The 239,365-nt window shown below is 56.8% G+C and overlaps 18 protein-coding genes, 1 long non-coding RNA gene and 2 other non-coding genes across 50 annotated transcripts; 14 read left to right on the forward strand and 7 right to left on the reverse strand.

Annotated features, from left to right (window-relative positions):
- Positions 1-934: 934 nt before the first annotated feature.
- Positions 935-7,884, reverse strand: PARP10 (poly(ADP-ribose) polymerase family member 10). Its single transcript, XM_070382549.1, has 10 exons — positions 7,479-7,884; positions 7,148-7,402; positions 6,840-7,076; positions 6,181-6,764; positions 5,840-6,061; positions 5,625-5,721; positions 4,795-5,436; positions 4,579-4,712; positions 1,597-1,768; positions 935-1,503 (listed from the first exon to the last, which is right to left on the reverse strand). Exons 1-10 carry the CDS (start codon positions 7,654-7,656, stop codon positions 1,151-1,153), a joined length of 2,874 nt encoding a protein of 957 aa, XP_070238650.1. The 5' UTR covers positions 7,657-7,884; the 3' UTR covers positions 935-1,150.
- A 2,733-nt stretch (positions 7,885-10,617) lies between these two features.
- Positions 10,618-13,914, forward strand: GRINA (glutamate ionotropic receptor NMDA type subunit associated protein 1). Its single transcript, XM_070382550.1, has 7 exons — positions 10,618-10,780; positions 11,780-12,167; positions 12,248-12,360; positions 12,428-12,628; positions 12,745-12,873; positions 12,972-13,115; positions 13,207-13,914. Exons 2-7 carry the CDS (start codon positions 11,804-11,806, stop codon positions 13,354-13,356), a joined length of 1,101 nt encoding a protein of 366 aa, XP_070238651.1. The 5' UTR covers positions 10,618-10,780; positions 11,780-11,803; the 3' UTR covers positions 13,357-13,914.
- Positions 13,915-23,593: 9,679 nt separating this feature from the next.
- LOC138990717 (uncharacterized) lies at positions 23,594-35,186 on the reverse strand. Its single transcript, XR_011466804.1, has 4 exons — positions 35,057-35,186; positions 34,268-34,472; positions 26,725-26,959; positions 23,594-26,590 (listed from the first exon to the last, which is right to left on the reverse strand). It is a non-coding gene; the product is annotated as an uncharacterized lncRNA (long non-coding RNA).
- SPATC1 (spermatogenesis and centriole associated 1) lies at positions 34,254-61,789 on the forward strand. The gene is made up of 6 exons (XM_070382551.1): positions 34,254-34,464; positions 54,768-54,995; positions 55,098-55,424; positions 55,529-56,041; positions 56,150-56,289; positions 61,460-61,789. Exons 1-6 carry the CDS (start codon positions 34,254-34,256, stop codon positions 61,787-61,789), a joined length of 1,749 nt encoding a protein of 582 aa, XP_070238652.1.
- On the forward strand, positions 46,624-46,696 carry TRNAG-UCC (transfer RNA glycine (anticodon UCC)). Its single transcript has one exon. It is a non-coding gene; the product is annotated as a tRNA-Gly (tRNA).
- A 1,430-nt stretch (positions 61,790-63,219) lies between the features above and the next one.
- LOC102275231 (sphingomyelin phosphodiesterase 5) lies at positions 63,220-66,024 on the forward strand. The gene is made up of 7 exons (XM_070382558.1): positions 63,220-64,725; positions 64,820-65,018; positions 65,107-65,247; positions 65,356-65,445; positions 65,541-65,604; positions 65,681-65,816; positions 65,888-66,024. Exons 1-7 carry the CDS (start codon positions 63,901-63,903, stop codon positions 65,978-65,980), a joined length of 1,548 nt encoding a protein of 515 aa, XP_070238659.1. The 5' UTR covers positions 63,220-63,900; the 3' UTR covers positions 65,981-66,024.
- Positions 66,016-75,748, reverse strand: OPLAH (5-oxoprolinase, ATP-hydrolysing). 4 transcript variants are annotated; one of them, XM_070382553.1, is made up of 27 exons: positions 75,610-75,748; positions 74,927-75,150; positions 74,664-74,855; positions 74,069-74,168; positions 73,867-73,990; positions 73,551-73,746; positions 73,317-73,482; positions 73,093-73,231; positions 72,933-73,000; positions 72,539-72,804; positions 72,340-72,452; positions 72,082-72,252; positions 71,807-71,944; positions 71,588-71,726; positions 71,341-71,453; positions 70,957-71,108; positions 70,228-70,388; positions 70,046-70,147; positions 69,801-69,975; positions 68,150-68,334; positions 67,885-68,031; positions 67,663-67,797; positions 67,336-67,485; positions 67,069-67,226; positions 66,802-66,962; positions 66,527-66,624; positions 66,018-66,249 (listed from the first exon to the last, which is right to left on the reverse strand). In XM_070382553.1, exons 2-27 carry the CDS (start codon positions 75,095-75,097, stop codon positions 66,103-66,105), a joined length of 3,867 nt encoding a protein of 1,288 aa, XP_070238654.1. In that variant the 5' UTR covers positions 75,098-75,150; positions 75,610-75,748; the 3' UTR covers positions 66,018-66,102. The 4 variants fall into 4 exon arrangements, with proteins under 4 accessions (XP_070238656.1, XP_070238654.1, XP_070238653.1 ...); XM_070382552.1 differs by lacking the exon at positions 75,610-75,748 and having other exon boundaries at positions 74,927-75,541; XM_070382555.1 differs by lacking the exons at positions 67,663-67,797; positions 75,610-75,748 and having other exon boundaries at positions 66,016-66,249; positions 74,927-75,546.
- A 7,834-nt stretch (positions 75,749-83,582) lies between these two features.
- Positions 83,583-85,464, forward strand: EXOSC4 (exosome component 4). Its single transcript, XM_005897851.3, has 3 exons — positions 83,583-83,817; positions 84,754-84,960; positions 85,063-85,464. The coding sequence occupies exons 1-3, from the start codon at positions 83,647-83,649 to the stop codon at positions 85,420-85,422; spliced, it is 738 nt and encodes a 245-aa protein (XP_005897913.1). The 5' UTR covers positions 83,583-83,646; the 3' UTR covers positions 85,423-85,464.
- Positions 85,465-86,603: 1,139 nt separating this feature from the next.
- Positions 86,604-89,952, forward strand: GPAA1 (glycosylphosphatidylinositol anchor attachment 1). Of its 2 annotated transcripts, XM_005897852.3 has the most exons (12): positions 86,605-86,799; positions 87,023-87,202; positions 87,288-87,399; positions 87,567-87,714; positions 87,794-87,895; positions 87,983-88,179; positions 88,252-88,448; positions 88,547-88,700; positions 88,863-88,946; positions 89,100-89,290; positions 89,371-89,541; positions 89,642-89,952. In XM_005897852.3, the coding sequence occupies exons 1-12, from the start codon at positions 86,726-86,728 to the stop codon at positions 89,883-89,885; spliced, it is 1,854 nt and encodes a 617-aa protein (XP_005897914.2). In that variant the 5' UTR covers positions 86,605-86,725; the 3' UTR covers positions 89,886-89,952. The 2 variants fall into 2 exon arrangements, with proteins under 2 accessions (XP_070238658.1, XP_005897914.2); XM_070382557.1 differs by lacking the exon at positions 87,023-87,202 and having other exon boundaries at positions 86,604-86,799.
- Positions 89,953-100,078: 10,126 nt separating this feature from the next.
- CYC1 (cytochrome c1) lies at positions 100,079-102,470 on the forward strand. Its single transcript, XM_070382561.1, has 7 exons — positions 100,079-100,242; positions 100,820-101,016; positions 101,099-101,225; positions 101,311-101,468; positions 101,554-101,714; positions 101,966-102,066; positions 102,168-102,470. The coding sequence occupies exons 1-7, from the start codon at positions 100,114-100,116 to the stop codon at positions 102,270-102,272; spliced, it is 978 nt and encodes a 325-aa protein (XP_070238662.1). The 5' UTR covers positions 100,079-100,113; the 3' UTR covers positions 102,273-102,470.
- Positions 102,471-103,719: 1,249 nt separating this feature from the next.
- Positions 103,720-107,581, reverse strand: SHARPIN (SHANK associated RH domain interactor). The gene is made up of 9 exons (XM_070382559.1): positions 107,026-107,581; positions 106,562-106,736; positions 104,944-105,081; positions 104,728-104,869; positions 104,553-104,643; positions 104,321-104,474; positions 104,123-104,241; positions 103,912-104,040; positions 103,720-103,841 (listed from the first exon to the last, which is right to left on the reverse strand). Exons 1-9 carry the CDS (start codon positions 107,221-107,223, stop codon positions 103,758-103,760), a joined length of 1,230 nt encoding a protein of 409 aa, XP_070238660.1. The 5' UTR covers positions 107,224-107,581; the 3' UTR covers positions 103,720-103,757.
- Positions 107,582-107,846: 265 nt separating this feature from the next.
- MAF1 (MAF1 homolog, negative regulator of RNA polymerase III) lies at positions 107,847-110,893 on the forward strand. Of its 3 annotated transcripts, none has more exons than XM_070382562.1 (8): positions 107,847-108,202; positions 108,798-109,046; positions 109,150-109,278; positions 109,354-109,519; positions 109,650-109,771; positions 109,861-109,980; positions 110,140-110,280; positions 110,407-110,893. In XM_070382562.1, the coding sequence occupies exons 2-8, from the start codon at positions 108,964-108,966 to the stop codon at positions 110,426-110,428; spliced, it is 783 nt and encodes a 260-aa protein (XP_070238663.1). In that variant the 5' UTR covers positions 107,847-108,202; positions 108,798-108,963; the 3' UTR covers positions 110,429-110,893. The 3 variants fall into 3 exon arrangements, with proteins under 3 accessions (XP_070238663.1, XP_005897916.1, XP_005897917.1); XM_005897854.3 differs by having other exon boundaries at positions 107,848-108,202; positions 108,924-109,046; XM_005897855.3 differs by lacking the exon at positions 110,140-110,280 and having other exon boundaries at positions 107,848-108,202; positions 108,924-109,046.
- A 99-nt stretch (positions 110,894-110,992) lies between these two features.
- On the forward strand, positions 110,993-119,629 carry WDR97 (WD repeat domain 97). Its single transcript, XM_070382802.1, is given in 22 exon segments — positions 110,993-111,138; positions 111,309-111,439; positions 111,618-112,246; positions 112,418-112,539; positions 112,734-113,439; positions 113,511-113,653; positions 113,740-113,976; positions 114,050-114,447; positions 114,537-114,670; positions 114,799-114,976; positions 115,124-115,582; positions 115,662-115,787; positions 115,874-115,957; positions 116,788-116,916; positions 117,008-117,214; positions 117,298-117,492; positions 117,582-117,779; positions 117,856-117,977; positions 118,047-118,209; positions 118,482-119,092; positions 119,095-119,201; positions 119,301-119,629. Coding segments are annotated over 22 exon segments (5,412 nt in total). The 5' UTR covers positions 110,993-111,008; the 3' UTR covers positions 119,504-119,629.
- Positions 119,630-125,370: 5,741 nt separating this feature from the next.
- HGH1 (HGH1 homolog) lies at positions 125,371-128,326 on the forward strand. The gene is made up of 6 exons (XM_014478841.2): positions 125,371-126,057; positions 126,130-126,230; positions 126,321-126,419; positions 126,627-126,718; positions 126,809-126,931; positions 127,008-128,326. The coding sequence occupies exons 1-6, from the start codon at positions 125,495-125,497 to the stop codon at positions 127,185-127,187; spliced, it is 1,158 nt and encodes a 385-aa protein (XP_014334327.1). The 5' UTR covers positions 125,371-125,494; the 3' UTR covers positions 127,188-128,326.
- A 913-nt stretch (positions 128,327-129,239) lies between these two features.
- LOC102276921 (testis-specific serine/threonine-protein kinase 5) lies at positions 129,240-131,178 on the reverse strand. The gene is made up of 2 exons (XM_070382803.1): positions 130,975-131,178; positions 129,240-130,778 (listed from the first exon to the last, which is right to left on the reverse strand). The coding sequence occupies exons 1-2, from the start codon at positions 131,176-131,178 to the stop codon at positions 130,143-130,145; spliced, it is 840 nt and encodes a 279-aa protein (XP_070238904.1). The 3' UTR covers positions 129,240-130,142.
- A 7,058-nt stretch (positions 131,179-138,236) lies between these two features.
- Positions 138,237-187,948, forward strand: MROH1 (maestro heat like repeat family member 1). Of its 13 annotated transcripts, none has more exons than XM_070382563.1 (43): positions 138,238-138,314; positions 152,722-152,802; positions 153,428-153,573; positions 154,404-154,535; positions 154,968-155,130; positions 155,303-155,401; positions 160,139-160,290; positions 160,657-160,797; positions 161,039-161,131; positions 164,010-164,088; positions 164,217-164,330; positions 165,226-165,299; positions 166,359-166,481; positions 168,089-168,274; positions 168,412-168,556; positions 168,638-168,678; positions 168,963-169,104; positions 169,407-169,459; positions 169,910-170,017; positions 170,408-170,524; positions 170,605-170,727; positions 171,458-171,604; positions 171,693-171,719; positions 172,512-172,634; positions 172,740-172,819; positions 172,890-173,040; positions 173,147-173,257; positions 173,693-173,797; positions 175,423-175,558; positions 175,677-175,789; positions 176,764-176,916; positions 181,481-181,635; positions 183,553-183,718; positions 184,290-184,486; positions 185,052-185,189; positions 185,444-185,558; positions 185,844-185,990; positions 186,167-186,355; positions 186,485-186,640; positions 186,709-186,843; positions 186,912-187,014; positions 187,123-187,188; positions 187,662-187,948. In XM_070382563.1, exons 2-43 carry the CDS (start codon positions 152,781-152,783, stop codon positions 187,745-187,747), a joined length of 5,052 nt encoding a protein of 1,683 aa, XP_070238664.1. In that variant the 5' UTR covers positions 138,238-138,314; positions 152,722-152,780; the 3' UTR covers positions 187,748-187,948. The 13 variants fall into 13 exon arrangements, with proteins under 13 accessions (XP_070238677.1, XP_070238664.1, XP_070238669.1 ...); XM_070382568.1 differs by having other exon boundaries at positions 173,162-173,257; XM_070382570.1 differs by having other exon boundaries at positions 172,890-173,001; positions 173,162-173,257.
- LOC138990801 (small Cajal body-specific RNA 15) lies at positions 148,714-148,836 on the forward strand. Its single transcript, XR_011466917.1, has one exon. It is a non-coding gene; the product is annotated as a small Cajal body-specific RNA 15 (non-coding RNA).
- A 56-nt stretch (positions 187,949-188,004) lies between the features above and the next one.
- On the reverse strand, positions 188,005-206,921 carry BOP1 (BOP1 ribosomal biogenesis factor). The gene is made up of 16 exons (XM_070382578.1): positions 206,507-206,921; positions 204,873-205,073; positions 200,475-200,555; positions 190,706-190,860; positions 190,512-190,629; positions 190,334-190,435; positions 190,043-190,255; positions 189,806-189,967; positions 189,655-189,735; positions 189,508-189,577; positions 189,289-189,421; positions 189,027-189,207; positions 188,658-188,946; positions 188,501-188,585; positions 188,318-188,425; positions 188,005-188,238 (listed from the first exon to the last, which is right to left on the reverse strand). The coding sequence occupies exons 1-16, from the start codon at positions 206,600-206,602 to the stop codon at positions 188,085-188,087; spliced, it is 2,229 nt and encodes a 742-aa protein (XP_070238679.1). The 5' UTR covers positions 206,603-206,921; the 3' UTR covers positions 188,005-188,084.
- Positions 192,146-194,498, forward strand: SCX (scleraxis bHLH transcription factor). Of its 3 annotated transcripts, XR_011466806.1 has the most exons (3): positions 192,146-193,046; positions 193,686-193,791; positions 193,898-194,498. XR_011466806.1 is itself a non-coding variant. In XM_070382590.1 (2 exons), exons 1-2 carry the CDS (start codon positions 192,474-192,476, stop codon positions 193,728-193,730), a joined length of 618 nt encoding a protein of 205 aa, XP_070238691.1. In that variant the 5' UTR covers positions 192,146-192,473; the 3' UTR covers positions 193,731-194,498. The 3 variants fall into 3 exon arrangements, 2 of the variants coding, with proteins under 2 accessions (XP_070238691.1, XP_070238692.1); XM_070382590.1 differs by having other exon boundaries at positions 193,686-194,498; XM_070382591.1 differs by lacking the exon at positions 193,686-193,791.
- HSF1 (heat shock transcription factor 1) lies at positions 206,777-226,516 on the forward strand. 9 transcript variants are annotated; one of them, XM_070382579.1, is made up of 14 exons: positions 206,777-207,046; positions 221,559-221,667; positions 221,939-222,075; positions 222,280-222,437; positions 223,592-223,667; positions 223,734-223,795; positions 223,882-223,978; positions 224,064-224,200; positions 224,282-224,551; positions 224,907-224,990; positions 225,526-225,631; positions 225,710-225,775; positions 225,854-225,926; positions 226,004-226,516. In XM_070382579.1, exons 1-14 carry the CDS (start codon positions 206,930-206,932, stop codon positions 226,207-226,209), a joined length of 1,698 nt encoding a protein of 565 aa, XP_070238680.1. In that variant the 5' UTR covers positions 206,777-206,929; the 3' UTR covers positions 226,210-226,516. The 9 variants fall into 9 exon arrangements, with proteins under 9 accessions (XP_070238680.1, XP_070238682.1, XP_070238685.1 ...); XM_070382581.1 differs by having other exon boundaries at positions 225,881-225,926; XM_070382580.1 differs by having other exon boundaries at positions 206,778-207,046; positions 225,857-225,926.
- Positions 226,517-227,919: 1,403 nt separating this feature from the next.
- On the reverse strand, positions 227,920-236,572 carry DGAT1 (diacylglycerol O-acyltransferase 1). 2 transcript variants are annotated; one of them, XM_070382589.1, is made up of 17 exons: positions 236,165-236,570; positions 232,460-232,547; positions 230,473-230,513; positions 230,308-230,393; positions 230,163-230,215; positions 229,843-229,948; positions 229,640-229,753; positions 229,465-229,539; positions 229,291-229,394; positions 229,168-229,206; positions 229,038-229,079; positions 228,920-228,964; positions 228,733-228,845; positions 228,580-228,645; positions 228,405-228,492; positions 228,268-228,330; positions 227,920-228,195 (listed from the first exon to the last, which is right to left on the reverse strand). In XM_070382589.1, exons 1-17 carry the CDS (start codon positions 236,353-236,355, stop codon positions 228,061-228,063), a joined length of 1,449 nt encoding a protein of 482 aa, XP_070238690.1. In that variant the 5' UTR covers positions 236,356-236,570; the 3' UTR covers positions 227,920-228,060. The 2 variants fall into 2 exon arrangements, 1 of the variants encoding a protein (XP_070238690.1); XR_011466805.1 differs by lacking the exon at positions 228,405-228,492 and having other exon boundaries at positions 228,109-228,195; positions 236,165-236,572.
- Between the last annotated feature and the right edge of the window lie 2,793 nt (positions 236,573-239,365).

The raw sequence follows: 239,365 nt of genomic DNA on the forward strand, positions 1-239,365 counted from the left end.
GGGAGGGAGCCTGGGCCGCCGCTCCAGCAGCCCTCCCTGCGCGGCACGCACACGCCCGGCCGGGGCCGCAGAAGCGCACCGGCACCGACGCGCGCACGCCCCTCAGCGCCCGGGCCCCACGCGCGGGCGTGCAGGTGGTGAACGGGGCTCCGTCCTGGAGGGACTGGGCTGGCGCGGGGGCACAATGTGGGCTCTGTTCCGGGAGGAGACGGCGGGCAACGAGGTGGGGGCCGCCCCGCCCCGGCCCGTCCCACCCCTCACAGCCCCTCCGCACCCTGCCTCCCGGCAAGCCCCCCGCCCGGCGCCCCGCCGCCAGCCGCACCCCGCCGGCGGCCTTTCCTGCCCACACCCCGGGCACCGCCCGTCCAGTTCCGCAGTCTCCGCGCGCGGAGATGGCATCCTCCGGAGGGAGGAAGGGCCTCGACGCAGCCTCTGGTTCCGGGCTGCCCCCACCCCATCCCGTAGCTCCTGCCCGCCGCGCGCCTCCCCGTCCCGGCCCAGGTCTTACGCGCACGATGGCTCAGCTCCGGTGGGCTCGGCCGGTGCGGCCGGACTGCCGGTGCCGGGAGAGCTGCGCAGGCTGTGCGGGCGGGGCGAGCGCAGAGCCCCGCCCCGGCCCCTAACCGAGCGCCGCCCGTGCGGTCCTGGCGCCCGAGTGCTTGCGGGGCCGGGGCTCCCCGCGGCGGCGGGGCCGGAGCGCCAGCGCGGCTTCTCTGGGACAGCGCCCCCCCACCTCCGCCGCCGGGCACGGCTCACTCCCCTCGCGCAGAGGGCGGCCCGTCGCTAAGGAGACGTCGTTAGGGGAGCGTGCGTGACACTAGGGCGACGCGGGGTCGCTCAGGGGCGCGCCGGGTCGGCCTCTGCCCCCCAGTCGCGGCGGCTCGGCCTTGGCCCCGCCCCTAGCCACCCTGAAAACAGAGGTCGGACCCGGAGCTCCACAGGCACGTTTATTTAAACGACACAATCGCGCTCGGGCGAGGTCTGGCCCGGCCACCCTCCTCCCAGGCTCTGCTGACCCCTGGTGGTCGGCCCGGCCCAAGCCGGGGTGGGGGGAACCCTGCCCAAGGGGGGACACAGCACCACGACAGGAGGCGGGGCGGTAGGGCTGTGCACGGCAATAGGGAGCGGGAGGCCGGGCCGAGGGGGGCCTCTAGGGCCAGGTGGCTGGGGAGGTGCTGAGGAGCGCAGGGGCGTCTTCGGGGAGAGACCGGGACTTGTGCTTGCAAGTGATGAGGTGGGTGGGTAGCGCCTGGGTGTCGTGGAAGATGACGAAGATGCTGGGCCGGTGGAGGCAGTCCACCGCGCTGTCATAACGCAGGAGCGCGTGCCCGGCGGGCCGCGGAGGGGGTGCCCGCAGCCCGCGCTGGCCCTGCCCGTAGTCACCGGTCAGCACCCGCGCCACGAACACTGCCTTGTGGCCCTCAGCATCGGGGGGCGAGTAGCGGTCCAGCACCGACAGGGAGGCGCGCTTGGCGAAGTACACGCCCTGTCCGTAGAGCGCACCTGCGGGAGGCAATGCACCGGGTCGGGGAGGGGGGGCGGTAAGGGAGGTTCTAGGGAGCAGAGCCCACGCCCCCGCAGGGACCCAGGTCTCACCATTGCGGCCGCAGAAGCTGCGGTTGAAGCCGTGCGCGCAGATGTCGGGGACGGTGGGCATCGCTGTGCCGTGGTACAAGACCTGCTCGGCCGGCCGCTCACAGCACTGCTCCAGGCGCTCCCGGTGCAGCTCGTACTGCTGCTGCAGCAGCGGGTGTAGCACGCGCTCCACCTGAGGCAGGGGGTCGGGGGTGGGGGTTGGGATCAGTCAGAGCCAGGCTACTTGTGCCTCTGGGCCACCCAGCAAGGCTGAGCCCCAAGGAGCCCTCTTGGAGGAGTTCAGAGCCTGGGGAGACCTCACAGCTCCTGCCATGCTCTACTCAGTAGCCCACATGAGGTTGACCTTTGCCACCTCCACAGGGCCCCAAGTGGCACTGGAGGGCTTCCGGGGGGCCTGCAGGTGGACAACCCATCCACTAACCAAAACCCAGCACCCACAGCCACGCCTCTACAGAGAGAAGCTGAGCCCGTGCCTGCACTGCGGGCAGAACTTCACCCCCAACGCCAGGAGATACCCCGGACTTCCCAGTAATGGGAGACCTGGTGACCGACCTGGTAGTCAACCAGGAGGAGCCAACTCAGGGACCCAAAAAGTTTCTTAAGAAATTCTAGTCACTTCAGACGGATGCAAAAGAATATTGTATCCATGAAACAAGACTACCTACTGTGAAAAAGAAACAGGCTGAAAATTAGAGTGTTCTTACATTAAGGATGGAATTGCTGAACTGCATCCAGTGGGTAGGCTAAATAATAAGATGAAGATAGAGATCAGGAAGTGACTCAGAGTGCAGAGCTGAAGAAAGAGTTGGGAACTGTGAGAGGACTGATGTGGGACAGGGGTCGGGAGGTCTAAGATCTCAGTAGGAGGACCTCCACAAGAAGACGCCAGACGCGACGGGAGCAAAGAAGGGCTTGATGGAAGACAGTTTCTCTGAGCTGAAGGCGGCATCTTCAGATGGAAAGAAATGCCAAGGATGATGGGAAAGGCACACCCATGGCCCCTACCTGCTGGGAAAACATCAGCCTTCAAAGTGAAAGGAAACTCTACAAGAGTACACACACACACACACACGCACACGCACACCAAAGTCGATATACAAAAGTGGAAAAAATCTCACATTCTCATACTGGGCTTCTCACCACTAATACTGGATGCTAAGAGGCCACAGAAGGGTTTTATTGGGTTTTTTTTCTTACCTTTCCAAGAACAAAAAAATTTTGAGGAGGAAAGAAAAAGAGTTAAGTCTTCCAAAGATCTGAAGGAAAACATATTTTCATCCTAATCGCTATACCCAGCCACACTATTTATGGTGCAAACAAAATAAGGACAGATTAAGGCACAGAAGAATCAGCTGTGCCTAAGTCCACAGAAATGTTTTAATAAATACATAGCATGCTTTGTTTGAAAAAATATCAAATTGTAGTTGCAAAAGGCAAAATAAATTTAAAAGTCCAAGATGTTTACTACTCACTCAAGGAGATACTTCTACTAAACAGAAAAGGAATCTATGCAAGAGGGCGACAGAGTCAACAGGAGAAACTCAGTAGCCAAGCACCACAAAGAAAAACGAAGAGAGTAAATGAAATTAATGGCCATTTGCCCTTGACTCCTAGAATATTCTCTTTCAGGCAACATGGTTTTAATAACTAGGTTTTTCCTTCCCCTTTGCCCTCTCTGGTCCAGTGGTAAATATTTTTTTGTTATTATAATATATTGATCAACCTAAGGCCCAAACATGAGTTTAAGCAAGCTCTGGGAGTTGGTGATGGACTGGGAAGCCTGACGTGCTGCAGTCCATGGGGTCACAGAGTTGGACACGACTGAGCGACTGAACTGAACTCATGGCCCAGGCATGCAGTGTCATGACAGTTGGACGATGATGTTGGTTTGTCAACCTTGCCAACATAAAAATAATGTCACTGACCAAATGTGAGATGGATGAGGGAAGAAATGACGGGGGGAAGGGAAGCTCATTCTCCACATCTCTGGAGGGAGGCAAGAGACAGTCTCTAAAATTAAGTGGAGAAAAGACTCAAGCGGACGTCAGTCATAGAGGTCCTGCTGGAAGAAGTTGCACAGGCAACCAGCCGAACCTCAAGAGGAGCCTGGGGCCCGAGTGCAGGAGGTCTGTCCTCCACAAAGGGCAGGAGTGATGGCTGCTCAGTCCAGAAATGGAAGCAGAGTCCTCCTCGTGGAGTAACAGCAGTAGAACCAGGACAGCGGTGGTGCTGCTGCTGGCTGACTGGGCCAGGGCTGGGGAAGGCCTGGGGTTCTGCATTTCTGACCAGATCCAGGCTGCTGATGCTGCTACCCCACCCCAGGCCCACCCACCCACAGCTCAGTGCTTCAAGAGTCAAGGGGCCGCCTGGCTTCCCAGCTCTCGTTTGGCCCCAGATTCCTGCCCCTCGGCCGTGAGTGTGCAGCCCAGCTCGTGCTCAGTTATCCTGTCTCTGGGCACTGCTCTCACACTCGCGTGCCAGCCAACTAGCCTGGCTCAGCCTCCTCCTCAGCCCTTCCTTCTGGCCCCACCGGCCCTCGGGACACCACTGCCTCCATCGTCTACCCCATTGCCTTGCAAGCCTCTCCTTCTCAGCCTCCTTTTCCTTCCTTCTGGCTCCCCCACCAGTAGTTCCCAGCCTTTTCTGCAATGAGACCATGCTCAGAGCTGCCACTTTTTACAAGTGAATGCAGGAAGCGGCTCCAACCAACCCTCTTCTTGCTGGAGCCACCCCCATGGCTGGCAGGGGAGCCCCCAGAAGTGCAGTCTGTGGAAGGAGCAATCCTCAGAGAAGCCACGAGATGGCGCCAGCACCCCACGCTCTACACGAGGAGGCGGCAGCAGGCACCTGTCACTGGCAGAATGGGGACCCAGGCTGGGACCCCCAACCTCCACAGCTTTCTGTCTCCCTGGCCATGGGCTCTGCAAAGCAAAATGTGCCAGGAGCCCAGAGGCCAGAGGCGGCAAGACAAAATGGCCTCACCCGCACCACGTGGATCCTGCCGTGGGCCGTGTCCAGTGTGTCACAGAAGGCCTGCACCACCGCTTGGAACTCACTGCTGCTCTCAGCGAGACGCTCCAGCCTGCCCAGGGGCTCCTTCGGCCTCTGCTGTGGCACTGAGGCAGGAAGGAGAAAGGCTGTAGGCCATGCTCAGGGCGCTGGTCGCCCTCCCCGCCCACTCCCAGGCTGCGGACTCACGTGTGGAGCAGGAAGCCGCCAAGGGAAAGGCTGAGCTCTGATCCCGGGGGCCAGCCAGCAGCGCCGCCAGGTGATGGGCCGCGTGGGTAGGCTGGACCCCAAAGCCACGGAGGACGATGTGGCCACCGTGCAGGGCAACACTCACGCCATGGCACCGCTCCAGGCGGGCGCACAGCTCCGAGGGCAGCACACAGCCCGGGGCCCCCACCAGCTCCTCCCTGAGGTGCACCTCCAAGGCGGCCTCCAAGGCCCGGTCCAGCTCGTCCATATCCCGCTCGAAGGAGGTGTGCACCTCCAGCTGGGCCCGGCCACCTGGGCCCTGGCCCCAGAGGAGCTCCTGCTCCCCACTGAGGGGGGGCGGCTCCAGCAGGGAGAGGGCCAGGGCCTGCTGCAGCTCGGCCTCCTCCTGCTCGGCTGCCTGGCCCCGCGGCTGCAGGGACCGGTAGAGCGCCAGCTGTAGCTCAGCTTCCTCCTGTAGCCACCCAGGCTCTCTTGTGCTGGGGGCCAAGGGCTCCTCCCCAGACCTGGGGATTGTCACCTCCTCCTCTGGCTGCCCCTCAGGCTCCTCCTCCCCTAGCTCCAGCGGCAGCCAGTCTTCCCCATCCAGGCCCTCCAGAGTGGCCAGCAGCTCTCGGACCTCCTCTGGGGGGCAGGGAGAGGAACCCGGTCAAGGGTCAAGCCCAGCCAGGACGGGGCAGTCAGGGGCCGAGAGGAAGATGGAGACAGGGGTTGGAGGGTATCCGCTCAGCCGATGGGCACAGTGCAGAGGAGCACAGAGCCTGAGGTCAAGAAAGGGCTGCGGGATGTCCTGGGGCCCCAGGGATCCCTACCCAGGCCTGAGTTCTCCTGGTCACGGTCCGGATCGTCTGGAGGCCAAGGGGTGGAGGAGAGGCCAGGGAGGGCCTGCAGGGCCTCAGTGGGGCCCACCTGTTGGGAGAGAGTGTCAGGGCTCCCAGGACACCTGCCCCCCAAGGCGTCTGAGCAAGGGTGGAGGCAGCGCCGGGCAGGGGTAACAAGGGGAGGGCGGGGCAGGTTCCGTGTCCACCTCTTCCAGGTCCATGTCCAGGACGGCCCCAGCCAGATGCTCTGTCCTGAAGACGCACTGGAACTGTGCCTCCAGCTCCCGGAGAAGGTGCTGCCCCTCTGGGCTCAGCAGGAACCTGGCACTGCCTGGGTGCTTCAGGCTCAGCATGTGACAGCTAACGCTGCCCAGCAGACTTTGCAGAAACTCCTTGGCTGCCCGGCATGGGGCCAGGGCTCCGAAGAGCTGCAGGACCATGGGGCGGGGGTGGGGGGAAGTTGGCAAGTTTAGGGCACAGGAAAGGCACCGAGAGCCCCCAGTAGCAGAGGAGGATCAAAGGTGAGGACTCCTCAGGGGCTGCTCACCCGGAATCCAGTCGTATCTGAGCCCTCGAGTGGGAAGAGGGCCACATCTCCCAGGCCGGTGAGAAGGTCCTCATGATAGAGCTGAATGAAGCGCATTGCTCCCGGCTCCATTGCCAGCACCATCTCCACCAGGCCCTGCTGCCCCGGTGACCCCGCGGGCCCCTGGCTCACTGACGCCACCTGCTCTGAAGAGCGCATGGCGATCTCCACTGGGTCCGGAGACCCCACAGTCCTTCGGCTCCCCAGTCCCTCCTCTTCTGAAGACCCCCAGGGCCCTGAGCTGACTGGCCCAGCCGGTGCCAGTGACGAGCTGTCCCATTGAGGGCCTGTGCTCAGAGAGGCTCCTGACTGCCCTGGCGCCTCCTCAGAGCCCAGTGTGACATCCCCAGCATAATGCTGTTCCCTTGCTGGTCCTCCTGCCTCCTGGAGAACGTGCCTGGGGGCCCCAGGCCCCAGGTCGCCCGGGCAGCTTCCTTCACCAGCGTCCTCAGCAAGCTCCTCAGGCTCCAGGACATCGTAGTGAGGGACAAGTTTCAGCTCTGAGCCCTGCAGCCGGTGGTCCCGCTGCAGCACCCGCTCGGCCACTTGGAAGAAGGGAAAGAACAGGTCATCAGGGCTCCAAGTCATGGTGGGGAACCTCCCTGTCCTGCCCCACTCACCACGCCAGTGCTGGAAGGAGACCACGGTGCCCAGGTGCCCTGGAAGGCTGTGCATGCCCTCCAGGGGCCCCCCGCCGCTGCGGCGCTCATTCTCCAGGTACAGCTCCAGCAGCAGCAGGTCTGCAGGGGGGTCGCCTCCTACCACACACACTGCCCGGGCCTGGGGCACCCAGGCCAGGGAGACCTCAGCCCCCTCCAGGCCCAGGGCCCGGGAGTGCACCTCCAGGACTCCAGCTTCTGTGGGGAGGATCCAAGTCAGCACAGGGTGCCTCCCCTAACAGGCAGGCCGCCCCAATCCCGCCTCTTACCTGCCTCAGAAAGGGGCTTGGGCAGTTGCACCAGGGCGCGATCTGGTCGGGGACTGGCCAGCACGTGGCAAGGCTGCTCCGGGTGCCCGGTGGCACAAAGCAGAGCTTGGACATACTGCTCCAGTAGCTGGGGTGTGGTGCCAGGAGGCAATCCTTGGAGCAGCAGGCGCGCAGAGGCGCGTGGTGGGGCTGGCCGCAGGCTCAGCCGAGCCCCCTGCAGAGTGTGCTCCGGCCAGGCCAGGACCCTCGCGGCATCTGCGGGCGAGAGGAGTGTGTGGTCAGGGCCAGCGGCCAGCGGGGCCCAGGCTGCCCCTTTCCGTTGGTCCCTTACCTGCAGGCTCCTCAAAGGTGAGGATGCCCCCGCGGCCGAGTCTCTGCCAACTCGCCACAGGCCCACCCCCAGAGCTTCGGCGGTTCTCGAAGTAGAGAGTGAGCAGCTCGTCTGGGATGCTGGTGGGCAGACCACTGAGCTCCACTGCGGCTCCCACCTCCGCCTCCGCCTCCCCCATCGCCACCCTGGGGCCAGACGAGGGGGTAGGCAGCAGCCCCACCAGTCCGCCTCACGCAGTCCGGGTCCCTTGGTAGCGTTCCCTGACGCCCCCTTCACTATGCAGGCGACCTACATCCCCCCACTTACACTTCCTGACCCCAGCCTGAGCCGCCCCAGCCCGGGCCTTCAGCCAGGACTCCCTCCCCACACCCTGGGACAGGAAAACAAAAGTGAAACTGTTGCAGGAAGGGAGGAGCGCAGTGCTGGGCCTTTCAGGTGCTTCCCTCCTCAGGCTCCTCCCGCAGGATGTTCCAGCCCCGCCCCCGCCCCGCCCACCAGGCCCTCCGCCCACCGGTCCGTCTGTCTCAGTCGTGGGTCCCACCCCAGCCCATTGGCTGTAGGATGGGGGGAGTGGCCCCTGGAGGTCCTCCACTCCCACTGGCCCTTCCCTGTGAACCTCAAGACGGCCAATCACCCTCCCTGGTAAATCCGCCGGGGTTCTTGAGTCATTGCCCCCAACTCAAAGACCTCAGGCCTCTGTGTTCCCTCCCCCGACTGCAGAGACTTTGGGTCTGGCTGAGGCTGGCTTTTAACCCTCCCCAACAACCTTGGCGCCTGCACCTGCACTCACCCTTCAACAACTCAAAGGTGGCCGACCTCCTACCTGGCGAGGGTGAGCAGTTCAGCTCCTGACCCTGGAGGGGTACATCCCCATCACTGCCGGCCCATGGCACTGCCACGCCTCTTGCCCGGCTGCACCTTTAGAACCCACGCTCCCTCTTGCCATCCAGTCGCCCCTTCCCTGGTGCCCGTACTCATTGGCTTCCAGCCTCTGGAAGAGTTGTGCCCACAGTGCTCTCCACCCCCACCTCCCACTTAACCCTCAGCCACAAAAACTCCCTTCAACCCCTGCTACTTCTGCAAGGTATTGAGGGCCTGTCCAGCCTGTACCCTGAGCTGCCCCCACCCTGGTCCGAGCCTCTGTCATCTCTCGTCTAGATCACGTCTCTGACTTCTGAACTAATCTCTCTCTGCCACTCCTGCCCTATCGCACCGTCCATCCACAACAGAGGGCAGGGTGTGCCTTGTAAGTCGCACCAACATGAGATTGGACCACGGTGAAGCCAAAGTCCTTTGGAAGACCTGCCAGGCTGGACTGACCGGGCCCCAGTCCCTGCTGGCTGAATGCTCTTGTATCCCCCATGCTCCGTCATCCAGTGCAGCAGACCCTCCCTCCCTGACGCCTTTGTACTGGCCCTTCCTTCTTCTAGACCAGCCTTTCCCATAGAGCCGCCTGGCCATCCCTCCCCCCAAATCACCTTACTAGGTTCTTGGTGGCAGGTTTAACTTGAACTTAAAAGTCTTCAAGAACCCTCCTAAAGCCCTGACCTCAACTTCACATTTGTCATTTTTAGGTTTTTTTCTTTAAAAAAGGGCCCTCAAATTGTATTAGCTTCTAGTTGTACAAAACCTGAAGTCACCTCTGCCTGCTCTATGCTTTGTGTTCTCATGGAACTCATTGCCCACAAAGGTCCGTCTAGTCAAGGTTATGGTTTTTCCAGTAGTCATATATGGATGTGAGAGTTGGACTATAAAGAAAGCTGAGTACAGAATAATTGATGCTTTTGAACTGTGGTGTTGGAGAAGACTCTTGAGAGTCCCTTGGTCTGCAAGGAGATCCAACCAGTCCATCCTAAAGCAGATCAGTCCTGGGTGTTCATTCGAAGGACTGATATTGAAGCTGAAACTCCAATACTTTGGCCACCTGATGCGAAGAGCTGACTCATTTGAAAAGACCCTGGTGCTGGGAAAGATTGAGGGCAGGAGGAGAAGGGGACGACAGAGGATGAGATGGTTGGATGGCATCGCCGACTCAATGGACATGAGTTTGGATAAACTCCAGGAGTTGGTGATGGACAGGGAGGCCTGGTGTGCTGCGGTTCATGGGCTTGCAAAGAGTCGGACACGACTGAGTGACTGAACAGGACTGGAACTCATTGCCTTCTAACACAATGTATAATTTACTTATTATACCTATCCCTACTGTGGAGGATCTACCCCAGGCGGCAGTGTGCCGGAACAACTCACATCATGACGACAACATTGTTCAATTTGGGGGAATCTTTGTGAGTCAGTTTGTAAACTGGTGGTCAGTCAAAATAAGCCACGATGGGGTATTTATGCCAAGGACATGTGCAAAGGCACAGATCAGGGTTTCCCCACGTTGGGGTCAGTTTTTCAACACGGAACCAACACACCTCCTGCACAGGACAGAGCCTTTCCCAACCACTGCCAGGCCTGGAAGAGGCCACCATCCAGGAGTCCAGAAAGTACAGTAGGACTCCTAGGCCCCAGGGGCAGAGGCACTCCTGCAGGGACTCCAGGTGACAGCGCCCCAGGGGATGTTCCTGACTGGGGCAGGCAGCGCTTCTTCTCAAGACCACTGAAGCCCAGGGAAGTTAAATTGACCTCCGGTCCTGGGGCATCTCTAAGCCTCAGTCCCTCAGCAGAGAAACAGGGCTAAGAACGCCACCCTTATTGTTTGTGAGTTTGTGAAGTGAGCATAAATGGGCCAGTAGGGACCTAGACTAGCTTATTGGAGAGGACTGAGCAATTATACAATCAGGTCTCTTGATCTGGGATAGACTTGGATGAAATGGAGAGTGGGGTTTCAAGGTCAAGGAGGGACGGAGAGTGCTAGTCAAGACTCAGCAAATCTCAAATTTAGGAATAAATTTCTCGATTCTCTGACCCAAATTGGAGAGGCCAGGTGTCAGCCTCCAGGTCTACAGCTCTCAGAGCCCAAGCCCAACTCTCGGTGGACGGAGCGCGAGACAGACGCCAGCACGCCGGCGGGATGGGGCAGGATCCTTTCCGGAGAGGCGCCGCCCTCCCGCAGAGACCCGTCCGCGGCCCCGCCCCGCCCTCGGCCCCGCCCCAGGCCCCGCCCCGCGCCGCCGGCACCGCCCCAGGCCCCGCCCCGTCACACGGCCTCGCTGCGTCTCCTGAGCCGCAGGCGCAGGCCCAGCCGATCCGAGAGCGTAGCGGGTGCGGTTGCGGGTGCGAGGGCGGACGAAGCGGTGGCCGACCCCGCGGCCGCGCAGCAGACAGTGGGCGCAGCTTCCTGAGGCGCCCCGCGACTGGTGAGTCCCCGGCCCTAGCACAGCCGCGTGTCTACCGGTTCAGCCGGCCGGCCGCTGCCACCCCCGCGGGAGCCCTGCGCAGCCGAAAGGCGTCGCGGTGGGTCAATCTGCCGGTCCGGCCGCCGCGCGGCCCGCAGGGGCCGGGGAGCGGGGTGCGGCGGTAGCGGCGGCGGCGGCGGCGGGGGCGGGGAGCCGGAGAACCCCGCGCGGGCAGGCGGGCGGGGGCGGCGCGCTGCGGCGACAGTAGGACCGCCGCTCGAGCGCCCCCCAAACGGGCAAGAGGGCCCACCCCGCCCTCGGTGCGGGGTCCCTGGCCGCCGCCGCCGCCGCCGCCCGCCTCGCCCCCACGTCCGCTTTGTTCCCCTGCGCGCCCTCTGGTCTCTTCCATCCCCCACACACCCCCGCAACCCGCTGTTCTTGGCGTACCCCGCCAGCAGGCAGCCCGGCAGCCGATTCAGGCCTGCTGCCCCTACCCGGGAGCGAGGGACGGTCGGGCCCTGCTCTGGGAGAGGGGCTCAGGGCTCTGGTTGGTCACAGATGGCGTGCGGATTTCCTGGGATAGAAATAGCCGCCTGCCCTGGCCCCGTAAAGCTGCTTAAGGGGCGGGATGTGAAGGGGAGGGTCCGGGCACACCCCCACCTCCCCGACCGCGCCCCCGGCCGACACCCAGGATGAGCTCTGACCCGGAGACGCCAGCAGCCGTGACAGGCCCCCTCGAGGTGCTTGAGAAACCGCGGAACTCCCAGAATCCCGAGACTGACAAAGTCACCCCCTCGTCCCTCCCCTCCCCTCTGAGGTCGGCCTGTGGCGGTCCCTGCTGAAGCCGCCAGCGCAGCCACCCGGCCCCCACCCGCCTCTCCTGGCCCCCAGCTTGGGACTCCCCGCTGCCCTGGGGCAGGGGTCATAATCCCCCTCCTTCCATCCTGGTTCCCGGCAGCAGGTGGGGCGCCTGGCTGGCTTCTGTCGCGGCAGGCTAACTGTTCTCTCTCTGTCCTCTAGGGGGAGACCACAGAAGCTGAGGCCATGTCCCATGAAAAGAGTTTCTTGGTGTCTGGGGACAGCTATCCTCCCCCCAACCCTGGATATCCGGGAGGGCCCCAGCCCTCCATGGCACCCTACCCAGGGGCCCCTTACCCACAGGCCCCGTTCCAGCCATCCCCCTATGGCCAGCCAGGGTATCCCCAGGGCCCCAGCCCCTACCCCCAAGGTGGTTACCCGCAGGGCCCCTACCCCCCTGGGGGCTACCCCCAGGGCTCCTACCCCCCAGGGGGATACCCCCAGGGCCCCTACCCCCCAGGGGGATACCCTCAGGGGCCATATCCGCAGAGCCCCTTTCCCCCCAACCCCTACGGACAGCCACAGGCCTTCCCAGCACAGGACCCTGGCTGTGAGTATCGGGGCAGGGCAGGGCGAGGGCAGGGGCTCCCACATGAGTGAGGGGCGCTGACTGCCCGTCCTGCTCCTCAGCACCTCATCATGGGAACTATCACGAGGAGGGGCCCCCATCCTACTATGACAACCAGGACTTCCCTGCCACCAACTGGGACGACAAGAGCATCCGCCAGGCCTTCATCCGCAAGGTGGGCCTCGGGGGCTGGGGGTGTGGGCAGCTGTGCTGGCGGGGCTCTGAGCCGCCTCCCTCCCCAGGTGTTCCTGGTGCTGACCCTGCAGCTGTCCGTGACCCTGTCCACCGTGGCTGTGTTCACCTTTGTCGGGGAGGTGAAGGGCTTTGTCCGGGAGAACGTCTGGACCTACTACGTTTCCTATGCCATCTTCTTCGTCTCCCTCATTGTCCTCAGCTGCTGTGGTGACTTCCGGCGGAAGCACCCCTGGAACCTTGTTGCGCTGGTAACTCCCAGGGCCCTCCCTCAGCACCCCATGTCTCAGGCTTTGGAGCAACAGAGGGGGTGGGGTGGGGTGGGAGGGGCCGTGGCTCTGGATGCTGACATGCCATCTCCCCACAGTCGATCCTGACTGTCAGCCTGTCCTACATGGTGGGCATGATCGCCAGCTTCTACAACACCGAGGCAGTCATCATGGCCGTAGGCATCACCACGACCGTCTGCTTCACAGTGGTCATCTTCTCCATGCAGGTGAGGGGCCCCCCGGGGCAGGGCTGCCGACCCCCGGGGCCCAGAGGCGCCCTGGGGCGGCGGCCGCCAGTGCCCCCTGCGCGCATCTGTGCCCGCAGACCCGCTACGACTTCACGTCCTGTGTGGGCGTGCTCCTGGTGAGCGTGGTGGTGCTCATCCTGTTTGCCATCCTCTGCATCTTCATCCGGAGCCGCGTCCTGGAGATCGTGTACGCCTCGCTGGGCGCTCTGCTGTTCACCTGTGTGAGTGACGGGGCCGTGGCCCAGGCGGGGGGCTAGGCGGGGTGCTGGGCGGGGGGCTTGTCCCTCGACACGGCCACTCTGTCACCCCCAGTTCCTGGCAGTGGACACTCAGCTGCTGCTGGGGAACAAGCAGCTGTCCCTGAGCCCAGAGGAGTATGTGTTTGCTGCGCTGAACCTCTACACGGACATCATCAACATCTTCCTGTACATTCTCACCATCATTGGCCGCGCCAAGGAGTAGCCTGAGCCCGCTCACGTGGGGCCCCGCAGGTGGCATGCCCGGCCTGGTCCCTGCCCTGGCGTGGCAGCTCCTCTCAGCTCCCCTCTCTCGTTCCCGTGTGCTGCCTGGGACAGGGAGTCCCCCGACCCTCCCATGTGTACACCGCAGACACTTCTGTCCTGGACCCGCCGCGGCCAGCATGGCCCCTTCCAGCCGTCCCACCCCGCCACAGGGCAGCGGGGCTGGGTTTCCGTGCCCCCTCCTGCCCACCCAGTGTTGCATGAGCCCTGTCTGCCAGCCCACTCCAGGGCCTGGGGACAACACCAGGCCTCAGGGGCGAGTGATGGAGCCACGAGGTGAGGTGCACGTCTCCCCTCCTGTCCCTGCTCCCTGGCTCGGCGTACAGCCTCCCCAACCCCCCACTGGAGTGCTGCCCTCTGGGGGACCTGCGGGGTAAGGGTCTCGTCCCTGCGCTGAGCCCTTGAGGGCAGAGAGGAGGGAACAGTCCAGGTCTGGAGGGTGCCTTCCTCTCATTCTGCTGTCTGTAAAATACCAATAAATGGGACCCTTTGCGCTCTGTGTTCCCTTCCTCACTCTCGTCACTGCCACTTCCTCCCCGAGGCAGGGAGGGGTCTGGGCATCGGCAGAGTGAGGCGGCGAGCAGAACCTGGACAGGCAGGAGCCGGACAGGCATTGCTAGCCGGGCCTGGCTCTGGCGGAGGGTGAGGGCAGCAGCTTCTCCATGCCTCCACCTCCTCGCAGCCTTCCGAGCCACGTCCTGAGCACTGTGCCAGGAGGCCCGGCTGATGGACGGGACCCGGGGCTCCCAGATCACATGCTGTCTACCACCCATGCCTGGGACCTGCCTGGCGTGACAGAAGGTCCTGTGAGACCTCACTGTCCCCCGCCCCGGGCCTGAGGGGCAGCGGCACGGATCACTGACCCCCCCAAGCAGGACTGTCCTGCTCCTCTGGCTCTGACAGGCCCCCAGGAGCCCATCAGCGGGCACCTGACAGGTGGCACTGCACGCCTCTCCCCAGACACCTGCAGACCAGGGCCCCTAGGATGAAGCAGAATGGAGACCCTGAGGCCCCCTGGCCTGCCTCTGGCACCTTCTAGCAGTCTCTCCAGACCCTGCCCCTCTGTGGCCTCAGCCCCAGCTGGTCCTGCGTAGCCTCCTGTGGCTCTCTCTGTCCCCGCTCCAGAGCCTACCCCTGCCGCCCCGGCTCTGACTTGTGCACCCGCCGTCAGCCAGCTGCCCTTATCCCCGCCCTCCTCACAGAGGGGTCCCTCCGCGGCCCTGAACCCTCCTGAGCCCCCGGCCCAGTGGACACTCACGACCAGCCTTCGCTCATAGGACCTGCTGTCCACTTGGTTTGAGACCCCTCCCCCAGGGCTTCCCCAGCTCCTACCTGCCACGCCATTAACCTGGTCCATTAACCGGTGCCAGTACCCCAGCATCTCTGAAGAGACGCCCGCTCTAAGCCAGCACCCCCACACCCACAGGCACCTCGTCATGGCCTATGCCGCCCCTGCCGCTCCCACGTAAGCCCTGTCAGCGTCCAATGCCCCCCCCTAGGCCAGAGACTCGTGTCCCCTCCGCCCTCGTCCATCCTGCCCCACCCGCTCCCCGCCCGGGCCCCCTCCCCGAGGCCTTCTGTGCTCGGCTGACAGCTCACCCCCACCAAGCCTCTGCCCGCCGCTAGGTGTGCTTCCGACACACAGGCCACACCATGTGCCTGATGGCAGCTGGCGGCACGAAGTCCACGTTCCCTGAAGGCTGCTCGAGCTGGCCTTCTGCTGTCCCCATGCCCCTCAACCCGAGATGGACCTTGCTCGGCCTGAGCCGCAGGCAGGCCCCACTTCCCCGGGCGGGCTGCACACTGCCTTCCCAGAGTCCAGCTCACCCCGCACAGCGGTTTTGCTCCACTGCTACCCTCAGTCACTCGGCTTTGTTCACGTGCGGGTCAGGTGTCACCGCTCCCCTCCCCTACCTCTCCCGGAGCAGGTGTGGCTCCTCATCCAGGATTCCCTGCCTGCGGGAGCCAAGCGTACAGACACCTGCTCTGGGGAGCATTCCTGGCCTTCAAACCCCAGCAGAGACAGGAGGGGCAGCTAAGGAATGAATCCCAAGTCAAGTGTGCAGGGCCAGTGTCTGCTCAGGGAATGCGAGGACAAAACCTTGGCTAAACGAATCCTTGGCGGAGGCTCCCGAGAACCATCAGGGGCCAGAGCTGTGGGCTGGGCCGAGGTCTGGAAGCTGGGCCGCTGTGGGAGGGAGGTCAGGGGTACACAGATGAGGCCTTGAGCTTGCCCTGCCAGGGAAAGGGACTGGCAGGAGTCACTGCTGAGCGTGTACTCAGGAAGATGAGTCCAGGGAGAGAGTGTCCAGAAGAGGGGCTGGGTTCCAGTAGGTACAGGGAGGAAGCAGACAAGATGGCAGAAGGGAGCAGGGCTCAAGACAGCTGGCAACGGCACCAAGGGGCCACAGGGGCCCAGTCAAGGTGGGCAGGGCATTTCTGCCAATGGAGTGTGGCCTGCTGTCTGCTGTGTCCGCTGCCGCCAGGAGGAGATACGGGGCAGCTTGTGTCTAACCGGGTGGGTGGGTGTGAAGAAGCCACAGGAGGGGTGAGATCAGCCAGGGAGACTGTTCAGGTGATGTGAGGCAGCCCCCAGCTCCCAGAGCTGGCCTGGCGCTCTCAAATACGGCCGTGGTGGTCTCCGGTGTAGAACACGCAGCTTCATACGAGACCAGGTCAGACCAGGCCCCTCTGCCGGATTGGGTTGAGACAGAAGACTTCTCTGTCGTCACATCTGAACACAGGCCAAATGCGGGCATCGTCCATGCCATAAAGAAGACCTACTGTGTGCATCCTGTCCTGCCTCATCTGAGCAGCTGCTGGCTCTTCAAAGTGGGCAGCTTTAGCTGGCCCCTGGTCTGTTCTCCTTCCAAAAACTTGCTGTTGAGATACACAGTCTCAGGACAGCTGCCCCACCCCATTCACCCAAACAAGTCCTTCCTGGGCCCCCCTCCTGGGCCCCCCAACAAATACACAGTAAGCCTGTCTTACTGTGTAAGACACCCAGGGACAGGGTGTCGGTGGGCTTCCTCTGGAGCCTTGAGGAGGACTACTTTATTCTTCAAAATGTTTATTTACATGACTGATCAGTAAGTCCATTCATGCTTTCAGATTAAACGACGCATGGGACTTCCCTGGTGCTCCAGAGGTGAAGACTCCATGCTCCCAGTGCTGGCGGTTCCATCTCCAGTCAGGGAACTGGATCCCACATCCAGCAACTAAGGGTTCCCACACCGCAACCAAAGGTCCCTGCGCCACAGCTAAGACCCGGCACAGCCAAATCAATCTGTATTTTTTAAAGAAGATTATAGGACACAGAGTATCAGCATCATCACTGCACCTGCTTTCGAAAAGCACCATGTGGGCAGCACAGGACCCCATGAGCTCAGCAGCCCGCAGGTGCCCTGTGCCACCTGCCCTGCTAACCAGTGCTGCCCTCAGCCTCTGGAGCTGGAGGAGCCTTCAGGACAGGCGCGCGACCTGCGCATCCTGACTCTCAGGCCAGCATCTAGTCCAGAGTGGGTGTGCCATTGGTGTAGACCGTGGAAGGAGTGGGGAACTCTATGTGGCATGAGCCACCCATGCACCAACTGCCCCAGGACCGGGCAGGAGGGCTGCAGACTCTGGACTCTGGTCAGCATCAGCATCAGTGGGAAGCACTTGAGGAGTGTAGGCAGCAGAACTGAAAGCCCAGGAAACTTGCGGAGGCCTATCTGGGGGAGCAGGTGAAACAGCGAGGAGGTGACAGCATAGTGGAGGGTCGAGGTCGGTGTGTCAGCTGTGGACGCAGAACTCGAGTTCGAACTCTTCTGCATGCAGGGATGAACCACTGGGACCTTTCAGTGAAGAGCCTGGAAGTGGTTTGAGTAAAGGCAGGAAAATCAGCGAGGCCCACAGTGAGGGCCTGGCCTGGCGGGCGTGGGGCGCTGGGAGGGGAGGCACTGATGGCAGGTGCTGCGGCTCCCCAGGCAGCCCTCTCCCACCGGGCCCAGATGCTGCGCCCCAGGCAGCAGCACGGCTTGGCCCATCTGCCGCCAAAACGTTCTGTGTTCCTGAGTTCTGCTTTGTCTTGGGCTTGTCAGGAACTGGGGACCTTGAAGAACTCCCCAGATTCAAACAACGCCCACCATACACACACACACACACACACACACACACATAGCTGAACATCTCAACTCCCATCTATGCTACTAAAGAAGGCCTTGTGAAATGAAAGATTTCCTGCCATATCGGTGGGCAAGAAATGTCACAGCCATCAGCTATTTCGGGCCTCCAAATGTGAGTGAGGGCTCCCAAAAGGGAACGTGATGCCTGCGGCCTAGCAGATGCCGCCACCCCCACAGTGATTGCTGAGGAGCCATCTGCCGCTCCTTAAGGTGAACCAGGAATCAAGGATGTGAACAATCCAGAAACAGGGTTTGACTCCAGCGAGCTGAGGGGCTTCCCAGGTGGCCCTAGTGGTAAAGAACCCACCTGCCAATGCAGGAGACATAGAGATGTGGGTTTGATCCCTGGGTTAGGAAGATCCCCTGGAGGAGGGTATGACAATCCACTCCAGTATTCTTGCCTAGAGAATCCCATGGACAGAGGAGCCTGGTAGGCTACAGTCTGGCTACAGAGCCGGACATGACTGAAGTAACTGAGCATGCGTGTGCATTATACATATATAACTGAATCACTCTGATGTACACCTTAAACTAACACAGCATTGTAAATCAACTATACTTCTATTTGGGAAAAAAAAATATACAATTGTGCTGGAGTAAGGTGGCCCCTAATCCAACACAACTGGTGTCCTTATAAAAAGGGGACTCTTAGACACGGGCACCTTTTCTGCTGCCAGGTCCCTGCGTTAGCATGGATGGTCTCGCGGAACTGCTGCAGCCTCCTGATGAAGAGGATCCAGCAGACGCCTGGCTCGGAACCCAGTCATCTGCGGCCCTGAGACACCGTCTGCTACAACAGGTGGATTCTCCACAGGACGGACAGTGGCAAAGTCGTTGAGGTCGTTGTGAAGTAGGAATCCAGCACACGGACCACGGTCTGCAACCATGTGGCCACCCTCTGTGCCTGGAAGCACAGTACCACCCACAGGACACCTGTGATGGGGAAGAGGAAGCTGACTGCCCATACCCAGGCCCTGCCCCCCAAGCAATAAAGACATCTAAAGGTTTCCTCAAAAACAATAGCAAAAGATTATACTGGAGGCCCCAACCAGCACAACAGGACAAGGAAAAAAGATGTGTTTATCTATAGCAACATGATCATGTACATAGAAAATTCTAAGAAATCTACCGAAAACCTACTAGGACTAACAAAAGAGTTTGACAAGTTCATGGATACAGGTCAACAATAAAAAATCATAAACTATACATAGCCACAAACATAAAAAAAATAAAACTCTATGTATATCACAAAACCATAGAATGCATAGAGATTATGGCAGAGGCTCCCTAAGATCACTCTCAGGTTTGTTGATTCATTAGAACTCAGGATTCAGCTATACTCCTGCTCATGGCAATGATTTATTGCACAGAAAAGATATGAAGCAAAATCCGCACAGAAAAAAGACTTGGGGCAAAATGTGAAGGAAACCCAGTGCAAGCTTTTAGGAGTCTCTCCCTGTGGAGTCACACAGCATGAACTTAATTCTCTGAGCAATGAGTTGGGACAATACGTGTGCAATGTTGTCTATGAAGGAAGCATATTAGAAACCCAGTGCCGAAGCTTCTCATAGGGGGCTGGTCACACAGGCGCCCTCTGCCCAGCAGCAACCCAAATTCCAGACTCTCAGAAGGAAATCACAAGCTCAGCATAAGCCACATTGTTTGAACCAAGAGTTGGGCACAGCGAGCCATTCTTATCAGTTTATCAGTTCGGAGAACTATGGGAACTCTCCGAAATCAAATTCCCAGATGACCAAGGCCAAGCAGACCTTTCTGAGGGTGGCAGTCTCAGGTCTGCTACGTTTCTTCACAGTGATAAACAACAAAATACGTGCAATGCAAGTCTACGGAAAACTACAAAACATTTCTGAGATTTTGAAAGATAAATAGAGAGATGTACCAGGTTCATGCATCAGACTCAATAGGGATATCAGTTCTTTCCAGGTTGACCTAGAAAATCAACACAATTCCAATGAAAATCCTATCAGGTTTTATTGTAGACATTGACAAACACCTTAAGTATGTATGGAAACATGAAAGACTTCAAAAAGCCGAAACAATTTTGAAAAGGAACAAGGTTGGAGGACCTGATTTCAAAATGTTCTGTAAAGCTGTAATGATTGAGACAGTATAATAGTGTCCTAATGGGAGAAGGCAATGGCACCCCACTCCAGTACTGTTGCCCAGAAAATCCCATGGGCGGAGGAGCCTGGTGGGCTACAGTCCATGGGGTCGCTAAGAGTCAGACACGACTGAGCGACTGATCGACTTCACTTTCACTTTCCACTTTCATGCATTGGAGAAGGAAATGGCAACCCACTCCAGTGTTCTTGCCTGGAGAATCCCATGGATGGAGAAGCCTGGTGGGCTGCAGTCCATGGGGTCGCACAGAGTCGGACACGACTGAAGCGACTTAGCAGTAGCAAGGGAAACACACAGATCAGCGGACAGAATAGAAAATCCAGAAATATACTACACACATTTCTTTAAACAAATGGTAATAGAACTATTAGATATCGATATTAAAGAGAAAGAACCTCCACCCTTACCTTACAACAGATACAAAAATTAGCTTGAAATGGACCATGGACCTAAATATGAAAGCTAAAATTATAAAAACTTCTAGATAAAATGTAGACAGATTTCCTAAATAGGACACAAAAAGCACAGACCATTTAAAAAATTTTTTGATAAACTTAAAAGCTTTTGCTCTTGAAAAGGAAATAAAATGACAAGCCACAGCTTGCAGAAAATATTTGCAATACATGTATTTGCAAAGGGTTACAGTTGTATCCAGATGTACAAGTGTTGTTGTTGTTCAGTCGCTAAGTCCTGTCTGACTCTTTTGCAGCCCCGTGGGCTGTAGTGCACGAGGCTCCCCTGTCCATGGGATTCTCCAGGCAAGAATACTGGAGTGGGCTGCCATTTCCTGCTCCAGGGGATCTTCCCAACCCAGTCTCCTGCATTAGCAGGCAGTTTCTTTACCTCTGAGCCACCAGGGAATGTCATAATTAGAAGACACTCAACCTAATTTTTTTTAGATGGGCAAAAAATTTTAGGAAGCTCATAAAAGAAGATACATAGGAATTTCACCGGCAGTCCGGTGGTTGACTCTGTGCTTCCACTGCAGGGGGTGCAGGTTTGATCCTTTATCAGGGAACTAAGATCCCGCAAGCCTCTAAGCCAAAAAAAAGAGAAAATTTCCTTAATTGAATAAAAATGAAAATACAATATATCAAGTTTAAAAACTACATATAAAAAAGAAGATACGCAAACGGCCAGTAAGCACATGAATTGTTTTCAAAATCATTAGCCATCAAGGACATGCAATTTAAAACCACAATGAAATACCACTCTACATTCAGTAGAACAGCTAAAATTAAAAGATTTACATTAGCATACTGCCAAAGATGTAGAGCAACTGGAATTCTCATTTACTGTTGATGGAAAAGTAAAATAATATAACCACTTTGGAAAACAATCTGGCAGTTTATAACAGATATTTACAGAATGAAAACCACAATCACAGAAAACTAACCAAACTGATCACATGGACCACAGCCTTGTCTAACTCAGTGAAACTATGAGCCATGCCGTGTAGGGCCACCCAAGACGGATGGGTCATGGTGGAGAGTTCTGACAAGATATGGTTCTCTGAAGAAGGAAATGGCAAACCACGTCAGTATTCTTGCCTTGAGAACTCCATGAACAGTATGAAAAGGCAAAAAGATATGACACAGAAAGATGATCCCCAGGTCGGTAGGTGCCCAATATGCTACTGGAGAGGAGTGGAGAAATAACTCCAGAAGGAATGAATAGACGGAGCCAAAGCAAAGACAACACCCAGATGTGGATGTGACTGGTGATGGAAGTAAAGTCCAATGCTACAAAGAACAATATTGCATAGGAACCTGGAATGTTAGGTCCATGAATCGAGGTAAATTGGAAGTGGTCAAACAGGAGATGGCAAGAGTGAACATTGACATTTTGGGAATCAATGAACTAAAATAGACTGGAATGGGAAAATTTAATTCAGATGACCATTGTATCTACTACTGTGAGCAAGAACCCCTTAGAAGAGATGGAGTAGCCCTCATAGTCAACAAAAGAGTCCAAAATGCAGTCCTTGGGTGCAATCTCAAAAATGACAGAATGATCTCTGTTCGTTTCCAAGGCAAACCATTCAGTATCACGGTAATCCAAGTCTATGCTTTAACCAGTAAATGCCGAAGAAACTGAAGTTGAATGGTTCTTTGATGATCTACAAGACCTTCTAGGACTTAACACCAAAAAAAAGGTGTTCTTTTCATCATAGGGGACTGGAATGCAAAAGTAGGAATTCAAGGGCTACCTGGAATAACAGGCAAGTTTGGCCTTGGAGTACGAAATAAAGCAGGCAAAGGCTAACAGAGATTGTCAAGAGAACACATTGGTCATAGAAAACACCTTCTTCCAACAACACAAGAGAAGACTCTATACATGGACATCACCAGACGGTCAATACTGAGATCAGATTAATTATATTATTTGCAGCCAAAGATGGAGAAGCTCTATACAGTCAGCAAAAACAAGACTGGAAGCTGACTGTGGCTCAGATCACGAACTGCTTATTGGCAAATTCAGACTTAAATTGAAGAAAGTAGGGAAAACCACTAGACCATTCAGATATGACCTAAGTCAAATCCCTTACAGTGGAAGTGAGAAGTAGATTCAATGGATTAGATCTGATAGAGTGCCTGAAGAATTATGAACAGAGGTTCGTGACATTGTACAGGAGGCAGTGATCAAGACCATCCCCAAGAAAAAGAAATGCAAAAAGGCAAAATGGTTGTCTGAGGAGGCCTTACAAATTGCTGAGAAAAGAAGAGAAGCAAAAGACAAAGGAGAAAAGGAAAGATATACCCATCTGAATGCAGAGTTCCAAAGAATAGCAAGGAGAGATAAGAAAGCCTTCCTCAGTCATCAATGCAAAGAAATGTGCAGAATACATCATGTGAAATGCTGAGCTGGATAAAGCACAAGCTTGAATCAAGATTGCTGGGAGAAATATCAGTAACCTCAGACATGCAGATGACACCACCCTTGTGGCAGAAAGCAAAGAAGAACTAAAGAGCCTCTTGATGAAAGTTAGAGAGGAAGTGAAAAAGCTGACTTAAAGCTTAACATTCAAAAAACAAAGATCATGGCATCTGGCCCCATTACTTCATGGCAAATAGATGGGGAAACAGTGACAGACATTATTTTCTTGGACTCCAAAACCATTACAGATGGTGACTGTAGCCATGAAATTAAAAGACGCTTGCTCCTTGGAAGAAAAGCCATGACAAAGCTAGACAGAATATTAAAAAGCAGAGACATTACTTTGCTGACAAAGGTCCGTCTAGTCAAAGCTATAGTTTTTTCAGTGAAGAAGTGAAATGAAATGAAGTCACTCAGTCGTGCCCAACTCTTTGCGACCCTGTGGACTGTAGCCTACCAGGTTCCTCCGTCCATGGGATTCTCTAGGCAAGAATACTGGATTGGGTTGCCATTTCCTTCTCCAGGGGATCTTCCCAACCCAGGGATTGAACCCAGGTCTCTGCATTGCAGGCAGATGCTTTACCTTCTGAGCCACCAGGGAACCCTGGTGGATGTGAGAGTTGGACTATAAAGAAAGCTGAGTGCCGAAGAATTGATGGTTTTGAACTGTGGTGTTGGAGAAGACTCTTGAGAGTCCCTTGGACTGCAAGGAGATCAAACCAGTCTATCCTAAAGGAAATCAGTCCTGAATATTCATTGGAAGGACTGACTGATGCTGAAGCTAAAACTCCAATACTTTGGCCACCTGATGTGAAGAACTGACTCATTTGAAAAGACCCTTGATGCCGGGAAAGATTGAAGACAGGAGGAGGAGGGGACGACAGAGGATGAGACGGTTGGATGGCACCACCGACTCGACGGACATGAGTTTGAGTAAACTCTGGGAGTTGGTGATGGACAGGGAAGCCCGGCATGCTGCAGTCCATGGGGGTTGCAGAGTCAGACACGACTGAGCGACTGAACTGAACTGAACTGTATGATCTAGCAGTTCTATTCCTATATTTTTATCCAAAGACTTATATACTATACAAGTGTCCATAGAAGCTTTATTCATAATAACCAAAAAAAATTTGACTAAAATGTCCAGGGACAGGTAAAGGAATACACTCATTGTGATAGTTATATAACAGAATACTACTCAGCCATCAGATCAGATCAGATCAGATCAGTCACTCAGTCGTGTCTGACTCTTTGTGACCCCATGAATCGCAGCACGCCAGGCATCCCTGTCCATCACCAACTCCCAGAGTTCACTCAGACTCACATCCATCGAGTCGGTGATGCCATCCAGCCATCTCATCCTCTGTTGTCCCCTTCTCCTCCTGCCCCCAATCCCTCCCAGCATCAGAGTCTTTTCCAATGAGTCAACTCTTCGCATGAGGTGGCCAAAGTACTGGAGTTTCAGCTTTAGCGTCATTCCTTCCAAAGAAATCCCAGGGCTGATCTCCTTCACCATGGATTGGTTGGATCTCCTTGCAGTCCAAGAGACTCTCAAGAGTCTTCTCCAACACCACAGTTCAAAAGCATCAATTCTTCGGTGCTCAGCCTTCTTCACAGTCTAACTCTCACATCCATACGTGACCACAGGAAAAACCATAGCCTTGACTAGACGAACCTTTGTTGGCAAAGTAATGTCTCTGCTTTTGAATATGCTGTCTAGGTTGGTCATAACTTTCCTTCCAAGGAGTAAGTGTCTTTTAATTTCATGGCTGCAGTCACCATCTGCAGTGATTTTGGACCCCCCAAAAATAAAGTCTGACACTGTTTCCACTGTTTCCCCATCTATTTCCCATGAAGTGATGGGACCGGATGCCATGATCTTAGTTTTCTGAATGTTGAGCTTTAAACCAACTTTTTCACTCTCCACTTTCACTTTCATCAAGAGGCTTTTGAGTTCCTCTTCACTTTCTGCCATAAGGGTGGTGTCATCTGCATATCTGAGGTTATTGATATTTCTCCCAGCAATCTTGATTCCAGCTTGTGTTTCTTCCAGTCCAGCGTTTCTCATGATGTACTCTGCATATAAGTTAAATAAGCAGGGTGACAATATACAGCCTTGACGTACTCCTTTTCCTATTTGGAACCAGTCTGTTGTTCCATGTCCAGTTCTAACTGTTGCTTCCTGACCTGCATACAGATTTCTCAAGAGGCAGGTCAGGTGGTCTGGTATTCCCATCTCTTGAAGAATTTTCCAGAGTTTGTTGTGGTCCACACAGTCAAAGGCTTTGGCATAGTCAATAAAGCAGAAATAGATGTTTTTCTGGAACTCTTGCTTTTTCCATGATCCAGCGGATGCTGGCAATTTGATCTCTGGTTCCTCTGCCTTTTCAAAATCCAGCTTGAACATCTGGAAGTTCACAGTTCACGTATTGCTGAAGCCTGGCTTGGAGAATTTTGAGCATTAGTTTACTAGCATGTGAGATGAGTGCAATTGTGCAGTAGTTTGAGCATTCTTTGGTATTGCCTTTCTTTGGGATTGGAATGAAAACCGACCTTTTCCAGTCGTGTGGCCACTGCTGAGTTTTCCAAATTTGCTGGCATATTGAGTGCAGCACTTTCACAGCATCATCCTTCAGGATTTGGAATAGCTCAACTGGAATTCTATCACCTCCACTAGTTTTGTTCGTAGTGATGCTTTCTAAGGCCCACTTGACTTCACATTCCAGGATGTCTGGCTCTAGGTGAGTGATCACACCATTGTGATTATCTGGGTCGTTAAGATCTTTTTTGTACAGTTCTTCTGTGTATTCTTGCCACCTCTTCTTAACATCTTCTGCTTCTGTTAGGTCCATACCATTTCTGTCCTTTATCGAGCTCATCTTTGCATGAAATGTTCCCTTGGTTATGGATATATAAACTATTGTACATATCAAAATGAAAGAATGACAGTTACATGGAACAATATTATAACAAATTGTTCTCTGACCACAAAATAACTAAACTCAAAATTAACAGTAATTAAAACTACATTTGAAACTAAAATATTCTTTGTTGACTGCTCATTGAAGATGCAGAGTTTCTCACAGGGACACTTCCCAGTTTGGGCAGAGCAAATGTGGTGCTGGACTGCCCAGCACAGCCCAGGAGGGCTCAACATTTTGGTATTGACATCACACTGTCCATGTGACAGCTGAGGAAGCCAATACACACACTTTCAAAGGTACAGTCCTCCCCACCACCCACAGCCCAGGATACAGTCCATGCTTTCTGAGGGTCCTCAGGGCCCTGAGTGGTCTGCCCCTGGTGACCGCTCAGCGCCCCCCAGTTCCTCCTCTGCACACCTCACCTGCACCAATCTGCCTGGACTCCGGGCCTCTGTACCTTCCCCTTCGTGTCCTCAGGACCACAGAGGACCACAACAGCCCACTAACTTGGCTCCTTCTGAGAGATGAGATCTTCAGAAGTCATTCCTCTGGGATGAGGCCCTGATGCCCCACCAGGGCCAGACGGCCTTTGCCTCAGGGTCCCCAGTCAAGCCCTCGCCTGCCACGTGTGTGCCCCACTTACTGTAATTTTCCGTAATGTATGTGGTGCCGCCACAGTCACCTGATGCCCAGCAGGGTACATGGCACACAGCTCAATAAGTCTCGTCCTTGTTGGGTTGCCTTGTGCATTAAAGAGCACACAGCACTGTCTGGGTCCAGTGTGGGGGTGCGGTGGCAACGCGAGGGCTCCCTCACTGTGCAGGAGACACTCACAGAAAAAGGATTAGTCCTCCCACCGGTGATTCTCTCAAGAGGCCCGGGAGAGTGTCCCGGCCGCCCGGAGGAGCACTCCATCCCGGAGACGGCGGGAGGCAGCAGGCAGGATGCTGAGTGCCAGTTCACAGGCCATGGCTTCCAGGGGCTCAGGAACCACCAGAGTCCAGCAGCAGCCCCGCCGTGTGCAACCAGCACAAGAAATGCCACGAGGCTTCCGAGGAAAACGGGGCTAGAAGCACAGTACTCAGAAATGTCACCAACGATACACTCGGAAAGTCTTAACGTGATAAAAAGGACAGCACAGGTTTACTTATGTTACGTGGTTAAGAAATACAGGAATACTACAATAAATGTGGGATTTACCTTGAAGAAGACGTGAAGCCAGTTTACAGACGTGGGTGGGGAAAGGTTGTGGCTTGTGGATTATTGCGAAGTGTCTGAAATCGGATGGGAAACTGTAACATGGATGTCGGGGTGTGGCTCAGCATGGTGCTGACTGGTGAACTGAAGCAGCTGGCGGATGTCTGAGGTGTGTGTCCTGCACATCTCTAGGTGGTTGTTCATTCAGCTGGGTGCAGTTTTTACTTTCTGTTTCCACCTATTTCTCATAAACAAAATTGCACATAAACAAAGGAAGTTTGAGACTTCCTGGGAGGTCCAGTGGTGAAGACTCCAGGCATCTACTGCAGAGGGCATGGGTTCAATCCCTGGTCAGGGAACTTAGATCCCGCGTGCCACACAGTGCAGCCAAAAAGAGAGAAAAATAAATCTGCCTGTGTTCAAATTGTTCCCAAATATATCAATCATGTTGAAACAAATTCACATTTTCAAAACAAGCATTTTAGCAAAACTGTATTTTTTTAGGATTCCCTCCTATAACCAGGTTTTTTCAGTAACACCACAAAGAGATCCAGCTGAACCAAGGGTACTCACCCAATGGACAGAGAAGCCCTGGTGGGCTGTGATCCAAAGGGTTGCAAAAAAGTCTGACACGGCTTAGAGACTAAATAATAACAACAACGTCATAAAATTGTATCATGAAATTCCTCAGGCTGTGGCTCAAGGACCCACACAGGCTGAAGAGGATCCTGGGATCAGAGTCTCCCACCTGAGGGATGTCGACCAGAAGCGCTGTGGTGGAAGATGCTAGGGAGAGAGGGTTGGAGCAGGGAGGATGAACATTGATCAGCCTAAGTAGGTGTCCGTCACCACCACCAAGCAAATGAGCCTAGCTCTAGAAAGGGGCTCAGGTCACAAACCCAGGACTCCACGGCAGATTCTGAGGAAACTGGTTTGGGAAAGTCTTTACTTCTCGTCCGCTGCAGAAGGGAAAAGAGAAGAGACATGTTCCTAGGACCAGGCAGTAAGTGTAAGTGTTAGTCACTCAGTGGTGCCCGACTCTTTGTGACCCAATGGACTACAGCCCACCAGGCTCCTCTGTCCTCGGTCCTGAGATTTTCCAGGCAAGGATACTGGACCAGGCAGTAAGGGCTGGCCAAAAAAATTCACAGGAAGAAGTAGGGCCAGGTGTGCCACCCAGATCCAGCCAGAGCCCAGGTGACGGTGAACAAGCTGACCTCAGGCCCAGACCCTCACCCAGGACTCACTTGCAGGCATGGGAGCTGGGGAGGCCTCTGGGCCAAGGGCAAGGAGGCCTGAGTGGCAGATGACTAGGATGGCCAATACCCCCGGGTTGGGCTCTAATCCTGTGTCAATCCCACTATCTGACCCTCAGCTTGGTGACCTTATCAGAGCACCCTGGTGTGTGCTTGCCGGCCTCAAGTTGCTCCCCTTACAGCAGCTATTCCTCTGTGAGCCCTGAGCGTAGGCAGATGAAGACCCCAAGTGTCCAAAGTCTGTCACCGCAACTGGATGTCGAGCATGCAGACCCTGACCTCACCTCTGGGTCATCTGACTTTTAAGACAAACTCACTCCCCAAAGGTGACAGACAGCCCTGCCTGCCGTGACCTCATGGTGTTTCTCCCAGCCAGCCGGCAAAAGGCGAGCGAAGATTTAAACACTGCTCTCCAGATTCAGGCCTAAAACCAGGTGGCCCTGTCCCCTGCCACTTCCCTCCATGCTCACAGAGACTCCTGATGAAAGGCCCCCAACTGTTCTACTCCAGATTGGGCTGAGCTGAGGGCTGGGAGCGGATCTGCCCTCAGCTGCAGGGCTGGCCAGGGCCTGTCGCAGAGGCACCCGGAGCAGGGATGGACTCGGTTCAGGAGCTGTGCAAGGGCTGGGGAGGCATGCGGCAGGCAGAAGTCGGTGTGTGCGAGGGGGTGCAGGTGGGGAGGTGCGGGCAGGCGGGGATGTCTGGACTTTACCCAGAGGCCGAGGAGCGAGGGAGGTGGCAGGGCCAGTGAATTTGCTCTGCAGGGCTCACTTAGAGCCCAGGAAGTGCTGGAAGTGGACCCAAGGACCTAGCAGTGACGAGGATCCTGCAGCCCCAGTCCCAGGTCATATAATCATGTGAACTGTCTGTTAAGCTCCTTCTTCCATTCAAAACCCTCCGAGCCTCAGCCTCTCACCAGGTGTAAGATCCAAAGTCCCTGTGTTCCCCTCGACACCTCGCCTCTGTCTCTACGTGGCCACCTCTGTCTTCAAGGCTCATTCCCCTCCACCTTGCAGGCCTGATGGCTGGTCTTCAAAAGTGCACCCCAGCTGCTCGCATGCACAGGGCCTTTGCACTGGCTGTCCCTCCATCAGGAAGGTTTTGCCCTCAACACCCTCACTTCCTGTCCCACATCCGGCTCTAGTCTCCTCCCAAGAGCTGCCTGTTAGAGAGGCCCTCTGACCTCTCTGCACTGCGGGCCTCATTCCCACCTGCTCAGCCTTCCCCACATCACTCCTCCTCCCACCCTGCATCACCACCACCCTCACCTCCTTCTCTCAGTCGGCAGCCCACGTGCCTGCCAGCAGGCAGCAGGCTTCTGCTGGGTTCCCTGCAGCGGTGAGAGATGGCGGCAATGCCGGTAGTGGAGCAGATAACCGGACGCACGGTCCTGACAGAAGCCTTACGAGACGGCGTCACAAGCCGGCTGATGGGGGGCTGAGGTTTCAGAAGGCCAATGTCCACAGTCACCCCTTACCCTTACTGGCAGGCAGTCCTTGGCTAGGGTCCCCCACCTCCATGACCCTCTGTCTCCCCTCCCAGGCTCTGAGAGTGCCCGCCAGTCAAGGAACAGGGCCAGGGAGCCTGGGGTTCTTCTCCCCCTCCAGCTTCAGGCCTGCCCTTCCCTGGGCTGCTCCTGGCCATGGAAATGGAGCCAGAGAGAGCAGAGGTTCTTTGTTTGCTCCCTGCTGTCCCCACAACGTGCCTGGCACCTGGCAGGCTGTCAAGATCTCTGGGTTGATGAGAAAATGCATTTAGCTCTTCCCCTGCGCCAGACACAGCCCTTGCTGTGTTACACACGTCACCTCATTCAGGCCTCACACAGCGGGGGGAGGAGGTAGCACATCGCCCACCACGACAGATGAAGGGATAGAGGCACGCACATGGGGGCCGCTGGGGCCACATGGCCACGCTGAGGCCCAATGCGCAATCACTCGACGCTGCTGATGGCAGGACCTGAGGCGGGCTCCCACGCTGGGGTCTGCACTAGGAGCAGACATCAACCGAGGGTCAGGGTAAGGAGTGACACAGGTCCGGGCTGAGGCTTTTGGAGTCCGAGGGCCTGAACCCAACCACACACATCCCCAGCAGCCCGGTCCCCAGCCCCTCCCCTCTGTAATGCTGCCGCGCCCTCCTCCTCCTGGCTGCCCTCAGATGATGCTTCGTAAAAGGCAGAGAGGGCACTACAGGAGATGCTGCCAGGCTCCAGGGCCTGACAGGGCCCTCCTGCCCCTGTCCTGGCCTCTAACTCACCCCTTTACGAGGGGTGACGGGATGACCCCCGTTGGTGACCAAGGTCTCATTCCCAGAACACTCTGCCTCTAACTAGCACCTGGAGACGTTTTCCTCTGAGGCTTTCTCCCCGACTCTGGCTGGCAGGACCCCAGGCTGGTGCGCAGGGTCCCCTGCTTCTCCCAGGCCACTGCCTCCCCAGGCCTCTAGACGCAGGGAGGGGCAGCCGTTCCCTCAGAAACCCAGAGGCTCATCCTCAGACACTCAGCTAGCATCTGGCCTGCTTCTACCACTAGCCAACGTGCCTTCTCCAGCTCTGTGGTGGGAATTCTTTGAGAAAAGAGGAAAAAAGTTTGTGTGTTTCTTGAGCACCTATTGTGTTCTGGGGCCTGTCCCGGGCTCAGGGGTGCAGAGCAGTATGTGCTGTGACTCTCGTCCTCCCACAACAGCACCTGTCTTCCCCAAGTGGAGCCTGCATCCAACAGGGGGTCAGAAAGACCTCTTGGCAGCATGCAGAGAGGCTGAGGCTGGAGGCAGGAAGAGCAGGCCAGAGACTCGGCAGCCTGCCCCAAACCCCAACCTTGACAGCTGGGAAAAGGCAGGAAGCATGGGCTAGTCGTGGGGACCTGGGAAGCCCAGGTGCTTGGAGGGTGGTGCCTCGGTGCCTCGCCCAGAGGAGGAGGTGTCTGTACCATCTGCCTGGGGTGGGGGGTATTAGGGCTGTCAGCAGTAGTGGAGGGTGCTGGTAGTCAGGAGCCAGCTGACTCTGTGGGGCGCAGACTGGGCAGATCCCTCCCAGGAGCTCCCCATCAGCACCAGGATGTGACTGCAAGCCCGCAGACCCTGCGGTTAAATAGGACTGAAATGATCATGCGGCCGATATAGCTCGATGTGCGCTGGCCACATGCGGACTGACCCCTCCCCACAAGGGATATGGGAAGTGAAGGGGGTGCAGACAGAGGGCTCCAGGTTAAATAAAGGCCCCTGTTCTTCAACCATCTTCTTGAGAAGATGGCTGTAAAAGGAAGCTTGTTAAACCTACAAAGCATCCTCAGCCAAGACGGGAGCAAAGATCCCTGAGGGCCTCGCCAAGCTGGCACGCAGAGCAGAATCTAATGAGGTAAATCTGAATGGGGACAAACTGTGCAAAAGCCAGTGGCCCAACACCAGAGGCTGTCTGACTCAGCATAAGTGAGTGGGAAAACACTGAAGTTTTGTCTGCAGAGAACTCCTGTAGAGCCCGAGGGGAGTGCGAGTCCCTGCAGCACTTCCATCCTGTGCCTTCTGCAGGCTTGTGCTGCTCTTTGAGGCACAGGAGGCCTAAAGCCTGTTGCCTTTCTGACTTACTGATTCCTGGGTGACCTCACCCACTCCCGTGGCTTCATTTGCCGTCTAAAAGCTGATGAGCCTCAAATGATATCTTTCTAGCATACACGGCGGGCTCTCCCATGGGACCGGAGCAGGAAGCATTGCCTCCTTGAATGAACTCCTTGGAGGCTTCAACAGCACCCACTCTCAGCAGCACTTCCAAACCTGATTCGGGGTCTTTGCTCTAAACCTGGTCTTGTTCCCTCTGGGTTGGTGTCACCAGAGGCTGTAGCACACAAACCAGTAACTGTGTTGCTGTCCCTGTTCACACCCATGCTGGATACCAGTCCACCCAGTACCCACAGAAATTTTCTCAACCCCATCCACTTCGCTCCTTGGTACCACCCGTGTTCAAGCCACCTGCGTTACTTGCTTGGGTAACTGTGGCGGCCTCCTTACTGTGTTCGACTTAGCGGCTTTCTCTCCAGTCCATTCCCACACTCCCTTCTTAAAGCCCTTCAAGCTTTCACGAGGCCCTTAGGACGAAGATCAACAGTCCCATGGCCGCCAGGCCTGCTCACAGTCTGGGCCCTCTGTCCTCCTCCACACACACAGCAGCTCCCCTCCTCCGGCCCATCACTTCAGCCAGCCTCTTTCAGTCCCTTCCTGGGAGCACACTGACCCAGGGCCTCTGTATGGGCTGTCATGCCTGCTAGAAAGTTCTTCTCCCACCAGAAACTTCCCTTGTATCATTTCAATCATCACTTCTTCCGGGAAGGCTGCCCTTAGCTGACTGGGTCTAACCCACACACCACACCTTCTCTGGGCACCACACATTCATCACAGCAGTAATTTGACATTTATGTGTGATTTTTCGATTCACAGCTGCTCTCCTCTGTACTCAATATGGCCAGTAAGGTGGGAATAATGCCTGATTATGACATTGAACCCCTGATTTCTAGCACAATGCCCTCCATACAGTTGATGCTATATATATATATAAAGAAAGCAGTACTGGTACAAAGGGAAATACAGATGGTGTATCAGAGTTCTTACATATTAAGAGATTTATTTTAAGGAACTGGCTCACACAATTGGAAATAGCAAGTCCGAAGTCTGCAGAGCAGACCAGCAGACGGGAAACTCAGACAATTTCTAAAACAGTGCTGAGGCACAACTACTTCTTCCCTGGAAAAACCTCAGTTTTCTCTTCTTAAGGCTTTCGAATGATTGCTTTTGGTTGGTTAACCCAAGATAAAGCCCACGCACATGATTGAGGATAATCTACTTTACTTTAAAGTCAACTTTCATAGCAATGACTAGGCTAGTGTTTGACCAAATTCCTAGGCAGCACCATAGCCCAGCCAAGCTGACCCAGAAAATGTAACCGTCACAGACGGCAAAGAAAGCATCCACCCAAGGAGAGGCCAACAGTGAGATAATACTGGAGGTGGAAGAGGCTTGGACCATGATAAGCTTATTTTCACACGCTGGAGGAAATCCCAGCAGAGATATTCTATTAAGAGCCGAACATGTGGAGAGGAGATCTCTGAAGAAAGCTCAGCCCTGGTCCCCAGGGCCAGAGTGATTCAGCCACGATTACAGTCTGGGGTGTCGGAGGAGGGTGGGGGTAGGCCTCCCATTGTGAGGTCCAGGTAGAATGCTCAGCTCAGACTGACCCCAGTCCTGGCTGATCTTCGACTGCGTCCTCACCCCCACTCTACTGTCAAGCGTGAGCACTCTGGCTTATACCAAGATGCCACCACCTCCTCCTGTTCAAGAGCAGACACTCGCAGAACCAGTGGAGGTCATGAAGACATGGCCTCACTCCTGCCAAGGTCAGACCTGCAAATTTCTCAGTAGATGGCTCTAAAACGGGGAAGTGCTATAAGGACTCAGAAATCTGCGTTCTTAGAAACTGATGAGGAATGCAGTCTTGGGTTCTTGAAGAATAATAAGAAAATTCAAGAATCCAGAGAAGAGCGGGCACAGGAGGGGCACCGCCAGGGAATTTGGAATAGGGCAGCTGAGTCAACAGAAACAGAAACCAAGCTGCAAGGAGCCGAGTACCTGGACACGGGAGCCCCTGGGAAAGCTGCCACAGAAAGTCTCTGAGCACCTGGGACTAGAAGAAAGCATAGCCCGGCGTCCAGGTGTCCAAGATAGAATGTCACCAGGAGGAGGCTGACAACTAAATGCAAGATCCCCAGGAAAGGGCACCCTCTCCAGGAAGGAAGGTGACGAGTTTTCATTCAACAGATGTTCACTGGTCATCTACCTTCACGACACCTGGCCCTTTGCTGGATGCTGGCGAGTCACACAGTCCTTGCCCTCGATGTGAAGTGAGTGAAACGGGCTAAAGAGCTAACTGCATAGGCCCAGGCAAATGCTGTGACAAAGGACACATCCGTGGGGGCAGCCTAGAGGGCGGGACCAGGAAACTCCACAGAGGAGGCACCTTGAGAGGAAAGCTGGCTGGACAGAGAAGGGGTGGAACATTCGAGGCTGCAGGGGCCCAGCACATAGGCCTGGAGGCATGGAGAGCTGAGCCTATTAGAGCAGAGAGAGCACGGAGGAGGTGCAGCCTCTGACCTCACAATACCCAGGCCCACTGGGCCAGCCTTGCGACTTGCAAACTCTGGTGCCCTCCTCCAGCCCGGGCGAGGCCCGAGGCCCTGGGCAGCCTCCAGGTGCAGGGTCCTCCTGAGGGCCGCACCCTTCCTGCTGCCCTGGGGCATGTCTCTACTCACCAATTATGAGGGGCTTCGGCATCAGATCGAGAGGCTGGTGCGGGAAAATGAGGAACTGAAGAAGCTGGTGCGGCTCATTCGGGAGAATTACGAGCTCAAGTCAGCGATCAAGACACAGGCGGGCAGCCTGGGCATCAGCGGGTTCAGCAGCGGGCTCAGTGAGGCGGCGGCCAGTGCTTCTCCACACCAGGGTAACTGCAAGAGGCTGAGTTCAAGAAAAGCAGGGAGGGAAGGGTGAGACCGCAACCACAAGGGAGGGAGTCTGGTGTTCAGGTCTGGGGAGAAGGGCATAGACAGCAAGAAACATGAGGTCAGCAGGCCCCCTGGTGGGGGCGGTGAGGACACAGGACAGTCAAGATAGAAGGACAAAACTAGGTGCCAGCCCCGTTCGCCCCACAGCAGGAACCCTTGCCCGAACCCTCCCCTCAGGTGAACTTGCAAGCAGTTCCACAGACTGAATTTTCCAGCCCTGAAACCCAAACGTGCTGCCCCACTGGACCCGACTCAGCACCCACCCTCCGCTTCTCCACCCCGCCCCTCCACCCTCCGCCCCGTCCCTCCCTCAGCACCCCAGGCCTCTCCCCCGTTCCTCTCCACTCAGAGGTGACCAGAAGGCAACTAGCCACCTGAGTCCAAAAGCCAAACAGAGAAACAAGAACTGAGGCTTGAGGTTGGAAATCACTAATGCGTGACACCCCTGGGGCTGGAGAGGATGTTGAGAGCGGGGTGAGACAGAAAAACTGGCAAAGAAGTTAGAGGTGTTTGCAGAAAAGCAGTTAAAGTGATGACCTTCAGGGCTAGGCCTGGAGCTTAGGGACTGGGCCAGAAGACTGTTCAGGGGCCAGGAAGCCAAAGAGGCTTCACGGTTGACTGTGGGGATGGCAAAAAGGGATGCACCAGAACAGAAAGCTGTGGGCACAGAATGGCTGGTATTGAAGCAATCAGAGAGAGAACTTCCCAGGGTGTGGCAATAGGCTGTCAGAGCATGCTGGTAAGGAGCTGACGAAACGCCTTCGCATTTGTTATACCCACATCCTCTCCCTGTCTACAACGTCCTTCCTGTCCTGGAGAAGGCTGTGTGCCTCCTTCCCAGGTGCACTTCTGCACCCACACTTGGCACCCACGCACCCCTGTGGAGACCCCCACTCCATCAAAGGCCCCGCTCGTGCCATCCTGCTGCCCCCACCTCCACTCCGCTCATCAACAGGAGGCCAGCCCCCTTCACTGAAAGAGGACTCTGGTCTTTCAGTCTTTACCACTTAAGGCTCCATAGCTCTGCAGTGGACCTTGACACTCTGCTGTTCTAGAAAGGTGGCTTTCTAGGTGCCGCATCCTTCTCAAACTCTGCATGCCACTCGGTTTTCTGGCCGTGCAAGGTATGTGGGGTCTTAGCTCCCTGGCCAAGGATCGAAATCGAACTCATGTCCCCTTCACTGGAAGGCAAAGTCTTAAGCACTGGACTGCCAGGGAAGTCGCTGCGTGGCACTTGGGACTGATAACCCTCCTCTTTCTGAGTTCCAAGAACACCTTCAGCTGGGTCATCCTCCCCCATCTCAGCTCCTAGTCTGGTTCAGGCCCTGCCCTCCAGCCAGCCTGCCCACCTGGGCTTTTCTCTCCACTAGAAGTGGTAATCTGGAGAAGGCAATGGCACCCCACTCCTGTATTCTTGCCTGGAAAATCCCATGGACGGAGGAGCCTGGTAGGCTGCAGTCCATGGGGTCTCAAAGAGTAGGACACGACTGAGCGACTTCACTTTCACTTTTCACTTTCATGCATTGGAGAAAGAAATGGCAACCCACTCCAGTGTTTTTGCCTGGAGAATCCCAGGGACAGGGGAGCCTGGTGGGCTGCCGTCTATGGGGTCGCACAGAGTCGGACACGACTGAAGTGCCTTAGCAGCAGCAGCAGCAGCAACAGAAGTGGTAATCAGGCCAAGGAGTCCCTGGAACTCAGCTCACTCTAAACTAGGCATGCTTCTGATTAAGAACTTGACCTTTTGACCTGAGGCTATTCCCCTCAGGTCTGGGCTCCTTCCCCTACAGTCCAGTTCCAGTTGGAAGCTGCCTCCCCCTGCTTTCTGCCCATTGGGTTTCCCACCTCCCAGCCTGGCTGTGGTCTGGAACTGGGCTTCACACTCCTCCCTTACTGGTCACAAGCACAAAGTTCTCTCTCCTCTGAAAGGGTCTACTTCCATGATTCTGAGACAACAGACAGAGCAACAAAAATGATATGCTCAGGGAGATACAATATTTAAGAAATGTTATACTTCAATAGAATGGGAAAGACTAGAGATCTCTTTAAGAAAATTAGAGATACCAAGGGAACATTTCATGCAAAGATGGGCACAATAAAGGACAGGAACAGTATGGACCTAACAGAAGCAGAAGATATTAAGAACAGGTGACAAGAATACACAAAAGAACCATACAAAAAAAGATCTTCATGACTCAGATAATCACGATGGTGTGATCACTCACCTAGAGCCAGACATCCTGGAATGTGAAGTCAAGTGGGCCTTAGAAAGCATCATCACGAACAAAGCTAGTGGAGGTGAGGGAATTCCAGTTGAGCTATCTCAAATCCTAAAAGATGATGCTGTGAAAGTGCTGCACTCAATATGCCAGCAAATTTGGAAAACTCAGTAGTGCCCACAGGACTGGAAAAGTCCTGCCTTTCATTCCAATCCCAAAGAAAGGCGATGCCAAAGAAGGCTCAAACTACCACACAATTGCACTTATCTCACATGCTAGTAATGCTCAAAATTCTCCAAGCCAGGCTTCAGCAATATGTGAACCGTGAACTTCCAGATGTTAAGCTGGTTTTAGAAAAGGTAAAGGAACCAGAGATCAAATTGCCAACATGCATTGGATTATCAAAAAAGCAAGAGAGTTCTTAAAAAACATCTACTTCTGCTTTATTGACTATGCCAAAGCCTTTGACTGTGTGGATCACAACAAACTGTGGAAAATTCTTAAAGAGATGGAAATACCAGATCACAGGACCTGTCTCCTGAGAAATCTGTATGCAGTTCAAGAAGCAATGGTTAGAACTGGGTATGGAACAACAGACTGGTTCCAGATTGGGAAAGGAATACGTCAAGGCTGTGTATTGTCACTCTGCTTATTTAACTTATATACTGGGTGATCATTGGAAGGACTGATGTTGAAGCTGAAACTCCAATACTTTGGCCACCTGATGCGAAGAACTGACTCATTGGAAAAGACCCTGATGCTGGGAAAGATTGAGGACAGGAGAAGAAGGGGATGACAGAGGATGAGATGGTTGGATGGCATCGCCAACTCAATGGACATGGGTTTGGGTGGACTCCGGAAGTTAGTGATGGACAGGGACGCCTGGTGTGCTGAGGTTCATGAGGTCGCAAAGAGTCGGACATGACTGAGTGACTGAACCGAACTGAACTGAACAGAGTACATCATGAGAAATACTGGACTGGATGAAGCACAAACTAGAATCAAGATTGTCTGGAGAAATATCAATAACCTCAGATATACAGATGACACCACCCTTATGGCAGAAAGCAAAGAAGAACTAAAGAGCCTCTTGATGAAAGTAAAAGAGGAAAATGAAAAAGTTGGCTTAAAATTCAACATTCAGAAAACTAAGATCATGGCATCTGGTCCCATCACTTCATGGCAAATAGATGGGGAAACAATGGAAACAGAGACAGACTTTATTTTCTTGGGCTCCAAAATCACTGCAGATAGTGACTGCAGCCATGAAATTAAAAGATGCTTGCTCCTTGGAAGAAAAGTTATGACAACCTAGACGGCATATTAAAAAGCAGAGACATTACTTTGCCATCAAAGGTCTGTCTAGTCAAAGCTATGTTTTTTTCAGTAGTCACGTTCACATATGGATGTGAGTTGGACCATAAAGAAAGCTGAGCATGGAAGAATTGATGCTTTTGAACTGTGGTGTTGGAGAAGACTCTTGAGAGTCCCTTGGACTGCAAGGAGATCCAACCAGTCCATTCTAAAGGAAATCAGTCCTGGGTATTCATTGAAAGGACCGATGCTGAAGCTGAAACTCCAATACTTTGGCCCCCTGATGTGGAGAACTGACTCATTTGAAAAGACCCTGATGCTGGGAAAGATTGAAGGCAGGAGGAGAAGGGGATGACAGAGGATGAGATGGTTGGATGGCATCACCGACTCAATGGACATGAGTTTCAGTAAGCTCCTGGAGTTGGTGATGGACAAGGAAGCCTGGCATGCTGCAGTCCATGGGGGTCACAAAGAGTCAGACACAACTGAGCAACTGAATTGAACTGAACACTTGAAGAAATTAGACTGTGATTCCCAACTCCCAAGCTAACCAAGCAAGCCTTCTCCTTTTAAGTTTGGTTCTTGAGAGAATTCTTGGACCACTTCTGCTCTCCCACTCTGAAGGGTCAAGCTTGGAGGGTTAGGAAAAGACTTCTGGTGACAAGCCCAGACAGCTGGCCCTGAAGGGGGAAAGGGACATTTCAGGGGGAAGAACAGTCTGTGCAAAGGCCCGGGCCAAAGGTTTGCAGGACTGAGAAATAGATTGTGTGGTTAAAGCCTGTGGTGTGCATGGTGTTTAGTGTGTGGGTGTGGGTATGGAGTGGGGGGGGTGTGTGAGCATGTGAACGTCGTGTTAGTGTGTATGACCCATGAGTGTATAATGTGATGTATGTGTGGAGTGTGTGGTATAGGTGGGTAAGTAACTAATGTGTAACATGTGTGCCTTGGAAGTGTGTGTTGTACAAGTATGAAAAAAGGTGTGTGTGTGTGAATGTGTGAGTGTAGTATGTGTAGCGTATGTGTCTTGTGAGTTGCTATGTGTATAGCATGTGGATAATCATATACTTTGATAGAATACAATAGTATGTGTAAGTATGTTTGTGAATGTGTGTTTTAGTGTGGGACATGTATGAGTGTGTGGTGTGTGGGTATTAGAGTGTGTGTATGCTCTGTGTGCTAGTGTGAGGTGTGTGTGTACTGTTTGCATTTGTGAGTGTACTTGAGGGGTTGGGGTCAGTGAGAGGTGCTGATGCAGTTAGAGGCAAGCAGGGCTCAGATGCTGAGGACTTCGAAGGACATACTGAGGAGCTTGGACTTGCTCCCAAAGGCAGTGAGCAGACGCTGGCAGGTTCCTACAAGGAGTAATCATATTTATGCTTCAGAAAGACCATTCCCGCTGCTGTGGAAAATGGAGTCAAGGGAGATGAGACTAAGATAGGGAAGTGAATTAGACTGCAGCTCTTGAGTCATCCAGGTAGAAGATGATGGTGTGAGAACTAGCAGTGGAGATAAACTGATTCAAGTGACTTAGTAAGAAAATGAACAGCTCAGATGTGAGGGATGAGAGTCCAGAATGTGTCTGTGTGGCTGAGGGGACTGAGGGCATCACTTCCTGGAACCGCAGAGCCTTCCACTCCCACAGCGGCCGGGGCAGATCTCTGCAGCTGCCTCAGCGGATCTTCAGCCGCTCACCTCCCCACGCTGCCTGTTCCCCCTGCCCATTCCTTGTGCTTGGCCTTCCTCATAGAGTCAGGCTCTTAGTCTCAATATGCTCTTATGAACTTGACCTTCGATTCCTCTTTCTGGGCCTACTCTTCTCTGCCCTTACTCTTGTGCACAGCACAACCTCCTAAACCCTCCAGTCTAGTCCTCTGACCTTTCTCCCATTAGGAGGAACACAGGGTGTCAGCTTGGGCTTGTGGGTGCTCACAGCACGTGTGCCAGGCCCCTCACGGTGCAGGACAGAGCCCAGGTGGAAGAGAAGGGGTGTAGGATGAGGCCCAGGGGCCAGGAGGTGGCTCTCCCCAAGCCACCGCATTCTGGCACAGAACCCCAGGGAGTACAAGAGTCTTATCAAATCTGACCTTCCAGGTTGTCACAGAGCTTTATTTTGCAGGTAAGCAGATAGAACATAATTTAATAGTTTGTTCGCTTGATTGATAATTTTAACTATTTTGACATATTATATAAAAGCCTCCATTAGTGCTCTTGATGAGGATGAGCCTGGGAGAAGGATGTCCAGTCTTGCGGGAAGAGAATAAATTGTATTTTGCTCTAAGATATTCTCATGACACACACCTGGAGCATCTAGGAAGCAGTGGAGATATGAGCCTGAGGCTCAAAGGAGAAGTCAGGGCTAGAGAGAAAAGATCCAAGAGTTTTTGATAACTGAAGTCACAAGAGGGAGTGAGACTATTTGCGAAGAGAGACGAATAGTAAGAAGAGGTTGCGAGAACAAGTCTTGAGTCAGGACAGGTAGAGAAGCTGGCAAAGGAGAATTCAGACAAGGAAAACCTCAAAGATATAATGTCACCATTATGCCAAGAGATAGCTTCAAAGGGGACAGAATTGTCAACAAAGTAAAGGCTACCTGAGAGGTCAGGCAAGAAAAGTACTAATGGTTTGGCATTATTAACCTTGACTAGAGTGACTTCAACCCCATTGTAAGTAGGAAAGCCCCACTAAGTGATGTGACGAGTGAATGAGAAAATGGAGAGAATAGATGGTTGACAGTTCATGAAGTAGGGTTTGGAGGGGCACTAGTTGGAGAGGGGCCTGGAGTCCAGAGCTGCTTTTCCTGACGGCAGAGACCTGAGTTCATTTCTATGTAAAGGGAAGATACGAAAGAAAAAAGGGATACTTTCTAGAGGAGAGCTGCCTTAACTGAAGGAAGAACATCTCTTCCCCTGTCTGAGAAGGGAAGGAGGAAGGAAAGGGGCGTGAGAATGCCGGTGGGAAGCTAAAGCAACTCCAGAACCATGGCTTTAATTTTCTCTGTAAAACTTTCATTCTCTGAGAGCAATGGTGGAGATAAAAAGGTGAGGAAAGTCTGAAATGAAGTGAAAATGGCAGAAGAAACTGAATGGAGAACCTGGGAGGTGTGTAATGGGCCCAAAGGATGCTGGCATAATGGATTATACAGGCAGCAGCCACCAATCTTCTCCAGCAGCATTTGATGGGTGGGGCAGGGCAGACACCGGAAAGCAGGCAGGCGGAGGTAAGGGCCTCTCAGCAAGAGTTCGGGCACATCAGAGAAGGAAGCAGGCACCAGCTGGGCTGTCAGATAGATGAAAATAAAGAGACCAGGGTACTAGAGATCTAGAGGCTGGCAGGGATCATGCAAGCAAGGCAGAAGGTACAACTTTGTGGGCAGACTGGGCAACCTGAGTGACAGGAAATCAGTAAACTGTTGGCTATGGGCTGAATTAACTTCACAGGGAAGAAAGGCCAAGAGATTTAGGCCTTGGTCTTGTGAACATGGCAGGTGGGAGGTGAGCCAGGATGGGATTAAGACTGCAGGGCCTCATGCTCCTGAGGGCTCAGGGACTGTGCCAGGATGTCTCAAAGATTGAAGATGGATGGAAATTCAGGGCATTTGGAGCAAAGAGGAAATGAAGACTACACTGAAGGCTCAAGTCACTAAAACAGTGACTGCCCACCAAAGTGGTTCCTCACAGAGGTGGTCAGGACAGTGCAGGTGGTCAGGCTAGGAAGGGCTCTCAGGGCAGGAGGGCTTCTGTTGCTCTTTCTGCCAGGCACCCTCCCCTACTTCCCACTCTTTCCTCACCTAAGCCTGTCCTCACCCAGGCCCCCACTCCTGCTGCCCCTTGTCTTCCCTTGGGGTCTGCAGGCTGGTGGAAGTTTCCTCAGGCAGGTAGCAGTCTTTCCCCCTTTTCAAAAGGCCTTTTACCAGCCCTGCTCCACACAATCTCCATCCCCCTCCCCCCAGTCCGGAGCTTTCATTAACCCAAGGTCTTTACCTTGTCACCAGGTCAGGGCCTCCTTCCTCACCTCAGGAGGTGTTCTTGTCGTCCCCCCACCAGGACCCACCCAAGTCCCAGTTTCCTACCTCGGGCCTAATACTACCCCCATCCCCCCACCCCACCCCTACACCCCACCCCTGACCCAACACCCCACCCTAGGGAGTTAACCTAAGCCCGCCTAGCTCCACCCCTAGTGGGAAGCCATCCTTCCCTCAGGAACTGCCTTCCTCTTGGAACCCTTGTCTCCCTTCAGAACCAGCCCCCTCAGGACGCGTCCCTCCTCGGAACTCACCCTCCTCAGAACCCTCCCCCCTCTCAGGACCCACCCGCTATCAGAACCTCCCCGCTCAGAATCCTTCTCCCTCAGAACCCTCCCCCATCAGAACTTCCCCTCTTGGGCCTCTCCCCCCAGAACCCCACCCCCACCCCTCTCAGGACCCCAGCCCACCCTCAGCTCTTGCCTCCCTTTCGGGACCTCTGCCGCCACCTCAGAACCCGCCGCCTCTCAAGATATGTCAACACCCTCCTCTCTTTCGTCCTCCCGCCCGCTGGCCCTCTAAACCTTGGCTCTGGCAGCCTTTGCTCACTGGTTGGTTGGGCTTTCCGGGGTCGTGCCTTAAGCAACACCTTCCCGGCAAGACCCTCTGGCCCCGCCCCCAGGGCAGCCCCGGGACGCTAGCTCCGCCCACATACCCCCGCCCCTTGAGCGGGCCCCTTGCTCTGGCTCCGCCCCTACGCTCGCGCCCCGCCCCGTCAGGTCCCACCCTCTCAGGGCACCCTATAGGACCTCCGCCATCTCGGCTGTCCCACGTCTCCGTCCCCACGAGGATTGGGGTCTCGGTGGCTGGGGTGTCGGTGGCCGGGCTCCCCCTTACCCGGGTTTGGGGCCGGCATTCTCGTGCAGGAGTCAGGGTTCCGCGGCCCGCGAGGCCGCGGGCGGTCGGCAGGCCCCCGAGGGACGGCTGCGGAGGCGCAGCCGCCCGGAGCCAGAGGCCGGCCGGGGAGAAGACGCTTGGGCTTGGCCTAGGGCAGGACCATATGGCAGCCACGTGCTGACCGACGCAATGAGGGGCAGGAGACTCGAGTAGGAAACAGTTAAAACACTGTAAACTTAATTGATAAATATAAGACATTTGCTTAAAAAAAAAAAAAAAGTTTGTTCGATGTAACAAAGCTTCCTGAACCCTAAACAATTCTTATGTATAAAATAAATAAGTGCAGTTAATCTAAGCTCTCTTTAAGTTTCTAACACGGTATGTAGTAACATGGGACTTCCCTGGTGGCTCCTCAGTAAAGAACCCACCTGCCAAATGCAGGAGATCTGTCTTCGATCCCTGGGTCAGAAGATCCCCTGAAGAAGGAAATGGCAACACACTCCAGTATTCTTGCCTGGGAAATCCCATAGACAGAGGAGCATGGCAGGCTGTAGTCTGTGGAACTGCAAAAGAATCAGGTACGAATTAACTAAACAACAATAAAAACGTAGTAAAGTACCCAGGAACATTTGAACTCACAAATCTTAATCAGTGAAACATAAATTATAATAAGGTTAAAACAATCAATCACCTGCACATTTTGCTTGAGAATACAAAACTATAGGACTGAAATCCCTTAAACCAAGGCTTAATCTGGGATCCAGGACACTGTTGGCTCAGGACACTCCTGTTCATGGGAATTCCCCTGTGGTCCAGTGGTGAGGACTCTGTGCTTTCAAGTGTCCCCACCCCCCAGCCAAAATTTCAACAGGCCAGTCCTGAGATTCTCACTGCTGACCTTTATGGGTCAAAAACCTGTGAACACTGTGTCCACGACTGAGGCCACAACAGTCTTGGCTTCAAGCAGTGGAAACACAATCCCCCAGGAGCTGTACCAACACAACATGCAGTGCCATCCAGGGATGCACTTAATTGGCCCCTGAACCTTGATAGTGTCTTCACTGCAACCCTAAATGCCTTCAATGAGTCTTTTTGTTAATAACAATTTCAGTTCAGTGGCTCAGTCATGTCTGACTCTTTGCTACCCCATGGACTGCAGCACACCGGGCTTCCCTGTCCATCACCAACTCCCGGAGCTTGCTCAAACTCATGTCAGTGATGCCATCCAACCATCTCATCCTCTGTCGTCCCCTTCTCCTGCCTTCAGTCTTTCCCAGCATCAGGGTCTTTTCCAAGGAGTCAGTTCTTCCCATCAGGTAGCTGAAGTATTGGAACTTCAGCTTCAGCTTTAGTCCTTCCAATGAATATTCAGGACTGATTCCCTTTAGGATGGACTGGTTGGATCTCCTTGCTGTCCAACGGACTCTCAAGAGACTTCTCCAACACCACAGTTCAAAAGCATCAATTGTTTGGCTCTCAGTTTTCTTCATGGTCCGATTCTCACATCCATACATGACTACTGAAAAAATCATAGCTTTGACTAGACTGACCTTTATATGCAAAGTAATATCTCTGCTTTTTAGTACACTATCAAGGTTTGTCATAGATTTTCTTCCAAGGAGCAAGCGTCTTTTAATTTCATGGCTGCAGTCACCATCTGCAGTGATTTTGGAGCCCAAGAAAATAAAGTCTGTCACTGTTTCCATTGTTTCCCCATCTATTTCCCATGAAGTGATGGGACCGGATGCCATGATCTTCATTTTTTGAATGTTGTGTTTTAAGCCAGTTTTTTCACTCTCCTCTTTCACTTTCATTAAGAGTCTCTTCAGTTCCTCTTCACTTTCTGCCATAAGGGTGGTGTCATTTGCATATCTGAGGTTATTGATATTTCTCCCAGCAATCTTGATTCTAGTTTGTGCTTCATCGAGCCAGGCATTTCAAATGATGTACTCTGCATATAGGGCTTCCCTTGTGGCTCAGCTGGTAAAGAATCCACCTGCGATTCGGGAAACCTGGGTTTGATCCCTGGGTTGGGAGGATCCCCTGGAGAAGGGAAAGGCTACCCACTTGGGTATTCTGGTGTGGAAAATTCCATGGACTGCATAGTCCATGGGGTCACAAAGAGTCTGACACGACTGAACAATTTTCACTCACTCACTCACTCACTCAGCATATAAGTTAAATAAGTAGGGTGACAATATACAACCCTGACGTATTCCTTTCCGAATTTGGAACCAGTCCGTTGTTCCATGTCCAGTTCTAATTGTTGCTTCTTGACCTGCATACAGATGTCTCAAGAGGCAGGTCAGGTGGTCTGGTATTCCCATCTCTTTAAGAATGTTCCACAATTTGTTATGATCCACACAGTCAAAGGCTTTGGCATAGTCAATGAAGCAGAAGTAGATAGTTTTCTGGAACTCTCTTGCTTTTTCTATGATCCAACAGATGTGGGCAATTTGATCTCTGGTTCCTCTGCCTCTTCTAAATCCAGCTTGAACATCTGGAAGTGTTTGGTTCATGTATTGTTGAAGCCTCGCTTGGAGAATTTTGAGCATTATTTACTAGTGTGTGAGATAAGTGCAATTGTGCGGTAGTTTGAGCATTCTTTGGCATTGTCTTTCTTTGGGATTGGAATGAAAACTGACCTTTTCCAGTCTTGTAGCCACTGCTGAGTTTTCCAAATTTGCTGGCATATTGAGTGCAGCACTTTCACAGCATCATCTTTCAGAACTTGAAATACCTTAACTGAAATTCCATCACCTCCACTAGCTTTGTTTGTGGTGATGCTTCCTAAGGCCCTCTTGACTTGGCATTCCAGGATGTCTGGCTCTAGGTGAGTGATCACACCATCGTGATTATCTGGGTTGTGAAGATCTTTTTGTACGGTTCTTCTGTGTATTCTTGCCACCTCTTCTTAATATCTTCTGCTTCTGTCAGGTCCATACCATTTCTGTTCTTTACTGTAAAATGTTCCCTTGGTATCTCTAATATTCTTGAAGAGATCTCTAGTCTTTCCCATTTTATTGTTTTTCTCTATTTCTTTGCATTGATCACTAGAGAAGGGTTTCTCATCTCGCCCTGCTATTCTTTGGAACTCTGTGTTCAGATGGGTATATCTTTCCTTTTCTCCTTTGCCTTTCACTTTTCTTTTCTCAGCTATTTGTAAGGCCTCCTCAGACAACAATTTTACCTTTTTGTATTTCTTTTTCTTGAGCATAGTCTTGAGCACTACCTCCTATACAATGTCACGAACCTCCGTCCATTGTTGTTCAGGCACTCCGTCTATCAGATCGAATCCCTTGAATCTATTTCTCACTTCTACTGTATAATCATAAGGGATTTAATTTAGGTCATACCTGAATGGTCTAGTGGTTTTCCCTACTTTCTTCAATTTGAGTCTGAATTGGAAATAAGGAGTTCGTGATCTGAGCCACAGTCAGCTCCAGGTCTTGTTTTTGCTGACTGTATAGAGCTTCTCCATCTTTGGCTGCAAACAATATGATCAATCTGATCTCAGTATTGACCGTCTGATATCCATGTGTAGAGTCATCCCTTGTGTTGTTGGAAGAGGGTGTTTGCTATGACCAGTGTGTTCTCTTGGCAAAACTCTGTTAGCCTTTGCCCTGCTTCATTTTGTACTCCAAAGCCAAATTTTCCTTCTTTTTCCATTCATCTCTTAATAACAATTTTATTAAGATATAATTCACTGGACTTCCTTGGTGGTCCAATGGTTAAGACTTTGCATTTCCAATGCAGGGGGCACAGGTTCAATCCCTGGTCAGGGAACTAAGATTCTCATGCCACAAGGCAAGGCCAATAAACAAACAAAGAAAAGATATAATTCACATACTTACCATACAATTCACCCAAAGTGTACAATTTAATATTTTTTGATATATGCACAGATATGTACAAACACCACCATAATCAGCTTTAGAACTCTTTCATCACCCCAAAAATAAATCCTTTAGCAATCACATTCCTACCACTCAATCCTCCTCAGCTCTAAGCAACCACTAATTTACTCTCTGCTATTACGGATGTTTGTTCTGGACATTCCATATAAGTGGATTCATATATCAGTGGCTTTTATGGCTGGTTCCTTTCATTTAGCATAATGTTTTCAAGGTTTATCCATGTTATAGCATGAATCAGTACTTCTAGGTGGGAGATGGGGGACATTGTTTTTATGGATGAATAATATTCCATTAATGGATGTACCACATTCATTTATCCATTCATCAGTTCATGGACTTTTGTTTCCTCCTTTTGGCTATTATTAATAATGATGCTGTAAGCCTTCACGTACAAGTTTTTGTGTGCATATATATTTCCATTTCTCTTGACTGTATAGCCAGGCGTGAATTTGCCGTGTCCTATATAGCTCTATGTTTAACTCTGAGGAACTGCCAGGTTGTATTGCAGTGGAGCGGCATAATTTTACATAGGCCACCATTAATGTAGGAGCATTTCTGTTCCTCCACATCCTGCCAATACTTATTCTCTGACTTTTTGATTATAGCCATCTTGGTGGGTTAGAAGTGGTATATCATTCTGATGTTAATTTGCATTTCCCTGATGACTAATGAGATTGAGCAACTTTTCATGTATTTATTGGCCATTTTTATTTCATCCTTGAGAAATGCCTGTTCAGATCTTTGGTCCATTTTTAAATTGGACTATTTGGTTTTTATTATTGAGTTGTAAGAGTTCTTTATATAATCTGGATATAAGTCCCTTATCAAATATATGATTTGGAAATATTTTCTCCCATTTTGTCTTTTCAGTTTCTTGATAGTGTGCTTTGAAACACAAAAGCTTTTAATTTTGATGAAATCCAACTTATTGTTTCTTTTATTGCTCTGATAGGGAGTTCATGGAATCTGTAAATCAACTAGGGGAGTATATGCTATCTTCACAATATTAAGTCTTCCAATCCATAAACATAGGATATTTTCCATTTATTTAGAGTTTCTTTCATTTCTGTCAATAATGTTTATAGTTTTCAGAGCATAAGTTTTGCATATCTTTTGTTAAATTTATTCCCAAATATTTTACTCTTTTTGATGCTATTGTCTTAATTTTACTTCTGGATTATTCATTGATAGTATATGGAAATACAGTCGACTTTTGTAGACCTGCCGATGAATCTTGCACTCTGTATTCTAAGGACCACACAACTCCTTCAGCTAGTTACCTGTTACCTGATTGAGTTTGGGATCTCACATGGCTGGCACAGGGGTCACAGTTTATAGGGTCATTCTGTGGACAATTCCTAGACTGACCCTTTTTTTTTTTCTTTTTAATTTTTTTTTATTGAAGGATAATTGCTTTACAAAATTTTGTTGTTTTCTGTCAAACCTCAACCTGAATGAGCCATAGGTATACATATATCCCCTCCCTTTTGAACCTCCCTCCCAACTCCCTCCCCATCCCACCCCTCTAGGTTGATACAGAGCCCCTGTTTGAGTTTCCTGAGCCATACAGCAAATTCCCATTGGCTGTCGATTTTACGTATGGTAATGTAAGTTTCCATGTTACTCTTTCCATATATCTCACCCTCTTTTCTCCTGATGTCCATAAGTCTATTCTCTATATCTGTTTCTCCACTGCTGCCCTGTAAATAAGTTCTTCAGTACCATTCTTCTAGATTCCATATATATGTGTTAGAATACCATATTTCTCTTTCTGACTCACTTCACTCTGTATAATAGGTTCTAGGTTCATCCACCTCATCAGAACTGACTCAAATGCACTCCTCTTTATGGCTGAGTAATATTCCATTGTGTATATGTACCACAACTTCTTTTTCCATTCATCTGTCGATGGACATCTAGGTTGCTTCCATGTTCTAGCTATTGTAAATAGTGCTGCAGTGAACAGTGGGATACATGTGTCTGTTTCAGTTTTGGTTTCTTAAGGTTATATGCCTAGGAGTGGGATTGCTGGGTCATATAGTGGCTTCATTCCTAGTTTTTTAAATAATCTCCATACCATCTTTCATAGTGGCTGTATCAATTTACATTCTCACTAACAGTGCAAGAGTGTTCCCTTTTCTCCACACCTTCTCCAGCATTTATTGCTTGTAGACTTTTTATGATGGCCATTCTGAGTGGTGTGAGGTGCTATCTCAATGTAGTTTTGATTTGCATTTCTCTAATAATGAGCAATGTTGAGCATCTTTTCATGTGTTTGTTAGCCATCTGTATGTCTTCTTTGGAGAAATGTCTGCTTAGGTCTTCTTCCCACTTTTTGACTGGGTTCTTTGTTTTTCTGGCATTGAGTTGTATGAGCTGCTTGTGTATTTTGGAAATTAATCCTTTGTCAGTTGTTTAATTTGCTATTATCTTCTCCTATTCTGAGGGCTGTCTTTTCACCTTGCTTATAGTTTCCTTTGCTGTGTAAAAGCTTTTAAGTTTAATCAAGTCTCACTTATTTACTTTTGTTTTTGTTTCCATTACTCTAGGAGGTGGGTCATAGAGGATCTTGCTTTGATTTATGTCATTGGGTGTTCTGCCTTTGTTTCCTCTAAGAGTTTTGTCATTTCTGGTCTTACATTCAGGTCTTTAATCCATTTTGAGTTTGTCTTTGTGTATGGTGTTAGGAAGTGTTCTAATTTCATTATTTTATATGTAGCTGTCCAGTTTCCCCAGCACCATTTATTGAAGAGGCTGTCTTGCTTCCTTTGTCAAAAATAAGGTACCCATAGGTGCATGGGTTAATTTCTGGGCTTTCTATCTTGTTCCATTGGTCTATATTTCTGTTTTTGTGCCAGTACCATACTGTCTTGATGACTGTAACTTTGTAGTATAATCTGAAGTCAGGAAGGTTGCTTCCTTCAGCTCCGTTCTTCTTTCTCAAGACTGCTTTGGCTATTCGGGGTCTTTTGTGTTTCCATATGAATTGAGAAATTTTTTGTTCTAGTTCTGTGAAAAATGCCATTGGTAATTTGATAGGGATCACATTGAATTTGTAGAATAGTCATTTTCACAATATTGATTCTTCCTACCCAGGAACATGGAATATCTCTCCATCTGTTTATGTCATCTTTGATTTCTTTCATCAGTGTCTTATAATTTTCTATGTACAGTTCTTTTGTCTCCTTGCTGCTGCTAAGTTGCTTCAGTCGTGTTCAACTCTGTGCGACCGCATGGACTGCAGCCTACCAGGCTCCACTGTCCATGGGATTTCCAGGCAAGAGTACTGGAGTGGGGTGCCATTGCCTTCTCCTTAGGTAAGTTTATTCCTAGAAATTTAATTCTTTTTGTTGCAATGGTAAATGAGATTGATTCCTTAATTTCTCTTTCTGATTTTTCATTGTTAGTATATAGAAATGCAAGTGATTTCTGTGAATTGATTTTGTATCCTGCAACTTTGCAAAATTCACTGATTAGCTCTAGTAATTTTCTGGTACTATCTTTAGGGTTTTCTCTGTACAGTATCATGTCATCTGCAAACAAAGAGCTTTATTTCTTCTTTTCCTATCTGGATTCCTTTTATTTCTTTTTCTTCTCTGACTGCTGTAGCTAGGACTTCCAAAGCTATGTTGAATAATAGTGGTGAAAGTGGACACTCTTGTCTTGTTCCTGATCTTAGGGGGAATGCTTTCAGTTTTTCACCATTGAGAATAATGTTTGCTGTAGGCTTATCATATACAGCCTTTACTATGTTGAAGTAAATTCTTCCTATGCTCATTTTTTGAAGAGTTTTAATCACAAATGGGTGCTGAATTTTGTCAAAGGCTTCTTTTGCATCTATTGAGATTATCATATGCATTTTATCTTTCAATTTGTTAATATGATCTATCACATTGATTGATTTGTGTATATTGAAGAATCCTTGCATTCCTGGAATAAACCCAACTTGATCACGGTGTATGAGCTTTTTGATGTGTTGCTGAATGCTGTTTGCCAGAAATTTGTTGAGGATTTTTGCATCTATGTTCATCAGTGATATTGGCCTGTAGTTTTCTTTTTTGTGTTGTCTTTGTTTGGTTTTGGTATCAGGGTGATGGTGGCCTCGTAGAATGAGTTTGGAAGTGTTCCTTCCTCTGCAATTTTTGGAAACAGTTTTAGAAGGATAGGCATTAGCTCTTCTCTAAATGTTTGACAAAATTCTCCTGTGAAGCCATCTGGTCCTGGGCTTTTGTTTTGGGGGAGATTTTTTTTTTATCACAGCTTCAATTTCAGTGCTTGTAATTGGGTTGTTCATAATTTCTATTTCTTCCTGGTTCAGTCTTGAAAGATTGAACTTTTCTAAGAATCTGTCCATTTCTTCCATGTTATCCATTTTATTGCCATACAGTTGTTCATAATAGCCTCTTATAATCCTTTGTATTTCTGCATTGTCTTCTGTAACCTTTCCTTTTTCATTTTTCATTTTGTTGATTTTATTCTTCTCTCTTTTTTTCTTGATGAATCTGGCTAAAGGTTTGTCAATTTATCTTCTCAAAGAACCAGCTTTTAGCTTTATCTTTACTATTGTTTCCTTCATTTCTTTTTCATTTATTTCTGCTCATATCTTTATGATGTCTGTCCTTCTACTAATTTGGGTTTTTTTGTTGTTCTTCTTCTTTTTCCAGTTGTTTTAGGTGTAAAGTTAGGTTGTGTATTCGATGTTTTTCTTGTTTCTTGAGGTAGAATTGTATTGCTATAAACTTCCCTCTTAGAACTGCTTTTGCTGCAGTTCAATACATAAGGAGCACCTCAATACATAAGACAAATACTAACAGACATAAAAGGAGAAATTGACAGTAACTCAATCCCATAAGTTTTGAGTTGTTGTGTTTTCATTGTCATTTGTTTCTAGAAGTTTTTGATTTCCCTTTTGATTTCTTCAGTAACCTGTTGGTTATTTAGAAATGTGTTGTTTAATCTCCATGTATTTGTGCTTCTTACAGTTTTTTTCTTGTAATTGATATCTAGTCTCATAAGCCTTGTGGTTGGGGAAGGTGCTTAATATGATTTCAATTTTCTTAAATTTACTGAGGTTGGATTTGTGACCCAAGATGTGGTCTATCCCAGAGAATGTTCCATGTGCACTTGAGAAGAAGGTATATTCTTCCGCATTTGGATGCAATGTCCTGAAGATATCAATGAGATCCACTGCATCTAATGTATCATTCAAGACTTGTGTTTCCTTATTAATTTTCTGTTTTGATGATCTGTCCATTGGTGAGAGTGGGGTGTTAAAGTCTCCTACTATTCTTGTGTTCCTGTCAGTTTCTCCTTTTATGTCTGTTAGTGTTTGTCTTATGTACTGAGGTGCTCCTATGTTGGGTGCATAGATATTTACAATTGTTATGTCTTCCTCTTGAATTGATACCTTGATCATTATGTAGTGTCCTTCCTTATCTCTTGTAATATTCTTTATTTTAAGGTCTATTTTTTCTGATATGAGGGTTGCTACTCCAGCTTTCTTTAGCTTCCCATTTGTATGGACTATATTTTTCCACCCTCTCACTTTCTAGACTGACCCTTTTTTAAGTCTCAGGTTTCATCTGTGCTCATATATAATCATATTCTTCATGTTTATTGAACACTTCCTATGGCCCAAGCACTGCTCCAGGCACAGGGCAACAGCAGCACACAGACGAAGCCCTGCCTGCATGGAGCTTCCATGCTAATCGAGGGAGCCAGGGCAAACCAGTAAGTTGTTGCAGAGTGTCTTAGAGCGGGATAAGTGCCAAGAAGGAAGTCATCGAGGAGAGGGGAAGGAGCAGGTGGCCTGAAGGAACCTGGCAATTCCGGATGGAAGACCTCCCCGAGAAGGTCTCACGTGAAGGATGAGTGGCAGTGCAGGGCCAACCAGGCACACAGGAAGAGCAGTCCAGGCGGAAATGAGCGAGTGAGTCGCTCAGTCACGTCCACCTCTTTGCGACCCCATGGACTATACAGTCCATGGCATTCTCCAGGCCAGAATACTGGATTAGGTAGACATTTCCTTCTCCAGAGGATCTTCCCAACCCAGGAATCAAACCCAGGTCTCCCGCATTGCAGGCGGATTGCAATGGGACCAGCCAAGGCAAAGACAGAGGCAAGGGCGTGGTGGGGGCATCAGTGAGATGGTCTCAGAGACCATGAGGACCGACTGTGCAGAGATTGTCTTCTCTCCCGAGTCCTGGAGATGCTGCCTAAGTCATCCAGACCCCAGGCTCCTGGAAGAGGAGACGGGCCGAGGAGGACGGACACTCAGCTCGGATGTCCATGCCCTACCACCTCTGGCCCACCACTGCCCAGTCCCTCACACACTTCCTCCCCATGGGCTCTTCCCTTAAGCGTTACTGTCTCCTCAATCCTAAAGCAAAAATCCCAAAAAGTCAAAACAAGAAATCATCAAAGACTGATTCTGAAATTTTAATTTATTTGTTTGGAAAAAATAACAAAACTTAAAATGTTTGGCTGGATGTCCTGGTAGTGTAGCACCAATGTACCACCCCCAGGACTTGAAGGGAACATCAGATGTTCTAAGGGGTCTTAAAGCAGAGGGGCTCGGCAGTGTGCATTGAGAAACTGTAAAATGTCTGTTTTCAGAGGGTGGGGGAATAACAAAGATTTATATAGTAGTATTTTTGTTCCTGGGAAAACTGGAATCAATAGAATCCCCCAACTGAAATCGGCTCGATAAATAATGGCATGTACACAAGATGGAAACCACCGTGGCCAAATAAGCACTGTTTTCCAAGAATGACACAGCTGGAGGGAGCATCTCCCAGAGACGGGGCACATAAGGACATAGGGACATAGAGTCAGTGTACACGTGTGCGTGGCCTGGGAGCCAGGAACAGCTGGCTTCACCTTTTTTTAAATGGCTGAGAGAAAAATCAAAGGAGAGGACTATTTCACAACATGGAAGAAGCCCATGAAATTCAAATACTAGCATTCGTGAATTTTTGCTGCCACACATCCACGTCCATTTGTTTCCACGTTGTCCTTGAAAACTTGAAAACAGCCACGATGACAGAGCTGAGAAGCTGCAGCAAGAGTGGCCAGGAAGGCTGGAGGTCTGTAGACAGCTCCTCACTGAGGGGTCTGCCAGCCCCTGACCCGCATAACCACCTGGAGACGTCTTCAAGGCCACACACACAGGGCTTTGTAATACGACGCACTGCAGGGCGACAGGTCGACCAGTGGTGTTCATCGCTTTTTGACTTGTCTGTGTTTCCATTCTTTCCTTGTCATAAGCATGTTCTGCTTTTATTTTTATAACGTGGAAGCTTCCATCAAACTGCACACTCACAGACGCCTTTCCCACGCCCTCCCTAGGGGACTTCTCCTTCCAACAGGGGTCACTTGGTCATTCCGGAGCAGTTTCCTCAGGAACCAGGGGCAAACAGGCCCCCAGGCCGCATGCGGGGGTGGGCACAGCAGGCCCTCCTGCAGCCGCATCCCCTGCGGGTAGGCAGGGGCCAGGCACACCCTGGGCTCCAGCCACTTCCAGTTCTGGCCCCCTGACGGTCCCTCATGTTGTGAGCTTCAGCTGTCCTTAGGAGGACAGTGGTCAGGAGGCCTGGGCCCACCTCTCCCCACCAGGGCACAGAGGGGTCAACTTGGCCACCTGTGTGTTCAAACCGTCCCCTCTTCAGCAAGGGGTCAGCAGCTCAGGGCAGCGGCTTGTCTGAGGGGCAGGTAGCGTGGAAGGTCCTGGCGGTGGGGGCAGGCGTTTAGGGAGGTGATCCTGGGAGGAAGCAGGTGCCCTCAGAGGATAGAGACGAGGAGCCAGATCCTCGCGTGGGATCCGCCTAGAGGGGAGGCTCAGAGAGTTGGTCAGCTCATCGGAAGCAGATGGGCCTCGTGGTCCAGGCCCTGCCACAGTGGGAGAGAGCCTGGCGTCTCAGTGCTTTCTCTGTGTCCCCCAGGTGTCTTCCTGCCCCCGTCCCCGGCAGCAGCAAACGAACCCATCCTGGAAGAAGTGGGGATTGTGGCTCTGGCACCCCTGGCCGACGTGCTAAACAGCCCGCAGCCCAGCCCCGTGGCAGGCCCCATCGTGAGCCCCCTGGCAGGCCCTCTCAACACGCTGCTGCCCGGCCCAGGGCCCACCTCCCAGAGCAGCCCACTCACCAGCCTCCTGAGCAGCCACCTGGCCAGCCCCCTGGTAGTGCCCCAAGTGGGCACACCAACCAGCTCCCTGGGCCTGCCCTCCACCGGCTCCCTGATGCCCAGCAACCCCCTGGCGGGCCCCATGGCAGTGCCCCCAGGGGGCACACCAACCAGTTCCCTGGGCCTGCCCTCCACCGGCCCCCTGACTCCAGGAAGCCCCCTGGTGGGCCCCCTAGCTGTGTCTCAGAACGGCCCCCTGATGCCCCCTATGACAGGCTCGGGGGTCCTCTCCCTGAACAGCCCCCTGCTCACCTCCACGGCCGCCCCTCTAGGTGTCTCTCAGAACGTTCTGGCCAACCCCATGAACAATCTGGTGCTGTCGGAGGCCCCACGGGTGAGGCTGGCAGAGCCGCTCCGAGGATATCCCCCGGGACCCCACCCCTCGGCTGACAGGGGACCTTCTGCCACCTCCAAAGGTAACAGATGTGGGGATGGGGGGTGGGCCCTGCCAGGCCAGTCCTTGGTCCTGCCTCGCTCTAATCTGCCTCCTTTCCTTTCTGCCCCTCCCGCACATCACTAGTTTCACTCCCCACTGAGCACCCCCAGCCAACCCAGGAGCCGGAGCCCCTCAGCATGACATTTGTGGGTGCACCCATCCAGACCTCCACCCCTGTTGGTGCCCTGGGCACTCCAGGCCCCGTGATAGCCTTCTCCTATGGCACCTCAGATGCTCAGACACAGCCTGGCGGCCCCCAGGGACAAGTGATCCCTGCCTCTGTCCCTGTCTCGACTGCCTCCAACATGGCCATCCTCACCTCTGCCCCTACCCCCACCCCCACAGTGACCACCAGCTACACCCCCTCAAGCACACCGCACCCCTCTGCCCGAACGCACCACTCCCCATCCCGGCCCTCGCCCACCCCTCACTCCCCTCCACGCAACCCCCGCTCCCCACCGCGAACCTCGTCCTCCCCGGCTTCAGTCACCGACGCCCGTGGTCCACGCGGCCCAGAGCAGTCTCGGAAAAGCATCCTGGAGTTGGAGCGGAAGCTAGCCCACCGCAAGAGCAGCAAGTTCCCCGACAGCTCTCGAGGTCAGCGCGAGGCTGGGGTCCCCTCTGCTGCCCATGGAGACCTCCCAGGCACCCCTTGGGCTGCTGGCCACAGCCACTGATCACTCTGTCCACCCCTGTTGTCCCCAGAATCAAAGCAGCTAGCCTGGGAGAGGCTGGTGGGGGAGATCGCCTTCCAGCTGGACCGCAGGATCCTGTCCAGCATCTTCCCCGAGCGTGTGAGGCTCTATGGCTTCACAGTCTCCAACATTCCAGAGAAGATCATCCAGGTGTGTCCTGCCCATCCCCACTGGCCACCGGAGGGCCTGCCCACCACTGCAAGGGTGGGGAGCTTGCTGGCTCTCGACGGGCTTCTGGGGGCCAGCCAGGCAGAGCACAGCAGAATCTGAGGGCACCCAGGGATGCAGGAAGCTCAGTGCTCAGTCCAGTGGCCAGCAGGTGTCCAGGGTGTCCGGCCGCAGGGGCCTGTGTCCCAGCCCCATGGGAGGCCTTCCCAAAGAGCAGAGCAGCGAGGGCCCCCGCAGGGTCAGATGTGCGCTCCCAGCCTTCTCACTGCCGTGGCCTCTGGACCTCCGAGCTCTGCTCCCAAGGGCCCTTCCCCAGGCTGGCAGAGCTGAGGCCTCAGCCTTCTTCCCCGAGGGGTCTGAGTCCTCAAGGGTCACAGGTGGACACAGTGGAGGCCGGTTTCGGAGCCTCTGAGTAGCTGCGGCCTGGTGGCCATTGAGGCTGGGCTAATTCCAGTCCATTCCCAGCCTGCCCTCCACTAAGCCCACTACCCCCAAGGGACATGGAGGACAGTGCTTCCCAAACGAGTCTGGGCGCTTCTTGCCGCCACCGTGTACTAGGCGCTGACGAATGGGAGCCTGGGGGTGGGAGGGCGTGGGCCGGACACCCTGCGGCCCTGCTCCCCAAAATGAGCGAAGGCACGCCTTCGCGACTGACGCCCCGCGGGTGGGGGCGGCGGTGAGCGCACAGGAGTAGGGGGCGCGAGGGTGGCAGCCTCTGCCTCTCAGCGTTCATCCGCGGGGACTGAGCCCTCTGTGCCCCTTCCTCTCTCCTTGGCCGGGCTGTCAGCCTGAGTCTGAGTGGGCAGAAATGACGTTCGGTTACAATGGGCTCATCAGTTCCGCGGGTTGCATTTGCCTTCTCCATTTGTTAAGGTGTCCGTTTAGGTTTTTAATTTTACCGTGGCCAGAATTATCTGCCTTTTCCTTTATCTGTGCTTTTCAAGTCTTGTTTAAGACTGGAGCTGCCAGCCCCGCCTCAGTCCCCTCTTCCAGTCCACGTGTGTGGGCTCCGGTCCTCCCTTCCAGCCCTGCCACAAGCCGATGTCCTAATCCAGCTGCAGAGGTAGCCTGGGCATCCTTCTTCCAGACTGTAGTAGCTCCTCTTGGCCCTTCACTCTTCAATAAGAATTTCAGGGTCTGTCAAGTTCTAAGAAAAATCCAGTTCAAATGTTTGGGTTTTCATTGGTTTACAGGTTGAGCTGGGGACGTTTCCCATCTTTGCCCTATTGGTATCCTTGTGTTGCTGGTGTCAGCAAGCCCACGTTGCTAACATCCGGTTTGACGACCCTTGACCTGTCTTGGGAGCTAAAATTCAGACTTAAATTGAAGTAGGGAAAACCATTAGGCAATTCAGGTATGACCTAAATCAAATCCCTTACGATTATATAGTAAAAGTGACAAATAGATTCAAGGGATTCGATCTGATAGACAGAGTGCCTGAACAACAATGGACGGGGGTTCGTAACACTGTACAGGAGGCAGTGACCAAGACCATTCCCAAGAAAAAGAAATGCAAAAAGGTAAAATGGTTCTGAGGAGGCCTTACAAATAGCTGAGAAAAGAAGCAAGAGGCAAAGGAGAAAAGGAAAAACATACCCATCTGAATGCAGAGTTTGAGAGAATAGCAAGGAAAGATGAGAAATCCTTCTTTGTGATCAATACAAAGAAATATAGGAAAATAGAATGGAAAAGATGAGATCTCTTCAAGAAAATTAGAGATACCAAGGGAACATTTCATGTAAAGATGGGCTCAATAAAGAACAGAAACAGTATGGACCTAACAGAAGCAGAAGATATTAAGAACAGGTGGCAAGAATACACAGAAGAACTGTACAAAAAAGATCTTCATGACTCAGATAACTACAATGGTGTGATCACTCACCTGGACCCATACATTCTGTGGTCCAAAGTCAAGTGGGCCTTAGGAAGCATCACCATGAACAAAGCTTGTGGAGGTGACATAATTCCAGCTGAGCTATTTTAAATACTCAGAGATGATGCTATGGAAGTGCTGCACTCAATACACCAGCAAATTTGGAAAACTCAGCAGTGGCCACCGGACTGGAACAGGTCAGTTTTCATTCCAATCCCAAAGAAAGGCAATGCCAAAGAATGCTCAAACTACCACACAATTGCACTCATCTCACACGCTAGCAAAATAGTGCTAAAATTCTCCAAGCCAGCTTCAACAGCTCATGAACCAAGAACTGTCAGATGTTCAAGCTGGATTTAGAAAAGGCAGAGGAACCAGAGATCAAATTGCCAACATCCACTGGATCATAGGAAAAGCAAGAGAATTCCAGAAAAACATCTACTTCTGCTTCATTGACTAGGCTAAAGCCTTTGACTGTGTGGATCACAACAAACTGTGGAAAATTGTTAAAGAGATGGAAATACCAGTCTACCTTACCTGCCTCCTGAGAAATCTGTATGCAGGTCAAGAAGCAACAGTTAGAACTGGACATGGAACAATGGACTGGTTCCAAATTGGGAAAGGAGTACATCAAGGCTATATATTGTCACCCTGCTTATTTAACTTATGTGCAGAGTACATCATGCAAAATGCCGGGCTGGATGAAGCACAAGCTGGAATCAAGATTGCTGGGAGAAATATCAATAAATCTCAGATATGCAGGTGACACCACCCTTGTGGCAGAAATCAAAGAGGAACTAAAGAGTTTCCTGATGAAAGTGAAACAGGAGAGTGGAAAAGCTGCCTTCAGTTCACTCGCTCAGTTGTGTCCAACTCTTTGGGACCCCCATGGAGTGCAGCATGCCAGGCTTCCCTGTCCATCAGCAACTTCCGGAGCTTGCTCAAAGCTGGCTTAAAAATCAACACTCAAAAAACACAGATCATGGCATCTGGTCCCATCACTTCATGGCAAATAGATGGGGAAACAATGGAAATAGTGACAGACTTTATTTTCTTGGGCTCCAAAGTCATGGAAGATGGTGACTGGAGCCATGAAATTAAAAGATGCTTGCTCCTTGGAAGAAAAGCTATGACCAACCTAGACAGCATATTAAAAAGCAGAGACGTTACTTTGCTGACAAATTTGTGAATAATCAAAGCTATGGTTTTTGCAGTAGTCATGTATGGATGTGAGAGTTGGACCATAAAGAAGGCTGAGTGCCATAGAATTGATGCTTTTGAACTATGGTGTTGGAGAAGACTCATGAGAGTCCCTTGGAGAGCAAGGAGGTCAAACCAGTCAATCTTAAAGGAAATCAATCCTGAATACTAACTGGAAGGACTGATGCTGAAGCTGAAACTCCAGTACTTTGGCCACCTGACTCAAAGAACCAACTCACTGAAAAAGACCTTGATGGTGGGAAAGACTGAAGGCAGAAGGGGACAACAGGGGATGAGATGGTTGGATGGCATCCCTGACTCAATGGACATGAGTTTGAGCAAGCTCTGGGAGATGGTGATGGACAGGAAGCCTGGTGTGCTGCAGTCCATGGGGTCGCAAAGAATGGGACTCAACTGAGTGACTGAACTGAACTGAACTGAACTGACCTGTCCTGGACCACAGCCACCACTCCTGCTGTGTCATGCGTGCAGGCACGGTGGCTATTCAAAAATGGGCACATGACACAGAGAAGCACAATATTTATGTCTCTAAAATGCTGCGTCTGATATCTAGTTGGCAAAGATTACATTAAATTGTAAGATAAAGTCTAGTTGCCCATGTAGATTAGACATCAAACCGTGGAAAGAGGGTTTGAGTTGTTTGAAACTGCCCATTTAAATGGAAATAAGCTCGGTCTTTCAGTGCCTGGGCTGTGCAAGTCCTCCCCTTCCCCACCACTCTTCGCCCTGCCGGATTGTTTCTACTTACACTGGGCAATAGTCACAGCCCTAAATGCAACTCCCCAGAGAAGAGCCAAGAAGAGGAGGCAGAATGTCTGTAAGGCAATTTTTCAGTGTTTAAGAAAGTCAATAGTTCCGCCAATACTCCAGCACTCCAGCCTCCACCTTGCTGGCCTCCAGCAGATGGAGCCAGATGGAACCCAGGTCAGGAAGACAGGCCTGTCCCAGTGTTGCAAAGTGGCTCAGGGTTGCCCCTGCCAGAAGTCAGAGGTTGCTTTGGCTGAACCCTAACATGAGCCTGGTGCTCCGCTCACACGACCACCCAGGGAGGGGCAGACAGGGAACTAACTGGAGAAGGCGATGCTTGAGCGGACTGGGCGACCCTAGGAGGTGGTGTCTAGGGAACTGCGGGCAGAGGGTGAGCAGGGCCAGATGGGGGCCTTGAGGGTCAGCCCTGGCCCTGGAGCTGGAGCAGCGGGAACCACACGGGGGCTCTAACTGGGCAACACCCAGCCAATTCCGTGCACTGCCAACCCACTGTTTCATGGGCCTGGGGGCAGCGGTACCAGCGACAGGTACAGAATTTGCAGGACCAAGTGCACAGGAAAACACAGCACTCCTTGTTCAAAAATTAAGACCTCGAGATTGCTTCAGCAGAACTTCAAGCTGAGGGCACCAGAAGGCAGTGGAGGGAGGGATTGGGAGGCGGGGTGCAGGCCCAGCCCGGCAGGGACAAAGTAGGTGAAGACCGACCTCAGGCCCAGACACCGGAGCCGGCGCCCGAGTGACAGCAGTGCTGGGACTCAGGGCCTTGGCTCTGGGCCCGGGGTTGTCAGCGCATGGTGAGGGCTGGAAGGGACCCCCGCAGGGTGTGGGCACAAGATGCTAAGGATGGGGTGTTGGGACAGGGGGCCTAGAGAACAGCCTGAGAAGTAGGAGGGCCGGACCCAGGAGGAGGCCTGGGAAAGACCCTGGGTGGCATTTTCCCAGTCAGGCAACCCTGGGGGTTTGGGGAGGTCCCCTGGTGTCTCATCACCAGCAGCCACGCCCTCCGTCCTCTGCTGCTTGTGGCCCCAGCTCAGTCCAATTCCAGGTGGTGGATGGAGCTGGTGATGGGGCTGCTGGAAGCTCTGAGCTCAGGCTCAGCCCACAGGGTTCCCCCACCCTGGATCCCTAGAGGCACCTCGGCCAGGGCCTCCAGGACACCTCCCTGCAGGTCCCACCCTCCGACCGTGATCCTGGCGGAACCACACCCCACAGCCTCCTTTGCCCCCATGTGTTTGCCTGCTCTTGGGCCAGGGTGGAGCCAAGGGTCCCTGACCATTGCTGTCCCCTCAGGCCTCCCTGAACCCCAGTGACCACAAGCTGGACGAGGAGCTGTGCCAGACGCTCACACAGCGCTACGTGAGCATCATGAACCGGCTGCAGAGCTTGGGCTACAACGGGCGGGTGCACCCAGCGCTGACGGAGCAGCTGGTGAACGCTTATGGCATCCTTCGGGAGCGGCCGGAGCTGGCCGCGTCCGAGGGTGGCTCCTATACAGTGGACTTCCTGCAGCGCGTGCTGGTGGAGACTGTGCACCCCAGCATGCTCACTGATGCGCTGCTGCTGCTCTCCTGCCTCAGCCAGCTGGCCCACGATGATGGCAAGCCCATGTTCATCTGGTGACGCCACCATTAAAGCTTCCCTCGGACGCTGGCCGTTGGGCCCGGGCCGGTACTCCTGGGTGGTGCCGCCTCCTCTGGGGCCCTTCCGTCCTGTCTGCTCTCAGGGCTCCTGCCCCTCGGGGTCCCCGGAGAGAGCCCCAAGGCCAAATTTCAGCAGCTGTCATGCTGAGGGGGTGTTCCAGAGGCCCCACATCTCCCCTCACATGGCCTGAGGCCTGGAATAGCCAGAGCAGGAAGCGAGAAGGAGCCGAGCTGGCAGCGGGTGTGTGGGTGTGCCCGCAGCCCTGACCACCTGCTGGCGGCCAGGTGAGGCCTGGGCCCAGAGCAGAAGGCAGAGTGGGCTCCAGAGGAGGCTGTGGGCACAGGAGCGCCTCCCTCTGCACTAGGCAGGGACAAGGAGGGTGGGGACATGTTTTCTGGACCCTCATCAAGGGCAGGGGGACATTAAAGGGACAGGAGCCAGGAGAAAGAGACTCACTCACACCTGGGCACTGGGCAGCCCAGGGAGGTGGGGGCCCTGCAAGGCCAAAGGCTCCCGCAGGAAGGGACTAGACTGTGAGAGTCAGAAGTGGGAGGGCAGCTCCCCACTATTGAAGGGGTACAGCTGAGCAGCACAGGACAGCTGGAGTGGGGTGGGGTAGGAGGGGACACGGGAGGTAACCTATAGACTCAGAGAGGGAAGGCTGGTGGGGAGTGCGGGATGCCCTGAGTGTAGGCCAGGGTGCTTGTCCCTTCAGGACCTGCATGAGGAGCGGAGAGGGCCTTCCTGCAGGAGGGGAGGAGGCCAGAGGTGGTGGTGGGGATGCGGACCCCAGCCAGGAGGCTTCCCGAGTACCGCTGCCCACCAGCCTGAGGATCACCAGGGGACAGAGGAGCCACCGGGCATGGGTTAATGTCAGCTACCAGCAAGAGGGTACAGAGGAGAGGGGGTTAGTGTGAGCTGGGGTCTCTGGCCCCAGAGCTGCTGCCTCTCTGCAGCCTTACTCCCCTCCCCCCAGGCCTACTTCAGCAGATGAAATCAGACCCCTGGGAAAGGCAGGGAGGGCCCCTGCATACAGACAGGCAGAGAGCCCTAGGTGCGCCTAGCTCTGTCTGCTGAGAAGGCTGAACAACAGGACAGACGGTAGGAAGGAGCACACCCAGCACCAGACCTTGATTACTACAGGGGATCCGGGATTTCTGGAAAATTTGGGGGGCGGTGCGAGGAACAGAGCCCCTTCTCTGTGTCTGCAGGCGGGAAGGGCAACCCTGGCCCAAGCTTCAGGGCAATTTAGGAGCCAACCGTAAGAGCTCTAGGAACCGCTTCGCAGCTGGAATGAGAAAGATGGGGGCCAGGGAGGGGAGGGCAAGGCAGCACCTGAGCAAGGCCAAGTAGCTCGGTCCTGGGACCCAATAGAGTGGCTCCCATCTGGCTCGCGTGCCCCGGAGGGCCAAGCCGGCCGCGCAGAGCTGAACCAACGGTCCTTCCCCCAGACTGGAAGTTTCTCGTGGTAGGCCTACAGAGCCGACGCAGAGCTGGCGGCTGGTTAGGCTGCTCGAGTCCGCCCCTCGTCTGCGGGCGTGTCTTCGTACTCAGGTGCTAGACGTCACGAACCGGGGCACAGGTCGGGGTTGGGTATACGCCGCAGTCTGGGCAGCAGGAGCGAAGGGCCACTTCACCCTGACTGGCGGGAGGAGGCAGAGAGCTGGACGCAGCGCGCGTCGCACTCCGTCCGGCCGCCGGACACGGGAAAAGTGCCGGCCTCCGCTGGGTGTGGAGCTGCGCTGGTCCGCGCGGTCTGCGAGTTCTCCTTAAGGCTTTCAGGGGAGGGCGGGGCGAGGGGCTTCTGGGGCGGGACCAGGGTCCCTTCTGCTTTCCTTTTGGTTCTCTCCAACCGCCGCAGAGACTCTGCGCCAGTGAGCAGAGGGCGGTTTCCCGGGCGGCTCCGCCAGCGTCCGCACCCCCAAGCTCGCGGGGCACAGCGCCTTCCCGACCCCGCGCACAAGCTGTGCCACGTGGCCTTGACCCCTGCGACTCCCCTGCAGCTCCCGCGGACGAACGCACGGATCGACTCGCACGCTGGAAGCCAATGAGTCGTCGGAGACTCACACTGCCGAAGAGCCTCGTGCGCCATGCCATCCCCGCCCGACTGGCCCCCGACGCCCTGCGCCCTACGACCCTCGCCCTTCCCGCACCCTGTGCTGCACGCTCTCCACCGCCTGACCCGCGCGCTGCTTTTCCCGGCCTACTGGGCCCTGGACCAGCTGCTGGGCTGCTGGGCGCCGGCCGAGAGCCGGAGCGAGCAGAGCTGGCTGAGAACCGCCGCAGGCGCCGGGGGCGCGCTGCTGCTGCTGCTCGCGGCCCTGCCCCTGACTCTCCCGGCGCTACTGCTCTGGCTGCTGCTGCAGGCCTGGCGCCGCCCCTTCTGCTACCAGCCTCCTCCGCAGTGCTGGGCGCCCCCTGCGCCCTGGTGCCCCCGCACTGAGCCCGCGCGCAGCTTCGGCTTCTTCAGCGCAAACCTGTGCCTGCTCCCCGACGGGCTGGCGCGCTTCAACAACTTGCCGCACACGCAGCGGCGGGCCGCGGCTGTGGGCGCCGTGCTGCTCGCCGGCCTGCGGCGTTCGCCCTATGAAGCTACGGGCTGCGGTTCGCCAGTGCAGGCGATGCCGTGCGGGGTGCTGACAGGCGCCATGCCAGCGAGTCTGGACTTCGTATGCCTACAGGAGGCGTTCGATCTTCGCGCAGAGCGACGCCTGGTTAGCCTCCTGGCATCTAATCTGGGCCCGGTATTGTACGACGTGGGCACATTCGGCCTGCAGCCCGGCCTACACCTCAAGTTGCTGGGCAGTGGGCTGCTGCTGGCCTCGCGCTATCCGCTGCTGCGCGCCGCCTTCCAGTCCTTCCCCCACGCACGTGGCGAGGATGCTCTGGCCTCCAAGGGACTACTTTCCGCGCAGGTACCTGTCCCCTGTACGCGGCGCTCCCAGACCAGGGAGGGGCGGGGCTTGGAGCGGAACACGGGAAGGAGCGCCAAGGTCCGTGGTGTTGCAGGCGCAGCTGGGCATCCTGGACGGGCGCCGCGTCGTGGGCTTCCTGCACTGCACACACTTGCACGCGCCCAGCGGTGAGCCCTGCCGGGTTCGTAAGCAGGAGGCCCCTCTGCGTGGCGGCGGCGGCGAGTCCCAACCCTGGCCAGCACCTCCCCTCCTTGCAAAGTTTATGCACTGCCCCAGCCGCCGCGAGTCCCTAGGTGGGCTAGCGGATCAGGATGGGGTGGGGCGGGGGGCGAAGCTGGGTGTCCAGGATGCGGACACCGGCTCCTCCGCCCCGCCCCGCAGAGGACGGGCTCCTGCGCTGCAAACAGCTGACGGTGCTTCTGGACTGGGCCGAGCAGTTCGAGGCGGAGAGCCGCCAGAGTGACGAGGCCGTGGCCTTCAGCGTGCTCCTGGGTGACCTCAACTTCGACAACTGCTCGCTAGGTAAGACGGCCCGCCCCCCCACACACACACCCCTGCGCGCGCGTGCACACACACATACACACACACTCACATACACACACACACACCCCGAATGTCACCTCTCCACAGACCACCAGCAGGAACAGGAGCACCGGTTTTTCAGCTGCTTCCGGGACCCCTGCCGGCTGGGCACGCGCCGGGAGCAGCCCTGGGCCCTGGGTACGCCGGGGCGGGGCAGCCGGATGGGGGCGGGCGGACCTCAGGCGGGCTCCGCGGAGACGCCCACTGATAACGCCCTTCCCCGCCCACCCCAGGGACGTTGCTGAGACCCTCGGAGCTCCGCCGCTCCGTGGCCTGCTCGCCGGAGATGCTGCGTAGGTGAGTGGCTACCTGGGAGTCAGACAAGGTCGGGAATGAGGGCTGCCCTGACCCTGGTGACACGGCCTCTCCTCAGGGCCCTGGAGCAGAAGAAAGGGCGCCGCCGCTACCTGGCAGGCCCTCCCCGTGGAGGCCCCCCAGCTGAGTCCTGGCGGGGCCGGCGCCTGGACTACATCACCTACCGCAGCGCGCCTGGAGGCCTTCTGAGCCCGGTAAGTGCCAGAGCTCAGGGTATGGGCCTGCCGTGCTGGGGCGACTCTCCAACCTGCCTCCCGCCCTCCAGGAGGTGGAGCAGGTGACATTCAGCACTGCCCTGGCCGGGCTCACAGACCACCTGGCCGTGGGACTTCGGCTCCGAGTGTCCACATCCTCCTAAGGCCAGCTTGCAGGAGACAGGTGCCAGAACGGGTGGAAAGACGGACGGTGACACAGAACGTGAGCCTGGCCAGTCGCCAGGGGAAACGGCGACTTCAGGGATCTTTATTGTGTGGGACCTCCTCACACAGCCTCCTGGGCCCTGCGGTACTCATACACGCTGCCCCGCTCCGGGAAGGCTAGGGGCTGCAAGGGCGAACCTGGCAGTGGGGCGGGGTCTTCCGGGTCCCCGTAGCCCCCACCGCCTGGTGTGTGCAGACAGAACACGTCCTGTGGAGCAGAGGGGCAGGATCAACCTGGGCCTGGCGCTGCCCTGCCTCCCGCTGCAGGCCCCATCCCCACGGGGCAGCGTGTCCATATCGGCCAGCTTGGACCGCGGAGCCCGGGTCCTCGGCCCTTATTTTTTTTTTTTTTCGGCCCCCTATTCTTGCAGGAGCCAAATTAAACTCGGTCTCCGCTTATCTCCACAATTCCATTCACCCTCTGTGGGATGAGGGCCACTGGGGTGGGGGAGTGAAGATGGGACAGGCCAGGCCGCAGTCCTTACCCCGGGGTACACGGGCACCGAGGTCTTCCCACCCAGGTTTACTGTCCGGCCGTCCTTCCGGATGAGTAGGTTTAGGCCCCGGGCACCAGGCTCACCCCCTGCAGGAAGAGGCAAGGTGGGAGTGGCCCAGGAGGCAAGGAAGTGAAAGATGGGGGAGGGGGGTTGTTTAGTGGGGAAACAGGAGGACAGATGGGACAGGAGGTGGGTGGGGAACAGAATCCCCACGGCGATAGGGGCTGGGCGTGGCGGGAGGGTGGGGGTGGGGGACCACTTACCCATCAGGCCATACGGCTGGAAGGCGCGGCGCTCAGTCAGCACGGACAGCAGCGCCTCCTCGCGGAAAAGCAGCTCACGGATAATGCCATCGCCGCCCCGGAAGCGGCCGCGACCCCCGGACCCCAGCCTTAGCTCGAAGCGGCGCAGGATAACCGGGTACCTGCACGGTCCTGGGCTCAGCCCAGCCGGCTCCGCCCCCGCGCCGCCCGGCCCCGCTGCCCAGCCCCGCCCCCCGCCCCCCACCCCAGCCGTCACCTGCTCGTCACCTGCTCTCCAGGATCTCGGGGTCGGTGATGCGCGTGTTGGTCATGTGGCTGTGCACGCCGCTGCGCCCGTGCCAACCCGGTCCCGCGCCCGCACCGCCCGCCACCGTCTCGTAGTAGCCCATGTGGGCGTTGCCCAAGGTCACGTTGTTCATGCAGCCCTGGCAGGGGCAATGGGTCGCTGCGCTGGCTGCGAGTGCAGCCCCTCCCTGCCTCCCGCAGCCCTTCCCCGCCTCTGGCCGCACAAAGCTTCCCCTGGGCCCACCGCACCTGGGAAGCGGCGCAGGCCCCGAAGGCCCCCAGGATGACGTCCACCACGCGCTGCGACGTGAGCACGTTGCCGCCCACCACGGCCGCGTCGGGGGAAGGGTCTAGGATGGAGCCTTTAGGAATCACCACGCGCACCGGAGCCAGGCAGCCCTGAGGGCAGAGGGCGGCTGTCAACAAGGAGGGGGGGTGCGGGGGTTTGTGTGGAGGGAGGTACACCACCTGCTCCCTAAGATCTAGCCGACCTTGAGCTGACCTCTCCCGGTCACTGAGGGTGACCCGGGCTTGGGATGGAGCCGCTGTCCCTGCACACAGCACAGCCCCGCGCACCTGGTTGAGTGGAATGTCGCGGCCAACCAGACAGCGAAGACAGTAGATGAGCGCAGACAGCGTGATGGCCCGCGGCGCGTTGAGGTTGCCGAACACCTCCGGCCCTGAGCCGCTGAAATCAAACACCGCGCTACCCTGCCCACCAGAGTGGGGGAGAGGTCAGCAGCCCGGCAGGTGTGCCCGTGATGCCCGAGGAGGTACCCACCCCCTCCCAAGACTGACCTGACTCATGTTGATCTGCACTCGGAGTCGGATAGGGGAACCGTCGTCCATGTGGTCCTCTGCAGACACCTCCAGGGGCAGGCCCCGGGCCTGCCGGGCAGTTCCAAAGGCCCGGAGCATGTCCCTCACAGCGAGCTCTGCGTTTGCCTGGTGGGGAGTTCAGCATCAGCCATGTCCCTTCCAGGTGGGCCAGGTGCCCCTTCCTCCTCTGCCCACCCACCTGGGGGCGAGCACAGAGCTACCCGCTCTGCTGCCCCCGGCCCACCTGAATGTGGCCCATGTAGGCCTGCACCACGTCCAGGCCGTACTGCCCGATGAGCTCGCCCACCAGCTGGATGCCCTTCTGGTTGGCCGCCACCTGGGCGCGCAGATCCGACAGGTTGTCGTGCAGGTTCCGTGTCCCGCTGCAGCCTGGAATCTTGCCTGGCGCCCGCAGGGCTTCAGTCACCGCTAAATGGATGGGACCGCCACTGAGCCACCTGGGAGTCCCAGGGCCGCCTGGTGCCCTGCTCCTCTGCCGGGGCACTGCAGGCTCCACGTGTTGGCCCAGCACTGGCTCCCTACTACTCTGCTGACTCTTCCCCCATCCGCTGAACCTTCTCATCACACCCCAGTCCCCCAGGGCACCCTAGAATAGACAGGTAGCTTTGCTGTGACCACACATGGGCTGGAGGTAAGGGCAGGGGCAGGGGGCAGGTTCCCCGAGCAAACTCTCCCCACCACCTCCATTCCTCCTGCCCTACCTCCCACTGGCCCACTCTCCAGCCTTTTCTAGGCCTCCCACCAAGAGGAAAAACCACTTCCCTTATTTAACCCCCCCTCCCCACCAGGGCCTACCACTCGCAGCCACAGCCAATCACTTTGAAAGAGCATCAGCATGGCTGTCTGTTCCCCCATCCCTGGCCCCAGCAGACCAGGACAAAGCCTCCACCCATGGCAAGCAGTACAGGTTCGACCCCAAGGACCACTCCGTGCCTTGGGAAAGCGCCTCTCCTGAGTCTGGGCCAGGATCCTCTCTGAGGCTCCCTGGCCACCGGGTCCTCTGCCTGTCCATGTCCCTCAGGGGTCCCTGCCCTCTGCCCCCACCCCGCACTGACCCAGGCAGCAGCCAGGCCTCGGCCCCTTTGTCTGTGTCCTCACACCCACAGCAGCACATGGTCTGGTCACCCATCACCTGTTCTCACTCTGAGATGCCCCCGGGGGTCTCACCCCTGGCAGCCTCACACTGGCCGTCCTGCCCCCAGGTCCCACCAAAGCTGCTGCCCCACCTCCTCAGCAACCACAGAGCCAGAACCTCCGTCCTACAGCTGTCCAAACTTCATTCCCTCCCCCATGCCCAAATCCCACCAGACACCAACCCTGACCTCCAGACCACCTTCACCCTTGTCCCCAGCTTGAGGCTCAGCATCCCCCAGGGCAGGAAGAGCCCTCACCCCACCCCACAACCACCTGGCCTGCAGGCCATCCTCCGACCCTCTATGTACTGCATGTCAGCAAGTGCACCAGCAGACCAGCTCGGGCCCAGCTGAAGCCCTTCACAGCTGCCCCGCCACCCATTGCCCTGACCCAGGCCCATGGAAGTTCTCCAGGAGCCTGTAGCCCCTGGCACCCCTGTTTGTCTGCAGCCCCCAGACCCAAGGCAAACCAATGTATGAATTATAAACAGAAGCAGCTGCCCACCTTGAATTAGGCTTCTCCCTCTCCTGCACCCTTGGGTGTCCTGGCCAACAACCCACCCCCAAACCACTGAGGCCTCCCTGGGCCCAGGCACAACTTAGCTCAGCTCCTCTGATTATCTCTGAGAGATACTGTGCAACCACTCTGTGGGGTCACTGCCTGGCTACCCCAGCCTGGAGGCTGGCCTGGGGGGAGGGCAGGTAGGAAGCAGCCAGATGTACCAGCCCAGTGCCACTCACCCTCTTCCTGGAAGACTCCCCCATGCACAAGTTTGAAGGAAAGGAAGACCGCGCCCTCCTGCTGCAGGCTGGTGGAGTGGGGGGGCATGGAGCCTGGTGTGATGCCCCCAATGTCTGCATGGTGCCCACGGCTGGCCACATAGAACACAGGCCGTGTCTGACCCGGCCAAAACACCTAGGGGTGGGAGCAACGGTCAGCAGCGCCGGTGGCCCTCCTCCACAGGTCCCTGGGCAGTGCCCCTCACCGGTGTGATGACAGTCAGGTCTGGCAAGTGGCTGCCCCCCGCGCTGGGGTGGTTGCTCAGCAGCACATCGCCGGGGTGGAGATCAGCCCCCAACTGCTGAATCTGAAGCCAAGAGACAGGTGCAGAGTGGGGAGGGGGAAGGGCTGAGGGGTAGGGGGGTCAGGGGAAGGGGCCTCCCGAACCTGGAACTGCACCGTCTCCTGCATGGCACCCAGGTGCACAGGGATGTGAGGGGCGTTGGAGACCAGCCCCCCGTCGGGCCCAAAGAGGGCGCAGGAGAAGTCCAGACGCTCCTTGATGTTGGTGGAGATGGCCGTGCGCTGCAGGATGCGGCCCATCTGCTCTGGGGGCACATAGTGACCAGATGCCCGCTGGCCCCATGTTGCCCACAGCCCGGCCTGGGTACAGAGGGGCGGGGCCCACCGCCTTCAAGGCCTCTGAGTCCCAGACCCAGGACCCGAAGCGGGTGATGGTGACGGTGTACCTAGACACGTGAGGACGTGGCCAGACGTCTTGCTCGTGCCAAGGGCAGCCCTTCCCTTCTCAGCCCTGCCCGGTGCCCCCATCAACCCCACGCCCTGCCTCCTGCAATAAGAACCCAATGTTAGTGGCCCCAGCAAGCACCTAGCCTGACCCTGAGCCTGGGTTCCCTGTGCAGAACCCAGATCACACGGTGCTGGGAGGGCAAAAGCACCCCCCTGCCCCAGACCTGCAGGTGCAGCAGGTCCATCCCAGGGCTGGGGCCACACTGCCTGCCCCACTGCTCAGAGGCTCTGCTTCTGCCCTTCCCCCGATCGCACTTTCTCCCTGCATACCCCTGCCAGGCACCCCAGCACACACTGCCCAGCGTGCAGACCCCCACCCTGCACCGCAGGGAGCAGGTGAGGGAGCAGGACTGTGCAGCCACTCACCAGCAATGCTCATGAAGCGGTGGGAGAAGATGGAAAGGTGGATGGGGTCAAGCTGCGTGCCCACCACGCTGGCTGTCTCAGCCCCCACAGAGATGCGGATGTCCCCAGTCTCAGTCACCTCTGCCTGGCAGCCTGGCTCCACCAGGATGGTACTGGGGGCAGGGGAGCAGAGGGGCTGGAGAAGCCAGGCCAGACCCCACCCAACCAGGGTCCCCACATACCCAGGCCAAGGAACATCCCAACCGTGAAGGGACCCCAGAGTCCTCCAGACTCCTGCAGCTGGGGCCAGAGGACCGACCCACCCCCACCCCCGCCCACCAGGGCCCCACAGTTCACCCTGGGCCTCACCCCACACACCCCCACCCCAGCCAGGCCTCAGCCCACCTGTTGCTGTCAATGATGAGGCAGGGCCCCTGAAGCTTGTGCCCACAGCCCAGCTCTCCCAACAGGTACACAGGGGTCTCCTGGTAGCCCCCCTCAAAGTAGCACTGGGTCATCTGAGGAGGGTGTGGGGTGAGCAGGGTTCCAGGCCCAGAGCTCTCCCTGACTCCCCCTCCACTCCTGTCCTCACGTCCCAGTGGCTGTGGGTGGGTGGGTGGGCGGGTGGGTGGGCACACGTGGGATCACTAACCTTATCTACCCGGGGAGGCCCACTATGGGCTTTTGGGACGTCCTCGAGGCGAAGGCTGCTGCTGCCGGTGCCCCTGACCCGCACGTCATCCACCACCACCGGCCGCTCGGGAATAATGAAGCCGAACTCCCTCATGTACCTGCGTCCCGAGGGGACTGTCAGGGGCGGCAGCCAGGCCAACCCATGCGCCCGGGCTCCTGGGAGGCGGAGGTCACATACCTCTCCACAAAGGCTGCCCCAAAGTCACCAGCTCGGGGTGAGCGGGCACTGGCCGGGTGCTGGTGGGCAGACACCATCAGGGCGCAGTCCGTGCCCTGGTAGCGCAGGTGCAGGAAGCTCTCGGTGCTGATCTGGGACCTGCAATGGTGGCAGGTGGGGGTGCTAGCACAGGGGGCCAGGTGGGGGCGCCTCCTGCCGCTCTCAGAGCCTGGCCCTCCCCGACTGCCACTGACGGGACCCCAAGTGAGGTGGCCTGGTAGCCCCCAGAGCCCCACCTGGGGAAGCCCTGGGCCCGCAGGGCCTCCACACACTGCTCCTCCAGGCGGCCCAGCCTCTGGTCCAGCTGCGCAAAGGTCTCGGGAGCATATGGCAGGGAGCAGGGCTCCTGCGCCTCATGCACCACATCAGCCAGGGCCAGCCCCAGCGCCGACAGCAGCCCACTGTGCCTACAGGACAAGGACGGCAGAGCGGTGGGTACAGTGTCTCCCAAAGTGGGCCCCCTCCCCGGACCCATGCACTGCACCCAGACACACCTGTGAATGTGCACAGTGTCCATGCCCAGGGCCCGGGCAATGGCACAAGCATGCTGCCCACCAGCTCCCCCAAAGCAGGCCAGCACGTGGGCCGAGGGGTCATGACCTCGTGCCTGGGGAACCAGAAGGGGATCAGTGGCCCCTACATCCACCTGGCCCCCCCAACTCCCCCTACAGGCAAGGGCAGAGGTGGGCGTACCTGCGTGAGTGCACGGATGGGCCGACACATGGCCTCGTTGGCCACACGCACAAACCCCATGGCCACCTCCTCCAGGCTCAGCGGGGAGGCCGGGCAAGGCCCATTGGTCAGGAAGCTGTTGACCTCCGTGGCCACAGCCTCCAGGGCCTTTCGGGACGCCTCCGGGGACAGTGGCTGGTCCTCTCCCGGCCCAAAAATGCAGGGGAAGGAGGCAGGCAGCAGGCGACCCAGGACCAGATTAGCATCCGTCACTGTCACAGGGCCCCCTGGGAGGTGTGGACAGTGTGGGGGCTGGGGGCTGTAGGTGGGTGCCAGGCGTGGCCAGTGGGGGTGGGGCTGGGGGAGGGGCTGGGCTGTGCCGGAAGGGTCTCAGGGAGAGTATGCCGGCGCTTACCTTTTCGGTAGCAGGCGGGGCCAGGGTGGGCTCCCGCAGACTCTGGCCCCACCACGAAGAGGCCCGACCTTTGGAGAGGGGACTGGCGTTGGAGGCGGGTTGGGAGGCGGGTTAGGAGGCGGGGCTGGGGGTCCCCGCACAGGTGCAGGATGGTACTGACCTGAAGAAGAGGCGGGAGCCCCCACCGGCTGCCACAGTGTTGATATCCAGCTGGGGGGCCTGGAGGGTGACACCAGCCGTGCTGGCCTCGAAAACATGCTCAAACTCGCCAGCATAGCGGCTCACGTCGGTAGACGTGCCTGGTGGGGGTGGGGAGCAAGGACACCCAGATGCTGCCCAGCCCAGCAACTGAGGCCCCCGGACCCCACCCTCGGGCCCTCATACCTCCCATGTCAAAGCCGATGACTGGCTGGCCGCCCTCCACCCGGTAGGTGGTGGCTGAGTAACCAACCACGCCCCCCGCAGGGCCGGAGAGCACAGCGCGGGAGCCGCTGAAGGAGTCCATGGGCGCCAGCCCACCGTCGGAGCGCATGAACAGCACCTGCACGTCCTGTGGGCAGGCGGGCGGTGAGGGGCGGGGTGGGGCGGGCCAGGGGCGGGCAGGGAGGGGGGTCTCACCTTGAGCTGACCCTGGAAGCCACGGCGGAAGCCCTGCACGTAGCGCTGGATGGTGGGCGTGAGGTAGGCGTCAGCACAGGCCGTGTGCCCCCGGGGCACAATGCGCACCATGGGCATGGCCTCCGAGGACAGCGACACATGCGTGAAGCCCAGTTCCCGGGCCAGGGCGCCCACCTGCTGCTCGTGCTGGGCCCACCTAGGAGGACCGAGCGCCACTGAGACCCAACCCCGCACGCCGTCCCGCCCCCCACCCCCAGCACGCCGGCCCGGCCCCCGGCCCCCGCCCCGCGTCCCCGCCCCACCACAGCCCACTCACGTGTACGAGTGCATGAGCACCACGGCCAAGCTGCGGATGCCCCGGGACAGGAGACCTTCCAGCTTCCCTCGCAGGCCCCCCAGGTCCACAGGCTGCTGCACTTCCAGTAGGTCCCCTGTGCAGCCTGCGGGGAAGCCGCGGGGTCGGGGTCAAAGGCTGTCAGTGCCTGCTGCCCCGCCCCCAGCACTTGGCGGCGCCGTACCTTTCACGGGTGTCCCAGCACCCGGCTCCCCTCGATAGAGCACCACCCGTTCGTCCACTTCCAGCACCTCCTCGTACAGCGTCTCGGGCATGGGCACGGCCTGAGGGCGGGCAGAGGCTCAGAGGGGGCCCAGGCCTGAGGGTCCTTGCTGGGGTCCTGCGTGGATGGGGCGATGCAGGCAAAGGGGATGTGTCCCAGTGGGCAGCCCCAGGAGACACAGTCAGACGGGATGGTCCCAGGAGACAGTCAGACTGGGTGGCCCCAGGAAGGCCCACCCGGTGTGGCTTTCTGCCCCCCAGGTATCTGAGTGCCGTCAGCTGTCTGCCCTCACAGAGCTGCTCCATCCCAGAACCCCCCAGAGGGGCGAGGGTCAGCGTCCAGGACAGGGCAGAGTGGAGGACAGGCCCAGGACAACACATGGCCACTCAGGGCTGGGGGGGACTCAGTGTCCCACCATGAGTGTCCAGAACCTGTTATCAGCTGTGGCCTTGGGCTAGCACTGACCCTTCCAAGGACTGCCCTCCCTGAGAGGCCTAGGCACCCCAGGGAAAATGTGCTCTGCGGAGTCAGCCACCGCTGAGGTGGATGAGCTCACCAGGTCAAAGAGGTCCGCGCGGGCCTGGGTGCCCACGTGCAGCAGGTCTCGGAACCCGCGCGTCACCAGCAGTGCCACCCGCTCTCCCCGCCGTTCCAACAGCGCATTGGTCGCCACCGTGGTGCCCATGCGGATGCTGGCGATGCGACTGGTGTCCAGGGGCCGGTCCCGCGGCAGCAGCACGCCCCCCTCCTGGAACCACGTGGTCAGACTTCAGGCCTCTGGCCCAGAGACCCCTCCACCCGCCACCCTGCCCTGCCCACCTGCTCCAGGACGCGGCGGATGCCTTCAGTGGGGGCGTCTGCATAGTTGGCAGGGTCTTCTGAAAGCAGCTTTAGGACCCTCACGTGCCCCCCTGGGCACTGGGCAAAGACATCTGTGAAGGTGCCTCCACGGTCGATGGCAAAATGGAAGCGCCCCTCCGGGCCACCCATGGTGATGGGGCTTGAGTCCAGCAGCGACTCCTCAGCCGGCAGTCCTGGGAGAACTGGCCAGAAGCAGTGGGTCATCCATAGGCGGGCAGCCCTGAGCAGAGCTGGGACGGGGAGAGGACGGGATTCCGGGCCCAGAAGGGGCCCTGGGTGGAGTCAGAGCTGGGCAAGTCCGGTCTGGGCCTAATGCCCCCTGTGCCTACTCCCCAGTTCCAGTGCCCAGGGCTGCGGCGGAAACCCAGGGCCTCCTGGAGCAGGACTTTCCGAGGAGGAGGTGCAGCAGGAGCCCTGGGGCTGGGGTTTCTGGACCCTTTAAGCAGGAAGAGGCACTTGCGTTGGGGGCAGGTGAGAGAAGGCTCACTGCCCGAAGGCTCGACCTTGGAGCAAGAGGGGACGGGGACCGGGCGGAGCCTGCGCAGACGGCCGGCCGGGGCCGGGGCCGGGAGGCGAGGAGGAGCGCGCGGCGGGGGCGATCGGGGGCAAGGGGTGAGGAGAAGAGCGGGGAGGGTCCCCACCTGGCCTGTCGGCTCCGGGTCGCTCGCCGTCAGTTCGGCAGCCTGCCCGCGCCCGCCCCCAGCCCGGAAGCGGGACCCGCCCCCCGCACGACCGGTCCCGGCGCTCCGGGCTCTCCGGTTGCGTCAGGATCGGGCGGCCCGGAGCCGTCCCCTCCCTCGGCCGCGAGCCATCCCGAGTACGGCGGGGCGGGGCCGAGCTGGGCCGGAGGGCGGTGGGCGTCTCCTTGCCGATCCCCGCGGAGGCAGCCCTGTGCCGGCGCGGCCCCACCCCGCGGCCCGGCCCGCGGGCACCTGGGCTCGGCGACCGCCCGGCCCTCCGCCGGCTCGGAGCTCGCTGGGTGTGGACGCCCCGGGAAGCCTCTTCCAGGCGCCCCGGGAGAGGGGAGCAAGCTGCCCAGACGACCTCGGAGTGCGCCCCAGCGCGCCGCGGTTGCAGGGACGGGGGAGTCGGGGAGCGACGCGGGAGGCTGGAATTGAGGGTCCTGGCAGCCAGGAGTTCGAATCCTGGAGAAAGCCTTCACTCTCCACAGGCGCTGTGGGCAGGGGGCCCTCCACACCACCCTCCCTGGCCGACCCTGCGGCACTCGTGCTGATGTAGCCAGACAGCAGGTCAGTCCCGTGACCACCAGGGGGACGGCTGCCCCTCCCTGGCGTGCTCCTCTGTGGACTGAAAGCTGCCTGGCTGCCTGCCCAGGTCTGAGGTGGGCTCAAGCTGTGAAGGGCTCTAGAAAAGGAACGGTGGGGGATAGGCGGTTTCCCAAGAGCAGCAGCAGGTGAAGGGGGCCCCCTTACCTCAGAGATCAGGCAGACAGGGGGCCAGACGGCTAGGGACATCATCCACACCCTGGCCCCTGGCCCACCCCCGGCTTTGCACTCCCTTGCTGGCCTTTGAAGCTGGTCCCAGGAGGAGAGGGGGAAGTGGGCTGCTTTAAGGGCACAGGCTCCGGGCTGCACGCTGGCTGCGGCAGGGCTCCCCACTGACCGGCCTCTAGCCACCTCAGTGTCCCCCATATGTTGGGGGGTTGAAGGGCAGCCACATGGCTCCCTCCCTTTGGTCCACCTCTGCTGCACCCCTGAAAGAGCCCCCGTTCCAGACCCCCCTTCCTCCACAGCCCCTGTCAGCACCTGACAGGACACGGCCCAGGGACACAAAGGGCCCCCACTTTGCTACACGGCTGAACTGGTGGAGCCTGTGGCCCCCGCAGAGTCCCCGGCCCGGCGTGCACCTCTCTCCACATCCTTGAACTTGATGGTTCTGCGCCGGGGGAGCCGGGGACTGGCAGCCACCTCAGCCAGGAGCCCGGGGCCACAGAAGCTCAGGCTGCTTCCCCGGTTCCTGAGCACCAGCTTCAGCTCCTGGTTCTCCTGGATGAGCTGCACCAGCCGCCGCAGCTCCTCGTTTTCCTGTGCCAGCCGCTGGATCTCCTGCCGCAGGCCCTCGTAGCTGCTGAGGAGGGACATGCCCGGCAGCGGTGGGCAGCAGCTGCTGGCGGCAGGCAGGCTGGCCAGGGGGCAGCGGACCCTGCCATTGTGAGGTCAGCGGCTCCCTACCCCCCACCGCAGCCACATTCCGGGGCTTCAGAGCCAGCACCCAGCAGTTCCGAGCACCCTGAGCGGGGCACCTCCCGACCTCTGGCCTCTGGCTCATGAGTAGAGGAGCCCAGATCTGCCCCAGACTTGGGAGTCCCTCCCGGAAGCCCCTCCTGGTGGACAGAAGGTTCTGGGTCCCAGCCTAGCATGGTGGTGTTGCAGGAAAGGAGCTGAATGATTCAGGCGTCCCTCCTCCCCACTGGCCACCCGCTGCTCATGCCAGGTTGTGGGGCTGGGTCCCTGGGCACAGTCCCAGAGGTGGTGGTGGCCAGCATATCATCTGAAGGGGGCAGGTGGGTGGACGTTTGAGCTGCCCTGAGGGAGGGGGTGTGTCTGGCCCAGCAGCAGCAGGAGCTGGACTGGCCTCAGAGACTCTGGGGGGTCAGAGCTTGGGGGCGCGGGGTAAGCTCGCAAGCACCTTAGGGTAAGCGCAGGAGGTCCTCCCGTGCGGATGGCAGGGAGAGTCATTGTCCCATGAAGGACAGGCACCCCAGATGAGGCACCATGTTCAGGGCCACAACCTCAGGGAACAGGGTGGGGCAGGCAGCAGGGAGGCCCCAGCAGTCAAGGACAGCAGTTCCTGAGGGCAGGGGAGCCCCCTCAAAGGCAACAACTGGGTTTGTACTTGAGAACATATGAAGGCCTTCCTTCCTTCTCCCCATGTGTTTTCTAGTGGGATGGTTCTGTGTAGTTGCCATTATTTTGAGTCATTTCTTCCATTATGATTTATTTCATGTCGTTTTTTGCATTTTGCGGGCCTGCTCACTGCAGTTTCCACTTGTTAGCCAGTAGTGCAGAGGAACCTAGGAAAGATGAGAAGACAAGGCCTCCCCCTCAACACCCACCCATGGGTCAGACCCCAACAGGGTGAGAGGCCAGGCAGAAGGACTAGCAGCTCCACAGTACGGCGGAGCAGGCTGACTCTCCTAGACGCCAAGCGTGGAGTCGAGGAGGACAGGGGAGGTCTCAGTGAGAAGTTACCTAAGAGTTCAAACACATTACCAGAAACGTGAAGGCTTAAAACAGCAGACATTTATTCTCTTCCAGCTCTAAAGGCCAGAAGTCCAAACTAAGTCTTATGGGCTAAAATAACAGATAGTTCCTTCCGGAGGGTCCGGGGGAGAGTTTGTTCTTTGCTGTGTCCAGTGGCCAGCACTCCCTGGCTTGAGGCTGCCTCACTCCACAACTCTGCCTCCAAGGTCACCTCTCCTGCTCTTCTGCATCCAAATACCTCTTTGCTGCCACCTTGAAAGGACCGTCATGTTTCCATGGGGGCCCCCTGGATACTCCAACACACATGCTCCTTCTCAAAACCCTTAGCTTAATCATATCTGCAGAGTTCCTTCTGCCACAGAAGGTGACATTCATGGTCTCTGGGAATCAGAACCTAGCTATCTCTGCAGGTATTCTCCAGCCTATTATGCCGGCTGGATGTGGGGCAGACTTGAAAGTGTTCCCCAGGTGCACCCTGATTCATCAGCAAAGGACAGCTCACCACTGACTTGGGAGCTGAAGCACAACCTTTGCCCAGCCGGTAGCTGAACGCTCCACTGACTCAGACGCGACTTCTCAGCAGCTGGGCTTAACTGTAAGAGGGGGTGGGGGCAGGCGGGGGGCTGAGTAGTACGTCGGAAGCTTCACACCGTGGAGGAACATACTCCACAGAACCGCTCCGACAAGCCCCAGAACTAATGAACTAACTGCAACAGCAACAAGGCCAAGGAAGAGCCCGCTGGTCACAGCCCAGAGTTCCTGCAACAGATCAGTAACTCTGCCAACTGGCCGCTGACCCCTCTTGGGATGGACCACCGCTGAGATGCATCCATGCTGCCCGGGGGGCCTGGGGCAAGGGCCAGATTCACTGTGAAGTCAGGAGGCTCAGGATCCCTCCAGGTCAGGGCCTCAGCAGAGTGTTCACAGGGTTGCACACTCTGTAAAATTTCCAAAAGCGTGTCATCACAGTGAGGTTAATTTTCTATTCCCACTGCGCCCAGCATTGTGTCATCTCTTCCCCTGCTGTTGGGGACGGGTGGGGGCATGGTGGGCTCTGCTCAGGCAGGCTGAGGTGGGAGCAGCTGCTCCCTGGTGTCGTTCAGGTATTGCTGTCATTCTGGTACAGAAGTGACTCTCAGGAACACAGCCGCCTCTCAGTGCTGGGCGTCACCAACATCAGGCTGATGGAGTTGGCTAATTTCTTCAATTCAAAAAACATCTAAAATGTGATAAACAGCCCCTAAAGACCCTGAAATCTTAGGGCTCATATGTAAAAGAAATCTGATAGAGGTTTTCTCAAATTTAACAATTCTGAGAATGTACACAGTATTAGATAAAGCTACCATCTGGTAGCTCAGATGGCAAAGAATCTACCTGCAACGCAGGAGACCAGGATTCGATCCTTGGGTTGGGAAGATCTCTTGGAGAAGGGAAAGGCTACCCACTCCAGTATTCTGGCCTGGAGAATTCCTTGGGGTCACAAAGAATCTAACACAACTGAATGACTTTCACTTTCACTTTCTAGTATTCTTGCCTGGAGAATTCCATGGGCAGAGGAGCCTTGCAGGCTACAGCCCATGGGGTTGCAGAGTCGGACACGACTAAGCAACTAACAAACACAGCTAAAGGGAGATGATTGGACAGCATCATCGACTCAATGGACATGCATCTGAGCAAACTCCAGGAGATGGTGAAGGACAGGGAAGACTGGCCTGCTGCAGTCCGTGGGGTTGCAGAGTTGGACATGACTTAGTAACTGAACAAGCTGAAGGGGCTGTTACCTGAAAACAACTTTATACCCAAGCTAGTTAAGTTATAAAAATAATCTTTGATTAAACATATTAGAGGGGAGACTAAACTATCCTCTTTTTATATAGAAGGGGACATCATGAAAGTGTCACCATCTTAAGAGGCCATCAGATTTTGTATCCACAAAGCACAGGGGAAACATGTTAGAGAAATATATCGGGAAGTTAAGTGAGGACATTATGTTTGTTTTTTGTGTTTTGTGATGTTTGTGATATCGGTCAACTTTAAAAATTTGTGTTGAGACCTCCTTGGTGGTACAGCCAGTGGTTAAGAATCCACCTTCCAATGCAAGGGATGCAGGTTGAATCCCTGGTCAGGGAACTAAGGTGCCACATGCTGCAGGGCAACTAAGCCCTCATGCTGCAAAGACCCAGTGCAGCCAAAAAAATATTAGTGTTCTGTGTTGGGACTTCTTTCCTCGCTCTGTTCCCTTAATTTTGGATATACGATCTTGTCCTCCTTCTTAAAAAGGGCCCTGAGATGGCTCTCCTTCAGAAGACAGTTGCAAAATTGCTGTGTCTGGGAACCTAGGTTTCAGGAGGGCTCCTGCCATTCCCCAGTGAGAGGGGCTCAAACCTCAACTCTTTGTACAAATAAATGTGCTTTATGCCGAACCCCTGCTTTCCTCTTAGGAGTCCAGGTACGTACCAGGCAGAGGGTGCCTATGACTGTGACCAGCCCCTATGAACACCCTGGGCCCTGAGTCTCCAGTGAGCTTCTCTGGTGGCCAGCATGTCACGCACCATGTTGCAATTTGTTGCTGGGTGAATGGAGAGTGTCCCCTGAGATTTCTCAGGGAGAGGACTTTGGAAGGAGGCACCTGGTTTCCTCTGACTTTGCCCCAGCAGGCTTTTCCCTTTGATTTTCATTAACATCCTTTCCCTTGAATCCTGGTCATGAGTACAATTCTGTGTGCTGAATTCTGTGAGTTCTAGTAAATAACTGAATCCAGGGCCACGGCTGCTCTTGGGGATCTTCAGCACAGCTCCCAAATCTGTATAAGCTTTATACCCCTCAAACCTGAATCCACCCAGGTGTGTATGCTGTGACTAGAACACAAAGGCCAGAGAACCAAGGGGTTCTCATTCCTGAAGTGCCCAGACCTTAAACCAGAGATACTACTGGGGGTGGGGGGTGGGGGCGGGAGAGGACACTTCCACGAGGGGCACAGCAAGGCACGCACTATGAAAAGAACAGCCAGCCCCCCCAGTCACTTTGGGCTCCTTAGGCCCAGAACCAACATTATTCTGATTATCCTGAGCTGCTAGGGCCAACCATGCAACAGGCAGGGCACCCAGGGGCTTCCACCTGCGTCAATGGACTACAGCAATCTTGACCTAGTGAGAACAGAAACACGAAGTGTCCACAGTGCTGAGAAAAAGGCCTGTGTGACTCCACCAGTAACCTGCTCAGTCCAGCTGAAGAGCCGAGGGTGAGGGCACTGAGCCAAACAGAGGATGACAGCCATCACGGCCATGGCCCAGACGCAGTGACAAGGCCTCGTGCAGCAGTATTCCAGACCACCTCAGAGGGGTCACTGTGCCTGGGACTTAGGCCCAAGCCCACCACAGCATGTCTGTTCCACCTGCTCTTCCCACAGCTTGACATTGAACTGCTCCTGTGGACGGGGAGGGGGCACCATGTCACCTCCCCTTGAGCCTGGCAGACCTTTGTGACTGCCTTGACCCAGAGTCTGGCAAGAGTGACACTACTGACTTCTGGAGGCTACGTCTTAGAACGCCACGAATACCCACTTTGTCTTGGGAGGCCACCTTGGTGCCGTGCTTTGCAGAAGCCCAAGCTGGATGGAGAGGCCACATAAAGGTGTGCTGTCTCTCAGAGCCCCAGTTGAGCCCTGGCCAACAGCCAGCACCTGCCACCAAAGACGTGAGGGAGGAAGGCTTCACGACAATGCTGGTCACCATCAACAATGACCACAGACAGGAAAGCCCCAAGTGCACACGGCCCTCAGTCCCTGTCAATGTCGCCTCCCTGTGGTCAGTGTCACAGCCCTGCTGATTTATCCTTCCACGCTCAAACCTGAAGCATGGGATCTGGCTTCTAAGCACTGCAGAGGAGCTGAATAATGCCCTAAGTTTAGTCCTAAGTTGTGTCTGACTCTTACAACCCCATGAGCTATAGCCCACCAGTCTCCTCTGTCCGTAAGATTCTCCAAGCAAGAAGACTGGAGTGGGTTGCCATTTCCTTTTCCAGGGGATCTTCCCAACCCAGGGATCAAACCCAGGTCTCCTCCACTGCAGGTAGATTCTTTACCAGCTGAGCCATCAGAGAAGCCCGAATAATGCAGATGAGGAGGGGAATGAGCTCCCTGATGGTGACCTTGACCACCAAGCAAAAGGTATCTGGAAACAAGAGGCAGCTGTGGAGGAAAACATTTCATCTCTCCTCCTGTGAGCCCCTCCGCTGTTCCAGGGCACTTGCATCAGGCCAGGAAATTCAAGAGGAATGGCAGTAACCCTCTGAAGGGGGAAGGATTATGTAACTTTTAACATTTATTCCAGGTGGGAAAGGAGGGAGAATGTAACTCCCACACAGCCTTCACTCAGAAAGTCACTGAACTGGGGTTCCATCCCCCAGACCCCCGGGACACACATCCACTGCCCACAATGGGGTGGTTGCTGGGTACATTCTACTTATTGATACTCGTATCAAGCAAAAAATTAAGAGTTCCACAGGATTACTTGGACAGATCTGATAAAGTATTTTTGAGTTAAATGCAGAAGTGTATGAAACAATGCCATTTTTAAAAATAAGAGTTCCAAAGGCCATTATATGGCTGTACATGTACAACTGTATATACATGTGTCTGTGTGTGACTTGGATGTAATTATGAGTGTGGAGAAAAACATGGAACCATTTTTTAAGCTATAGTAGATAGGGGGATGCGTGCAGAGAAAGAAGGCAACATGGAAAACTGAAACTAAAAAATCTGACCATGTGTACGTACAACATAAATATGTCTGCTTTTTAAACGGACAAATGTAAAACCTAAACGGTTAAAAAATTAAAAACAAACCAACCAACAAACAAGCGAACAGAGCGTATATCTCAGCTTGGGAGAACGCCTGCATTTATGATTGCGGAAGAACTTAAGACCTGCAGTGGCGGCTATCCTCGCAAACCTCGAGGGAGATGCCAAGCGTCAAGCAGAAGTAAAGGCGAGCCAGCGGCGCGGGGAGCGCGGGGCTCAGTGGAGAGGCAGAGGGAGAGGCGGCGGCGCGGCGGGAGCCCCCCACCCCGGGTCCCGGCAAGGGCCCGGGCCGGCGGCGACCAAGGCGGCGTGGGGCGGGCAGGCCCGGATGGTAGAAGGATCCGCTCCACGACAACCCGGTAAGAAACGACACGGCGACTCCACGTCCAGCATGCCTCCAGCCCTGCAGGCGCGAGCCCGTACCGCAAAAGGCCTCAGGGGTCCCTCCACGCGCCCCACAGCCGCAGTTCCGCACGGACCGGAAATGAGATATGGTGCCCTCGGGCACTCTGGGAGAATCGCAGGGCTCCAGAACCGGAAGTTGGAGTCGGTGCCCCGGAAACCGTAGTCCCCGGGAATCGGAAGTGGGGAATCAGTTCTACCGGGAATTGTAGTTCTGCCGAGCGCTCAAGCGGGGTTAGCGCCCGGGCAGCATGGCTGGGCTGGAGCTCCTATCCGACCAGGGCTACCGAGTGGACGGGCGGCGCGCTGGGGAGCTGCGCAAGATCCAGGCGCGGATGGGTGTATTCGCGCAGGCCGACGGTTCGGCCTACATCGAACAGGGCAACACCAAGGCACTGGCGGTGGTCTACGGGCCTCACGAGGCGAGTGGGCGCGCGCGAGCCGGGCTTCCTCCGAGGGCAACTGCGTCTGTGAAGGGCTACCAGGCTGAGTAGAGGCCTCAGGGGTGAGGCTGGCGCCCGCCGCCTTGTGGGGCCGCGGCCAAAGTCCTAACAGTGTCCTGCACGATGGTCCCTGCCTTTCCCCAGCGCTCGCCACTCCCCTTTGTTACTTCTAAAACCGCCAGGGCCGCTCCCACTCGCTCCCTCACCTCTCAGCTCCACTCCGACGTCACCTCCGGGTGATACCTCACCCCATCCCACCCGACCACCTTACCCACCCTTTACAAGTCAAGTTTCCTCCTTTACATCCACACACTTATCTGGTTTCCCGCACCCGCCTCCTCAGACATAAATTTAACTTATTTCTCACTGTTTGTCTCCTCACTGGAACATAAACTCCGTGAAGACAGAGAGTGTTAATAAAACCGCTTGGGTTTATCACCACTCCAGCGATGGAGACTTAAGGCCAGAGAGGTAGAAGCATGGCAGTCTTGCAGAGTAGAAAGGCTGGTGATGGGGAAGGAGGGGAGGGTAATTCCAAATGAGACTGAGGGATTTCTAGGGAAGCAGGAATTCAGGACCTTTGTAAACAGGGAAAAGATTCAAGATTTTTAATCTCACGCGTGATGGGAACCCTTTATAAGGTAAGCAGTATATGTATTGTGTAGAGGAGGTAGAATCAGACGATGTATGTAAACAGATTCTCATACAAAGGAAGCATGGGTCGGGAGAGGACGAGTCAAGAGGGGAAACAGGGAGGCCTGTCAGGAGAGAGATCCAGGGGCGATGGTAGCTTAGCGCCTGGCCCAATGGCCCTCCCTCGGGCTGTGTTTTGCAGGTAAAGTGGTTGCTTGTTGGGATGTTGGAGGTAGAGGGAGGAAGGGCCTGGCTCATGTGTTCTCCCCCACCCTACCCCAGATCCGAGGCTCCCGGGCACGAGCCCTGCCTGACCGGGCCCTGGTAAACTGTCAGTACAGTTCTGCAACCTTCAGCACGGGGGAACGCAAACGGCGGCCACACGGGGACCGCAAGTCCTGCGAGATGGGTCTGCAGCTGCGTCAGACCTTCGAGGCAGCCATCCTTACACAGCTGCACCCACGCTCCCAGATTGACATCTATGTGCAGGTGAGCAGGCAGCAGCCCTCAGCCTGTGGAGAGGAGAGAGAAAAGAGGAGGGGTTGGGGTTCAGCGGCTTGAAGGACTGATGCCACTGGGGGGTTCCTGCAGGTGCTGCAGGCAGACGGCGGGACCTATGCAGCTTGTGTGAATGCAGCCACGCTGGCAGTGTTGGACGCAGGGATACCCATGCGGGACTTTGTGTGTGCCTGCTCAGCTGGCTTTGTGGATGGAACAGCCTTGGCAGACCTCAGCCACGTGGAGGAAGCAGCTGGGGGCCCCCAGCTGGCCCTGGCCTTGCTACCAGCCTCAGGCCAGATTGCACTGCTTGAGATGGATGCCAGGCTGCATGAGGACCACCTGGAGCAGGTGCTAGAGGCGGCTGCCCGGGCTTCCCGGGATGTACACACCGTACTGGACCGTGTGGTCCGGCAGCATGTACAAGAGGCCTCTGTCTTGCTGGGGGACTGAGCACATGGCCACCCAGGCCCAGAATAAAACCCAAGCACCTTCCACTGTACTTTTATCTCTTCCCCACCGCACTTCCTTGCCCTTGGATCCTGGCCTGGTGCTGGCTCCAGCAGTGACTAAGGGTCCGCCCCCCAGACATGCACTACACACCCCTTGCAGTCAGTCCTGCTCACCCTGCTCATCAGGGTGCTTCAGGTGAGCACCCTGGAGAAGGGGGATGTCCCTGAATGAAGTGAGCAGCCTGGGCCAAGAAGGGTTCGAGGCAGCTGGGCAGTGAGACACAGCCTGGTATAATGAGCCACGCCCCAGGACCATGGAGTCTGTCATTCTTATCCCAACACATCCAGAGTCCTGAGCACAAGTCCTGAGGGGTGGCTTTGGGTATTCACCATGGTCATGTGGGGGCCGTGTCCCACATCCTCTGGATTGTGGCTTGGACTGAAGGGTCTCTTGCCCCCTTAGGAGCCTTTTGGGCCTGTCCTGCTACTTACCTTGGGCTACAAAAGTACAACAGACACATAATGTCACCTGGAGTCTTCTCAGTTCTGACCCTAAGTCATACAGACAGTCCCTGCTGCCCCACCACTGCACCTTCGTCTTTCAGGCTCCCCCTTCTTCCACCTCAGACCTGAGCCCTGACCACCAGCCCCTGCAGCCTGAACCAAGGGGCTGCTGCTTCTCTAATATCCCAGGCACCTCCTGGCCCAGACAGGGGTGCTTCCCACTTTCTACTCAACACACCCCAGCTCCTTTGAAATCCTTTGGCCAGTAGTATCATGCACCTTCTTCCCTGTGGTCATCTGACCCCAATGATTTTGGTTCTGGGCACATGCTTGATTCCACCCGCCAACGCCTTGGCTTCTCTGTCCGCGGAAGCCCCCTCACATCCTACCACGGCACTCAGACCGGTCAGTGCCAGTGGGAGCACCTTCAGAAATCTGGCGTCTATGCTCTGATCGCCGCTTCCCCTTTTACTCTCAGCTGCCCTATTCATCACTCTTCTCTGATTCCAGTTGAAGCCGAGCTTTCTCGGGCGGCCGGTAGTCTTCATTGCCTCCGGTGCCGCACACTGCGGGTAGCCTACCTGGAGGCCGCCCCCTCTCGACCGGCTACGGGCTGGGGAACGCAGACCCGGCTTAGCTCCCTCCACAGCGGTTCTGCTCTGGGCATGCGCAGCGGCGCGAGAGCTGTCGGGACCGGAAGTACGGGCGGGCGCGGAGCCCGGGTCTGACAGGAGCGGCGCGTGGGGTCGGCCGCCGTAACTGGCAGTTGGAGCGCCGTCCCGGAGCCGCCCGGCTCTGCCATGGGCCTCCTGTCGGACCCGGTGCGCCGGCGCGCCCTCGCCCGTCTCGTGCTGCGCCTCAACGCGCCGCTCTGGTGAGGGCGGGGCCCCGGGGGCAGAGGCCCCTCAGACCGCTCGCGCCCGTCCCCTCCCGCCCACCGGGATCAGTCGGGACCTCAGGCTTGGGGCTCAGCTCTCCCGTCAGGCGTCCCGGGACTCGGTCCAGGTCCCGCAGATATGCCCTCTCCATTCCCAGTGCAGAGACAGAGAGGCAGGGCCTCTAACGCTCCAGTGGTCCCTCCGTCCCTTTCCCCGCAGCGTGCTGAGCTATGTAGCGGGCATCGCTTGGTTCCTGGCGCTGGCTTTCCCGCCGCTGACCCAGCGCACTTACATGTCGGAGAACGCCATGGGCTCCACCATGGTGGAGGAGCAGTTTGCGGGCGGAGACCGTGCCCGGAGCCTTGCCCGGGACTTCGCTGCCCACCGCAGGAAGTCGGGGTGAGCGGCAGAGCCATGGTTATCGGAGAAGCAATGTCAGTCAAGGCCAGTGAACTCTGCTCAGAAGCTCTCTTTGTGTCTCCAGGGCTCTGCCAGTGGCCTGGCTGGAGCGGACGATGCGGTCAGTGGGGCTGGAGGTCTACACGCAGAGTTTCTCCCGGAAACTGCCCTTTCCAGATGAGACCCACGAGCGCTATGTATTGTGGGGGAGGGGTGTGCCTGCAACCGTGAAGCACCTTGAGGGGACGGGGGGATGTCCTGGGGCCAGAGCAGTCACTGGTGGGCATTCTAGGACTAGAAGGGGAGGCTCTCAGCCGCCTCGAGTGCGGTCGTGCTGAGGCTCCCCCCCAAATACTGCGTGCAGATGGTGTCGGGCATCAACGTGTATGGCATCCTCCGGGCACCTCGCGCTGCCAGCACGGAGTCCCTGGTGCTCACCGTGCCCTGTGGCCCTGACTCTACCAACAGCCAGGCTGTCGGGTTGATGCTGGCTCTTGCTGCCCACTTCCGGGGTGAGGCTCAGGGGCTCCTGCTGGCAAGAGAGGGTTTGGCCACCGCCTCAGACCGTGCTGACCCGCTTCTGGTCTCTAGGGCAGATTTACTGGGCCAAAGACATCATCTTCCTGGTGACGGAACACGACCTCCTGGGCACTGAGGCTTGGCTTGAAGCTTACCACGACGTCAACATCACTGGTGGGTGCTCTTGCCTGGCCCTGGCCCCTCCCAGGGCCACTGTCCTCACTGGTCACTTGTTGGCAGCTCACTCACCTGCTTCCACAGGTATGCAGTCATCGCCCCTGCAGGGCCGGGCTGGGGCCATCCAGGCAGCTGTGGCCCTGGAGCTGAGCAGCGATGTGGTCACTAGCCTCGACGTGGCCGTGGAGGGGCTCAATGGACAGCTGCCCAACCTGGACCTGCTCAACCTCTTCCAGACCTTCTGCCAGAAAGGGGGGCTGTTGTGCACGCTGCAGGGCAAGGTAGGGCCACCTGCCTGGGTAGCATGGGACCTGTGTGTCGGGCCTATCTGACTTGTCCCCAAATCTTCTAAGCTGCAACCCCAGGACTGGACCTCAATAGATGGGCCATTGCAGAGTGTACAAACGCTGCTGCTCATGGTTCTGCAGCAGGCCTCCGGCCGCCCCCACGGTGCCCATGGCCTCTTCCTGCGCTACCGCGTGGAGGCCTTGACCCTCCGTGGCATCAATAGCTTCCGCCAGTATAAGTATGATCTGGTGGCAGTGGGCAAGTAAGTGGCTTCTGATCTCCCCTTTGCATGCTTGGGGCAGGGTAGTGAGTGGGTGCCTGGGGGTCTGGCCGTCTATGACCCTGGCCCACACCCAACAGGGCTCTGGAGGGCATGTTCCGCAAGCTCAACCATCTTCTGGAGCGCCTGCACCAGTCCTTCTTCTTCTACCTGCTCCCCGCGCTCTCCCGCTTCGTCTCCATTGGCCTCTACATGCCGGCCGCCGGTTTTTTGCTCCTGGTCCTCGGTCTCAAGATATCCTCTGCCTCCACTGTCTGTTTGTGGCTCGCTTCAGGTCCCCCCACTCTAGGCTGGGGAGAGCTCTCCATCCTTGGGGCAGGGGAGTAGGAGTGAGCCCTGGGTCCCCCACTGGGCAGAGCCCATTACACCTCTCATCAGAGTCCTTAACTCATCCACGCTCTGGAACTGTGGATGCAGCTGCATGAGGCTGGAGTGGGTCCTGAGGAGGCTGGGGAGAATCCCCCCCACCCTCTAACACAGGTGATGGTTCCCCCTGCTGCTAATGGGGTGAGCTTTTAGGGTCCCAGGTGGTAATTACTGCTGCTGTTCAGTCTCAGCTGCAGTGGAATGGGGAGGGTCCTTGGGACTCCCTTGGTCCTAGGATCCGTCTCCAAGTGCCCATGTGCCCTGCAGGGTGTGGGGCTGGCCTCGCTTGTGGCACCCTTGCTGGTCTCCCAGGCCATGGGCCTGGCACTCTACATCCTACCAGTGCTGGGTCAACACGTGGCCACCCAGCACTTCCCCGTGGCTGAGGCCGAGGCTGTGGTGCTGACGCTGCTGGCCATCTATGCAGCTGGCCTGGCACTGCCACACAACACCCACCGGTGAGGAGCTGGGCTGGGTGGTCGTGGGCAGGTGCACCCTGGACGTGCAGGCGGCTGCCTCTGAGCCCCTTGCCTTGCAGGGTGGTGAGCACACAGGCCCCAGACAGGGGCTGGATGGCGCTGAAGCTGGTGGCCCTCATCTACCTGGCACTACAACTGGCCTGCATCACCCTCACCAACTTCTCTCTGGGCTTCCTACTGGCCGCCAGCATGGTACCCGCTGCTGCCATCACCAAGCCCTCTGGGCCCCGGTACGTGCTGCTCAGCCCCCACTGCAGAGCCCGCACCCCTCCCCATGGGTTCTACCTCACACGTTCCTCCTCCCCGCCTGGTGCCTCTGCTCCTCCCCAGGGCGCTCTACGCTGCCCTGCTGGTGCTGACGAGCCCAGCAGCTACACTCCTGGGCAGCTTGTTCCTGTGGCGGGAGCTGCAGGAGGCACCGCTCTCCCTGACCGAGGGCTGGCAGCTCTTCCTGGCCACGCTGGCCCAGGGCGTGCTGGAGCACCACACCTACGGCGCCCTGCTCTTCCCACTGCTGGCTCTGGGCCTCTACCCCTGCTGGCTGCTCTTCTGGAACGTGCTCTTCTGGAAGTGACGGAGGCAGCTGGGAGTTCCCCACGTTCTCTTCTTCCTAGGAAATAAACAGTTCTGTTTCAGATGTCCTTTGGGCTCCTGGCCCGCTGTCTGCTGTGTATGTGGGGCCACAGGCCCTGTGGTGAGAAACTGCTTGCAGGGCCTGGCACCCTGCTCGGCTGCTTCTGGTCCACTTACCGTGTGGCAGGAATGAGGGCCCCAGTGCCAGCCTTGGGTGGAGAGCCTGGGTGGACACTCAGACCTGACTGCAGCCCCAAGTGGACTCTCCCAACGTCGGGGGTCTCTGTGCATCATGGTCCAGTGCTGAGTAGGAGGAAGCATGGCGGGCAACGCTTGGGGCCCTGATGGGAGCTGAGGCGCCAGAGACCCCCACGGCGCCATCTCCAGTGCTGGAACTAAGGGGACACAGGAGGCCCCGGGTATGGGGAATGTCGGCCAGAACTTTGATGTGGGCTTGGGGTGCAGCAGGAGGAGCCCCTCTCCCGGCCTCCTGGGAGTGCCCACGAGAGATGGGATGGAGATGGAGCCGCTGAGCCCACCCAGCTCCACCCAGAGCAACAGCCCAGGACAGGGGCGACCCGAGTTCTGAGGGGCAGGGCACTGACGCAGGGCTGCACAGAGGCCTCAGGCTGGGCCAAGCCTCCTGAGAGGGACTAGGATGTCCAGTGCCTGTTGGGGAGGGGGAGGAAGGCAAAGTGGGCCATCTGGTGATGCCAGGGCCACATGAGGCCAAGAGTCAAGGTGCCTTGCCAGGGTGGCGATCCCAGTACAGTCCTGCAAGCCTCAGTGCTGAAAGGAGCGCACCAGCTCCGGACACTCTCCTGCAGCACCACATCCTGAAATGGGGTGACCTGGGACCGTCCCAAGGAGGAAGCTCCAGGCCCCAGACCCCCCACCCAGGCCTGCCTCTGTGGTGGGGCTCCTCTTCTTGTGGGAGACTTCCCTCAACACCTAGGGGTCCCTGACTCCACCGTGGGAGAGGGCCAGCACCTGGAGGGCTTTACTCTGGGACTTCTCAGCATTGAAGGGTACGGGCACCCTGGGTCCAGATTGTTCTGGATGGGCTGGAGCAAGGGTGTTGGAGACCACTGTGACTGCAGCCTGCCCTTGGCCTGTGTGTCTTCTAGTCACTTCCCTGTTGAAAAAACTTCAGATCCTGAGGCTGGGCAAAGACTTGCAGCCCACCCCCCACCCCCGCACCCCTAGAAATGCCTCCAGGCTACCTCTCTCAGGACTCTCCCCTGGTCGATCAGGCACCATTGGTCTGCGGGCTCCCTGTCTTACAAGGTGGAAGAGATCTCGGCTCTGCTGTGGTCTCCCTGTTGACTGCAGACCGGCATTCTACCGGGCTTCAGCCTTGATCAGCCACTTTTAACTAGACTTCGGCAGTCACTTAAAACACAAATTGTGGAAATATGTTACTTCATGAAACTATTTGCTGTTTGAGCTTAGCTTTGCAGAACTGGATTTTGGCACTGATTTTCATTAATGTCACTTTGTGTGCTGTACGTTTTATAAAGAAAGAAAATGTCAGGCTCTCAAGATACAGATGAGATGTACAAGGGCTGCGTATGTGGTCCCACAGGGTTAACTCTGAAGGTATCCCTCACCCTCAGTCACGGGACCCTCATTTTGGCATGAGCACAGGCCACCATGTGTAAAGACGCTCCCAGACTACGTGCAGCTAGGTGAGGTCATGTGACTACAGAGGCCCCTAGACCTGAGCAGAAGCTTCAAGGGTGAGTCCGGTTCAGTTCAGTCGCTCAGTCATGTCTGATTCTTGCGACCCCATGGACTGCAGCACACCAGGCCTCCCTGTCCATCGCCAACTCTCTGAGTTTACTCAAACTCATGTCCATTGAGTCGGTGATGCCATGCAATTATCTCCCTCTCTCATCCCCTTCTCCACCTGCCTTCAATCTTTCCCAGCTGCAGGGTCTTTTCAAATGAGTCAGTTCTTCGCATCAGGTGGCCAAAGTATTGGAGTTTCAGCTTCAGCATCAGTCCTTCCAATGAATATTCAGGACTGATTTCCTTTAGGATGGACTGGTTGGATCTCTTGCAGCCCAAGGGACTCTCAAGAGTCACCACACTTCAAAAGCATCAATTCTTCAGCGCTTAGCTTTCTTTATAGTCCAACTCACACATCCATACGAGACTACTGGAAAAACCATAGCTTTGACTAGATGAACCTTTGTTGACAAAGTAATGTCTCCTTTTGAATATGCTGTCCAGGTTGGTCATAACTTTTCTTCCAAGGAGTAAGCGTCTTTTAATTTCATGGCTGCGGTCACCATCTGCAGTGATTTTGGAGCCCCCCAAAATAAAGTCTGATACTGTTTCCATTATTTCCCCATCTATTTGCCATGAAGTGATGGGACCAGATGCCATGATCTTTTCTGAATGTTGAGTTTTAAGCCAACTTTTTCACTCCCCTCTTTCACTTTCATCAAGGGGCTCTTTAGTTCTTCTTCACTTTCTGCCATAAGGGTGGTGTCATCTGCATATCTGAGGTTATTGATATTTCTCCCGGCAATCTTGATTCCAGCTTGTGCTTCTCCCAGCCCAGAATTTCACATGATGTACTCTGCATATAATTTAAATAAGCAGGGTGACAATATACAGCCTTGACGTACTCCTTTTCCTATTTGGAACCAGTCTGTTGTTCCATGTCCAGTTCTAACTGCTGCTTCCTGACCTGCATACAGATTTCTCAAGAAGCAGATCAGGTGGTCTGGTATTCCCATCTCTTGAAGAATTTTCCAGAGTTTGTTGTGGTCCACACAGTCGAAGGCTTTGGCATAGTCAATAAAGCAGTAGTAGATGTTTTTCTGGAACTCTCTTGCTTTTTCAATGATCCAGCGGATGTTGGCAATTTGATCTCTGGTTCCTCTGCCTTTTCAAAATCCAGCTTGAACATCTGGAAGTTCACAGTTCACATACTGTTGAAGCCTGGCTTGGAGAATTTTGAGCATTACTTTGCTAGCATGTGAAATGAGTACAATTATGCGGTAGTTTGAGCATTCTTTGGTATTGCCTTTCTTTGGGCTTGGAATGAGAACTGACCTTTTCCAGTCCTGTGGCCACTGCTGAGTTTTCCAAATTTGCTGGCATATGGAGTGCAGCACTTTCACAGCATCATTTTTTAGGATTTGGAATAGCTCAACTGGAATTCCATCACCTCTACTAGCTTTGTTTGTGATGATGCTTCCTAAGACACACTTGACTTCACATTCTAGGATGTCTGGCTCTAGGTTGGTGATCACAGCATTGTGATTATCTGGGTCGTGAAGATCTTTTTTGTACAGTTCTTCTGTGTATTCTTGCCACCTCTTCTTAACATCTTCTGCTTCTGTTAGGTCCATACCATTTCTGTCCTTATTGTGCCCATCCCTTGGGTGAATCCATGCAGACATCAAACAGCTGCTTCTTTCCCATCCTTGGGGATATGGAATGAAGCACGTCAGAGATGTAAGCTTCAGCCCACTCTGTGGGTTGGAGGAGACAAGAGGGGGACTCCCTGGACCTCCAAGACCCTGGGCTGCTAAACTAGGCTTCATTTGCAAGAAAGAGAAACAAATCTCTACCATGTTTGAGTCATTATTTGGAGTTTTCTGACACTACAGTCCAGTTCCTACAAGGCGTCTGTTGCTGAGCCACCCAGGAACTCTCAGGCAGTTGCCAGCTGGAAGCATCTAGAAGTATGTATGCATCTACAACTGTGCGTATCTGTTGTGTTGATCACCAGCCTTAGTAATAAGTACTCGATATTCCTTTGCACGTTGCCTCCCACGCCCCAGAACAGGAGCTCTGTGGGGCAGGGCCTTTGTCTTACTTTCTGCCTCTTTTCCAGCAGAGCCAAGGACTGGAAAGGTAGAATATACACCTGCGTTTGTTGAATGAAAGAAGAAAAGAATCAGAGGGATCCCTTCTGGAAGTCCAGGAGGAAGCTGGGGTCAGGCCCGTTGCCATCCTCGGGGCTCACGGCTGGGGATACGGGGTGAAGACTGGGAGGTCGAGGGTGCAGGACCCGCCTCAGGACACACAGCAGCTTCCCCACAGCCAGGCCTTCTGCAGACACCCTGTGGTTGGCTGGCTGTCCCAGGTTAGCTCTGTGCTCTTCTCAGACCCTTTGCCAAGTCACCCCATTCCACCTGGGGCTTCAAGGTGGGGGCTCTGGGCTGCCTTAGGGTCCTTTCCAGGCTCCAGCTGCCTTCATGCCCACACTCAAGTCCTGCCTCCTGTCTAGGCCCCTCTTCTGAGGCCACATCTGTCACCTCTGCCTCCTGGATGTGCCACGGTCCCCTTTAAGTCATCTCTTCCCAACCTGAACACCTACTCTGCATGCACCTCCTCCCTGTGCCCTCACCCAATTCTGGACCTGGGGTCCACTTTGCCTCCCTTCCAGGGATGCCCCTTGCATCCAGGATAAAATTAAGCCTCCTCACCTTGCTCTCCAAGACCTGCACAACCAACTCCTGCCTTCACAACATTTTTATTGCACACAGAAGTAACACTGTACCCCCGCTCCCCTTTTATCCTTACCCTATTTTCTGTCTCTGGGTTTCTGGAAACTGGACATTGATAAGAATGAATAGGATCCCTTATCTGCGGGGTATCCATTCCAGGACTCCCAGTGGATGCTTGAAACTCTGGATAGCACTGAATCTGACTTTCTGTTCCTGTCTTCCACCCACAAATTTAATGCCTTTTCCATCGTAACCAAGCACTTAGGGTTAGGGTTAAAAGGCTTTCCGTATTTGTGGCTTGTGGGCTCTAAAGCACTGGCTCAGTAATTGTGGTGCATGGGCTTAGATGCCCCGGAGCATGTGGGATCTCTCCAGACCAGAGATCGAACCTGTGTCCCCTGCACTGGCAGGTGGATTCTTATCCACTGTACCACTGGGAAAGTCTAATAACAGTAATTTAGAATTCTAAATTTCCCTCTTAGCACCTCTCTTGATGGTGCTAAGTTTTGATATGTTGTGTTTTTGTTTTCATTCATCTCAAAGTATTTTCTAAGTTTTTCTGTGATTTCTTCTTTGGATTTTTTTTTTAGGAGTATGTTATTTAATTTTCACATAATTGTGAATTTCCCTACTCTCCTTCTGTTATTGATTTTTAATTTCATTCTGTTGTGGTCAGAAAACATACTTTATGATTTTACTACCCTTAAATTTATTGAAACTTGTTTTATTGCCTAACATATTGATCTATCCTAAAGAACATTCCATGTGCACCTGGGAAGAATATGTACTCTCCTGTTGTTGGGTGGGGTGTTACACGGATGTGTTTAGGTCTGCTTGGCTTGCTGTGTTGGTCAAATCTTTCTTTTCTTTGCTCATGATCTGTCTATTTGTTCCATCCATTACTGGGAGTGGGTACTGAAGTCTCCCAACTGTTATGTTAAATGTTATGTTTCTCCCTTCAATTCTGTACAGTTTTGCTTCATGTATTTTGGGGCTCTGTTAGTCTAATATATCTTTATAACTGTCATCTTGATGAACTGACCTTTTTTTTTTCCATTATAAAATGTTCTTCTTTAATGCTAGTATCAACATCTGTCTTAAAGTTTATATTGTCTGATATTAGTATAGCCCCTCTAACTCTCTTTTGGTTACTGTTGATGTGGTGTATATTTTTCCAAATTTTTACTATTTGTGTCTTTGAATATAAAATGTGTTTCTTATAGGCATTGTATAGTTGGATCATGACTTTTAAAAAATCCATTATTCTAAGCTCTACCCTTTAATTGGTGACTTTAATCTATTTACATTTAACGTAATTAATGATATAGTACAGTTATATCTGCTGTCTTGGTATTTGGGCTTCCCTCATAGCTCAGTCAGTAAAGAATCTGCCTGAAGTGCAGGAGACCTGGGTTCAATTCCTGGGTGGGAAGATCCCCTGGAGAAGGAAATGGCAACCCACTCCAGTATTCTTGCCTGGAGAATCCCATGGACAGAGGAGCCTGGCAGGCTACAGTCCCTGGTGTTGCAAGAGCCAAACGTGACTTAGCGACTAAACCACCACCATCTTGATATTTGTTCTCTATGTGTCTTATGTCTTTCTCTCCCTCAGTTTCTTCATTATTGTATTTGTGTGTGTGGTTAGATATTTTACAGTGTACCATTTTAATTCCTTTGTTATTTCTTTGACTATATTTTTTTATTTATTTTCTTAGTAATTTGGGATTTGGGATCACAATTGACATATTAATTTGTACAATCTGATTCAGATTAACATTAAATTAATTTTAATTGTGTTAAAAAATGTTTCTCCTATATAACTGTTTCCCCCTTCTTTATTTATTGCCATAGATTCCATCTCATATAGTGTATCTGTCTACATAGGGTTTTTTTTTTTTTTTGGTCACACTGTGCTGCTTGTGGGATCTTAGTTCCCTGACCAGGGATTGAACCTAGGCCCTTGACAGTGAAAGCAGAGGCCTAACCACTGGACCACCAAGGAATTCCTTATACTCATAGATTTATAATTATTGCTTTATGCTGCTGCTGCTGCTAAGTTGCTTCCGTTATGTCCTACTCTGTGCGATCCCAGAGATGGCAGCCCACCAGGCTCCCCCGTCACTGGGATTCTCCAGGCAAGAACACTGGAGTGGGTTGTCATTTCCTTCTCCAATGCATGAAAGTGAAAAGTGAAAGTGAAGTCGCTCAGTCGTGTCCGACTCTTAGTGACCCCAGGGACTGTAGCCCACCAGGCTCCTCCGTCCATGGGATTTGCCAGGCAAGAGTACTGGAGCGGGGTGCCGTTGCCTTCTCTGCAGGAGTTTTTAAATCAGATAGAAAAAAGTTACAAAAAGCATTTGTACTTGTCTATGTAGTTGCCTGTGCTGGTGCTTTTATTTTCTCATGTGGATCTGTGTTATCGTCTAGTGTTCTTTCATTTCAGCCTAAGGACTCCATTTGGTATTTCTTGGAGGGCAGAGTGTTTGTGACAAACTCTCAGTTTATCTGGAAACGTCTTAATTGCCCTTTTTTTTTTTTTTTTTTTGAGAGATGGTTTTGCCAGATATAGAATTCTTGGTTGGCAGATTTACCTGGTTTATTCTTTCAGCACTTGAACCAACTCATACCACCACGTTCTGGCCTCCATGGTTTCTGGTATGAGATTTTCTGTTAATTTTATTGAGGACTACTTGTATGTGATGAGTTACTTCTCTCTTGCTGGTTTTTTTTTAGGTTTTTTTTTTTTTTTTCCTTTTTAACAATTTATGATGTGTACAGGTGTACTTCATCCTACTTGGGGTTCTTTAACTTCCTGTATGTGTAGAATACATACATGTTTGTTTGTTTCAGTCAAATTTGGAAAGTTTTCAGTCACAATTTCTTTAAATATTGTTTTTGTCCCTTACTTTATTTCTCCTTTGCTCCTGAGAATTTTGTATAGGTTGGTATGCTTAGTGATGTCCCACAGGTCGCTGAGGCTCTGTTAATTTTTACTCCTTTTTTTTTGGTTTGTTTTGCAGATCAGACGATCTCAATTGACCTAACTTCAAGTTCGCTAATTCTTTCATCTACTTACTCAAACCTGCAGTAGAGCCCTTCAGTAAAATGTTTCATTTCCATTGTTGTACATTTCAACTCCATCATTTCTATTTGGATTCTCTTTGTGATTTCTTTTTATTGACATTCTCTATTTCATGAGACATTATTATACTTTCCTCTAGTTTTTTAGATATTATGGCTCATTGAACATACTTTTTAATTCAATTTTTTATTAAAAGATTTTTACTTTTAGTGGAGTATAGTTTATTTACAATGTTGTGTTAGTTTCTGCTATACAGCAAAATGAAAGTTATACATACACATACATCCCCTCTTTTAGATCTTTTCCCATGTGACTCATTACAGAGTATTGAGTAGAGTTACCTGTGCTATACAGAAAGTCCTCATTAGTTATCTATTTTATATGTAGTGGTATGTATATATCATATTTAGCCCCTCCTTCTTTAAATTATATTTAGCTAAATTTCCCCAGGAGTAGTTCCTATTGATTGGTTCTTTTTATTCCCATTTATAGGCCAGACCCTCTCCTTTCTTTAGATGTCACATAATTTTTTGTTGAAAGCTAGACATTTTAAATGATTTGTTGTTGTGGTTGTTCAGTCACTCAGTCGTGTCCAACTCTTTGAGATCTCATGCACTGCAGCATGCCAGGCTTCCCTGTCTTTCACTATCTCCTGGAGTTTGCTCAAACTCATGTCCACTGAGCTGGTGATGCCATCCAACCATCTCATCCTGTGTCGCCCCCTTCTCCTCCTGCCTTCAATCTTTCCCAGCATCAGGGTCTTTTCCAATGAGTTGGCTCTTTGCATCAGATGGCCAGAGTACTGGAGCTTCAGCTTCAGCATCAGTCCTTCCAATGAATATTCAGGGTTGATTTCCTTTAGGACTGACTGGATTTAATGATACAAAGTGGAAATTCTGGACATTAGATTCCAAGTTTTGTTACTGTTGCTGCTGTGGTAGTTGTATTGGTATAGTGACTTTTCTCAACTAATTCTATCAAGTAAGTCTACTATTTGTCATGGGTAGCCAGCAAAGTCTCTACCTGGTTAGCTCAGTGGTCAGATAAATGACTGGACAGAAATTTCCTTAAGTGTCTGGAACCAATAATTGTTCAGTTGCTCAGTCATGTCTGACTCTTTTTGACCCTATGGACTGCAGCATACCAGGCTTCCCTGTCCTTCACAGTCTCTTAGAGTTTGCTCAAACTCATGTCCATTGAATCCGTGATACCATCCAACCCCTTTATCCTCTGTTGTCCCCTTCTCCTCCTGCCTTCAATCTTTCAAAGTATCAGGGTCTTTGCCAATTAATTGACTGTTCACATCAGGTGGCCAAAGTACTGGTGCTTCAGCTTCAGCATCAGTCCTTCCAATGAATATTCAGGACTGATTTCCTTTAGGATGGACTGATTCAATCTCCCTGCTGTCCAAGGGATACTCTCAAGAGTCTTCTCCAGTACCACAGTTCTAAAGCATCAGTTCTTCAGAGCTCAGCCTTCTTTATGGTTCCACTCTCACATCCATACATGACTACTGGAAAAACCATAGCTTTTACTAGAGACCTTTGCTGGCCAAGTGATGTCTCTGCTTTTCAATACACTGTCCAGGTTTGTCATAGTTTTTCTTCCAAGGAGCAAGTATCTTTTAATTTCATAACCAATAAATCTCTATCTTTTTCTAAGTGGCTCTGGGTGCATGTAGGACATGCTTCAGAATTCAGCCAGGCAATTTACAACTCTGCTTTAGGCTTCAACTGTGCACAGAGCCTCAAGGTTAGCCAGAAGTGAGCACTTAGGGCTTTTTCTGGTCTTTCATGAGATACACTGTCCTACTTATGTTCGGGATTTTCTGTATTCTGGAAATACGTGCTGTGCTGTGCTGTGCTTAGTCGCTCAGTCGTGTCCGATTCTTTGCGACCCCCATAGAATGTATAGCCCGCCAGGATCCTCTGTCTGTGGGGATTCTCCAGGCAATACCGGAGTGGGTTGCCATGCCCTCCTCCAGGGAATTTTCTCAACCCAGGGATGAAACCCAGGTCTCAAACCCAGGTCTCCTGCACTGCAGGCAGATTCTTCACAGTCTGAGCGCCCTGTGGACATTGTATTCCCCTTTCTTCCTTTCAAACTTTTTGGTTAGTCTATTACTTGCACCAGTTGTTCTCCATTGCCTCGGGGAAATTACAACACTTGCCAGAATTGCCTTCAACAGTCTTGGGGGTTAGGCTAACAGCTCTGGACAAGCTGAGTAGGCTTGGCAAGTGGGGTTTACAGGAGGCCATCAGACTGGTTAAATAATGGCAATTCTTTGCAATGAAGGTGTTCTTCCACCGCTCCAAGTCGGGAAATATTGTTGGACGAAAGCGTGCAATAAAGCGGTGGATTCCGGGTTAGGGGCATCTAGGCGTAGGCGCGCAGCACAGCTGAGCCTTGGAGAGATCAGCCGCGGGACTAGGGTAACCGGGAAGTTGGGCGTTGTCACGGCAACAGAGAGACACAACACCGACTTGCACAACCTCAGGCTTGCACGACGACTGGAGTAGCACCGCGATGCGGTGCGCGGCCCTGAAGGACAGAGCTCACCCCCCGCCCCGCCCCGCCTCGCCCCGCCTCCTCACACGCCTCCCGGCTATCGCGAGGTTGACTATCCTTTGCCGCCGCAGAGGCCGACGGGAGCGGTGGCCGCGCTGAAGAGGGCCAAGATGGCGGCGGCGGCGGCTACGCTTCGCGGGGCGATGGTGGGCCCGCGGGGCGCGGGGCTGCCGGGAGCGCGGGCCCGAGGTCTGCTGTGTGGCGCGCGGCCCGGGCAGCTCCCACTACGGACACCCCAGGTGAGCTCTGGCCCTGAAACTGGCCGCCGCGCGGCCCCGCATCCCGCTGAAGGTCACCGCGGGGAGGCTCCCGGCGCGGGCTTTGGCAGCGCGGGAGCGGCCTCTGCACCTGGGCCCCCGCCCCGGCCGGACCCCCGCCGCCTGCTGACCTTGGGCGCCTGGGAGCAGGGCTGGCCTCCACTCCTCCGAGCAGCACAAGGGCCTGATGCCGAGCGTGGGGGGCTGCTGGGCGGGCTCGCCGCCGGCTCGGGACCGGGGGCTTCCCTGGGGGTCGCGCCGAGGCTCGCTCCGGCCCCGGCCTCCCAGACTGGGCCCGCGTCCTGAACTGACCTCAGCCTGACCTCAGCAGCTGCTTGTGACCTTGGCCTGTCCCCGCACCCTTGCTCACTTCGGCCTGATTCCCGGCCCAGGATCCAAGATCACGCCTCACATCTCCTCCTCGGGGACAGAGCGGGTCGAGGGGTCCGCGGCGGGGAGGGCAGTGGCGCGCGAGGTGGCCGGTGTTGGGTGCATGAGAGTCAGATCCACAGGTAGGGCTGGGTGGTGTTCTGAAAGGCGCTGAGCGGGACTCTTGCAGGCAGTGTCGTTGTCGTCGAAGTCTGGCCTGTCCCGGGGCCGGAAAGTGATTCTGTCAGCGCTGGGCATGCTGGCGGCAGGGGGTGCAGGGCTGGCAGTGGCTCTGCATTCTGCCGTGAGTGCTAGTGACCTGGAGCTGCACCCTCCCAGCTATCCGTGGTCCCACCGTGGCCTCCTCTCCTCCCTGGACCACACCAGGTGTGTGGCTGGCTGGGGGAGTTTATGGGTGGACCGGGTGGGGTGGAATCCTTGGCGCCCCTAACCCTGTCTCTCTCTCCAGCATCCGGAGGGGTTTCCAGGTGTACAAGCAGGTGTGCTCCTCCTGCCACAGCATGGACTATGTGGCCTACCGCCACCTGGTGGGCGTGTGCTACACAGAGGATGAAGCCAAGGCGCTGGCTGAGGAGGTGGGCACCGGGCATGCAAAGGACCCAAGTATTGGGGCTCCTGCTGTGCTGGACAGCAGGGTTGTGATGGGTCTCTCGGTGGCAGGTGGAGGTTCAGGACGGCCCCAATGAAGATGGGGAGATGTTCATGCGCCCAGGGAAGCTGTCTGACTACTTCCCCAAACCATACCCCAACCCCGAGGCTGCACGTGCAGCCAACAACGGAGCACTGCCCCCTGACCTCAGCTACATCGTGCGAGCTAGGTAAGGGGCTGCCTGCAGGGTGGTGTGGGGAGTGAGGAAGGCCCACCTCAGGCCAGAGGCTGAGGGCACTCCAATCTGGTCCCAGGCACGGTGGTGAGGACTACGTCTTTTCCTTGCTCACCGGCTACTGTGAGCCGCCCACTGGGGTGTCGCTGCGAGAAGGCCTCTACTTCAACCCTTATTTTCCTGGCCAGGCCATTGGCATGGCCCCTCCAATCTACAATGAGGTCTTGGAGTTTGATGATGGTGAGAGGCCCCCACCCTGGGGATGGGCAAGTTGGGTTCTGCTTTCCCTGTTTTCTTGCCCCAAGAGGCCTTGCCCCTTCCTTGGTTTGGGGCACTATGTATGTGTATGGAGAAGCATGGGTCAGATTCATATGACCCATGGTCAGATTCATACCATCTGTGTACTGGGGGTAGGGTTGGGTCTCATCCCTTTTGAAGCTTTGGGCAGGGACCCCCTCGGACAGCCCTTAGACCACTTGTCCTTGACTCAGGCACCCCAGCTACCATGTCCCAGGTAGCCAAGGATGTGTGTACCTTCCTGCGCTGGGCAGCTGAACCAGAACACGACCATCGCAAACGCATGGGGCTTAAGGTGAAGGGACTGGGCCGAGGGGCACGGTGGGCCTGGGGACAGGCTGGGAGCTGAGCAGGGGTTCTTTCTGCCTCCCTCCTCTGAGCCTGCCTCGTCCCCAGATGCTGCTGATGATGGGCTTGCTTCTGCCCCTGGTCTACGCCATGAAGCGGCATAAGTGGTCAGTCCTCAAGAGCCGAAAGCTGGCCTATCGGCCACCCAAGTGACCCTACCCGGTGTCTGTTTGCTGTCCTGAGCTTCAGGGTCCTCAGGCCCGGGAGCCACACTGGGCCTGCTGAGGTCTCAGGCAGCCCTCCGGCCAAGCCCCTCTTCCTCTGGGACAAGAGGGGGAGGGGCAGGAGCTGGGGCTCCAGTTCCAGATCGTTCAGCGCCCACTGTGGAAATAAATTAAGTTTCTCAACACACCTACCTGAACTATTGTGTGATGGGAGTATAAGTTTGCAGGGGACTCTGGGCTTCTCAAGTGGTGGTAGTGGTAAAGGACCCACCAGATGAGGGTTCAATCCCTGGGTCGGGGAAATCCCCTGTAGGAGGGCATGGCAACCCACTCCAGTATTTTTGCCTGGAGAATCCCATGGACAGAGGAGCCTGGCGGGCTACAGTCTATGGGGCCACAAGAATCAGACACAACTGAAGCAACTTAGCATGCATGTGTGTGCATGCGCACGCGCACAAACACACACACACACACACACACACACACACACACACGATGGGACTGGGACCCTTGCCCTGAGAGCTCCTGGGGGTGCCCAGTGTAGTGTGGTCAGGATTTCCCTGCACGGACTGTTGGCTGAGAGTCCAGTCAGCACTGAATATAGGACAGGAAGCAGAGAACTGGAAAATAGCAACATTAATTAGAGTGGCGAGTACTTGGTCACAGGTGAAAAGGGGGTCCTGAGCCCTGCTGCAGTAATCAGAGTCAAGTAAAACCACTTGACTTTCATCCTGAGGACAGCAGGGGGCCCTGGTGCATATCAACCATGGAGAGGCTGGCCTCAAGTAGGAGCTGCAGGAGTTGATCCTAGGACTGGGGCTGGCTGGGAGAGGCGGGCAGCTCTCAGCCCTGCCAAGAAACAGGCAGGCAGAGGCCAGTGGAAGGAGCTTCTGGTCTCTTGGCTGGGCAGCTGGAGGTGCTTGCTGTAAACAGAATGGTCCCCATCTCTGAGTGGATGGCCCCCCCTGGCAGTCCACAGGATGGCTGGGAGTGGCCAGGTTTACACAGCCATGGACCTGTTAGTGGGTGGAGGGCCAGGGCGGTGCTTCTTGGCACTGGCCTGTGGCCCTGGCCAGGGCTCTTTGCTTCAGAGTTTTTCTTGTCCCCAAGCAGGGAGTGTGAGGGGCAGCAGGGTGGGAGCAGCCTAGAGAGGCGGCCAGAGTGGGGAGGGTGAGCGCCAAGAGGAGGGCAGGGTGTGTGTCTGAAGGGCCAGCCCAGGGGTCAGCAGATGGGGGGCGCCCTGCCCACCCTTGGCACCTGGGGAATGGGTGCCAGGCCCCCACGCCTTGCGACCTGCATTCCAAGTGTGCTCTTCAGTAGCCTCCTGGGCTCCACTGGGAAGGCCCCACCCACCAAAGACTGCCAGGGTTCCTCTCAGAGGGCTGTCTGCCCTCCATCCTCCCAGGCTGCAGGAAGGCACAGTGAAAGGGCATGTGGCCGGCTCAGAAGTGTCTTTAATGACTCCAGCGAGCAATCAGCAGAGGTTCCCTGAGAGGTTCAGGAGGGGGTCCAGGGACCTTGGGCCTGGAAGGGAAGGGCCATCCTCTCTCCGCGTGACCTGGAAGGAGGGGAAGATGGGTCATTCTGCTTGTTCTGTCCTGTCCCCTCCCCGCCTTTGCTCCTGGTACCTTTGGGAGCTGCTGGGTGGAGGCTGTGGGAAGGGGGTCCCAAGCACAGGGCCTCTGGGTGCTGCACATCTCACAGCCGGGGCGGCTTGGGGCGTTGATGAAGGTGCACGATGGGCAGGGCCAGCCGGGCTAGGGAGGTGAGCACACGGTTGCTGCTCACCTGCTTTCAATACCCACAGTGCCAAGGCCACCCAGCCCAGTCCCTGCTCACCTGAAGGGGGCTGGGCAGGCTGGAGCTGGTTGGCTGAGGGGTTGGGGGCAGCCCCAGTGACTGTGGGAACAGGCGGCCTAGTTCCCCATCCACCTTCTGGGGACGCTGAGGACTGCGTCCTGCGACAGAGGGGGTGAGACTCGGGACCATGGCGGGCTGCACTCCACCTTCCTCATCCCGCCCCAATCAAGGACTGACCTGGGGCTTCTCGGGGAGCTGAGAGCAGGTAGAGGAAAGCAGGGTCTCCATCCCGCTGGACCCCATAGAAAGCAAGGCTGTGTTCAGGGACACACAGGCACCTCCCGATGACCCAGCGCTGCACGGCCGGTGGGAAGCCAAACTCTGAGAACACCTGGGGCCAGAGTGTCAGAGTGTCACCCAGGCCGCCTCCCGCCACCCCCCACCCGGGTTCCCCAGACCACGTGCTCGCCTGCTCCTGGAGGGCCCTGATGGTGCAGTGGGGGTGAACCTGCAGTGAGACATGGGCAGAGGACGCAGCGTCTTCAACTGTGACCTGGAGCCTGGGCCAGAATGGAGGTCACAGGTAAGGATGGGGGACCTGAGAGGCCTGGGGGTCCGGGTGAGAAAGAGGTCCCAGGCCTTACCTGATGGGGCCAGGAGGAAAGTAGGCCTCCTGGAGCTGGACCCTGAGGGCCACATGACGCTGTGCCAGGATGGCTGCTGCTTGGGCTGCTCCCTTCTCATCCCCACCCTCTACGGCCCGGGTCAGGCGCCCTGCCAGCTCTTCTGCAGGGGAAGAGAGAGCCATCGCAACCCCACACTGGCTACTTCCCCCAGCCCCTCCGGCCGCCTGCCTTTACCTTTCTCCATCAAGTCTCCAGGGCTCCAAGGAAGATCCACCTTGGGCTTGGGGGCCTTGGGTGTGGGCACTTCAAGGGGACTGGGCGGGGAGACAGGGCGCGTTTCTGGGCCTAGGGCTGGGGGCAAGCTGTCACTACCTAGGAGGAAAGATGTGGGGTGGGCTGGTGGTCTCTTTGAGATCTGGCCCCCCACGGAGTACACACCAAGGCCTCTGCTGTCTCACCTCAGGCTTCCAGTACCTTTGTCTCCTCCCTCCTTAGCTCAGCCCAGCCCATGCCAGGGCCTTGCCTTGGCCCAGTCTTGGGCCTTGCACACCCCAGAGGTCCCTGCTGACTCCACTCAGAGTTGCACTTGGCTCTTTCTTGGGCTCTGGAGTCCTTCTGGCCTCCTTTGCTGCCCAGTCCCACCTGCAGCCCTCCTCCACAGGGGCTGGGCCACCTCTCTTGGCCTGTACAAGCCCTCTCAGCCAGCCAAGAAGCTCCCTGGGCCTCACAGCAGAACCAGCGGAAGTCTCCAGGAGTCCTGCAGTCAAGGTGGCCTCCTTCCAGGGAACTCCGACGTCTCTCCTGGCTCTGCCATCAGCACAGAGCACTCTGGGCTGATCCCATTCCAAACAACCCCTCTCCAGCTGGTGCTTGCCCTGAGCGTGCAACCGGCTCCCTTTCTTACCTCCCACTTACGCCCTGCCCATGTGGTGCAGATGCAGTTCCTTTGCTTCAATATTCTGAGCCATCTGCCCACTCACATAAGCAGGGCTCCCGAGCACCCAGCACCAGGCCTGCCTGGACTCTCTAAGGCCTTGAAGGAGTGCTTACTACAGGTGCAGAATACACATGTGGTGAACCAACGAACCAATGTATGCATGAAAGGCAAGTGTCTTTCTCCCTCCGCAGATGCTGCTGTCTGGACCTCTCTTCCATCTCACTAGGTGCTTTTTGCTCACCAGCTCACCTGTAGCATCTGTGAACTCCTTCCCTGATGCACTGGCTGCCTGCCGGACCCTCTCCTTGTTTCTGTCTTCTAGTGACCTTGGTTGACCTTTTCTACCCCCAACTTTTCCTCTTCAGAACCCAAGCTCCTTCTACCTCCTTTCCCTCCCACATGTTTTAAGAACCTGACTTCTATGCTCTCCCAAACAGGCCCTCTGCAGTGTCTGTTCCTTCCAGCTTCTCAACCATTAACTTTTCCATTCAAACCTCCAGGAAATCCAGCCAAGTCCTCTCCTAAGCATCTCTGGAAACATCCTTCCTCCCTCCAGGCCTGTCTGCATCACTCACACGAATGCAAGGCTCCACCAGTTTTCAGAAACTTGAATCTGAGCCTGTCACTCTCCCACTGAGTATCTTCCACGCTTCTGATAGTCTTGTCTTCTCACCCCGGTCCTGAGGGTCTGCATACACTGCCCCTCCACACCTGTCTGGCACTGCCTTCGGTCTCTGTTCCTTTTCTCTACTTCCTTACTCCTGGGAGTGCTCCCAAACCCCAGCAGCGGGCAAGAGGGGCTCAGCTTTCCCCATTACTGCCCCCATCCAAGCCTGGGGGGTTGGGGCTACTCCTGCCCTCTTGCAGAACAAACACTGGCCCCGGCCTGGTGAATCTTCACTCCAGGGCACTGACCATTCTGTCCTTCCACGGTAGCATCTCGGACTAGGGCTGCCCACCGCTGAGCTTCCTGAGGGTTGGCGAAGTGCAGGCTGAGAGTCCCAGGCCCTCCCGGTGGAGGCTGCAGCTCATGCTGGCAGGGGCCTCGGACTGTGTAGGAGACTGACTCCAAGGGCCACTCCAAAATGACCTGAGGAGAGGGAGAGTCCAGGCTCAGTGCCTCCCCTAGCATATACTGCATGATAATCAAAGGAATACAAGGTAACGTTTGTCGACTACTTACAACGTCCTAAGCCTTTTACTAGTGTTATTTTATGAAACCCTCACAGTAATCCTACAAAGGGAAGTACCAGCATTATCCCCATTTTACAGACAAGGAAACAGAAGCAAGGAAAAGATAACGGCACGCGGCTAGCAAACGGAAAAGCCTGGCTTCAGGCTCAGTGGCCAGGCCGCGCGCCCCCGCCGGCCCCACTCACCGCCCCGGGGCCCGCGCCCAGCATTTCCAGCCGGAAGCGCCCTGGTCGCTCGGGGTCCGCACTCAGCTGCAGCCTCCGCGGCTGGGCCGCCACGTCCAGGCCGGCGCCCAGCGGCCTCACCGCGACATGCACGGCCAGGAGCACCGCGGCCGAGCCAGGGTCCGAGCCCGCGGCTGTGCCGCCCGCCGGCGGCGCCATCTCCGGTCCGGCCCCCGCACTGCCCCCCCGAGCCCGCTTCCGTGGCCTTAGGTCGTTGAACGCCTACACCGGCCGGAAACTGTAACCACGAGCCCGGGGTTCCGGGCGCTGCCCGAGCGTCGGAGCCTTCTGCCGCTCCCGCTTCGCCCACGATGGCGCTTGGCCCAAAGGTCTCCCGACAAAAGCGGGTGAGGCTGGGCTTGGACGCCTGTACTCCAGGCAGAGCGTCAGAGACGCCAGCACCGGCCACGAATGGAAGGCCCTAGAGGCTCGGGTTGGGGCTGAGCTCGGCGGTGCTTGTGAACCCAGTATCTAACTCCCAAGCCGAACGCTACTCCGGAGCCCCTTCTGGGCCGCAGCCCACCTCCCGCCGCTCACGCGGTTGCCTCTCTAGTCCACTAGGCCCTCCGGGGAACTGGGAAGCCACTGGGGCGGGGCCTCGAGGGCCGCGGCCAATGAACGCTAGGGTGGGAGGAGGGTTCGCACGGCCGGAGAAGATGATGGATAGGGGTTGTATCCAGTAGGAGCGGACATCGGGACTGAGCGGCGGATGCCACCCCCAATGACTGTGCGAGCCCCCGGTTCCGACGGCTGGAGCGGGCCATTCAGACGCGTGGGGCCGGACCTGGCAGACGCTTGTTGTTGTCCGGCTCCGGGAGGCAGAGGTCGTTCGCTCGCTTGCTCGGGCCCTCTGTGGCGGTCGGCGGACAAGTCGGTCGCGATAGTAGGGCGCCGTGCAGGGGCGAGGCTATGTCGCGGTGGCAGTCCGCAGGGGCCGGCAGGGCCGGGAGTAACGGGACGTCGCAGCGGAGCTTCTTCCCCCGGATACAGTGCGGCCCGAGCGGAGGCCGCGGCGCCTCCGCCCGTTCTTGAGAAGCCCGCGCCGCGCAAGGCCCACCCCGCCTTTTCAGCCGTATCGACGCCCATCGACCTGACCCTGCCGAGTCTGGCCCGGCCCGATTGAGCGCGGCGCAAGCAGGTAGGTGTACGCCCTGTGCCCGGCGGCGACCCGGGCTGTCCGGACTACAGTGCCCAGCGGGCTTCGCGCCGGCGCGCATGCGCGCACCCCCAGGCGCACGGCTGCCTGGGACGCGTAGTTCGTGCGCCCCGGCTGGGGTTTCCCCCGAGACCCGGCGGACGCTGGGGCGCCCTAGCGGCCTGTCTGGCCGACACTCCGGGGGCCTCAGGGCTTCTCTCCGCCTTCTCTCCTACTTTTGAAGGAAAACGGAGGAGCTCATGGGTTTCCTCTTTCCCTCACTAGAAAGCCGTCTGTAGAACAGGGAAGAGCGCCGCGTCCAGGCGACGGCAGAGCCGAGCCCCAGATGTCCTGGTTCCTTACCGGAAGCGGGTTTTCTGTCTTGCCGGAGGGAAACTGCAGGAGTCACGCCCCTTCGCGGACTCCCAGGGCTCTCCTTGGTGGGATGGGGAGTGTTGAGGGAGAGACTAACCCAGCGTCCTCGGGGTTAGCAGGATCCCCGGTGGGTCCCCCAGCCTGGCCAAAGAACTCCTGTGAGGTGCAGGAGGTGTAGCTGAGCTGGGCCTGGACTTGCCGATCTTACCGTTTCTCCCGCCAGTGCTGAAGGGCTGGAAGCAGGCTGCAGGAGGGGCCCAAGTTGTTTACAGCAGCACCTCTTACTGCGAGGAGGTCTGAAAGTGGAACCCCACGGGCCAGATTCCCATGGACTGATCTCCGTCCTCAGGCAGCACTAGCCCCTGGAGCACAGAACCCTTCCCGAGGACATGAAGCTGCTGGAGAACTCCAGCTTCGAGGCCATCAACTCACAGCTTACCGTGGAGACGGGAGATGCACATATCATTGGCAGGTGAGGTTGGGGCTCTGGGGGCTGGCCCCTTAGAGGCCACTCTGCACTGGTTCTGGTTGAGCATGGGAGGTGGCATGCTCCACGGTCCTGCCTGCGTCTCTAGGATTGAGAGCTACTCGTGTAAGATGGCGGGTGACGACAAGCACATGTTCAAGCAGTTCTGCCAGGAGGGCCAGCCACATGTGCTGGAGGCTCTGTCCCCACCCCAGACCTCAGGCCTCAGCCCCAGCAGGTGAGTAGGGGCAGGGCCTGCCTATAGGGGACTGGCGAATGGGCCAGCACGGGGCTGACACTTGTCTCTGTGCAGACTGAGTAAGAGCCAAGGTGGCGAGGATGAGGGCCCCCTCAGCGACAAGTGCAGCCGCAAGACCCTCTTCTACCTGATTGCCACGCTCAATGAGTCCTTCCGGCCGGACTACGACTTCAGCACAGCCCGCAGCCATGAGTTCAGCCGGGAGCCCAGCCTCAGCTGGGTGAGGGTGGGGCTGGGGAAGGGACCTGCAGGCCCACAGCCATCCCAGGTGTCCTCCCTAACTTAGCGTGCTCAGCCCGGTTCATTCCTGCTGCCGGGCTCCTTGTCAGCCCCGACTGTGACCATCCTAGGTGGTGAACGCAGTCAACTGCAGCCTGTTCTCAGCTGTCCGGGAGGACTTCAAGGCCCTGAAGCCACAACTGTGGAACGCGGTGGATGAGGAGATCTGCCTGGCTGAATGCGACATCTACAGGTGGGCTGGCGTCCCTGCATGGGGCGGGGGTCCTGGGTCTCCGTGGCACTGGGATCTCACACCACGTCTCACCCCCCACCCCGCCCCAGCTACAACCCAGACTTGGACTCAGACCCTTTTGGGGAAGATGGCAGCCTCTGGTCCTTCAACTACTTCTTCTACAACAAGCGGCTGAAACGGATTGTTTTCTTCAGCTGCCGCTCTATCAGGTTGGCTGGCACCTGTCTCCCTCCGTCCCCTACCTCCCTGTTTGGCCCACACACCTTTTCCCCACCCCATTCCTAACTTTCTCCTTCTCGGACATCCTCCCTGGAGTCAGCAGTAGGCTGGGGGCAGGCGATTTTAAGACTGGTCTCCCCTCCCCCCAGTGGATCCACCTACACTCCCTCGGAGGCAGGCAATGAGCTGGACATGGAGCTCGGGGAGGAAGATGAGGAGGAGGAGGAAGAGAGTGGAGGTGGAGGCAGCGAGGGTGGGCCTGAGGAGCCTGGAACCATGGAAGAGGACAGGTGTGAGATCGCCCCAGCAGCCTCCCTCCATGGACCTTGGGGTGGGCAGGGCAGGACAGGGCCCGCTCTGCCTGGGCTTCTGGGTGTGGGCTCCTCAGAGCTCACTGCACGCCACCCTTTGTGCAGGGTCCCGGTGATCTGTATGTGAAGAGAAGAAGCAGAGGCCCTAGCTTCACCCAGCTTCGAACAGGGCCTGGACCTGCCCACCTGAGGGCCCAGGTCCCGGCGCTGCCACAGCACCAGCCCACCCTAGGCCATGCCTGCCTAGCCCTTGGCTCTAGCCTGTGGCTGCCCACTCACCCCCACAGGCTGCTGCTGCCCACACTGTGGCTGGACTAGACAGCACAGGGCCTGGTGGGAAGAGCCACTGCCCTGCTCCCACAAACTGACACAGGCAGGGGCTGCTGGACCGCAGAGTTTATTTTTGTATTTTGTGTGGGCTCAGGCCTGGGCCTTCACACTCCAGCCTAAAGGGCCGGAGACCCAGCAAGTGGTCCCAGGGGTCATCTGCCCACTTGTACCCCGCCACCTTGCCCATTGGGCAGCGTGCACTGAGTGTCACTTTGCTGCAGCTGGTTTGTTTCCAATAAAAGTTTCTGTGACTTAGTGTGGACCTAGACTCACAAGGCGTCAGGGCGGGGCCTGCGTCGAGGGCGGGGCCTGCTGCGGCTGGTATCCTAGCAACGGTCTTAGGGGCTGTTGAGCCGCCTGGACCCAACGGTTTTGAAATGGAGTCGGAAGTGTTGGATGAAAGCAACCCGTATACAGTAGGAGGCGACTACCTGATTGTAGACCAAGAGCCATATGAGACCGACATTTATGAAGTCCCGGACCCGGGGCTCCTCAAGGAAGAGAGGGGTGAGGTGGCCTGGGCTCACTGAGGCACAGGTTCTGTCCTCGGGGAATGCAACGCTCCCTGGGCAGTCTTCTAACTGGGCAGGGCTCCGAGGAGGGCCCTTGGCTGCCCACGACCTCCAAAGTTAGGGACCCAAGACCACACTGTGATGACTTCCACTGCCGGTTCGCAGAGTCGTCATTTTCGGAGCGGGCCCCACAGCTTTTTACCAACAACTCGCAGTGGCAGAACATGGCTCAGAGTGCCCGTGCCCGCCAGCTGTGGCTGCTCCTGCGTACAGGCCTCCAGACCTTTGTGGAAAAGGTGCGGCTCGGCCATGGCATCTGTGTCAAGGCCTCTTTCCTGACCTGGCTCTTCCCCTAGGGGTCCCCAGTAGGATCCCAGCCGGGGTCCTCTTGGCATCCCTAGGCAGGTGCCTTGCCTACCCCCAACCCCAGGCCCCCGCCAAGTTCACTGCAGTCTTGTTGATTCTGGCCCATAGGAAAAGAGAGCTGAGCTGCATGTGGCGCGCTTGACGCACGGGCTGGAACCCCTGCGGCGCCTGGAGGTGGTAGCCGGGCTGTGTTCAGTGGCACAGGACCCCGTGGGCAGACGCTTCGTGGTGCTGGATGGTGCAGGCCGCCTGCACCTGCACAGAGAGGATGGCTGGGCACAAGAGAAGCTGCTGGCTCCAGTTGCACTTACAGGGCTAGTGGCGGTGCTGGGCCCTCTGGGCACTGTGGGCCGTTTTGTGGGCTGGGGCCCAGTGGGGCTGGCCATACTAAAGTCCGACCTTAGCCTACTGTGGCTGAGTAAGCCAGGGGAGCATGGGGTGCCAGGCCACGAGCCCATCTGCTGCCTGCCGGTGCCAGATCCTGGGCTGCTACTGGTGGCGGAGGCAGGCGGAAGCCTGGTGCTCTGGAAGTTCCGTTCAGGGGGCCGCTGCCTGGTTCCCCACGGGTCACCTCTGCAGCTACCGCCAAGCATCTCGGGTGCGCTTGCGCGTCTGGCTCTGGGGCCTCCGTCTCCCCATCACGACCCATGCTGCTTCGCAGCCTATGGCTCAGCCGTGCTCACCTTTGATCTGCAAACCTGGGCTCTCACAGATGTGCGTCGGAATCTGCACAAAACGTGAGGGGGGCCCAGGGACGGGTGAGGGAGGGCGGAAACCATGAGGCGAGGCTGCGACGGAAATCCAGTCGTCAGAGGTGCAGGTGGGCGCATGCGCGTGCGCCCACACTGCAGTCCATGGGCACACACACGGCAGTTCTGAGTCCACCCGGCCTCCCTCTCACTCCTCAGCACCATCTTCGACCTGGCGTACTGTAAAGAGGTAGAGGCCATGGTGACAGCTTCCCGGGACAGCACGGTGAAAGTGTGGGAGGCTGACTGGCAGATCCGGATGGTGTTCGTGGGACACAGAGGTGCGCTGGGCCACGGTGGCTCCTGAAGCCTGGTCTCCCTCCACCCTGGGCACAGCCCTCTGCCTTCAAGAGCCCCTGGCACAGAATGTCTGCTGCTTCCTTGCCAAGCTTCTCCATCCTGGCCACGACCCTGACCGAAGGCTCCCCCTTCCTTGGTCCCTGGGACGCACGAGTGACACACGCCCCTTCTGCAGGCCCGGTGACCGCGGTGACCGTGCTCCCGAACACAGCCCTGGTGTTGTCGGCTTCACAGGACGGGACGCTGCGCACGTGGGACCTTCAGGCAGCAGCGCAGGTGGGTGAGGTGGCACTCACCTGCTGGGGCCGCGGCGTGCCGTCGGAGAGTGTGAGCCGTCTGCTGGCCCCCGCCGGCCCGGGCTGGCCCTTGCTCTCCTTGGAGGCCCGCAGCGTGGGGCTGTGGCGTGCGCGGGAGCTCTACTCGCCGTTGGCGCAGCTATCTGCGCCGGTGCTCCACCTGCAGTTGGCGCCGGCGCTGCCCAAGCCCACCGCCCCGCACGTGGCGCTGCCCGCCCGCCTCGTGTGCGCCTGCGCTGATGGCTCGGTGTACCTGGTGTCAGTCTCTGGCGGACACACCGTGAGCGCGCTTCTTCTGGAGCCCGAGGACTGCGCGGCTGCCGTGGCCTACTGCCTGCCTCGCGAGGCGCTGTGGGTGCTGACGCGCGCCGGACACCTGCTGTGTGCTAATGCAGCACGCTCCCCAATGCGGGTGCTGCGCCGCCTGTGCCCGCCGCCGCCACCCGCGCCCCAGCCCTGCTGCCTGCACCTCTACAGCCACCTCACGGACCCCACCAGCGCGTTCACCAACTGGGAGATAGTGTGCCAGTACAAGGGCGAGCTGTGCCGCAGCGACGTGGCCTGGGCCGGGACGGACAAGAACCGGTAGGTGCCGCAGCCAGCCGGGGCTGGGCAAGACAACCGGGCCCGTGCCAACGGGCTGTGGTCGCCAATAGGTACCTGCCCGTGGTGGGGCACACTGATGGCACCTTGTCCGTACTCGAGTTGCGCTCCTTGAAGACGGTCTTCCGAACGGAGGCACACAGCCCGGGCCCCGTCACTGCCATCGCGTCCACCTGGAACAGCATCGTGTCCTCTGGTCGGTACCTCTCCCCCCTCCCCCGCCACGCCGGCAGGGGACTCCTTCCCTCCCCAGAGGCGCCACTGTGGCTCCTGCCCGCACAGGCGGAGACCTGACTGTGAAGATGTGGCGCGTCTTCCCCTACGCCGAGGAGAGCCTGAGCCCCCTGCGCACCTTCTGCTGCTGCCACCCGGCGGTAGTGCTCTGCGCCCTTGGCAAGCGCGTCACCGTGGGCTTCGAGGACCCGAACAATGCCACCTATGGCCTGGTGCAGTTTGGCCTGGGCAGCAGCCCTCGCTATGATCACCGGCCCCAGGACGACCCCACGGACCGCATCACCGGTGAGGGGGCAGGGCCAGGGGAAGCCCAGGCCTCCAGATGGCTCTGGCCCTAAAGCTGAGTTCTGGCCCCCAGGCCTGTGCTGCTGTCCCACGCTCAAGCTGTATGCCTCTTCCAGCCTGGACTGCACCATCCGGATCTGGACAGCGGAGAACAAGCTGCTGCGGTGGGCTGGGGAGGGGTGGGGGCGGGGAGCAGCTGCCTGGGTTTCCCGCCTTCACCCTACCGGAGCCGGGCAGCTGGAGGGGGTGCAGGGGTGGCTGGGGCCTTGCCTCTGTTCCTGCCTTGGTGTTCTACTCAGAGAAGCAGACCTGGACTCCCACCCTGAACCCCCCTCCAGGCTCCTACATCTGAACGGTGCCCCTCAGGCCCTAACCTTTTGCAGCAACAATGGGGACCTGGTCCTGGCACTGGGCTCCCGCCTCTGCCTGGTGGACCACAGACTCTACCTGCCCACATCTTACCTGCTTAAGGTGTGCAGTGAGCACAGGTGGGCGGGGCGGGGCTGCTGTGGGCAGACGAGCTGCTGAGGCCAGGGCTCCAGGCTCCTTTCCCTGTTCAGAACCTGTGCCAAGAGGTCCCTGATGGGGTGGATGATCCTCCACTGCCGCTGACCAGCCCAGAGTTACTGACTGCAGCCCAGCTACAGAGGCTCGCCAACCTGCGTGGGGTGGCCAGCCTCAGGTCTGCTGAGAGGCCTGGCTGAACTGTCCCAGAGGCCCCCACCCGGCTCCCCTGGGTCAGGGCCTGGCCACATGCCCCCACAGGAGACTCCAGAGCTCCCAGGCCCCTCAGACACTCACCGCAAGCCCATGCCAGTCCTGACCGTTCATGGTTCCCCACCAGGGGCCTAGGCACCCCCCCCCGGGGCCCCAGCCCAGCCTCTGCCCTACCCCGCTGGCAATGCCATCCGTGTCCCATGTGCCCCTCCCTGTCTGCAGCACAGCCTCGTGTTTCATCCATCGCCAGACAACAGCTCCTCAGCAGCCAGTGTTGGAGGAGGTGGGGTGGCTCCCAGTGTCCCCCCAGCCCCCAAGCTCAGGGCCCTCCCCTTCAGTCCCTGGGGCAGGCCTGGGATCCCTGCACTTGTCTGGGTGGCACACGACAAGGCTCAAGGAAGAGTGAGCTGACCCCTGACCCCCACCCCAGGACTTGGAAGTCCTGGTTGTCCGGAACCAAGACCTTCAGCAATTGAGACTGGGGCTGAAGAGCCCGGCAGCCCGGCCCCAGCTGACTTGGCAGCAGCGCCAGCAGGCCTTTGATAACTACCTACATCTGATCTACGGCCCAGGCATGCTGGTGAGCATGGGACCTCCCCAGACCTCCCTGTGCCCTGGGCCTCTGACCTGCCTGTGTGTCCCGCACCCGCCCCCCCAGGGTCTGGATTCTGAAGCAGAGCCCCAGCAGCAGTGGGGCACGGTGGCCCTCACAGTGGAAAAAGAGACCTGGGACCCAAGTGCCCAGCCCAGAGATGGCCCTGCTCTCGGGGGCACCGAAGCCCCACCACTGCAGGACGTGGGGACCCTGGGCAGGCGCTTTGCCCGCCTGCCCCGAGTCCCCTTGCCTCCCCCACCCACCTACCGGAGGGTGCACAGCAGAGCATCCCAGGTGAGGCCTCCCACTCCTCCCACCCCTGCCTTCACCTCATAATTCCCACCCCCCCACCCTCTGACTCCTTCCGCCGCAGCTACTGGCCCGCTCCTCCCTGAGCTGCGAGCTGGGCCTCAGTCTGGACCTGCAGCTGCAGTGGGATCGGCTCAGCAAAAAGCCTCTGGCCTGGGATCCACCGTCCCCCGACCTGGGGCAGAGCAGGGTGAGGGTCTGGTGGGAGGAGGCTGCCACTGGGGGCAGAGCTGCAGGGACACTGGAGCCCCAGGCCTCTGTCCTGTCCCCTCCTAGACCTCCCTGCTGCTGCAGAGGCGGCCCCAGGAGCTTCTCTCCAACCTCAGCGGCTTCTTCCCTGCCACCATCCATCCTTACAAGGTGAGAGCCCCAGGCTGAGCTAGAGGTGCCTTCCTCCGCAGGGCGCCCTTCTTGGAGACCCCATCTTCCCCTGGCTGTGCACCTTTGTGCCAACTCCACCCTGAGGGCCAGGCCCACCCGCACTCCCCACCCCCAGCCCAGTTTCACAGCTGCTGCTCGCACTCTGGGAACCAGCTGCCAGAGGGCCAGAGCCTCTGCTGCCTGCCCTGCCTGCAGCCACTCCCAGCGAGTGTCAGGGGCGGGGCCTCTGGACTGTGCGTGGGAAACCATTGTCCTGCCCCAAGGGGAGCGGAGTCACTGGGAGCCACCTTCCCACTCTGCACCCCTCTGCCCCCCAATGCCCAGACAGACCTAGCCCCTCCCCGACGCTCACGTCTGGCATTCCCCACTGAACCTTCCAGCTACTACTCTATCTACCCAAGCCTCCAGTACACCCCCGGGGGCTCCTACTGCCCCCCTCCCTTTTTTCCTTCTTGGCTGCTGTGCATAGCTTGTGGAATCTTAGTTCCCTGTCCAGGGATTGAACCCTGGCCCTGGGCAGTGAGAGGGAAGTCCCTCCTATGGCCCCAGGCTGAGCTGGTGCAGAGCATGTGGGTGTCAGGGCTCCCAAAGGCTAGCCTCACCTGGACTTCCCTTCTCGGCCACCACAGTGGACCGCACTCTGCCTGTCCTTCTGCCTGACTCTGGGAGGTTCTCTCTTCCTGACTGGGGTGGTGAACAGGGCTGTGAGCCTGGCTTAGCTCCCGGACGTGGAGCCGGTGCCCACCAGGGTGGTCTCTGGGGTTGGCGAGTTCAGGCCCTCAGCCCAGCCCGCTGTGCCCTGCCCGCAGTACTGGCGGCGGCCCATCTGCTTCCCGGGCTGCGTGCCCAACTCGGTGGTGCTGCAGCAGATGTGGCTGCCCGAGGAGGTCAGCGGCCTCGGAGCCCTCGGCGGGCTCTCAGGCAGCCTCAAGAGCAAGGTGAGGCAAGCTGCAGGGCGGGGTCTGCGGGAGGGCGAGCCCCCTCCCCCGTCCCCGGCCCGTGGCCAGGGCCTGGCTCTCGCCTCTGCAGCAGCGCAGGGGCCAGGAGGACCTGTGGCTGGTGCGGGGCATCAGGCGGCGCCATACCAAGCAGCAGCAGAAGCTGATCCAGTGGCTGAGGGATGAGGAGGATGAGGACGAGGAGGAGCCGGACCTGGACTGGGGCTTGGAGCCCCCGAGTCCCCCGCACAGGCTGCCCTCTGACCCGCTGCTGGTGCCCGTGAGGCTGCGGGCGCAGGTAGGCATTGGGGGCTGGGCCGGTGGCAGCGCAGGGGCGGCTTAGGGAGGCAGGGTCTGCAGCTGCCGCTGCTGCTGCCCTAGAGCACCAAGGACCCTATCCTGAGCCTCAAGGGCACCCACGAGGACACTGCCAAGACCGAGACCTACCTTCACCACCCCCAGTTCCACTACGCGCAGTTGCTCTGGGAGCAGCGCTACGGGCGTCTGCCAAAGTTCCTGCAGTTCTTCGTTGAGCAGAACTGGTTCAAAAAGCTCTTCCCCATCTTCACCCTGCAGGTTTGGGGGGGTCTCGGAAGCACGGACTCGGGGGTGGGAGCAGGGGGGCTGGAGCGCCCAGGGTGACAGCAGGGGGTGGGGCTCGGCAGGCCTACCCCGAGATGGGCACGGTGGAGGGCCTGGCCTCGGCGTTCATGGACCTGCTGGAGGAGGCCTCCTGGGCTGACCGCGTGCACGTGCTGCGCGCGCTGCTGCGGCTGCTGCCGGACCTCAGCAGAGATTTCTGTAGCCGGCTGCAGGGCACCCTCCTGCACTTGCTCAACCTGGAGCAGCCCCCCAGCCTGCAGGTGAGCACCTCGCCCCCAGCTGGCCCCACCCTGCCCCAGGCGCAGGGCACTGATCTCGCTCTCCACCTGCGCTCAGGACCGGGTCCAGAAGCAGTTTGTGATGCTGGCACTGCAGCTGCTCCTGGCGTGCTCCCTGGAGTCTCGAGAGGTGGTGGTGGAGCTGATGTCCTACTTCCTCTACTCACCAGCCCCCTTCCGGTGAGTCCTTCTCCCACTGGCCCTCCCCGCTGTGGGAGGCCGCCCACAAACCTCCCACACCTGCTCCAGGCCAGAGCTCAAGAGGCTGCTGGACGGACTCGGCCTTCAGGACCCACAGGGCTTCCTGTTCAAGGAAATGATGACCTGGGTCCAGGGCCCAGACCCCGAGTCCAAGGCCACACTGCGCAGGCGCTGCTGCCAGAAGCTGGAGGAAATGATCCAGCAGCTGCAGGTCTGGACAGCCGGGGTGGGGACAGGGCTGGGCAGCCTGCCCATGGAGCCTCTTGTCTTCTCCCCAGGCTTTCCCCAAGTCTAGGGGTGGGGCAGGGAGGGAACCAGGTGAGGCCAGCGGGCTCCTCTCCCTACTCCCGCTCTGTGCCTCCTCCATCCTCCCCTACCCTGTCCCCATCGCCCAGGATCTTCCTGAACTTCCCCAGGAGGAGGGGAAGGTGGGGTCTCTGCCTTGGACCCTGGTGCACCCTCCCCTAGCCGCCTCTCCTGCAGATGGAGACCACGCAGCTGTCTGTAGCCAAGATGTCAGAGGTGCTGCCCAAGGTCTCAGAGACCTCAGGACTTCACCCCCCTTCTAAAGAGGCCCTGTCGCAGATCTCGATGCTCTCTGGGGCAGCTGGTCACGTCTCTGTGACATCCTCCAATGTCTCCCAGACACCCTCTCTGGTGGTCTCACCGGGGGTGTCAGATTTGACCACCCTGGAGCCCCAGGCCCAGCAGACGCTGCCACAGCTGCACTTTACGCGGACCCGATGTGCACTGTCGGAGACCCTGATGCACTTCTGCCTCCAGCCTGAGGTCGTCTTGCGGTCCTCCGCGCCCGCCATACTGCCCCATGAGATGCCGCCGCGTGAGATGCTGCCCCTGGCGCAGATGGTCTGGTCACAGTCCAAAATGCTGGACCTGGGGCCCATTGATGCACTCAACTTCTTTTGCGAGCAGCAGCGCATTCGGCACCAGGGGCCCCTGCCCGAGGAGCCCTACAGCCCACCCCCAGGCCCTCCCCTGCCCCCGCAGTTCTGTGGCATGGTGCTGCCACACCCCCAGATCCCCGGTGAGCAGGCCATGGGCTCCAGGGTGAGGCTGGGGCAGAGCCTGTGTGGGGCGGCTTAGGCGCTGGCTCAGTCAAGCCCACCTCCCCACCCAACAGGCACGACCGCATCCTCCGGCTTCAGGAGGCCAGGGTCCAGAGGTCTCCCATGAGACTGAGGGGTGAGTGGGGTCAGGGATGGAAATCGGACCCCAGCCCAGCCCAGTTCCCGCCAAGCATCCACCCCACACCACGGTCTCACCATCCTGCCGGCCCACCAGGCCGAATGCTGTCCCGGCTCTGTGTGGACCGCTCCCTGGACAGCACCATCCGCATACTGAAGCTGCCACTGCCTCGGGTGGAACTGCAGCCTTTCCCCCCAGACTGGCCCAGGTCTGCCCGTCCGCTGCCCCCACGGCTCCTGGACCCTGCCCTGCAGCGCTACTTTCTGCCAGATGACACCAACCCTGACAACTACCACTGACCCAGCGAGTGGCCTTGGCCTGGCCCTGGCTCCCCCTTCCCTCCAGCATGAAGACACAGCTCTCCAGCCAGCTGTTTGCCCCAGCTAAGGCTCAGGGCTGGAATAAAGTCCAGAGGCCACAACCCACACACTGAATGCCACCTTCACCTTTGGGGGCCACTGAGCTGGGCAGAGGGTCTGGTGTGTGGTGAACCTGCTGGTGGCCAGTTGCACGTGTGAGGAATGTGTAGGGGCCTGGTGGGGTCTGGGGTGGGACAGCATCTGGGCTGGGGTCAGCACATGTTGAGCAGTATTCCTGGTGGGGGTGTGTTTGTCTGCCCAGAGAAGGAACCCATAGCACGGGCATGTCCCTGCTCAGGCACTCAGCCAACCTTTCCTTGTTAGTTACTGGGGTCAGGATGGGTGGGAGATACCAACAGGTGGGCCAGGGAGAGGGGAAAGTCTGGGTGGTGGCAGGTGTGTGTGGGGGAACCTGTTCGATGCAGATGAAACCAGGAGTGGTCGGAGCTTTGCTACGTCTAGGCTGGAAAGGAGAAGACTGATGAAGGGGCCCCGCATGCTTTACCCACAAAGCAGTAAAGGGGCAGTGTGTCCTCTGGATCTTTCCCCTTAGTCACCAGGAGACGGACCTTGTCTGGAAGGTACAGGGTCTCAGAGGGCCTCGGCTTTCTTCTGCACTGCCGTGACCTCACAGAGCCCTGCCCCAGCCCCCACTAGGCCCACGTGTGCACTGGCTGTCAGCACAGCTTGTGTGAAGGGCCAGTGCTAGCTCTTCACGTCCTGCTGCTGGGAGGCCTGAGCGACGACTTCTTTCCTGCGCCATCAGCCTCTGACTTTTGACGTTCCTTTTCAATGGTTTCGTGTTAAAATTGGTTGCTCACACCTTCCCCACAAACCCCTACCTTGTTGTGGGGCTTCCGGTGGGCAGCTCTTGATGGTTTTCAGTACATGATGTTCCTTGGGGGCTGAGACGGCAAAGAATCTGCCTGCAACGCAGGAGAGCCTGGTTCAGTCCCTGGGTTGGGGAGATCCTCTGGAGAAGGGAATGGCTATCCACTCCAGTACACTTGCCTGGAGAATTCCATGGACAGAGGAGCCTAGCAGGCTACAATCCATGGGATCGAAAAGAGTCGGACACAACTGAGTGACTAACACTTTCACTTTGGGGCTTCCTTAGTGGCTCAGATGGGAAAGAATCTGCCCACAATGTGGGAGACCTGGGTTTGATCCCTGGGTTGGGAAGATCCCCTGAAGAAGGGAGTGGCAACTCACTCCAGTATTCTTGCCTAGAGAATTCCATAGGCAGAAGAGCCTGGCAGGCTAGTCCATTGGGTTGCAAAGAGTCATACGCAACTGAAAAACTAACACACAGACACACGTGATGTTTTTATAAAGAGGAACTGCGCCCCCTAAAACAAGGATTGGGAAGCCCGTGGTAGTCTGCTTCTACTGGTGTCTCTATGGTTCAAATTATAGAGGCAATAAATGCTTTAGAAAATACAAACATGGGAATTCTGGTGGTCCGCTGGCTAGGACTCTGCTCTCTCACTGCCAACGGTAAGGGTTCAATTCCTGTTAAAGGAACTAAGATCCCACAAGCCCTGCGGTACGGCCCAAAATTAAAAAAAAAAAAAAGTTAAATATATATTTTGTGTTATTTATATTACAACTATTTACAAAACTTAATACATCACAAACCATGGAATTTAAATAGATGATCTGTTATAGTATGTAAATTTTATCTCAAGTGTGTTAGTCATTCAGTAGGACACTCAGTCTTGTCTGACTGCCACTTCATGGTCCATAGCTCACTAGGCTCCTCTGTCCATGAAATTACATATTGAATTATATCTCAAGACATAACCAGATGGAACTAGGTCTGCCCCCTGATGCACAGGAAGCCACTTGCGAACACTGGGTTGTGGCGAGGAGGGTGTAGGGTTTGGGCAGGTGCCCGTCAGAGAGAACAGGCAGCTCATGTTCAAAAGATCCGAGCTCCCCAAGGCTTTCAGGAGAAGGTTTTAAAGACAGCGTGAGGAACAAAGTCATGGGTTTCATGATTACCTCACGCACAGTTCTTTGGTTGATAGTGAGGTAACCGGGTGGTGTCACTGCAGGCAGCCTTATCAATTTTCAGGTTCCAGTTGGTCTGGGGACTAAGTGCTGGTGGTCAGCACGCAGTTAATTTCTTCCACCAGCAGGGGGTTTCAGTATCTGCAAAACCACTCCATGGCTATTGCTCAGGTTATTACTTCTAGCCTTTGTGTAGAAGTACTTAGCTTTGTTTTATGGCTAAACTATTACTACTTTGTCTTGCTTGACTGCTTTTGTCTTTGCATTTTCTCACTTCTCTGACAATTTTGCTCACTGGTACTTGGCGAAGGCCTAGGAGGCTAAAGCCCTTCTACAGAGGTGGGGGACATTCCAGTGGGGGAGGGGGGGTCTCTCCCCCTAGGAAGTCCTGTTTGATTTCAAATAAAGCTATTTTTAAAAACACACAGAAACCTCCTTGAAGGGGCTTCCACTGACCAAACTGAGGACAACTTGAGGATCAAAATAATGACAGTAAAGTATTATATTTCTTTGAATAAACTAGGAATACATGTGTCTTCTTTGATATAAATAGGTAAAGAGAAAGCTTTTTTCCCTACAATAAACGATAAAATTAGAAAACAGCCACTTGGCAACCATCATGGTAATAAATAATTCAGAGAAAAAAACAGTACATGCAAAAACTAGGGAGCGAAAGTTGTTGAGAAACAGCGTATTCACACAGTCTCAAAGTATCCTCCCATAAAATACTTATTATATACCAAAAGAAAAAGAGTAACTTGACAGGGAAGAAGCTTGGGCCACTCCACCTTAATTAAGTGATCAAGACAAGCCTCTCCAACAGACCAAAGCCATGCTACCCGATTGGACAAGAAGAAAAGAACCCAGCATCTCCTCCAGAGCACTCCTGCCAGAAAGATACAACCTGAGTCTAGTCAGGAGGCAACCAGACACATGCAGATCAAGGAACGTGCTCCACAACAGCTGGCTGGGGGCCTGTGTCAAGGGCATGAAGAGCTGTTCTTGCCTGAATGGCACAAGAGGTGACACACAGGTACTGGGGTAACTGGGGTTATCTGGGAATCCAACTGAGGCTTATGGGTCAATGCTATATGGGCTTTCCTTTAACTTTAAACCACTTCTAAAGACTTCGGATCTTCTAATTCATCTTAGGAATAGTTAGAAGGCAATGGCACCCCACTCCAGTACTCTTGCCTGGAAAATCCCATGGACGGAGGAGCCTGGTAGGCTGAAGTCCATGGGGTCGCTAAGAGTTGGACACGACTGAGCGACTTCACTTTCACTTCTCACTTTCATGCATTGGAGAAGGAAATGGCAACCCACTCCAATAATGTTCTTGCCTGGAGAATCCCAGGGACGGGGGAGCCTGGTGGGCTGCCGTCTATGGGGTCGCACACAGTCAGACACGACTGAAGCGACTTAGCAGCAGCAGCAGCAGGAATAGTTAAGGCTCCCTACTGGTGAATTCTAAAGGAAATCAACCCTGAATATTCATTGGAAGGACTGATACTGAAGCTGAAGCTCCAATACTTTGACCACCTGAAGCAGGGAGTCAACTCACTGGAAAATACCCTGATGCTGGGAAAGATTGAGGGCAGGAGAAGGGGGTAACAGAGAATGAGGTGGTTAGATAGTAACACTGAGTCAGTGGACAGGAGTTTGAGCAAACTCCAGGAGATGGTGGAGAACAGGGAAGCCTGGCGTGCTACAGTCCATGGGGTAACAGAGTCAGACATGACTTAGTGACTGAACCTGGTGATTTCTGTAAACACTTCCTTGAATCATTCAAAGCATGGGTCCTGAAGGTGCACATTTTTGCCTCAGTCAAAAGTACCCACCAGAGGGCATCATTTATCTAGATTATCCATGATATTTTAATTCTACATCTTGAGGAATTTTCAACTCTTCTGCCTAGGATCTGTGGTTGCCTTAGAGAGGCAGCACTTCCTTGGACTCGTCCACCCTCTTCCTCAGTTTCCAGGGGACTTTCAGGAAAGTTGAGGTTGGGATTGAGGCTATGAAGTCTCTTCCTTTTGGTCTAAGGCTCCTGCACCTTCTGACCTGCTGACTCTGTTCACACTGTTCCCTGCAACTGGCTGTCCTGGGTGCTACGGCCCCTCGAGGCTTTGTCCTAGCCCTTAGTGTGAAACAAAAGTAATATCCACCTATTAAGGGGCATATAGCTGTGGAAAAGTAATGCACATAACAAATAACTCAAGAGTCAGGTAACAAATGGGGAAACCCCTACGTGAGAAAAGTAAGGTCTCCAATTAGTGACCCCAGCTTCTACCTTAAGACAATAGAAAAAGAACAGCAAATTAAGCCTGAAGTAAGCAGAAGAAAGGAAAAAGGCCAAAGTAGAAATCAATAAACTTGAAAAAGAAAACAAAAAATAAATTAATCCAAAAGGCGGTTCTTTAAGATCAATAAGACAGACAAACCTCTGGCAAGACAAAAGGAGAAAGGAGACACAAATTACCAATATAAAGGATGAGAGAGGTGACACCACGACACAGTAAAAGGATAAGGAAATATTACAAAAAACTTTATGACAATTAACAATTTAGATGAAATGGACTAATTAATTAAAACACACAAACTACCAAAAGTAACCCAAGAAGAAAAGGACAACTTGAATGGCCGTATTTCTATGAAATGAATTGAGTTTGTAGTTAAAAAACCTTCCCAAAAAGAAAATTTCAGGCTTCACTAAACGTTTACGAAGTAACACTAGGTTTAATTCCCAGGTGGCACAGTGGTAATGAATCGGTCTGCTAATGCAGGAGATGAAAGAGACATTGGTTCGATCCCAGGGTCAAGAAGATCCCCTGGAGAAGGAAACGGCAATTCACTCCAGTATTCTTGCCTGGAAAATTCCATGGACAAAGGAACCTGGCAGTCCATGGGGTCAACAAAGCATGGGATACGACTGGGAACTAGCACCTACGCATGCAATGTTAGGTTGACAAACTCTAACGTAAAATTCATAAGGAAAGAATACTTTCTCCAATCCTTCTGAGGCCAGCATTACGCAACACAAGGCGAAGACATCACGAGAAAATAAAACTACAAACCAATATTCCTCATGGGCAGAGATGCAAAAATTCTAAACAAAACTTCAGCAAATTGAATACAACCATAAACAAAAACGAAAATATATATCGTGACCAAACAGAGATTATGTCAGGAATGCACTAGAAAGTCAATCACTGTAACTGACCATGCTTTTCTTCCAGAGAAAACAGATCTCTGTCAATCCCACGAAGGAACAGAGCCAACGTACACTATAAGGGGGTCGGCTGCTGCTGCTGCTAAGCCGCTTCAGTCGTGTCCGACTCTGTGCGACCCCATAGACGGCAGCCCACCAGGCTCCCCCGTCCCTGGGATTCTCCAGGCAAGAACATTATTGGAGTGGGTTGCCATTTCCTTCTCCAATGCATGAAAGTGAGAAGTGAAAGTGAAGTCGCTCAGTCTTATCCGACTCTTCGCGACCCCATGGACTGCAGCCTTCCAGGCTCCTCCGCCCATGGGATTTTCCAGGCAAGAGTACCAGAGTGGGGTGCCATTGCCTTCTCCGGAGCGGGGAGGTCGGCAGGAGCCCCCAAAAGACGGCTGTTAGTTCTCCAGCGACTGTCACGCTCACCGCGGGCCCGAGCCTGCTTCCGGGCGGCATCCAATCCCACAATCCCCGGGGCCTAGACGTGGCCCCGCCTCTGCGCTCAGGTCCCGCCCCTTAGGTAGAGTCATGGTCTCGGATTGGTTACTGCGGCTTCCGCTACCTGGTGGGCGGGGCCGCTGACCACCTGTAGGTTCCGGGCCTGGCTGAGTGTGCTTCCCCCGAGCTCACCGACCTGCTTGGGCGAGGACGGGGGGGACAGGGGTCAGTCAGCCGATGGCCTAGCTCCCGTAGGGTCGCCGATGTCGGAGACCAGCCCGAAGGCGGAGGCGGCGAAGCTGCTGCCTTTCCTGGCGCTCGGGGAGCGGGCTGACCTGCAGGCGGCGGCGGCGCAGCATGTGCTGGCTCTGACTGGCTCGGGGCCTGGGCGCACGCTGCTGGCCGGCCAGGCGGCACTGCTGCGGGCGCTGGTCGAGCTGGCGGTGGCCCCTCCTCCCGCCCCAGCCCGAGACGCCGCTCGCGCGCTAGTCAACCTGGCTGCCGACCCCGGCCTGCACAAGCCGCTGCTGGCGGCCGAGCCCAGACTGCCTGTCCGCCTGCTGGGCTGCGCGTTGGACCCACAGTGGCCCTGGGCCGAGGAAGCGGCCGCCGTGCTGGCTAACCTCAGCCGCGAGCCGGTGCCGTGCGCTGCGCTGATAGAGGCTCTGGCAGCCGCAGAACCCGGGGAGTCGGGCCTGGAGCGGCTGGTGCGCGCGCTGTGCACTCCGGGCTACAACGCCCGCGCGCCCTTGCACTACTTGGGACCAGTGCTCTCCAACCTCAGCCAGCGTCCCGCGACCCGCGCTTTTCTGCTGGACCGCAACAGGTGAAGCTCCGGGCGCTCGCGGGGAGGGGTTGGAAGTGCGCAGGGACGGCACTGAGTGGCCCTTCCCTCCAGGTGCGTGGTCCAGCGGCTGCTGCCCCTTACCCAGTACCCGGACTCCTCGGTGCGCAGGGGCGGGGTGGTGGGAACACTGCGAAATTGCTGCTTCGAGCACCGTGAGTCGTGGTGGGGATGCTGCCTTATGGGGGGAATAGGCTGTTCTCTGGGGCCCCTCTGGACAGGTCTGCATTCCTGTTTCTCCCCAGGACATCATGAATGGTTGCTTGGGCCCGAGGTGGACGTTCTCCCCTTCTTGTTACTGCCGCTGGCTGGGCCAGAAGACTTCTCTGAGGAAGAGATGGAGCGTGAGTGGCTAGGGTCGAGCCTCAGGGTTGGTTTAACAGGAGGGGGGGACGGTAGGGGAGAGGCAGAAGGAGGTGTCCAGATCAGGGCCCTTCTGAAACCTCCCAGCAGGGAGTTGCTGAGCACAGATGAGCCTTACAATGGCAGGGTCCTGCCTAGTGGCCCAGGGGCCAGCATGGAGACCCACTGACTCACAAATTCACCCCTAGGGCTGCCTGTTGATCTGCAGTACCTGCCACCAGACAAGCAGCGAGAGCCTGACGCTGACATCCGTAAGATGCTAATTGAGACCATCATGCTGGTGAGCAGGGGTCCTGCTTCATTAATGCTACCCCCCCCAACACACACACATTAGCACACTGACACCTGGGTACCCTCTGCCCTCTTCCAGCTGACAGCCACGGCACCTGGTCGGAAGCAGGTGAGGGACCAGGGAGCCTACTTGATCTTGCGAGAGCTGCATAGCTGGGAGCCTGAGCCTGATGTGCGGGTGACTTGTGAGAAACTCATCCAGGTAGGTGCAGGGTTGGGGGAGGGGTGGGTGTCCAAGGTATGCCAGCCAGCTCCCCACGTGCCTCCCCTGCTGGCAGGTACTTATTGGGGACGAGCCAGAGCGCGGCCTGGAGAACCTGCTGGAGGTGCAGGTGCCTGAGGAGGTTGAGCGGCAGCTGCAGCAGCAGGATCACCAGGAGCGGGAGCAGTGTGAGCGGGAGCAGCAGGAGCTGGAGCTGGGCCCAGAGCCACAAGCAGAGGGAGCTGCACCCACGTGAGGCCCCTGAGGCCTGCCAGCATCTCCGGGCCCACTTCTCTTCACAGTCCGTCCAGGCCTCCCAGACCAGGCCTGCCTGCTGTCCCCTGCTCTGAGAGTGTATCTGGCTGAGAAGCAGAGCTGCCCTTAAGCTCCGCTCCAGGTCTTTGCTGAGGATTGAGGGTGCCTCCATGTGCCCTGTTGCTTCCAGCAAGAATGCTGGCTGCTCAGAGGAGGACTGTTCAGCCAGGGCTGCCCCAGACCTCTGACTCGCTCAGGTGTCTCCAGGTGGAGGGCTGGCAGGGCTGGACAGAAAAACACTGCAGGCCTGAAGGGCCAGCTAGAGCTTCCCAATGAGTCTCAGGGGTGCTCTAGGGGTCTGAGTGCTTGCAGTACCCCTTGCTGCCAGTTCCAACCCAGGTCCCTCCACCCTGGGGGCCCTCGGCTGGCCCTGCCTGAGACCTGGCCTCACAGGGCTGACCTGTTGAGAGTTTCACCAGCCACAGCCTGTCAGGGTCTCCCAGGGCTGCATCCCCCTGGCCTGTCCTTGGGGTGTTTGCTGGTGCTGCCTCCTCTTCACTCTCAGCACCTTCCCTGTGCCCAGACCCGGCCCTCAGGCCTTTGTGAGCACTTCAAGTGCTATTTCCCAGTCCTGGACCGACCTGATGCTCCCACCTTCCCTGTCTAGCTAGGCCCTCTCCCTGTTCAATTCCCCTGAGCCTTAGCCCCCCAGATCCCATGCCCACCAAGCTAATAAGCCTTGCCCTTGGCCCAAGTCTTCCCCTGGACCACGCTCTGCCCCTTTGGAGCCCGTTGGCCCCGTATGTAGTGCTGAAGGCACTTGAAGAGTCCACGGCCCCAAGCCCAGCAGGCTGTCCCTCACCCCACTGTATTCCCTTCCTGGGCCTCCCACCAAATCTAGTGCCATCTTCTGCCCTGGATCCCTGTTTCCCTGCCCTTCCAGGCTTCTCTCTGCAGAGCACCCCTCCACCAACCCCCAGCCCTCTTGTCCTCAGTCCTGGTACTACCTCCAGAGCTGGGGCCAACTCTACTGGAGCTCAAATCAAAGCTGAGTTCTTCGTGGGTACCAGGTGTCTTCCTCTTCTGTGGTCCCCTCTTCATTCTCCCTCCCCCAATTAAATTAAAGCTCTGGCCTGAAGGTATGTGGACTGTTTTCCAGATGCCCCAACATCCCTCTTCCTGCATTGAGAAGTCCACACCCTTGGCTCTATAGAATAAATGCTTTATCTGGCCTCGCCCCTGCCCTCCCGCCCGCCCTCAGCTAACCAGGTAGTGCCCAGGCACGCTCCAGATGGAGCATAGCAACAGTGGATGCCTGGAGCGACCCACCCTGCGACCGGCTGTCTCCGTTCTCCAGAGCTGAAGCCTGGCAGAGTCTGCAACTTGTCTTGGGCAAGCCCCTGGGGGCTCAGGTGTCAGACTAGAGGCACTCTCATGAGAGGTGCCCTGTAGCTGGGGTCGCCACAGTTGCAGGAGCGACCTTGGGGGATCGGAGTCTGCGCTGGGCTCCACATTGTCCAGGGATGTTTGGAGCTGGGGCTTCTCTGGTTTTTCTGCAACGGATCACAGTGGGAGGGTCAGGAGGGGCGCTGAGGAGCCTCCTACCTGCCCACCCAGCTAGGCCTGCCACACCTGGTATAGCACAGAGTGTGGTGCAGAAGAGCGCATGTGCAGCAGGCAGCATCCAGTGGTGGGTGGCCACCTGCTGCAGGGCCAGGCGAGCTCGTGGGCGCAGCTGGAGCAGGCCTCGGATCAAGTCCTGGCACTCTGTGGGCGAGGACTCAAGGCTGCAGCCTCACGGTAGCGGCCCCCTCCTGCCACCTCTCATGCCCCCAGCCCACGGCCCTCACAGCCAACGATTCTGGCCCCTTGGTGGGGTTGCCCCATGCAGTCTTCCCAAATGGCTAGAGGGTGTCCATGTTTCGCACGTGGACGGACAGGCAGCGAGAGGTGAGGCAGCCTGACCTAGGGCTAGTTCAGGATTCAAGCTTAATGGGGCCACCAACCCCAGTTTCCCCCATCACCACAGTCCATCCCCCAGCCTGGGCTGGCAAAGATGACAGGTCAGCATCCCCCATGCCACAGCGCATGTGGCCCTTCTCTGGACCTAGGTCTGTCTTGCTGCCCCCTCTCCAGGCACGGCTGGGACTTGGGAGGAACACGTGGTGGAGGTGCTCACCTGGTGACAGGCCTGGCCGGAAGGTGGGGCCCCGGCGCATCAGATACAGCATTCGGTGGGGCTGGCACTCCTTGAAGGGCAGCTTCCCAGTCACCATGGCGTAGAGGATGACACCTCTGGGGGTATGGGCTTCTCAGGGCCCACCCCTCCTCCCCGGCCCCTGCCCCTCTTCCCCACCCAGGGTCCTGGAGCCCCTGGGGTGGTGCTCACAGGCTCCACAGGTCGGCCTGCTCCCCGTTGTATTTCTTGCTCATGAGGATCTCTGGGGCTGTGTAGGCCACAGACCCGCAGAAGGTGCTCAGCAATGAGTTCTTGAGCCCGGAACGATTGGCAAAGCCAAAGTCTGCAAGGGACGTGCAGGGAGGGCGGGGCGGGTTGCTAGAGAGAGGGCTCCTGAGGGGGCTGTGGGCATGGGGCACGTGGGTAACTATAAGTGTGGCTGTGGGCAACTGTTGGGTGTAGGCCTCATTGGAGGCTTGAAGGACAAGGCAGACTGGGGTCAGAAGTCTGGAGCAGACCAGTGTAGAGGCTGGAGCCCTGGGCTTGGGGCAAGAGTGGGGTATGTGCGAGCCAGGGAAGTTGAAGGTGATCAGGGCTGGCCCAGGCTGGGAGCCTGGTTGGGGGCCGGGCCGCAGGCTCACCACTCAGCTTTAGGCAGCCTCTGTCATCTAGCAGGATGTTTTCACACTTCAAGTCCCTGCGTGGGGAAGGGGAGGCGGGGCTGGACCTGAGCTCAGGCAGGTCTCCACGCGCTGGGCAGCAGGCTGGGTGGCGCCCTCACCGGTGCACGATGCCTGAGTTGTGGCAGTGCGCCACGGCGCTGACCAGCTGCCACAACAGCCTGCGGGCCTCCTCCTCCTCCAGTCCCGGGCAGCGGCGATGAGCAGAAGTGGCGTTGATGTGCTCCAGCAGGTCACCACGGGCCGCCAGCTCCAGTACCAAGTAGGTGCGCCGGCTGTTCGCGAAGGTCTCATACAGCTGCACCTGCCGGGCCACCCCCCCACTGTCACCCCCAACCAGGGCCCTCGGGTGCACAGGGCTGGGGTCTCGGAATGGGGCCAGCCCGAGTATAAGGATCTCAGGAGGTGAAGGGGCGGGCCTGGGGTAGGTAGGAAGGGCCGGCTGCCTGGGGTCTCTGCCCACCACGTTCAGATGCTTGTATGTAGCATTGAGTGATGAAATCTCACGGGGCAGGAACTTGCGGGAGAACTCTGCAGGGGCCTCCGCAGTGGAGACGATCTTGATAGCCACCTGCAGGTGTGGAGGGTGGCCACTGTGCAAAGGCCACAACCCCCCTGGGGACAGGATGTGGTAGAACAGGCCCCATGGCCTTTGTGCATGTGGCCGAAGTTGACTAGGGCAAGGTTCGGTGAGCAGCAGCCTTGGGAGGCAGCACTGACCTTCCCCCTCATCCTGTCCTGGTTACTTATGTGTTCAATGGGTCCAGGAACTGGGAGGGATCAGACTGCCAGAGCCTGGGCCTTCTAGAAGATGTGGGACTAGGAGGAAGCCAGAGCACCTGGGAGGTGCCTGAGTGGAGTTAGGACAGGGGCCACTGGGGCTGACTATGGAACCCCCACCCCGTGGGGAGGAGGCGAGCCTGCCTCACCATGGTGTGGCGCTTGCCCCGCAGGTCAGAGGCCAGCTTAGAGTTGTGCCGCATGCGCTCCTGCGTGGCGTAGGCCAGGTAGACTTTGGAGAAGGCCCCAGAACCAATCTTCTTGGAGGACAGCAGGTAGCCATTGTCCCAGCATTCATGCACCTGCTCCAGAAAGGCTCTCTGGTCCAGCTTCTGCCTGCCGGCAGCCTTCATAAAAATCAGGGCTCTGTGGGAGAGCTGGGGCTACCCAGCACCCCGCAGGGCCGTGGGGAGGGGCTCTGGGAGGTTCAGCTGAGGCTTGACTTGTGTTAGAGGGATGGGGTGATGGGTTGTAGACGGATGGAGCAATGCACTGTGGAGTGATGGGGTGATGTACTGCAGGAGGCCAGCTGGGGCCTGCAGGCCCTCAAGGCTGCAGCCAAGTTTCTGAAGCCTCTCTGGGACAGGAGCAGAGATGGGGAGGGAGGCTAACGCAGCCACACAACCATGGACTGGCATGGGGTTAGACAGGCTCTGGCAAAGCAGGAGCAGATTCTAGAATGGAAGGTTCTAGAGCTGTGCTTGCATTGTGCCCTCAAAGGGGTATCCTTCTATTCCCCAGGCATTGCTTGCCCTGAGAACATCTTGTTGGAACCAGCCCTGCCCTGTGTGAGGCCCACTCCACGGGGTGAGAACCCCAAGGGCCACAGACAGCCCTTTTATGGTTTTGGCTGTGCGGCGCAGCATGGGGGATCCTAGTTCTCCAACCAGGAACTGAACTCGGACCCAGCAGTGAAAGGACGAGTCCTAACCACTGGACCGCCCACCTCAAGGAGGTGAGCCAGCATGCACCTCCCTTTTCCCGGCCCCTGCAGTGTTCTGTGAGCGCTGTTACTCGGGGTGGAGCTGTGTTGCCTGCGGGCGCTGTTTGAAGCTGCAACCACTACCTCCCACAATCCTGCTTCTGTGCACACCAAAGTGCCTGTCCCATGGTAGGCAGTCCACACCCAGGATTTCAAATGTGAACATCACCAAGTGATGCCCCCTTTACAGACGAAACAAGTAAGGGCCAAGTTCATGGTCTCTCTTCTGTGAGCTGGACAGCATAGTGTCTGCGGACCAGATTTGTCCCCACAGGATCCGTGGTGCCTGCAGCACTCCCTCTGCATGGAAGTGAGCTATGGATACATTTTCTCCTCCCTGTTGGACTGTGGGCCGCTGGAGGGCAAGGCTTGTATCTGATATCCCCTGGCTCACCCACAACCCTTGTCTGGCAAATTGCCTGGAGGATAGAAAATATGGACAGTTTAGCTGGTTTGTTGCTCCATGCGGGTTAGGAAGAGAGAAACTGGGTATTTCAAGGGGAGGGGATTTAACTCATGATGGTTATGAAAGTGTTACATGGGCTGGAGATGGGGGGAGCCTACACCGCCTCCCTGGCTCCCCCTCATTCCAGAACACAGCTGGAAGCCAGTGACTGTTGCTCAGATAGGTGACAGGCAGGGTTCAGAGTGCTCACCAGCTCTGCTCACCCTCCTCTTTCTCTGCACCCCAGGTCATCCATCTATTTCAGAGCATTGCTGAGTACCTCCCTGTGCTGGGCTTGGTGCCAAGCCCTTGGGAGCCAGTCACAGGCACGGGCCTTTCTCACAGAGCTTACTGTTACAGAAGAGAGACTGCCCTTAATACTCTGTTTTGAGGCGGGGGGCCTCGCGGCATGCAGGGTGTTAGTTCTCCAACCAGGGATCAAATTCACGCCCCCTGCAGTGGAAACAGAGTCTTAATCACTGGACGCCCAGGGAAGTCCCTGGCCTTAATAATTTAATAAAAATTGAATGATGCTGTTATCTGTGCCAGGGCAGCATGTGTGCATGCTTAGGAATGAAAAAATTCAGCTGAGCCTGGGGAGGGTAGGACCAGTGGCGTGTCCTGAACCCTGGCCATGGGGACAGCGACGGGAGAGTGAGCCATCCAGGTATGAGCCTCCCTTGGATAACCCTCCCTTCCTGCCTATGCAGTACCTGGGGGGTGGGAGCTCTTTCTTGGGGGCCAGGCCCCATCTGTGGAGCAGAACGCTGTATCAGCCGTCTACAAGAGTTCTGTCCCGCTCTCTGCACTCTATCCCTAGGACAGAAGGCTGCAGCCCTTCTCTCTGTGAAAAAAGAATCCCCCCATCCCTGCCGTACTGTCCAATGACCAACCTGCCCCCATGTTTAAACTGAGGCCACTTTGCCTCCTCGCACCCCTGCCCACAGATCCCTGTGGACCCAGTGAGACGCAGACAAGTTGTTAATGCCGAGGATGTACTGTTGCTGACTGGCCCTTTCTTCTCCAATTGCTTTTCCTTTCCTGAGCTTCTGGAACACCACTTGCTCCTTTCATTTTGGTCTGTGGGCACACCCAGGTGATTTCAGCCTCCGGGGCTCTGCGGGGGCCAGTGTGTCTGTCCAGAACCTGGGCTCCTCTCCTGGCTTCTCTCTTTCTCAGCCCCCAGCTGCAGTTCTTCACAGCACTTTGTGCAACTTACGAATCATTGACTTGCTTGTTGTCTGCCTCCCTCTCCAGATCCCAAGGTCCCAAATGCATATACTTGCTTTTTGTTTTTTTAATCTTTTATTAAAGACTAATAAAATATTTTTTATTTTTTTTAATGTTTTGCTTTTTATTGAAGTATAGTTGATTTACAATGTTGTATTAGTTTCTGGTGTATAGCACTGTGATTAGTTATGCATGTGTATTTATATTCTTTTCCATTACAGTTTATTACACGATATTGAATAGAGCTTCCTGTGCTATGCAGTAGCGTCTTGCTGCTCGCCCACTCTGTGCGCACTCATTTGCATCTGTTAAGCCGCAACGCACAGCAGCCCCCGCCTTTGGCAGGCTCATGTCTGTTCTCCATATGAGTTTGTTTCTCTTTCATAAATAAGTTCATTTCTGTCATATCTTAGGTTCCACATATGGTGATATCATATGGTATTTATGACTTACTTTCTGACTCTCTTTCTGACTTGCTTCACTTAGTATAGTAATCTCTAGGTCCATCCAAGTTACTGCAAATGACGTAATTTCATTTTATTGCTCAGTAGTATTCCATTGTACATATGTACCACATCTTTGGGCTTCCCTGGTGGCTCAGAGGTTAAAATGTCTGCCTGCAATGCGGGAGACCCGGGTTCGATCCCTGAGTCGGGAAGATCCCCTGGAGAAGGAAATGGCAACCCACTCCAGTATTCTTGCCTGGAAAATCCCATGGATGCAGGAGCCTGGTGGCCTACAGTCCATGGGGTCACAAAGAGTCGGACACAACTGAGCGACTTCACTTTCACCACATCTTTATCCAGTCATCTGTCAATGGATATTTATGCTGTTTCCATGTATTGGCTGTTGTAAATAGTCCTGGGGTACATGTATCTCTTCAAATTATAGTTTTCTCCAGATGTATACCCTAGAATGGGATTGCTGGATCATACAACAACTCTAGTTTTTTGAGGAACCCCCTTACTGTTTTCCATACTGGCTGCACCAATTTGCATTCCCACTAACAGTGGAGGAGAGTTCCCTTTTCTCCACACCCTCTCCAGCATTTGTTATTTGTAGATGTTTTTTTTTTTTTTTTTTTTTTTATTTATTCATTTGGCTGAGTTGGGTCTTGGTTGCAGCATGTGGGATCTTCATTGTGGGCTCTGTAGCTCTGCAGCATGTGGGATCTTAGTTCCCCAACCAGGGACTGAACCTGTGTTTCTTGCATTGCAAGACAGGTCCTTAACCACCTGACCACCAGGGAAATCCCTAGAGTTTTTAATGATGCCTATCCTGAGTGCTGTGGTACCTTACTAAACTTTTGATTTGCATTTCTCTAATAATTAGTGATGTTGAGCATCTTTTCATGTGCCTATTGGCTATCTGTATATCTTCTTTGGAGAAATGTCTGTTTAGGTCTTCTGCCCATGTTTTTCCCCCAGACTTTAAACTTTTTATTTTGTATTGGTGTATAGCCAATTAATGTTGTGATAGTTTCAGGTATATTCTGCATATAAGTTAAGTAAGCAGAGTGACAACATACAGTCTTGATGTACTCCTTTTCCGATTTGGAACCAGTCTGTTGTTCCAAGTCCAATTCTAATTGTTGCTTCTTGACCTGCATACAGATTTCTCAGGAGGCAGATCAGGTGGTCTGGTATTCCCATCTCTTTCAGAATTTTTCCACAGTTTGTTGTGATCCACATAGTCAAAGGCTTTGGCATAGTCAATAAAGCAGAAGTAGATGTATTTCTGGAACTGTTTTTCGATGATCCTACGGATTTTCGCAATTTGATCTCTGGTTCCTCTGCCTCTTCTAAATCCAGCTTGAACATCTGGAAGTTTACAGTTCACATAGTGTTGAAGTCTAGCTTGGAGAATTCTGAGCATTACTTTGCTAGCGTGTGAGATGAGTGCAATTGTGCGGTAGCTTGAACGTTCTTTGGCATTGTCTTTCTTTGGGATTGGAATGAAAACTGACCTTTTCCAATCCTGTGGCCACTGCTGTGCTTTCCAAATTTGCTGGCATATTGAGTGCAGCACTTTCACCGCATTATCTTTTAGGATATGAAATAGCTCCACTGAAATTCCATCACCTCCACTAGCTTTGTTCGTAGTGATGCTTCTTAAGGCCCACTTGACTTCACTTTCCAGGATGTCTGGCTCTAGGTGAGTGATCACACCATCGTGGTTATCCAGGTCATGAAGATCTTTGTTGTATAGTTCTTCTGTGTATTCTTGCCACCTCTTCTTAATATCATGTGAAATGCCGGGCTGGATTAAGCACAAGCTGGAATCAAGATTGCTGGGAGAAATATCAATAACCTCAGATATGTAGATGACATCACCCTTATGGCAGAAAGCGACGAACTAAAGAGTCTCTTGATGAAAGTGAAAGAGGAGAGTGAAAAAGTTGCCTTAAAACTTAACATTCAGAAAACTAAGATCTTGGCATCTGGTCCCATCACTTCATGGCAAATAGATGGGGAAACAATGGAAACAGTGAGAGACTTTCATTTTTTTTGGCTCCAAAATCACTGCAGATGGTGACTGCAGCCATGAAATTAAAAGACGCTTGCTCCTTGGAAGAAATGCTATGACCTAGACAGCATATTAAAAAGCAGAGACATTACTTTGCCAACAAAGGCCCGTCTAGTCAAAGCTATGGTTTTTCCAGTAATCATGTATGGATGTGAGAGTTGGACTAGAAAGAAAGCTGAGCGCCGAAGAATTGATGCTTCTGAACTGTGGTGTTGGAGAAGACTCTTGAGAGTCGCTTGGACTGCAAGCAAATCCAACCAGTCCATCGTAAAAGAAGTCAGTCCTGAATACTCATTGGAAGGACTGATGCTGAAGCTGAAACCCCAATACTTGGGCCACCTGATGAAGAACTCATTGGAAAAGACCCTGATGCTGGGAAAGATCAAAGGCAGGAGGAGAAGAGGGTGACAGAGGATGAGATGGTTGCATGGCATCACCGACTCAATGGACATGAATTTGAGCAAGTTCCAGGAGTTGGTGATGGACAAGGAAGCCTGGTGTGCTGCAGTCCATGGGGTCTCAAAGAGTTAGACATGACTGAGCAACTGAACTGAACTGAGTTTCAGGTGACCAGAGAAGAGACTCAGCCATACACATACATTGTCCCCCAAACCCACCTCCCGTGCATGTTGACATAAAATATTGAGCAAAGTTCCACGTGCTCTGCAATAGGTTCTTGTTGGTTATCCATTTTAAATAGAGCAGTGTATACATGACCTTCCCAAAGTCCCTAACTCTCCCTTCCCCACTGGCAACCATAAGTTCATTTTCTAAGTCTGTGAGTCTCTTTCTGTTTTGTAAGTTTATTTGTATCATTTCTTCTTAGATTCCACATATAAGGGATGTCATACAATATTTCTCCTTCTTTGTCTGACTTACTTCACTCAGTATGACACTCTCTATATCCATTCATGTTGCTGCAAATGGCATTATTTCCTTCTTTTTAATGGTTGAGTAATATTCCACTGTATATATGTACCATATCTTCTTTTTCCATTCCCTTTTGATGGATATTTAGGTTGCGTCCATGTCTTGGTTATTGTAAACAGTGCTGCAATAAACATGTATCCTTTTAGATCATGTTTTTCTCTGGATATATGCTCCGGAGTGGGATTGCAGGGTCTGAGCGACTTCACTTTCACTTTTCACTCATGCATTGGAGAAGGAAATGGCAACCCACTCCAGTGTTCTTGCCTGGAGAATCCCAGGGATGGGGCAGCCTGGTGGGCTGCCGTCTATGGGGTCACACAGAATCGGACACGACTAAAGTGACTTAGCAGCAGCATGGTAGCTCTAGTTTTAGTTTTTAAAGGAACCTCCATACTGTTCTCCATAGTGCCTTTGCCCATTTATATACATATGTGTATATATTGTATATATGTGTGTGTGTATAGATATATGTATATATACACATTGAGTTCTACGGCCTGTTTGTATATTTTGGAAATAAAAGTCTTGTTGGTCACATCATTTGCAAGTATTTTCTCCCATTCTTTAGGTTGTCACTTTGTTTTGTTTATGGTTTCCTTTGCTGTGCAAAACCTTGTGAGTTTAAGTCCCATTTATCTAGTTTTGGTTTTACTTCCACTGCCTCAGAAGAGTGATCTAAGAAAACATTGGTACCATTTATGTCAGAGAACCTTTTCCCTGTGTTCTGCTCTAGTTTTATCGGTGCCTTCACATTTTGATTCCCAGGGACTATTGGCAGACTAGATATGTGCCTCGTGTGTTCAGGTGTGTACCTGTGTGTAGAGGGGCCTGTGGCCCTGGGCTCTTTGGGGTTATTTGTTGGGTGTTCGTGTGTGAGAGATATAGGGCATGACAGTTCCTGCCTGTGTCCAGGTCTAGCCCACCTGGCGTGTGTTCCTGGACAGGTATGTGTTTGCAAAGGGACTGGGTTTGGGTACATCGGTGCCCCAGGTATCTCAGGGTATGTGGGTCTGTGTCTGTGTGACAGGATCACCGTGGTGTGTCGGGAGGGGTCACAGAGCAGAGTGGCAAGCAGGCTCGGTCCCTCACCTACGCAGTAACCTGCCACACCCCTTGAGGCCCACAGGGCGGCCAGACTGGAGCCCAACGGTCAGATGTGGCGGTCACAAGCCGGCTGGGGGCGGGGCCGAGAGAGAGAGAGAGGAGATACACGATCTCTCAACCAATGAGCGCAGAGATCGTGTGGGGGCGGGGCCAAGTTACCGCGCGGTGGGAGGCAGTTGGCAGGGGGCGGGCTCGTCGCGTGGCCCCGCCCACTCCGGTCAACGGCTGCAGCGAGGGCGGCTCCCGGGGCCGCGGCTGCGGCGCCTCCTCTGGTAAAGGGCGGACAGGTCCCGGGGGTCGGAGCCGGCCGCGGTCACTCGGGGAGGTGCCCCTCGGGAAAGCCTGGGTCGCAGACCTTTGGGTCGCCCCCTTGGCCCGGCCGCCGCGGGAGACCGAGTCAGGGGGTGCCTCTCCAAAGTCACCAGGCGAGCGCAGGGACGGTCCCGGGCTTCGCGGGGCTGAGCCCGCCCCCTTCCTCGGGCTCAGGTGCGCCCAGCCCCGCACAGAGACGGATTTGCCGCGTCACAACCCGGAAGAGCGGCCTGGGAGTCCAACCGCTCACTTTCTTCCTCGCCTGGCGTGCGGAGCGCGTCCCCTGTGCTCGGCCCCTCCCAGGGTGGGACTCGGGATACTCGGCCCGTGCCTGTCCCTCCCCCCACCCCGGGGGGCGTTCAGTCTGTCACTTTTCGGAGGCGTGTGGTCCACCTCCTTGGTTCCTCAGGGGAAAACGGGGGTCCTCTGTGGGAAACTCATTCTAAACCCGAGGGTCCCAAAGTGCAGGTACCATTGTATTCTTTCTACTTTCTCTTTGGCGTGAGAGGAGGAGGCGGTCCAGAGCCGGGAGGTAATGTGTCCTCAGTCCTGAGGGTTACTGGTCATGCCCTGTAGGTGTGAAGCTGGAGAGGCTGCAGGAAATTCCTCTCTAAATCCGGGTGAGAGCTCGGAGGTGCTTGGCCACGGCTGGCCCCCAGTCCCTGGACTCTTAGGCCCAGTTTTGGGTTCCGGTTTTCTGTAGCATCAGCTGAGCTGCAGTGCAGCCGTAGGGCCTGGTAAGAGGGCTCTGTGTGCATGGTGGTTCCCATCTGCACACTTTACAGAGGTTCTCCTTTGCCAGCCCAGCGGCGTAGGGGAGGGGCTGACTGGAAAGCTCAAGGGTGATGAGGCACAAAGAGGGGTAGGGGGCAGAGGGGACTTTTGTGGCAATGTTAGCTGGAATGGCTGTCTGCTGCGGGGCCAGGCGGGGTTGGGGTGGAGGCTGGTTTGAGGGGACCACTTTGGAAAGGGAGGTGGTAGAGGTGGAGAAGGTGAGTCACTATAGAGTGTGGGGATGGAGGTGGAGGAACAGGAAGGGGTGATGCTGCTTCTGACCTGAGAGCTAAGTGCATGATGACACAGAAGAGGCAAGTGACCTGTGGGTTGGGGAGGGGTTGGGTGACAATCGTGTTGGAGCCGTTGGGTTTGTGGCGATGATGGTCCTGGTGGAGATGGCCAGCAGGCCCTGGGCCCCAGGAGACCTATGTGGGAATCATCTGGTGGGACACTTGAGTGGTGGCAGGATTATGATGTGGTCACCCCTTTGGTCCTGACAGCCAGAGGGCCTGGGAATGCGGTTGTCAACAGGGCTTTTGGCTGCCACGACTCAAGTGAGCACGCACCTCAGGTCTCTCTTTGTTGCTAAAGTGGAATGACCAAGTTGAGCTGTCTTGGTTACCTTGATATCAATGTCCAGGCTGACGTGGATTGTTGTTGCTGCATCTTACTCCACCAGGACTGCCTGCTGAGGGCCCCAGTAGATCAGAGGTGGAACCCTGGGGTTCTTGCTTGCTCCCTGGAGCTCATAGCTGCCGCCTATGCCTGGAGGCAGGTATCTGTGCTTAGTTCAGACCCAGGGCCTACCGAGGCACCAATGAGCAGCCCAGATTGCGTGAGCCCTTTCATGGAGCCAAGTTACTTGACCTTCTTGAGGCAGGCGCTCCAGGAGAGTCCCTGCTGTTGTTCAAGGAATGCTGGCTGCTGGGCGTCTTGAGATGCGTGCTTTCCTCACTGAGCTGGAGAGCCAACCACTTCTGGGGGGTGACACCGCTGGCGTGGCTTACATTGAGAAGCAGTGCTCTCCAGGAGCTGTGAGCAGTGAGCTGTGGACTGTTTCCAGGTCATCTGCCCCAGTTCTTGTTGGTGACTCTGGAAGTTGGTTCCTGCTCTGGCTCCTGTGCTGGGAGGGAAAGACCCTGGGCTTGGTGGGGCTATCCTGTGACCCCCTGCTGGGCTTCCTGACTTCCTAGTCTCCCCTCACACACCTGCCTTCCATACCACTCCTGTTGCCTCTGGCCTGGGAGGTATGTGACCCTCCTAGCCCTCCCACACCCCATTCTGAGCCCCACCCAGCTCAGTGAAGTGGTCCTGTACCACGGTTAGGTTTGTCAGCTCACGTGGCAGTTGAAATACAAGTAGGCATCTTTCAGGCCAGGGCTCTGTGGGCAGGGGCAGTACCTGGTGGGCTTTTACTAAATGTCATTGAATCAATGCTGACTACTGGTGAGCATGGGGGAGGGGGCAGCTGCTTCCTCACTGGCCCACAGTGTGTCCAGTGCAGGGAGGAAGACCTGATGGCTCTGCCCTGTGCCATGTGCCAGGAGCATCAGGGTGGGCAGGCGGGCAGCCGTGGAGGGGAGTATAGGAGCCAGTCCTGGTGGAGTCCTGCCCCACTGCTGACCAGCTGCTCACAGTGTGCCCGTCTTGGACTTACTTGGCCATGCAGATTCAGGAGATGGTGCCTCTAAGGTGCTTCCTGCGGGAGGCAGGGGGCCTCCTGGGCCCTCCCCTGTCTGTGTGCCCCCTTCCTCTGTGGTGGTTACACCTGGCTTTGCCATCAGCACTGTGCTCACAGGTCAGTTATCTCCTGGCCTGGGGCAGGGGCCGCAGGTGGAGACCTTCAAAACTAGTCAAACCCAGGTAATCTATACTTACCTGGCTCCCACTTTTTTTCCAGTGCTTGTTTTTTCAAATCTAACCAGATCCCTGATTGACATATGTGTTTTTATGACACTCTGTGGGCTTCTGTAGATGGGTATTGGAAGATGGACGATCCCATCACAGATTGCGACCATTCAGGCTTGTAGGGAACACTCCACAGGCTCTGCTGGCTGTCCCCACCTATGTGTGGCCACTGCAGGCCTTGCTCCCCGCCCCTCAGTCCTGTGGGGCAGTGAGGGGAAGTGGCGGTGCACGGGAAGTGGAGTCCTGGACTGGTGGTCTTCTTTGTGCCGCCTGTCTTCCTGTTCATCTTGTTGATGTGGGTGCACTTCTGTGCATGTTAATGTTAGGCAGATTGGGCTCTTGTCATACCTATAATGAATGGTTTGACCTATTTTGTCTTTCATTTACTTAATGCTCTATTGAGGATGGGGTGAGGTCTGAGAGTGTACAATTGTGGGCATAGGTGTATGTATGGATGTGGTCTTGAGTTTATGTATGCTTCTGATTTTCAGAAATTAAAAAATTTCATATAGTCCAACTGAAAGCTTTCATTAAGATATGTGGAGTTTTGTGTCTGGCTTAGAAAGTCCTTTCCTACTCTAAGACTGTAAGATATGTCTTTGTATTTTCTACTTAGGACTACATTTACTTTTTACACATGATCCTTATATCCATCTAGCACTTATTTTGGGGTAAGGAAAGATGTAGGGAAAACTAATTTTTTCCCCTGAGTGCCTACCAAGCTGTTCCTACACTATTTGTTGGCTAATGTCTTTATTATTTAAAATTTTCCCTTTTTATTCCTTATTGGTGTTTATTTCTGGATTCTCCGTACAGCTCTGTTGATTTGTGTGCCTCTTATAACAAAGGCATAGTTTTAATTATGGCAGCATTTTAGTACATTTTAACATAACATAAAGTGGACTGGAATGGGAAAATTTAATTCAGATGGCCATTATATCTACTACTGGGCAATAACGCAGCAGTGGCCGCAGGACTGGAAAAGGTCAGTTTTCATTCCAATCCCAAAGAAAGACAATGCCAAAGAACGTTCAAACTACCACACAATTGTACTCATCTCACACGCTAGCAAAGTAATACTCAAAATTCTCCAAGCCAGTCTTCAACAGTACGTGAACTGAGAACTTCCAGATGTTCACGATGGATTTAGAAAAGGCAAGGAACCAGAGATCAAATTGCCAAAATCTGTAGGATCAGCGAAAAAGCAAAAGAGTTCCAGAAAAACATCTACTTCTGCTTTATTGACTATACCAAAGCCTTTGACTATATGGATCACAACAAACTGTGGAAAATTCTGAAAGAGATGGGAATACCAGACCACCTGACCTGCTTCCTGAGAAATCTGTATGCAGGTCAAGAAGCAACAGTTAGAAGCAGACATGAAACAACAGACTGGTTCCAAATTGGGAAAGGATTATGTCAAGGCTGTATATTGTCACTCTGCTTATTTAACTTATATGCAGAGTACACCATGCCAAATGCCAGGCTGGATGAAGTACAAACTGGAATCAGGATTGCTGGGAGAAATATCAATAACCTCAGATATACAGATGACACCACCCTTATGGCAGAAAGCGATAAAGAACTGAAGAGCCTCTTGATGAAAGTGAAAGTGGAGAGTGAAAAAGTTGGCTTAAAACTCCATTCAAAAAATGAAGATCATGGCATCCTGTCCTATCACTTCATGGAAAATAATTAGGGAAACAATGCAAACAGTGACAGACTTTATTTTTGGGGGCTCCAAAATCACTGCAGATGGTGACTGCAGACACTTGCTCCTTGGAAGAAATGCTATGACCAACCTAGGCTGCATATTAAAAAGCAGACATTACTTTGCTGACAAAAGCCGATCTAGTCAAAGCTATGGTTTTTCCAGTATTCATGTATGGATGTGAGAGTTGGACTATAAAGAAAGCTGAGCACCGAAGAATTGATGCTTTTGAACTGTGGTGTTGGAGAAGACTCTTGAGAGTCCCTTGGACAGCAAGGAGGTCAAACCAGTCAATCCTAAAGGAAATCAGTCCTGAATATTCATTGGAAGGATTGATACTGAAGCTGAAGCTCAAATAGTTTGGACACCTGATTCGAAGAACTGGATTAGAAAAGACCCTGATGCTGGGAAAGATTGAAGGCAGAAAGAGAAGGGGATGGCAGTGGATAAGATGTTTGGATGGCATCACTGACTTGATGGACATGAATTTGAACAAGCTCTGGGAGTTGGTGATGGACAGGGAAGCCTGGTATGCTGCATTCCATGGGGTTGCAAAGAATTGGACACGACTGAGCGAATGAACTGAACTGAACATAACATAGGACAAATCCCGCTGTTCACAGACTTTTCAGAATTTAGTTGGCTACTGTTGTATGTTGATTCTTCCATATGAATTTGGAACCATTTTATCAAGTGGAATCCTCCAGTAGCCTGATTCACATTTTTATAAATGAAAGAGAATTGACAGTTTTATAATATTGAGTCTTAGATGAGGATTTTGAGTCTTTTCCTTCAATGAACAGTGTTTTGTTTGTTTTTTGAAATTGTGTATATGCCAAGAATATAAATCAAAGCTTTCTCTGTGTGCATGGTGGGCTGAAGGCAGATCAGCATGCATATCTGCTGTTCAGAAAGGATGCCACTATCCCTGTAGGAGCGAGGACTGGGGGAACCCTGGGTCACCTGCTGGAGGGGTGACAGTGTCCTGGGGGAGGTAAGTGATTGACCTCTGAGGAATGAATGTGTTCTGTGGGGTGAAGAGGACAGGGTGGGGTGTTTGTAGGGAGCAGCAGAAGCAGAGGTACAAGAGCCCAAGCCCTGGCCCAGGGCATTCAGGATGCCTGAAGCATGAGGGATGAGAGAGGAGCAGAGAGGGACTTGGGTCTGGGTTGCAAAAGTCTTTGTCGAAGGTATTGCTTTGATTCTGTGAGCAGCAGTGAAGACTACTGAGCAGTGGTGTGGCATGATACAGCCTGTGTTTGATGAAGACCAGCACTCTCAGGGTGGAGGAAGTGGCCAAGGCAGCTTTAGGAGAGGCAGCCATCAGAGATGGGCTCTCAGAGGGGGAGCAGGGCACCTGCTGCCCGATATGAAGGGTTGGAGCAGGGTGAGGAGGCGGGTGGCTAATGTTGATCACAGTATGTCTGTCACTGAGTGGTGTGATGTGTGTCTGCTACCAAGTGGTGTGATGTGCCATATAACTCTTGAAGTCACATAGTATAGGTTCTCCATTTTTTTTATTCAGAGTTGTCTTGGCTATTTTAGGTCCTCTGCATTTCCGTATGAATTTTAGAATCAGTCTGTCAGTTTCTACAAAAAACATGCTGGGATTTTGATTGGGAATGCATTCAATCTGTAGATCCATTTGCAAAGAATTGATTTCCTTGTACAGTATTTCTCTCCATTTATTTAAGTTTTCTTTTATATCTCAGCAGTGTTTGATAATTTTACTGCATTGTCCATCTTTTGTCAAATTTGTCCCTAAATATTTCATATAATTTTTGCTCAATGGCAGATGTTGTGGCTTTTTCAATTTTTGATTGTTTGTTGTTAGTATATGGAAATATAGTTGATTTTCTAATATTAATGTTTTTTAAAAATTTAATATTTATATTTTGTGATCTTGCTAGATGACTTATTGATCTGGTTCCAACTCTAGATTCTGTAGCATTTTCTGCATAGATGATGACATCACCTGTGAATAAAAATAGTTTTACTTCTTTTTCAATTTGGATGTCTTATTTTTTTTCTTGCCTTATCTCACAGACTAAATCCTCCAGCTGACAGTGAATAGAACTAGTGAGAGCAGGCATCCTTGCCTTGTTCCCCATCCTGTAGGGATTGCATTTAGTCTTTTACTGTTAAGTATAATGTTCCTATAGATTTCCCTTTGGTGCTCTTTATCAGATTGTGGAAGTTTTCTTCTGTTCCTGTTTGTTGATAATTTTTATTATAAGTGGATGTTGGATTGTGACAAATGCTTTTTCTGCATTTATTGAGATGATTATGTGGTTTTTATTTTTTGGTCTGTTATTGTGATTTACAGTGGCTGGAGTTAAAACTACCAACCAACCTTGCACTCATGGAATGACCCAATTTGGTCATGAGGTATTATCATTTTTACCTGTTGTTGGATATGATTTGATAAAATATTGTTAAGAAATTTTGCATCTGTGAAGGATATTGATCTATAGTTTTCATTGTTGTGTCTAGTTTTGCTATCAGAGTAATGCTAACCTCAGAGAATCAGTTGTTAAGTGCTTTTTAGGTTCAGTTTTTCTGGAAGAATGTGTGTAGAGTTGGAGTTGTTTCTTCCTTAAATGTTTGATAGAATTCCCCAGGGAGGTCATGTAGGCCTAGAGTTTTCTCTGTGCGAAGGCTTTTAACTACAACTTCAATTCTTTGTTAAATATAAAGCTATTTTTTTTTTTTTTTTTTTTTTTTTGACTGTGCCACATGGTATGGGGTATCTTAGTTCCCTGACCAGGAATCAAATCTGTGGACCCTGCAGTGGAAGTGTGGAGTTTTAACCACTGGACCACCAGGGAAGTCCTAGATTATCTATTTTTTCTTTTTGTTTTTAATCTATTTTTTCTTGAGTGAGCTTTGATAGTTTGTGTTTCAAGGAACTTGTCTATTTCTTTTGTTTTTTGATTTTAATAATTTTTTATTGAGGTAAAATTGACTCATCTATTTCTTTTAAATTGTCCAATTTACCTTTGACAAGTTAGATATATTCTTATTATCCTTTTAATATCTGTAGAATCTATTTGTTCTCATTCTTAAGATTGGTAATTTGTGTTGTCCCTCTTTTTCCTGATCAGTCAGGCAGGTTGGTTATCAAATTTATTGATCTTCTTAGATAACTAGCCTTTGGCACTTTTATTTTTTTTCTTATTTCTTTATGTACTGATATTTATTATTTTAATTCTTTTGCTTCTTTTGCGTGTGTAATTTCTTAAGGTAGGATTTAACGTTGTTGACCTTAAAACTAAAAGAGGTAATTATTTTACCAGCAGAATGTGTTTATCTGGGAATAGCAGAGAATTGCAACTCAGGACAGCCATACTATAGCAAAAACTATATAAAACTAATTCCAGCTGAGCTATTTCAAATCCTAAAAGATGATGCTGTGAAAGTGGCAGTAAACATGCCAACAAATTTGGAAAACTCAGCAGTGGCCACAGGACTGGAAAGGTCAGTTTTCATTCCAATCCCAAAGAAAGGCAGTGTGAAAGAATGTTCAAACTACTGCACAATTGTACTCATTTCACACGCTAGCAAAGTAATGCTCAAAATTCGCCAAGCTGGGCTTCAGTAGTACATGAACCAAAAACTTCCACATGTTCAAGCTGGATTTAGAAAAGACAGAGGAACTGGAGATCAGATTGCCAACATCCATTGGAAGAAAAAGCAAGAGAATTCCAGAAAAATATCTGCTTCTGCTTCATTGACTATACCAAAGCCTTTGACTGTGTGGATCACAATAAACTGTGGAACATGGTATGGGATATCTTTGTTCTTGTATCTTAAAGAGATGGGAATATCAGATCACATTACTGGCCTCCTGAGAAACCTGTATGCAGATCAAAAAACAACAGTTAGAACTGGACATGGAACAATGGACTGGTTTCAAATTAGAAAAGGAGTACATCAAGGCTTTATTTTGTCACTCTGCTTATTTAGCTTCTATGCAGAGTACATCATGCAAGATGCTGGGCTGGATAAAACAGAAGCTGGAATCAAGATTGCTGGGAGAAATATCAATAACCTCAGATATGCAGATGACACCACCCGTATGGCAGAAAGTGAAGAGGAACTAAAGACCCTCACTTGATGAAAGTGGAAGAGGAGAGTGAAAAAGTTGGCTTAAAGCTCAACATTCAAAAAATGAAGATCATGGCATCCTGTCCCATCACTTCATGGCAAATAGATGGGGAAACAATAGAAACAGTGACAGATTATTTTCTTGGGCTCCAAAATCACTGCAGATGGTGACTGCAGCCATGAAATTTAAAGACACTTGCTCCTTGGAAGAAAAGCTATGACCAACCTAGACAGCATATTAAAAAGCAGAGATATTACTTTGCCAACAAATTTGCGAATAGTCAAAGCTATAGTTTTTCCAGTATTCATGTATGGATGTCAGAGTTGGACCATAAAGCAAATTGAGTGCTGAAGGACTGATGCTTTTGAACTGTGGAGTTGGAGAAAATTCTTAAGAGTCCCTTGGACTGCAAGGAGATCAAACCAGTCCATTGTAAAGGAAATCAATCCTGAATATTCATTGGAAGGACTGATGCTAAAGCTGAAACTCCAGTACTTTGGCCACCTGATGTGAAGAGCTGACTCATTAGAAAAGACCTTGATGCTGGGAAAGATTGAAGGCAGGAGGAGAATGGGATGACAGAGGATGAGATGTTTGGATGGTATCACTGACTCGATGGACATGAGTTTGAGCAAGCTCTGGGAGGTGGTGAAGGACAGGGAAGCCTGGTATGCTGCAGTCCATGGGGTTGCAAAGAGTCGGACACAGCTGAACGACTGAACAACAACAATAATAGGCAAGTCCAGCAAACAAAGGAGAGGAAGTTACTTTGCAGAGAAAAGGAGGGGTTGCTCTGAAGGAAAGTCTATGGGAGGGAGGGATGTTTAGGATGGTGGTGGCTTCCCACTCAATGAGCTGAGAAGGTTCCCATCTGCTGGGCTTGTGGCCTGTCCCAAACCAGAGATGTCTTCCTGCTGGGAATGCAAGTCATGGCTCTTCTTGTTGGCTTTGTGATTCACTTGAAGTGGTGTGTGTGGGATTGCCCCCTCTGGCTTCCCCTGCTAAATGAGGTTACTGTTGTTCAGATCCACAGTGTCATTCTTTTCTAATACAACCATTTAGTGCTATTTATTTCCCACACATTTTTTATTTTTTTTTTAATTTCTCCCACACATTTTAATATGTTTTCATTTTCATTCACTTTAATTTCATTTTTTGCATTTTTTTGGTCTCATGAATTATTTTAAAGCATATTCAGTAGTTGATAAATACTCAGATTTCTCAGATAGCTTTCTCTTATTGATTTCAAATTTAATCCCATGTGGTCAGAGAACAGGGGCTTTCCAGGTGGCGCTAGTGATAAAGAACCTGCTGGCCAATACAGGAGACTTAGAAAACGCAGGTTTGATCCCTGGGTGGGAAGATCCCCTGGAGGTGGGCATGGCAACCCACTCCAGTATTTTTGCCTAGAGAATCTCATGGACAGAGGAGCCTGGCGGGCTACAGTCTATAGAATCACAAACAGCTGGACACGACTGAGCGACCTGGCAGCACAGAAAACATACTTTGTATGACTTGAATACTTTTAGGTTTATTGAGACTTGTTTTATTGCTCAGAATATAGTCAATCTTGGTAAATGTTTCATGAGCTTTTTGAAGAAATATATATTCTTCTGTTAATGAATGGAATGTTATAAAAGTACTGTTTGAACCAAGTTGATTGATGGTATTGTTCAAGTCTTCTGTACCTGCAGTGATTTTCTGTATACTTGTTTTAACAATTACAAATAGAGGGCTGTTGGAATTTCTGTTGTATTTTGCATTTGTTTATTTCTCCTTGAATTTTTTTAGTTTTGACTTTGTGTATTTTAAAGCTTTGTTATTAGGTGCATAAATGTTTAGAATTGTTATGTCTCTGCTAAGAAAATAGAGTCCTTGAAGTCAAGCTGACTCTGCTTTTAGCCTCCTGAATGAAAAGGTAGATAGAACAGGTCTTGTTTGCAAAATGAATTCACGACCTACATATCTACCAACAGCAATGATATAGTTTCCATTGTTTCACTGTTGAAAATAGGAGTAGTAAATAAGAGATGAGTAAGGGTGAAGAAAGACTTAGGGAACCCATGAGGATCTTGCCCTAGTTGACAGGAAGGTGACTGCCAACTGGAGAAGTTGGTTAGGAAAGTGGACGAGAGGACCTTTCCTGTAGTACAGGTTTCAGAGGGTCCAGGACAGCTTCTGGTGGCCAAGCCTCCTTGTAGGGAGACCAGCATAGTCTCATTTGCAGAATGCTGCATCATGGTGAATCATTCTGGGCAGCTGCCAGTGTGGGAGCCATTTAAAACTCTTAAAATGAGTTAAAATTTTAAATCATTCTGGAGAATGAGAAGAGCAGACTGATGATCAAGCACAAGCTTCAGAAATATTTTATTGGATGTGTACAAGTGCTTGCATCATGTTGATTGAACCAGTAGGAAGTCAATTATTAAGCATACACTTTTCCAAATAAAAAACGATTAAAAAAATAATTGCTATGTCTCTGAAGTCTACTTTATTATCTAATATTAATATAATCACTCCAGCTTTAAAAAAATTATTTATTTATATATTTTTGGCTGCATTGGGTCTTCGCTGTTGTGCATGGGCTTTCTCTAGTTGCTGCGAGGAGGGGCTACTCTCTGGCTGTGGTGTGCAGGCTTCTCATTGTAGTGGCTTCTCTTTTTGCAGAGCTCAGACTCTAGGATGTGTGGGCTTCGGTAGCTGCAGCACACAGGCTTAGGAGTTGTGTTGCACAGGCTTAACTGCCCTGAGGCATGTGGGGTCTTCCCAGACCAGGGATTGAACCTGTGTCCCCTGCATTGGCAGGTGGATTCTTAACCAGTGGACTACCAGGGAAGCCCCTCCAGCTTTTTTGTGATTATTGTCAGCCTCATTTTTCTTCTCCCATTCTTTTACTTTAGCCTCTTTATGTTAACATACTTAGTGTTCCCTGTGGTTTCTAGAATATATGAAATACAGTTGTAATCTAAATGTCTTATCTAATAATTCTTTACTCTGCACCATTTCCAGGTCATTGTCTATTGACTGATTCACCCTCATTATGGGTTGTGTGTGTGTGTTTTTTTTTTTAATTTATTTTTTTATTGACAGATAATTGCTTTACAGAATTTTGTTGTTTTCTGTCAAACTTCAACCTGAATGAGCCATAGGTATACATATATCCCCTCCCTTTTGAACCTCCCTCCCATCTCCCTCTCCATCCCACCCCTCTAGGTTGATACACAGCCCCTATTTGAGTTTCTTAGCCAGACAGCAAATTTGGGTTGTGTTTTCTTGCCTCTTTGTGTGCCTGGTCATTTTTGATTGGATGCCAGACACTGTTATTTTTCTTTCTTATATTTGTTTGTTGGTGCATGGTGTTTTGTTTTCCTCTTGTTATTCTCAAGCTTTGTGCTGGGCTGGTCTAAGTTACTTGGGAACAGTTTGATCCTTTCAGGTCTTGCTTTTAGCTTTGGTAAGTGAAACCAGAATGGCATTTTACCTTTTTCTTCTTTTTCCATTTTTGGTTGCATGGCTTGGCTTGCAGGATCTCAGTTCCCCAACCAGATATTGAACCTGGGCCATGGCAGTGTGAACCTGGGATCCTCACCACTGGGCCCCTAGGGAACGCCCTAGTTTTACTTCTTTACTGAGTTGAAACCCTCCTGAGTGCCCTTCCCAGCCCGCTGAGAGTTGTGGTATTCCCCTGCTGCCAGGAGAGGCCCGTTCCTGGCTCATTTGTGAGCCCCACAGATTGTTTCAGCTAATCATTTTGGGCAGTTCCTTCCCCCGCCTTGGGTCATCTCTGGCCTCCTGCCTCCATCTGCGCAGCCAGCCACAGTGGGTGTTCTTCCCATGCCTTGTTTTTTTCCTCCCTTCTTCATCTCATGTCTTTGATGCAGTTGAGAAAGGTTCTTTGCTCTTAAGAACTAAGGCGGGTCTCACTCACATAATCTTGAGTTCCTTGCCTTAAGGTCTATGCCCTTGACCCCATCTGCTAAGTCCCTTTTGCCAGCTAAGTAACATACTCATGTGCTGAGGATGGGGACATGGGCATCCTTGGGGACATTATTTTGCTGCCCCTGTGCTGGCCAGTAAATCAGCTGAGTGACTGGGGACTCTCTGCAGGCCTCTGAGGTTCTCCCTGGTACTGGACCCTGTGGACTCCAGCAAGACCCAGGCCTCCCGGGTTGTTCCTGGGCCCGCTCTGTGTGTCCTCAGCTGGACATGCCCTTCAGGCGATGAGCTGGCATGATCACAGGCTTTCCCACCCTTTGTTCCTGATGCCCATCAGCTTGAGAACTCTGGTTCCATGTGTTTCATTCAGTTTTTTTAGTTGTTTGGGTTGAGGCGGCAAATAGGTCCATTCCTCCCAGGCAGGCTGGGAGCTGATGTCCCTTATGTTTCTGTTTGTTCCTGCTCGAGTTGGGTGTGCATAGCTGTCTGCATTTGTATGAAGGATGCTCTAAACTTTGGAGCTGGAGCTGTTCAACCCATCTTCTCTGAGGCCATGGAGATGGGTGGCTGTGGCTTTTCACAGGCAAAGCCCCTGTTCCAGGAGTGGGCTGTGTGCTTATAACCCAGACTGGCCCAGGGACCTCAGAAAGCAGGTTCCATGCGCAGGGGTGCCTGCCTGAGAAGAGTCCTGATGGCTCTCTGTGGAGCCTGCGGCCAGCACCTTCATACCTGCCTGACAGCTGTGGCATTTCCAGCCCTTCACCTTTGTGTGTGTGTGGGGGGGGTTTGCCACCTCCTTGCTCTGCTGCTAATGGAATATGTGTCTTTATTTCTTCTTTTCCGGGTTATTTTTAGATGTTTTCCAGGAAAAGAGGGGAAACACCTTGCTGATCCCACCAGCCTCAAACCAGTCTTCTCCATCTGCTTTCTGTCTGCCTGGGATTCCTGGAAGTGTCTGGTCTGCTAATTTTATCTGTTCTTGTGTTCTAGCGCCCTTGTGGGCTTGTTCTTTTAAAACATGCATCTTTTCCGTCATTGCACTGAGGTTTTGGTGGGATGGGTGAATGCCTAGGACCAGGGTGCCTTCTCCATCTAGAGTTCTCACCTGTTGTAATCCCCCCACTCATCAGACACCTCTCACAGCCCCTTCCTATGTGACCACAGCCAAGTGAGTGTGTCTTCCTGCTCAGGAGCAGGTGGAGGCGTGTCTTCTTTGCTTCCTCTACCTTCACCCTTTTTTGGATGGGCAGTGCCCAAGAATGAAGGTGGTGCCCAGAAAATAGAGGACCCCAGTGTGAGAAAGCAGTCCTGTACCAGTTGTTGGAGCCTGTGACCACGTGGGGAAGTGCAGAGGCACTTGCATATTCCATGGGCTTTATTCTTTGGGTCCAACTGTTGCAAGTGGTGCTTTGAGGCACATGATGTTTGAAAGCTGCAACTCTCAAATCCTGTGAGCTGTCTGGATGGTTGGTTTCAGACACCAGAGAGCCCACCAGCTCCCTGAGCTGCCTGTCCAGTCTTGTTCAGCCAGCAGGAAGTGGGGGGTCCCAGCCACGTAGTGACCAAGGTGGTTGTTCTTGGCCCTCAGGGAGGGGTGTCCCTCTCCGCACAGTCCGTCAGCAGCACGAGGCCTTACATGCACAGAGTGAAGGAAGATGCTGTCAGTGGAGATGGTGATCGCGCTTGGCCTGGCACCCTCTGCGGGCCAGCCAGGATGAGCCCCTGTGGGCCCAGCACATGGCGGCGGGGCTGCCGGCTGCTGGGGTGGAGCGGGTGCCGCCTGTCCTCTGCACACCACCTAGCCAGAGTGTGGCAGAGATTGTTTCCCAGACGAACCCCTTCTGATCTTGTGTTTTACACAAACACACTAACTACTCGTAAACTGAGGAGGCCAGTGACTTAAATGTTGCACGTCTGGTGACTCCAGGTCTGAAGAGAGGCATCCAGGTTCACACCAGGAGGCAAAAAGAAGCTCGTACCACAGTGATGAGCGAGACCTACGCGAAGAGTGAGTGTGGGCCCCTTGGCTGGCCTCCATGGCATGCTGTGGATTTCTGAGTAAATGCACTTGGGAAGAGTGATGGCTGCTTGAACACAATTTCTTTAAAGTTTCATTAGACAAGAAAAGGAAGCTCTCGCCTCTGCCGACGCTGGCTCAGTTTGGTGTGGGGACAGTGTTTGCCTGACACAGTGGCTTTGTGCTCCGTAGGGGAGAGTCCCTTGCCTTCCTCCTTCCTACAAAAGCCCCAGGACCAGTGTTCACTCTGACTGGCCACTGTACCTGCAGCCAGGGCCAGCTCTTTGCCTAGGGCATGGTCCAGGGCAGAGTGTGGGCCAGAGGTCCTCCTGGAGTGGCTTCATGGGCTGAGCCCACACCGCCTGCTTTTTATAGGAGCTCGGATCCAGTCAGGCTGGAGAGGCGGCGAAAATGTGGCCTGGGTTGGAAGGTCGGGGTAAAGGTGGCCAGAGTGACCTCAGAGCAGGCAGCCAGTGGGTTCCAGAGACCTCGGCCAGTACGGTGGACGGAGGGGGCGGTGTGTGCGCCTGAGGCTGCAGAGGCTGGGCTGGTGAGGCTGAGCCAGGTGGTGGGCCGGGGCTGGGCCTGACCCTGCCTTTGGACTTTGTCACTGTAGGGCTGTCCGCCATCCTGCTGGACGCTGTCACTGACAAGGACCCTCAGATGCAGGAGCAGGTATGTGGCGCCCTGTGCGACTTCGGAGAGTCGAAGCCAGCGGAGGTTCTTAGCGCCTGCGAGGAGCACCTGCGGCTGCACGAAAAGGTATTGCTCCTCGCAATATGATGGAGTGAGGCCTGCAGGGAGGGGCGGGACCTGTGGGCAGGGTTCGTGGCAAGAGGCGGGGTCTGTGGAGGGGCGGGGCCTTTGGTGAGGGGTGGGGCCTGCAGGGCAGTGGCCGGGTGGGTCTGAAGTATGCAACCAGGCTGCTGTAGGTGGAAAGTCACACTGGCAAGTCCAGAACCCCTTGAAGCGGCAAGTCCAGCATAGGTGACCCACTCTGTCCTGTGGGTCAGTCCCGTTGTGGGGGACCGGGTGGTCGGCATTGTAGTGTCCGGTTGCCCTTGCGCAGGCCCAGTCCACCGTTCCTCTCATCTACCAGCTAGTGAGAGAGGACCTGGGTCCCTGTGGTAAGCAGAACGCCTCTGCTCCCTGCCCAACCATAGACTCCACTGGTCGGGCCCTGCTGAGACTGCACCAAGGGCTGTGCCAGCTCTGCCTCTCCTGGTCCCGGCTTCCGGGTTCTGTGACACTCCTATCTCCCTGTAGTGGGACATAATTTCAGTTTCCACAGTGCATGGTTTAGGCTCATTCCTAGGAGTTAGACTAAAAAAAGACTGTTTTTCTTTTTATTTGAGTTTGGGGCTCTCGTCTGTCAGCTGCCATTTCAGGGTTAGACAGCTGAGTCTTGACAGGGCCCCTGGGCTCCTGAACCAGTTTGATGACCCCTCCTCTCCAGCAAGGCCCCTTCCTGCGCCTGCCCCCACCCCCGCCACTGTCCCAGTTTAAGGAGACCAGGGCTCATTTCTGAGCTCAGGGAGGAGCCATGACAGACAAGTGAGTCCCGGTCCTTCCTCCACCATCTCTCTCTACAGCTAGCTCATCCATACCGGACGATAATCCTAAGGGCCATGGAGATAGTCGTGAGCAATCACATCAGCGAGCTGGACAAGGACATGGCCAGGGCCATCATCCTCCTGGCCTCCAATGAGATGACCAAAGTGAAGGTGTGGGGGATACCTGCCCTGGCCTGGCTGACCTGCCCCTGGCTGGGTCAGGGAGCTGTTTTCTTCCCGAGTGCATTGAGAACATGGGTTTGTGTCTGGCTGCCTCAGGTCTGGCCTGTTGGTCCTGTGTACTGACTGCCCTTGTGGGGTGGGGCGGGTCACCCCGCCATCTCAGATGTAAGCCAAAGTGGAAAGCAGTGCTCCCAAGCTCTCAGGGCGAATGTAGGAGCACCAGGACCCCACTTGAGTGTGCATGGGCTCGGGGCTCAGCCTGGGGCCCTGCTCACAGCAGCCCGAGAGCGTCCTGAACACTGGCGGCCTGTCCTCCAGTGGAACTGAAGGCAGAGTGTCCAGTTTTCCTCCTGGGCACCTTCAGGGTAGGTGAGGTTTGCCTCCTTTGGTCAGGGTGTCAGTTGAGGTCTTTGGGGACAGGAGCTGGTCTCTGATTGGCAGCAAGCCGCCAGCAGCGTCCTGGTGGCGGTGGGAAGGCGGTTCATCAGCAGCGTGATGGAGGAGCTGCTGAGCAAGTTCCAGCCTGGGCTTCTGCCACACCCCTGCACCGTGCACACGCTCGCCAGCCTCTCTGTCTCCAATGGTAGGTGGCAGCCCCACCCCTCCACCCACATGCTCAGAGATTCTGAGGATGGCACCTCGGTTCCTCTGGTCCCAGTCACTCCACCACATGCCCCAGGCTGTGCAGAGAGAGCTCAAGGTGTGTGGCGGGGTGGGGGTGGCCGTGGGCCTCTGTGACGCACCCCTTCTTGCAGTGTTTGGCGTGGTGCCCTTCCTGACGTCCATCCTCAGCACCATGCTGCCCATGCTGGGCGCAGCCAAGCACGACTCAATGAAAGTAGTGTTCTGCTGTGGTAAGACAGGGCCTCTGTGGGGTGGTGGGTGGGTGTGGCCTGCCCACAGTTGGGGGGGTCTTTTTTTCCAGTGCTCCTTTGTGGGGGGCTGGGGGGCCTTCAGGCTGCAGGAGGAGGGTGGGATGATTAGAGGAAGGGTGATGCTGGTGGAGGCTGAGCGGGCACTGCTGTAGGTAGAGAGCTGACCTCTGCTGTCTGGTGGCTTTTCTCTGCTGTTGGAGACCCCCCACCAGAACCTTATGGCATATTTCCCTGAGCCCTGGACACTTGATGGGGGGCAGGAGGAGACTGACCAGAGCTGCAGCTCCCTCCCACTTTTTTCCCTGCTCACGCTGGCAGAGTGACATTTCCCTGGGTGTCCTGGGAGTGTTCACTCTCCCACCCTCTGTGTGCCATGGGCAGTGCCTCATGGCATGACTCCTGATGGGCAGGAGGGCACTCCTATAGGGGGGAACAGAGAGTCTTGAAACATGGGGCCTGAGGGAGCCTGGCCTCTTCTAGTGGCCTGCACACAGCTCTTGTCCCTTGGCTTCCTAGTGTCCCTAGCGTCCCCTCCCATCTCAGGAAGACAGCTGCTACTGAGGGGAGGGAGAGGGAACACCTAGGCCCATGAGGCCCCGTGAAGACAGGATCCTCTTTTTAAAATAGTTTATTTTTGGTTGTGGGCTTCCTAGGTGGCACTAGTGGTAAAGAACCCACCTGTCACTGTGGGTTTGATCCCTGGGTTGAGAAAATCCCCTGGAGGAGGGTCCGGCAACCTACTCCAGCATTCTTGCCTGGAGAATCTCATGGCCAGAGGAGCCTGGTGGGCTACAGTCCATAGCGTCACAAAAAGTCAGACATGACTGAGCAACTTAGCATGCATGCACGCATTTTTGGTTTTGCTGGGTCTTTGTTGCTGGCGAGGGCTTTCTCTAGTTGTGCAGAGTAGGGGCTACTCTTTGTTACGGTGGCTTCTCTTGTCGAACATGGGCTCGAGGCACCCCAGCTTCAGTAGTTGTGGCGCACAGGCTTAGTTACCCCGAGGCATGTGGGATCTTCCTGGACCAGGGATCAAACCCAAGTCCCCTGCATTGGAACACGGATTCTTAACCACTGGAGCACCAGGGAAGCCCTAAGGACCCTTTTTAATCCCCAGCCCAGGCTGTTAGAGGTCCTGGGCTTCCACCCCCATGGCCAGGCTAGAGGGACGTGGTTAGGCTGTGGCCACATCGAGACAGGGGTTGGGAGGCTGGTAGCCAAGCAGAGAGTTGGTGTTTGCAGAGGAGTCCCAGTGAAGCTGCCTGTTCTGTGCACACCAGGGGACTTTCCTATCTGGGGCCTAGAGCTTTGGGCTGCAGCCCTCCTGTTCATGGTGGCTTTGGGTTCAGGTTCCTCAGCTCTCAGGGACTCTAGGAAGAGCTCTAGCCCCTCAGAGCTGCGGCATTCCCATTCTCTCTATTCCACGCCTTCCTCTTGAGGGCCCCTCCCACATGTGGGTGATAGCAGGCTGTTGGACTGAAACCCTCTTTGACCTGGTTTCTGCTGAAAAGGGAACTTGTGACAGGATCCCTGAGCAGCTGGGTGGGAATCACTGCTGAGCTCAGAGTGCAGGGGCAGGACACAGAGAGGACCGAGGCAGAGTTGGGGGGGCGGGGGGGGGCGAAGCACGCCAAGGACAGTACACATCCCAGCTGGGGGGACACAGGAGGGACTGGGGAGAGCTGTGGGGGCTGGGGGAAAAGAGCTCCAAGGACAGCACTCATTCCAGCCGGGAGGGAGAAGGAGGGCCTGTGTTGGAGCTGAGGGCTGGTCCCTGGCATTGCTGGAAGTGCTGGCATCGCTCCAGGACTTGCAGAGCCCTGTGCAGGAGGCCCTGCCCCTCACAGGCTGCAGGCCTACAGTGTTCACCTGGCTGCCATGTCGTGTGTGGAGGTCTGGATGGGCCAGGAGACACTGCCTGCAGCCGCCCTCTGGCTGAGGTGTGTGCTCCTCACCACGGACAGCGCTCCAGGTCTGCAGTTGAGGGAAACATGGTCCTACCCACTGGAGCAGCCTCAGTCAGGCCAGGAGGGCCCACATCAGCTCATCCGTGGCCTGGGTGGGCCACAAGAGGACTGGGACCTCTTGTTCTTCCAGGCAGTCTCCGATTCTGGGCAGATTGTGTTCACTGTGCAGGAAGGTGGCCCAGGTGGGCCATGGGGCCCAGAATAGGAGCGTGTGTGCACTCAGAGGTTCTTGTCCAGCTCGCAGAATGCTGCGGCCAGGCAGGGGGAGGGCGGGGAGGAGGGCCGCAGAGGTGGATGGACAGGATCCAGACAACAGGTGCTCAGCTGGCCTGGACACACTGCCAGCGCTGGCAGGCAACCACAGCTCACCACCCACCAGGAAGGTCTAATGAGAGAGGCAGCAGCAAAATAGACAGAAAGGGAGACTAGGGGAAGCAGACAGTTGAGGGAGGGGAAAACAGGTAGGAGAGGAAACCTGGTTGATATTTCATCGAGACAAGAGAAGATGCATTCATAAAACAGAAGCACCTTGCTCTGAAGAAGCTACGTTTGGACAATGCAATAAAGCTTTTGGGAATTAGCAACATGATGAAAATGGAAGGTAGAAGTGGAAGTGTTGAGGAAATCCTCTAGAAAATGGAGCCAAAAATGCAAGTATGTGGAAAACAGAAAGAAAAGACTTAGCAAGTGAAGCCATGAAGCCAGTCTTGGATAATCACCCTGGATAGAAGGAACAGAGAAAGTGGAGGGGGTCGCTGTGGGAGCTGCCACAGGTGGAGAGGCCCTCCCCGTGCCTGCTTCGGGAAGCTTCCTCGGGGCAGGTGGTCAGGAAAAGGCCAAGGGCTTGCCTTCTGCTTGAGGGAGAATGCTAGAAAGCTCCAGCGGAAGGCACCACTGTGAGTCAGCACCCTGCCCCAAGGCTTGCTGAGCAGGAAGGTGTAGAGAGGCTCCTTGAGAAGGCAGGATCCGGAAGTGTGTGGCCCATGTGGTGAGGCTGGAGGAGCCTCAGGATGTGTGGCAAGAGGTGTGGAGGTTGCCACAGTGACTTGGGCCTGGAGAACGAGGGAACTCAAACCCCAGATGGTCCTTAAGTCAGAACACAGCTGGTCATGGAGGGAGTGGTGGGCTCAGAGCCACGGGGGTCTGGAGGGGTGGACGGAACGGGCTGGCCCCGGCCTGGGGTACGTGGGGAACACTGCGCACATGTGTGTGGAGAGAGAGGCCCAAACCTGGTGTTTGCTTCTGGAATAAGGAAAATCAGGCTGGGGGAGGGGCTTGAGTGGCTCGTTTACCTGAGGCAAGTGTGTCCTTGATTAAAAGTACAAACCTGGTAAGTAACTCAGGGAGGGGGGTGGTTCTACTTCTGGCCACCTGATGTCCTGTTATCCTGAAAGCCCTTCCCACACAGGGTACCTCGAAGCCCTGGTTAGCTTGATCAGTAGTCTGATTGAGCAACTCAAGGAGCAAGAGTAGGGGGACGCAGGGGTTGGGGTGGCAGGCAGGGACCAGGGCCCACCTAAGCAGACCCCCTCCCCCAAGGCACCTTCAGTGGGAGGACAACCAGACGCAGGCCTCCTGCTGTGGGCCCCAGCGGAGGAGGGAGGTCCTATACGCTCTCTGAGTGCTTGTGACCGTAGCTGCCTTCCTGTAGGTGTAGGGCTGGGCTGCAAAGCATAAGCTGAGAAAGTAGTCTTGCAAGTGGTCCAGGTCAGAGGTCATGAGCTGGAGCACGTGGTCCTGTCAGTCAAGATCCTGGGGGTGGGTTCTGGCCTCATGGCCAGCTGTGAGCCGACAATGCTGCCAGCCATCTAGTTCTCATCTCCTCCACTGCCCAGGCCTCAGTGGGGCTGCGTGGCCAGGTCCTGGCCTCTGACTCTTTGTGGTCCCATCGTCTCCATTGACCCACAGTCCAGGCCCTGCTGACCACTCACAGGTCTACACCTAAGTGGGTCCCCCGGCTTCCCTGCCTGGGCATCCATGGCACCGTCCCTTGCACGGACACCGCGCCCCCCCAGGCTGGTGCTCCCCACCTTAAGCACCACACCCGCACCCAGGCTCACATACCCGGGTCTTCCTGCATGTGCCCTGGGGGGTCCTACGCCATCTTGGAGAGCAGCCCTTGAAAGCATGTGGTATGTGTGTCTGTGAGGGGAGAGGTGGGCACCACAGACCAGAGCAGGTGGGCGTGGTGGCCTGGTGGCATTTGGGAGAGGTTGGTCATGTACTGGTGTCCACTGTGACACAGGGCTACAAATCAGGGGCTTAAGACAACGGGGCTGTCTTCTACAGCTTAGAAGCCCAGTGTCTGAGAGCAGGCTGTTGGCAGGGCCGTTCACCTTCTGTGACTCCGGACAGAGTCCTTCCAGGCTCCCCTGGTGTCTGGAGGTGTCTCTCGATCTGGGCATCTGGGCTTGAGGCTGCGTCACTGCAGCGTCTACCTCCATCATCAATATGTCTGTCTGTCTTCTTACGAGGACAGGGTCCTGGTGGGTTAGGGCACACCCCACCCCACCCTACCCCACCGTGACCTAGTCTTAGTGTATCTGCAGAGACTGAATTTCTAGAAAAGTCATGTTCAGGTTCTGGGAAGGACAAGAGTCAGGGGACCCTTCACCCTGCTCCACCCTGTAGTCCTGAGCCTGGCCGGGGTGCTCAGGAGGGTGTCTCGCAGGCGGGTGTGGGATGTTAGAGGGGTTGGGTGAGAGCCAGCGTGACCATGCCTGCCGCCTCACCACTGGGGTCACTGCAGCCCTGCAGCGCTTCAGTGAGAGTATCCTAGAATACTTGGCCAACCTGGATCAGGCCCCAGACCCCACAGTCAGAAAGGACGCCTTTGCCTCAGACATCTTTGGTGCTTACGACATCCTTTTCCACCAGTGGCTACAGAGTGGGGGAGCGAAGGTATGCTCTGTGGGTGGGGACTGGTGGCTGCACCTGCCCTCTCCCTCCCCAGCCTGGGGGTCCTGCCACAGACCCCTGGGCCCTTCTGCCATCCCGCAGATCTTGGTAGAGATTTGTGTCCACCTGCCCACGCCAAGCCTTGTGTTGTGGGGTCTCCCCTGCAGGTCCTCACAGCGTTGGGCTGCTTTGCTGAGGTCCCACCCCCACCTTGGGGCCTCCATGCATTAGGGAGGAGGCTGCCTGGCTGCTCTGACTTCTCCCTGGGCCCACTCCCTCCACCTCGCAGGAGCCTCTGCTCTAGGTCCATGGTGGAGGATTCCTTGCCTTTGTCCCCCCACCACTGACCAGTGTCCCTGCCCCTTCTAGCTGCGGCTTGCAGTGGTGGAGGCCCTGGGGCCCATGAGCCACCTGCTCCCCAGCGAGAAGCTGGAGGAGCAGCTCCCCAAGCTGCTGCCCAGGGTTCTTGCCTTCTACAAGAAGCACACCGAGACCGTCCATGTGTCCAAGGTACGCACAGTGTGGCTGTGAGCCTCAGTGGCTGAGGCCCTGGCCAGGTGTCGGCCTCAGCAAGGGACGTGGGCAGAGCTGGAGAGCCAGGCCCCTGGCCTCACAGGGCCCCCTTCCTGGCACCACTCCCTCCTTGCTCCAGCCCCAGGGTGGTGTCCTGCTGGGAGGCTCTCAGCCAGGTGGGGTGGGGTGGGGCGGGGCTGGGGGCGAGGAGGTCCTGACAGGCCACTCCTCCCTGCAGAGCCTCAGCCAGATCCTGGAGGCAGCCGTGAGTGTGGGCAGCCGCACTCTGGACATCCACCTCAACTCTCTCCTTGCCGCTCTGCATGCTCAGGTGGGCCGGTGGAGAGGCTTATGAGCAGGCTGGGGCTGGGCGCTTGCTCCTTCTATGGGGGTGCCTGCTGAGGGGCCCAGGGAGCAAGATTCACGGTGAGGGTCCAGCCAGGTGGACCTCTGCAGGCTTCCTGAGTCGTCTGGGTGCAGCCCTTAGGGGTACACTGACTCAGGCAGTGGGGCACCAGACAGCCCTACATGCAGGGGCAGGAGGGGAGGAGGCGGCCAGCAGGGCAGGGGGAGTGTCTGTGCTGCCTGCGGGTCCCCGAGGGTCGGCTCAGGCGGAGCAAAGGAGCCGCATCAGCAGCTGAGGCCAGCAAGGGGAGGGCCTTAAGGCTCTCCTGGAGAAAAGGCTTCAGGGGGCTTCTCAGCTGTAATGAGCCTGAAAAACTATGAGGTGGATAGATGCCTAGAAAAATCTTAAAAATGTCACAATTGGTAGAAGAGAAATAGAAAATTTGACTAAACCAGTAAAGAAATGGAGACCACATTCCACGCCCTTCCTTTCTGACAGCAAATCCGGGACCCAGTGGTGTTCAGGTTGCCTCTTCCAGACTTTTGAGGGATAGCCCATTTCCACCTCACACAGGTGGGCTTGGAAATGAGAAAAGTATCTGGAGCTGCCTGACAGGTTCTATGGGACTGGTCTTGACTCCCAAGTCAGGACCACACAGAGAAGTCTGGGCGCCCGCGGGTGAGCTGGCATGAGGGTCTGTGCGGAGGAGAGTTGGCTGCCCACCTCCTACTCACCGCACATGGGCCCCAGCGGGAGGGGCTGTGGGAAGGTTCTCTCTGATCTCAGCGATGCAGAAAAAACTTGTGAAGAAGTTCAGCACCTATTTGTCACTGAAACTCTTAGCAACCAGGATGGGAAAGGAACTTCTCTTACTTGGCAAATTTTAAATACCTGATCCATCAGCATGCATCATACATGTGATGGATACAGTTTGCATCACAGTAGATAGGAGCGACCACCTTCCCTTACCGTCCAGAGCAGGAAGGGGCCCCAGTCGCGTGTCAGCAGGGCCTGGGGTGAATCCTGGAGGAGAGAAGCAGAAGAGAAGGACCCCGGACAGACCTGTGGTTTGCCTTCGCCTGGCCGCCTGCCCACCCTTCATCCTGGCGGGCCGCTGCTCCCCATGCTCAGTGAGGCGGCACAGCCCTGAGGGCAGGGTTGCCTTGTTCCGGCCCCCGCCATGTCTGCTCCCAGCAGATATTTGTTTTGGATGGTTGATGCACTCATCTAGAAGTTCATTCGTACAAGAACTGAATCTATTTACAAGTCCTAGAACTCTGTTCAGCAAGGCTGCCAGTTACAAGACCAACCTGTAAAAATCAAGAGTATTTTCCCCCATCAGTGGTGACCAGCTATAAAGTACCAAAAAAAAAAAAAAAAGGTGTTTACAGTAGCAACAGAAACTTAATTGTAAAGTATCAGGGAATTAACCTAGCGAAGAATGCCTAAGATCTCTGTGGAGAAAAAGTTTACAACTTGGAAAAAAGTGAGGAAAAAATGAGAGATGGAGTATTATTTACTTAATACAAAGTGATGGCCTGAAACTAAAAACTGTAATCTGTGGGGGGCGGGGGGAGGTTTAAAAGGAGAATATTTGTGGAAAAGCTGAGAAGCTAGAAAAGTGTGATATTTCCTTTTCTTAGTGCTTTCCATTCATGTCTTTTGTTTTTCTGTTGATTTTAGGGTGTTTTTTTTCCATATTGGTCTGTAGCAGTTATTTATAGTCTTGTGTCATGTATGTAGATATTTGTTTCTGCTTTATTGTTATCTGTGGCTCTGCTTATGGTATTTTTTTGCCATGGAACATTATTTAATTTTTTAAAGCCATCACTTATCTTTCTTTATACACTCCAGGTTTTGCTGTACTTAAAAAGGTTTTCCAATTCTGCAGTGAGTTTTTAGGTTCTCTCATTTCCCCTATACTTTTTAATTGTCTAGAGTGTATTTTAGAGGAAGAGTGAAAAGCTAGTTTTATCTTTTTTCCAGGTGACTGCCCTCGTCACTAGTTATCTCTCTGATCTATCGCCTTTTAATCAATCACTGCAAACCTTAGCGCCTGGACTCAGCAGCGGTTTGTGCTCCAGTCACCGAGGAGTTCTGAGCACCTCACGCATCTTCTGCAGGCTCCCTGGGGCGTCTGCTTCCAAGCTGCTCCCTCGCTGGTCCCCAGCCCTGGTGGGAGGTGCTCCGTGGGTCGCTGAGTGACCCCGGGAGCAGGCAGCAGGGCCCTGGGGACCTGGAGCCAGCCTGGCAGCCCTGCCTGCACCTGCTCCACCTGCTCCAGTCCCCTGGGAACTGGCAGGGCCAGGCTGGGGTGGCACCTGTGATCCCTGTACCACGTCTCCCTTCTGGTTGGGAGGCTGGGCTTTCCCACGGGTCCCCTCAGAGCCCTGCAGGTCCTTTGTTGTGACCTTGGGGGCTGAGTGGGGACAGGGGCGCCACCCAAACTCAGCCCCAGAGTGTTGCCCACAGAGGTGCAGTGGGGCCCAGGGGCGCAGCCGCCTGCAGCCTCTGCCTGCACCCCTGCCAGGGTAGCTCCGTTTCTGTCTCGGTTTGGATGGACAGACTCCAGCGCTTTCTGTGCTCGCGTGTCCTGCCCGAGAAAGTGGGCCGCTGTCTCCTTCCTCATCAGGAAGTGTGTCTGGGGAGTTTGTTCTCCTGGCTGCTGGTGGGTGGGGTGGGGTGCAGGAGGAGGGCCAGCTGTGTGTCCTGCGTCCCCGCCCCAACCGCAGGGCCTGAGAGCGTGTCTTGGCGCAGGCAGGGGTTCCTCACCCAGGTGAGCGCACCTGAGGACCTGCAGCTCTGGAAGCTTGAGACACCCCTCCAGCACCCCCAGCCGCTGACTGTCTTTTGTCCTGGACAGATCTGTGTGCCCGTGGAGTCGTCCAGCCCGCTGGTGATGAGCAACCAGAAGGAGGTGCTGCGCTGCTTCACCGTGCTGGGTATGCAGGCGGAGCCCTTGGTCTCATCAGGGTGCTCACCGCCCTGAGCGTCTGTCTTCCCCGCTGGGCCTGGGGGATGCAGGCAACCAGCAGGGAGCAAGACGGTCTTGATGAGCACTTGCCCGTAGCCTGCTGCTCTCCGGACCGCCTGCTGGCCTTCCTGCTGCCCAAGCTGGACACCAGCAATGAGAGGACCCGTGTGGGCACCCTGCAGGTTCTGAGGCACATCATCAACACGGCGGGTGAGTACCTTGTGGAACGGAGATGGGATAGGCCCACCTTGTCCATCTTCAGCATGAAAAGGAGCATTTTGCTTTGAGTTCTTAAAATACTTTCCCCAACTTTCTATTTCGCAAAATTCCCTGCTTTTTGAAGGGTTGCAGCAGTGGTGCTCACCTGCCTGCCAGCAGGTTGTCCATCTCTGATGTTTGCCCTTGGCAGGGGCTGTAGTCGGCAGGCCATGGCGCCTCGGCATGGGGGGCTGGTGGCTGAGTCCTGCCGACGCCCCCCACCTGCAGCCATCTGCTGCAGTGGCCCCTCATTGTGGAGGCCTGGCCATGGGCACAGCTCGCTCCGCTGTCTCTTAGACGTGGAGGAGTGGAGGCCAGTTCTGTGGAAAGTCCCTGGTTTCCATGTGTCTGAAGATTTCCTCACAACTGGATAGGAGAGTTCAGGTTTCTTGCTTTTAAGCAGTTTTAATCAGCAATAAGCCTGAATGGTTTTCACACCTGAATTTGTGTGTGTGTGTGTGTGTGAGAGTCTTGGTTGCTAAACAGTGGCTGTGGCCACGTCAGGCCTTCAGGTTGGAGCTGGGAGCAGGGAGTGGTGCTAAGATTCTGATGACCTTGGAGGCGCCCTCACCCCACACTTGAACCTGGGACCCCTGACTCAGCTCTGCTGCCCTGAACTTCTAACCTCCTCACTTCTTAATCGGATAAAATAATGTCATTTGCTGAAAAAAGTCGTTTTTCCCTCGGAGAGAGATAAGTGGGCCTGTGCTTAGGTGGCCTTCTCCTCCCCCCACGCAGAGGGCCACACTGAGGCCAGAGCCCTGCAGCACGGCCGCATCGTGGCGGAAGGGCTACCCGGCGTCTGCCTATCGGCAGGCAGGCTGAGCCCCCTGTTGGTTTCTTGCAGCTGCTCAGATGGAAGTTAAGAAACCCGTCATTCTCTCTTCCATGAAGCTCCCTCTTCTGGACACCAACAACAAGGTGAGTCAGCGGGCAGCTTGGTGCAGCCTTGCACAGCGACAGGCGGTATGGCCACCGCTGACAGGCAGCTGCCACCTCAGCACACCAGGCCTCGGCAGGCCTGGGTGTCTGCTGAGCTGCATGTCTGGGCCCCCAGCTTCCTCCTGATGCGTTAACCAGGTGTGAAGCTAGGAAGCAATCCTCAAGACCACCTTGGGGCTTGATCGTTCTCTAGAAGAACCCCCAGAACTCAAGAGCCATTACACCAAAAAGACCTACGTGAGCGTCAGCCACACAGACGCCCATGGGGTGGCCTGGGCACTCGGAGGCTTCGTCCTGGCCCTGTGGAGCTGTGGGCAGCGCTGTGCTGGCTCGCATGGAGGGCTGCCCAGGGAAGCCCCAGCCTTGTGTCTGGGGTCTCTGTCAGGCCTCCGTCATGCAGATCTAGGCATCCAGCCCTTTGGGTGGCCTGATGCCCCACCCGAGTCACAGGGCTAGACGACTTGGTACAGTGGAAGCCCCAGGGAACAGGTGCTTGGACTCCAGCAGGATATCCACAGCTTGGTGGTGACCCCAGAGCTGAGGGCGGGGCTGGCCCTCCCTGCTTGGGCTCAGCAGCAGTGGGTCCCCTTCCCGCGGCTGCCCCAGCCTTTGTGCTCATCCTGCACCCCATTCTTGGGGACTGTCTGTGAGAGTCCCAGAAGCTACTGGAATGGAGCCCAAACCACCGAAGCTGCGTCTGTTTCAGGGCTCCTGTGCCCTGTGCCACCCTCAGAGGGGCCCAGTGCCTGCCCGCTGTGTCGGTGGCCAGAAGCACCCAGCCTAGGGGCCCTCAGGCTGCCACATGGCTCAGTCCCTCCAGACCCATCAGCCCATGGTCACTCAGGACACACATGTGACCTGGGATCTGGGGAGGAGAGGTGTGACCAGGACAGGGGGAGGGTCCCAGAGAGGGGTGCTGGGCTGGGGGAAGGCGGGAGGTGTGGGCAGAGCGGGGGTGAGATGCCGGCCCCTGCTGGGCTGTCATGCTGTGGCCAGCACTCCTCTGAGGCCCCTTCCTGCGCCCCCTGCTCTGGGCAGGTGAAGCGGGTGGTGGTGCAGGTGGTCAGTGCCATGGCCCACCACGGCTACCTGGAGCAGCCTGGCGGCAAGGCCATGGTCGAGTACATCGTGCAGCAGTGCGCTCTGCCCCCCGAGGCTGAGGTAAGGCACGCCGTCCCTCTATTCCATCATTGCGTGTTGTCTCTTGGACCCGTGGTTTGTCGTCTGACTGCTGAGTGGCACTCTGGGGGTGTGCTAGTCTGCTAGCCACGTAACAGGTGTGAATAAAGCATCCGTGAAAGTGAGGGTGCAGGTTTCTGCAGGGCATGCGTTTGTCCCCCCGTGTAAGCAGCTACTGTGAGGTGCTGAGATGTTTAATTTCATAAGAAGCTTCCAGGTGGTTTTTGAAAGTAGCTGTGCCATCTCGTGGCCCCAGCAGCAGCTCTGTTGGCACACGGGGTTAGGTCAGTGCTGTGTGTCTCATTTTCTAGCCACTGTGACAGGCTAGCGTTGTGCCTGTGACCAGTGATATTGGCATCCATGTGTCTGCGTGCCTGCTCACAGCTTTTACCTGCTTTGGAGTTGGGCTGTTGCCTTTCTTCTTCAGGACAGAAGTGCTCTTCATATATTTTAGATGCAAGTCCCTTATCAGATTTATGGTTTGTAAATATTTTCTGACGAATTTGTTGCTTTGTAGGCATTTATTTTCTTAACATTGTATTTCAAAAAGCAGAAGTGCTAATGTTTTAGAAGTCCACGTCATTGGGTTTTTGTTTATAGCTCTTGCTTCTGGTGTTGTAACTAGTAAATCCTTTCTTTACCCAAAGCCACAAAGATGTTCCCCCATGCTTGCTTCTAGAAGTTTTACACAAGGTCTGTGATCCAGCTTGAGGTCATTTTGTTTAACGTGAGATGTGGGTTCAGGCTCAGTGTTTTGCACGTGGGTGTCCTGTTGTCGCAGCATGTTCACTGTAAAGACTCTTCTCCCCACGTGGACCAGCTGCCTTTGCCTGGATGTCGAGAACCCAGTGACTTGGATGTTTATAATTTCCTAGGTGATCAGCCTTTTGTGGCTACTGTGGGCTTGTAATTTTATTGCATTGAATCTGGCCAGGTATATTTCTGCTTCTAAGTGTTTCCTGAGATTTTCTTTTTGGCCTAATAACCCTAATAGGCAGTCAGGCGTTCAGCGTTGATTGTGTGTATTTGGTATAAAGTTTTATCTATATTTTTAGAGCATGCTCTAAAACTTGCTATTCAGGCCCTAAACATCTCTATTTTTTTCTTCTCGATCTTTAATTTCTTGGTGAGAGGGGCCAAATGTCTCCAACAGTCATTGCAGTTTTCCCACTTTTGCTTGGTTTTCAGTGTTTGCTTTTCAGAATTTCAAAGCATGAATTGAAGACTCAGAATTTAGAGAATAGAGTCCTTTTTTGCCTGGAAGGTTCCAGGGAGCTGGGCTCTGGAGCACTGGCTCCTTGGGTCTGAGAGAAACCACTGGCCCGTGGGGCAGCAGGGCTTGTCTGTGTTCTTGGTGGGAATGGCATTTTCTCAGGCAATGACCGCGTCCACAAGGACGGAACACCACCTGTGAGGATGCGGTTAGCAGCTCTCAGGAAATGCTCACAGTTTTTCTAGTCTGGATGCTGGAGCTTGGCCCGGGGAGCAGGCTTTCTTGGGCGATTTTAGTGGAGGGCGAGTGTCCTGCCAGTGACCGGGGATGGTCCCCTCCTTAGGGGTTGGGCAGGGCTTGTCATGCTTCCATTCAGGCCGTGTCCTCAGGGCCAGAGCCCACGACTGGTGACCTGCAGAGCAGAGTGCACAGCATCCTGCCCTCCCGCCCCCAGATTCAGAAGCTGGGTGCCGACAGTGAGGCCCTGGCGGCCGATAGCGTGAGGGCCATCAGCGTCAGCACTCTCTACCTGGTCAGCACCACTGTGGACAGGATGGGCGAGGTGAGCACCCCTGCCCTGGGGGACCCACCACCCTGCTCCTGACCCCTCGGTCTGGGAGCAGGTGTGGGGAGGCTGTGGGTGTGAGGAGGCTGCAGTGCAGGGAGGCCACGCTCCTACACACCCTGCACTGCCCCCAGGTCCTCTGGCCGTACCTGCTTGAGTTCCTGGTCCCCATTCGCTTCACCAGGGCGCTGAGCCCACTCTGCAGGAGCCTTGTGCACTTGGCCCAGAAGAGGCAGGAGGCGGGGGCCCATGCTCCCCTCATCCAGTACAACGGCAACGGTGTGCCCCTGCCCCAGCCCAGCCCTCCCCCCCTGCCCCCCAAGGGGGCAGCCCTGAGTGCTGTGGTCTCTATCCTTGCAGTGCACCTCCCGTCTCCCTACGCCATCACCACCAGACTCCTGGTAAGCAGCTGCTCAGGCCCCAGTGGCTTCTCCTCCTAGCCAGGTGGCCTCCAGGCAGTGCCTACTCTGAGGGGTGTTGGGGTGGGGGTGGACTCTCCCTTAGTCCCTGTTGCCCCACCCTTGTGCTGTCACTTCCCCGGGAAGGACCATCAGGCACTCCGGGAGGGATTTGGGGAGCTGTGTCTCTGGGGCCTCCTTGCCCCCACCTGGGTGTCCGTGCTCGGCCTCAGGTGGAGCACTGTGGCCCAGGACGCTGGTGGAGACCCCAACTCTGCCTTCTGCAGGCCGTGTCTTCCCATCCCTACGTGGGGGACGGTCGCGGGGCAGCCTCGCTGCGCCTCTTGAATGTCTTGCATCAGGACATCCACCCGGCCCTGGGTCAGCGGTGGGTGACCGCCATCCCCCTGCTGCTGGAGCACCTGGACGGTGAGGCCCAGGGGTGGGCGCTGCCGCTCTTCCTCTGACCCCGATTGTTGCCTGTTGGCATCAAGGCTGGCCACTGGAGACCAAGGTTTTATAAGTTGGAAGAAATCGCCTTTGCTGTGGTTCAGGAAAGGGCCTGGAGAGTGGGCTGGAAAGATGCTCCTTGTCTGGTGTCACCCGCGAGCTCACTGGATGTGGGCCCTTTCTTCCTCTATCCTGGAGCCGAAGGGGCCTGGGCCTGGTGGAGGGGACTCTGAGCTCTCCACTGCTGTCCGCCAGGCTGAACGGGTGACTGGTCATTTCAGAATACAGTGAAGAAACCCTGTCACAGAAGGAGTGGGAAGAAAAGCTGCTGGTGGTGAGAGAAGAGGAGAAGACGAGAGTTAGCCTGCTTTGGGAACAGGCCCTTTTCTGCCCGGGTGGGGAGGGCTGGGCCGTGGGTGCTGGGGGCACCGTGCCCCCAGATGGTGGTGCTCGCCGTGACCTGATGGTGGTGGGGAGGGGCGCGGGGACAGGCGGGTGTCTCTGGGGTGAGGACTGCGTGCTGCGATGGGGTCATATCACAGGGGCTGCTCTGGCCAGAGAGCCCTCCATCCTGTCCCCTGCTTGGTTGAGGCCCCAGTGCCCCATGTGCTGCACACCTGACCACCCAGAATTTCTGTCTCAGCTTCAAAGTTACCTACGGCCATTCGGAGCTATGGCACAGGACCTGTGGTCACCGCCTGTGGCACCTGGGGCTTTGGGTTCTCCCCTAGGCCGGCCAGTGAGAGGCCGAGCCTGCCCTCATTGGTTGAGTTCCTGTCCGCAGTTTCTCCGGGATTCCCTGGCTGTCGTGTCTGACAACACCTGGGTCTGCCACCTGACCCTGGAAATGTGCAAGCAGCTACCCAACTACAACGGGACGCCCCTGGAGAAGGTGCATGGGGAGGGGAGCCCCAGGAGGAGGGGAGGGGGAAGGGGAGCCCCAGGAGGAGCTCCCCCAGGAGGAGGTGCAGGAGGACACACCGCCAGCAGTGCTGTGGGCACGGCCCTCGATCCTGTCCCCTGATTCCGTCTCTTGCTCCCTGAGCCTGTCTGATGGCCGCTGTGGTCCTGGCAGGACCTGGAGCAGAAGGCTGTGGGCTGGCGGCTGGAGACGCAGGGCTCCGCACCCACCTGCTGCTCCTCAGACAGTGCGCAGAGCACGTCTGGCCCTTGCAGTGGTGTGCAGTGGTGTGTCTGGCCTGTGGTGCAGGCACTGAGTGCCCCGCTAGGGGCATCCCTCCACTGGGAAGCTGGCACCAGCCCTTGTCTGGCTTCATTGCAGAACTTCCTGTACAAATGTGTCGGGACCACCCTGGGTGCCGCTTCAAGTAAGGTGGTGAGGAAGCACCTGCGGGAGCTGCTGGAGACGGCCCGATACCAGGAGGAGAGGGAGCACGAGGTGGCTGCCCCCCAGTGTGTGTGTGTGCACGCCTCCCCACCCCACCTTGCCCAGGTGTGAGTGCACCTGTGCCTCCCCAGGGCCTTGCCTGTTGCTTTGGGATCTGTGCCATCTCCCACCTGGATGACACCTTGGCCCAGCTGGACGACTTTGTGAAGTCAGACGTATTCAGAAAATCTGCTGGCATTTTCAACCTTTTTAAGGTAGCGAGGTCAGGCTGACAGCTGAGGGGGAGGCCTGGGGTGGGCTGGCCCGGGGTTTTGCCTTAGCTGTGGTGCCAGCATGCTGAGGTTCAGTAGGGCGGACAGCGTTGGTCCTAGAGCTTCCTGGGCTCGGTGCCCTGCAGGCCGGGGGTGGGGCAGGGAGCTGGCCTCCAGTCTCTGCTTCCTCATGGGTGGGGCCGGCATGTGTGGGCTCTCTCCCACACTGGGGTGGGGGGCAACGAACCGGCTCTGGGCAGCAGGATGGGAGCAGCCCCTTCCTGTCCCACCCCTGGTTTGTGTGTCATCTGCCCCCTGGTGGCTAGTGGGGGCTGCACATGGGCTGAAGCCAGTTGTTGGGGAGCATCTGCGCTGTCTGCTCCTACCTTAGCCCGTCTTCCTGGACCAGGGTTACCAGTGCCGGAGTCTCGGGCTGGTGTAGTATGAACAGGGCCCTAGGACAGAGGGGCCCTGGGCAGCTACCCAAGCGAAGACGGGGACCCCACCTGGCCCTTTGGAAGCTCTCAGTCCCCAGCCCCTCCGCCTGCTTGCCCCTCCCACTGTGGTCCCGGCCTGCGTCCTTTCCCTTTTGACCCTTGGTCCCCAACAGGCCCCAGACTCCTCAGTCAAGTGGCATCTTCCTTCACACTGGCTCTGCCGTTCTTTGGCACCTGGGGTCAGAGGGCGCGGCTCCTGTTGGGGGTGTGATTGTCACAGAGTTCTGACTTCTCAGAATCGAAGTGAGAGTGAGGCCAACAAAGTGAGGAGTGCGCTGATCCTGTGCTATGGGCACGTGGCAGCCGGGGCCCCGCGCGAGCTGCTGCTGGCCAGGGTGGAGGCGGACTTGTTCTGGAACATGTCCCAGTGCTTCAGCACCAAGGTGGGCGTCTTCTGGGTGTCTCAGAGGCTTGGGGCGGGGCGCTGCCTCAGGAGCCGCTTATGTGACTTGTCTCACTTCTGTTGTCCAGGTTCTGGGGATAAAGGTAGAAACCCAGGTACAGTGTGCGGGGCCTGGGCTCTCTCCTCTGTCTGGGCTGGCCGGGGTGGCAGCGGGGCACTCCTGGGGCATCCTAGTCCCAGTTCAGGCAAGGCCTGCAGGACGGCCCTCTAGGGCCTAGGAGCTCCTGCCCTGGCCCAGGCCCCGGAGGTTGGGGGGACGGAGGGGAGGTGGTGGCTCCCAGGCTGGGCAGGGGCCTCAGTGTGCCCCTCTCCTGGCTCCACTCCATCTCTGCCAGCGCCTGGTTGGGGGAGTTCTGCAGCCAGGCAACAGCCTCTGCCTCACTAACACAACTCCCTTGTGGACTCTGGCACTAACCTGGGAACCTTCTCTGGGAGTGGCTGGGCTGTCCCCTTGAAGAGCGGACCCCCGCCACCCTGGGTCTCCTGGGGTCTCTGGGCCAGGGCTGTTCTGTGAACTCTCTCTCTGACTCAGCCCTTTAGAGCTGGGGGCCAGCCCTCTGCTGGGGCTCTGCCAGAGCAGCTGCGTCCCCTCCACTTGGGGGAGGCAGCTGGATGGCGCCTGGCAAACCTGCAGTCATCTGCCCAGGGTTGTGACCCCGGGACCCCCAGGTTGGGCCCACAGCCAAAGGCCTTGGGTTCCTTCGCAGACCCATCTTGGCCTACGTGGAGGACTGGCCGAGAGCCCGTAGACTGGAGGGGAGTCCACGTCTGGCTTGCAGGAGAGTGGCTGGCGCCCTGGCCTCGCCACTGTGGGTGGCCCCCTCCCATCGGGCTCAGCCCCTGGGCCTCGGGCCTTGGTGGCTCCCACAGCCCAGTTGTCCTTGCAGGACCCGGCCCTGAGACTGAGCCTGGTGCAAAGTGTGTGCATGGCCACCCAGGCCATCTGCAGCAGTGCCCACGGCAGCTCCTTCCACCTCTCGAGGAAGGCGGAGCTGGTGGCGCAGATGGTGGTGAGTGTGGGCGGGCTGGGGAGGACCGAGCCCCCGGGTTGTGGGGCCTGACCCGGGGGCAAGCTGGAGCTTTGGCCAAGGGCTGCCCTGCGGCTGCTCTCCCAGGAGTTCATCAGAGCGGAGCCCCCAGACTCGCTGAAGACGCCCATTTGGAAGAAGGCCATGCTTGCCTGCACGTACCTGGTGTATCCTTTCCTTGGGGGGCGGCTGTGGGGGGCCCTCTGCGTGAGAGCTGGGCCTTAACTGGCGGCTCAGTACCCTGGAGCCGGCCCTGGAGGAGCAGGTGCAGGCGGACCTGATTCACAGCTGCCTGCACCGTGTCATGGCCGTGCTGCCGGAGCCAGAGGAGGGGGACAGCCCCCAGGAGGTATCAGCGGCCCCCACAGTGGGGGGGGACCCCCAGGAGGTATCAGCGACCCCTGTGGTGGGAGGTGGGGGACAGCCCCCAGGAGCTATCAGCGGCCCCCATGGTGGCCCTGTCCAGGGGTGGGGGCTCACAGCAGGACTGGCAGCTTCTCTTGTTCCAGTCCCTGTACCTGGACACCGTGCAGGTCCTCAAGGACTTGCTGACGAGCCTTCTTCTGTGGAACATGACGCCCCTGGGTCTGCAGGTCATGGTGGAGGTGTGTGGCAGGCAGTGGCACTCTGTGCAAGCGGGGGGCGGCCTGCGAGCCAGTGGGCAGGGCCCCTCTGGCCTGGGGGTTATGCAGATGGGTGCAGTCTGAGCAGACAGGGGTTCGGAGCTTGATCTCTCTGCTCCCCCATCATGGGGCCTGGACAGAGAGACCCTGAGGTGCCCCATATGGGCACTCCTGACCCTCTGAGGCCATCATGATGGTGGATGGTGTCTAGGAACACCATGTCCTTGCATGGGCATGGCTAGAGATTACGCCAGGGGTGGCCGTGGCCGTAAGCCACATCAGCAGGACAGAACGAGGGGGTGGGGGGCGCTGCCCAGGGGGCCCACTCTGATCTGGTGCACTGGCCCCCGTGCCCAGAGGGTGGCCTGGCAGGGAGGCTGCCCCAAGCTGCACCTACTGAAGCCCCTTCTTCCTCAGCACCTGAGCCCATGGATCAAGTCCCCGAGGGGCCACGAGCGGGTGCGGGCGGTCGGCCTGAGTGCCTGCCTGCTGCAGTTCTTCCTTCAACACCTGCAGATCAGCGTGAGTGCCCCAGGGCGGCCTGCGAGGCCCCTCTTCAGCCGCATGCCCATCCCTTGGCCTGGGGCCACAGCATGGGGCCCTCTCGTCTCCCACTGCCTGGTGCTGTGAGTGGCACTGTCCTCTCCTGGGCTGTGGACAGAGGACCACAAGGGTCAGCAAGTGTCCCCAGGGCTGGCCACTCAGCATTGAACCTGATGGGCAGCCTCATCCTTAGGAGCCTGCCCGACACAGAGAAGGGTGATGGGTGTTGGAGGCAGAAGCCGCAGCTCGGGCCAAGGTAGGGACTTGTGAACCCCTGGAGCGCGGCAGAGAAGACAGCACCGTTAGTTGGAACAGTGGGAAGGAGCGCCTCCCAGAGCCCCGTGGTTACTTTGCGTTTTAGTATTTGTTGGGGTTCAGCAGCTCCTCTTCCCTTGTTAGAACCTCGCAGTTGTTCTTACGAGGCCGTTACTCTGCTGGCTTTAGGGTAGACGGGCATGGTCCTCCTACGCTCCCGCGTGGCCTTGACAGGAGTGTACCAAGGGCTCCTGTGCTGATAATGGTGGACCTGGCCACCCCAGCCCCCGGCCCTAGCAGAGGCACGGTCTGTCGCTGCTGTCTCCACTGTACATAATCATTTACTTATTGTGGTAGGCAGGAGAACTGGACTTCTGGATACTTAGGAACTGGTAGGAACTGGGTAGTTTATAAGGAATAAAATTTCTCTATGACTCTTAATGAGTGTTTAGTTAATTCTCTGCTCTTCAGACACACAGCCACAGCCATTCACAAAGGTCATGAGTTTGGCCTTTCTCACCATTTCGACACCTGCTGGCTTGTGCTGCTGACTGCAGGAAGGTGGACACTGGCGGTGGCCCCAAGCCATTAACTCTCAAGCAAGATGCTCGTTGGTTGGCAGTGTTTATTTTTTTGTTGTGTTCAGGGCATGGTCTGTTGGCTGGCTTAGACAGCTTTTCCTACCCAGGTTCTCCCGTGGCCTGTTTTTCACGTAACCCTGGTCCAACCAGAGTTCATTTTTCATTCGTGATGAGACAGGGCTCTGCCCTTGTGGAGAGGAACGCAGCTGGTGGCCCTCAACCCCCGTCCAGCCTCCCCCTGGTTTTGGGAGGAGTAACAGCCTGGAGCCCCACACCTTTCAAGAGCCTGTGCTGGGCAGGCGCGTGGTGGCCCCTCCCAGGGAAGCCACTTGTGTGTGGGCTGTGTGTGGGTGGTGGGTAGCTGATGTCCCCCAGTTTGGGGCGTAGGAAACAGGGCCCTTTGCTCAGAGCACGGTTGAGAGGCTCTGTATTCGAGGAAAGCAGGAAAGGCTCTGAAGAACAGGCCCAGTCCCCATGGGGATGAAAGGGCTTGTGTAGCACCCCTTGGCTTTTGGGGCAGGAATTCCACGTGTCTGAGGAGTGATCAGAAGCCGGCCGTGCCCTGTCCACACCGCTGCTTTCCCAGCTCTCGTCCCTCTTGGGACCCACCCTGGGCTGGGGGCGGGCTGCCCTCTGGTCACAGGCCTGCCCATATCTGGGTCCAGGGGGTACAGGTACCTGCCCACCCCAGCGACTCCTGAGCCCCAGTGCCATCTCTGGCTATCTGCCCCCAGAGTCCCCACAGCACCCCTATGTCTGCCTCTCCAGGCCCTGGTGCCCTTCCACAACCTGGGCCTCCTCATTGGCCTCTTCTCCCCACGGTGCGCCGACCTCTGGCCTGCCACTCGCCGAGAGGCTGTGAGCTGCATCCACTCCCTGCTATACCTGCAGCTGACCTGTGTGGGTGAGCCCCCCTGGCTGGGCAGCAGTGTCTGTGTGTTAGGGGGATGAGGGAGCAGAGGCTGGGCCTCTGGTGGCCAGGGAAGGCCTGCATCCACCCCACGTGCCCTGCTGCCTTGCAGGCTTCTCGCGAGACTACCAGGACGACGTGGCTGAGCAGCTCCTCAGCCTCAAAGATGGCCTGGTGCACCCTGACCCTGCCATTCTCTTCCATACCTGCCACAGCATTGCCCAGGTACCTGCCAGTGGCCGCTGCAGCAGCTCCTTGCACGTACGGGCTGTGTGGGTGCCAGCTGGGCAGGCAGGCAGGTCTTATCAGAGTTCTGTGTCCAGCACCAGCCCGCCCCTCCTGCACTTGCTGTGCCCACCCTCCGGGGCCCAGTAGGGGGTGGCAGGAGCTCAGCTTCTGGCTGCACAAGGTTGAGAAAGCTGCCCTAGCCCACCCGGTGACTCCCAAGCCAGGACAGTGCTTCTGTTCCACTTGGTGACTGGAAATGACCCTCAGGGGTCTGGAGGCTTTCTCTCCTGCTGAAGATGGAAGGGAAGGGGGTTAGCAGGGCCCTTTGTGGGGGTCAGGGAGGCTGAGACATTGAGAAGCAAAGACCCAGCCCAAGGGGAGTCCAGGGGGAGTGGGAACTTCATGTTTGGGGGTCAGACTTTCTAAATATTCATCCACTTTTGTGATTTTATTTCTTCTCTGTACAGAGTTTATCTGCCCTAACTTCTGGTTGCTCTCTGTTATGTGGAGGGAGCACAGGGACTCTCTTATGTGGGAGGAGCTGAGGGTGCTTTGGAGCCTCTGAGGCTGGGGAGTCCAGGATAGAGCATGCCCCCATCTGCCCTTGACTCTACTCTAGAGAGGCTGCACACCAGGACCACTCCTAGTCTACCCCGCTGGTCAGGAGAAGCCTCTGGGAGGGTGCTGACCTGGGCCCTGCAGATGCCCAGGGACCCCCTTCCAGGGGCCTGGAGGCCAAGGGCTGCACCTAGACCTGGCTTCAGTCTGGGTAGGGGTCCTGGGCGTGGGCCACCCCACCCCGCACTGGCAGAAGCTCTAAAGGTTTTAAGGGCCTGTAAGAGGGTGGGAAGGGCTGGAGGAGGGGTTTGAAAGGGGCCAGTCCTTCCCTGAGAAGCTGTCCCTGGGATGCCACGCCCCGAAGGTGTGCTGAGCCCCTCCTCTCTGTCTTCCTGACACAACTGTCCTCCTAGCTTATTGCCAAGCGCCTCCCTCCAGATCAGCTCATCAACCTCTTGCTAACCTTGTTTGAGAGCCTGGGAGATCCCGACAAGAACTGCTCGCGAGCTGCCAGCGTCATGATCAACTGCCTGCTGAAGGAACGGGGCAACATGCTGCAGGAGAAGGTGGGGCCTGGGGGCGGGGCCAGGGCCTGGTCTAGAGCTCCCTGGGGGCATGGCGTGGGCGTGGTCATGTCCAGAGGGTCAGCCAGGAGTGCCGGTGGGCAGGGCTGGTAACCTGGGGCTCCCCACCCAACTCCCTGCTCGGTGAAGGTTTGGCCCTCAGCACTCTGCGCTTCTCCCTGTGGGCCTGATGGGATAAATCTTCCTCTTCTCTTTGAAGACTGAACTAGGCGAAAGTAACTGCTCAGAACGTAAAGATAGAAAAGGCAATTGAAAGGGAAAGGCCAGTGCTAGGGTCTGTGATTGGGCACTGAGCCGGCACAGGCTGAGCGCCCTGCTCACATTGCTGGTGAGGACAGGGGTCCACAGGGTCACTAGGTGCTGGCACAGAGGCTTCCGCGGCAGGTCCAGCCCAGAGCAGAGGCGCCCGGGACACGCAGATCCTGCCCTATCCACCATCCCATCATCACCTTTGAGGCCTTCTGGCCATGAGCTCACGTGGCGGCCCACGTGGTCCCCAAACAGTTGCCAGCCGCCCTGACAGATGTGCTCAGGTCCTGAGGCCTGAACAGGCTCCAAAGCTCAGGTGACTGCTAGATGAGTGCTAGATTCATGGCTGCCCGTGAGTCCTATGAACTACATGACCCAGCAGGTGCGTTCCCATATGCCTGGACAAAGATTTAAGCTCCCTATTAAAGTGAAGCATAGCAATAGAAAAGGGGGGTTGTGCTAAGTGGACAGCCTTGGGGTTCACAGGAGCAGAGGCCCTACCAACCCCAGAGCCCCTGGCACCCCAGCTGGCTCCACAGGGTGCCACTAGCTCTCTGCAGCACAGAGCAGGGCTTGGGATGCACCTCGTGTAGCAGGAGCCTCACGTCTGGCGTGCATGGCCGTCGTCTGTGGGACGGCGTGTGTCTTCCAGGCCTGGCCCACGTGGGTCGCCCCATCACTCCCTCACGCCCACCTCAGCAAGTGCTGGGCAGTTCCCAGTCTGAGCACAAGTGCTGCTGGAGTCAGGCTCCTTTGGACCTGAGGGTGCATTCCGGTTGGAGACACGGCCAGGAAAGTGACTGGGGCCGCAGGAAAGCTGTCCCAGGGCTGTCAGAAGGCCTCGGGGCTGTCCCAGCTCCTTCGCGCACGTTTCTCTGTGGCTTATGACCTGGAACACTTGCATGTTTCTTGGCTACTCAGATCTCCTCCATGAGGAGAGTGATCTTGGCCATTTTCTTCTGGGTGGTCTGTGCTTTTCTTACCAGTTTGCAGAAGTACTTTGTATATTCTGGGTACAAGTCCTGTATTGGATGGGTCCCTCACAGGTGTTTTCTGGGGGGAGGCGAAGCAGGAGCTGCCAGTGGAGAAGCCCTGTGTGGAGGGGCCGCCTGCCGAGGTGGGGGTGGGGGTGTGTGTGGTGTGGCGCCTGGAGGGGAACGTGTGCCATTGTGGGACCCCAGCCAGGGCCTGAGGCTGTGGGGCAGGGAGTGGAAGGAGGATGGAGGAGGGTGTGACTGCAAGCGACGGCCAGGGGTTGACGGGCCAAGGTTCAGGTTTTGCACTGAGTGGGGTTCCTGGGTCAGCTCTGAGTGGTAGAAAGGTAGCCTTGGGGCTCTGTGTGGGGGGAGGGGGACAGCCGGACTGCAGGCCATGGCCGCTGGTGGTCCTGGTGTCTGTATATACATGCACACATTTTGTTGATTCGTTCCTTTGTCGTGGACACTTGGTCTGCTTCCTTCTCTTGGCTGTTGTGAGCCATGCTGCTGTATAACGTGGGTGAAAGGCATATCTCTTCAGGATCCTATTTTGTTTTGGGTAAACATCTGGAAGTGGAATTGCAGGATCTTATGGTGATTCTATTTTGAATTTTCAGAGGAACTGCTATACTGTTTTCCATAGTGACTACACCCGTTTACGTTCCCACCAGCAGGGCACGGGGGTTCTGGCCAGTATTGGTCAATGCCTGTGTTTTTAATAGTGGCCACCCTGATGTGTGTGAAGCAGCATGTCATACTGGTTTCAACTTGCTATTCCTCTGCAGTGAGTGATGTGGATATGCTTGCCAGCCATTTGTCTTCTTTGGAGAAGTCAACATCCCTGCCCATTTGCAGATCAGGTTATTGGATTCGATATCATTTTGGAACTGTAGGAGCTGCTTGTACTCTGAAATTAACACATTATCAGATACATGACTGGCAGGTGTTTTTGCATAGGTTGTCTTCTCCCTAGATTGTGTCTTTTGCTGCAGCTCCATATGCAGTGCTTTGAGGCTCATTTCCAAGGAGTCATTACCAAATCTAGTGTCCCGAAGATTTCCGTTTTTCTCTAGAAGTTTACTAGTAGTTTTGAGTCCTGCCCGTACTGGATAAATCAGGGTGCCTCTCCCGGGGCCCATGTGCTGAGCTGGCTGCCGGCCTCCAGAGCTGCTAGGCTGTCTCCTCCGGCTCAGCCTGCAGACCCACTCAGCACACCTACCCCAGGGTGGTGTCCCTGCCTCACGCTTCCAGTCTGTCTGCAGCAGGCCCCTCTAGCTCACGTGACAGGGACACTGGCATCAGCGCCATTGGTACCATTTCCTTTCTTGCCCTGAGAGCCTGCTGGGGGACCCCCAGAGACACTTGGACAGTCGGACTTGAGTTTCTCTGATACCGAATCAGAAAAAGGAGTCCTAGTCGGTGACCTGTGGCCGGGCTGACCCCTGCCCCAACACCCCAGGATGGTCAGGTGGGCGCAGAGGGACATGGCAGGAACGAACAGCTGCCTCCCAACGTGCAGGCATGGGAAGCAGCGCCGCTCCACAGAGATGGCCGGCAGACCCGAGGCAGAGGGTGCCCCAGCCCAGTGGTTCCTCCTGGGCATGTGCCTGGGTGAGGCAGCCGTGCCCACAAAAATCTGTGCAGGTTAAGGAGTGGGGGGACCCCATGAAGAGGGTTCCCAGTCTGGAGCTGCGGGTGTGGGCTGCTGAGGGCGAATGTGGAGCAGCCCAGCAGGCCTGAGGTGGCCCTGAGCCCCCTGGGCAGGGTGGGCCCCGCTCACCAGTCCCGGGAAACCGAGAACCCGGTGCGGACACAGCCAGAGCCACCACACCTGAGCACTGGAGTACCATCACGGCTCCAGAGAGGTCCAAGCTGCTCTTGGGGCTCATGGGTATTGCTGCTGAGAAAGTCTGCAGAAGCAAAGACAACAGAGACAGATGAGCTGAGACAGTGTCTCAGACTGACACCCAAGGGAGCAAATGGAAACAGGGAAAAAATTACACGCAGAAATTTGAAATGCAGTAAAGTAGACATACAGGCAGTTATGTTCCAGGGGACTTTGAGAACCTGGGGTGAGGGACAGGCCTCCGCAGGGCGCCACCATCACCGGCACCCACGAAAACTCTACCAGCGCCAGCCAGCCAGGCCTGGGGTCTTCTGGGGAGCCCTGCCCCTCATGGCTGAGAAAGAGCCCAGGAGACTGGAGTGAACCACGCTCCTTGCCCCAGAGACGGTGTGGCCTGTTCCAGTGGCACTGTGAATTCCCATCTACCCACGAACGTCACTGGGCCCACGCCAACGGCCAAGACGAGAACCCAGCCACAGTTGGCTCAGGGCCACCCTCCCGCCAGGCTTCCTGAGCAGGCTCAGTGTGGCGGCAGCCAGCTGGTCAGGGAGGCGCAGCTGGATGGGCTGAGGGTCAGGGCCGATGGGCGGAGCCATAGCAAAGAGGCCCAGGTCCTTAGAAGGTCGTCAGCCTTGTGGACTCCGGTCATAGAAAGAGGACTTGGTTATGTTTACAAATCCTTTGAGAACTGTGGTGACAGAGCCCCTCCTTCAGGCTGGCCACACGTGTGCCTACATTTCCCCCCTGCCCCTGTCCCTGCTGTGGGCATGGGTCCCGTCAGAGCTTGGCGGGCCCTTCCCTCTGCTCTTGGGCCCAGGGCCCCCGGCGGGTCCTCAGCCAGCCCTGCCCCAGGGTGGAGCCCACGACCGCCAGCTGCCCCATGCAGGGGGCCCTGTCCCTGGGGCCGTGGCCAGCACTGTCATCAACTTTCGCCTCATACCAGGACGCTTCCTAGCTGTCCAATATGGACGGTGCGGGGCGGCACCCCATCGGCTGGGGCCACGGGTGCCCTTGCTGCCCATCGGCTGCTGCTCAGCCGCCACGGCCAGAAAGCCCGCCCCTCCTAGCCAAGCCTATGGCCTGGGAGGAGAGACGGAGCGCTTTCCGGTGAGGAGTGGGCAGCTGTGTCTTGCCTGCAGGGGTCCAGGCAGGGTCACCCTGTGAGCCTCAGCACTCACCCCCGTGGCCTGGCCCTCCCACTCTGTCCCCTCAGGTTGTGTGTGTGTTTCTGTCTGTCCTGGCACCTCCCGCCAGCAGGCCCCTCTTGGGTTCCTGTCCCTTCCCACATGGACTCTGGGGCCATGAGTCATCTCCCTTGGCCCTCAGGGCTCTGGCTCCTGTCCTTCTTCATCAGGGCTGGGAGCAAGGAGCCCCGACATCACCGGCGGGTGAGGGGTGCTGGCTTCCCTGGCCCCAGGGATTGGTGCGCACGTGGGCATGTCCTGTCGCTGGCCTGACTGCCACCTGCCCACAGGTGCCCGAGATTGTGAGTGTGCTGCACTCCAAGCTGCAGGAGACCCGAGAGGAGCACATCCTACAGGCCGCACAGCACAGCGTGTTTGCCCTGGCCACCCACCACTGTGCCTCTGTGGTGTCCAACCTTCTGGGCAGCCCCCTGCCCTTTGACAGGTACCTGGTGCTCACCCACCTGCAGGGATGGATGGGGTTCCACGCTCTGGTGTCCCCACGCCTGACCAAGTATTTGTGGGCCCCCTAATCCTGTGTGTGGGAGCCTGGAGGCCCTGGCACTGGGCCGGGTGGAGATGGCTTGCTCTCTTGGGCAGTGCTCGCCAATTCTCTGGGGCTGGTGCTCTGCCGGGCCTCCATCCACCATCATCCATGAGCAAGACCCTGGCCCAGGGCCCTCCTCGAGCCAGGAAAGGTCTCCATTTGCCACCCCGGCTCCCGAGGATACCACTGGCGCATCAGTGACACTCCAGTTGCCGCCATGGGGTTCTCAGGACAGAGCGTGTCCACACCGGGCCTGTGCCAGGCCCTGTGGGTCCCCAGTCCCCAGGGCCCTTGCTTCTGCGCTAAGGCCTCCAGGCAGCCTTTGCTCTGCTCCCAGTGCTTCCAGAGCTCAGGGCCCACTGGGCATGCCTTTCTTTGGGTCCACGTGGTGGATGGAGCCGGCACCTGTGATCTGGAGACCCCCACGCCAGGGGACAGGGAGGCAGCGCATCCTTCCCTGTGGCTGCGGCCTGAAGCGCCTGCACCTGCCCCAGAGTGCGGCTCCCACGGCCTGCTTGGCTCTCGCTTAGACAGCGGGCACCACTCCCCAGATGCGGCGGTCCTGTTTGCCACTGCCCCTCCTGCCATCACTGTCGGCCTTTTACCCTTTGCGCTCCAGGGGTCCCTTTCCCAGAGTAAACCACACTTGATAGCTGATATGGTTGGGATTAAACCAACTGCCTATTTTTCTTCCCTTGGTCTTTTTTATCTTCCTTCCTGTCTTTTTAGATTGACAGGGCCTTGTTGCAGTTTCACTTTTCACTCGGTTAGTTTGGAAGTTGCACTCCTGTGTCTGGACCCCGTTTACTCAGCCATCCCTCTCCGGGGCTGTTGCCGGGTTTGGAGCTTGAGCTTAGCACATGCCTCCCTTTAGCTTGAGTAAGAGGATGTGTCCTTTCTGGCTCCTGTGAGGCCAGATTGGGCTGAGGCCAAGGGACGCGCACGGGGTGTCCCTTGTTGATGGTGCTCTGCACCTTCTGGCAGAGAGGAGTCTGAGGCTTTCAGTTCTTAGTCCTGCCAGGGGGCTCCCTGGCTTCTCGAGCCTGTGAGTTAGTGTCAGTGTCTGTCAGCAGCTCTCCCGACTTTCAGCCTGTCTCTTCAGACACCGTCTCCCTTCTGCTTGTGAGACGCCACTCGAATGTGCGCTCACCCCCACCACCCTGCCCCTGACACCTCTGCTTCTGAACATCTGATGACCCTTCCCTGCGGGGTTCTGGGCAACTTACTCCACTTGTCTTCCAGTTCACCATTTCTCTCTCCTGCCGTGTCCAGGCTGATGTCAAGTACGTCACCGAGCACAGCGTTGCGTGTCTTGTCTCATCATTTCTAAAGGGCTGTTGGTTCGCTTCCAAATGTACTCTGTGTTTAGAGTTTCTGGTTCTGGTTAGATCTCTGATGTCTGTCGCTTCTCCCTGTAAACGTACCGTGCAGCTGCAAACCTGTGTAAACGCTGGGGCTGGGGTAGCTCGGGCCTCCTGCAGCCTCTGCCTGACTTCACCTGCATGCCTCTTTGGCCACGTGCTGCTCTTTGCTCAGAAGTGACTTGCAGGCGTGCTTGGGGCTGGGGTGACAGTGACTCCTCTAGGGAGCCCAGTGTCTGCTTCTGGCAGCTCCAGGGGACACCTCCCCATGACTGGGTCTCTGCTCACCATCAAGCTGCCTGGTTAGGATCCTGGGTTGGAGGAAGGGGTCACTCAGGGCCTGGAGTCAGGGTGCTGTTTGTGGCCTGGCTGGAGCCGAGGCCGGTGGGCATGCCGGGGCTGTGGAGCTGGGGCCGGCAGAGGCCTCAGAGGAGTTGTTCTCCTGCCCCTCCAGCCACACCTGCACCCTGTGGCGAGCACTGGCCTTGGAGCCCGGCCTCGCTGCACAGGTCCTGGGGCTGCTCCTGGAGAAGATAAGCAAGGACGTCCTGTTTGAGGAGAGCCAGGCCTTCCTGCTGAGCAGCACGCCGGACCGCGTGGCCACCCTGCTGCCCCTCGCAGTGAGTGGGGGCTGGGCCGGCACGCACCGCCCCCTCTGCCCTCCCCCGTGGGCCCAGAAGGCGATGAGGGGCCACGTGGCCGCTGCCAGAGGGCCCCATGGGGAGCCTGGGTTGCGCCTTGCTGGCACCTGGCAGCTGATGGGAACCCTGGAGCCGGCGAGCTGTGAGCCCAGGCTCGTAAAGTCCCCGCAGGTGTAGGCCCCCAAGGGAGCCCACTCTATTTCATCCTACGGGGAAAAAAATAAACCCAGCTTGGCAGCATTTCCACAGTGAAACAGCTGCAAGAATTTCCTTCTCCTGCTGAGGAGCCAAGAGCAGATGCTGGGAGCTGGTCCTCAAGGTGGCCACGTTGCCCCGGGCCTGCCTTCTGCCCCGTGGGCCAAGCTGGACAGGGCTGGGCTCCTCATCTCACCCCCACAGCTACCCCTCCCAGGGCCCAAGAGCTCAAGGAATGCCGGGTGCCTGCAAAGAAAGAGGAGCTGTAGGCTGGTTTTTGTCCCGGGTGCAGGGTCCAGTGTTCTCTGAGCCTACCCTGAGGGTAGGGGCAGAGGCTGAGGTGGCCCGTCCACAGGCCACCTGTGCACTGCACGAGGTCGCATCTGCCCCGGCGTCCGGGCCAGCAGTGCTAGAGCTCTACCCCCAGCTGTTTGTGGCACTGCTGCTGCGGGTCAGCTGCACCATGGGTGTCCAGCCGCCCAGGCAGCTGCAGGCCAAGGAGAGGAGGAGCGCCAGCTCGGGCCTGGCCTCACGGAGCCTCGAGCCTTGCAGGTGAGTGGGCCTGGCCTGGCACCCCCAGGCCGTGACTGTCGGCTGCTGGAAGTAGCTTCCCAGCGGTTGGGGGCGGGGGGCCGGGCACCAGCTGACCCTGAGCTGCGCCTTCCCTGGTGAATGCTTGGGGTCGGCAGGTTCCAAGCCAGCCCACTCTGAGTGCAGCCTCAGTCCTCAGCCACACTAACTGGGGCCCCAACTTGAGACCCTGCAGGGCCCCCACCTGCAGTTGGCCACAGCTCTGGCCCCAGCCCTGTAGGAGCGCAGCTGCCACATGGGTGAGGCCCTGCTGGCTTGGAGCAGGGCCTGGTGCCACTGGCTGTGCCCGCACCTTCTCCATGTCTCTCAGTCGGGGGGTCTGGGGACAGGCTGGGGCCCCTTCAACTCTTGCAAGAGCAGAGGGCCCACAGTGCTGCCCAGGGGAAGGGACACTGGTAGCAGGGAGCAGGCTGGGGGTCCCTGGGCATGTCTTCTAAGAGCATAGGCGGGTGTGTGTGCACATGCGTGCGAGGGGCAGAGCTGGGCCCTGCCTGCGCCAGCCGAGCCCATACCCGCATCTCCGCAGCTCTGCGGTGGATGCGCTGCAGGCCGTGCTTGTCCGCGGTGGCAATGAGGATGTGGTCCAGTGCGTGGGGCTGGACGGGGGCTGGCAGTTGCTCAGGACCTCGGCTGGGCATGAGGAAGGTGTCACCCGGCTGGCCAGGTGAGCGGGCAGCACGTGGGGCAGCGGGGAGTCCGTGAGGGCAGCAGGTTCTGTAGGTGCAGCGGACCGGGCACAGGGGGAAGGTCTCTTTAGGGGGGTCGTGTCTGAACGGAGGATGTGCAGGGCAGCTGGGGGGCGGGGCTAGCGGGCCAGATGGTACAGGGTGGGAGGCAGGCACGCTCCCCAGGCCCCCGGGACTGGTGTGCTCTGGGCAGCCTAAGGCCCCAGCTCTTGCCCGTGTGCCTCCTTCCCAGTGCCATGGCAAAGTTCGCAGGCCCCCGGCTGCCCCTGGTGATGAAGCTGCTCTTCACCACACAGAGTAGCATGTATGAGGTCCAGAGGGTCACCTCCACAGCCTTCCTGGCTGAGGTATGAGCACTTGCTTTGCACCATGAATGGAGGGGGGAGGGGGGCAGTGTGAAGTACCCCCCATAGGCAGGCCTGGGTAGGGCAGGGGAGCCACATTGAAAACCCACCCCAGACCAAGGCAGTGGGGGCCAGGGAGGGGTTGGGGTCAGGAGTCAGGGGAGGTTGAGGAAAGGCCAAGAGCTCCCCTTGGCCTGCTGGCCTCCGCCATGTCCCCTCAGTGACCAGGGGCCGGTGCTGCCCGGTGCACTTGGGCGGGTGTGGTGGTCAGCACGCCTCTGCCCCCAGCTGCTCAGCAGCAATGTGGTGAACGACCTGATGCTCCTGGAGTCGCTGCTGTACAACCTGATGGCACGGCAGAAGGACACGAGCGCCCGCGTGCGGAGGCTGGTGCTCCACGGCCTGGCCAACATCACCTTGGGCTCCCCAGATAAGGTGACCGTCCGGTAGCCCTCTGGGGCCCTGCTCCTGGGCGAGGGAGGGACAGCAGAGCCACAGCTGGTGAGGAGACCCGGGCAGACCCAGCAGCCACAGGATCGGAGGTGGTGCTCGGAGGGTGGGCAGCTGGGCATGGCATGGCCTGGGCACACAGGAATGTGTGGCCTCCCCAGGTACAGACCCACAGCCCCCAACTCCTGACAGCCATGATCGGTGGGCTGGACGACGGGGACGACCCACACAGCCTGGTGGCGCTGGAGGCCATGGTGGGCCTGGCAAGGCTGATGGACCTGGTGGACGCCTGGGACCTACATGCAGTGCTGCTGCACATTGCTGTCCGCATTCGGCCCTTCTTCGACAGCGTAGGCCCCCCCCCAGCCGCCCCTGGCCATTACAGCCTGGCCCACTCTGCCTCTTGCTCCCCCTTCACTGCCCTGCGGTTGCCCGGGAAGCTGGGCTGGGAGGGCCATGTGACACCTGCTGTTGCCCAGGAAAGGATGGAGTTACGCTCAGTGTCCATTGGCCTCTTCGGGCACCTCAACAAGGCCTGCCGTGGGGACTGCAAGGACGTGTTCCTGGAGCAGGTTGTGGGCGGCCTGGTGCCCCTTCTGCTGCACCTGCGTGACCCCCACGCACCCGTGGTCACGGTGAGCAGAGTGGGGGATGGGTAGGCCCGGCCAGCTCAGGGACTTAGGGCTCAGCGTGTGCCCTGCAGGCCTGCAGGTTCGCCTTGCGAATGTGCGGCCCCAACCTGGAGTGTGAGGAGCTGGCAGCTGTCTTCCAGAGGCACCTGCAGGAAGGCCATGACCTGCACTTTGGAGAGTTCCTCAACACCACCTGCAAGCACCTGGTGAGGGGCGGGGCTAGGCAGGGCTGGGCTGGGCGGGGGACCGGGCCTGCCTGACCGCCTCTCTGCAGATGCGCCACTTCCCCGACCTGCTGGGCCGCTTGCTAAGCACCAGTCTGTTCTACTATAAGAGCAGCTGGGAGGATGTCCGTGCTGCTGCCCCCATGCTCACAGGTGAGGCCGCCCCAGGCAGCCCCCACACCGACCTGGCCCCTGACCTCGGTCCTACCCCTGGCCCCCAAACCCCCTCACTGGCCCCTGACTGTGGCCCCACCCTCACAGGGTTCTTGGTGCTGCACATGGAGGCTGAGCAGCGGCCACAGGTGGACCTGGAGCAGCTCCTCACGGGTGAGCCCCAGTCCTGCCAACCCCGCCCCACACAGCCAGGAGCCCAGAGGGCCCCCGCCCCCCCAACATGCTGGGCTGCACTGACCCTGTGGGCACCAGGGGGGACTAAGTGATTTTCCTGGATTTCAAGGATTTTTTCCCTGTCACTGGTGACCTCATCGTCTCTAGTAATTCACGGAAACTTCTTAACTGTTCCAAAAGAGCTTAAAAAACACTAAAAAAGGAAAAACTATCTTTCCGTTGGCTCCTGAGCCCTCCCGGCAGAGGCCTGTCTTAGGAGGGCGGTGGGCGGGCGGCCCCACGCACAGGGTGGGGTGTCAGCCTCAGGGTCCTGGCCCCCAGGCTCTGTGCGCCCGGAAGGGGTGGGGGCAGCCTCAGTCGCAGCTGTTAGCGGGGTGTGGGCGGGATCTTGGGCTCAGTCAGTTCTCCAAGGGCCGTGGCGGAGCCCCCAGCAGCGGCTCCTTGTCCCCCAGCACTCCAGCTGCTGCTCAAGGACCCAGCCCTTAAGGTGCGCTTGAAGGCTGTGAAGACTCTGGGCTGCTTGGTGAAGTTCGCCTGAGGCTACCCCAACACCCAATACCAGCCTGGCTGGCTGGAGGGTCCAAGACAAGGCCCTAAGGAGTCCCCTGCCCACAGGGCCACAGGGGAGGCCTTGGGCCCACACAGCAAGGGAGGGCTGGAACACAAGGGTGGTCAAGTCACCAACACCCATCTTCCCAATAAAGCCATTTGCTGATCAGCAGGTGATGTGGTAATGTGACCTGGCTTGTGGGCAGGCCAGCAGCCCCCTCCCCCGTTAGGAAGCTGACTCAAGACTACCCAGCAAATTCCTGTATTGAGAGTCCAGGGCACATGTGCTGCTCACCCCCACCTGCCCCGCCCCAGAAGCAGGGTGTCTAAGTGAAGAGGCGGAGAGTGCCATCAGCCCCGGAGGAGAAGACCCAAGGCTGGGTGGGGTGGAAGGCCACGTCAAGCACCCCCAGGTCTCTGGTCAGGGCGTGCCCCTTGAGCACCTTCACGGGCACCAGCAGTGGGTTCTGCAGCAGGTCACTGTGGGGGAAGGAGAGATTCAGGACGTGGGTGGAACCGTCCCCAAGGGGCGCGGGCAGGCGGGGCCGTTGACACTCACTTGTACACCATCCCGTGGCAGACGATGACACTGCCGTCGTCAGAGCCAGATGCGAAGAGCGGGTACCGGGGGTGGAAGGCCACGGCCCGGAGGGCCTTCTTGTGATGCCTGGGGTGGGGGGAACCAGATTCAGTGAGGCAGGGGTCGGGGCAGGAAGTGACCAGTTGCCCACCAGCATCTCACCTTAGCACTCTGTATGGCTTGGTGGAGAGGTCCATGTCAAACCACACGAGCTTGCTGTCATAGCTGCCGCAGATGACGTTGTCACCTGGGGGCAAATTCGGTGGTGAGGACTTGGTGGCCCTCCAAGTGCCACCCTCCCACCAGGACACCCCCTTACCTGCCGGGTGCACTGCCAGGCTAGACACCCACTTGCAGTTGGGCATCAGCTTTTTGGTGAGCTCCTGGCGCAGCAGGTGGTAAAGGCGGACGCAGCGCTGGGAAGCCACGAGCAGGAAGGGCCGCGTGGGGTGGAAGGCTACACGCTGCACCTGGCCATGGCTGCGGCGGAAGGGGCTCTGGCTGCGGCGCCGGCTCAGCTGGTGGATCAGCACCTGGGTGTGCCCCGGAGTGGCCAGCACCGCAGCCAGGTAGTCCCCGCGCCCGTGCCAAGTCACCTGCGTTACTGGCTGCAGGGAGGTGAGGCTGGGTGAGATTCGGCCCCTCCCCGGGGCCTCGCCCTCCGCCCCACGCCCCGCCCTCCGCCCACCTTCCCGTGGTGGATGCGCAGCCACAGGCCGTCCTGGCGCTCCTCCTGGGAGGCTTCCAGCCAGTGCGCGGGCTGTGAGGCGGGGTCCAGGGGTGGGGTGAAGGCGCTCAGCAGCTGGTCCGTGCTGCCCACCACCAGCCGGTCCCCCAGGGCCGGGTTCAGCAGCAGCACCGTGTCCTCCCTGCAGTCAGAGCCACATGGAGGTCCTCAGGCATGGGTCTGTCCCCCCACCCCGACCCTGGGCACCCCGGGCCTCACGCACACTGCAACAGCCACCAGGCAGACGGTGGGGTGAGGGTTCCAGGCGACACTCTTCACCACACCACCCACGGGCACAGTCCTCATGCAGCGGGCAGTGGCCACCTCCCAGAGTCGCACCGAGCCATCATCTGAACCTGGACACGCAGACAGGCCCTCAGTACCTGGCCCTCCAGGCCAGCCCACCCTGCCCAGTTGCGGAGCTGCCCCACTGCGTGCCCACCTGATGCCAGCCACTGGCCATCTGGGGAGACGCTGAGGCAGCGGACAAGGCTGTTGTGGCCCCTGTAGACCTGCAGAGAAAGGGCAGGGTGGTAAAGACCAGACACTCGGAAGCTTTTGCTCCCTGCCACCTGCCCTGTCTGCTCACCAGAGCCTGGCACGTGGGGAAAGGCTGCAGGTCCCGTGGCCGGGGCAGCTTGGGGATGAGGTCTTCAGGGTCCACGTTCACCTGAGAAGAGGATGCAGGGTCAGCTGCACCCACCCCCACTCCACGCCCCTGCCTGGGCACCCCGGCGTACCCTCATCTTGCGCTGCCGTGGGCACAGGTAGAGGTCCAGGCAGCGCTCAAAGCGCTCCTGGATGAAGCGGCCGTAAGCAGGCACAGCCCGCAGGCTCGGGAACGGGCGCGGCAAGAAGCTGAGCTTCCTCTCCTCAGGCTCCTGCTGCTCCCAAGCCAGGCACTGTGGAGGCAGGAGTGAGCCAGGAGCCGGGCCGGGCAAGGGGTTAGCCCAGACCCCACCATGCACCAGGCCCACCTCCTCCTCGCTGGGCAGGTACTCGGGAGGCGGGTTGTAGGACTCCGAGTGGCCAGGCAAGGCCAGCTTGGGAGCAGGCACGTGCATCTTATGGCGACCCAGCACCGCGTTGGGGTCCTCCTGGGCCCACAGGTCATAGAAACTGGGACTGTGGTCCCGAGGCCGGCGAGGCTGGATCCAGCCCATCTTGATGGCATGAACCATGCGGGAGACCTGCAGAGACGGCAGGGTGAGGGGGGCCGGGGCAGGGGTGGGGTGGGCAGGTGCACCCCCAGGATGGCCTACACCCACCTTCTCCTTCTCCACCAGGGAAGGGATGAAGCTGCGCTTGTCTGCAGGCCGGTTGGTCACTGGGTGGATCATGAGGTCCCCACTGAAGAAGTCCACAGCTGGCTGGGGGGCGAGCAGAGGAGGGTGGGCCTGGGCCCTGCAGGTGCCCCCAACCCCAGGGCCAGCAGCTGCCGCCTACCTCGTAGGGATTGAAGCTCACGTCCCCGAACTGGCCCCTCTGCAGCCGCTGCACCAGGGCCACCTGCTCGCCCGTCAGCCGAACGCTGTGTCCCGTCATCCGGTCCCGCACCGTGCGCCTGGGGGGACCCAGTCAGAGCCCTGGCCCTGGCCCCGCCCCGCCCAGCCCGCAGGCTCCGCCCCACGCCCACCCACCAGTAGTCAGGGTCGTCCATCTTGTCCAGAAACTGGTCCAGCTCGTCGCGGGTGCGCAGGGGCTTATAAATGCGCCGGCCGTCCAGGTCATAGCCCACATGGGGAAAGTCATCGTACCACTCCAAGGGCACATTGCCCACCGTGTTCCGGATGTCCTGGGGCAGGAGGCCCGCGAGTCAGCAGCAGATACCCACCGTGCCCACCCCTCCCTCGAAGCCCCTCAGAGAAAGACACAGGCCAGGAAGGGGAAAGGCAGAGCAAAGGGGCTGGCCTCCAGGCTGCAGGAGCAGCACCCAGGCACCCTGACTTGAGCTTCTCCCCAGGGTGTGACGTGGCAGGACGGCCAGCACTATCCGCCCCCCCACCCAGACCCTCAGAGGCGCCGGAGTTGTACCTTCACATTTTCCACTGAAGTGGTGCCAACCCCAGAGCCTCCCCCCTGGATTCCTTGGCCAGGGCTCTGGGCAGCCACAGGCAAGGGTGACCTCATCGCCCGTGGGCTCCCTCCCCTGGCTGGGGCCTTAGGCAAAACTGGGTAGCCATGGGCAGGGACTCAGGGAAGACCCCACCAGTCCACTCCAAGAAGAGACAAAGTCCGCTGCACTGAGCCTGGCACACTTTCAGGGGCTCCCCCAGCCTCCCAGCCCTGCCCCCACCCCACCCTCAGTGGGCAGAGCAGTCACATTCCTGGACACACATTCCTGGTCGAGGCCCCTGCCAGCCGCCACCCTCCCTCCACCCAGCACCGAGACTGCTGCCCAGGCGGCCGCTTCCTGCAACAGTAGCCACAGGGGGAGGGGCCCAGATGAGACTGCACAGCAGGCAACCTGGGAACCCGGACAGGGACAGGACCCTCTGGGCACGGCCCCTCTGCACCTGCCCAGCCCCCAGCCTGCTGACCTGAGTCCTCCCTGCTTGCCTTCCTCCATACGTGCCCAGGTCCCTGCCCACTGCTGGGAATGCCCGTCCTTCTCCTGTGCTCCCCGAGTCCACACAGCCATCCCTGGACTGGACAGATGTGGGCGGCCCAGGAAAGACCCATGGGGCATTTAGCAGGGAACAGGGTGTGGGTGGGGGGGTTCTTCAGGCAAGAGTGCAGGCAGGAGCCAGACCTGGAGGGTGGTGCCAGGAGGGGCAGGTGCAGGAAAGACAGGCTGTGCCGTCAGGTGAGCCCCACGACAACCTGAGGGGGGCAGCTGAGGGGGCCGGGGGCTGGACTCCAGCTGCTCAGAGAGCCTTCGTGCCCTCTTTTGGGCACAGAAGGCCCAAGTGTACATGAGAGGGAGAGACAGACAGGGTGTGGCCAGGCGCTGGGGCCAGGGCATCTGGGTTAAGGCGGTCATGCCAAGTGAGAAGGCCGGGGTCACGGATCCTTCTTGACCCTCCCTCCTGTCCCCTGCTAAGAGGGAGGAGGGGAGGCAGCAGCGCTTCGCACCCCCGAGGGGCGCCCACTCTCCCCTCCCCGCAAAGACAGCAGGATGCTCCAGGCCCCTTCACCACGGCGCGAGAAGGCAGAGGGACGGAGGGCCCCTGCTCCAAGCGGCCTCCAGGGGCTGGGAGGCGGGGAGGAGGGCGGGCCGGCGCGGGGGAGGGGCCGCCGTGGCTATAAAGGCCCGGCCCGCGGCCCCGCTCCAGCCCGGGACGCACACGTGCGCGCTGCGCCGCAGCCGCCACCGCGGGAGCCCCGAGACCCGCGTGCCCCTGGCCCGGGCGGCAGTGGCGGCGGCATGTGCGGCGCGCGACGGAGCTGACGGCGGCCGCCGGCCCCATGTCCTTCGCAATGCTGCGTTCGGCGCCGCCCGGCCGCTACCTGTACCCTGAAGTGAGCCCGCTGTCGGAGGACGAGGACCGAGGCAGCGAGAGCTCGGGTTCAGACGAGAAACCCTGCCGTGTGCACGCGGCGCGCTGCGGCCTCCAGGGCGCCCGAAGACGGGCCGGGGGCCGGCGGGTGGGGGGCAGTGGCCTGGGGCCCGGAGGGCGGCCGGGCCGCGAGCCCCGGCAGCGGCACACGGCGAACGCGCGGGAGCGGGACCGCACCAACAGCGTGAACACGGCTTTCACCGCGCTACGCACGCTCATCCCCACCGAGCCCGCTGACCGCAAGCTCTCCAAGATCGAGACCCTGCGCCTGGCCTCCAGCTATATCTCACACCTGGGCAACGTGCTGCTGGTGGGCGAGGCCTGCGGCGACGGGCAGCCCTGCCACTCGGGGCCCGCCTTCTTCCACGCATCGCGTGCCGGCAGCCCCCCGCCCCCGCCGCCCCCACCCCCTGCCCGTGACGGCGAGAACGCCCAGCCCAAACAGATCTGCACCTTCTGCCTCAGCAACCAGAGAAAGTTGGTGAGTGTTGCCGCGGGGTGTCCACGGAAAGGGAGGCTAGGAGGATGGGGCGTCCCCCACCTCCAAACCACCCCTGCAGCCCACACCTGCTGGGCAGAGAGGGCGGGGCCAGAAGCAGGCAGAACCCCCAGCAGCGCCTGTGACACCCGCAGCCCCAGGTCCAGGGAGAGAGAAGATGAGGAGGGCCCAGCTAGAGCTGGCGGGTCCCCAGGACACAGGCTCCTGTGGGGACAGAGAGGGAAGAGACCCAGGCAGGACCCACACCAACGGGGAAGAAGCTAGGGGACCAGACCAGGGTTGATCAAGCAACTCTGGCCACCTACCCTGCCATCAGGGGAAGGGCACTTGGGGGCAGTGAGGAAATCCTGCTGGGGTCCGCTTGCTCTACGTGGCCTAAGGCTTACTGGGCACCTGCCTGCCCTCCCTGGACCCGGCTGCCCACTCTGACGCCAGTGTGGCTGTGGGATCCGCTGGCAGGAGGCTGGCAAGAGACTCGGGGGCTGAGGGAGAGGGCCCTGCTGCGGGAGACGCTGGCCGGCTCTGATTTACGGCGCCTGCTGCGCGTGGTGGCACCGGAAGAGCAGGGTGAGCAGGGAGAAAATACGGCGCGGCTCTCCCCAATCCCCATTTCCTCTCCAGACAGCACGCGTGAGCTCCTGGGGCCTGAACATCTGGGAGATTTAATTTTACAATTTCGGCTATGCAGCAGCGCACTCTCCTCCCCAAACTGCTCGGGGAAGCCGGGGTGAGCGTGGAAGGGGGGTGCTTTCAGCGCACCCCATGGGGAAGTCCAGAGGCACAGGCTGGTGCTGGCCTCCGCTTGGGCCCTGACACTGCCCTCCCCTCCGCAGAGCAAGGACCGGGACAGAAAGACGGCGATCCGGAGTTAGAGGCGACGCTGGGCCATCCACGGAGAGCCCCAGACCTGACTCAGGCACAGGCCTCGCTGAGGGCACCCCCAGGCCCACCTGGCCCCAGCTGCAAGTGGGGCTGATGGACAGACAGGCGGTGGGACGCGCGGCCACCGCAGCACTTGCCCGGCCCCACTGGAACTTTCCGTGCTGGCTCGCTACCTGGTTCTCCTCTGGCCATTATGTGCTAGCATTCTGTGTCTTTGATATCATAATATAAAGTCTGGAAATTTTGTATAATTAAAAACAAAACAGTATCTTCCAAACGCAGATGCACGCTGTCCTCTGGAGCAGCCCAGAACCCGTCCTGAGCAGATCCGAGCCCACACTCTCGCCCTCAGGGCTGTGGTCTGTTCGTGTCCCGGGCACCCTGGGCCAAGGCACCTGGTTCCTGGGGAAAGCCCCCACTTTCCAGGGCTCAGGGTCAGCCCCCGCTGCCAGGGAACTGCAGCACGGGGTCTGGAGACCAGCGAGGGGAGAGGGCGAGGAAAGACGACAGCCCCCCTGCACTTGGCAAGGGACAGAGCGGGACAGGCCGAAGCCAGGGAGCACTCCCGCCCCACCCCCGCTCCAAGGGCCACCAGGGGTCCAGGCGCCCTGAAGGCAAGGGCAGTGCGTACAGCGTGCAACGTGCTGGTCTCCTGGGCCTTGGCACCTCAGGCCCTGCTCGCAGAGCCCCAGAAGTGGGAGGCGGGGCACTGTCTGGCAGAAGGAGCTCCCAGTCTGTGCAGGCCTGAGGGTGTGAACCAGGTGGCAGGTGCCCACCCTAGGCCGCCCTGGCCCCAGAAGTCCTGCTTACAGTGGAGGACTCTGGCCGCCCGCCCCTGCACCCACCCAGCTAACCTGAAGGCCCCACCTGCCCATGAGGAGGGCAGTTCAGGCCTCTCGGAGCTGCGCACAGCTGGCTGACCATTAAAATCTTGCAGGTGACAATTACGGCTTAGTGGCGTAAGCTCACAGGCACAGCAGAGAAGCAAGCTGGGGGCAGCGCCTTGAGGCACCGCCCCCCCCCACGCTGACCAGCAGCCTGACTTCCGGCAGCCGGGCTGAGAGTGCCAGGGGCCGACCCGGGGCCCCAGGAGAGGCCAGGTGCCGAGGCCCACGTGGGCACCCCAACAGGGCAGGCCCAGAGCTGCCCCCTCCTCTTAACAGACGGGCTCCAGGGAACCAAGAAGCAGGAAGCAGTGGTGTAATTTTGGAGGAAATTCTCAAAGCCAGAGCCATTAAGGGTTGGGGGGGTGCTGTGTCCAATCTGATAGAAATGTAACAGAATAAAAAGTCACAACGGCAGGTTCCACTCAGAGAGAAACCCAACCCCAAATTTCCTCTCCTTAATCCTGCAGGAGCCTACAGCTGGCCAGCAGGAGGGGGAGAGGGCACGCTCGGTCACTGCAGAAGCCCCCCACCCCCACCTGCCTAGAGAGCCAGGACTCTCAGGCAGAACATGGGGGTCCCGCTAAGGGCTGAGAAAGGTACCTCTTCTGCTCCTGGGCACTGAAGACACTTGGAGAACCGACCTGGGAAGGGCGTTCCCGAGGGCCTCCAAGCTTGCCGCCCCTGCTCCACTGGGCACCAGCAGTCCTGTGGGGACAGTCTGGGGCCTACCTGTGCTAAACCACCCACCTTGCCCACGCATACGTGGGCCGGGTGAGGGCCCAGACCCCCTCATAGATCCTCCAGAGACGACAGACAGGTAGTCAGGCGTAGTCAGACAGGTGCCCACCTCACAGCCAGACTGGTGCTGGGCAGATGGGGGAAAGGTGGGAAGCATGCCCCGCACAAAGGTGGGGGTGAGCGTGAGGGACTCCCCACAGAGCACAAGGACAGGCAGAGTGAGGCTGGAGGGTGTCTCGGGGGTGCCAAGTCAGTAGGAGAGGACAGGCCGCTGGGACGGTCCCTGCGGGGAGCAGGTCCTGGCACAGGACGTGCAGCCAGGCCCTCAGCTGCCGGGCCTGGGACTCGACAGCGGCTGCAGCTTGGCCGGCCTCAGGCCTGGGCAGTGGGCCCGGTCGCTCTCTGAGCTGCACCGGTAGCAGCAGAGGCCGAGGGCCTGGCCCGCCAGCCAGCGGGAGAGGAGGGGCGGGGGCGGGGAGAAGCACACCATCACCCTCCACTGCTCCAGAAATTCAAACCAGACTGGGGGTGGTGGGCCGGCCGAGCCCCAGCGGGCGCGAGTCCACTCGGCCGTCCACTGCAGCAGCCGGGCCCCCCGTACACCAGAGCCCCACTCCCTGCCCAGGACCCAGCGCCCCACGCGTGCCCTGTGCGGCAAAGTGAAAAGTGGGCACGGCTCACACCCTGGGCCAGCAGCCGCTCCTGAGGCCAAGCAGGCCTGGAAACGCTCCGATGGCCGTCAGGGCCAGGCTGTCAGCTCCCTGTCCCCAGCCCGGGAACGAGCTGCTGGCGGCACCACGTGACCCGTCACCAGGCTGCCTGCCCTGGGCTGGCCCGCCCCCACCCTGCACAGCACCTGCGGCTGCCAGGAAGCACATGTGACCCCACAGGGGCCGCGCCCGCCGACCCCTCCAGGGCCCAGACGCCCCGGCCCGCACTCTCGGCCGCACTCTCCGGGGAGCGGGGAGGGGGACACGGAAGCGCATCCGTGAGGCGCCCCGCCCCCGGCAGCTCCGGCCACCGCGGCCACCGCTGATGTGTCGGCTGGGATTTTTCCGCTCTCGAAGAGCCCCCTCCCCCTCCCCCTCCCCAAAGTGGCTGCAGCTGTCAGGACCGCAGATTGGAACTGCAGGTACGGCGCTGGCCCGCTGCCCGCCTCCCTCCCGTGTCTGTCTGAGGGAGAGGAAGCCGGCCCACCTCTGGAATCCTTCACTCTCTCCTCGTTCGCCTCTCCCACCTGTCCCCTGGGAGCGCGGGGTCAGCCGCCCTCACTCTGGCGCGCTCTTCCCCTTGCCCCGCTCCGATTACAATGCCGGCAGTGTTCCCTCCCGCTCCCCCTCCTCCCGCAAAGCGCCCTCTGTGGTGGGGGGTGGCCCAGCCGCGTGCCCCAGGCCACCTGCTGCAGCTGGACCTCCACAAGGTACCCACACGAGGAGCCCTGGGCGACAGCCCCGAGGCAGAAGGCCAGGTCCCTCTGGGCCTCCTCTGGTCCCAAAGGCCAAAGCCAGCAGAGGGGCCTTGTGGGGCTTGGCTGAGTGGAGCCCACCCGCTGTACCGTGGGGGTGGGGGTGCCGGGAACTCGGACTTGAAGCTCCCCTCCCAAACCTCCCCTGTCAAACTGCCCCTGCTGTGCATGATCCTCAGAGAAGCGCTGTCACCCAGGCCCGCTGCTGAACCTCTGGACACGTGTGGGCCCTGGGACCCTCCGACCCACTCCTTGGCCCCTGACCCACTCCTCAGTCCCTATCAGTGCCTCAGGGCTGTTGAAGGGCAAAGAAGCAAGTCTGCCTCCACCAAGGGCCCCCCACCAAGGGAGGCCCCCTGCTCCCGGGTCCTCAGATACCCAAGACACCCCCACCCTCTCCGTTGTCCAGGGAGCGTGGGCGTCCCCACGTGCGGCGGTGGCGGTGGCTCCCAGAAACGCCTCAGGTCCCTGGAAACGGGTATGGCCCCCACAGAGTGCCAAACACCCATTCTGAGCTCCATGATACTGCGGCCACCTCCAAGATCCCACTGCGGGGACTCGCCCAGAGCCTCCAGCGCCAGCCCTGCCTGGTCCCCACTCTGCAGCCAAGCCGTCAACCACTTTTCAGACAGGACTTGCCCCCCATACACCTGGCTGCCAGCCCCCAGCTTCTGGGGCCACGCCTCCAGTCTGAGGGCAACCCCACCCCCTTCTGTCCCTGCAGAGACCCCCAGCTTGGGCTCCTGCCACCCAGAAAACTGGCTCCCGGTGGGCACATGGCAGGCCAGGCCTCTATAGCCCGCGTACCCAGACCAGAGAAGGGTGGGCTCTGAAGGCGCCCCACCCTCACCTGCCCCGCCCCGCCCCCCCAGGGGAGCCCTGTCTCCTGACCGGGACCACTGGACCCGGGTGGCTGGTCCTGGAAGAAGGAGAGCACCCCGCACACCGGATCACGGCGGGCCTGGCTCAGAGGTGGCACTTGGCAGAGGGACCCGGGGCACCCCGAGGTCACGGCCACCACACCCACCCCTTAAGGCCACCTGCGAGGCCCCGGGCCCCAGGCCCCTCTCTGGCGAGGCGGTGGGGAGACGGCAGGGGCGGCCGGAGCCTAGTCGCGGGTGTGGGGGCGGCCAGGGAGGCCGGCAGCCCACGAGGCCCAGCCGAGCCGAGAGGCACGCTCTGCACAACAGCTCGAAACCCGAGCCGCCGCCGCGCCGCCAGCAGCGAGCGCGCCGAGCGCCGCGCCGGGGCGGGCCCAGCGAGGCTGCTGCCGCTCGGTAGCGGGAGGCCGTCAGCGGCGCCTGCGGGAGAGCGGAGGGGGCCGCCCGCCGCCCGCGCTCTCGGCCCACCACCCCCCGGCCTCAGTTTCTCCAGCTTCTCCCAGGCTGGAGCCTTCCCCCAGGCTGGAGCCCGACCGCCTGTGAGGGCCCCCGCCCCCGCCCCCCGCGGCCGGATGAGATCACGTCTGTGGGGGAGGGGCGCGGGCGGATGGGGGAGGGGCTCCCCCACTCGCGGCCGCAGGGACCCCCGCCAAGCTGGTGGCTCGGCCAGGGGCCGCAGGCCAGGCGCTGCCCAGGGTGAGAACAGGGAGGATGGCACCGTCGAGGCCGAGCTAGGACGCAGGGCGCGGGTGTCCCTCCGAGAAGGGGAACCCTCACTCACCGGCCAGCGCCCAGGGCAGGGGACCCCAAAGCTGGGCCCAGCAGAGGCCAGCAGCCAGAGCACCTAGAAGCCCCAGGGTCCCCCAGCCCAGGCCTTAAGTTCAGACAAGGCCCAGGGAAGAGGAGGCTGGGCACTGCCACCCCTCAGGTTTTTCCCCAGAAACACACCTTGTCCGGACGCCCTTGCCCACTGCTGGAGGCCGGCCAGGGCCGGAGTGGGGTCCTGGCACCATGAACCACCTCCAAGGATGCTGCGGAGAAGGGGCCGCCCGACACCCCACGACCAATGTTCTGGGGCTGCGGGCCCTTACAGGTGCCAACCAAAGCCGGGGGTGGGGGTCCCTGCGCCCCTCCTGTGCTCTCGCACCCCAGCCTCCCAAGCCCCTTCCTGAAGCCCACCCTGCAGAGACGCCGTGACGGGGTGGGGGGCACTTCTCAGGTTGGAGAGCCTCAGCCAGGCGGGCCTGGCCCCGAGAGCCAAGCCCTGCCGCCCCCTGGGCCGCGGCCGGCTGCACTGGCAGAAGCCGGCTCCTGCTGTCACTCAGGCCCACATATGGGATAGTCATCGCCGGAGGAAGCGGCCCCCCCAGCCCCCGCGGCGGCTCCAGAATGGGGCAGGCCAGGAGGAGCACCTCCCCGCGGGCGGGCCGAAGCCCCTCCCCCGGCCTCTGCACTCCATTTACAATCATCATCGATTTCTCAAAATACCGAATATAAAAAAGTAGCCGACAGGATGTGGCTGCCGACAGCCAGAGCCCCTGGGAGGGGGAGACAGGCCGGGAGCTGCGCTGCACGGCCCCCCTTCACTGAGTGCGCCCGCTGCTCCGGCCAGGAAACCAATTTATTTTGTTTTGTCTCTGTTCTCTGAACGCACAGAGACTGAATCGGGCGGGCGGCCAAGGCTCCTGCAGCCGCTGCCAAAAGAGCGGAGGATGGGGGTAGAAGCCGTGCAGGGGAGGGGGCGCGTGTCTCCCAGCCGGGGACAGCCCCTGACAGGCAGCAGGAAGAGCTGCTAGGGGTGGAGACCGCAGTCTCTGCAGGCCCCCCAGCCCGAGGAGGCTCACATCCGGGGGGCTGACACCGGGGCTGACACCAGGGCAGTGGGCAGAGGGGCCTTAGGCCCTGCACCCAGGCGGCAGGGACATACCAGTGAGGGGGTGGGCAGGGGAGCACCCATCACGTCCAGCAGGGAGCCCCTGAGCCTCAGACCCCCCAAGAGCCCATGGGCAGCCCTGGGCAGCGGAGTCACAGCCACCTCTGGCCAGATGGGGCACCCCAGCCTGTCAGCAGGCTTTCCCTGTGAGACGTAAACCGGGAGGACCAGATTCACCCAGGGCCATGGCAGTCGGGCCTCTGGGACACCGGGGAGGAGGGGGCAGAGCACAGGGCGCCCGCCTCCTGCCCCTGGGGTCCAGTGCAGACGCCGGCTGGGCTTGCCCCTACCCCCACCCCCACCCCAACCCGGGCAACAGCACAGGCTGGCTGCCGGGGGAGGCCTGTCCACGTCCACCCAGAGTGGAAGCACAGCCCCCACAGAAGATGCGGTGCCCTCTGCCTGCCAGAGGCACCCCCACAGTCCAGGGCCAGGACATGGGCACAGGGTGGCCGCGCCGCGCCCAGCCGCCCTGCCCGTGATGACACACACTCCTGCAGTCATGTGTCCCCGACCCTGAAACTGCTCTTCCAGACAGGCCTGGGGCCACGCCAGGACGCCCACTCAGGCCTTGCGGTGGCCACACAGCCCACCCTGCAAGCGGGCAGCCTCCAATGAGCCTACCTCCTCATCGGAGCTGTCCTCCGCATACTCGTCCTCGCCTGGCATGCTTGCCACCTCCATCCGCGAGCACGGGGTCCTGGCCTGGGAAGGGAAGACAGTGGGAGAGGTTACTTCAGGACCTGGGGCAGACTGTGGGCCAGGGCACCCTGCCCCTCCTGCCCACACTGGGGCTGAGGTCCCGCACCACAATCTCTAAGCAGCTTTGACCTGGTCCCACTGCCAGGAAAAGAGTGTGGACACCCCCAATCTAAGTGGGTCTCTTGGGGAGGAGGGTTCCACCCAGGGTGAACCTCTGTCAAGGGCCATCAAGATATCCAAGCTCAGGGGGAAGACCCCAGAGAGGGCCTGACACCAGGTGAGCCACCCCCGCACTCCTTAAGGTAAAAAACAGCTGCAAGGCTCCTGGCTCAAAGGCCCAGCTGAGCCCAGAGCCAGCCCAGGGTCAGAGGACAAAGCAGGGGTGGCCTCTTGGCAGCAACAGATAAAGGCCAGTCCATCTAGGGGAAGCCAGGCTCTCGATATCAGCCACTAGCACAAGGGCCACCCCGGCCCATCCTAGGGCCAGACCCTCAGCCTGAGGACAGCACGTTTAGCCCAGCTGGCTGAGGGCCTGGAGAGGCACCCACACCCTCGGAGCGCTGGGAGGACTGGCCCTGGGCTGACCCCTCCCACCAGGCCAGTGAGTGGGTGCCACTGGGCATTGACACCCCAACCTGGAAACAGATCCTCCCCTGGTGGGGTGGGAATCGGTGTACCGGAACTGGGACTGATGGGGAAAACAGCCCGTATCTTCCCCCGCCCCGGGGGGGCAGTAAAGCGTCAGGAGCAGGAGCCCCGCTCCCCTGCCCAGGCAGGAGCCAGAAGCCGCCCGGCAGCTCTTCCTCCCGCCCGCCAGCTTTTCCCTCCGTGTGAGGAGGCTGGGACAGTAAGTTTTTTTCCAGGCCAGGAAAAGGCGAGATTCGGTTTCCACGTCTCTCCCACCCTTACTCCCCAGGCTGTGCGCTGTGGGAGCCCTGCCCACTGAAAGTGGGTCAGCCCTACCAGGCGGGCGGCCTGTGGGGAGGGGGCACAGGGGCCAGCCCGGCCCAAGCTCCCCGCCCACCCTGCCCGGAGCATCCAGCGGACACACCTGCCCAGGGCCCAGGCCGGGAGGACCCTGCAGGGAGCTGCTGTCAGTCTCCTCGAGACCCTGAGGCCAGCCCGTGGCGGCCAGGACCCGCATGGGCCGCCCTGCTCTGGCCGCCGGCCGCTCAGGCCCCAGGGGCCCTGCACCACCTGCACCACAGGCCACGGTCCCGGGCCCTGGCAGCAACCACAGGCGTGGCAGCCCCAGTGCCATCCGGAGCCAGACACCGGCGGGGGCTCGGCTGGGGGGACACCCAGCCGTGGGGCTCTGGGCTCCTGCCAGAGCCGCCGGCGGCGAGGGCCCTGCTCAGGGCACGGGACAGCCTCTCCAGAGGCACCGGCAGTGTCGCCGGCCGCCACCAGGGGGCAGCCGCAACGTGGGACCCAGCGGAGCGGGGACCAGGCCGACTGAGCACCCGCAGCCCTCCAAAGCCTGGAGACTGGGGGGCGGGGGGGGGGGGCCAGAGTCCTCTTCCTCCTCTTCCTCACACGGTCCAGCCCCGGCCCCCACATCCTCAGACGCAGGCACCAGATGGTGGGGTCTGCCCAGAGCCACTCGGCACACAAGCCACCCACACCCACCCCCAGACGGGCTCAAGGCCACGTTGTGTGGGGGTGCCCTAATGGGCCCACGTGGATGGCTGGGGGCCCGCGGGCGAGACCATAGGGAAGTGAGGTTTTGAAGGCAACTGCCTGAGCCAAGGGGGCCAGGCGACCACGATAGGCCTCTCCCGGGAAGGGCTGCAGCCTCGCATGGCTGAGGCAGTTTTTAACTTCGGCTACAAAGGTTTGAGTTTCCTCCTGAGGAGAGGCAGCGTCTGTGTGCTCCCACGCTGATCTGGGGGGCCAGCCCCGGGGGAGCAGCCCACAGTGGGGGTCTTAGGCGGGCTGCTCTGCCCTCCCCTCTTGCTGCCCTCTGCACCAGGTTCTTAGCAGGACTGCTGTGAAGAGCTGCTGTGCTGCACGTGAGAGCCCCACACAGGTTACCCCACCTGGACCCCTAAATGGGATGTGTTAAGCCTCTGAGGAAAGAGCTACCAGAGCTCTGGGGAGCACAGAAGTTGACATGCTTCTGACCAACTGAGAGGTGCCGTGGGAACCCTCAAACCCACTCATGTCACCCCAGACTGACACCACCACTCTCCGCCTGAACTCTCATCACCAGAGACAACAGAGTCCAATGCTGGGCCAGGCAGGGCACAGCTCCCCCACGGGGGCCCCCGCTCCAGCCTCTGGGTCGCACCGGGGTTCTCTGGGACAGGCCCAGAGTGCCCTGCCTCAGGTGGCCTCACTAAGCAACCTGTGAGGCACGGCCTGCTCCCTCCCCAGGCGCCAGACCCGCCTAGCACCCTGCCCACTGCTTCTAGAAAAGCGCCTCCTGCCCAAGGGTTTGCAGGAAGCTCCTAAGCTCCAGGCACAGACAGTTTGGGCAGAACTCAATGTAAGTTACCTAGAAAACGGTAATTCCACATTGGGCACCCTTAGTGAGTCTTTTGTTACATTCTTGAATGTGGTAAGTAGACTGAACTAATAGAAATGGGAACTTTTGTATGAAAGAGTATGAAAACAAAATAGGAGAAAACCCACACAAGTGTTATAGAAAGGACCAGACCAAACACAACAAGTAGGAAAAAAGAGATCTAAAGAAGCATGATTGGGAAAGAATGGCAAAAAGTACCTGATACACTCCATGACAAGAGCCAGACATCTCTCCTGACAGAGAAGCTGCCCAAAGTGCCCCCGAGCACTGCTGCGGGTGCGGGGCGAGGCCAGGTGCCTGGGAGGGGCCAGGCCCAAGGTGGAGATGGGAGGGTGGGGCGGGGTGCAGGAGGGGAGCGGGGCCAGCGGAGGTGAGGTGCGGGGAGAGGCAAGCCAGTGGAGGATGCGCCAAAGGCGAGGGTGAGGCTGGAGAGGCTTCCTGCTTCGCACGGCCCACGGCCCGCACACCTGGAACCCACAGAATCAGGGGACAGGGCTCCCCGGAAGAGTGACCCTTCCACCATGGAACTCTTAGCGGAAGAGAGAGAACAGGCTCCCTCCTGTGTCGGCCACTGGCTACCTTTGTCCCCAGGTAGGCGTCTGGACCAGGCACTTCCCACTCCAGGCAGAGAGAGGCCTGGAGAGACACACCCCAAGCTGGGGCCCCTTGCCGGCCTGCACCCAGGTCTTTGACATCTCCCCAGCATGCCCCTGAACACCGCAGGGGCTGCCCCCAATCCTTAGCAGGAGCCAGCAAAAGCCTCGAGACAAGTTGCAGGCGATGTGTCCTGCCAAGGGTTGAGGAGGGCGCAATGAGTGGAGCTGGTGAAACGCCAGCCAGGAGCCCCGCTAAAGCGGGGCCGCTCAGGCAGCCCTGCTAAGAACTGGCGGAGAGGTGGGGGTGGTGGGGGGGGCAAGTCACCTAAGTCCACATGTCGTCTAAACTGTACCAGGAAAAAAAATAAATAAACTGTACCAGGGCCATGGCTGTGGCCAGCATCACAGGAGCTCGAGGCTGCCATCCCAGAGCTGGGCCGCTCGGTGGAGGGGCTGGTGGCCGCCGGAGCGTCACCACCACATGCCTCCTGAAGCTGTGGGGTGGGGACACTCCCTGCGGAGGCTGCGCGAGGACCCACGGCAGGGCCTCGTGACACAGGGCGGCCATGGGCTGTGACAGGGGAAGGTAGTCAGCGGACCCTCGAGAGGGCCCTGAGCCAGCGAACAGCCCTTGTGGTGGGCAGGTTTCATAGGCGAGCAGCCCTTCATTGGCTTCAGGATGCAAGGAACAGGCTAACGCGGAGCACGACAGGGCTGTCACAGAGGCAAAACTGTCCAGCCATGAACTACAGTCACCAGGAGAGTTAAGGGAGTGGACAGGAACACCTCGTCTCCCAAATGGTGCCGCTTGAAGATGTCACTCTTTGTCAAGGAGGCGGAGGAGAGGCCCACCTTAAGTCACTGCACAGAAATCCCACCTCAGGCTTCGCCCCGAGGAAGCCAGCTGACAGCTAAGTCTAGCAGGCAGCCTGAGACCCAGGAGAAGTAATGTCAGGGTTCCTGGGTTACTGTGAACAGAGCACAGGACTGTGCTCTATAGCTCAGGACTCCTCGGCTCCAAGTGGCGTTCTGCCCCGCCCTCGCTGTGCCCAAGGGAGGAGGGAGGGGGCCCTGGGGTCACAGAGCAGGAGAGATCAGTGCCAGGGGCCCTCAGAGAGCCCGATGCCCGGCAGGCGCTATCTTGGCCATGGTCATCTGGGGTGCAGGGAGCCCTCGGGAGACTCCTGGCTCACCCACCTGCTGCCCAGGACTCCTGTCCATCCTGCCGCGCTGCTCGCTGGTCCCCTCCCCCTCTTCCTCTGAGGCAGTGGCATCCTCAGTGCTGTCGCTGCCGGAATCTTCCAGGCCTGAGAACACACTCTCCTCGCTGTCGCTGTCGCTGAGGCCAGGATCACTGCCAAGCCTGCGGCTGGGAGCCGGAGCGTCGAGGAGAGAAGGCTGCAAGAGGCATGGCACTGATGACCCCAAGCCCACCCACCGGGCACCAAGCGCTGACCCACAGCCTGTGCGGCCAGCCTCCACGGCCATGGCCCTCAGGCCACAAGCCTCCAGCTCCATCAAAACCATCCACCCAACCCAGGCCTCCCTCACCACCCACCTCCACCGCCAGCAGGCCTCCTGCCCTTGGAGGAGACATTCAGTTAAGAGTCTCACAAGAGAAGGACTTTCCAAGGAGCTCAATTCCCATCACATCACCCGTACCAGCCCCTCCACCCTCCACGCCCGAAAGCCACTCCCTGTAGCTCTGGCATTCACATCTCCAGAGCTACCAGGGCACCGCGGTGGGGTCTGGGACAGGGAGAGGACCACAACCTGAGGCGCTTTTCCCGCCAGAAGAGGACTCTATCCAACCAGATTGGGACTGACAATTTTATCAGTAAATTGTAAAGACTGGTTGAAGAGACATAAAAATCATGCAAACTTTACCTAAAGGCAAGTGTTCTGGTTCACCACCCCATGGGATAGGACCAGAGCTTCCTCTGAGCAGAGGTCTGCTGACCAGACACCACCTAATCCCTAAGTTCACAAGACCCATGCACTTAGAGAAGGGAAACAAGAACTTACAGACTTTCAGCAAGCACTTACTCGAATGGAGAACCCTAGATTTCTGCTTTTTAATAGCTACTAATTCTCTCAGCTAACAGGAAAACCTGCACTCACCAATTATTTGGCAGCATTCAACTGAACTTCCACAGAAGTAACTGATACACACTATCTTCAACGCTTAGTAAGCTACACAATTACCACAGCAAAAAAAAAATGGCACAAACACAAACGGCTGCTGAGGGTACAGAGCTGAGTGGTGGAAGCAGGCGAGCCTGGTGCCCAGAATGCCTGCTGGCAGGAGAGCAGCAGGACTGGTCAGGGGAAAGGGGCTGCCTGACAACCCAGTAACGTGGAGTGCTCCCTTAGGCAGGCGTGGTGGACAAGCTTTGGAGGGCTGATGACACCCCAAACCCAGCTGGGGTTCTGCTGCATAGCAGGAATGGCTTTGAGTGCAGTTAAAAAGGGATGTGGCCAATACAGCAGGCACTGCCTTCCTATTCTCGTGCCCTTTTACAACGTACCCGACATATCGGTAACGTACTAACAGGCTCAAACCTCTTTAATGCAGGAACCACAATTTAAAGGGCTACGGAGGCCACGAGCACGATGCCAGCCCCTCTTGCTAGTTCGCTCCGGCCCACACTTCTCCAACCACACTACGGGAGCCCCCTGCCCAGGACGCCCCCACGAGGCCACCGCCAGCAGAGAGCTGGCAAACCGCCTCCTCGCACTCCTGGGCCCTGCTCCCCGGCGCTGGCCGTCCCGGAGCCGCCATGTGCGGCCCAGCCGCGCCACGCTGTCCCGCTCGAGCAGCCCGCGGTCACCTCCTCCAGCTCCGGCTCCGGCTCCGGCGGCCGCTTCCCGGGCTGCGCCACTGTCGCCGCCGCCACCGCGCGCCCCGCGCCCCGCGCGCAAGCCATGCTCCCGGACCGCCCGGACCCGCGCCGCCACTTCCGGCAGCTAACAGACCTCGTGGGTCCGGGGGCGGGGCCCGAGGGGTCAGAGGGCGAGAGGCGGGCCCAAATGGGCTGGGCCGGCGCGCACGCGCGCGCCGTGGGGACGCAGGTGGGCGGCGCCGGCGGGAGCGCGCCCGTCGCAAGATGGCGGCGGCCATGCCAGGCCCCGGGGCCGTGTGTGCGCAGCGGGCGGCGGCAGCGCGGCCCAGGCAGCAGGCTCGGCGGCTGCGCTAGCCCGGCCCTCGGCCTCTCTTTGCGGTCGCTACCTCCTCCTCTCCCGCCTTGCCCGGTATGGATCTGCCCGTGGGCCCGGGCGCGGCGGGGCCCAGCAACGTCCCGGCCTTCCTGACCAAGCTGTGGACCCTCGTGAGCGACCCGGACACGGACGCGCTCATCTGCTGGAGCCCGGTGAGGGGCTGGACGCGCCGGCCCGGGACGTGTGGGGGCGGACAGCACGGGGTTCGGGAAAGAGCGTCCGAGGCCTCCCCTCGGTGCGCGCTGCCCGGGTCTGGGCAGGGCCTCTCCTCGGTCTCTCGCCGAGTAACTGAGACGACGGCGGAAGCGCGCCTGGCTTGAGGGCAGCACCCAGTGGCGAGCGTGGTGGCCAGGTGACCCCACAGCTTCTCACATGAGTTACCAGGGTGGCGGGGTCGGCAGCTGTTGCGAGGAAATGAGGTTTTGGCGCAGGTATTGGAGGGCGTTGTTCGACTGGGAAAGGAAAGGGACCGAAAAACAAAGCACAACGTCATAAAGTTGTGGTGGGTCTCGAACTCCTGTCCGGACACCACAGCTGGGTTTCCCCAGAGCCGCTTTGGTTTTCGTTCCTCTCGGGCCTCTTTATCCACGCCCCTGCCTCCAGTTGCCTGGCAGCAGGCTCGTCTCCATAGTCTGACCCTGCAGGCCGGACAGCTCCTCCGTTTGCAGAGGTAAAGCAGAGACAGACTGGAGTTGCGGCTGAGAGTCTGCGTCCGGGCTATGACGTCGCGTCCGGGGAAGGCCGGAGCCATAGCTCCCGGCCCGCAGATGTGCGGCCTGGGCCGCCCTGGTTTGGGGAACCTCTGGGTGCCTCCGGACACACTTGCTCTCCTGAGGGCCCGGACGCTGGCTCGCCCAGACTCTCCTAAGTACTTCTCTTTCGCACTGTTAAGCCCTTAGAAAGGAGGAGCAGTCTGAGCTGAGGCGAGCCCAGAGCGGGAGGCCGGGTCCTCTGGTTCCTGGGCTGTTTGCTGAAGCTCTGGCTCAAAGCTGGTAAAGAGAGTCAGAATCATACAGCGTCCTTGTAGGGAACACTTCGTGTTGGTCCCAGTGACACACCTGTGTGCCACGCTCCATCCCTGTTGTCTGCTTTTGTAACTGTGCGCAGCGTTCCCCAAGAGGAGGCTGTATTTCCTTCCCCACAGCCTGTCCTGTTACCACCATCCCCTTGTTCAAGGCCCTAAGCTTTGCTGACCCAAGGAAATGACCCCAGGTTTCTGTCTATATTCCTCCTTTCTCTTCTTTTTCCTTCCCCTAAATTCCCAGGAAATACTCTTACCCAGGTTGGGGAGGGGCATCGGAGATTCTTTGGGGTAGTCTGAGTTTTATCTACCGGGATAATCGCCTCACCTCTTGATCTGCTCGATGTTTCTGCTTAAAGATGGTGAGGCAGAAGCCAAAGCCCTGCCAGCTAGCTCTCCAGGTCCCACTTCCTGTGTTCTGAGCGAGACCTTAGACCTGGAAAGCAGGATGGATCAAGCCTGCCACAGCCTCGCACACAGTGGCTGCACCACCCACCAGCCCTGCTGGAACGTAAACTGGAGAGGGTGGGAGCAGCCGGCTGGAGCCGATGCATTTGATCCTCCTCCCCTCTGTCCTTAGGCCAACCAGGATGTGCTTGGTGCAGGGCGCAGCGGGCAGGGGGCTTGTGCTGCCAGGCAGGACAGAAACTGAGCACTGGTTCAGCTGTGGAAGGAAGCCCTTTGCCAGGCTGGGCAGGGGCTGTGGAGCTACCTGGCCCTGAGAAAGGAGATGGCCCTCTGCCTGAGGCCTCCGCGATGCCCACACAAGCCCCAGGCCTCTGGCAGAAAGTCTGCTGGGGGAGACTTCTGCGGTCTTGAAGCCCAGAGTTGGCTTCCAGAGGCCTTGGAATGTTCTGGCGTCTGTTCTCTTGGTGCCTCCCCTCCAGCTGGAACTTTTCTCCCCATTCTGCCTGGAGGACCCTGTGTTTGGCCCCAGAGACAAGGGAAAGGGGGCGGGGTGGAGGGCTTTCCAGCCCCAGCAGCGCTGTGCATCCTCCACACAGTCTGAGGCCCTGCCTGGAGAGTCGTGTTGGTTTCCCCTTCCCTCCCAGACCCCCAGTCAGTTACCATGCTCGGTGTGGCACCACCACAGAATAGGCCAGGGCTGCCCCTCAGACAGCCCTGTGGGACCAAAGGCCCCACAACCTTGGGAAGGAACCTGGTGAGCGTGGCAGCTGCATCCATGGGACACTCCATGAATCAGGCCTGTTTGGCCTCAAGACAGCGTTAACAGTGGTAGGAGGGTGGGTGACTTGCTGAAGGAGGCTCTTCTTGTTAGGCTGTGGGCACCATGAGGCCCTAAGAGCAAGGGCCTCCTTTGCCTAGGAGCTGGGTGTCGCCAAACCAGGCCCCATCCCAGGTGGCCAGTGTGAGCGCCTGCAGTCAGGATCGCTCTGGAGGCCCTGGCTGGAGAGCAGCCTGCAGTCAGGTCGCCAGCTCTCTGCGGGACTCCTTGAGGAGGGCCCCAGTCGCACCTGGCCACTCTGAGGTGGCCGAGGATTGTTCCTGGGGCTCCCATGACCACCTGGCCGGGAGCCAGGTGGGTCCCAGCAGACCCTCCATCCTGCCCTTGGGGGTTGGCAGTGCCCGAGAAAGGCTGGAGGAGTGCCCAGCACGCAGCACAGGCTGCAAGGGGCGCTGGGGCCTTGGAGGCTCCTGGTGCCCCCTGAACTTGCCACCCAGGACCCGGCAAGCCCTTTCTGGCCCTCCACATAGCAGGAAGCCCAGCTCTGGGGCATCAGTTCACCTCCTCCCACAGCACCACGCAGAGGTGGCTGCTGGCCTTTTACAGATACGGGAACTGAGTCCCAGAAACACTAGGAAACAGATGAAAAGCAGGAGGACGGCAGGACCAGACCCGGAGTCCACGGTCTCTTACTGGTGTACAGCTGTGGCTCACGCCTGCCCTCGCTGCGTGCCGCGTCTCCTGGGTAGAGGGCAGCCCGAGGCCCATGCCGGTGGGGTCCAGGCTCTGGTTTCACCCCACCTGCTTTCTTAGCTGGACCAGAGCCATACTTGGACTGATCAGTACTCAGGTGTTCATAGAATTGTATTGAGTTTTTACAAGAGAGTCCCTGTTTTACCTTCCGTAGAGGTACACAGATATATACGTGGACAGATAGAGAAACGGACGAGCCAGGCAGAGATCTATACAGGACGGGCTCCCTGTCTGTCCCTCCTGCTGAGGTGGGCTGGGGAGGGCGGGGGGGTGGGGGGGTGATGAGGAGGAGGGGCACAGAGGCTCGGAAGGGGCTGGAGGGAGGGAGGTGGACACAGTGGACGTGAGTCCGCCTGGCTCCACGGGCCGCGTGTGCTCAGAGGGATCAGGGGGCCCACAGGACCCACCGTGGGCAGAGCAGTCAGCTCCATCGGGTATCACAGGCTAGGGACCCACGTCTGCACCTCTGGCTGCAGGGATTCCCGACCTGGGAGCGCTGGCAGCCACCCCAGAGCCCCTGCCCCTGGGCCCAGCGGTGACTGAGTCAGCAGAGGCCCCTGCGTTCAGTTGGGCCTGGAGACCCAAGTGTGGGGTGGCGGCCGGAGAGCTTGACCCTGAGCACAAGTAGGACGGGGACGTGAGGGGGGTGCAGGTGGGCTCCTTCTTGGCTGAGGAGACAGGCCGTGAAGGGCACCGAGCTGCTCTGCAGCCGCGTCCACATAGCGCTGGCACTCTCACTGCACGCGGGTGCCCGCTGCATGCCCGCGACTCCCAGAACACATCACGCAGACCCATCGCTTTGGCTGGAGGACTAAGACGGGCTTTCTGTTCTGGGCAGACTCTTGAAAGGTGCAGGTGGGCCACTGGAGTCAGCGTGGTGGTTAATCCTGTTGATGTGGAGCCCTTGGAGAATCTGCTCACAGACAGAGGCCCTCCCTCTGTAAAGATGTGCATATGTGCAGAACTTTGTATACGTTTCAGGGAAACGTTTTGTAGGAAATAGGGCCACAGGCTCCAAATTTACAGCAAGACTGGATATTCACTGAGCCCTGCATTTCAGAGGCAAAGGCGTTGCTTGCCAGCTAGCAGCTGGGCATTGGCTTCTCCCTTCCCCTGCTGTATGTCCCATCACTAGTCCCTCCGTGTCCAAGGGTAAGCCAAGACCTTCTTCAGGAATGACATGGGGTCAGCAGAGAAGGAGGGGCCTTGAACTTCTGAGGCACGAGGGAAGAGGTCCTGTGAGGGACTCACCATCAGGCCTGCCAGGCTTCTAACAGCCCTTAAGGTTGGGCTGGCAGGACACACCCAATATGGACTCACCCTCCGACACTGTTCAGGTCTGTTACACAAAAGGACGGGTGAGCCCTTGCTTTCTGTCGAGGCAGCGTTCAAACTCGAGAGCCTGGTCTTTGGTGAAGCTGAGGCAGCCAGAATTGGCAGAACCTGGTACTAGCGAGAAGGAGCTATGCGAGAGGCCCTGCGCGGGTCTCAGCTAAGTGCTGCTTCACCCACCGGTGGCGTGAGACCTGGGCAACTGCCCAAGAACCTTCCAGGGAAAGAACAGCCACTAGGAGCTGTGTGCAGTCCTCGCAGCTGGGGTGTAGAGTCTGCTCTGAGCGTAGAGCCTGCCCGGTGCCTCAGAACTGCCGAGGCTTGAGGGTGCAGCTGGATTGGCCCCAGAGAAAAAGCTGCCCCGACGCCGTGTGAACGAACTTAAAGACAAGCCTGAAAGGATCAGGCTGATCCCTTCCTTCAGAACTGAGGGTGCAGCCCTCTTGAAAGGACGACAACTGGACGACTAAAGTCAAACAGAATGTGGTAACATGCCTCGTGTCTGGGATCCAGTTGAAACTAATAGATGGGCCACTTGGCGGGAGAATGTCACCGGTAACAAGGGAGTTAGAGTAACAGACCCAGGTATGATGGAACTGACTAGCAGGAAACTAGTAACTGTTAAAACAGTTACTAAAACGCTCTGTGTGCTCAAGAATGTAGAGCTAAAATCTTAAGACCAAGAAGTAGAAGATGTGAGAAAGAAGGCGGATAAGCAGAATGTGTCGGGAACAAGTGTCCGCTGCAGAAGAATCACCGCTGGTTACCTCTGTGTTCACTCCCCCTTCAAAGAGGTGGCCCATAACCACAGCCTTCGCTGGGGGCTGCACACAGCGCCTTCCTGCTGAGAAGTCCCGCAAGGCGGGGGGCTGCACAGTGGAGGCGCTGGACAGGCAGGCCTCCGTCAGCAGTGATGAGTCACATTGACGGCTGTGCCCTGACGTGCCATGATGGGCCAGGCACACCACCCCTGTGGTCTTCCTTTCCAGAAACTTATGTAACCTCAACTCATCATGAGAGAAAAACATCAGACAGATCCAAATTGAGCAACATTCTACACAATACCAGCCCAGTCCTCAAAACCATCAAGGTCGTCAGAAACCAGGGAAGTCTGAGAGATTGTTAGTCAAGCATGACATAAGCAGATATGAATGTCGTGTACTGTCTTGGATGATGTCCTGGAACAGTAGGATGTTTGGTAAAAACTAAGGAAATCTGAGAAAAATGAGAGCCTTGGTTAAGGATGAAGCACATCGCTATGACACTGGGGGCAAATGCACTAGTGCAGGCTCTTAATAACAGGGAGAGCGAGTGTGGGACATACAGAACTCTACTGTCTTAGCTTTGCGGTAAGTCTAGCATTCTGACATAAAAAGCTTGTCTTTATTAAGTCTTTGAAGGGGATTAAACAGCAGACTAGAAACTACAGAAGAAAAGATCACTGAACAGCACACTAGCAAAAGAAACTATCCAGAGTGATCACAGAGAGGAGGAAAGACTGCGAAAAAAGTGAGCAGAGCCTTACAGGGTTAATACCACATGGGCTGGCACACAGTTCCAGAGTAAAGGATGGAGGAAAATTTTGGAAATAACTGGTTTCTTTCTTTATTTTTAGAAAAAGCTAGACATTTTCCGAATTTTTTTTTTTTAATGTAAACCCACAGATCCAAGAATTGCATTGACTCCCAAAGAAGATAAAAACACAAAATATACCAATGCATGTCACTATCAAAGTGTTGAAAACAAGCGTTGGAGAGAAAATCTTAAAAGCAGCATGGAAAAAAAAGGAAATTGCATGTGGAAGAACAGGACAAGAATGAGACTGACTTCCTGGCAGAGTCGGCGTGAGGCCTGGGCTGGAAGAGACCTTGTAAGCTGAAGTCTGCTCAACACTCAAGACCTGGAGTAACTCACCACGTTGACAGTTTTCTCAGTGGAGGCAGAAGAAGCATAATGGTGTATTAGGTGTCCTGGTCAGGCAATATGGCAAATACATAAAGATATCAAGATTGAAAAGTAAGAATTAAAAGTATATACATAGAAAGCATCATTGTTTACTTAGAAAATCCTAAAGAATCTACAAAACCTTATTAAAACTAATGAGTGAATTTAGTGAGTTCATAGGCTTCAATGCCAGTATACAGAAATTAATTCTGATTCCACGTACTAGTAACGAGCTGTTGACAATGGACGTACAGTGCTCCAAACACTGCAGAATATGTACTGGTTATATTATCTACAGCTGTGTAGCCAGGCACCTCCAGACTAACTTCCTAAAACAGCTGAGGCTCCGTGGCACCTGCCACCACCATCATGACTCGTGAGAGGGCAGCCTTCATAGGAGCCTTGCTTTCTTCCTCATCTTTCATCTGAGGATCTCCACCTGCTGTGCCAACATTCCCCATCCGTCCACCAGACGCTTCCTGTCCGAAAGATCCACCTAAAGTCGTGCCAAAAGGGAAATAAGAACTGCTTCTAAGCTTCCACGTGAAAGTTAGTAGAGTAAAACCAAAGCAGGCAGAATGAAGAGAATAATACAGACAAGGAAAACCAATGAAACTGAAAACAGTAAAACATGATAAATCAATTCAATAGCTGAATCTTTGAAAAGGTTGGTAACTTGCAGCATGACAAAGAAGAAAAGACATAAATTCCCAACATGATGACCATCAGAGGGTATATCACAACAGACACCACGGACAGTAAGAGGGTAATGAGGAAGTACAGCTCTGCACATGTAAATTTAATAAAATGAACCAATTCCTTGAAAAGCACAAACTGTCAAAACGCACCCAGGGTGAGACAGGTAACTATTAGTAGTCTTGATTATATTAATGAAGTAGAATTCCTAAAATTATGAACCTTTCTAAAAAATCTTCAGATCAAAATACCTATAACGAAACCGTCCCAAGAAAATTACCAATATGCTTCATAATGTTTATAAAATTTTCAGTTCAGTCACTCAGTCCCATTCATTTCAGTTGCTCAGTTGTGTCCGACTCTTTGTGATCCCATGAAAGCATGCCAGGCTTTGCCATGGCGCCAGCACGCCATGAAAGCGCACCAGTTGTGTCCGACTCTTTGTGATCCCTGGCAGTACGCCAGGCTTCCCTGTCCATCACCAACTCCTGGAGCTTGCTCAAACTCCTGTCCATCAAGTTGGTGATGCCATCCAACTGTCTCATCCTTTGTTGTCCCCTTCTCCTCCTGCCTTCAATTTTTCCCAGAATCGGGGTTTTTTCCAGTGAGTCAGTTCCTTGCATCAGGGGGCCAAAGTATTGGAGTTTCAGCTTCAGCATCAGTCCTTTCAATGAATATTTAGGACTCATTTCCTTTAGGATTGACTGCTTGGATCTTACAGTCCAAGGGACTCTCAACAGTCTTCTCCAACACTACAGTTCAAAAGCATCAATTCTTCGGCGCTCAACTTTCTTTATGGTCCAACTCACATCCATATGTGAATGTGACTACTGAAAAAACCATAGCTTTGACTAGACGGACCTTTGATGGCAAAGTAATGTCTTTGCTTTTTAATACGCTGTCTTGGTCGGTCATAACTTTTCTTCCAAGGAGCAAGGGTCTTTTAATTTCAGAGCTGCAGTCACCATCTGCAGTGATTTGGAACCCAAGAAAATAAAGCCTGTCACTGTTAACATTGTTTCCCCATCTATTTGCCATGAACTGATGGGACTGAATTCCATGATCTTAGGTTTTTGAATGTTGGATTTTAAGCCAGCTTTTTCACTCTCCTCTTTAACTTTCATCAAGAGGCTCATCAGTTTTTCTTCGCTTTTTGCCATAAGGGTAGTGTCATCTGCATATCTGAGGTTATTGGTATTTCTCCCAGCAATCTTGATTCCAGCTTGTGCTTCATCCAGCCTGGCATTTTGGATAATGTACTCTACATAGAAGTTAAATAAGCAGAATGACAGTATACAGCCTTGACATACTTTTTTCCCAATTTGGAACCAGTCTGTTGTTCCATGTCCCATTCCAGCTGTTGCTTCTTGACCTGCATACAGATTTCTCAGGAGGCAGGTCAGGTGGTCTGGTAGTCCCATCTCTTTAAGAATTTTCCAGTTTGTTTGGATCCACACAAAGGCTTAGCCTAGTCAGTGAAGCAGTAGTAGATGTTTTTCTGGAATTCTCTTGCTTTTTCTATGATCCAACAGATGTTGACCATTTGATCTCTGGCTCCCCTGCCTTTTCTAAATCCAGCTTGAACATCTGGAAGTGCTCGGTTTACGTACTGTTGAACTTAGCTTGAAGAATTTTGAGCATTACTTTGCTAGCATGTGAGATGAGTGCAATTGTGTGATAGTTTAAACATTCTTTTCCATTGCCTTTCTTTGGAATTGGAATGAAAGGCGGGACTTTTCCAGCCCTGTGGCCACTACTGAGTTTTCCAAATTTGCTGGCATATTGAGTGCAACACTTTCACAGCATCATCTTTTAGGATTTGAAGTAACTCAACTGGAATTCCATCACCCCCACTAGCTTTGTTCATAGTGATGCTAACGCCCACTTGACTTCACATTCCAGGATGTCTGGCTCTAGGTGAGTGATCACACCATTGTGATTATCCTTTTGTATAGTTCCGTGAATTCTTGCCACCTCTTAATATCTTCTGCTTCTGTCAGGGCCATACCATTTCTGTTCTTTATTGTGCCCACCTTTGCATGAAATGTTCCCTTGGTATCTCTTAATTTTCTTGAAGAGATCTCTAGTCTTTCCCATTCTGTTGTTTTCCTCTATTTCTTTGCTTTGACCACTGAGGAAGAGTTTCTCATCTCTCCTTGCTATTCTTTGGAACTCTGCATTCAGGTGGGTATATCTTTCCTTTTCTCCTTTGCCTTTTACTTTTCTTTTCTCAGATATTTGTAAGGCTTCCTCAGACAACCATCTGGCCTTTTTGCATTTCTTTTTCTTGGGGATGGTCTTGATCACTGCCTCTGTACAATATCATGAAACTGTCCACAGTTCCTCAGGCACTGTCTGTCAGATCTAATCTCTTGAAGTTATTTGTCCCTTCCACTGTATAATCTTAAGGGATTTGATTTAAGTCATATCTGAATGATCTAGTGGTTTTTCCTACTTTCTTCAATTTGAGTCTGAATTTTGCAATAAGCAGTTCATGATCTGAGCCACAGTCAGCTCCAGGTCTTGTTTTTGCTGACTGTATGGAGCCTGTCCATCTTAGGCTGCAAAGACTATAATCAACCTGATTTCGATATTGACCGTCTGGTGATGTCCATGTGTAGAGTCATCTCTCATATTGTTGGAAGAGGGTGTTTGCTATGACCAGTGCGTTCTTTTGGCAAAATTCTGTTAGCCTTTGCCCTGCTTCATTTTGTACTCCAGGGCCAAATTTGCCTGTTACTCCAGGTACCTCTTGACTTCCTACTTTTGCATTCCAATCCCCTATGATGAAAAGGACATCTTTTTTTGGTATTAGTTCTAAAAGGTCTTGTAGGTCATCCTAGAACTGTTCAACTTCAGTTTGTTCGGCATTAGTGTCTGGGGCATAGACTTGGATTACTGTGATATTGATTGGTTTGCCTTGGAAATGAACAGACATCATTCTGTCATTTTTAAGACTGTACCCAAGTACTGCATTTCAGACTCTTGTTGGCTATGAGGGCTGCTCCATTTCTTCTAAGTGATTCTTGCCCACAGTAGTAGATACAGTGGTCATCTGAAATTAAATTCACCCATTCCAGTCCATTTTAGTTCACTTATTCCTAAAATGTCAGTGTTCAATCTTGCCATCTCCTGTTTGAGCACTTACAATTTGCCTTGATTCATGGCCCTAACATTCCAGGTTCCTATGCAATATTGTTCTTTATAGCATCAGACTTTATTTCTTCCATCACCAGTCACGTCCACAAGTGGGCATTGTTTTCGCTTTGGCTCCATCTCTTCATTCTCTGAAGTTCTTTCTCCACTCTTCTCCAGTAGCATATTGGGCACCTTCCGAAATGGGGAGTTCATCTTTCAGTGTCATATCTTTTTGCCTTTTCATACTGTTCATAGGGTTCTCAAGGCAAGAATTAAACTTTAGCAAATCAAATTTGGTAGTACATAAAAAGACTAATGTCACAACAAATGGGATTTATCTCAGGAATGTATGGATGGTTCAGGATTTTTGAATCAGTATCACCCAGCATGTTAATAATCTAAAGAAAAAGCACATAATCATATTATTTGTTTCAGAAAAAGCATTTGACAAAATTTATGTTCGCGATATTAAAAAAAATCACTCAGGAAACCAGAGATAGCAGGGACCTTCTTCAGCTGTTACAAAAACAAACTGCACACCTAACGTCATGCCTATTGGTGAGCTCCTGAGCGCTGTCCCCACAGAATCCGAACAAGGCAGAAACCTTTTTCCACCAGCGCTAGCAGATGTTGTATGGGAAGTCCTACCCAGTACCTTAAGATAAGAAAAAGAAATTAATGCTAACTGGGGTGAGGGTGATTGAAACCCCAGTATTCTGAGCCTGTCATGCTTGGGTTGAGACTCCATTTTGTAAGTGGGGGCAGAAAGGAGAAGGAGACCCTCAAACTTTGAGTTGGGCAAGATGAGAGATGCTGGTGGCCTGCCCCCTCACCCTCTCAGGAGGATACAGAACGTGCTGATTGTAAACTGAGGGGTAAGAAATCCCCACCTTCTTGGCCAGAGCTCCCCAGAGTGTGCCATCAATCCAGGTGAACTCTCAGGAGGAGGAGGAAGCAGGGTGTGGCCAAAAATGCCATCGTTCACTGTTTCTGTTGAGTTTTAGATTTTCTTGAATAAGTGTTTCTTCATTTGTTATATGCCTTCAGGACAATTTCCAGAGACTTAGGTGATTTAAGCTTTGTTTACCCTGAGAGTGGTTCACAGGATCTCCTTAGCTGCCTTCCCAGGCATCTTCAGAGGATAGTTTTGCTGGATATAGAATTCTTGGCCAAAATAAAAACGCTGTTTTCTTTCAGCACTTTTGGCATGTCATCCCACTGGCTTCTGGCCTGCATGGTTTCTCATGACAGATGAGCTGCTATTCAGTTCAGTTCAGTTCAGTCACTCAGTCATGTCCGACTCTGTGACTCCATGGAGTGCACATTGCCAGGCCTCCCTGTCCATCACTAACTCCCAGAGCTTGCCTAAACTCATATCCATCAAGTCGGTGATGCCATCCAACCATCTCATTCTCTGTCGTTCCCTTCTCCTGTCCTCAATCTTTCCCAGCATCAGGGTCTTTTCTAATGAGTCAGTTCTTCACATCAGGTGACCACAGTATTGGAACTTCAGCTTCAGCATCAGTCCTTCCAGTGAATATTCAGAAACTGTTATTAGGGATTCCTTATGTGTGATGAATTGGTTCTAACTGCTCTAAAGAGTTTTCCTTGGTCTTATGGATGTCTAGATGTGAATCTCTGTGAGTTTATCCTTCTTGGAATTTGTTGAGCTTCTCAGATATTTTTCATCAAATTTGGGGTCATTATTTATGCAGATATTCTTTCCACCCCTCTCCTTTATGCGTGTGTTGGTCTCTGCTGGTGTCCCGTGTGTCACTGTCTTTATTCACTTCTCTTTCTGTTCCTCAGTCAGGAAATCTCAGTTGACAATACTCCTTCACGTTTGCTGGTTCCACCTTATTCCTGCTCAGATCTGCTCTTGAGCCCCTCAGGGAATTTTAAATCCGATTTGTTACACTTTTCAACTCCAGGACTTTTCATATTTGTAATTTCTGTCTTTATTGTTATACTTTCTTCTAAGAGGTATCAATCTTATGCTTTTCTTTATTTCTTTCAGTTCAGTTCAGTCACTCAGTCGTGTCCGACTCTTTGCAACCCCATGAATCGCAGCATGCCAGGCCTCCCTGTCCATCACCAACTCTCGGAGTTCACTCAGACTCACGTCCATTGAGTCAGTGATGCCATCCAGCCATCTCATGCTCTGTTGTCCCCTTCTCCTCCTGCGCCCAATCCCTCCCAGCATCAGTCTTTTCTAATGAGTCAACTCTTTGCATGAGGTGGCCAAAGTACTGAAGTTTCAGCTTTAGCATCATTCCTTCCAAAGAAATCCCAGGGCTGATCTCCTTCAGAATGGACTGGTTGGATCTCCTTGCAGTCCAAGGGACTCTCAAGAGTCTTCTCCAGCACCACAGTTCAAAAGCATCAATTCTTCAGCACTCAGCTTTCTTCACAGTCCCAACTGTCACATCCATACATGACCACAGGAAAAACCATAGCCTTGACTAGACGGACCTTTGTTGGCAAAGTAATGTCTCTGCTTTTGAATATGCTATCTAGGTTGGTCATAACTTTCCTTCCAAGGAGTAAGCGTCTTTTAATTTCATGGCTGCAGTCACCATCTGCAGTGATTTTGGAGCCCCAAAAAATAAAGTCTGACACTGTTTCCACTGTTTCCCCATCTGTTTCCCATGAAGTGATGGGACCAGATGCCATGTTTTCTGAATGTTGAACTTTAAGCCAACTTTTTCACTCTCCTCTTTCACTTTCATCAAGAGGCTTTTGAGTTCCTCTTCACTTTTTGCCGTAAGGGTGGTGTCATCTGCATATCTGAGGTTATTGATATTTCTCCCGGCAATCTTGATTCCAGCTTGTGCTTCTTCCAGCCCAGCGTTTCTCATGATGTACTCTGCAGATAAGTTAAATAAGCAGGGTGACAATATACAGCCTTGACGCCTTTTCCTGTTTAGAACCAGTCTGTTGTTCCATGTCCAGTTCTAACTGTTGCTTCCTGCCCTGCATACTGTTTTATTTTGCTCTTTGAACATATTTCAAATGAATTTGAAGTCTTCATCTAGTAAGTCCAGTATCTGAGCCTCCTTGGGGACGGTCTCCCCTGGCTGCTTGTTTCCCTATGTGTGGGTCATACTTTGTCTCTTTGCATGTCTCAGAGTGTTTTGTTGAAAGGTTTTCCATTAATATAATATGCCATTTGTTAAACTCAATATCATATTTTACCCACCCACCAGGATTTGTTGCAATTTCCTGTTGTTGCTGTTTGTTTAGTGGCTTTTCTGAATTAATTTTATGCAACTTGTGTTGTTTGCTATGTGTGATCACTGAGGTGCCTACGCAGTGAGCGCAGTGGTTAGGCAGTGTGGGGAGCAGGAGTGTTCCTTAATGGCTGGAACCAGTAAATCTCCCAGTCTCTGCGGCGAACTGTGTGTGCTGGCTGTGCCTTTAGCCCCCAGCCACGTTGTCGGCACCCTGACTTTCTCCTCAGCTTCCTGCTTACACAGAGCTGCCTTGGACCTCTCACGGACATGCACACAGCTGTACATGCACGTGTGACTTCTGGATCCCAGGAATATCCTGGAGCTTTTCAAAGCTCTTCTTGAAATCTTGTTCCTTAGCTCTTTTATGTTTCCTGGCTGGCCAGTTTTCTCCATCTGTGGTCCACTGTGTTCGGCGTGATGAGTTGGTTTTTTTTTCCGTCATGAATTTAAAATTGCCTCTTGATGCTTTCAGCAAACATCTCTAGGGAAAAGCCTTTTTCTGCTAAGAGCTTCAGCATAAAAGGTCAGATCAAAAACAGCCTTGGAGGTGGAACCTTCCAGGGAGACACTGCAGGCCTTGAATGAGCCCTAGCCCCATGGATGCTAGAACGTTTATTCCACCATGATTTGAGCTGTTGGCTTTCCCAGTTACAGGAGAGGAGGTAGGGACATGGCAAGTTAGAACACCACAGTTCTCGGATCTGACTGAGATTCAACCATTTCTTGAATAAATTCTCGTGGGTCATTTTCAGAGTTCTGAAGAAGTTGTCTCTAGCATTTTTTGCTGGTGTTCTTACTGTGTCTGTGGAGGAGAAAAGCTGTAGAAGGCCCCTTTTCCACCCTTCCCCTCAGCTCACGCTCTTCCATTGTGTCTTTTCATGTGTGCGTCCGTGTTGACACCACGGGGCCCTTCCTGCTCCTCCCCAACCCCATCCTGCACCCCAGCGGGGCCCATGCCCAGCCCACCCAGCCTCGGCCCTCCTGGGAGCTTCTGGACCGAGGTCTGGACAGACATGGAAGAGCAGTGTAGCGGTTTTTTCATCTTGTTCTCATCTCTGTTCCCAGAAGAAGAACCACAAAACTTCAGTTCTGAGCATGATTGTGTTGTCTTCCTCCCGAGGACCTGAAGTTAGGTCCCGTCTCCTTGGCTGCCTCCTTTTGGGGTCTTAGCCGTACGTAGGGAAAAACTGTGGATTAGCGCTGACATGGGGCCCTTCAGGGAAGAGCCCACAGTGCTGAGGTGTGACCTGGCGGGCCTCCAGCAGGGATGTGGGATCCCAGGTGAAAACTGTCACCCAGCCTAGGGTTGGGGTGCAGCCCCTGCATGGAGAGGCTGTGGTGACCCCCACGTCTCCCGGCAGAGCGGGAACAGCTTCCACGTGCTGGACCAGGGCCAGTTTGCCAAGGAGGTGCTGCCCAAGTACTTCAAGCACAGCAACATGGCTAGCTTCGTGCGGCAGCTCAACATGTGTGAGTGTACTGCCTTGGCCCTGCATACAGCCCCACGCGGCCCAGAGCCCACGCAGCTGAAGGGGAAGGGGTGTCTCAGGGACTCTCCCTGAGACTTAAGACCACCCAGCCACCACAGGCAGCGCTTCTGGGAGGGCAGTGCTGGGCATTCCCTGAGCCAGGCCCCGCCCGCCAGGGCCTCCCTCCATCCTCCCTGGGGTAGGGGCCTCACTGGAGTGAGGGGTGAGACCCCAGCCCTGAGGCAGCACTGCCCCAATTCCATCGTGTGCAGATGGCTTCCGGAAGGTGGTCCACATCGAGCAGGGTGGCCTGGTCAAGCCAGAGAGGGACGACACCGAGTTCCAGCACCCGTGCTTCCTGCGAGGCCAGGAGCAGCTCCTCGAGAACATCAAGAGGAAAGTGACCAGTGTGAGTAGCCGTTCTCCCCATCATGGTCTTGGATCTCCGCCCAGACCCCCGGCAACAGCAGCATCCACTCGCTGGCCTGGCTTAACGTAGCTGTGCCAAGCCTGCTTTCTACCAGGTGCCTGTCCCCCGTTGGCCACCCCAGAGAAGGCCCATCCACCCCAGCAGCCCCTCGGCCCTTTCTGCTATATCCCGCCCCGCCCCCAGGCCATCTCAGTGACTGCTCCCCCGGGGACCCAGGTGTCCACTCTGCGGAGCGAGGACATAAAGATTCGCCAGGACAGTGTTACCAAGCTGTTGACCGACGTGCAGCTGATGAAGGGGAAGCAGGAGAGCATGGACTCCAAGCTGCTGGCCATGAAGCAGTAGGTCCTGGGACAGCCGTGGGAGCAGGGCGCACCTCCTCTGGGATGCTGGGGTTACCGTGGGGGGTCCAACCTGGGGGGAGCTTAAAGCTGGTTCTGTCATAACCAGACTTACCCCCGGGAAAGGGTTCCAGAAAGAACTTCGTGCAGAGTGATGGGGTGGGGACGTGAGAGGCCTCCTGCACAGTGACATGGGGGAGGTGTTGCTGGCGAGGCCGCTCCCCAGCCCTGGTCTTGCGGGTCCGGGCCTTGCAGTCTCGGGCCAGGGCCACGTCTGGACTTGCACAGGCTCCCGGCCCATGCCAGGCTGGACTCGTTATTGGGAGGTGGGGTCAGGTGCGGTCCCGTGGTAGCCCGCAGAGCTGAGCCCAAGCACCAGCTATGCCCTCGGGCCCCTCACGCCACCCACACATGCGCCTCGCACCAGTCAGTGTGTGTCACCTCTCATCGGGCCTGGCGCAGGAGGCCTGCAGGTTTGGACTCCCTTTCCCTGGGGCATGTCTGGTCACCACAGAACCGGTTTTAGGCCCCCCAGCCCCCCACTGCCAGGACCCCCATAGGGGCCAGTTTAGACCTCCTCCTGTGTACTCGGGGCCCTCAAGCACCCCAGCCCAGGGTGGCCTCAAAACCACTTGGGGTGCAGGCCGTCGCACCCCTAGACCGTGGAGGAGGCTCCTAGCCCCTGCCTAACTACTCATGTCAGAGCCCAGCAGGAATGCCTGGCTGGCTGGAATCCAGAGGTGGGATTAGGTGGCCTTGGCCTCCAGGACAGGGACGCCTCTTAGAGTGAGCATAGGAGGGTCTGTCGCTTGTCAAGAAGACATACTGGTGCTGAGCAGGGCGTGGGCTGCTGCGGTGGCCCTTCGAGCTCTTTAAGGCCACTTCTGACCCCCTAAAGGCACAGGAGAACCTGCACTTGCAGCCCTGTGGCCTGAGAGCTGCACTGCCTCTGTTCCCTGGAGCCCCATCCTCGGTCCAGGCAGAGAGCCTGGAGGCTCTGCCACCCTGACTGTGACCGAGAGGGCCCTGGGGTCTCAGCCTGGCCTCTGGCCCGTGCTCGGCAGCGGGCAGGGACGGGCCAGTGGGTGGGCGCATGGTGGAGCGAGGTATCCCGAGACTCCTGCCACCTGCTGACCACGCCTGGTCTGCTGCAGCGAGAACGAGGCGCTGTGGCGAGAGGTGGCCAGCCTGCGGCAGAAGCACGCCCAGCAACAGAAAGTCGTCAACAAGGTGTGCACCGGGCCGGCGGGGAGGGGGTCCCTGTCCGCACTGGGCTGACCGCCTCTCCCCCTGCAGCTCATCCAGTTCCTCATCTCGCTGGTGCAGTCAAACCGGATCCTTGGGGTGAAGAGAAAGATGTGAGGCACGGGGCACGCCCGTCTCCCGTGGGCTGCGACCCGGGGGCCACGAGGCCGGGCCGCCACTCACCCACCCTTCCCCACAGCCCCCTGATGCTGAACGACGGCGGCCCTGCGCACCCCATGCCCAAGTACGGCCGGCAGTACTCGCTGGAGCATATCCACGGCCCAGGCCCCTACCCGGTGAGCTGCGGGCGCCCAGGGCGGAGGCGGGGGCGGGGGCGGGGACGCAGCACGCACCACCATGCTCACCTCCCTTTGGTGGCAGGCCCCTTCCCCAGCCTACAGCGGCTCCAGCCTCTACTCCCCAGACGCTGTCACCAGCTCCGGACCCATCATCTCCGACATCACCGAACTGGCCCCCGGCAGCCCCGTGGCCTCCTCAGGCGGGAGTGTAGACGAGAGGTGCGGCCCAGCGCCTTCCCTGCAGGCAGGAGCGGGTGGGGCCGGCAAAGGCACCCGCTGACGCCTGTGCCCCACGGACAGGCCCCTGTCCAGCAGCCCCCTGGTTCGCGTAAAGGAGGAGCCCCCAAGCCCGCCACAGAGCCCCCGGGCAGAGGGTGCCAGCCCCGGCCGACCATCCTCCATGGTGGAGACGCCTCTGTCCCCGACCACCCTTATTGACTCCATCCTCCGGGAGAGCGAGCCCACGCCCGCTGCCTCCACCACACCCCTCGTGGACACCGGGGGCCGCCCCCCCTCGCCCCTGCCCGCCTCGGCTCCCGAGAAGTGCCTCAGCGTCGCCTGCCTAGACAAGTGAGTGCCTTCCAGGCGCCCTGCGGTCTCTGGAAGCGCAGGGGACTCCGACAAGGACAGTGCCGGGCTGGACACGCATGGCCCTCAGGCCCTCGGCATGGGATTTGCCGGGGGAAACTGGCCGACCTGGCCCAGAACATGGAGCTGGGGAGGGAGACATGCCAGCCAGGGGGTCCCGCAGCCCCTGCACCGTGGGAACCAGGCACGTGGCGGGCACCCCTGCCCCCTGAGCCGCCCTCCCCGGGCCGCCTGGTCTGTCTGTCCTACCACCCCAGAGGTGGGTGAGCGGGGTGGGGGCTTGGAGTCCGCCTGGCCCCCACCGGCAGTGGGGGGCTCTTGTCTTTCTATCTTGCAGTTTGGCTCGCACTCCAAAGATGTCTGGGGTCGCCCGCCTCTTCCCCTGCCCCTCCTCCTTTCTGCATGGCCGAGTCCAGCCAGGGTTAGCGCTGTCCCACTGGGGAGGGAGGAGGGCTCCGCCAGAGCTTGGGCCCCTCCCCAGCCTCTGAGCAGACCCCTGCCCAGCCTGTGAACAGGCTCCCCACCCACCTCTGGGGCCTGAGGCAGCACCCCGAGGTACTGCCTGGCCTCCTCGAGGGGGCAGGCCTAATCTATCCTGGCGCATGCTGGGGTAGGCTGGCCCAGCCGGGCGAGCACAGCTCCACCCTCCTGCTGTCCTCCAGTGTGAAGGGCAGGCGTTGCTGAACCTGAGAAGCTGGGGCCCCGGCCCTTCTGAGCCCTGAACTCAGCCCCCTGATGTCTTAGCCGGCCCAGCCTGACGTGCTGCCTTACGGGGCCTCACGGTGATGAGGGAGCCTGAGCCACCACCGGTGGCCAAGTGTCCCAGGCCCAGGGCCCCACCTCAGGGCCTCCTGTGAGCCTGCGCAGGGCAGGCTGGCAGCTGGGCGCAAGGGCCGGCAGGACTGCACCTGGGGGTGCCTGGATGCCACGTCACTTGCTCCCCTTCCTCTGGCCAGGACCGAGCTCAGCGACCACTTGGACGCCATGGACTCCAACCTGGACAACCTGCAGACCATGCTGACAAGCCATGGCTTCAGCGTGGACACCAGCACCCTGCTGGATGTGAGTCCTAGCCCTGCCCGCCCCGCGCCCAGCCCGCCCCGCTCCCAGGGCAGTCTGACCGCCCCCTCTTCCCTGCAGCTGTTCAGCCCCTCGGTTACGGTGCCCGACATGAGCCTGCCCGACCTGGACAGCAGCCTGGCCAGCGTGCGTAGGCGGGGTGGATGGGGCAGGGGGGGCAGGGCCGCACGGGAGCCCTCACTGTGCTCCCTCCTGCTGCCCCAGCAGATCCAGGAGCTCCTCTCTCCCCAGGAGCCCCCCAGACCTCTGGAGGCAGAGAAAAGCAGCCCAGACTCAGGTGAGCTGAGCCCCCCACCCCCACCCCGCCCCCCACCCCCCGGCCCCACCGGCACCCTGACCCAGTCGCACCCCTAGGGAAGCAGCTGGTGCACTACACCGCCCAGCCCCTGCTGCTGCTGGACCCGGGCTCCGTGGACGTGGGGAGCAGCGACCTGCCGGTGCTCTTCGAGCTGGGGGAGGGCTCCTACTTCTCCGAGGGAGACGACTACTCGGATGACCCCACCATCTCCCTGCTGACGGGCTCAGAACCCCCCAAAGCCAAGGACCCCACTGTCTCGTAGAAGCCCCAGGAGGAGAGCAGGCCTTGGGCAGGCCTGGTGTCCGGGAGCCTGGTCCCCTGGCTGGCGGAGGGGGGGGAGAGGGGGTGGGGCGTGGCCCCCGGCCAGCACCGAGGGCCTAGCCCTGTGAGCCACAGCTCACCTGGGCTTCACGGCCACACTCAGACTGACCAGGATGCAGGTGTTCATAGAATTGTATTTTGGATTTTTACACGAGTCCCCCTTTCCCCTTCCATAGAGATATACAGATATATACATGGACAAACAGACCGATGAGCCAGGCAGAGATTTATAAACAACGAGCTCTGTGTGTGGTCTCCCTGTCTGTTCCTCCTGCCAGTGTGGGTGGGGGTGGAGGGGGGCATGATGCGCAGTGTCTCGGAAGGGGCTGGAGGGAGGCAGATGGACACAGCACACTGGAGCCTCCTGGCTCCCCTGGGCTGCATGTGCTCAAGAGTTCTTTATGAAGGGACCAGGGCGGGATCAGCGTGGGCCCACAGGAGCCCTGTGGCCAGGTCCGCACTAGAGGACCAGGTGGGTGCACTGGGTCAGCACCGTGGGTCCAGAGTGAAGGAAGCACAGGACCCCCCCCCTCCTGAGTCAGGCAGCAGGGGGTGCAGAGGTGCATGTGATGGAGGTGGCGGGCCGTAGCAGCCCACGCGGTGCCTTGCACCCCCAGCTCAGCCCTGCTCGCTGTCCTTGCTGATGAGTAGGGCCCAGGGTGGTGGCTTCCTGGGAGGCAGGGGTCAGGGAGACGCTGCCTACACCTGCTGTAGACCAAACAGTGCCTAGCCAACCAGCCTGTCTCGCCCAGACGACCACCATGGGCTAGAGCGGCTTCTGGTTGGGGCGGGGGCAGCACAGCTGGGTCCGCTGCCCAGGTACCACCTCGGGCACCCATCTTACTGGGCCATGGCTGGCTGTCAGGGTACACCTGCCTGGCACAGCCTCAGGGTTTCCAACCCAGGCGGCAGAGCCAGTAGAGGGGGGAACAGCCCAGGGTTGCCCTTGCCTCACTGCCAAGCTTTTTGAGTGGCAAGCTCTGGGACCAAGGTATCCGGAGGGCCACACCCAACTACCTGCTGAGGGCCTGGAAAAACGGGGAGCCCCTGGCATCAGGCCAACCTCTGCCCCCAAGGGAGGCCCTCAGTGAGGGCTGAGCCAGGCCACCTGCTTTGTCCAAGCAGCCCAGAGCCCAGCCCAGGTGAGCACCCCAGCAGGGGACTGTGCGCATAGCCTCTGAGACCTCTGCAGCCTTGCCTTGGAGTCTTTGCTGCCGTTCAAGTCAGCCTGATTCTCAACCCTCTTCCACACCTTAGCCTCTGGCCTGACCCAAGTTGAATCCACTTGTGTGCAGACCTCAGGCACAGGGGGCCTTGGAGCATGGAGTCTCCACCTCGCAGGGCAAGACGTCTGACCACAGAGCCCTGTGAGGCAGGGAGGGTCACCACAGCCCCAGCTCCTCTCCAGGCGCTGGGGCCTCCTTCCCACAGCATGGCCCCACGTGGGAGGGCCGCCCCCTCCTGCCAGCCCTGTGCCCTGGAGGCTGAGGGAGCTCACTGTGCACAGCACTTTATTGACACATTCAGACCCTTGGGCGAGATCTGTAGGGTTTCCAGAGCATGGGCACCTCCCAGGGGCCAGAACTGCGTCGGGCCTGCTCTCCCCTGGCAGGAGGAAGCCCCTCAGGCAGAGGTCTGGTGGGGGCCAGGAGGCAGCTTCCACCAGCCAGGCCCCCTTCTGCTGCGCCCAGGTTGGGGCAGGCTCTAGTCCAGCCGCAGGCAGCGCGGCAAAGCAGTCCAACACCCACGAGGGGGCCAGCCTGGAGGCGCTCAGGTGCCGGCTGCCGGCGCCTCACGGTTGAGCACGTAGTAGTCGTGGGACGTACATCAGGACGGCCACCGGCTGCCCGATGATGAGTGACAGCCACACGGCCGCGTTGCCGTAGTTGCCGCGGAAGAAGCGGCCCACTATCCAGGCCAGCGGGATCTGGGGACACAGGACGGGAGTGAGCCTCTGCGCTCGCGGGGCGGGGCGGAGCGGGGGTCCAGGGCTGCTCACCTGCGCCATCATGCCGGTGAAGGCCCAGAGGCGGAACATGCGCAGGGGGATGCTCACCAGGTACTGAGGGGAGAGAGGCGTCAGCGAGCCCCACCCCCACCCCCACCAGGGGCAGGGCGCGCCCTCAGTGCACTGACCTCGTGGAAGAAGGCGGAGGCCAGAAACACTGCCGTCCTGGCTGCCCACTTGCTGCTGCCCCGCCGGAGCATGGGCTTGTAGAAATGTCTGCAGGGGCGGCGGCAGTGGGCTGGGCGCCCGGGCCACGCGACCCCGTCCCACCCCCCAACCCCCCGCCCCCAGGCGCACACCCACCTGATGCACCACTTGTGAACAGGGATGTTCCAGTTCTGCCAGAAGTAGGTGATGGACTCGGAGTTCCTGCGGGGGCGGGGCAGAGTGGGCAGGGGCTCCGGCCCCAGCCCCAGCGGGGGCCCCCACCACCCCCGCCCCGGCAAGGCCACCCACCACCAGTCCCGGTAGAACTCGCGGTCTCCAAACTGCATGAGCTCGGCCACGGCGTTCAGGCAGGAGTGGAAGAGCCAGTAGAAGAAGATGAGCCAGATGAGGTGGTTGGGGACCTGTGGGGAGTGGGTGCCAGGTGCCAGAACAGCCCCACCCGCCCCCACGCGTCCCCACCCAGCAGGCCACTCACCGCCAGCTTCAGGAGGCGCTCCACGATGCGGGAGTAGTCCATGTCCTGTGGGCACAGGGCACAGCTGGCTCCCTCAGCCCTGACCCCGGAACCCACCCTGCCAGGCCTGCCTGCTCACCTTGAAGGGCTTCATGGAGTTCTGGATGGCCGGGACCATCCACTGCAAAAAGCGCAGAGTCAGCTCCCCAACGGCCCCAGGCCCTGCCCTCACCCCCCCTGCCCGGCCCCCTCCCCGCCCGGGCACGTACCTGCTGGATCAGCCCCACCTGGAGCTGGGTGAGGAACAGCTGGGGAAGGAAGCAAGAGGACAGTGAGCTGAGCCCCGGGTGCCGGCAGGCCCGCCCACCCTGGCCCGCGAGGCCCCGCCTCACCATCTCCAGGAGTCGCCGCAGCAGGAAGCGCTTTCGGATGCGGGGGGAGCGGGGGAAGTTGAGCTCGTAGCACAGGGTGGGGGCGAAGAGGAAGTAGTAGAGATCTGGAAGGGAGGGCGGGGCTAGCAGGCCAGGCCGCCGGGCAGTCCCCCCAGCCCCCGGCAGGATCCTCACCGCGGTAGGTCAGGTTGTCGGGGTAGCTCACGGTGCGCTGGGCAGCTCCCCCGTTGGCCTTCTTACCTGCCAAAGCTACGAGCAAGCGGCAGGGGGCGGGTCGGGGGTGAGCCGAGCCCCTGCCGGTCCCGAGGCAAGTGGCAGCCCAGTGGCCCCAGCCCGAGGCAGCCCTCACCAGCCTTGGCCTTGGCCCCAGCCCTGCGCTCTCGGCACCAGAGGTTGACGTCCCGGTAGGAGAACAGCTTGAGGAAGAGGATGGTGTAGACCATCAGGGCCAGCACGGAGCCCACTGTGGGAGAGGCAAGCTCAGGCCACGCCCCCCGCGCTGCCCGTGGCCGAGACAGCGGGGGCGGGGGCGGGGGCGGGGGCGGGGCCCACCTGGAGTGATAGACTCGAGGAGAAAGGCCACGGCCGCTGGGAAGCAGAGAATGGTGGCCAGGTTGACCCCGTGCAGCAGCAGCCCCGCCTGCTCCGTCAGGGCTCCCTGGGGTGGGAGCAGAGCGTCAGCCAGGGACCCCCTCCCTGGTCAGAGGACCTCCCTGAGGAAGGGCCACCAGGCCTGAGGTGCAGCCCCTCCCAGGAAGGCCACGCAAGGCCCAAAACCCTGAAGCACAGTGGGACCAGCTGGTGGCCCGCCCTAAGCCCGACTGGTAAGGACCTTGAGGCAAGTCAGGGGCGGGCGTGAGGGCACTGCTTACCACGGCCAGGCGCTTTTCCACCTGGAACGCAGCCACGGCAAAGATATTGGCCACTGAGGACAGAAGCAACCCAGGGCAGGTTCAGGCCCAGATCAGCCCTGTCCCACCCACCGCCGGCCTGAGGCCTCCTGGGCACCCAGCTCACCAATGACCAGGCACAGAGCTGGCCAGCTGTAGGGGTCCTTCAGGAACAGAGACACCACCTGGATGGGGTCCACCAGGATGCCATACCTGCAGACGCAGGTGGGTGAGGGTCTGTGTAGGCGAGGGGTGAGGTGGCAGGGGCTGGGGCAGGCCGGGGCCCACTCACTTGATGAGGTTCTCTAGAAATAACCGTGCGTTGCTTAAGATCTGCGATAGAGAGAGAGGGACATAACGCTGTCAGCCACGGCCCCAGAACGCCCACCCCAGCTCCTGCCAGCACCTGCAGCTCAGGACAGTGGCCTCCATCCTGCAGGCCCAGCCCTGCGGGACCTCACGCCAAGCTCTGAGACTCCCCACCCACGGCCTGTGTGCCTGCGCAGGGGCACGCAGCCCCCGCCCGCCTGGAGCCAACCACAACCCCAGGTGCCTGTGCCACCGCGGCCGAAGAAACCTGTTGCCCAGCGGCCGTCCTCCGTCCCACCAAGCGGGTCAGCGCCCCTGGCCACAGCGACAACCCCAAGCCCCAGTGAAGTCCAAGCCTGCCCGGCGCACTGCCACCCTCCCAGGGCTCCACCCTGCCAACCGGGCCCATCCTCACAGGCGGGGTGTGCCCACGCACTTGGTGGGGTGGTGGGAAAGAGCGGGCCGGTCCTGAGGGGCTGGGGAAGCTGGGCCTGGGTCTCCACCCCTACTCACGCCCCCGCCTGCCTCGGCCGCTCCTGCAGCAGCAGCAAAGGACAGATCCCCCAACACAACGAGCTCTTGCCAGTGGCCTGGGGCCAGATGCCTGGCTGGCCTCTGCAAGAGCAGGGGCCACCACCTCCCCCACCCCAGGCTCAGGCCCCACGGGGGTTGCAGAAGGCTCTATGGAAAAGTGATGCTTCTCCAGGTGACATGGGTGGAGTCCCCCACCCAGAAGGCTTCCCGAGGAGGTGACAGGCTCAGAGATGCAGGGGCCACCTGCCACACCATCCCCCAGCTAAACACCTAACCAGCCAGCTTACCAGGACACACGTGGTCCTGCAATGTCTGCCGACTGGCAGTTGCCTGTCCTGAGAGCCCACCACAGGCAAGAGTTGGAGCTGCTAAGAGGCCCAGCCACCTGGAAGCCCAGGCTGCCGAGAGGACGCAGCAGGCGGCCCCAGCTCCTGGGGGAGGGGGGAGCTTTGTGGGTGCACCAAAGGGCCAGGAGGCTGGGGGCTGCAGGAGAACAGACAGGCTGCTGAGGGCCTGCCCTGCACGACCACCTTGCCACAGTCCTGGACCAGCCACGGCCTCCAGAGACCAGGACGCGTGGACTACTGGGTCTGGACTGGCACACAGCCCCCACCGCTCCCCAGGGGACTGCCCAGAACCACAAACAGAAGCGTGGGGGCCCCTGGTACACAGGCAGCCTCTGGAGCCACACCCAGGGCAGGCAGACACGTCAGCTGGAGGGGCGAAGGCCTCACGCCACATCAGCCCTGAGCGGTGGGGCTGGGCCCAGTCGGGCCTCACCCTGCCCCACCCTGAAGGCTGCCCCTGGGGTCCCTGCACTCCACCTTCTGCTGGGCAGGCCTGCTGGGGCCCCACAGCAGTGGCCTCGGCCAGGTCAGAGCGAGGCGGACACAGGACTCCAGTCCTGCTCCCTCCAGGGCTGAGGGAGGGGCCAGAGTCCTGCAGAGTGTGGCCTGGAGCTGTGGGCTGGGCTGAGAAGCATGTCCTCACCCTGCTCCCCCAGGTTCACCCAGGCATGCCGCACCCATGAGGGCAATTTGGAACAGAAGAGGAAGTTCTACGTGGACCCCCAAGACCACTCACCTGTGCTGCCAGGGAGGGCCTGGGCCCACGGAGCAGCCATCCCCCACCCAGGGCCACCAGACCATCCCTGCCTACTCTCTCTCGCCCCCTGGGGAGACTCCAGTGCCCCCTGGGGCGCAGACCCCAGCTCAGAGGCTCCCAGGCTGCCCTCTGCAGGCATCTCCTGGGATTCAGCAGGGACGGCATGAGCATGCTCCCGGTAGGGTCCCGGGGTACGGCTGCTCCAGGGACCCCCACTGCCAGCCCAGAGCTCCATTCACCACAGCTACACAAGTACAGACACCCACCCCTGGAGAAGAGCCCATGGCCCCCCGGCCGTCGGGACCCTTGCTCCAAGGTGTCACTCTACGTACCAGCATCACCACACACCAATTCAGGATGCCACGGTAGTTGCTGAAGCCACTGTCAGAACTGAACAGGGAATCCTGCAGGCGGTGACACCTGGAGAGCGGAGACGGACACTCGGGGCAGAGCATCTGGCAGCAAGGCCACCCCGCCGCCCACACATCCCCCTCCGCGGGCAGAGCCACCGGGGGCCTGCCGCTCCCACTGGGGGACGGGGCGTGGGGAGTGCCACAGGAGCTGGTGATGCAAGACGGAAGTGGGGAGGGGGCGGCCCCCACAGCAGCTGGTCCCTCCAGGGAGCCCAGGGGCCACCATTCAAACCACCCATGCCCTGCATTTGGCCCTTCCGGAGGGGAGGACCCAGCCTTCACGTGGCTTCGCAGGGTGAGCGCCACTCGAGCCCCCTGGGGGCTCGGCGCCTGGAGTCCACTGCAGAAGCCAGCAGGGGACTTTCAGAGCCTGCCTCTGAGAGCCCTGTGCCCAGTGCTGGGCCTGGTGGAGATGGAAGCCAACCCTCAGCTGGAGGCAGAGGTGGAGGGGTGCAGCTCAGCCCAGGCCCAGGCCCGCTGGCGGGTTCTAAGCAGCAGCCCCACCTCCCACCAACCACCCTGCCACCAGGAGGCCATCCAGGGCATTGAGCAAGGCCTCCAGTTTTGTAAGGGGAGAGGCCGGGGCTTCCCTTTCCCTCCTGTGGACACATGTCCCCAGCAATAGGGCACAGGAGAACAGCCAGCCTCCAGGGGCGGCTGGGGTCAGCACTCAGATGGCTGCACCCAGGAGACAGACGGCTGGGGAGGACAGGGTGCCAGCATCCTCAGCCAGGCAGCGCTGACAGTCTGGCCCTGCCTCCCTGCCACACCAGGCCCCCCCACCCCAGGCCCCGGCCGGCCCAGCCTGCCCACGCACCTCCTCCAGGTCCATCCTGGGCTGCACACACAGTGGGGCTCTGAGCCCCCAAGCCCTCTTCTTCATGACTCTGCGCCTGCCTTTTGGCAAGGCAAGCAGGGCTCCCAGGCCCAACTATCCCAAGAGGACAGTCTGTGGGGGTATCCGCTTGATGGACCTGCCCAGAACCCCCCAGATCCAGCCCACTCACTGTCACTGGAACCGTCCCAAAGCCACCTCATGCTACAACCTGCCAATCACCATCTGCATGTCCATGTCTGCACCACATACCCAGGGGACGGTTTCATAACAGTGTGACCCCTGCCACCTTGGGGGCCACCAAGAAGACCACACTGACCAGATGTGCAGCAGTCTCTAAGATGAAAGAGGGGGAGGGGGGAGGGGAGCATTTCCCAATCCTGACAACAAATAATGTTATTAAAGCTTTTCCAGATCCCTGCTGTCAAATTCCTGAGGCCTGCCCCCAGCCACCACACAGACCCCTCAGGTCCCTCTACCAGCCTTCCGACTGTCCCACCCGGGCAGCGCCCTGCCCCCAGAGGTCAGAGGCCCCAAGCGGGAAGAAAGCCCACTGCCCACCAATCCCCACAGAGGTCCAGCCCCATGGCACAGTTCACTGCAGTGGACCAAAGGGCAGTAGGCATGGCCAGCGTGGAGGTGGGGCCTCACCCAGAGCTTCTCTGTCACCCTCTCCCTGACTGAGGCACTGGGTGTGCCTCTGTGCCCCCCAGCGGCCCCCACCTGCTCCCCAGTCCCACCCAGCCAGCAGGGCCATTCCAACTCATTACAGTTGGCACCTCATTCAACCTGCACATCAGTACTGGGAGGCGGGCACATGAAAATGAGGCTCACCAAGCTTCCCAACTTGCCCAGAGGCACAGCCCCAAGTGGGGATCACACATGCGGGGCCATACGGTCCAGCTCCAGGGCCGGACAGAACAAGGAAGGACAGGGTGTCAGCTCGCCTCCCGGCTGCCACTTCCTCAGCACTTCCTGCACCCAGCCTAGAGGCTCTGGACTAGAAAGCTGTGCCTGGAGGACCCATGAACCAATGGCTGAAGGACGCACCAGGTGTCGGGGCACAGGGGAGTGTGGAGGACCTGGAAGGGACGCACTCAGAGGCGAGGCAACAGCAGCGGCCTTCCTTCCGGCACATAGCTACACCTTGCTGCCGGAAGGAGTGAGCTCACACCCGGCACCTGACCCCGCCTGCCCAGACCTAGGTGAGCAGGAAATGTCCGGAAGGGCCTAAGGAGAAAGAGAGGAACAGGCAGGGAGGCAGAGGTGGGAGGATGACGACTGGGAGGCAGGGAGGCAGAGGCGATACCAAGAGTAGCCAGACCAATGCCCAGCCCTGCCCCAGGAGGCCCCCAGCCCTGTGGCATGTGGCCTGGGGACAGGCACACACAGCTGCGTGTCCTGGAGATCAGGAGGGTCTCCGGTGGCCCATCCCTGCCACCAACTGCTCCTCTTCCCGAGGGTCCAGACCTCGAGGATGGGCCATCAACAGGACAGGAGCAGCTTCTGGCCATCTGGCCTATACAGAGCAGGCAAGTGATGGCCCATCCAGGGTGACAGCTTGGCCCAAAGCTGGTACCCGCCCCCACCTCATACAAAGTGACCCCAAATCCAGTTCCCCAGGAGTGGGCAGAGGGGCCTGTGGGCCTCCTGGCCTTTGCAGCCGCCCCCTCAGGACCACCTGGGGCCTGTAGGAAGCCAGTGCCCCTCACAGAGCCACCCTCCCCATGGTGTCATCCTGAACTCTGTGCCTGACCTTTGCTCTCACTCTTCAGGGCTGCGGCTATCTTATCTCTCAGGTGAACTGTGTGCCCCCCAAGGGCAGGGACAGTGCCTGCACCCCAACTGCCCTTGTCCCTCCCCTCCCCACAGCACCCAGTGAAGATAGCAAATCCTTGCTGACTGACCTGTTGCCCACTTCCTCCTTGATAACCTCTAGCTCTGGAGCTGATCCCAAAACCAGAGCCCCTGAGAGCCCTTGACCAGGATGAAGGTCAGGGCTGGGGGGAGGGGCGTGGAGGATGGCAAAGGGGGCGCCTGGAGGCAGCCAGCAGGACTTAGCTGATGCCCACGTGGGTCAGATCCTCCCTTTCAGCCGCAGCTTGCTCCCCCAACTCCTTCCCATCAGTCCTTCAGCTAAGCAGGGCGCCCACCTGTGGGTGTGCGCACTTCCAACTCCTCCCCTGTACCCCAACCAGGGGTGAGGGTCCCATTACAGGACCCACTTTGACCCTAGAGCAGCCATTTGTGCTGGTAATAAGCAGGATCCTAGGCCAGTCAATCGCCGGGTGACGGATGAGGGACCTTTGTGAAGACCATTCTCTGGAGGGTCTGCGAGGGATGAGAAATCCCCTCGCACTGCCCCTGCCTCTGTTCTCCGCCGGTCCACCCTCCTCCTCCGGGAGCTTTATCAACCCACAAGGCACCCCTCATAGCCCTCAGGAAGGACCCCTGTATCTCCTTCCAGGTAGAGGACACTGTGCGTAGTGGGCTCACCCTGGGAAAGCTTCAGAACCCACCAAAGGAAGGCAGACGGAGGGCGTCTAGAAGTTGAGCCGCTGCCCTCCCCTCGGCCCCCGTACCTGGGTGTTCCGGGCAGGAGACCCTCCGCCCCCAACCTCCCGCTAAGTTTCCCCGTGGAGGCCCGAGGGGCACAGCTGTGCACCAAGGTCCAGGCGCCAGACTCTCGGACTTGAGCCCGAGCTGCCGCCGACAGGCCTGGGCCACCAGGTTGGGTCGCAGGGGCCCCGTATCAGGGGTCAAAGGTTAGGGGTCACGCGCACCGCTACCTCAGGTCCCAGTGGCCGCTGCCCACGTCTACGTCTCCGTCCTTGTCTGTGTCCCGGACCGGCGCGTCCCCTCCGGCGCCCACATCCCGCACCTCCTCTTCCGCTGCCGCGGGCCCACTGCCGCCCTGGATCGAAGGCCGCGACCCCGTCCTCCGGCGCCGGGAGCCGCCCGCGCCGCCGCGGTCGCCCATGGCCTTAGTTCGCACCCCGCCGCGGCCAAGTCGTAGCCCGCCGGGCTGGCAGCACCCGAGGCCTGTGGCCCCGCCTCCGGACCCTTGGCCAACTGCCGCCACCGCCTCTACTACGCCACTGCCGTGGTCCACGCCGCCAATCAGCGCGTGCAAATCCGTGCCGGACGGCTCCTCTCGGAGTCCTGGGAAGCGTAGCTCCCGGAGCCGCTAACTGGCCCAGGGCCGCGGCGCGCATACCTTTGTAGTCCGCTGGAGCGCGGTGCACCCTGGGAGTTGTGGTCTCCTGGCAAATGCAATCCCGGACAGACGAGGAACACGCGGGGCTTCCGGGCAGCTGCAAACAAGCCTCTGCTGACCGCTGCCTGCCCCTTGTCCCGCTCTATAAACACAGGATTTCGTCATTTCTCAGCTCAGGCGCAGAATTTGGGGTTGTAGTTATTTATGAAATGCCTAGTGCGTTAACGTCAGGCTGACACCCAACGCGTCTACCGAACGTACATCCCGCGGCACGGTCGTGCTCTGTGAACCCACTAATTACCACCGTAGGCACCCACTTTTCCTCCGCTTAGGCTGTTCAAACACGCGCCAGGTCAGAGAACGGAGGGGGAGAAAGGCCGCAGTCCTCGCATTCCGGGACTTGTGCCATGCCCACCTATTCCCAGGGTGGCCACCTCTCCCCTGCCCAGGCCCCCACAGTAGACAAGCCAGCCCGCCTCTCCACCCGCCCCGCTTCTGCCTTCATCTGCAGACTTGCAGAACTTCCCGCCTTCCCCACTTGGGCCAGTTTTGCCAGGGAGTTAGGATCCTGGGGTGTTGATTCGCAGGGACCCAGAGGTTTCTGTTTCATTGCACAGTCGGCAGTCATCCAGTCGTTGAATGAAGCAACCAATACACCAAAACAACTGCACAGTGAGGCCCGTGCGCGGGCAAGGCCGATCTTACTTGGTTTCACAAACATTTGGCAAAGAGCATGGAGTGTGAGTATACTGGATCTCCAGATGCGAGGGTTCACCGGGAGTTTAGGCCTGGTTTACACAAGAAACACCCCTAGCCACAGAACCCACTCCGTTCACTCCCATGGGGTAAGCAAAGCTGGGAAGACCGCCTCTCTGAAAGCAAATAAACCAAGAGGCTCAGCCTGAGATCAAGCCTCCTTCCTGCCGGACTCGCTCCTGACCCTCTTACCTCAACCAACAGGCACCTGGGACCCTGGTGACATGTTCTCCCACCGGACCATTTGCGGCTGAGGCCAGCCTGACATCCTTACCTGGCAGGCTGGAGCTACCTGGCCCGTGTCTTGGAGTAGCGTGTGGAAGGGCTCGAGCGACCTCATCAGGCTGGAGAACCCCTCTTGCCTCCTCACAGGCCCGGCCTCGGTGGATCAGGAGTATCCCCTTAGCCAGTGTCCAAGCACCTTCGTCTATTCATAGGCAGAGTTGGGCCACTCAGCGCTAGGACTCAGTATAGCTCCCAAGGGAGGATGGAAGGAGGAGAGAGTCCTCTCAGGAACGCGCAACAGGGCTGAGTCCCGGGAGCTCTGCCTTTCCCTCCCTATCCCTCTCCCAGGCAGCTGGTGGGAAGCCCCCTAACCCGTGCGCACGCGTCCCTGGGAGCCTTCGGGACTTGCCATCCTTCAGTACAGAGCCCTGACTAGAGGGCCAGCCTGGCTGGCGCGCTGATTGGCAGAGGAGAAGATTGACGGCTCAGGCTGCCTGTTGGCCTGGAGAGGCTGAGCACAGTAGCCACTGACGAGTGAAGGTACGTGTTGGGGGCGGCTCCCTGTGTCCGCGTCCAGGCTCCTTTGCCTTCGGCTAACATGAAGCAGCTGGAGTGAGGAGACCAGGGTGGGCCGAGGGTCATCAAAGAGAACCGATCTGACCCGGGACGTGAGGGAACCAAGGGTTCCACCGCTGGAGTTGAGAGATCAGGGCCTCAAGCCAATGAGAAGGCACGGACTGTGAAGGCACCAATCAGGAAGGGCCTCTGTACCAAGGCGGGGCGGGGCCTGTTTGAGGAAGACGGTGTCCAAGGTTGATACAGGGCGGGGCCTCCGGGGAGGGCGGGGCCTCCGGGGAGGGCGGGGCCTCCGGGGAGGGCGGGGCCTCCGGGGAGGGCGGGGCCTACAGCCCTGGTACCTCTGGATCCTGATTGAGGTGCTGCCAGGGTCACAGCGAAGACGCACGAGGGAAAACGTCAAGATAGGTGGGGTCTTTTGGGGACAAATGTGCGTGAGGAGTTGTTGAAAGAAAGCTCAATGAGGAATCTCCCCCTGGTGGAAGCAACATCTGTCTTGGGATGAGGAATCTGCAGGCTGGCGGAATGAAGGGCTGGAAGGGTTTGGGGATTTAGAAAGAGCCTTGGGCTGACTCCAGGTTGGAGGCGCCTTGGGCCCGTGAGAGAAGACCCTGGACACAGTGGTCAGCAGCCTGCACCACACCACCTATCCTCTGGATTGCAAAGTCCTGTCCATGGACACCTGTGGAGACAAGGCTAGGCCTGTCCCAGTCACTGGGGAGGCAGCCTCTACCCGTCGTCCACCCCAGCCGCCCATCAGAGTCCTGGAACAGTCAATCCAGGCCCCAAAGCTGAGGAGCCTTGGGGAGGACTGGGCCTCTAGGAGCCTCTCTTCCTGCCAGTGGGACCCACTCAGGTATTCAGGTTCAGATGGGTGGGGTATTGGGGCAGAAAGTGAAAGTGTTAGTTGCTCAGTCGTGTCCGACTCTTTGCGACTCCATGGACTGCAGCCCGCCAGGCTCCTCTGTCCGTGGGATTCTCAGGCAAGAACACTGGAGTGGGTTGCCATCCCTTCTCCAGGGGATCTTCCCGTCCCAGGGACTGAACCCAGGTTTCCCACATTGCAGGCAGATTCTTTAGGGTCTGAGCCACCAGGGAAGCCCAATTGGAGCAGGGCTTAAGTCAAAGGCAGCCCTTGGCAAGCTGCTTCTCTCCCTGAGGGTCAGACTCTTCATATGCAGATTGGGCAATGATGCCTACCTAAGCTCTACCAATA

This window comes from Bos mutus, chromosome 14, assembly GCF_027580195.1.
Source record: "Bos mutus isolate GX-2022 chromosome 14, NWIPB_WYAK_1.1, whole genome shotgun sequence".
NCBI classification, from domain to species: Eukaryota; Metazoa; Chordata; class Mammalia; order Artiodactyla; family Bovidae; genus Bos; species Bos mutus.

What these genes read in the sequence shown, in the direction of transcription:
- LOC102275231 (XM_070382558.1), top strand. Translation starts at nt 63,901, where the DNA reads ATGCCATCCCCGCCCGACTGGCCCCCGACGCCCTGCGCCCTACGACCC. An exon ending in GGAGCAGCCCTGGGCCCTGG is followed by an intron (nt 65,446 to 65,540) that starts GTACGCCGGGGC and finishes CGCCCACCCCAG; the next exon opens with GGACGTTGCTGAGACCCTCG. An exon ending in TCGCCGGAGATGCTGCGTAG is followed by an intron (nt 65,605 to 65,680) that starts GTGAGTGGCTAC and finishes GCCTCTCCTCAG; the next exon opens with GGCCCTGGAGCAGAAGAAAG.
- SCX (XM_070382590.1), top strand. Translation starts at nt 192,474, where the DNA reads ATGTCCTTCGCAATGCTGCGTTCGGCGCCGCCCGGCCGCTACCTGTAC. An exon ending in TCAGCAACCAGAGAAAGTTG is followed by an intron (nt 193,047 to 193,685) that starts GTGAGTGTTGCC and finishes TTTCCTCTCCAG; the next exon opens with ACAGCACGCGTGAGCTCCTG.
- GRINA (XM_070382550.1), top strand. Translation starts at nt 11,804, where the DNA reads ATGTCCCATGAAAAGAGTTTCTTGGTGTCTGGGGACAGCTATCCTCCC. An exon ending in CCTGGAACCTTGTTGCGCTG is followed by an intron (nt 12,629 to 12,744) that starts GTAACTCCCAGG and finishes ATCTCCCCACAG; the next exon opens with TCGATCCTGACTGTCAGCCT. An exon ending in TGGTCATCTTCTCCATGCAG is followed by an intron (nt 12,874 to 12,971) that starts GTGAGGGGCCCC and finishes CTGTGCCCGCAG; the next exon opens with ACCCGCTACGACTTCACGTC.
- CYC1 (XM_070382561.1), top strand. Translation starts at nt 100,114, where the DNA reads ATGGCGGCGGCGGCGGCTACGCTTCGCGGGGCGATGGTGGGCCCGCGG. An exon ending in TCCCACTACGGACACCCCAG is followed by an intron (nt 100,243 to 100,819) that starts GTGAGCTCTGGC and finishes GGACTCTTGCAG; the next exon opens with GCAGTGTCGTTGTCGTCGAA. An exon ending in GCAAACGCATGGGGCTTAAG is followed by an intron (nt 102,067 to 102,167) that starts GTGAAGGGACTG and finishes CCTCGTCCCCAG; the next exon opens with ATGCTGCTGATGATGGGCTT.
- OPLAH (XM_070382552.1), bottom strand. Translation starts at nt 75,172, where the DNA reads ATGACCCACTGCTTCTGGCCAGTTCTCCCAGGACTGCCGGCTGAGGAG. An exon ending in AGGAGACGGTGCAGTTCCAG is followed by an intron (nt 70,148 to 70,227) that starts GTTCGGGAGGCC and finishes TCTTGGCTTCAG; the next exon opens with ATTCAGCAGTTGGGGGCTGA. An exon ending in GCGACATTCCACTCAACCAG is followed by an intron (nt 67,486 to 67,662) that starts GTGCGCGGGGCT and finishes CTCTGCCCTCAG; the next exon opens with GGCTGCCTGGCTCCGGTGCG.
- LOC102276921 (XM_070382803.1), bottom strand. Translation starts at nt 131,178, where the DNA reads ATGAAGGCTGCCGGCAGGCAGAAGCTGGACCAGAGAGCCTTTCTGGAG. An exon ending in GGGGCAAGCGCCACACCATG is followed by an intron (nt 130,779 to 130,974) that starts GTGAGGCAGGCT and finishes TAACCAGGACAG; the next exon opens with GATGAGGGGGAAGGTCAGTG.
- GPAA1 (XM_005897852.3), top strand. Translation starts at nt 86,726, where the DNA reads ATGGGCCTCCTGTCGGACCCGGTGCGCCGGCGCGCCCTCGCCCGTCTC. An exon ending in TCTTGCTGCCCACTTCCGGG is followed by an intron (nt 87,715 to 87,793) that starts GTGAGGCTCAGG and finishes TCTGGTCTCTAG; the next exon opens with GGCAGATTTACTGGGCCAAA. An exon ending in ACCAAGCCCTCTGGGCCCCG is followed by an intron (nt 89,542 to 89,641) that starts GTACGTGCTGCT and finishes GCTCCTCCCCAG; the next exon opens with GGCGCTCTACGCTGCCCTGC.
- SHARPIN (XM_070382559.1), bottom strand. Translation starts at nt 107,223, where the DNA reads ATGGCGCCGCCGGCGGGCGGCACAGCCGCGGGCTCGGACCCTGGCTCG. An exon ending in TGGGCGCGGGCCCCGGGGCG is followed by an intron (nt 106,737 to 107,025) that starts GTGAGTGGGGCC and finishes CCCTCTCCTCAG; the next exon opens with GTCATTTTGGAGTGGCCCTT. An exon ending in AGCTCCCCGAGAAGCCCCAG is followed by an intron (nt 104,242 to 104,320) that starts GTCAGTCCTTGA and finishes CCTCTGTCGCAG; the next exon opens with GACGCAGTCCTCAGCGTCCC.
- BOP1 (XM_070382578.1), bottom strand. Translation starts at nt 206,602, where the DNA reads ATGGCTTGCGCGCGGGGCGCGGGGCGCGCGGTGGCGGCGGCGACAGTG. An exon ending in TGGCCAGTGGCTGGCATCAG is followed by an intron (nt 189,422 to 189,507) that starts GTGGGCACGCAG and finishes CTGCGTGTCCAG; the next exon opens with GTTCAGATGATGGCTCGGTG. An exon ending in TGCCACGGGATGGTGTACAA is followed by an intron (nt 188,239 to 188,317) that starts GTGAGTGTCAAC and finishes CTTCCCCCACAG; the next exon opens with TGACCTGCTGCAGAACCCAC.
- EXOSC4 (XM_005897851.3), top strand. Translation starts at nt 83,647, where the DNA reads ATGGCTGGGCTGGAGCTCCTATCCGACCAGGGCTACCGAGTGGACGGG. An exon ending in TGGTCTACGGGCCTCACGAG is followed by an intron (nt 83,818 to 84,753) that starts GCGAGTGGGCGC and finishes ACCCTACCCCAG; the next exon opens with ATCCGAGGCTCCCGGGCACG. An exon ending in AGATTGACATCTATGTGCAG is followed by an intron (nt 84,961 to 85,062) that starts GTGAGCAGGCAG and finishes GGGTTCCTGCAG; the next exon opens with GTGCTGCAGGCAGACGGCGG.
- DGAT1 (XM_070382589.1), bottom strand. Translation starts at nt 236,355, where the DNA reads ATGGGCGACCGCGGCGGCGCGGGCGGCTCCCGGCGCCGGAGGACGGGG. An exon ending in ATTGGTGTGTGGTGATGCTG is followed by an intron (nt 230,514 to 232,459) that starts GTACGTAGAGTG and finishes TCTCTATCGCAG; the next exon opens with ATCTTAAGCAACGCACGGTT. An exon ending in GAGTTCTACCGGGACTGGTG is followed by an intron (nt 228,646 to 228,732) that starts GTGGGTGGCCTT and finishes CCGCCCCCGCAG; the next exon opens with GAACTCCGAGTCCATCACCT.
- MAF1 (XM_070382562.1), top strand. Translation starts at nt 108,964, where the DNA reads ATGAAGCTGCTGGAGAACTCCAGCTTCGAGGCCATCAACTCACAGCTT. An exon ending in GGGAGCCCAGCCTCAGCTGG is followed by an intron (nt 109,520 to 109,649) that starts GTGAGGGTGGGG and finishes TGACCATCCTAG; the next exon opens with GTGGTGAACGCAGTCAACTG. An exon ending in GGAACCATGGAAGAGGACAG is followed by an intron (nt 110,281 to 110,406) that starts GTGTGAGATCGC and finishes CCCTTTGTGCAG; the next exon opens with GGTCCCGGTGATCTGTATGT.
- MROH1 (XM_070382563.1), top strand. Translation starts at nt 152,781, where the DNA reads ATGAGCGAGACCTACGCGAAGA. An exon ending in TACAGAGTGGGGGAGCGAAG is followed by an intron (nt 160,291 to 160,656) that starts GTATGCTCTGTG and finishes TGCCCCTTCTAG; the next exon opens with CTGCGGCTTGCAGTGGTGGA. An exon ending in ACGGGACGCCCCTGGAGAAG is followed by an intron (nt 170,018 to 170,407) that starts GTGCATGGGGAG and finishes GCTTCATTGCAG; the next exon opens with AACTTCCTGTACAAATGTGT.
- HGH1 (XM_014478841.2), top strand. Translation starts at nt 125,495, where the DNA reads ATGTCGGAGACCAGCCCGAAGGCGGAGGCGGCGAAGCTGCTGCCTTTC. An exon ending in TTTCTGCTGGACCGCAACAG is followed by an intron (nt 126,058 to 126,129) that starts GTGAAGCTCCGG and finishes CCTTCCCTCCAG; the next exon opens with GTGCGTGGTCCAGCGGCTGC. An exon ending in CTTGTGAGAAACTCATCCAG is followed by an intron (nt 126,932 to 127,007) that starts GTAGGTGCAGGG and finishes CCCTGCTGGCAG; the next exon opens with GTACTTATTGGGGACGAGCC.
- HSF1 (XM_070382579.1), top strand. Translation starts at nt 206,930, where the DNA reads ATGGATCTGCCCGTGGGCCCGGGCGCGGCGGGGCCCAGCAACGTCCCG. An exon ending in GGCGGGAGTGTAGACGAGAG is followed by an intron (nt 224,201 to 224,281) that starts GTGCGGCCCAGC and finishes CCCCACGGACAG; the next exon opens with GCCCCTGTCCAGCAGCCCCC. An exon ending in AGCGTCGCCTGCCTAGACAA is followed by an intron (nt 224,552 to 224,906) that starts GTGAGTGCCTTC and finishes TCTATCTTGCAG; the next exon opens with TTTGGCTCGCACTCCAAAGA.
- PARP10 (XM_070382549.1), bottom strand. Translation starts at nt 7,656, where the DNA reads ATGGGGGAGGCGGAGGCGGAGGTGGGAGCCGCAGTGGAGCTCAGTGGT. An exon ending in CAAGCCCCTTTCTGAGGCAG is followed by an intron (nt 7,077 to 7,147) that starts GTAAGAGGCGGG and finishes TCCTCCCCACAG; the next exon opens with AAGCTGGAGTCCTGGAGGTG. An exon ending in GCAGGATCCACGTGGTGCGG is followed by an intron (nt 1,769 to 4,578) that starts GTGAGGCCATTT and finishes CCCCTGCCTCAG; the next exon opens with GTGGAGCGCGTGCTACACCC.
- SPATC1 (XM_070382551.1), top strand. Translation starts at nt 34,254, where the DNA reads ATGTCTCTACTCACCAATTATGAGGGGCTTCGGCATCAGATCGAGAGG. An exon ending in TTCTCCACACCAGGGTAACT is followed by an intron (nt 34,465 to 54,767) that starts GCAAGAGGCTGA and finishes TGTGTCCCCCAG; the next exon opens with GTGTCTTCCTGCCCCCGTCC. An exon ending in CCTGAGCAGCCACCTGGCCA is followed by an intron (nt 54,996 to 55,097) that starts GCCCCCTGGTAG and finishes GCCCCATGGCAG; the next exon opens with TGCCCCCAGGGGGCACACCA.